The 288358-nt window shown below is 36.5% G+C and overlaps 2 protein-coding genes, 1 non-coding gene and 1 pseudogene across 4 annotated transcripts; 1 reads left to right on the plus strand and 3 right to left on the minus strand.

The window, feature by feature from the left end:
* Window positions 1-9665: 9665 nt before the first annotated feature.
* Window positions 9666-60660, minus strand: DHX36 (DEAH-box helicase 36). Of its 2 annotated transcripts, none has more exons than XM_054479942.2 (25): window positions 60341-60660; window positions 52205-52329; window positions 51216-51450; window positions 47839-47877; window positions 45891-46061; window positions 42456-42535; window positions 41331-41405; window positions 41043-41209; window positions 39563-39644; window positions 34758-34898; window positions 34362-34464; window positions 33602-33689; window positions 29021-29076; window positions 27478-27542; window positions 26303-26446; window positions 23774-23891; window positions 22927-23025; window positions 18830-19003; window positions 18599-18685; window positions 17205-17288; window positions 14801-14900; window positions 14617-14707; window positions 11622-11742; window positions 10770-10922; window positions 9666-10376 (listed from the first exon to the last, which is right to left on the minus strand). In XM_054479942.2, exons 1-25 carry the CDS (start codon window positions 60587-60589, stop codon window positions 10191-10193), a joined length of 3033 nt encoding a protein of 1010 aa, XP_054335917.1. In that variant the 5' UTR covers window positions 60590-60660; the 3' UTR covers window positions 9666-10190. The 2 variants fall into 2 exon arrangements, with proteins under 2 accessions (XP_054335917.1, XP_063518442.1); XM_063662372.1 differs by having other exon boundaries at window positions 51216-51453; window positions 60341-60646.
* A 5233-nt stretch (window positions 60661-65893) lies between these two features.
* On the plus strand, window positions 65894-65997 carry LOC129034444 (small nucleolar RNA U13). The gene has a single exon (XR_008501919.1). It is a non-coding gene; the product is annotated as a small nucleolar RNA U13 (small nucleolar RNA).
* A 5111-nt stretch (window positions 65998-71108) lies between these two features.
* On the minus strand, window positions 71109-175482 carry GPR149 (G protein-coupled receptor 149). Its single transcript, XM_054479943.1, has 4 exons — window positions 173946-175482; window positions 172829-173021; window positions 166378-166826; window positions 71109-74427 (listed from the first exon to the last, which is right to left on the minus strand). Exons 1-4 carry the CDS (start codon window positions 174924-174926, stop codon window positions 73855-73857), a joined length of 2196 nt encoding a protein of 731 aa, XP_054335918.1. The 5' UTR covers window positions 174927-175482; the 3' UTR covers window positions 71109-73854.
* LOC129034200 (ATP-dependent RNA helicase DDX50-like) lies at window positions 92519-108755 on the minus strand (annotated as a pseudogene).
* Window positions 175483-288358: the final 112876 nt, after the last annotated feature.

Raw genomic sequence — 288358 nt, forward strand, 5'->3', positions numbered from 1 at the left:
CAGCTACCTCTATCTTAGAATACACCAATCAAAGCCTTTCCTGGATTTTCACTCAAGCTAGTGATGGAAGAGGAAAGAGAAGGAATACCATCCCTGGAAGTAGCAGGATGCATCCTCCTATTTGCTCCATCCCCTATCCAAAATCGCTGCTGCATTTTTCCTAGGCTTTGGCAAGTACCAGAGAAGCAGAGCTACTTGGTGGACTTGCAGTGCTAAAAAATAATCCAGGTCAGTGTTTAGTACCATTAATAACACTTCTCATGGATTTGGTCCCTAAAGGGCTTATTCTCCTGTGGGAGTATGAATCTGAAAGATCTTAAGCTTTGCTTTCTGGGTTTTTAGTATATTAAAGTCCTGGAAGAAGAAAACACATCCTGTCTCTGAAAGAAACCAGCATCATCAGAACTAAGACTTCTGTTACTTCTAAAAGCAAATTGTCAAAGTTTCAGTAAACACTAAGACATGGTATTGTAATCCAGAAAAAAACAAACACAGGGACTCTATATACTAGAATCATCAGATATAGACATTAAAGTACTTATCATTGCTGTTGACGGAGATAAAGCCAGAACGGAACTACACAAAGTTGTGTAACAGAAGAAAAAAACCTAGAAATTATGGAACTGGGTTTAATGCCAGATTAGATAAGAGTTAAAAGAGATATTGGGGAACGGAAAGAGAGGCTAGAAGATTCTACCCATAAGGAAGCATGGAGAGAGGGGACCTGGAGAATGTAGGGATTTAACTGGAATCCCAGAGGAGAGTGGAGAGAGAAAGCAGCATTGGCAAGGGGCTGGACCTTTATAACCCTGCTCTGACCAGATATGAGAGGCAGGCTGTCCCCAGGAAAAGAGAGTGATCTTGGGTAAGGTGGCTCCCTTCAGCTGAGGACAATTCCCATAGAGGGTTGATGGGTGAAGGCTGTCATCCAGTTGCATTCCCAGCACCGAAAGCAAAAAGTCCTTCAGTCCTGATGGGGGGTCAGGGCAGAACATCACAACGTTCACTACGTGGAGCTGTATTAATGTTACACAAAGTGGTCTTTAGGGTAAAAGGTATCACTAGGGATAAAGTGGGTGCCTACATAGTGATGAATGTTTCATCTAATCAGGAAGATGGAGTAACTTAAATATATATTCTAGCAATAACCTAGCATATTTAACTATATGGCCTCAACTAAATAAAGTTGGCAGAAATATAAGAAAAAAATAATTAAAATCATAGCATGAGACTTCAACACATCTCTCAGTATTTGATAGGAAGAATAGATACAATCAGGAAAAGAATAGAAAATTTTAATGAAATAGTTTAACATAATGGGAATATATAGGACACTCTGCAAACAATTTCAGCATATACATACTTTTCAAGCACATAAAATATTTACAACATTTGGCTATTCCCTGGGCCATAAGGCAAATTCCAACAAATTTTAAAGAACTGAAGTTATGCAGTGAGTTCTTTGATGGTGACATAAGTAGGTTAGAGAACAAAAATTATCAATTTATTTGGAAAGTTAGGCCTTTCCAAATGCAAAATTATAAAATTCCTTTAAGATGACATAGGAGACAATCTAGGTGACCTTGGGTTTGGTAATGACTTTTTATCTACAACATGAAAAGTACGGTCCATGAAGAAAAAAAAATTGGTAAGTTGAACTTTTATAGTAAAAACCTCAGTTCTGTGAAAGACACTGTTGGAATAAAAAGCCACAGACAGGAAATATTTGCAAAACATAAAGGATTGGCAATCAAAAACATACAGAAAACTTAAAACTCAACAGAAAACAACCCAGTGTTCAAATTCAGGGGTGGCGGGGGGGAACTAGGCAACTCACCAAACATAACACAATTAGTAAATAAACATATGAAAAGATATCTAAGATCATTAGGGAAGAATTTAAAGGAGATGCCACTATATTCATTAGAATAGCTGAAGTCTAAGACCCTGAAAATACCAAATACTGATGAGGATGTGGAGCAGCAGGAACTCTTACTCACTGCTGATGGAAATGCAAAAACAACTTGGGAAGACAGTTGGGCAGTTTCTTACAGAAATACATACCTACCATATGATCCAACAATTACACTCCTTGGTATTTATCCAAATGAATTGAAAATATGCCCACAGGAAAACCTGCACATAAATGTTTATAGCAGCTTTACTCATAATTATCAAAACTTGAAAGCAACTAAGATGTCCTTCAATAGATGAATGGATAAACTGTTACATCTATACAATGGGATATTAATGAGCAATAAAAAAAAAGTTATCAAGCCATAAAAAGACATGAAGTAACCTTAAATGCACATTGCCAGGTGAAAGAAGCCAATCTGAAAAGCCTACACACTTTATGACTCCAAATATATGACATTCTGGAAAGGCAAACCACGTAGAGTGGTTGCCTGGGACTCAGGGGTAGGGAGGGAAAAATAGGTAGAGCACAGAGGATTTTTTAGGGCAGTGAAAGTGTTCTCTGATACGGTGATAGTGGATACATATTATATATGTGTCAAAATGTACAACACAAAGAGTGAACCCTATGTAAACTATGGACTTTAATAATGAAGTATCAAAATTGGCTCATTAATTATAAATATAATCCATAATACAAGATGTTAACTTAAAAAACTGGTGGGAGGGGTAAAGGGGATTATGGGACCTCTGTACCTTTTGCTCAATTTTTCTGTAAAGCTAAAACTGCTCTAAGAATTGAAGTATTAATTTTTAAAAAAGAATTGCTGAAGAAAGTTTTTCAAAGTAAGGAAATAACAGAATGAAACAACTGGTAGCAGCCACTGCAAAAACACGCCAAATTGTAAAGACCACTGATGCTAGGAAGAAACTGCATCAACTAACGAGCAAAATAACCAGTTAACATCATAATGACAGGATCAAATTCACACAACAATATTAACCTTAAATGTAAATGGGCTAAATGCCCCAATTAAAAAATCTCCAAACACTAGGAACTTAAAACAGCACACTCCCAACTAATCTATTTATTAAAGAGAAAAATATATAAAGAGGGAAATAAAAAATACATTGGCTAAATGACATGAAAATACAAAATATCAACATACATAAGATGCAGCTAAAGCACTGCTTAGAGAATTTATAGCACAAAAAACTTGTATTAGAAAAGAAATCTTTCACCTCAAGAAATAATGAGAGAAAATAAACTCAAAAAAGCAGTAAGAAGGAAATAAGGTTAAGTATAGAAATTAATAAAATTGAAAACAGAATACAAGAGAAAAATCAATGAAAAATGAATATATCATTAAAGATCCCACATTACAGACATAAAAAAAATAATAAAGGGGCATTACAAAAAACTCAAAAATTTTTTACTGCTTCCCAGGCTTCTGATCAATACAAAAAATCTTTATATACATAAATTCAACATCTTAGAGAAAATGAACCAATAAAAACCACAAACTACCAAGACATTGAATAATCTCATAATTACTAAATAAACTCACAATTTAAAATCATTACTGAAAACAAATCTCCAAGTGCAAATGGTTTCACTGGAAAATTCTACAACCATTTAAAGAATTAATGGCAATTATGCATAATGTCTTCCAGAAAACATAAGAGGAAGACAACAGTTCCCAACATATTTTATGAGGCCAGCATTACACTATTAAAACAAAAGCTACTATAGATTGGTATCTTTCCTGAATAGAGACAAAAATCTTCAGCAAGACACTGCCAAATCCTATCCAGCAATATATTTAAAAAATTACACACTGAGACCAAGCGGGGTTTATTACAGAAATGCAAGGATTGCTTAATATTTAAAAATCAATTGATGTGATTGCTATGGTTTGAATGTGTCCCATAAATTTCATGCATTGGAAACTTAATTCCCAAATTCATATGTTGATTGGAGGTGGGCCCTCTGTGAGTTAATTTTAAGCTTAGCTAAGTTAATCAGGATGAAGCCTCCATGATGGGACTGGTGGCTTTATAAGAGACTTGAGATGACACACACACTCTTGCCCTCTAGCCATGTGATGTCCCCATTTGTGACACAGCAAGAAGGCCTTCACCAGATGCTGACACCTTGGTCTTGGACTTAAGAACTGTAAGAAAAAAATGTGTTTTCTTTATAAATTACCCAGTCTTTGATATTCTGTTGCAGCAACAGAAAATGACTAAGACAGCAATCTACAATATTAACAAGCTAAAGAAAAAAACATATGGTTACTGTGCCAATTGATGCAAAAAAGAATATTTGGAAAAAATAAGAAACTATGGCTAAAAGTCATCTTCAATATTGTTTTATGCCATTTTTTATTTTGTCATTATTAATGTGTATCTGTCAAAAGGAGTTTTTTGAGACAGGGTCTTGCTCTGCTGCCCAGACTGGAGTGCAGTGGCTCACTGCAGCCCTGACCTCCCAGGCTCAAGCAATCCTTCCATCTCAGCCTCCTGAGTAGCTGCGGACTACAGGCACATGCCACCATGCCTGGCTCATTTTTGTAATTTTTGTAAAGACAGGGTTTCACCATGTTGCCCAGGCTGGTCTTGAATTCATGGGCTCAAATGATCCACCCACCTTGGCCTTCCAAACGGCTGGGATTACAGGAATGAGCCACCACACCTGGCTAAAAGGACATTTTATTTAAGTTTGTTAAACTAATTTAAAATTTTAAAATATTTAGAGATCTAGTATGTTGGCTTCCATTTATATTCTTACTTCAGACACCACAAAAACGTTAGAGATAGGTCTGTTTTGCCTTTGCTTGAATAAACAAGAAAAAAAATTGGCTTCCAGAACAAGTAAAAATAATCAAACTCTCTCATTTAACAGGAGAAACAGCTATTAAGAGAAAGTGAGGTGGATGGAAGCTATGGGAAAGATTAAGTACTGAAATATTTAAAAGGGCCTAAAAGATAAAAGTCACCAAGGAATCACTTTTTCATTAAATTAAAGCTTTGCTAAAGTTAATTTTATTCCCAACCATGATGTTCACTGTGTAAAGGTAACATAATATACTATATAAGGACTCAGAAATAGGAAAATACAACTCGAAAATTTATACCAGACCATTAAGATATGAATCAAATTTAAGAACCAGAAAAAAAAAAAAGGTAGTCACAATTTAAAAGTTCTCTATCATCCACAGCAGATTGCCTCTACAGTGCTTCCATATCAGCTGTTTTCCTTATCTCCAATGACTTTCCCAATACTAATAAATATTTTTTCTTATGTCCCATTCTTCACCTCATGATGAATACACCTCTTGCCTTCATAACTGTGTAAAACTGGTGCTAGTCTCTCCTGGCACTTACTAACACTGGCTTAACTCTTTACACTTTACCAACCAAGTCAAGAGTAACACATCTGGCCATTATAAATGCCAAGGAATGTAAATAACAACTTTTTGTATCTCTAAATTAATTAGTAATCTTCCTTCTCCCTAGTCAGATATATCCTTAAAACTCCAATCATTTGACATGAGATGAGAAATCAAAACCCAAACAGAAATACATAAGATAACTAAGGAAAAAAGCAAACAACACATGAAAAGATGCTCATCATTAATCATTTTAGAAACAAAAATTAAACCCACAATGAGACAGGACTCCTCATCCACTAAAGGCTAAAATTAAAACAACAGCTAAAAATACCAAGTACTGGCAAGGATGTGGAATACTCTGACTCCCCAACACACATTGCTGTTGGGAATGTAAAATTTCAGCAAATTCTGAAAACAGTTTAGCAGTTTCTTATACAAACACACTTACTACAATACAACAACCTTAATCTTAGGTATTTACCCAAAAGAAATGAAAACATATAACCACACAAAGACTTACATACATATGTTCATAGCAGCTTTATTCGTAACAGCAAAAAAACTGAAAATAACTCAAATGTCCATCAACTGGTAAATGAATTAACAAACTGTGGTATGACTATACAATGCAAATACTACTGAATAGAAGATAAAACAGGAACTACTAATACATGTAACAATATCAGTATCTCAAAAGTATTACATTAAGTGAAAGAAGCTGGACACAAAAGACTAGTTATTTGAAATTCTAGAAAAGGCAAAATGAAAGTGACAAAAAGTAGATCAATAGGTTGCCAGGGGTAGAAGTGGGGGCAAGGGATTGACTACAAAGGGGTAAAAGGGAAATTTTTAGGTGATAGAAATGTTCTATATCAGCTGGGTGCGCTGGTTGACGCCTGTAATCCCAGCACTTTGGGAGGCCGAGGCAGGTGGATCATGAGGTCAGGAGTTCGAGACCAGCCTGGCCAACATGGTGAAACCCCGTCTCTACTAAAAATACAAAAGTTAGCTAGGTGTGGCGGAGCGTGCCTGTAATTCCAGCTACTCAGGAGGCTGAGGCCGGAGAACTGCTTGAACCCGGGCAGACGAAGGTTGCAGTGGGCCGAGATCGCGCCATTGCATTCCAGCCTGGGTGACAGTGTGAAACTCCGTCTCAGGGGGAAAAAAAGTTCTGTAACAAGATTGTGGTGGTGGTAATTACACTACTATATGTTTGACAAAATTCACTGAATCATATACTTAAATTGGTTAATTTTAGTATACATAATACCTTAAAATTTATTATATATAAAATAATACCTAAAGTTCATATATATCAAAATGGAACAATGGTAACATGATTTACTTTGCTACATTTCCAAATATTGTCCAAGGAGGATGTATTATTTTAAAATCAGAACAAAAATCCCATTTAAAAGCAATTAGCATATTAAAAATATATAAGTATACATGATCACAATGACTTATAAATAAATACAAACTCAGAGCTAAGAACAGAAGAAAATTTCCCACTATTTATTTTGGGTAAAGGAGTACTAAAATTCCTCCTAAAGCTTTTGTATAATTCATAACTTTTAGGGGAGGACTCTTTTAAAAATGCAGTAATAGAGAATGCCTTGCAATAATTGGTGTAAGTTTATCTAGAGCTTTTGCCCAAATTAATTAATTGGGAAGGCATCACATGTGCTCACTTTTCAACAATGCTTTTGAAAGATTATTCAGTAGTTTAATTTCTTTTGTTTCTTTCCTGTAAGTTTCTGTTTCAGGTTTTTTTTTTAAGAGTTATTCTCTGCATTACTCAAAATGATGAATCAAACAGATTTTCCTTCTTAATTTAATGTCTTATTCTTTAAAATCCACTAAAGAACAAACAGTTCTTAGACCTGGAATGTATTTTCTACTCAGTAATGCCCTATTTTGTAAACAAAAGAAACAGAACATAAGTAGCACCTTGGATTAAAATGTCCATCCTAATCAGCTGTACAGAAGACATAAATTGGAGGTAACAATAACTGCTTTAATCTCTGTGAACATCTCATCAATTAAATAATTCCTCAGGAACATTTTCCCCATTTATATGGGAATTACATATTGGTTTGCAAACACAGAACCAACTAATCATCTTTTTTACAGAATCTGTAAATCCTTTCTTCCAAGACCATTTTGGCCAACTGACTGGATTTAAACTGGATAATAAAAGTAAGGGAAAAAAAAGCACAAACATAAACACTTACAGAGCAAGAAAGACCAGATGGTCACCTCGACTTTAGAGGCAAAACCAGTATGCTCTAATATTGTGACATGACTCTAATGCCAGCATTCAATGACAGACAGATCACTTTTAGAAGAACAGCCAAGATAAAGGACTTGAGACATAACAGGTAACACACATTCCCAGGATTGGGAGCAGTACCTGAACAAGTGCTGTTAATGGATCACTGTAGCATTATCAATACATCCCAGTCATTGTATGATACTCTTAACTCTTTCGGTTTCCTTGCATTTATTGGAAGGCACATTAAAATTTGCATTCTTTAGTGTGCAGCAAGATGCTTTTCCTGTTTCTTTCTGCAGCATGTCCAGCACTTTTACACCTTCTGTCAGACAAATAGGTTAAAACTCTTATATTGCAAAATCAATAGTATAATACTCAGTGATGGATAGTGTATGTTTCTGATTAATATCCTTTTTGCCAAGTTAAAAATACCCTACTAGGGACCGGGTGCAGTGGCTCATACCTGTAATGCCAGCACTTTGGGAAGCCAAGGCGGGCAGACCACTTGAGCACAGGAGTTTGAGACCAGCCTGGGCAACATGGTGAAACGGTGTCTCTACAAAAAATACAGAAATTAGCTGGGTGTGGTGGTGCATGCCTGTAGTCCCAGCTATTTGGGAGGCTGAGGCAGGAGGATCACTTGAACCCAGGAAGTCGAGGCTGCAGTGAACCAAGATCACACCACTGCACTCCAGCCTGGGTGACAGGGCAAGACACTGTCTCCAAAAAACGAAAAACAAAACAAAACAAAAAACCAACAAAAAACTAACAATATCCTATTAAAAGTGGCTTAAACAATTGAAGGGTTTTTATTATATCAAAATAAGTCCACATGTAGAGCAGTTCTAGAATGGGTTAATTCTGAAGCTTACCAGCATTATCCAAGGCTCTGGTGAGTTCTATCTTTCCACTGAGCTAACCTCAGTCTATGAGTCCGTGTCCCCTTGTGATCATGAGTTGGCTGCAGCAGTTCCAACTATCAGAGTCAGAAAAGACAATGTCCAGAGAGCAGGATTTCCTCCTCTAAGTCTATTAGTGAGTAAAACATTTTTCAGACACCCCCTTGAAGATCACTTCTCAGTTGCCATTCACTAGGACATGTTTATGTACTCATGCCTTATCAATTACTTATAAGGGGGATAAGACCACATGTGATTCATTTAGAACAGCAAGATTCACTCTTAGGGAAAGGGTCCAACATACCTGGGCACAAAGCTGCACAGAGGGGAACACCTGAATAAGCAAGCAAGAAGGGAGGGACAAAATAGTTGCTGGCCGGCAACCAACAGTATTTATCACAATCTGATAGGGCTGAAAATGTACAGCATGTGTTGTTACACTATTCCTTGGCTAAGAAGATAAGTAGCAATAAAATAAAAAGTGTAGTATAATAGATTGTTAGACATTTACGAAAATATTTCAGGGACAAATAACAACCAAGATTCAGAGAGTACAGGCACTAGCCTATGTGCTTTACATGTATTAATGGACTTCATCCTCACAACTGTTATGTGTACAGTTGTCCCTCAGTATCTGTGGGAGACTGGTTTCCAACCCCAACCCCTCAAATACCAAAATCCATGGATGCTCAAGTCTTTTATATAAAATGGCATAGTATTTGCATGTTACCTAGGCACAACCTCCCATATACTTTAAGTCATCTCTAGATTATTTATAATAACCTAATACAATGTAAAAACTACATAAATAGCTGTTAAACTGTATTGTTTAGGGAATGACAAGGAAAAAAGTCTGCACATGTTCAGTATAGACACAACCATCCTTTTTTTCCCCAAGTATCTTCTATCCACAGTTGTTTGAATCCACAGATGTGGAATGCATGGATATGAAGGGCCAACTGTATCTTACAAGATAAGGAAAAAGAGAGAGAAGCCAAGACACTGACTAAGTGACAGAGCTGAGACTGGAACTGAGATAATCAGGCTCCAGACCATGCTCTCAATTGCTGTATTATGAGGCACAGGGTGATATAAAAAGGACATATGTGTTTTAAAAATAGTAAAAATATCAGATGAACCAAGCCATAGGTGAAAATGTAGAAACCAATCCAAGAAGTTGGCTGAGATTTAACAATGTACATTTTATTAAATACTGGACTTTATTACAACAAATTAATTTACTTCCGATAGAAGTTTCATTTTAAAAAATGTGGTTGTGTTCAAATTCTTAATTGACACTTTTTTTGGGGTAAACATCCTATTTTTACTGGTGGTATCATCAATCATTATGAGCAGAAAGATTAATTTTGTATAACAGAACAAAGGAATTTCTCAAGTGGTACAATACTCAATATATATAAAGGGAATATACTCCCAAAGAGTGGGCATGACCACAGCAGAGTATATGATCAGAGAACATATTGTTTTTATGGTATATCTATATGTGTGTGTGTATATATATATATATGTATGTATATAGCTACATATAACACCAAGTCATGCACATTAAGTCTTTACTACCCACTGAAGGTTTCTACCTTACACATGAAAATTGGTCATGTCCCAGGGTTTGGCATCCAGCCAAAATTTAAACACTGATGAAGAATGGCTGTCAAACTGGCTTTTCAGACCACCCCTGAAAAGCTGTCAGCTGTAATATCCATCCTGGAATCGTGGCGGAAAGTTCCTGGGAGTTGCCTTTTCCTGTGTTTTGATCAAGTCTATAATAGCTGACAGTACTGCACAGTCTCTGGATTTAGTGTCATTCCAGTCTACAGGATGAGGACTTTCAATCTTCTCTTGCAGAAGAATATCTAGTTCTTTTCTTAATTCCTAAGGTTGGAAAAATTATACATGTTCAACAAAGGCAGATATATTACCAAATAACATAATAAATGAAACTAATTTACCTGATACAAGGAGTTTCACAAGCGATGACTCAAAAGCTAAAACATTTAGTGAGCAATCAACTAAAGTGTGGTTATGAGTGAATAACTAAAGTGCAGTTAAAATTCACACCGCAATCACACTAATGAGCCATTTAGAATGGCTGGTCTGTTACCATCTCAAAACACAATTCAGAAAAACCAGGAATCATTTTTTCAAAATTATTTGCTCTGCTGAAATAGAGCAAGAAATGTTAATCTATTTAACAGTTAGAACAAAACCACATGACCACATGCTGACTTACATGTAGATTAAAGATAATCACATAAAGTCAGTCACCTTAACAAGATGGGCAATTCTTGCTGGAGATTGAAATACAATCCACTCATCTACAGCAATAGTTTCCTGATCGTTATCCTTCTGGATGGAAATGTCACCTCCAAAAAACAAGAGACAGTATGGGGAAACCTCTGTGCAGTCATACAAGTATATCTGTAATGAAAATTAAAGTGAATTAATACATTCAGGAGTCTGAAAAGATTACTACATAAATTCAACAATATTACGTATTAATTAATGAGTATCTTCCTTCTAAAATATTAAACTTCTATTGTAATTACAGAGATTAACTTGTAAGTAATACCATTTTAAATGAGCCATCTTCATTATTCAGAAAACATAAGTATTTTAATATTTTTTAGTTTAAACCAAGCACTACTCTGAACAAAATATTTTGAGTGACAAAACCAAAACACTAATGTTGCTGAAGTTATTTTTATCCAGTTTTTTTATAAATCATCTCAAATTACTGTTCTAAAGACAAAAATATAAATAAACAGAATCTCAATATGCTGAACAATACTCATAAGGTATACTGACATGCTAACAAAACTCTCTATACAATGTAAACTCCTGTACACCATAAAATATGCCAATATTTCTTGAAAGCAAGTTCTGAAAGAAAATTATGCATCAAATAACTGTCCTAACTAATTAAAATACAAAGATCCATCATTACAGATCTGAAAATGAAAAGAATAGGTTATTTGTTTGAGGGAAAAAGTTACTCATGTCACAGGAATAAGATACAACAAAAAAGAAAATTTTGTATATAATTGTTAAAACTACACAATCATAAAAATACAGTGAGACTGATAATCAGATCCTTAATTATTTTAAATGTTCACTTACACTGCTTGTCCTCATCTTTAGGTGATAGATAAGCCAGTTGTAGTGAAAGTCTGTTTGCTCCACATTAACAGATTTAGGATGAACAGCAACCAGGCCATCAGTTTTTGTGTAAACTTTTACCCTTTAAAAAAGTTAAAATGCAGTTTGTTAAAAAGAAGTCTTCTAGAGGATTTTTTTTTTTTTTACACTACTTGAAAAACTGATAGAAGAGCTTGGTAAAAACCAAACAAATCCTGGAATCTAAAAAAACTCCAGAGAATAATTCAGTTTATTTTTGCAAAAAATATATTTATATTTGAGAACAGAGCATAATTTCCTTAAAAATATATGAAAAAATGCTATCAGTATGAATAATTTAAATCATGTAACTAATCTTCTTCTTGCAGGTATAATTACTCAACATTTTAGAAAAATGGCAGAATATTCTTTTCCTTAATGTTAATGCACACTATACCACTGAAGAATAAAGAACAAAAAATTACCTAAAATAATTAAGTGATTCATACCAAGAGAAGAGTTTATACATTTTACTATGACAATCATAATACTGATAAACAGCCCTTGATACACAAAATAACTGTAAAATTACCAACTTAAAAATTTTACAGAGTATGACCCAGATGAATAAAAAATGAAAAGTTAAGAATTCTGTTTAAATTCATGTTGACAGTTCTAATTCAATCTCTCAATTCCTAGGTCATTTTTTTTTTATAGTCATATACATTTTATCTCAATTTGTAAAAGTCTTTAGTACTATTCAACAGGGAGATGTTTAATAATTTATTTTTAAATAGTTAATGTTAATTACCTGTATTAACTAACAGCATAAAAGCTAATAATCCACTAATCTTTCCTATTTGTTTTTACGAGTGTCTCTTTTGAAGTTTTCTGTTTTTTTTTTTGAGACGGAGTCTTGCTCCGTCACCCAGACTGGAGTGCAGTGGCCCAATCTCAGCTCACTGCAGCCTCCACCTCCCGGGTTCCGGCGATTCTCCTGCCTCAGCCTCGTGGGTAGTTGGGATTACAGGCATGTGCCACCACCACGCCCAGTTAGTTTTTGTATTCTTAGTAGAGATGGGGTTTCACCACATTGGCCAGGCTGGTCTCAAACTTCTGACCTCAGGTGGTCCGCCTACCTTGGCCTCCCAAAGTGCCAGGATTACAAGTGTGAACCACCGCACCTGGCCACTTCTGAAGTTCTAAGAATTCATAAGACTTGTAATCAAAATCATGAATCACAGTTACGAATTTATAGTTTTAAATACTTAGAATAAAACCAGAAATTATTTTTTCTCACTTCAAGTCAATTTACCAATGCCATCCTGCCACCCTGCATAACTAGAGCAGAAGTTGGCAAATTTCTTTTTTTTTTTTTTTTTGAGACAGGGTCTCGTTCTGTCACCCAGGCTGGACTGCAATAGCATGATCTCTCAATGTGCAGTGGTGTGATCTTGACTCACTGCAACCTCCACCTCCTGGGCTCAAGTAATCTAACAGCCTCAGCCAACCAAAGTGCTAGGATTACAGGTGTGAGCCACTGTGCCTGGCCCAGAAAATTTCTATACAGGACCAGAGAGTAAATATTTTAGGGTCTATATTTGGGGCTCTATAATTTCTGTCCAACTCTGCTAATGTAGAAGGAAAGCAGAATAGACAACATGAAAACAACATGTTTGTGTTCCAACAAAAAAAGGACAAAAACAAGTTTTTGGCCTATAGGTCAAAATTTGCTGACCCCTAGTCTGGACCAAAACAATGCACCAGTCCAAAGAAAACTACATTTTTTCAGAAAGCCCTCCCAGGATGGCAGATAGGAAAATAAAATGAATTTCAAAGTGACTCACTGTTAAGCTACCTGTAAAGTTAGGTACACACACACACAAAAATTTCTGGCTAAGTATTATTTTGAAAAAGTACTTAGGTCACTTAAAATGTGAATAATCCAACCACAATGATTAAAATTCATCAGCTACCCATTACCTTATACCTTGGAATAGGGTTTCTTGACTTTAGTACTACTGACACACTGTTACGACAACCACAAGTATCTCCAGACACTTTCCAATGTCCCCTTTGGGGGCAAAATCATGCCAGTTGAGAACCACTGCCCAAGAACAATGTCTGCACTTTGGCCTATCTTTAAAGTCTTTATTTTTTCATGTTTATAATTCTAGAATATCCAACTTTCATTTAACATCAGTTTAAATATTTTACATGTTACTACACGATGACTGTTTTAATGCCCACCTATGGAGACGCATTATAGTATTATAAAACCACAATTTTCCCATGGCTACTAGAAATCTATATTATTTACAATATAGCTGTTAGAAAACATTTGAAATTACTTCCTTAAGACACAGCTATCAAATTAAAAACTCACTCATCATGCACTGGGTCAGTGACTATTTTAATGACTCAATACATAATTCTAATACAGAGTGTCTTCCAAAATAGTAGCAACCACACTACTACTGGCCATTTGTGACTCTTAGTTTCTCTGTATCCTTTAGCTAGAATGAGCTCATTCTAGCTCATACTTCACTGTTGTCTCCAATTACTACTGAGGCTACCTGTACATATATTATTATACTTTATTTCTCAAAATAGTGAAATTACAATTTTATTCAAAGAGCTAAGTTATCCATTTATAAGGCAAGAGGAAAAAAGTTTCTGAAATAAAATCTACTCTAAGCAATTTTTATCCAGCCACTGGTATTTACTAGCAGGCTGGCTTTTCTAATATTTACACTGGTATCATGTGGTAGCATTCTTTGTGAATAATGGGTTATCAGAGAAGTGATTCCAGGATGTGTTGTGAGGGAAAGTGATATCAATGCTAAACAGTTCACCTTCTCTGAAATGATTAAAAGAACAAGAATATAACCCACATATGAATAAGAACAAATTTACAATATAAGCCTTGTTACATGAGCAGATTTCAAAAGTTTAAGAAGAGAATTACTAGTAATTAATAATAATCTTCAATGCTTACATTTTTCTTTTTTTACCCAAATTTAGTCGAATTTTAGCAACTTTGGGATATAAACCAGCACAGATGACAGCTTTAATTATCTTCTCATTATCTATGAGGGGTGAGAAGGTAGAGGGGAAAAGAAAAGTAAAATACTGATACAACAGACAAAAGATACTTATTTACACTGTGTTTCCTGCTGTACCTGAATTTATATTAGATTCTGGATCTTTAGGATTTCTACTGCTTACAAATCCAGCTCCAAGAAGATGCTCAGCAAACTGTCCTTTCATGTTATGCAGCATCTAGGGAGCAATGGTAACAAATAGAACTAGAATACCTTTCACACATTGAGGCTATAAAACATACACTAATAGATAAACTGAGTTGTAAGCTATCCCCGCTTTACACTTTTGCAAACATGTTTTAAAGCAAGGGTTGGCAAACTACAAAAGCTGTTTTTGTCAGTAACATTTTATTGGAACACAGCCACACCCATTCATCTACATTTGGTTGCTTTTGCACTACAATGGCAGAGGTCAATGCTTGTAACTGAGATCTTATGGCCTGTAAGCCTAAAATATTACCCGACTTTTCATAGAAAAAGTTTGCATGTTGTAAGGAATAGCCACTGATGTTTAAGGATTACTCTATTTTGTGAAAAACTAATAGAATTTTTAAAATTACTTTCCACCCCCATTTTTAAAAAAATATAGAAAAGCATAAAGAAAATAATCCACATCCACATTTCTATTACTGAGAATTAAATATGGTTAACAATGGCAGGTAAGCTTAAGGTTTTTTTTTTTTTAAATAATGATACATGGCTTATTATAAAGCATTCAAGTAACATAGAAAAGTACTTCCCTTGCCTCAATACTCAGTCTTCTAAATAAACAAGATGGCAGACACCCATTAAGTATATATACTGATAGAAGAAATGCATCCTAATAACAGAATCATAGTATAGAAATTCTTTATAAAACAATTAACTTTAGTACAATTTAAAGAAAAGTTAAATAGAAATGAAAGGGAATGACCAGATTAATCTTACATTTTCATAACAGAAATATTTCCTAAGGAATTCCTTTTAGAGATTATGAAACATAAAGTTGGTTGTATTTAAGTATATATCCCTTTTATGAAAGGTGTGACTTTCCCCACCTAATTTTTCTTACACCTGACTTTCTTAGACACTTCCTGGTTTTTACTGCCATTATTTTATACTGTTCAGGATAATAATCTTTACATTATATTTTGCATGTGTAATTCCTAACACCATTTTGTTATTAGCTCTATATTTAAATACTTCTAATGTATACTACACCAGTTGATTAAGCATGCACTCTCCATTCCTGAAATCTCCATTGTGATTCCCCTTTTAACTAACAGCATTTCACCGTCAATGGGCTTTTCAAGAAAAGCTCAGGGGTATAGTATTTCTTGAATGCCTGTTGTTTTTCTTTACACCTGAATTCATATCCTGACTGGACATGACATTCTCAAACACTTGGATTCAGTTATGTTTTCATGTTTCTGTTCATTTCATTATTTCCATTTCAAAAAGTGTTCTTATATACATCTCAAAATAAACATTCAATTACACAGGATTTGTATGCAGACACTAATATGTACTGTTCTCATAATGGATCAGTCCTGTCTTCCTGTCTTTAAGATTTTACTTATTGCTTTAATTTTTCTCTTTTTCAGGTACCTCCATAAACTGTGATTACTTCAAGCTTTTTTCCTATGGCAATAACTTGTTTTTAAGGGGTGTCCATTCTGTTCCTTGTGATTTCTTTTGATCTTCAATTTGTTTTCTTAGCTCAGGTGTCTTTTCATTCACTCTACTGTTTATTTTCTAACCTATGTTTTGCTGAATTCATATTCTTATTAGCTATTCCATATTATGAAACGGTTTAAAGGTGTTTTCTATTGAAACATGGCATTCCACTTTTTTTTTCTTTTCCTTTCCTTCCGAATTGCGGTGATCCTTTTTTTCCATTTTGCTAATGACTGGGCACTTCTGATTTGGTATGTTAGATTTTTTTTGTTTAATACTTTGTAGATCTGTTAAATGTCCAGTATCAGGCCTCATGTCACATAGCTGGAGTGTATGTGTACTGGGAGAAGATGAGGATATTTCTATTCCCACTGGCTTCGAATACCCAGTTCAGTGTAGTCTGAAATGTGATGGCATATGCCCTCTTTACTGTTTTCTTCTGTTTTACAAATGCTTGCCTGCGGTGTTTCACTATACTAAACCAGAAAACTTACAGATATCTATCCTATTTGATACTTTTCAACAGATTTTAGGAGTGTTAGCAAAAATTCTCAGTTTGAATCATCAAAATAGCAACTAGAATGTGGGGACAGGAACAGAAATCGAACCTTACTGTGCCTTGCTCTTATCCTCTGGAACCGTGTTTATTTTCCTTGTTTTGTTGCAGTTGATTTAAGAAAGATCCCCCATTACTTTGTATATATATACAAATAAACTCAATTTCCATATATTTGACTTTTTTGCTATAGATCTAATTGTACAAAATGGATATATATATTCTCTAATCTAGCACATATGATAATTACTGCAAAACATTCACCATTACCTGCAGTGTGTTTGAAGACAGAAAATATTCCCAGCAATAGTCCTTTTCGTATCTGAAACCACGTCGCCTAGCCTCTTCCCAGCCCTACGGGGCAAAGAAATGAAGAAATCGATATTCCTCCCGCAAACAAAGATTACTATTGGTTTCCCTCTTTACTTTAGTAAAAGCTTAATATTCTACTAATATTTAATTTTCTTTGTAAAAAATTCAAAGAATTTTATAACTGATAAAACTAAAAACACATACACTCCCCATGATCCTAGTCCTTAAGAGATAACCACCACTGAAGTTCCAGACCTTTATACAATTAAGTATACAGTAATATATTAATTATGTATTTTACACAAAATGGCATCCAAACTGTACATAATACACTAATCAAAAAGAGCACACTATTAAACTGACTTAAATGCTATGATATATTTTCAAATTCACAAATTTTCTTTATAGTTTGCTTTTTTTTTTCAGAGGAGGGAAATGGGGAAAAAGGAAAGACAAGCTAATAAGCTCAAAGACAAAAAAACATGAACTTTCCCATATGTCACATGAAACAGAATGTAGAGCTACAGAAAAAAGATACTGCCTCTAAAAACCAAATTACATTTAAATTTTACCAAGATAGGTGATAAATGTTTACTCTCAGATACACCTGGCTTTTGGGAGCAGAAAATGTCTCTTTAATCTGAACTATGTACATGATTATGATCCTCTATTACATGTTAAATCTGAATACAGGGTAGTTTATTAATGAATAGAAAGAGACTGTCATTAGCGTTAATAAGCCAAAGATACAAAGAAATTATTAAATACAAAAATTTTAAAATAAACTATTCACTTGTTCATTCTTACCAAAAACTATTATTTCCCCAAAAGGGTAAATGTAATGATATTACAAAATTGAAAATGAATTATAACTTTTTTCAAATGTTCAGCTAAATTTCAACATTCTCAGCAATTTACTCCTGATACTTATGATAATATAGATTTTGGTTTTTTGGTTTTTTTGAGATTGAGTCTCACTCCATCGCCCAGGCTGAAGTGCAGTGGCATGATTTCAGCTCACTGCAACCTCCGCACCCCAGGGTTCAAGCAATTCTCCTGCCTCAGCCTCCTGAGTAGCTGAGATTACAGATGCCCACCACCACGCCCAGCTAACTTTTGTTATTTGTAGTAGAGACAGGGTTTCGCCATGTCGGCCAGCCTGGTCTCGAACTCCTGACTTCAAGTGATACACCTGCCTCAGCCTCCCAAAGTGCTATAATTACAGGCATGAGCCACCACGCCCGGCCTTATATCACAGATTTCAAAAGGTTAAATATGATCCTTATTCTATTATTAGCATTTCATTTGAATAAACTATCATAATCCAGGACAAGATTTTTTTTTTTTTTTACCTCAAACGCATTCACAACTGTTAAGTGATCACTTCTAGTATCCTTTGCCAATTCCTTTCTTCTTGCATCTGCAATCTTTTCTTTTCCCTTAAAAATAGCAGACATAGGCAATTTAAATTGCTCTGATGCTATAACAGAGAACAACATTCTAATAAAACGCTAATGAAAAATGTATCTAAGCAACTTCTGTTCACATCTAAAATGACTTGGTTTTATTTCCATTTTTCTTACCAGTGGAATGACAAATGGATCTTTGAAACTGAGACTAGCAGCAATAGTGAGTACTGGGTCTAAGCAGCAGAACAGTGCTCCAAAAAGAATCATTTTTCCAATATGTGGCTCAACGGGTAATCGTGCCAAGTGGACTCCAAGAGGTGTCAATTCTTCTTGTTTATCCAAAGCGTTCTGTAAAGGAAGAGTGTGTGTTTAAAATAGATTCTGTAAAGCATTAGATTTAAAACGATTTTAGCTTGCTTTAAAAACAGTAACAAGCCACTACTCTCTCTTCTAAGTCCAAATGCCTGAATATTGTTCAGCTTTAGTTTTCCCTACCAAAACATAAGTTGTGAGGTCAGCAAAGGTTACAAACTTATTTAAACAAAACCAAAATTAACACACAACTTGGCTTTTCTGTGTTAAGAGAGAAATACCAGAAATGACAAACTTTCTGTTAAATAAAATCACCTAATAAATTATAAAAGTTGTAGAAACAAACAACAAAAACAAAAGATACACTATTATACATTTGGAATGCATAATGCACACTCTCTAGATTGTAGTAGTTTAGGTGACATGAGACAGAAAAGGAAAAGAAAAAGGAACTATCTAAAACCGTAGAAAATGGGAGTGACTTCTGCTCTGATTCCCTAGGTCATCTGGTCCAACCACCCCACGGCGGACAGCTAGAAAAGTAGCCTGAAGATACAAGGAGTTAACAAAGAATTACAAGTCAAGAGGCTAGGGAATGACAGACATCTAGGGGAGGTGACTGCTGAGGTTGGGGCCTCTCTTCCTGGCAGAAAGGAACATAAATCCTTGCTGAAAAAAAGCTACCCTCATCCCAAGCTTCAAATTTTTATCTATAAAGAATTTTGTACACAGAATTTCCAGTGCACAATTAAAATAACTAGGCATATAGATGCAAACAAGAAATAATAATAAAAGAACCCATAAGCATCCCATCAGACACAGATTTTTACTAAACAGTTTTGGAGAAAATGCCCTTAATTTTTTTTTTTTTTAAAAAAAAAACCTCTTTCAAATGAAAGAAAAAGAAAAAAAAATGGAAAACCCTCAACTTGTTTTCTGAACCTAGAATGGCCTGATATCTAAATCTTACAAGGACATCTGACGAAAACTAAATAAACTTACATATGAAAATCACAAAACAAAATAATGGCAAATTGAATGCTGGCAAGTTAGGTTTACTCTAAAAATAAAAATTTGTTTAATATTTGAAACATCAGTATAACTGAATACATGAACCAACTAAAGAAGTCATACCATAATCTCATCAGAAGCAGAAGATATTTGATAAAACTGATTATCCATACAAGATAAAAATGTCCTAGTAAACTTAACATAATAAGAGCTTCCACACACCAAAAAAAAAAAAAAAAAGGTCCACAAACATTTTACTCTCAATGACTTGCTGATGGCTTTTCCTTTGAGAAGAAGAATAAGACAAGACGGCACACTATCATATCACTTCTGCTCAACACTGTATTAAGGGTCCCAGAAACTTGAAAAAGAATAAATAAAACTCTAATTATTTAAAGATGTGATTATACATACAGAAAATCTACATAAAGTTATCCGAATAAGGAGACTTTACAGCATTAATGAATACAAAGTCAATCATTCAAAAGGCAACTTTATTTCTGTATTATCAGACTCGAAAGATGATGAAATATTTAAAAGCAGAATCCAAGAATACCACTAACCTAGAAGATTAGTGGTATTCTTGGATTCTGCTTTTAAATATTTGAAATTTGAATTTTAAAAAATCTAAATAAAGACATATGAAACCCCAAAGAAAACTCTAAAATACTGAGACTGAATACCCAAATAGAGGACTAGATGATTATCTTTTTGCTAAGACTCAATACTGTAAAGATGTCAGTTCTCCCCAAACTGATTTATAGAAAGAATTCAATCAAAATCAAACTCCAAAGATTCTCAAATGTATTTGGAAAAACAAAGCAACAAGAAGGGCCAAGACACTCTGTTTTAAAAAAATTTACTATTATTATTATTTTTTTTAGAGATAGGGTCTTGTTCTGTCATCTGGGTTGGAGTGCAGTGGTGCAAGCACAGCTCACTGCGTCCCTCAAACTCCTGGGCTCAAGCAGTCCTCTCACCTCAGTCTCTAGAGTCAAGATGTTCTTGAGGAAGAATGAAAGGGAGTGATTTGTTCCACTAGAAAACAAGATTTATCATAAAGGTAGAGTAATTAAGGCAATGTGATACCAGCTCAGGAGAGAAATACAGGCCAACAGATGAGAAATAAGCCTAGAAACAGACACACAAATCCACAGACATTGACCTATCAAAGACTGCAGAACAAGGACAAAAAGAGATGAACTTTTCTATAAATGGTGCTCAGTCAATGCTCTACATTTATTTATAAAAACTTACATTTCTACCTCAATCCCAACACATATTAACTGCAGATGCATTATAAACAAAAACAATAAAATTTTTTAAAATGTATCTTCATGACCTCAGGAAAAGACTTATTAAAGGGTAAAAAGCAACAACCTTTGAGAATGATACATCTGACTGCATTAAAATTAGGAATTTAGACTGGGAGTGGTGGCTCATGCCTATAATCCCAGCACTTTGGGAGCCTGAGGTGTGCGTATCACTTGAGGTCAGGAGTTCCAGACCAGCCTGGTCAACATGGTGAAACCCCATCTCTACTAAAAATACAAAAACTAGCCAGGCATGGTGGCAGGTGTCTGTAATCCCAGCAGGAGGCTGAGGCAAGAGAATCGCTTGAATCTGGGAGGTGGAGGTTGCAGGCTGCAGTGAGCCGAGATCATGTCACTGCACTCCAACCTGCGTGACAGAGTGAGACTCTCTCCAAAAAAAATAAATAAAATTAAAAAAGGAATTTATCAAGGTATTAAAAAAAGGAAAGTTGAAAACAGATATGCAATATACAACCAATAAAAGGCGCAGATCAAGAGTACAAAAGGACTGTATGATCTGCAACCTAACAGAAAAACAGACACTAGCAATTTATAAGAGACTACACAAATGGACAACAAACATAAAAGCTGCTGAAAACTTCAATGACAGTCATAGAAATGCAAATTGAAACCACTACATACCTACCAGCATGGTTAGAATAAAAGGCCGATTAATAAGAAGGGTTGGTGAAGCTACAAAGCAATGGGAACTCTCATCCACCACTGGTAGGAGTTTAAGTGGTTTGCAACTATGGAAAACTGTTGGGCGTTATCTACCCAACTTGATCATACATGTACCTTATAACCCAGGATGTGGAGGTTGCAGTGATCTGAGATCATGCCAGTGTACTCCAGCCTGGGTGACAAAGTGAGACTCTGTCTCAAAAAAAAAAAAAAAAAAGAGGAAAAAGAAAAAAAACCATAGCTAAAGCAACAATACATTTGAATCTCATAATATTAAGTGAAATAATCCAGAGCTCTGCTCCCTCAAAGAACAAAAAAAACATACACATTCTGTATGGGTTCATGTAAAGTTCACGAAATAGGCAAAACTGAACTCTTTATGAAGATGCATACTTGTATGGTAAAACCATCAAAAAAAAAAAAGCACGTCATAGTTAAAGTCATGATAGAGGTTATCTATCATGATTGGGATTAAGGGACAGTGGAGTGTTTATGAGCGGGTAGGAAGGGGGGACAGTGGAGTGTTTATGAGAGGGTAGGAAGGGGGCTTTTAGCATACTGGGAATGTTCTTCTTGATGTAAGTAATTACTACATAGTCCTTCCTTTGTGATAAATCATTTAGCTGCACATTTGTTTTACTCGCCAGTAATTAAAGACCAGTAACTTAAAAATTTCAAATTTATGTAATCTTAAATCAGGCCTACAATGAAAAAAAAAATGTGCAGAAAGATCCTAGTCTTTTAAGAATTATTACGAAGATATCACTTTATAACTTTGTAATGCCTATCTCATCACCTGATAGTTCTAAATTGATAGTCAAATAGCAAATCAAATTTGGCATTGGACATTATTGGTCTACTTTGCAGCAATGAGAGTAAACATTATAATTAACTGGCTTACATGCTCTAGTATTCTAAGTTAGAAATAAAAAAACAAGAAAACAAATTTACCAGCTCCATCAGGTGTCTTATGGAGAGTAACACTGCCTCATTTGATGGTGGGTCCATTAATCTACTCAGAAAATAAGCAATTCCACCTAGCCTTAAAATCTAGGGGGGGGGAGACAAATATAATTAAACACATGTAATATTAATATATTAGCATCACAACTTAGTCCTACCTGGGCTGATGACTCAAAGCATCAAATTTATACATGACTTTCAAGTTATTTTACCAAAATGAATTAAAATTATATTTGTATTTCTATAAAAACATGTTTAAAGTCCTATATATATTACTACTTTCTACCATCAACTCTATTAATAGGAAAAGTAGCTGGCTAAAATCTCAATGAACAAGTTGATTACCTACTATCTTCAAAAGTAGCTGGCTAAAATCTCAATGAACAAGTTGATAACTCACTATCTTCAAAATAAGGCTAACTATATCAAAAGACACAAGATACTGAAAAACTAAGTAGTTTATAATGAAGGATAACATGTTAACATGTAATAACAGTAGCTAATGTTTACTGAGCACTTACTACGTGCCAGGTACTGTTCTAAGATTTTTAGGAGGTTAATTTAAACAACCTGCCCAATATAACAGAACTAGCTTTTCCGGCGTGGAAGCAGGATTCAAACACAGGCAGCCTGCCTCCTCTAGAGCAGTATATAATTTAAAAGTGTTTAATATACATTTGAAGGAAGTTTAAATACACAATTTACTAATGCACACACGAAATAAATTGTGAGTTAATAATTGTTTCTTGGAGACTAATACAGTACTTTGTTCTATAAAAGATGTTGAAAATGAGATCACTTCCATTTAGTTTCTTCATTCTCCCACCTAATTTACCTTTATTTGTAAACAAAGTTCTTCCAAAGGAGTTCTCAAAATTTCTGGCAGTTGATAGTCATCTAGAAGACTTGCTCTAAGACCATTATACAGATGATAGCAATGACCAGGTTGAACTCTTAAAAAAAAACAACAACAACAACAAAACAAAACAAAGAGGGACAGTCATCAATGACTTTTTAGAACTGCAGAGAAAATAGTAGGCAGGGAAGTAGCCAGTATCTATTTCTTACACACCACATAATAGCTAATGTACATAATTATTTTTTCCTTTTTATGAATCATGTATTTCTTCTGTTTAGAAAAACCCTACACCCTCTACCCTCGTCACAGTTTTAAGATACACAATAATTCCTCCCCATGCCAATAATTTGCTTCCTTATTTCTGACAGATTCCAAATTACTGTGCTCAGTAACAGCAGTCTACCTAGGTTAAGGCTAAGAATAGTAACCTCAAGTATGCCTTGTGATCAATCATATTATGTAACGAATCCTGGCATTAGGCTAACCTGTCTATATTACTGAAAAACATTGTAAGTACTGTATATTCTATTTAGTGAGTTCTCAGAGGGATATTAAAAGTTTCTGTTTTATGTATGTAACTAGAGCCTTGAATGATATCATTTTTTGACAATGATAAGACTAGATGTAGGCCGGGCACGATGGCTCACACCTGTAATCCCAGCACTCTGGGATGCCAAGGCGGGTCTATCACTTAAGGTCAGGAGTTTGAGACCAGCCTGGCCAACATGGTGAAACCCCATCTGTACTAAAAAAACATACAAAAAATTAGCTAGGTGTGGTGGTGTGCTCCTGTAGTCCCAGCTACTTGGGAGGCTGAGACAGGAGGATCACTTGAACCTGGGAGGCAGAGGTTGCAGTGAGCCAAGATCATGCCATGTACTCCAACCTGGCGACAGAGTGAGACTTCATCTCAAAACAAACAAACAAACAAACAAAAAAACTAGATGTGAAGAGGTGACCATATTCATGTATTCTCAAGTAGAATAGATATTTCTTTAGGCTCTTGCTGCTATAGGAACAAAAATGAATTCTAAAAATCTTAGCTATTTTTTCCATGAGTCGACATAGACCCATTGTCTATTATATAATATATCTGAATATCTCTCCAGTAGAAACTAAAATAAGAGTACCTCCATTGAGAGTCACATAGTATAGCTTTTCCTGATCTCCAAAATAATAAGGCTTTGCTAAAGGAATTTTTATCCAAGGAGCCTACAAAAGACTATTTTCCTTTTAAATTAAAACAGCAATTCCACAGTTAACCTACTGCACAGGAGTGAGGACAAAGGATTAGCATTTAGCTCTATTATTGTTTCATGGAACAAATCTAAGGCTTAGTATGTTTATTATTCATATATAAAGGTGTGCCAAAACCTGTTCACTATGGTGAATACTTTTTGAATCAATATTTAGAGGTCTACATGGGAAAACCTCAGTCTTTCTGGGTCCCTTATCAAGCTATTCCCTGATAACTGATTATTAGGAGGGTATACTTCTTCGACTAAACCATGATTTCGGTTCAATAGCATCAACTATCTAATAAACTGTCTTGAAATCAAATTATACTGGGATAATGTGCAAAGATTACAGCCAGTCAGTCAGAGCTTTATAGATATTGTACAAACTTAAAACGAGGGGTTGATAAATGGTCTGTAAAGTTTTCTATCAACTCTCCTTTTCTTAAGTCTGTATTGAAAGATTAATGGAAATCTCTTATTCTATCTGTAAGAGGCAAAAGAAAAACCCTTTTCTGAAAGTCCATATATGGCTCTTATCACTCATATGAGTAAGTACAGAAATACTGTGAAATATGCATTAAAGTCCGATTCTTTGTAAAAGTTCGACAAATCATTTTTCCTACCATTAAGACAGAGATAGTTTTACTTCTTAAGTTATTGTGACATTATGAGGAAAAGTACTTTCCTTGTGCTTTCATTGAAAACTACTGGTGAAAAATCAGTACTGCTATAAAATTCAGTGATTAGGAGCCTAGACTGTGTAGTCAGAATGCCTGGATTCAGATCCTGGCTCTGTAATTTAGAAAGCTATGGGACTTTGGACAAGTCATTTAATTTCCTTGTACCTTAATTTCCTTATCCGTAAAATGGATGTAATAACCTACCTCATAGTACTGTAGTGAGGATTAAGAAAGTTAATGTGAATCAAGTGTTCAGGAGATGATCTGACACTCAAAAAGTATTAGTTGTTATTATTATTACACAATATGTGCTTTAAAAAAATGAAAACCAACTATTATAAGTAACATAACTTATTAATCAAACTTAGAAATTGAAGGCAAAAGATTCATAAAATAGAAAACTTGGCAGATACTTTTCCAAACAAACTACGATTAAAACAACTTTCCTATTTAAAAATGTTTTGCAGTAAGCTCAAAATAATAAGAAAGGTAACTCTTTTAATAAATATCTTTAAATGCCAGCATCACATTTTGTTACACAAAATTTTTGTGTGTTCTAAAAGCTTTGGACAGAGTTCCCACCTTACCTTCCAGCTCGACCTTTTCTCTGTTTGGCATTAGCTTTACTAACCCACTCAGCGGACATTGTACTGATATTGTTCTGAGTATCAAAATGTGTCTCTTTTATTTTTCCTCCATCTATCACATAAACGACATCATCTATGGTAATGCTGTTTGGAAAACAGATATATAAAATGTTAAAAAAAATACACACACATCAAAAGCACTATTCTATAGAAGACCTATAAATAGGGATTTCGGGCATTTTTTTTTTTTTTATTGCATCAAATGATTTTAGCCATTCAGGATTTTCACTACTCTTCACACCCACATTTACCAATATTATAGGGATCGAGTACCTAACAATAGGCAGTGTCAGGCACTGTAAGTGACAGCACAATATTAGTTCTTCAGATCATATACTAAATTCTTACTTGCCTACAGTCAAATATCACAGGTTGCCTCATGCCTAGCACTATGGGAGCCCCAACAGCATGGTTTAATATCAGCTTCCATAAAAGAATCTGTTTCAGTGACTAAACTACGTCTTAGTACCTCCAAGAGAATACAAGAACATTTAAAGGCTGGATATAACTAATTACCAAATACTACCCCCAACCAGAAACAGGCGAAAGGACAAAATTTACCTCAGCTCCCATGCTTCTTTAGGAAAACAAAACAAACAAAATCCAACACCTAAAACGCTATTTCTGAGCTAAAGCATTACTATAGGTAAAAAAACCCCACAAAACTGGCCATGCATGGTGGCTTAGGCCTGTCATCCCAGCACTTTGGGAGGTTGAGGCAATAGGATCATTTTGAGCCCAGGAGTTAGAGATCAGCCTGGGCAACACAGTGAGACTCCATCTCTACAAGAAATTTAAAAAATCAGACAGGTGTGGTGGCACAAGCCTGTAGTACAAGTTACTTGGGAGGCTGAGGTGGAAGGATCACTTGAGCTGAGGAGATCAAGGCTGCAGTGAGCCATGATTGTGCCACTGCACTCCAGCATGGGTGACAGAATGAGACCTTGTCTCAAAAAAGCCCACAAAAAATAAAACTATGCTCACTGCCATAAGAAAAGTTTTTTTTAATAAATTACAAGGTATGTGGTAGAGAAAAAAGATTAAGGTATATAAATACTTTATGGTGTTTAAAACTTATATAATCATCAGTATTTGATATTTAAAACTATTTTTACCTAGTCTCCGCAATGTTGGTAGCAATGACTATTTTCCGAACACCAGGAGGGGTTCTTTTAAACACCTGTAGAAACAAATACATCAGAATCACAAAAGTACACTAACTTCTAATACATTATATTTGTAATTAGAGGAATTACCTCAGATACTGTTCATTTTTAGCATTCTATGTTCATTCACTGATACATATATCTAATATTTATTGATGTATTTATGAAGTATACATCATTTTCAATATTACAAAATTATCTTTTGGTAAACCACACTAAATCTCCCACAGATGTCACAATCTTATCACAAACAAGATTTCCAATGAGGTATCATTATTTAAATTTACAGCAGTTTTTTAACAAAAGCTGGAGGTTATAAAGTAGAGGGAGGGATATTTATGTTAAGGACAAGAATAATGAAGTCAAATCTCCATGGGTAAGAACACTGAACAATCAGGCAGATGCCCAACCCAGCAGAATAAATGTCAACTGTGCAGCTGTACCAACCACTGTCTACTAGCTTGAGGTCAGACTGGAGTGAAAAAAAAAAAAATCCTCTTTAAATGGGGAATTCTACAAATACTGCCCCACAACCCGACAATGTCACTAAAGTAGAAAGAAGATAGGTAATCAAGTACCACTGGCGATAATGCAAACAAACAAACAAAAAGCATGAACTTATCCCTTCATTTACAAAACTGGTAATCAATACAGAAAATGTTTCCCAGGCTATTCACATACTCTCCAGCAAAGGAATACATAATTTACTAGGTTATGGTGTCGAAGATGAATACTTCCACGCTGGATACTCTTTCAGTCTTTGGAATCAAGAGTTTTCTCTTTCTTGCCCCCTCTCTTCTCTCAGGTATGTACTCTGTATCCAATTCATGACTAAGGTACCAGCAACAAAAATATTAAGAGTCTCAAAGAAAAATATCTTGATATTTTCTTATAAAAAGAGAAAAGGATAAACTAGAAACAGGGAGAGGAGCAGGTTTTCTAATCAATTTCATTTTGCAAGAGCCTGCAAATACTATAGATCATAACATTATCTTGCCTCTGAGAATGTAGTGTTCACTCTAATTAGGAAAGCGCCGGTATCTGATGGAGCCAAACATTCATAATACCTTATTAAAACAAGAAATTTTATACCTGTGAATATACTAAGTTTGTGAAATTAAATCTCAAATCATCATCAAACTGTAGTATGTCACAGATCATTAATTTCTAGGTTTGGTTACTTTTAGTAGTACTCACATACCTTTTTCTCTTACTCAGGAAACCCAACGAAGTTACTGGTGAAACCAATTCTTTAAACTTATCCCTAATGTAGACAAAACTAATCAGATTTGTGGGTTATCCACTGATATTCAAGTTTTTGAGCAATCATCCCCTGAAGACTCATTTGCAAAGGTTCTCAAAGAAGTATTTTTTACATGAACTACTATTTGAAAATGCTCCTTAAAAAAAATGAAGGAAAACACATAACAAGCAGTCCTTAAAGCTTGCCTCAGTTTGAAATACATTTAACAAATGTATCCATTTAACATACCTGTGTCTGGTTAACCGTAGGCATCAGTGAATGTAAAGGTATAATTAAAAATTTATCTGAAAATTAAAGAGAATTAAATTTTAAGATAAAGAGTTGCAGAAAAGCTCCATCAAACACATATGAGACAATGAATTCAGAAGGTGAAACAATTCTTTTTTTGACAAGACATTGAACATTATTTAATGAAAACAGCTAAACCATCTGAGTTATTGACAAATTGCCCATGTGTTTAAGTGAACCAAACAATTCTTTATTTATATCTCTACATACAAATAGACCAACTTAATTTCTTTAAAGTCTTGTTTTCTGAGCACTCCAAGTTCAAGCTAATATTTTGTTCTGTTAGTTTATTTCATATTGGTAAGTATTTTCCCCAAATTCTTAAAGAATGCTCAAAAGCTGGGAGTAATCTTTTCAAAAATTGAATGAATAGCCAAAAATTCTGTTTAACATGAACATGTTTGTACACTTTGGGTGACCCTATTTTTTTGTTGTTGAGACAGGGTCTCACTCTGTTGCCCGGGCGAGTGCAGTGGTGTGATCTCTGCTCACTGCAACCTCTGCCCCCTGGGCTCAAGTGATCCTCCCACCTCAGCCTCCCGAGTAGCTGAGCCCACAGGCATGCACAACCATGTCTGGCTAATTTTTGTATTTTTTGTAGAGATGGGGATTTGCCATGTTGCCCAGGCTGGTCTTGAACTCCTGAGCTCAAGCAATCCACCCACCTCAGCCTTCCGAAGTACTGGGATTACAGATTATAGGCATGAGCCCTGCACCTGGCAATCCTCACTATTTTAATCAAACCGATAATATCTAAATTTGTAGAGCAAATTACTTATTAAATACCCATGTCCTAGTTAAAAATAATGAAATAGTCCTTGTTAAAAATAATACATTCCAGGTCAGGCACGGTGGCTCATGCCTGTAATCCCAGCACTTTGGGAGGCCGAGGCGGGCAGATCACGAGGTCAGGAGATCAAAACCATCCTGGCTAACACGGTGAAACCCCGTCTATACTAAAAACACAAAAAATTAGCCAGACGTGGTGGCGGGCACCTGTAGTCCCAGCTACTTGGGAGGCTGAGGCAGAAGAATGGCGTGAACCCGGGAGGCGGAGCTTGCAGTGAGCCGAGATCGCACCACTGCACTCCAGCCTGGGTGACAGAGCGAGACTCCATCTCAAAAAAAAAAAAATAATAATAATACATTCCAAAAGTGACCCACATTTTAAACATATTTTGTTAAAAATATAAGAAATTCCTACTTTTTAAGTTTCCAAATGAAATAGCTCAAGCCCATTCATGATTATTAGCCAACACAGAAAGTCTGATGTAATACAGTGATGGGTGAAAGAGTATTAAGAAAGCAAGGGTTAATTTCACATTTAACTATGCTTACAAAAATACAATCTGACTTAAATGCCCAAATGATTCAAGTCAGCTATATTTCCCCAGAAAAGAACTGTTGTTATCTAAAGGATATGATGATCCCCATGGACTCATGACTGACTGTGAACAGATTTTACAAATCTTAAAAATAAAAAGTAGTAAACAGCTGCCAAGCAACTGATGTTGCTAAAAAAGAATGCTCTGAATTACTTGTCTCTGTGACAGTATGAAATATTACAACTGTAATACTCAAGCCAAAAATACTTAACTTGAATTGAATCAAGCTTCCAGATATAACTTCCAAGTTACAGGAAATAAAAGTAAGAGAGAATCAAATGAAATGATAGCATAAAGAGTCAGACAAATTCAGAAAGTTGGACTTACTAGAGAACAACTGGCCTGGTCTTTTCCATGACTTTATTACCATGAGGAAAAGCAGGGAGTGGAGGGGAGCAATGTTCTAGAGCTAGATCAAAAGATGTTGACATTTTCTGTACTTTGAGCAGGCTAGTTGTGAAAGACACTTTTCAGAAAAATGGGAAAATCTGATTACAGACTGGATTATTAGATGGTATTAAGGATTAGGTATGATAAAGACATGATGGTTATACAGAAAATTGCCTTTAGAGATTCTTGCTTATACATTTAGAAATGAAATGTGACAGCTGCAATTGACTTTAAGAAAAAACTAGGACTGAAAAAATAATTGTTGGCACTGAAGTCGTGGACATATATATGGTATTCATTAAGATTCTCTAGTTTTGGCCGGGTGCAGTGGCTCACGCATGTAATCCCAGCACTTTGAGAGGCCAAGGCAGGTGGATTACAAGGTCAGGAGTTCAAGACCAACCTGGCTAAGATGGTGAAACCCTGTCTCTACTAAAAATACAAAAATTACCCAGGCGTGATGGTGGGTGCCTATAATCCCAGCTACTAGGGAGGCTGAGGCAGGGAACTGCTTGAATCTGTGAGGCAGAGGTTGCAGTGAGCCGAGATTGCGCCACTGCACTCCAGCCTGGGAAACAAAGCGAGACTCCACCTCAAAGAAAAAAAAAAAAAAGTTTTTCTAGTTTTTTTGTATGTTTAAAATGTTTCATTACAAAAAGTTTAAAAAGTTAGCCAGGGATAATAAAAGTAAAAACAATTCTGTTGAAGACTATATAATTGGGAAAAAAAATTTATATTGCTGACACCATACAACTAAGGGAGTTAATGAGAACAAAATCTATATTCTTATGAAAAGAAAAAAAACAAGAAATTGATAAGCATTTAATAAACTGAGTTTCAAAACTCAACTTCTCAGCACAGAGTTAGGCCAATTTTCTCCCCATGATAGTGGTTAACTATACAACTGATTATCAAGGCTAAATTTTTTTCAACATAATTTGAGAAAAAACACTCAAGTTCTCGAAAGATTTCCTTTAAAAGGAATTGAGCTGGTAGTGGAAGTGTATACATTAGCAACTCTTTCCTTGAAAATAATCCATTCAAACTAGAAAGTTAACGAAGTCAATTATAATAACCTATAATATCACACCCTTTTCCCACTCTCCATCACATACACTAAATGATAATGTTATATTTTGGTATATATCTTATCTTTATTGGTAAATACATGCACACACATTTTTTAAAATTATAAGTACACTATACAATAGTGTTTATAATAATGGGGGAAGGAAAGGTCAGAGTCAGAAGATTTAGCCAATAAAAAAATTCTAGTTGTTTGAAAAATTCAGCTGTCTAATCATGACAAATTTTTCCATAAAGTTATCACACAAAAAAAACACAGAAAGCAGTATTTCTTTATAGAGAAGTCAATTAGATCAAAATACTTTGCAAGCTAGATAGTAAATAATTTTAATTACAGAGAATGCTTTCAGAGCATAACAGGATTTAACAAATAATACATATACACGTATGATTTTAGTCAATACAATTAGATCAAAATATTTTCTAGTGCCTATAAATTTTGTCTGGCTGGGCGTGGTGGCTCATGCCTGTAATCCCAGCACTTCGGGAGGCCGAAGCGGCTGGATCACGAGGTCAGGAGATCAAGACCATCCTGGCTTACACAGTAAAACCCTGTCTCTACTAAAAATACAAAACATTAGGCGGGCGTGGGGGCGGGTGCCTGTAGTCCCAGCTACTGAGGAGGCAGGGCAGAAGAATCTCATGAACCTGGAAGGTGGACGTAGGGGTTTTCCCTGCAGTGAGCCAAGATCACACCACTGTACTCCAGCCTGGGCAACAGAGTAAGACTCTGTCTCAAAAATAAATAAATAAATAAATAATTAATTCTGTCAAAAGCACTTCAACAGAGTGAGGTTAGAAATTATATTCAGAGGCCACGCATGGGCTCAAGCCTGTAATCCCAGCACTTTGGAAGGCTGAGATGGGAGGATCACTTCAGGTCTGGAGTTCGAGACCAACCTGGTCAACATAGTGAAACCCCATCTCTACTGAAAATGCAAAAAGTCGGCCGGGCATGGTGGCACATGCCTGTAATCCCAGCTACTCTGGGGACTGAGGCAGGAGAACTGCTTGAACAAAGGAGGCAGAGGTTGCAGTGAGCCAAGATGGCATCACTGCACTACAACCTGGCAACAGAGTGAGACTCCATCTCAAAATAAAAAAATCATATTCAGAACTGTAAAAATTAAACAGAATTTTCTTTGTAGTTTTTATATCTGAAGTTAATGATTGCTGAAAATACTCTAAATTTTATAGAAAAAAATGTTCTCATTCATTTCTCTAGAGTTTATATGTTTCAAAATATGCTGTTCATACAGGATCAAAATCACTTGAGGAATTTTAAAAACTTCAGATGTTCAGGTCACATTCTTAGATTTGGGCTGATGATGGGGTCTAGGTATCTGAATCTTAAAGAAGCTCCACAGGTGACTCTGTCGTATATTCAGAATTCAGAAACACTGGGCTAAGGGATTTCTTTTTTGCAGCAGTAAGTGAAAAAATGAAAAACCTCACATACCTATGCTTTAAGAGCCAATTTTATTAGGCAAATTGTGAAAAAGAAAGAAAATATTCTCTTCATAATACTAAATAAAAAGCTTCACCTTCATCTGTGACCTAGTAGAAGCAACACGTCTTCGAATAAAATAAAAAAATACACATGCCATATATAATTCAAATACCACTCTTTGAATTACAGTAAAATACATTTACATAGTACCTGATTTAAACATTACTTGTGACATCAAGAGATCATGTAAAGTGCTGATATTGTCCCAGCCTGGTAGAAAGACCAGTATCGCACCATCCTATATGAAGGGGAAATAACCATTACATAGGATCACATCAACAAAATGCAGTAAACAGTAAAATTGTGTGCACACTGAAGTCTTCATTAAAATTATACTAGCTCAGGATAATTTTCGTTAATAATTAAAAGTATATAAGCTTTTTTTTTTTTTTTAAATTATTGTTTTTGAGACAGAGTCTTGCTCTGTCACCCAGGCTGGAGTACAATGGCATGATCTTGGATCACTGCAGCATCTGCCTCCTGGGTTCAAGTGATTCTCATGCTCAGCCTCCCAAGTAGCTGGGATTACAGGCCTGTGTCACCACGCCCAGCTAATCTTTGTAGTTTTAGTAGAGATACGGTTTTGCCATGTTGGCCAGGCTGGTCTCGAACTGGCCTCAAGTGATCCACCTGCCTCGGCCTCCCAGAGTGCTGGATTACAGGCATGAGCCACCGCATCCAGCTAAGCTCACTTTTAAAAAATGAGATTTATAATCCATATATTTGTTTAGTCTTCTCTTCAAACAGGTCAAATGCCTAAATCTTTTGCTACTATGAGATGATTTGTAGTATCAAAAGTAATTTCTTCCAGTCTATTTCATAAGCATTTAAGAAAATTGTATTTTTCATGGCCTTGATACATTAATAAAATTAAAATTATGTTAACTGAAGAAAGAAAAATAAAACTAACCTCTTCTTCCAAAACAATGTATCGGATAAGGGCAACAATCAAATTCAGATCAACTTTATCATCATCCATCATTTCTATAACATCTACAGTACTTGCTGAATACCTATCAAAGTTAAACACAAAGTCACGAAATACTTAATCAAGTTTTCTGTTAACTTGCTATAAAAGCTTAAAATTAACTCAATCTGCAAATGGAGGAACATAATCTACAGATCGGAGAGAATTACTGGGGTAATAGTGCTTAAAAGTCAAATCAGCACAATATTTAGCTCAAATAAGAGACTCACAATGCTCTCCTTTAAGTATGTACAGATTCAAGAAGATGCCCCCAGCCCCTGGCTTTTTGTTTTAGTTATTTAGCCACTGATTTCTCACCTTCAGACAAAATAAACTTACCTTCTTCGCAGTTCCCTTACATAATCTGGCCAACGTTCTTTATATATTGCTTCTTTTTCTTCTTTTTCTTGTCTATTTACATGCCCTTGCATGAAACCCCTCTTAAACTGGGATCTGTGTTCTTTTTGTTCTGGAACATACCTAAAATAAAAACATTCTTGAATATCTTCACCTTTTTGAAACTCTAGTTTTAGCTAAAATCTGTGATATTTTATATTTAGGATTTTCAAAAAGGATTCTAAAGAACATTTTCATTATGCTTTCAAGTGAATGCTAGCTAAAATATCAGTTTGTGTTCATTAACTTATAAAACCTGATATTTTAGATAAAAATCATTCTTCTCTATTGAAGTATATAAACCTATAGACCATTTTTAGTAGTCAAAATTTCAAAAAAAGACCAAAGTACGTAACTTTTACCTTCAATTTTAAGTTTGCTTTAGAACAAAAGTTAACATTAATGTAAGTCCAAACCTGACTACACATAAGAATCCAATCCCTCAGACAGCTTGTAAAATACAGACTCCTAAATCCCATCCCTGATGATTTGGATTTGGTAGGTATGCCTTGGGTCTGTTAATCTAAGAATTTTAATTAGGGCCCGCAGGAGATTCAGATAGTATATCCAGATCTACAGACCTATGCTAGAGAACTATTTAATTCTGCTCAGTCACACAGTTGTAGCTAATGGCAGATCCAGAATCAGTATTCAAGTCTCTTATATGCCAATCGAGTGCTGTACTATGTTCTACTACCACGCTGTAGTAACTGCTAAAACCACCGAGGGCACGTCTGGACAATAATTCTACCTATCATTGTCAGTTCTGCGAGGCACGAGGTGGGAAAAGACAAAAATGAACCTACACTTTAACCCCAAGGCGTCTCTGAGCTCAACTAGAGGACAGCATCTATATGGAATGGGGGAGGGGTTGGAGCATGGACTCCCAAGTCAGAATTAATATCTTTGCTCTGCTACTGACTAGCTGTGTGACCTTAGAAAAGGCATTAAACATCTGGCCTTTAGTTAACTTATTTGAGAGATTAATGTTTGTAACAGTACTGGTATGAGATTTTTAAAGATGTGATAAAGTAAAAAAAAAAAGTGATAAAGCCTCATGTATAGCAGACACCCAGAAAGTGTTAATCCCCTCCCCTATTCAGTACCTGTGACCCAGAATTCCCCTAAGTCTTCGATACATACAGAGGCACCTACTTGAGGTACGGCAACCTGAGACACAGATTGGTCCTAGTCAGCAGGATGGACCCACAGTTGGCTCCCTTCCCAGAAATTGCAAAACAGAGGTAACCTTCAATCCTCCCACCTCCAATCACAACCCTCCATATCACCTTGCCCTGCTCTTGTTCTGGTCATTGTATTTTCTTTGCTACCTCCTTGCTGTGCAGCTCTTCTTCTGGGAAGGGGACAGCCGGGAGCTTCTGATGAAAATCTCTAACCAAGGACTACCCTCATTCAACTCTCCTCTTAGAGCTGATGAGCAAATGCACAGATACCATCTTTTTGCTTCAAGAGACTGCTTGGCTACAATTCCATATGCATTCCCTGACATCCAGGGAGCTTAAGAAAGCAAGTTTCCATCAGGTGCCTTCAGATTATTGATCCTCAAAACTTTGTTTTCACTGTTGCCAAGCAGTTGCCTATTACTTTCCTGGCAAGCAACTGCTAAATGTGCCATGATAGGATGTGGGACACATGGCAAAAAGTGGAAATGAAGAGGGAGTGTACAGAAAATTTATGGCCACTGATGATAAAATCAGGACATGTAAGACCATTACATGCTGTCTCTCTGAGGCTTTTAGTATGTTCTACCTTCTCTGATATATACATTTCCCTCTTTCCTACTTTGACTTCCACTGCTTTCCTAACTTGCCCAGTCTCTACCTAATATATATAATCTAATTTCCAATATACTCTTCACTTCCCTTAGACTTTATATATAATAGCTCATGTGTCTCCCTGTCCACAAATAAATTCTGAGAGCATATACCAAGTCTCTCCTTGCTTAATGCTCAGACCCTAGCACAGTGCAAGGCATACAGTAAAGCTTAATAAATACTTGTGAAATAAATGTCTGGTCAAAACTCAGCAGATTTTTCTTCATGTAAAAATGGTTTGCTCTCACCTTCCACTCTCACTTCCTGGTTTTCTTAAGAGAACTTTAGAGTTTTGAAAAATCTCATCCCAAGTGTTTCTACATCTATCACCCAATCCCCTTTTTTTTGAAACACGGTCTCCCTTTGTCACCTAGGCTGGAGTGCAGTGGTGTGATCTCCACTCACTGCAATCTCCGCCTTCCAGGCTCAAGAAATCCTCCCACCTCAGCTTCCTGAGTAGCTGGGACTATAAGCGCATGGCACCACACCCAGCTGATTTTTGTATTTTTTGTAGAGACGGGGTTTCACCACATTGCCCAGACTGGTCTTGAACTGCTGGGCTCAAGCGATTGCCCCGCCTCTGCCTGCCAAAGCACTGGGATTACAGACATGAGCCACCATGCCTGGCTACCCTTTTTCTCATTCAGATTTACCGTAGGTCAAGCACTGTGCTATGTACTAGTTACTAAAATAAGACAAAATCCTGGACCCCAAAAAGTTTGAAATCTAGTGCAAGAGGCAAATATAGAGATACACTATACAACAAATAACATAAGGGTTATAAGAGATACGATACAAGTGGTATAGGAATACAGATGAGAAAGAACTAAAGGTCGGGCGTGGTGGCTCACACCTGCAATCCCAGCACTTTGGGAGGCCGAGGTGGGCGGATCATGAGGTCAAGAGATCGAGACCATCCTGGCCAACATGGTGAAACCCCATCTCTACTAAAATGCAAAAATTAGCTAGGCATGGTGGCGTGCGCCCGTAGTCACAGCTACTCGTGAGGCTGAGGCAGAAGAATTGCTTGAACCTGGGAGGCGGAGGTTGCAGTGAGCAGAGATCACGCCACTGCACTCCAGCGTGGCGACAGAGAGAGACTGTCTCAAAAAAAAAAGAAAGAATTCAAGTCTGTGAGAGGTATTAGGGAAGGCTTAACGAGCAATGAAGCTGGGATTTTTCTTATATAATCAATAGTTTACACATGAAAGGATGGAGAAGATGGCATATAAAGGTCTAAGAGGAAGAAAAACGTGACAGTGCAAATTCATGAATGAGAGGGCATGGCATGCTAAATACACCATTATGGAATGGTATACTTAGCACAAGCAGGCCACAGGACACATGACTGGGAAATGAGGCTAGAAAAGAAGATGAGGACACACTGTAAAGGGCCTTGGAATGACCAGCTAAGGAATTTGAACCTGATCCTATGGGGCTGTGCTTCTCAGCCTTTTTCCCATCAAAGAATACAAATACGATTCTATACAAGCTCCTGGAGAAGTCTGCTAGCAGCAAAAGGCCAGTGGTCAGAATGCTGAGGGAATCAGTAACTTGGGCATACCAGTTGAGGTGCTCTGTTATAGCCATGGCAAACCAAAAAAGGTTCTTAACAGTTTGTTAAAGAGATATCACATATGCAAGGAGCTTGCCCAGGAGAAGAAAGCTCACATGAACAAATTGTTTTTAGGAAAATATATGGCAGCAATGCTAAGAGTGAAGAACATAGTACCAAAAGAGTAACTATTGCATTAGCACAGGGGAGATAATAAGGACCTTAGCAAAGAAATAAAAATGAGAAGGCATGTTCAAGAAGAAAGTTTCCAGAGTTTGTGTGTGTTTGAAGGCAGTACAAAATGACTTGGATTAACTTGGTTACTCAGTGTGTAAAACAGTTGCCATACCCTGGTACATAACTGCCTGATACACACTAACTTTTGATTTATAGGTCAGAAAACTAAGTGGAGGATAATCATTAACCATTATAAAGTATGCTGGGCAAGACACCTTGTTTTATTTTTTTGGCGGGAGAATATAAGATAATGATTTAGGCTTGAGAAATGTTAGGTTCAAGGCATCTGTGGTACTAGAATACTACTGAGTAGAAAGCCAGTTCAAAGATCAGGAGAAGCTTCAGTTCTGAAGCTATACTACTGAAAGCTTTGAAAATATAGAACTACAGTCAGGGATATAAACAGGTTTGCACAGTGAAAACATAAATGATTGAGAAGACTGGGATAAATTATATTTAAAGGTTGGGCAACGGAAGCCAACAAGGGAAAGTGAAAATCAGGCAGGAGAGCCAGCAAAAGGGCTCAAACACTAAAGACAAAGGTTCCCAAACTTTGCTGCCCAGGGATCTTCAAAAAACACTGACGCCAGCCAGGCGTGGTGGCTCACACCTGTAATCCCAGGACTTTGGGATGCTGAGGCAGGCAGATCACTTGAGGTCAGGAGTTTGAGACCAGCCTGGCCAACATGGTGAATCCAGTTTCTACTAAAAATGCAAAACTTAGCTGGGCATGGTGGCACACGCCTGTAATCCCAGTTACTTGGGAGGCTGAGGTGGGAGAATCACTTCAACCTGGAAGGCGGAGGTTGCCGTGAGCAGAGATCGCTCCACTGCACTCTAGGCTGGGCGACAGAGAGAGACTCTGTCTCAATTAAAAAAAACCACTGATGCCTGGCTACTACCTCAGACATTGTAATGTAATTTAGGTAGGGAGTATAAATCAGGCATCTGGATTTTACAAAGCCCCAGGTAATTTTAGTGTGCAGCCAAGTGTGGCTAATTCCCAGAAAAATGTTTTACAAGGAAGTAATCAATGGTGGGTTTCTGAGACTAAAGTTTGACATGAGAAAAGTGATATGTTAGTACTTTTTAATATTTTTTATTTCCTAATGTTTACTTACCTTATTTTTTCAATTACATCTTCCAAAAGATATTCCATAACCGGAAAGGTAAAACCAGGTATATGTATCATTGGACAGTTACCTATTACGGCAGACAAAATATAAGCATAAATTTGTACTCAAATGTTAAAAACATTAATATACCGTAAATAGGACAATGACTCTATTACTTACTATTAATTCCAGAAAATGGTCCTGTAGCTTTTACAGTTCTACCCTATTTTTCCACATCTACTTTAATAAAAAACAGCAGTCTAGTCTTCACTCAATACCATTTTACTGCTACCAAACTGTACACACATCTCACAGTTCTACAAAATAACACAGAATATCAAAGAATAGAGTTTTAAGTTGAACTCAAAATCCATTAGTTAGAAGTCTATTTTCTCTTCATCACTAACCCAGATGGTACCATAATAGAATATCCAGAATATCAAAGTTTTACTGAATTCTAGATAAGCATTACTACTTGTAGCACCCGGAATTAGCAAACAAAGGTAATCAAAACAAAACCTAAACAAATAGATTGTTACTATTTCAAAATTACTAATAAAAAAATCACTTCAGAAGTGTTATTTAAATGCTCTTTACATTTCATAACAAGCGAAACAAGCAGTACACACTACAAAAAGCAAACATCACATCAGAGGTCAAAATACCTGAGCAGGTATCACTGCTCTACCCATGATGTGCATACATTTGAGCAAGGTACTCAATGTTAGTTCTAGAAGTCTCATTTAAAAATAACAATAATAACACCTACCCCAACTAATCTTACATGGTTTTCAGTATTAACTGGGATGTATTTTAAAGGACTTTTAAAAAGCTGATGACAAGAACATTTATTAAACATAAATATATTGCATTGTAATTCCCTCCCTTTCCCCCTCCTTCCTTCACAAGTATAAGCAGGAAAGACAGTGGGGATTAATTTTAAAAGAATGTGCTTTGCAGCTGGTCCAACCTAGGTTCAGCTTGGGAAAGCTACTTAACTGCTCTGAGGCTGCTTTCTCATCTGTAAAAATGTGAATGATAATAGTACCTACCTCATAAAGTATTATAAAGACTAAGGAAGACAAAGTGGCAAATATACTACCTGGAACATTGAAGGTGTTCCATAAGTGGTCACTAGCAGTATTAGCAGCAAACTGCCACCCTAACCTGTGATAAAAGCCACAGAAAAATGACAGAAAGAAGTTTATAAAATTATGCAAATCTGTGGTTTGACTTCAATGATGCCATCTTAATTGTGTGGTGGTAGCAACAAGAAGCTACCTGTCCTCACTATGAGAGATGATGCCACCATTTAAAAATACACCCAATTGTCTAATCCATGAAACTGCAGGGTAGAATAATATTAAAATAAAATTAATAGCTAAACATTCATTTTGACTACTCTTTACCTAGTACCATATTAATTTTTTTAATTAAGTGGTTTTCTAGTACATTTTCTAATGTAATAACTATACATTTTACTCACCAAAATATTCTGAAAACTTTTCCGCATTCAATGTTGCACTCATCAATATTACTTTCAAGTCAGATCGAAAATTGAGAAGATCTTTAACAACAGTCATTAAAACATCTGACTGCAGATTTCTTTCATGGATTTCATCAAGTACGATATGACTAACACTGGACAAATACCTAAGGCAGAAGTGTGAAGTACAAAATTTTAAAACCATTTTTCTTTAACAACTAGTAAAATCCAATTTAATAATTACATCTTTTGATAATACTTATATTTCCTTAACTGAAACATACTCACGGGTCTGACTGGAGCCACTGAAGGATGATTCCTGTTGTACAGTATAAGATAGAACCCTGTTTCCTTGGCAACCGACTGTGAATGAAAGACATGAATTAATAAGTCTTGGTTTTCTCTTCTAATAATTAACTACCACAAAGGTTTATATCTTCAATTTTAGAAATGCTTTCAGTTTTAATGAAAATCTTCATACTTAATTTTTTAGTTATAAGAACACCTACCACAATGGGGTAATATGAAATACTTCAAGTTCATTATACGTTATCTTTGTTGTCATTGATACAATGTTAATCTCTTTTAAAAGATATGACCATTGACATTCAGACAACAACTGAATTACTCATGAGGACTAAATATTTGGTTCGTAATTGGAAAGCTCATTTGAAAAGGCAAATGTGTCAGGCATGGTGGCTCAGACCTGTAATCCCAACACTTTGAAGCCGAGATGGGAGGGTTGCTTGAGCCCAGGAGCTCAAGACCAGCCTGGGCAACACAGTGAGATCCAGGCTCAAAAAGTAAAAAAATTAGCCAGTCGTGGTGGTGTGCGCCGGTAGTCCCAGCTACTTGAGAGGCTGAGGTGGGAGGACTGCTTCAGCACAGGAGTCTTAGGCTGCAGTGAGTTGACTGCACCACTGCACTTCAGCCAGAGCAACAGAGTGAGAACCTATCTCTAAAAAACATTAAGTAAATTAAAACATAAAAAGGCAAATGCAGTCCTAAGCTCCAGAAAAGGACCAAGTATGTACCGCACAGTGGAGTTGGATAGGGGGTTAAGATACCAAAATCAATAAAAAGTCAGTCAGAAGTGTGTGGATGTGGTACTGAAAGGTATAGAACACAATCTTTTCAGAGACAGTAATGGTCTACTAATCTATGTCCAGGAAAAATGATTATTTTTCTAATCATTCCAAATATAAAAGTACCATTTAAAAAAGGCAATCCAAGTCTGATGTGGGGTTAAAAGATAAATTTGTGGCAGCAAGCCATCTATGCTGCAGTTACTTTAAATGGTAATTGTAATAGTAATAACCATCATAAAAATGGGGAAAATATCCTTTCTTTTGAATCTCCAGCTTCAAAGTTTCACTAAAATCTGCCTGTATATAAGAAGTGAACATTTCTTACCTCTGGAGACGAATTTGATATCCAGTACTATTACCATTGCCACAAGATTCTGCCCTTTCTGCAGCTACTCTTTCGGCAACCTTTAATTCAAATAAAATATAAAGAGAATATAATTTCCTTTAGAACAAACATCCTGAATGTCCATGAAAATCTAGGACTGTTGAAAAATTGTTCTTCAGATTTCTAAATGAGTTAAAAAAATAGATATTAAAATCTGAGGTATCTAAAACAGTGTGTGCCTCTCTTAAGAGCTGTTTATGTTTATTTTTCATTTCTTCTTATAAAGTCTTTTAAGGCCAAGTTCTCTCATCACTAGTTTCAAAGTGCTTTTCTATAGCATCCTCTCATTAATTTATACTTTTTTGGTCTTTTCTAAGAGTTGTAAATCAAGATCTAAACTTGTAGAAGTTATGTGTAATTTGAAAGTAATTACATATTGATACTCTTCCCTTGTGTTTTTGTTTGTGATAGGGACTGGTGCTGAATTTCTAGTTCTTGGTCATGTTTTGAAAGTTATGATTGCCAAAAATAAGATTTGGAAAGACGAAATGTTATAATCTAATACTGATTTGTATAACTAAAAGTAACCAACAGTTATTCTGTGACAGAACAGTAATAAGGGATTAGAAATAGAAAATGGCATAATTTCTAAGAAATAATACTTCAGAAGTAAAACTTTCCAATAAGTATATCTAGTATACACTGACAGACCACATTAACCTGTCTACTCAAATTCCAACAGATGGTGGAAAAAAGAAGAGAAAAATTACCTACTTAGCATTTCTTCCTACTATCAGCATATACAGTAACTGCTATATATTAGTGAAAATATTTAAGTCTAGCTACAAAACTGTGTTACGACAAAAGTGGTTTATTTTTCACCATTCTGTAATTTTATGCAATTTCCTGGAATATAGTCCCCATAAAAGGGTGAAGACTACCTGAAACTGAAACTACTAGAAGATAAAACCTAGGGAAAAACTCTTTTGGACATTGGTCTAGGCAAAGAATTTATGACGAAGACTTCAAAAGCACAGGCAACAAAAATAAAAATAGACAAATGGGAATTAACTAAGAAGTTTCTACACAACAATAATCAACAGAGTAAACAGATAATTTCCAGAACGGAAGAAAATATGTGCAAACTATTCATCCAGCAGTGGACAAATACCCAGTATATACAAGAAACTCAAATAACAACAATGAAAGACAAATCATCCCCTTAAAAGGAGGGCAAAAGACAAGAACAGACATTTTTCAAAAGAAGATATACAAATGGCTAACAGGTATATGAAAAATGCACATCATCACTAATCATCAGAGAAATGCAAATTAAAACCACAATGAGATATCATTTTACCCCAGTCAAAATGGCTACTATTAAAGAGTCAAAAAATAATAGATCTTGGCCAGGACATGGATAAAAGAGAACTCTTACATACTGTTGGTAGGAATGTAAATTAGTACAGCCTCTATAGAAAACAGTATGGAGACATCTCAAAGAACTAAAAATAGAGCTATCATTTGATCCAGCAATCCCACTACTGGGTTTCTACCCAAAGGAAAAGAAATCAATGTATCAAAAAAAAAAAAAAACCTGCCTTCCATGTTTATCACAGTACTATTCATAACAGTAAAGATACGGAATCAATCTAAGTGCTCATCAGTGGATGACTGGATAAGGAAAATGTGGTGTATATATACACCACAATGGAATACTATTTAGCTGTAAGAGTGAAATCATGTCAAAATAGACACAGAAAGACAAAAATATCATATTTCACATAAGTGGGTGCTAAAAACCAGGTATATGTGGACACAGTGTGGAATGACAAATGATGGAGACTCAGAAGAGAAGACAGGAGGGGGAGAGATGATGAGAAATTACTTAATGGGTACAATGTATAGGATGTGGGTGATGGACACCCTAGAAGCTCTCACTTAACCACTACACAACCTATGCATGTAACAAAATTGCACTTGTATCTCATAAATTTACACACTTCTTTTTAAAAAGGGGTGAAGTCTACTGCTCTTTATAGTACGTCTTAGAAACCAAAGCTTAAAACATATACTGTATTTACTGCCAAATGCTGTCGTAATTGGTAATGTTTTTAACCACAGATTCTATATTAAATGACTTAGACATGTGATAAACAGCACTGTCATAAAACCAAAGACAAACACAAATCTTTATAATTTATACACAGAACTATATAGCATAAATAAATTCACTATGCACACTGAAATATGACAAGAAACCCCAGACACCTTTAAAAAATATATAACTCACATATTTAACTAGGTCATCTAACTAAAAACGATGATGACAACAAAATCAATGTACAGGCTGAGTATTCCTTAGCCAAAATGATCAGGACCAGAAGTGTTTCTGGTTTCTATTTTGGAATATTTGCATTATACTTGCCCTTGTTAAACATCCCAAATCTGAAAATCCAAAATGTGAAATGCTCTAGTGAGCATTTCCATGTTGGTACTCAAATAGTTATGGATTTGGGAGCATTCTGGATTTCGTATAGTCAACCTGAACTAACGGTTACTTATAAACTGTTACTTAAGTATGCCTTCCCAAAATTTTGGACTTGACAAACCAGAAACAATACCTTATTTTTCCTCATAAATTTCCTCTTACTGAGTAGCTGCATTCAAAAATGACTGACTATGGCCGGACACAGAGGCTTATGCCTGTAATCCCAGCACTCTGGGAAGCTGAAGTGGGCAGATCGCTTGAGCCCAGTAGTTCGAGACCAGCATGGGCAACATGGCAAAACCCCATCTCTACAAAAAATACAAATATTATCCAGGTATGGTAGCACATGCCTATAGTACCACCTACTTGGGGGGCTGAGGCAGGAGGATCACTTGAACCCTAGAGGTTGAGGCTGCACTGAGCCGTGTTATCACCACTGCACTCCAGCTTAAGTGACAAAGTAAGACCCTGTCTCAAAAAATAAATAAATAAAATAAATCACTGACTACAGAAATGCAGCTTAAAAAAAAAAACAACAAGGTTTCCCACTTTCATCACCATTCAGTGTATTTACATACTCAAAAAATGACAGAAGTAAAAAAAATATTAAATAAACCAAGTAGTAAAATTTAAAGAATCAAATGATGGAGATTATTTGAAGCTTGTAATCAATTCTATAAATATTTTATCTATTTCATTCTTGTGAATACGTACTGAAATTTGCCTAGATATAAAGTTTATCTTGAATTCATAAATATCTATTATCTGTTGAGAGAGGTTACTCAATTTTTTGGGCTTTATTATTAAACATGTTAAGCAAATATTTGCTTTCATAGTCACCAATCCTAAGCCTAATTAAGAATCACTCCACACCTTCAGAATCAGTAGGTTCTAGCAAGATTACTTTTAAAAAGACATTTTTAATAAGTTAAGAGATTACTTACTGAAATGGCACTAATTCTTCTTGGCTGAGTACAAACTATCCTGCAAGCAGATCCTTTTCCTCTTTCAATGTAGTTATCCAAAATGAACTGAGTAACTTGAGTGGTTTTGCCACAACCAGTTTCACCACTTACTACTGTTACCTGATGGTTATCAATTAAATTTACCAATTCCTATTTCAAAAGGGAAAATAAAGAATATCACATGTTGACTAAGTCTGAAAAAAGATATTAATCAAAATTCGACCAAACTGAAGATAGTTATATTTAACAATAACTTAACTTTAACAATAACTTAACAATAACAATAACAATGCTTTCTAAATTTTGCCATATCCAATACTGGCAGTTTGGATACCTGGATCTACCAACCACAAGAGATAAGTGCACCAAATTATAAAGAACAAAGCCAAAGCACTGTTAAAGAAAAACATATTGACATAAACAAGAGAGACAGCTTATAACTTCCATGGAGAAGAATTAAAATAATGTTGATATGTGGGGCTACTGAGTATAGAAGCAAACTCCTGGCCTAAACAACTATTGAGGACATTACAAATTTATATCATAATTCATAAATATGGTTTTGTCTGCAGAACAAGTTTGTATGCCATTTTAGGAGCAAGGAAAAGAATACTGTATTTTAAAATTACTTCCTTTCAAATAATTAAAATAAAGTCATTAAATATCTAAACCAAAGCTATCTAGAAAACCTCATATTTTGGGAAGACATTCTTCTTCAAAATTGTATATATTAATATTTTTAATAATAATATTCACTGTATAAACAAAGTCATCTTACTACCTCAAAGGGATGTTAGGGGTTATTTTCATGTATAAAACAATTTAACCTGAAAACCTACCTTTTAAAAATTCCCCACTTAGGCCGGGCATGGTGGCTCACGCCTATAATCCCAGCACTTTGGGAGGCTGAAGTAGGCGGATCATGAGGTCAGGAGATCGAGACCATCCTGGCCAACATGGTGAAACCCCATCTCTACTAAAAACACAAAAATTAGCTGGGCGTGGTGGCGGGTGCCTGTAACCCCTGCTACCCGGGAAGCTGAGGCAGGAGGATCGCTTGAACCCAGGAGTTGGAGGTTGCAGCAAGCCGAGATTGCGCCACTGCACTCCAGCCTGGTGACAGAGCAAGACTCCCTCTCAAAAAAAAAAAATATATATATATATATATATTCCCCACTTATTCTAACACATTATACATACATAGATGTGTATATATCAGAAAAAGTTTTAAGTTTGAACACTGAAATTATAGCTGCTAAATACTGAGAAGTGAAATGTGATTCATCCAATCAGAAATTTATTTACTGGAAGTCTTTAGAATGTCAGGTACTGTTCTGAGTCAAGAGTCACAGAGTGAAGAAAACAAATCCTATCCTCAAGAACTTACACTGGCCTGGGAAGGGAAGACAAACAGATGTCAGGTGGTAACAAGTGCTATGAAAAATAAAAAATAAAGTAAAATAAAATAAAATAAGGTTGGGAAAACAGAGAAGGATGAGAGATCCTATTATTCTACATAGGGTAATCATATTTTAAGATACAGTGTAATAAGTAACTGTATTTTTAGTAGTACTTTTTTTGTACATTGATTTTAATTAATACATTAATTTGTACATTATTTTTAACTGAAGTGTTTGGTCTTGACTTAACTGCAAGGTATTTATCCAAAGTAACTTATAGGAGGAAATTTTACTTTTTAAATTTCAAAGATTTCAATTATGAACAAAAACAGGAGAAAACATCAGGAAAATTGTTTATGAACCTTTTTTTCCTTTTTGTCCTTAATTCAAAAGAATAAAATTAACTTCCAGTACTATCCTGTAAAAGAAAGTTCATTAATTTACATTTTTTCTTGATACAGAGCTTTAAAAAAAAATTGTGTATTTAATTTGCAAATCAAATTAAATAGTGGAAAAAAGCACTTTACCTTTTGCATTCCATACGAAGGCAGCTTTTCTCTGAAATGCTGAAATTTAAAAAAAGTTTTAAATTTTCACAGAAGATATGTAATCAAATTATAATCATGGTGTTTAGGACACGTCACAGAGTAAATTCGCTAGAATCCGAAAGTATTTTTATTATCTTATGGCTTGTGTAAAAACATTATAAAGAATAATTTACCGATTCCTTATATGTCTGAAACATTCAAAACCAGAACTCCATTACATCCAGCAAAATAGAGACAATGTTTTAAAGTCAGTGGCAGTAAAATGAAATCGGATCTGTCCTCTAACAGCATTCTAATGATTGCTAAATTACTTTCACTATTTTTCAATATGTTTTATATATTCATCTTAGATTTGATTTCTATATTATGTTTTTCCCACCCAACAGTGCACTATTTATTAATACATTAGGTACTGGAGCAGATTCAAAAATTTCAGGATATACTTGCCTTTGAGTGTAAGAGAAAACTTAAAACAAGTAATATCTGCAGTCAGAAAATCTGGTACTGCCATTTTAGAGCTGTGATCTCAGTCAAGTCAAACTTAAAGTATGATTGCCTCAAAGATTTTATCTCATAGGGTTGCCACAAGATCTAAATGAAAAACCTTTATATAAAAAGCAAATACTAGTTTCTGACACATATAAGCTACTCAATGAATTTCAAATGTGTTAAATTACAATTAGAATACTACAAAAGGAATGACTATTTTTCCGATATTTATGTGACAATTTCTTTCTAATTCTGAAAACTTTTATTGAACTCTATATCCATATTACATAAAAACATTTAAGAAGCAGTACTGTAGTTTACATTCAACTGGGTACATATAATGTAAAAAAAAAACTTCAGTGGCATAAAAATAAAGTCAGCTTTAACAAACACCCTTTATTAAAATGGAAAAAACTGGCCGGGTGTGGTGGCTCACACCTGTAATCCCAGCACTTTGGGAAGCCGAGGCAGGCAGATCATGAGGTCAGGAGTTTGAGACCAGCCTGGCCAGCATGGTGAAATCCCGTCTCTACTAAAAATACAAAAAGTTAGCTGGGCATAGTTGTGCACGCCTGTAGTCCCAGCTACTTGGGAGGTTAAGGCAGGAGAATTGGTGGAGGTTGCGATGAGCCAACATCATGCCACTGCACTCCAGCCTGGGTGACAGAGCAAGACTCCATCTCAAAAAAAAAAAGGAAATAATTAAAATATATATGTATATATATAATGAAATAAAGAACTGTTTTTGGTAATCTAGTATTATATTATTGCCATGTTTGTTATGGTCAGGTAATTCTTACCAATACCATAAAAATAACAGTCAATGTGAAGACTGAAATGAATTCTAGTGATTTAAAATAACAAAAGCTACTGCACTCATCTTACCTTGTAATAACTTACTTATCTTGTAATAATTTTTAATTATCTAAAAACTATTTTTTAATGACATAAGTATTAACACCCCGGGTAGTCAAATGTTACCATCTTAACACATAATTATACACAAGCTATCCCACTGCATTTCAAACTGGCATTAATCATATTTGCTTTATACATGTAAATGCCACTGGAAAGAGAGGTATAGTCCAATATTCTTTCCCAAGGCAGCCAAAGTCTCTATTTTGTTAACTTTTGACCATAACCAAGATGTGAGATAATTCAACTATAAGCTCTCTGAGGACAGGAAATATCTTATTACTCTTCAAAAACAGTAATAAGCATAACTGGCTGGTGTGGTTCACTCCCATAATTACAGAATTTGGGGGGGTAGAGGTAGGAGGATTGCTTGAGCCCAGGAGTTCAAGACCAGCCTGGGCAACAAAGCAAAACCCTGTCTCTACAAAAAATACAAAAATTAACCAGGCATACTGGCACATGCCTGTAGTCCCAGCTAGTCAGCAGGCTAAGGTGGGAGGATCACTTGAGCCCAGGAGGTCGAGGCTGCAGTGAGCCATGATGGCACCACTGTACTCTAGCCTGGGTGACAGAGTGAGACCCTGTCTTAAATCTATATACACATACATGCACACATATATAGCACAGTAACTGGCATCCAGTAAGTAGAAAATTAATGTTTATTAAAGAACATAAAGAAAAAATATTGCACATGCTAAAAATGATTAAAAAGCTGAGTTCTTAAACACAGCTGAATTTTAGATCTGATTCTATTATGAGCTATGCAACCTTAGGTAGGTCACTTAAATCTTTTTTCTCATCTACAACCGACATGTAGTCTCTTATTCAAGGTTGTTGAGAAGCTTAAATAATGTAGTACACATGAAGCATTTATGACAACATATGGGAAATAGGAAGACCACCAACTTTTTAAACGTTTTACACATTTCTTTCTTTCTCTGAACTAGATCAATCACCCATCTTTAGTATATGAGTTCTGTCCACCATATACAGCAAAGAGAAAGACACTAATTCCCCTTGTTAAGGCTGTTAAAGCAGCTCTTCTCAACCAGAAGATTCTGAATTAATTCATCCTGAAATTTCCTCCATTTTCAAATCACATTTTTACCCAACAGGCATCAAAGAGCTACACAATTTGGCCCTGGACAACCTCAGCTTATCTATTCTAATACAGAAATCCAACTTTCATCAGTAATAGTCAATGGATCCTTTCTTTCCTATTAAGGAAATTCAGCTTTCATCAGTGAGCCAAGGGATCCTTTCTTTCCTATAGGAGGTGCTATATCCTTCCTTTATCAAAGACAGCAGTACGTATTTACATATTAAAGACACGGCCCTCAGAGTTTCCTCAGTAATTTCTCTTAAAAATATACATACATACATGCGACCACTTTATTACATCTCTAGAACACCCACAAATCACACGATTTTATGTTTTAACTGAAAGGGACCTTAAAATATCTTGCCTAGCATAGAAAGAAAATATCAGAATTCAGGAGATCTCAGGTGTTGTGACAGTCCTGTATTTAAAATGTTAGTGAACACATCACGTCACATAATTTTTGAAATATTTAATTTTATCATCTATAAAAAGAAGGAGATGTATAAGTAATCTGGAACAAGCTTTACAATTTTAACTGCCTTTACTGCACATGGCACCTCACTAAACTGGCCTAGAAAAGCTGAAGAGTAAGTTTTTTTTCCATTGGCACTAGCATTTCTCAAACATTTCTTCTCACCACATACGCTTCTGTGGATAAGATACTGTAGGTTATGTGTAACTTCCATTCCCACTGCTTTTCTCTACCATTCGAAAAGAAAGTAATTCCCACAGAGGATGTCTTGTTGAGGATCTCACTGATCTATGCCATGCAGCTACCTCTAACCATACATACATTTTTATCAAGTGTAAGAAAAAAATGACAAAATATTTTTTGACATCTTTCTACTACCTGCATTTCAATATACCGAAGGTCATTTTTTTTCTTTTGTAAATCTTCCAATAATTTTTGGTCTAAAGTTCCATCTGGTTCATTTTCTTGCAAGAGATACTCAGAATCTCGGTCAATATATGATCTGTTCCTGATTCTAAACTTTTTTTTTTCTTGGTTTATCAACTTCTTTTCCTGGATGTCAAGTTTCTTCTCTGAGCGTGGTGTGTTCTTAGTAGAAACTTCAGTACCGTATCTGCTTTGACAAAATAAGAAAGGAAGAAAGGTCAGATGAAGAGCCACTCAAACCCTGGAACAAAACAAAACAAAACAAAACAATACGCTGTTGAAATATTTCAAAGTCATTCAAATCCAAAGCTTTTCTTAGTACAGTAATTATGAAAATATACTTAGATTCTTATAATAAATTCAAATTTTTCTTCCCTTTAAACAGATATTGCCAGATTAAGTTATTCCTTGTGGTAGTTAAAAATAAAAATCCACACAATAGTCATTTCTTCACTGCGGTTACTTACAGTGTTTCTCTTTTTCTGGTTTTCTCGAACTTGTTTTATGTCACAACATCTTTTTTTCTTGCCACCCTTTCTGAGCTACAAATAGGATGCTACAATACACAGTCCTTGAAATACTTGTACTAATTTTTCCTCTAAATGATACAGTTCTTGTAATCTTTCTAAAACAGTAGCAATTTCACTTCTTGCAGATCTCCCAGACAGAATAATTTCATAAACACAAAGAGGACAGGTAGAGAGAAAAATAACAACTTAATACAGCTTATATCCAGATACACTATTATTCATACCATTTAGCTCTCCTATGGAAACATGCCATCTAAATTTTTAAGAGTCATTTTCTAAATCTGTTTAATCTACATAAGAAAAAAAGTATGTCAAGGTTAAAATTCACTTATCGAAGAAAATAAAGATGTTATTTTTATTATTAAAATGTTACTCTTTGCCTATTCTTTAAAAAAATATTTCTTGTCGTACCCATGATCCTCAGGAGCAAACCAGGATATTTGTGCTTCCGACTCTTTATCATTCTTCCCTTGAACAGAATTCAGTAACTGTACAATTTGTTCTTCTCGTCGTTCATCCATGTGTACTACAGCTCTCTAGTTTGTGCAAAGAAAAAAGCATCTTTGTCAACATAAGAAAGCATATGCAAAAATTATTTGATACTAAAGAAAATAAAGGCTATGTAATATATGTTCAACAAATACATATAAAAGAAAGTTATCCACGCGTGTCCTCTAGCCCAATCCCCCCCTTCCTAGACCTAATTAATTAATGTTAAAATTTTGGTACATATCCTTCTAGACCTTTTCCAACAAGCATTTATAAAATTAGCCCTAATATGATTGGCAAAGAAAGCTCATTTATGTCTCTTCCTACAACTCTAGTTCTCTTACCCCCAACCCTCACATACTAATTATTATGAATTTCTCCTTATCTTAAAATTTCAAAGTTATTAAAACTCAAATGGTTTACGAAAAAAGTTGAAAACTGGAAATAGTTTGGTTGTAATGAACATTTGAAAGTTCTTACACTAAACAGAAGAATACATTGGTACGTAAGGCTGAGCTCAGAAGGAGTAAATAAAATTCATCAGTACTCATAAGGTGATCCAATGTGGCAAATGACACAGTTGCTTCAAAGAATGAGAATAAAACACAACAGACTGGACAAAGATAAAGGTCCTTGGTGAACTATGAAACTGCAGAAACTTTACGCATCTAAGAAATGTCCAAGGTGAAAAAAAAAAAAGACAATGAATGCCAAAACCCAATTCTTTGGAGACTTTTATATTTAGATATAGTAAGTTGAAAAGTTGAAAAACAGATTCTTCAAAATTTATGGGACTACAAACCTTAGGTTCTAACATGCATATAAATCCGCAGGCAAAAGGAAACACGCGGAGTGGTGAAAATTAATGTGTTAGGTTAAACAACCAAAGGAGGAGGAAGGTAAAAGTATAAATGAAAACAGTCAAAAATCGAAAGAAAGAAACCACAGGACTTAATGACTATTTGGTGGAAGTTGGGGAGAGACAAAAAGGAAGAAAGAATCAAAGACAACTGTTTTCAAATTCAAGGGTGGATCCTGAGAGCAGCAGTAAGATGAATCATTAGGAGGAGGCTGCTCTGTGTTACTGTACATTTTTGTGTACATGTGGTGGTGATGGAGGTCAAAATAGGATGCTAAGTTTGTATTTTAGGCAATTAAGAACAATGATGAAATTTCCCGACTTGTAATAATGATTAGGTAGATGAATATATGGAAATTGATCTCTGAGAGGTTTTGTTTTCAGAGTTACGATAGAAATTTTGGAGTGTTCTGAAAAGTTAAAATCACAGAGACACAGGAATTCTTTTAATTTACAAATAATACCACCTCCAAAGATGAGGACAGATGGTTGACGAAGTCTGGCATTTACGGGGCCAAGGCAAGAAAATAAGTCAGAGGAATAATCAAGAGAACAAACAAAAGACTAGGAGCACACAGTGACAAACCACTCCTATGAAGTGAAGACAGGTGTTAAAAAAGGACTCACAAGTATAAAATGGACGTAACTAAGGCAGAGAACTGAAAAAATTACTATTGTATCCAACAACTAGGCAGTTGGGAATGATCTTCAAGGTATTTCGGTTTTTGAGGTTTGGTTTTGATTTTTGGGGAGAAAAAAGGGAAGCAGGAGCTAGGGTAAGGAGACTGATGAAAGCAGACAGCAATGTGTAAAATACTGTAAAATCTAGAGCAATAGATTTCAATTGTTTTTTTTTCATAGCAATCCACAGTAAAACTAATGACCCAGTACACACATATACAAGTAAGTAATCTCACAAAATACTTTCCTTACTCTGTACAGTGCAACTCTTATCTTCTCTTCACTGTATTCTATCCCAATTAAACAAACACCAAAATAGCTGGTCATAACAAAGTTTAACATAAAGTTTGAAAACCCAGGGTGGGTGGAGGAGTACGTGTCCCAGGAGAACAAGACATATGCATGTTTAAGACAAGAGACAGGGTTTTATAAGACATTCTAATTCTAATCAGTATTACATGCTTTGTGAAAGCTCAAATAAGTTTACATGGGTAGGAGGATAACCTAATGTAATAAAAATAAGAAATCAGTGATAAAACAACAAACCTGAAGAAGCAAAGTAAATGAACTATATGTTACCTCCTTTTTTGAAGTGAAAATGAGTGGCTAATTTCAGTTGTCAGGATATAAAATGTCTCTACTAAAAGTCCTCTTAAGCTTTCTTGATGTATCTGTTTAGTTAGAATATAACCTATATCTGCTATTCCTACAGTTCTCACTTTTCCATGTTAACTCATTACTCTGTATTTTGTTTAGTAAACAATTTCCTAGATTGACATTTCACAATACATTGCCCACCTCCTGCCCATAACAGCACAAAAGATTATTCTAATTTTATGAGATTTCACACCCCCAGGAAAGGTGAATTACTGGATAACAGCCTACAGAAAATAAACAGATCTACACAATCTTTCAGTCCAAACTATCACAACAAAATTCGTTTTCATTAAAAAGTCAACATCCGTTGGGGGACTTTAAGACACCTTACACAATGCATATGTACCAAGTAAGCATCTACTAATCAACAAGGAATTCGCTGAATTGTAGTACACCCAGTGGTTAACAATGGGTAGATCTTTCTGCAAGTATACAAACAGGAAAGATGACCAAAGTATTAAATAAGTCAGTTGTGTAGTAGGATCTTGTTTTCATTACTATTAATTTGAAAAGAGGTTATTCACTCTCCATATCCTATACTTTTTGCAGTGTCTCTACCAGATATAATTCTAGCACATGGTATATGCCCCAGAGAAGTCTGTCAATGGAAGGAATGAACGGCTGAATCTTTAACAATGAACATGCATGATTAGCCCTTGAAAATATAATTTACACTGTAAATAAAAACATTTGTATTTTTAATGATGTTCTCCCTACAATGAGTTTCTGGATGCTGCAGGTAGCAGAGAACGTACCTTAATTCCAAACTTAGATCTTGCCTTTTTGTAGGCTGCCTCTCTCCCCCTCAACAACCTTCTTCTAGTTCTACCATGCTTCACTTTATTTCACTCCTTGTCTGGAGAATCTCAAACCTCATTTTTTTCATGCCTATTTTCTTTTATCATAGAATTTTGATTATTTCCCACTTTCTTGGACATTCTCAAATACCCTGCTTCTAGTTTTCAGTTCCTGGCAAGAAACCCTAACTGATGCCCATCAAATTTATCTTATCAGCTTTCTAATTATCTGCAACTACTTCAAACTGTCTCCCCATTCTCTGTAACAGGCCAATATCACCTTTCTGTTTGCCCTCAGCATTCACACGCAGTTTTTCACAAAACAAAAGCCCTAAGAAGAAAAGGTCCTCAGTTGGTTATCACCAAACCTAAACCCACCTGTATCAGAATTTATCCTTTTCTCTTTTCTTTCTTGTTATAAAACAAGTGCATTTTAAAGGCTAACCCCTCAACCTGAGCTCTGCAGTCCAATTCCTTTCATGTCCTCAGGGCCACCTCCTTCACTGAAATTTACCTTGCTTTCCTAAATTTCTAACCTCTCCAGTAGACATTAGGCAGTCAACCGATATTCTGGTTTGCTTCTTTTAGTAATGTGGTAGAAAATCAAACCTTGCTTGTTATAAACCATTAAGATTTGGGGGTTGGTTATTACTGCAGCATAATTTGGCCCACTTTGATTTCCTCTTCACTGGGTGCCTCCCTCAGGGCATGAACATGGTCAAATCTCTTCACCTTAGAAACAACAAAAACAAAAAACCCTCTCGAGAATTCCCCTACCCCTATCAGCTACGGCACTATTTTTCTTCCTCATCTTCACAGCAAAACTGCTGGAAAATGTTCCACTTCTTAATCTCTGTTTCACTTGCCACCCTACTGCAATCTGGCTTTTACTTCCACAATGCCACAGAAAGGATTCCCACTAAGATCATCAACAACCTTGTTGATACATCCAATAGACATTCTCTGTTCTTACATCATTTGTGCATGCTTGCCAGTATCAATTACTTCTTCTTGTTGATACGCTCGTCTCTCCTTTAAACACTACTCTTAGATTTCAAAACAACACGCACCTTATTTTTCTCTTCTCTGGCTGATCCTTCCTAGATTCTTTTGTAACCTTCTTTTCCTCAGCCTGTCCCTTAAATTTTCATTTTCCGTATTTGACAGCCTGAGTGATCTACAGACTGGCAACACTGGCATCACCTGGGAGCCTGTAACGAAAGTCGAATCTCTGATCCCACCAGTGTCTTACATTTTAACAAGATGTCAGGTGATTCCTATACACATTCAAGTCTGAGAAGCAATGGTCTATAGAATTCAGGCCGGCCCCACTATGTTTCTGACTGTTCACTCCCACACTCCAACTACTACCCATGAGCCCATTAACTGTCAAATACTTATCTCCAGTCTAGATTTTTCTAGGCATCAGATCTACACCGCCCTCTCCCTCCTGCAAATCCTCATTTGTATGCCCTACAACAATATCAAACTCATAGTGTCCATAGCTGAGCCTATCACCTTCTTCCAACAAGCCTGATCCTTACAGATAGGCATAAAAGAGTCATCATTAACACTGCACTCGTCCCTTCAGATAAAATACATCACAAAATCATTTTGAGTCTACCTCCTAAATCACTTTAATCTGTCCACTTCCCTCCATCTCCACTGCCAACGTGCTAATTCAAGCTGTCATTTCTCACCTTAGTTACTGCAAGGGCTACTTAACTGGTCCCCCTGAACCAGGACTGCCTCTCTTCAATCCATTCCTTATACTGCTACCAGAGTGAATTTAAACATTTAAAATCCAGTCATTTCATTCTTTGTTTAAAATGTTTTAATGACTTGCTACAGTCCATAGAAAGACTCAATGTATCTCAAGGCCCCGCGTATTTTTCTAGCCCAGAGATTTTCAAATTGCTGTTTCTGAAATTATATTAAAGGATCATGACCAGCATTAATAAAAAGAGAATAGAGAAGTTCAAAAACAAAAAAACCTCAAAGCAATGTGCAGATAATTAAATACTATTTTACAAAACTTTTCATCTAGTTATACATATGTGTGTACTGGCTTGTAAATTCAAATATATTCCTTTTTGGGCAAAGTGGCCAACAAGTTTGAAATTGACTGCCCTAACCTCATCTCAATACACTCCACATCCATGTTCTTATCTTTTCCAGTTTCTCGAACTGAACATGTGCTTCCTTGATCTCTATGTTATGGCACATGCTACTGCCTTTGCCTGGAATCGTTTCCAAACCCCAAACTTCAAACACACACACGTACATTCACTTTGCTATCTTTCAAGTTTCAGCTTAAGGGTTACTGTCCCTGAAAAATCTTCTAAAATACCTTGTTCTGAGTTAGGTGATAGCCCATATTCTCTAATACCTTAATATTGTATTCTATTTATCGCTCCAAACACACCACAATCTCTGTAGAGTCTCTATCTATTTTATTAATTAATACAGTGCTTAAGATACTGTCACAAAAATAATGTCCTCAATAAACATTTGTTGAAAGAACATTTGTTCAAGAATGTATCATTAGAATGCATTCATTTTCAGCCAGGCGCCATGGCTCACGCCTGTAATCCCAGCACTTTGGGAGGCCGGGGCTGGTGGATCACCTGAGGTCAGCAGCTCAAGACCAGCCTGGCCAACATGGCAAAACGCTGTCTCTTCTAAAAATACAAAAATTAGCCAAGTGTGGTGGTGCACACCTGTAATCTCAGCTACTCAGGAGGCACAGGGTGCAGTGAGCCGAGATCACACCACTGCACTCCAAGCTGGGCGACACAGTGACACTCCAACTCAAAAAAAAAAAAAAAGAGTCTTCATTTTGAAAACACATGACATGACTTTAAAAGTAAAAGCTACCAAAATTCTGACTGGGAAACAATGATATCAAGCTAAAGGTGGTCAAAGAAGAGCTGGGACAAGCCCATTGAAAAATACTCCTATTTAAACGAGAAAGAAAGGTACATTTTGGACAGGAGAACAGAATGACACTGTAATAAAAAGTAAAAATAAAGTATGCTTTAAAAAACTATAATTATATCAGACTGGAGACATGGACTCAGAGAAATGTGCACAGTGGTAAACCTGTTACGTTGAAGCCATATTACCAAGATTTCCAGAAAACATGTCAAGATGCAACTGAAATATATCAGACTGAGACAGAAGTGACATGACTTCCAATCTCAAGTTGTGAAGTAGGGAATAAAATGATCTAATTTTTCCTTTTAAAAGATCACCATAGGCGGCTCTGTAAAGCACACACAATGCAGAGAAGGAATGGAAGCTAGATGACTAGTTAGAAGGCAAGAACAGAAACAAACAGTGGCTTGATCTATTATGGTAATTACTCTGGAGATAAGTGGTTAGATTGGGATATACTAACAAGGCAGACATTTGCTGAAATGAAGGGAAAGAAGCAAAGATAAATCTCATTTGGCCTTGGCAAGTGAATAAATGGTCGTGTCACCACTAAAAGGAGGATGGGAACGCAAGTAGAAATCAAAAGTTCCATTCACAACATCCACTGCACAACTGGCTATACCCTTCATGTGGAAACAATAATGAACATTTTTTCCTGACTTATTTAACTTTTCATCTGTTTAGGTATTATTTTCTCAGCTAGACTGTAAGCTCTTTGAATACATTTCTTCAAGTCCCTGGAGCAATATGCACAAAACCTTGTTTGAAACAGAGCCTTAATAAATAAAAGTTGTAAAGTTACTTAGACGTCCGTATCCTGATTTTCAAGCCAGTATGCCCAACGAAAAACTTAATTTAGGGCTGTAAAAGAAGTGGATTTGTTTTTTAAAGAAAAGTTTAAATTATGAAGATAAATGGATAAGGCCCCCAAAACACCTGAATGAACATGACATGGTTGAAAGAAATAAAAAAAATGTAATGGTTTAAAAATAGTAGTCTAGGCCGGGGGTGGTGGCTCACGCCTGTAATCCCAGCACTTTGGGAGGCCGAGGCGGGTGGATCACCTGAGGTCAGGAGTTCGAGACCAACCTGGCCAACATGGTGAAACCCCGTCTCTACTATAAATACAAAAATTAGCCGGAGGTGGTGGCGGACGCCTGTAATCCCAGCTACTCGTGAGGCTGAGGCAGGAGAATCGCTTGAACTTGGGAGGCGGAGGATGCAGTGAGCTGAGATCGCGCCACTGCACTCCAGCCTGGGCGACAGAGTGAGAGCCTGTCTTTAAAAAAAAAAGTTGCCTAAATGATGATCTAATTACACTCTATAATACATGTTATAAGGTGCTTTTAAAAAGTCACCAAAGGCCTATACTAAGAAAGTTCCCGCTTAATGATAAAAATTATTTTTTATTAGAGTTTTATTTATTAGTCACTCAGAGAACTTCGTTTCCTTTACTACAGACCTTTAAGATACAAATCAACCTGACAATCACCTGAAGAGAGGAGAGTAAGCCAAATCATCTCTGGAGATTCCTTTCATTTTCCTTTTCAAAGAGAATCTGCTAATCAATAGAAATTTCTCCACCCCAACATAAAAAACAAAAAAACAAAAACCTAGGTTTGCGGATAATTTTAACACTAATAATAAAAGATGGACTATTTTTCTGAACGATCCACATCCAAAACAGTGTCTGCCTGCTTTTGTTCCGCGCAAATCTATCTCAAATGTAGAAAGGTCGCTATGTGCTTCTTCACCAGGCAAAGACCTTAAAGTGACAATTATTATTCTAAGGGAAAGGACGGCTAGAGATACGACAACGACACTCCTAATAAAGTTAATTTCGGTTGGAACGTGAACATAACATTTGCTTTGTCACAGTTCTCAAGTCCTTTAAGCAAAGTACATATTCAGCCTGCATAAATCCTGCCTGTTTTTGGTCAGATGCGCATGGCTAATGTTACGCAGTACACCCACTACGGGGAGCGCCAGCATAATATATTTGCGCCTCATTTACATTTCACAAAGCACGTGCATCACTTAAGAAACAAAACCAGGAAAAAGGGGGCAGCGGGAGAGAGAAGAAAACCTGTGCTGCCTCATCCCCTCCACTATCGAATCCGAGATTACCTCTTGCCTCTCCGCTTCCTTGTTCTTCTGCCCCTGTTTCTTCGCGTACCACATGCCGATTTCGCGGCCTTTCAGGTGCCCAGGATGCCGGCCCCTGCCGCCTCGACCACCCCCTCCGCCGCCGCCGCCGCCGCCTCCTCCGGAGCCTCGGTTCCCTCCATGACCCCCTGCTGGCCCCCCTCCATAGCCCCCACCGGAGCTGCGGGGACCCCCATCACGGCCCCAGTTCTGATGGTAGTCATAGCTCATTGTCCTGGCGGACTACAACCCGTCAGAACCAGCAACTGCTGGAAATGGCGTCCGGGCCCGGAAGCCACTGTGCGCCCACTTCCGTTTTGCTTCCGTAGCGCCGCGCAAGGGGGCGGGCCATTTAGCGTCACAAGCAATGGTTTCTGGTGACGTCACGGGGGGACGACCCCGGTGGTCTGGAGGGTGGCGGGGATCAGGTTCAGTCTGAGCACCGGGGTTGTTTATCTTTGTACCTCTGGAGCAACAGTCAGCCAAATGCTCCTAGATTTTCTTCCCTGGGCCCAGCAAGTGAGCCAATAGCTTTTGGGTTTTACTTTCTTATTCCTGGTAAAATGCGCAGTTTTCTTGCACTTAGGTCCTAGGGTAGTAAACGTTGATTGAAACAAAAGAACCCGTGGATCAATTCGCCATCTTCTGAAGAAAAGTCTCTAAAAAATGAGTTCTTCTAGTCTTAAAAACAGCCTGACAACTTTTCTAATATGTAATTTAAAATACCCTTACCTCCTTGAAAGTATTGTCACTATTTACTTAACACTATTTACTTAACACTATTTATCCAGTAGTGTTAAGATGAGCGTGTCTACCCAAATTCAGTGCAGAGCTCTTAGGCAATGTAAATATACTACTTTGAAGATTCATATGTTCATATGAAGCCACATACTGTTTATTAACCAGCACATTGAATGTTTTGTACAAGCTGTTCTTGAATAATCAAGTAATTGGGCCACACAGGCTTGGATGTTCACCAGGAGATATCCAGCTCATGTAAAGGTGCTGGGAATACTCACTGAACAAAGCAAGTATGGCATGAGCTTTTATTTGCCTACAGTCTTAAGGGAAAGACAAAGGCTATCTTTCTGCAGTGAATTAAGAAAGGGAAATGCTGTATGCCAGGAAGGGGTCTACAATGCACCACTGTGGCCTAAAAATTATTTTGAGCAAAGACATTTGAGTTTCTGAAATCTACCTGTCTAAATGCAGAACCACACGGAAGAATTCAAATCAAGCTCCTCCCTGGGAGGGAAACCCAGGAAGACTGACTCTTATCACTGGAGGTTAGAAGCTGGCAACACACTTGAATAGACATTGTCACAAAGCTATCATATCTGGCATCTGTTTTAAGGTGTCATTTATTTTTACTAAAAGTCATTTGTTTTTTCCATAAGTGCTGTTTTCCCCTTCCCTTCCCGTTTTAAGATGGTAGATAAGTCAGAACTCTGCCTCCCTGAATCACCTTTTTCTGTGAACTCTATTATGTATGTGGTTAAGTCTGTCTTCTCTCTTGCTAATCTGTTTTGTCACTTTAAGTCTGGGGCCTGCAAACACTGAATCTAAGAAAGTAGACAAAAAGTATTTCCTCCCTAAGAGCCATGAGATACTACAGCAAAAGAATTTAATTTTGGAGTTAGGTGAGTCATGCAACAGCTTTTGAGGTAAGTAGACTTTTGCCAGACTAATGGGCAGAAGAAAAGTATGACAGGTGAAAGGAACAATGTGTAAAGACAGATAATGATGTGAGACATTGGAGAACTCAAACAACTACGCTGAATCTTAAAGGCTGATGGGGAAGGCCAAAGAGGTAGATAGGGGTCTGATTATGGACAACCTTATGTGCCACTTAAAGAACAGTGATATGTTTTAAGCAGAGCAGTGATTATTTTGACTGCTTCAATTAGAAATAAATAGCAGAGACAAGAGTGGATACAGGGAAACTAGTTAATGTGATGTAGGGGAGGCAAAATGGGATGACAGGGCATTACATGTGGAAAGAATTGGAATCAGGAGACATTAGAAGGTAAAATTACTTAAATTTGATGATTCATTGAATGTGGAGAATTGGAAGGGTTAAATGACTCCAAGTTTAAGATTTGAATCATTAACCCATGGGGAAGCACATTATATCCTGAGATGAGAAACACAGGACAAGAAACATTTTGGGGTTGAGGGGCAGGGCAAGTTAATGTGTTTTATTTGTACATGTAGACTTTGAGGAACTTATGAAACATACAAATGGAGTATCTGGAAAGCAGGCTGTAAGAATTAAAAGCACAGAGGCCAGGTGTGGTGGCTCACACCTGTTATCCCAGTACTTTGGGAGGCCAAGGTGGGCAGATCACTTGAGGCCAGGAGTTTGAGACCAGCCTGGCCAACATGGCGAAACCCTGTCTCTACTAAAAATATAAAAATTAGCCGTGCATGGTGGTGCATGCCTGTAATCCCAGCTACTTGGGAGGCTGAGGCAGGAGAATCACTTGAACCCAGGAGATGGAGGTTGCGGTGAGCCGAGATTGTCCCATTGCCCACCAGCCTGGGCAACAGAGCTAGACTCTGTCAAAAAAAAAAAACAAAGAAAAGAAAAGTTGAAAAGTTAAAAGCACAGAGAGTAGACTGAAATTGCATGTTTTGGGAGTCCTTGGCTCATGTGATTAAGGCCATAGGAATGAATAGTTTCTATAAAAGCATCCCAATTGGGCACTCCTGATATGAAAACTATGTCAATTGTCTAAGAGATGAGATTGAGTAGGCATATTGAAGATGATAGGGGCAAAGTGGGAAGAAAATGGTGAGAGTGTTATGGGCTAAATATCTTTGTGTTCATGCAAAATTCGTGATGAAGCCCTAACTCCCAATGTGGCTGTAGAAGAGGCCTCTAAAAAATGTAATTAAAGCAAAATGAGGTCATAAAGGCGAGATCCTGATAATAGGTTTAGTGCCCTTTAAAAAGAGACATCAGAGAGCTTGTTCCTCCCTCTCAGAGGAAAGGCCATGTGAGGACAAAACAGCCATCTATGCTCCAGGAATAGCTCTGTAAACCAAAAATAATTTTTTTTTTTTTGAGATGGAGTCTCTGTTGCCTAGGATGGAGTGCAGTGGCATGATCATGGCTCACTGCAGCCCCAACATCCCTGGTTCAAGCGATCCTCCAACCTTAGCCCCCTAAGGTAGCTGGGACCATAGACATGTACTGCCACACCCAGCTAATTAAAAAAAAAATTGGTAGAGATGGGGTCTTCCTATTTTGGCTGGTCTGGCCTTGAACTCCTGGGCTTAAGCAATCCTCCTGTCTTGGCCTCCCAAAGTGCTGGGATTACATGTGTGAGCCACCACACCTTGCCCCAAAATAAAATTGGAAGCCCTCCCAACCAACTGAATGGACCCATCCTCTAAGCCAAGAGCATCTTAAAGTGAACCTGACTTGGTCAGGCCATGACGGGAATGGGAGGTTGGACATGCCTCATTATACCTTCCTTCCTTTGGACTCAGGTACAGCTGACCAGTATTAACATTGAAGCAGAGACCTTAAGACTGACAGAACAGACTCTTTGTAGCAATATGATATCAACATAGTAGTAGGCCCTGAAAGAAAGCATTTTACCCCAAAATATATTTTTTTGACATATTTTGAAATGGCCCTTCAAAGCTGTCTCTCGTGGGGAAAATCTACATTCTGTAGAGAATCTCCTTCCCTTTCCATTTCTTCTCCGGGATCCAGGAGAGGATTAACTAAGAGTCTGGGACCTTTTTAAGTTGAATAAGAAATATTTACAATCTATTCTTTCTGAAGCCTGCTACCTTGGAGATTTTATCAGTATAATAAGAACATTGGTCTCCACAAGTCCTTATCTTAACCCAGACGGTCCCTTCTGTTGTTTCTAGGTCTTTAGATAAACTCTTTCAATCAATCAGAAAATCTTTGAATTCACCTATGACCTGGAAAACTCCCTCCTCCTTTGAGTTGCCCCACCTTTCCAGATGGAATCAATGTACATCTTACATGTATTGATTGATGTTTTATGTCTCCTTAAAATATATAGAACAAAGCTGTACCCTGACTACCTTGGACACATGTTCTCAGTATCTCCTGGGACTGTGTCACAGGCCATGGACATTAGCATCTGGCACAGAATAAATCTCTTCAAATGTTTTAGAGTTTGGCTCTTCACTGACAGCTCTCATTAGGAACTGGATTAGCTGGCACCTTGATCTTGGACTTCCTAGTTTCCAGACTTTAAGAAACACATTTCTGTTGTTTTGGCTGCCCAGGCTGTGGCGTTTTGTTATAACAACACAAACAGACTAATACGGAGAGTCAGAGGGGAAGAGAATTAGTGTTTATTTCTCACTTAGCATTTGCTAGGTATTAGACTAGGTGACAGGCATTTGTGGCAGAATAATGGCCCCAAAGATGTCGTTGTCTTTTTTTTCTTTTTCTTTTTTTTTTTTTGAGGTGGGCTCTCACTCTGTTGCCCAGGATGGAGTACAGTTGCATAACCATGGCTCATTACAGCCTTGACCTCCCAGACTCAAGCAATCCTCTCACCTCAGCCTTCCAAGTAGCTAGGACCGCAGGTGTACACCACCATGCCTGGCTATTTTTTTTTTTATTATTATCTGTAGAGATGAGGTATTGCTATGTTGCCCAGGCTGGTCTTGAACTTCTGGGATCAAGTGATCCTCACACCTCAACCTCCCAAAGTGCTGAGATTACAGGTGTGAGCCACTGTGCCTGGCTGAGATGTTCATGGAAACTCCCTGGAAACTGTGAATATATTACATGGCCAGGGCAAAGTAAGGTTGCTAATCAGCTGATGTGGTAAGTAATTTTATGTGTCAACTTAATTGGGCTAAGGGATGCTCAGAGAGCCGGTAAAACATTATTTCTAGGTAGGTCTGTGAGGGTGTTTCTGGAAGGGATTAGCATTTGAATTCATAGACTGAGTAAAGAAGATCACCTTCATCAATATAAGTGTGCTTCATCCAATCCATTAAGGGCCCAAGTAGAATGAAAAGGTGGAAGGCTAATTTACTCTCTCCTCTTGAGCTATGACATCCATCTCCTGTTCTTGGACATCAGCACTCTTGGTTCTCAAGCCTTTAGGCTTGGATTAGAACTATACCACCAGCTTTCCTAGGTCTCCAGCTTATAGAAAGTATATTGTGGAACTTCTCAGTCTCCATAATCATGTGATCGAATCTCTCATGATATAGCTCAGTTTCTGTGTATCTATATTTATCCTATTAGTTTTGTTTCTCTGGGAAACCTGATGAGTGCAGCTGACTTTAAAATAGGAAGATATCCTGAATTATCTGGGTGAGCCCTGTGTAATCATAAGGGTCCTTAAAAGTGAAAGACGGTGGCAGAATAGAAGGTCACAGTGATGTGACATAAGGATTTGACTAGTTGTTGCTGGCCTTGAAGATGGAGAAAGGGGTCACAAGCAAAAGAATTCGGGCAGCCTCTAGAAACTGGAAAAGAAAATAGATTCTCCCCCAGGGCTTCCGGAAAGAAATACAACAATACTGATCCCTTTGAAGTTCATGAGCATGATGATTGGGTATTCGTGCGCATGTGTGAGATGTGCCAACCTTGAACCATGTTATGACATCGGCACATTGCTCATCTAACATGAAGAAAAATAAATAAATAAAAAGAAATACAACCATATTGACCCCTTGATTTTAGCCCAATGAAGACTCTTGTCAAAACATTATGCTACAGAACTGTAAGATGGTAAATTTGTGTTAGTTAAGACTCCGCAGTAATTTCTTAGGGCTACACTAGAAAAGTAATACAATTCCTTATCTCATTTCACAGAATCCTCATGACAGCCCCAGAGAAAGTTAGTGTTATCTCTATTTTCTGATGAATTGTTTTACTGCCCTTCGCCTCATGTTTGCTGATCCTAAGTAGATTCTTAGTTATAAATGTAAAATTACTATGTTTTCCATACTTCTTCAGCATGAAGTAGTATTTAAGGTATTGCTTGAGCCTATTCCTTTAGGCAAACACTTTAGTACAAATGTCACTGTAGTAAAAATCTGCACAAAAGGAAGATTTTCAATGAAAGACCCGAGAGACATTGATGGGAAGGAAAATATCAGTTGTTACCTGCTTTTTCTTTTTTCCCTGCCTTGATCGGAACCGTGAAAATTTTTACATTGCCTAATGCCAGAAAACAAACAGAATGGTTCATTATAATTGCCATTGTTTCTCTTACTGGTCCTCTGTTGTGTGCTGTTCTTTGGGCAGGCAACAAAGATGTCTCTCTCAAATGTCCTCTTCATTAATGATGGCCTGGGCCACAGAATGCATAGCCATTGCTTTCAAACCCACAGCATTTGGTGTCCAGCTTCTGCTGTCCCCATCACACCTGCCATCACATCTGGAATGCAGCAAAGGTGAGCCACACGGAGCCACACCACCACTGGAAACTGTCACAATTTTCTCAGTATCAGGGAATCTTTTCTTCTTCATCTTTTTTTTTTTTTTAATCTGTACCCTGGGAAGGAACTCTTATATAACTTATTCATAGGTGTAATATTCACAAAGGCATGGGGGTGAAGGAGATTTTCTTCATGTTCTTGGAAAATGAAACCTTTAACTTCTACTTCCACTTGGAGGTAGGGATAGGGACATGAAGATAAAAGTGACCCTACCCTTCTATAGAATGTAAAGTCTGGCTATGGGCTGGAACACCTACACATAGCCTCTCCATTTGGTTTCTCTATGTGGCCTCGTTTGAGCCTCCTCACAGCATTGCAGCTGGATTCAAGAGCAAGTGTCACCAAGCAAGGTGGAAGTACATGACATTTGACATCTTTAGGAACTAGTCTCAAATGTCACATAGCATCACTTCCACTGTGTTTTACTAGTTGAGACAGTTACAGATGTCCCCTTAGGTTTAAGGGTGGCTAGGGCCTTAGCACACCGTGGGAGTAGAGCCAAAGTCACATTAGAAGAGCAGGATGCAGCAATTAGAGACCAGCCTGGGCAACATAGGGACACCCTGCTCTACAAAAAATAAAAAATTAGCCAGGCGTCGTGGTGCAAAGCTTGTGGTCCCAGCTACTTGGGAGGCTGAGGTGGGGGAGTAGCTTGAGCCCAGGAGATCGAGGCTGCAGTGAGGGCATTCATGTCACTGCACTCCAGCCTGGAGAACAGAGCAAGACTCTTGTCTCCGGAAAAAAAAAAAAAAAAAAAAAAGGAAGAAGAGGAAGGGCATGTGGGATGGAAGGAAAACAATTCTAAAATAGCACTATCCTAGGTGAATCAGATATTTGTATGAACAAATGCCATGTCTGCCTACTAATTCCATCTGTTTCCCACAAAAAGGAAAACAAAAACTGTGACTTTGTGAGGTCATAGGATTTCAAGATCCACATTAAAGACCTTCTTGAGAGATTTTCATAACATTTTCCTTTTAAAACTACACAATCTCATTAAATTGGTGGATTTTCCTCACCCAATTTAAGCATGCAATCTTAGATCTTAGGAAAAAATATTGTGAAAGAGTGCTAAGAAATTTTATTTAATGAATAAAACTTTTTTAACTTAAAAAGGATAATGAAAATATAAGGCCTAAAGTTTTCAGTTAGCAAGTAGATAATGTAACTTTGCCACTCTAACTAGGTAACCATGGCTTTGTCTAAAGTCTAATATTTTTTGACCCTGACATTAGAAAGTTTTTGGGGCTGGGCACAGTGGCTCACGCCTGTAATACCAGCACTTTGGGAGCCTGAGACAGGTGGATCACTTGAGGTAAGGAGTTCAAGATCAGCCTGGACAGCGTAGTAAAACCCCGTCTCTACCAAAAATTAGCTGGGTGTGGTGGCAGGCGCCTGTAATCCCAGCTACTCGGGAGGCCGAGGCAGGAGAATTGCTTGAACCTGTGAGGCAGAGGTTGTGGTGAGCCGAGATCGCACCACTGCGACATAAGGAGACTCCGTCTCAAAAAAAAAAAAAAAGAAATAAGAAAGTTTTTGGAAGTTGTATTTCTACCACATGGTAGAGAATACAATTTACCTCTGAGGCATATTTTTTCCCTTATTCTTGAAAAATTACCCAGTGAGACTATGCATAGGTGAAGGTAGAGCAAAGATCCTCCTCTGTAACAAAGTGTTTCAAAAACAACATGCCTCCGGATATCTAAACTGCTCTATATGACATTGCAAAATATTGTGTTCAAAGTTTTTTTGTATTTGGATCTTTGACTGCTCAATTCCGGAAAGTGACTGTGTATTCTTGAGAGGAATGTATGTTTCTATGCGTGTGTATGAATGTTTGTGTATGTGTATTCTCTATGTATTTGAAATTAAGACTTCAAGACTGTAGGAAAGACCAGTAGCTATGATCTTCTTTGTATATTAAACTATAAAAGAGATTGTATAAACTAACATACATTTGGAGCAGTATAGTCTGAACTAGAGTGTTGACGTCACAGATTCAGGGTTAAGAGCATACAATTCAAAGTTGGGAAAATGTATCATTGTTCAATTACTGTGTGCAGTGCCTCTGCCTGTGCAGCTTATAAAAATGGGCAGGGAGCGCTATTTACATTCTATTATGGTATAGTATGTGATTGTCTAGTTGGTTATAGGGCATGTAACAGAGGCAGGCTAGCTAGCTCTTCACCATATTTTGGGTTCTTCTTCCTGTACACAGCTAGATATATTTCCTAGTCTTCTTTGGAATCAGCTGTGGTTCTGTATTGAGTTCTATCCAATAGCAGAAGCTGCAATGACTGAGGTGCAGTTCTTCCAAGCCAGTCTCACGAAGCACTCCAGTGCAGAATCCTTCATGTCCTTTTCCCATCTGTCAGCTGATGCAGATGAGCATAATGATCATAAGAACCATACATTAAAAATGTGAAACTACATGAACCTAGGCCCCTAAACCATATCTTAAAGAAGAAAGGCCCTACGGATAAGGGACATTCATTTAACTGCTGCTGCTCTCTGCTTTCCAAATCTTGTACAAATGCCTCTCATTGTTAGATGCTAAACCCGAACTTTGCGGAAAAGAGGGTCTTGGAAATAAAGTTTTCTATCTTCTAGCCTCTGTGATACATAGAGGAGTTGAGAAACATTGAGATATTGCAGAGTATTGACAGCAAATAAATGTGATAATTGTTTTTCCCTCTAGCTACAGACTTCATAGATAGGCTTTTAAGAAATGTGTAATTTATTTCATGTTACCAAGGAAATCCTCTCCACTTATTGAATCAGAATACAATTCTGGTGCCATCCCTACTACTAGCACCCTAAACCTAATCAACATCATCTCTAGCCCAGACTATTAAAATAGCCTAACTGTTCTTTCTGTGGTGGTCTTTGTGTCTGTACAGTCTTTGACCCTTGCAATAGACAATCATTTTTGAAATCAGATCATGTCACTTTTTTGCTCAGAACCCTCCAATGGCTTTTCACTTTATTTAGAACAAGACTAGATGTTCATACCTGGTCTGCAAGGCCAGTTTCCTCCCGTCATTATCTGTTTGCCTTTATCTCTAACCACTTTCTCCCTTTCTCACTCAGCTGCATTCACATTGACCTACTTAATGGTTTCACAGATTACAAAAGGCACACTCCTACTTCTGGATACTTGCTGTTCCTTTTGCTGGGACTATGATTTCCCTAGATAATCACATAGCATGTTTCCTCACTTTATTTGAGACTCTGATGAAATGTTACTTTATCAGTGAAGGCTTTTTTGACTAAATTATTGAAAAAAGCACTCTTCCCATCTTTGTCCCTTTATTCTAATTTTACTCTTTGGCCATTGTCACCTCTGGTCCCTATTTTCTGTCAGTACACTTAACACCAGCATACATATATATATACCACACACTTATCACTACTATATGTATATATGTAAATATATAATAAAGAACTTAACCTATCCAAAGAGAGGTTTGGCCTTTGTCCTTGGCTTCGGGGGAGGTAATTTCTAAGCCCTTGGAATGTCATGGCTGAAAAAAGTATCTTTGTTTGTCTGGGGGCCTTGGACCAGCAGATAGTAACAATGTGTTTTTGAGAGGGGACTTTTGGGCATTCTGTATCAACTTGGCCTCCTGGAGAGCCAGAAAGAGAGGTCAGTCATGTGAGTAGTCAACCATGCTTACCCTTGCTCCTACCGTGGTGCAGCCCCAGGAAGGACTCTGGACACCAAGGTTCAGTTGAGATTTTCTGCTTGGCAGTGGTCTGTGCAAGTTGTCACACATCGACACCAAAGAAAGTAATGCCATCCATGACTCCATGGCGAGAGTATTATAGAAGTTCCACATTTACAACTTTTCCTGGACTTGGCTCTATGAACTCTTCTCTAGGCTGATTTTATTCTGTATCCTTTTGCTGTAATAAACCATAACCATGAGTACACAGTTTTCTATGAATTCTGTGAGTCCTTCTAGTGAATTGTTGAAACTAGCAGTGGTTTTGGGAATTCCTTGAATTTGCGATTTGTGTCAGGAGTGAGAGCAATCTTTTGTGGACTGTGTTCTCTGACTTTGTGGTTGTCTCAAACTCACGGTAAAGATAAATACATATATTTGTTTTGTTTGAGTTTTGTTCAAAAGTTATAAAACCAAGTATCCAGAACAGTTTTTAGTATGTAGTAGTCATTTATTAAATATTAGAATGAAGAAATGAATGAAGGTAGCTGAAAAGTGTAAGAAATTAAGAGAAAATCGATTTATAAAATCCAATATTACAGAACCACGTCAAGTAAAGCTTCCAAAAAATGCATAACTAAGACTCTTTTATTATATTTTAAGTAATATTGTGGCATTTGCTATCTTCAAAGAGTTGCCTCTGTCAGTCACAACTCTCAGAAGTGTTAGGGATTATATATTAGGTGTTTATACTATTTGGGAGTCTTGGGGATTACGTGTTTGCAGTTTATAGGAGTCACCACCAGATGGTGATATTTTTATTAGGTAATAAGTTTTTGCCTTCAGATACATCAATTTATAGAGAAAAGAAAACTATACAAAATATAGTATTTATTAATAAGAAGAACAATATAACTATACAAGGGTAAGGTATTTGGCTATATCACAAGATATCTAGAAAGGTATTTCCTCTACTAGAAACACACTTTTATAATCAATCACTCTAAAGAGTAAGTAGACTTAGTAAACTTAGGTAGTTTAACCTTCTCCTCCCTTAACAAGGGTTTGGAGCATCATTCATGCTTAGGCACAGCTCTAGTAGATTTTTCTTGTATATTCAGCTATTGTTGGCTTGGAGTTTGAAGTGTTACAGGTTAGTAATATGATGCTGATTAGCCTTTCAAACTAAGACTTTGGGCTAAATAATACTGGTGTTGTTTCAATTCAGCAGAATTTTCATGTGCATCCATTATACAGTTAATTCAACAACCAAGGGCAATTAAATGGGAATATCCTAATTATTTTTCCAATTCCCCCAGTTTAAGCCCTTGTCCAGTTAAAATAAAATGAGAGGGAAAATGGGTATTATTGTCTTCTATTTCTTAATGCTCTTTAAACCTTGATTTCTGTTATAATCTCCATCCCATTCAAATTGCTGTACACTTATAATTTGTTTCCCTTCAAATCTTTGCTATTTTCTTCAGTTTTATTATGATCCTGTGTCTAATTTCCTTTTTGCCTGAAATTGCATTTTAAAGCAGCAATATCACCTTTCTCTTTCAGAAAATTATACATCTAAGTTTAAGATATCAAAGCCTATCTTTTACAAAGCATTATTAGAATATTCAATTCAATTTTTCTTTTATAAAGACATTTAATGCTACTGATTTATAATATCTGATTGATCTGTCCATTTGTCACTGTGTTAAAATAGCTGTTAATATTGGTGATACAGTCTTTTAAAATAAAATATATTTGTAATGAGAACACATTTGACTTTGAATTTATATGTTACACATTATTTGAGGCTTGCTTTACAAACATTATTAATGGTAATACATATGTTTCCCAAATTTAGATAACTAGATATTGAGAAGCTAAAGATTGAGAAAGTCCATTGAGATAATTATTTTGAAAATGACTCGTCCTAGTGGCAACAAAAGATGAAACATTCTGAAAGCCCATGTCAAGTAATTTTGAATTCTAATTCAACCTAATAAAACAGAAACCAAAATAAATCATTCTAAAACACAATTCATTCAATCTGTAAATAAATAAATAAAGTATGTGAGTGAGGTGAGGGGCACAAAGTCTAAGACTATGTAAAGTGTCAACTCAGTAACTTTGGAAAACAAACTTTTAGGTAATACATTTCATATATGTTTACAGGAAGGTTAGAATAAAGCAATCTGAAGAAAAATCACTTTATAATTTTTGAAATACACATTACTATTATTCTGCCAAGGTGATTCCTGCATTTTTGCAATGTAATGCATTCTAGAATTATCTTGAAATGTATACCTTACAATCACTTAGTAAAATAGGTTCAATTGTTTCTTTGAGACAACACGTCTTTAGAGAAGAAACAAAAAAGCACCTAAACTTGATATAATATTTGAAGTAAACTTTTCTATTTCAAGAATGACTAAGAAAGTTTGCCCAATCCTCATCTTTATAAACAGATACTTTTATTTTGGACTTAGAGGATTTCGGTCTGCTGTATCCAGAAGCCTACCATGTTTGGATGCACCTCTCAGAACTGAATCTGCCAGTATTTTTCCGCAATTTCCACTCAAGTTAAAAAAAAACAGTTTTAGGATAAAGTATACAATTACACAATTACAACTTTTTTCCAATAATGTTTGAGTTAAAGATACTTCTAACTCCACCTCTAACACACAGCATATTTGTTTTATGGGACAGTCCTGACATACTGAAAAGATGAAAGGAAAACTGTTACAGGTAAGAAAAAAAGAAAAAAGAGTAAACAATTTATATTTGGTAGAAATGAAGGAAACAACTATTTATAGACTAGGAACATGCGTGTTTCCCAGTTGGAAGCTAATTTTTCATTTTACAGAAGAATGTAAAGCTAAAGCAGTAAGTGTAATAAGCTTGTTTTGCTAGCCACATTTAGGCAAGTTCCTTCAAATACAATTTGGGGTTTTGTTACATTTCTTCCATTCCCAAAATTCCTCTTTTTTCCCCTTTGCAGTAAAGGCCAACATTATATATAGAAACATATGCATGGAACAGTATATTCACTGAGTTTATACAATTTTCTGTTTACTAGGAAATTGACAAACAAGCAAAAACATTAATAAACTAAGCCAAGATTTGATTTAGAAAATATTTTTTTAGAAATCAGATAAGAAGTAAAATCTTTTCATTACCACAGTGTGTGATCTTTAGGTAACACATCAAATGCACTTAAGTGTTTACACTAGTTCCAGTTGTTCCCACAAAAAAATTAACTATTAAATCAGTAAAACTTATGTAAACCAACAAATAAAAGGAAATCAGTCTCATAACAAGGTGTTAGTTTCACGGTTGACGTTGCAGATCCATTCTTGCTCCTGTTAGACCAAATACCCACTAACTACCCTTGCTTTCTTCCTCTCTTTTTCTGTAAGCTTTATTTAACAACTGGATTTCCTCCTGGTAGCCATCCCTCTCTTGATGCTGCCTTTTACTGTTCTGCCTGTGTGCTTCTACAGTGTCTGGAATGGAGATATTGATATCACCATCAGGATTACTGGTGGGCAAAAAGAGGGAGTATGAGGCTGTTTCCCCTAGCTCACATGAAACAAATCTGTTTTCTTTCCTGGAGTAACGTAGGGATGGAGATCTGACTTGTGTGGAGGACTGGCTGATGTTACTAATGATTGACACAGTGTCCAAGGCCTCTTCATTATCGCAAATTTCAAGAACCTCCAAGTGTATTTTCACACTGGTGTCCACAAACGTGGATGAAGAATCTTCTGAGTTTGGCTCATGGCCAACACTTTTGGACCGATAGACTTCTATTTTCTTAGAGGCTGGAGTTATTTTTTGCCCTTCTGCGCTTACCTCATAGGTAGAAAGAGACAGGGTTTTCCCTGTAGGTGCATGGAGAGACACAGTCCCCTGGAATGCACACAAGGGAATGGCAAGGGCACCACCGGAACGCTGGGGACAAAAACAAAATTGTTATTATTGAAAGCTAGTTTCTGAGGTTGAGACATTTAGAAATTCATTTTTTTCATCAGAATGATAAAGGTTTTCTATTTCAGATCCATTTCCCTAGAAACATTTTACAGATATGGGATTTAAATACTGCCACCGAAGCACGATACCTCAGTTTCTCCTAGGTCAAATCAGAGATTTAATAAGGGTAGTTAGGAACCTTTATTTGAAGATGAGGGGCATATTTCCCCAGTTAAAGGCAAAGGTGTGTACTGATGGGAAGCAATAGATGTTTTCAAAGGCAGAATTTGAACGTAAAATTGAATGCATATTTATAATCTGAAATTACTTTTATATTTTTGTTACATACTCAGTTACATTAAAACATTTGCAAAAGTTGGAAGAAATGTAGACTATGTTATCAACATGAACTCTTTTTTTTCTGTTTATTATGCCAAAGTAAATGATAATTGTGAAACAGTGACTTAAGGACAAAAGATATTTCAACTGTTAGGGTTGAGCATACATAACAGGAACGAAATGTCACCAGAACTACACTACAAAGAGCGTACTTTTCCACAGAGAAATCAGTCATTAAAATAAATCTAATAATAAAAAATACTATTCCACCTCTTTCAAAAACTTGCCTAAAAGTATAAACCTTTTCTATTATGCTTTGTGTATTAAGATTTTTTTAAAACTGTACTTACCACTGACAGGTGCTTCAGAAATGAAGAAAATAAGATTGATTCTTAAAATAGTCTGTACTTTTTATTGCTGATTCATGTCTTCATACTTTCAACTGACATGTTTAGATTTTTGATTATGTGTTAGTCCCAGAAGATGATAATGTACCAAACTTCTAGAGCAGTAATTCTCAAAACTGAGTCTCCAGCCCAGCATCGTCAGCAGCTTCTGGTAACTTGTCAGAAATACAGGTTTTTAGCATTATCCCAGACCTACTCAATTAGGTCTCAACCCAGGTACAGGGTCAAGCATCCTGTATTTTAACAAGTCCTTCAGGTGATTCTGTTGCATAGTAAAGTTTGGGATCGATTGCTCTAACTAAAGAAATGTTGTAGTCCAGAAAAAAGGGGGTGGTGGTGGAGGTAAACAGACACTTTTTATGTAAGTGCTTACCACCTGTAAAGCCTACAGTTACTGATTGGATTGGCCTAAATGTGTCTGTCCACCTGGGGAATTGGCATGGGAGATAATGGTATTTTTCCAATTTAGGATGACCAGCTTTCTCAGTTTTCCTGGGACTGTGCCATATTTAGCACTGAAATTTCTGCATCCCAGGAAATCCCTCCGTCTTAGACAGTTGGGCAGGAGTCACGGCAGTGGGAGATTGATCACCCTACTTGCTATGGGCATTTTCAATCTGGACCCAACAGTGGCTAGAGGAAGACAGGTTCTCACTATTGGAGAACAGTTTAGATTATTTTCTATTTAAAGAAGTTTGAAAAAGAATGAGTTTCATTGGGGGTGCCTTCATGCTCTACTTTTTTTTTTTTTTTTTTTTGAGACGAAGTCTTGCTCTGTCGCCCAGGCTGGAGTGCAGTGGCGCAATCTCGGCTCACTGCAAGCTCTGCCTCCCTGGTTCATGCCATTCTCCTGCCTCAGCCTCCAGAGTAGCTGGGACTATAGGCGCCCACCACCACGCCTGGCTAATTTTTTTGTATTTTTTTAGTAGAGACAGGGTTTCACTACGTTAGCCAGGATGGTCTCAATCTCCTGACCTCGTGATTCTCCCGCCTCTGCCTCCCAAAGTGCTGGGATTACAGGCGTGAACCACCGCGCCCGGCCCATGCTCTACTTCTTGAATTGAGAGACTAGAAAAAAGTACAGTCTGGGCTGTGTGAGACATATGATCATTCTTTCCTGGTTATTCTCTGTGGAGCGGTCTTGAATTCTCTTTACTCATAAGAAGACCTAGGAACCTAACTGTAGAGCCTTGCACAATAAAGTTTTGGAAATTTTGAAAATTTACACTATAATGTTCAGTCCAGCCATCTGCCAAGGCAAAGAACTTTGTTGACTCTACATGTGTAACGCTGGCTGAAGTACGTGAGACAGAGGGACCACACAGGTTCATCACAGCATCAGACTACCATTAATATTTGAGTGGTGGCAACTTTTGGCAAAAGAGAAGTAGGTTTCATTCCTATTATTATACATCCACTTATTAAACATTTGCTAAGTACAGTTGTACATGATTCTGAGCTTGCATTGGATGTATGGAGATGCTATCTCTTAAGACCCCACAGATGATTGGATGAGAAAGTCATATAAAGAAACAAAATAAAAATTTTAGTTCGAAATGTAGTAATTGAGAGATAGGTACCAAGTTCTGTAAGGTCCAAGTAATGACTATCTCGGGTAGGGAGATTTCATATTGTGGAGGCGGGACTTGTGAAATTGATCTTAAAAATCAAGAAAAGATTTACAGTTTTGTTTGTTTGTTTTTGAGACAGAGTCTTGCTGTTACCCACGCTGCAGCGCAATGGCACCGTCTCGGCTCACCGCAACCTCCGCCTCCTGGGTTCAAGTGATTCTCCTGCCTCAGCCTCCTGAGTAGCTGAGACTACAGGTGTGTGCCACCACACCCGGCTAGTTTCTGTATTTTTAGTAGAGACAGGGTTTCACTATGTTGGCCAGGCTTGTCTCGAACTTCTGACCTCATGATCTGCCTGCCTCGGCCTCCGAAAGTGCTGGGATTACAGCCGTGAGCCATCGTGCCCGGCCAAGATTTACAATTTTAAAACCTTGCTTTCTGAGTGATAAATCACAAGTTAAAGGGTTATATTGAAAACTTTCCATCCTGAGAAAACATTTTTGTTATCAAAGACTGAAACTTCTGTTTTTTTCTAAATCAAAAATGACTGAAACATTATTCAATCAGAAAATTTGACTGTCATTTAATAATATCATTCAATAATGTGAATTACAAATTTAAGAATAATATTATTATTTAATAATGTGAATTATAAATACAGCCTAAGAGATATAGTTAATTTGAAAGCTGAACTTTCTGATATTTTACTTTATTACAGAATTAAAAAAAAACCCCAAACTTGGTGCTTAAAAAATGTTTCTAAAACTTAATAATGTGATGATAAAACTGAGTTATTAGACAGTATCCAGCAGTATAGGCACGGCTATCTTAAAGAAACTTTTGCTAGAGTTCTAACAGCTTAATTATGTCATTATATGTGCCAACATGCATCACTGATAAGTAGTTGATATAAAAGCAAAAGTAATGAAGAATTTTCCTGCACCTGATTTTATGCATCCACACAATGCAGATTTCAATAACTTCCCCATGCTAACCTTACCTTAAAATGAACAAACAAGCTTTACTGAGTTATCAAATGACAGCTCATTAAAATTCGCATTTGAGAATTGCATAGTGCCACAGTCTGGCTAAATATGAAGTCTGATTTTTCTGAAAGAGCACACAAATGCACTATTCACAATAGCAAAGACTTGGAAACAACCGAAATGTCCAACAATGATAGACTGGATTAAGAAAATGTGACACATATACACCATGGAATACTGTGCAGCCATAAAAAAGGATGAGTTCATGTCCTTTGTAGGGACATGGATGAAATTGGAAATCATCATTCTCAGTAAATTATCGCAAGGACAAAAAACCAAACACCGCATGTTCTCACTCATAGATGGGAATTGAACAATGAGAACACATGGACACAGGAAGGGGAACATCACACTCTGGGGACTGTTGTGGGGTGGGGGGAGGGGGGAGGGATAGCATTAGGAGATATACCTAATGCTAAATGGCAAGTTAATGGGTTCAGCACACCAGCGTGGCACATGTATACGTATGTAACTAACCTGCACATTGTGCACATGTACCCTAAAACTTAAAGTATAATAATAATAAAAAAAAGAAAAAAAAAAGAGCACACAAAGTCTCGAGTTATTAAAATCATTTCATGAAACATTCTTATTCAAACAAGTAGTGTTTATATGAGAGTTATAGAGGTAAAACCATAGACAACAACAACAAAAAATAAACAACATAATTAAAAAATGGCCAAGAAACTTGAATAGACATTTCTCAAAAGAAAATACGCAAATAGCCGAGAAGCACATAAAAAGATGCTCAGCATCACTGATCATTAGACAAATGCAAGTCAAAACTATAATGAGATACCACCTCACACCCATTAGGATGGGTACTATCAAAATAGAAAGTAACAAATGTTGTTAAAGATGTAGAGAAATTGGAACATGTGAGCACTTTTGGTGGGAGTGTGAAATGATACAGTTGATATGGAAAATAATATGGCATTTTCTCAAAAAATTAGAAAATAAAATTACCAAGTGATCCAGGAATTCCAGTTCTCGGCAGATACTCAAAAGAACTGAAAATAGGGTCTCAAAGAGATATTTGTTCATAGCAGCATTATTTATAATAGGTAAAATATGAAAGCAACCCATATCCATTGATGAATAAATGGATAGCAAAATGTGGTGTATATATATAGCATATATAATATATTATTATATATTATATAATATTAATAATCATTAATATTAATATATTAATCATTAATAGTATTTAAATTATATATTATATATCATATATAATATATTATATACGACATATTATTATATATCATATATAATATTAATATATTATATATGACATAATATTATTATATATCATATATAATATTAATATATATCATATATAATATATTAATATTATATATGATATGTAATATTAATATTATATATGATATATAATATTAATATTACATATCATATATAATATTAATATATAAAAAATGGAACATTATTCAGCCTTAAAAAGAAAGAAAATTTGGGCATATGTTACAACGTAGAAACTTGAAGGTATTATGCTAAGTGAAATAAGCTAGTCACCAAAAGACAAATACTGTATGATTCCAGTTACGTGAGGTACTTAGAGTAGTCAAAATATAAAGACAGAAAGTAGAATGATGGTTTCCAGGGGCTGGAGGGAAGAAGGAATGGAGAGTGATTGTTTAATGGGTAGAGTTTCTGTTTTGCAAGAGGAAAAGAGTTCTGGAGATGAATGGTGGTGATAGTTGCACAGCAATATAAATGTACTTAATACCACTGAACTGTACCCTTAAAAATAGTTAAGATAACGGCCGGGCATGGTGGCTCATGCCTGTAATCCCAGCACTTTGGAGGGCTGAGGTGGGTGGATCACAAGGTTGGGAGTTTGAGACCAGCCTGACCAACATAGTGAATCCCCGTCTCTACTAAAAATACAAAAATTAGCTGGGTGTGATGGCACGCGCCTTTAATCCCAGCCACTTGGGAGGCTGAGGCAGAAGAATCACTTGAACTTGGGAGGCAGAGGTTGCAGTGAGCCGAGATCACGCCATTGCCCTCCACCCTGGGTGACAGAGCGAGACTCTGTCTCAAAAAAAAAAAATAGTTAAGAGAGTAAATTTCATTTTCAAATTTTACCACTACTAAAAAACGAGGGAAAAACACAGAGACAGATTATATAGAAACAGATCTAAGTGTACATCTTTATATTATTAATTCAACATTGATAGGTTAGTTTTGGCAAAACAGTACTGTCACTTTAATTTGGTCATTTTAATTATGCTGGTTTTGAAAGCAGTAAATGTAAAAATTTGGTTTGGGTTTAGATTTGTATAAGAACTATAAGTGTAAGAAGTTTACACCAATTTTATTTGTATATCTTTAAGCAAAATCACAAAAATTTGATTTGACAGCAAGATTCATAAAGTTTTTTCCTTTACAAGGGACTAGTATATTATTTAAGTTAGAGAAACATTTCTCTAGGTAAGAGAAAATAGGAGCTTGAACTGAAAGAGAAGTAATAGGGATACAGATACAAGGAGGAAGCTGACAGAGTCTTCCACCTCTCTTAGGAATATGGAGTGAAGACTAATATAGAGTTAAAAGCTAAGAGATTGGGAGGCCAAGGTGGGCGGATCACCTGAGGTCAGGAGTTTGAGACCAGCCTGGCTAACATGGTGAAACCCCATCTCTACTAAAAATGCAAAAATTAGCCGGGTGTGGTGGCGGGTGCCTGTAGTCCCAGCTACTTGGGAGGGTGAGGCAGGAGAATGGCGTAAACCTGGGCGGCGGAGCTTGCAGTGATCCGAGATAGCACCATTGCACTCCAGCTTGGGCGACAGAGCAAGACTCCGTCTCAAAAAAAAAAAAAAAACAGGTAAAGAACAAACTAATTGAACCACTATTATGTACTAAGAACTGGATTAGCCGGTAGGTCCACAGCAATGCAACGATGAGACTTTCATACCTTAAGAGCCCATAGAATACAGAAATGCTCATAAACAATTGCATGTCCATGTGTTTGATGCTACAATAGACCCAGGCTGGGGTATTATGAGACTATGGAATGGGGTGCCTAACGTAGGTGGGGTGAGAAAAAAGAAGACTTGAGAATCCTTCCCAGAGCAGGGCTCAATTTTTATAGATAATATCCATATTATTGTCTAACATTGTTCTAGAGGTCCTAGCTGTGCAAAAAATCAAGAAAAAAAATCAGACTATATATATAATGAATAGGAAGAGACAACATTATTGTAATTTACCGATGAAAATATTATCTTCCTAGAAAATTCTAAAGAAGTAATCTAAAAAAATTAGAGAGTTTAGTAAGGTGGCTGAATTTTAGGTAAAAATATTAAGAAATCAATAGCTATTGCCAATCAAAAAATAATTTTTAAAAGGTACCATCCAAAATAGCAACAATACTATAGAAGTATGTGAGACTTTATGAAGAAAACACAGCAATAATAAAAGAAGTGTTGAATAAGTAAGAGAGAAAGAATAACTATCTCACGACTCTGGCAGTTTTCTTTTAATTTATTGATTTAATACAATATTAATAAAAGTTCCACTGAAATTTTATTTTGGAAGTTTCTCTTAAGATATAGTTGCAGGGGTAAATGCTTGCAGATAACCAAGAAAACTTGGAAACAAACAATAAGGTGGATTCCCAAGTATAATGTGTAGCTACAGCAATTAATACAGGGTGTTCATCACAAGATTTAGTAAATCCATGAAGGAAAACAGACAGCCAAGAAAGTAGGTATAGTATATTCTGAAGATGGCATTTCAAAATAAGCAGGGTAATTATACTTTAAAAACAAACAAACAAAAAACAGAATAAGTTATTCAAATAAACTTTTTACATATTTTTCATTATCCATTACAAAATTAAGTTAGATAGCTTTCTCATGTTACATGCAAAAAATTTTAAAAAATTCTTAATAATTCTTTTAAAGTGCTCAGTGAGTAAGAGCTTTCCAAATCTGAAATGAAAACTGGAAACCACAAAGTAAAGGATGGACAGATTTGATTGCAAAAAACTTTAAAATGTCTGTATAGAAATATATACTATAAACAAAAGTGAAAGACTTAAGGCAGCTTAGAAGAATATATATGTAGTCTATATAGAACAAAGTTTAATAGTGATGCTATGGAGAATTCTTCTAAATCGGTAAGGTAAACAATCTAGCAGAAAAATGGAAAAGGGAAGTGGGCAAAACAATTAAAGAAACATGGAGAGTAAACACATAAAAATATGTGCAATTTTACCAATTATTTTATTTTATTTTTATTTTTTATTGAGACAGAGTCTTGCTCTGTTACCCAGGCTGGAGTGTAGTAGTACATGCGATCTCAGATCACCGAAACCTCCACCTCCCAAGTTCAAGTGATTCTTGTGCCTTAGCCTCTCAAGTAGCTGGGATTAAAGGTGTGCTCCACCAGGACTGGCTAATTTTTGTATTTTTAGTAAAGACAGGGTTTTGCCATGTTGGCCAGGCTGGTCTTGAACTCCTAACCTCAGGTGATTCACCCTCCTCAGCCTCCCAAAGTGCTAGGATTACAGCCATGGCCACCATGCTCGGCCTTACAAATAATTTTAAAAGTAAGTAAAAACAGTCATCATTTTAGCTTTTCAGAATGCCCTCCATAAAAGATAAACAGAAAAAAAAAACCCAGCAGGAATAAAAATATTGCTGCCATCTTTAGAGCATATTTTGACTGTGTATCTGACTATAAAATAAAAACTACATATACTTACCATTGATCCTATGTCTGTGAGTCGGTTCCTCCAAATACCAGAACATCATAATGTTTGTTTATTTCAGCACTTTTGTAAGCCCCAAATTAGAAACAATCTAAAGATCTACATTTAGAAAATAGTTTAATAAATTGTGATACAGTTATGTCCTGAAAAGCTATCTTGAACAGATGAGGTAAGGCTGTAAGTTCTGCCTGGGTAAAATAATTTCCATAAATTTTAAGATATAAAAGTAAGCAAATTGCAAAACAATGTGTACAGTATGATCTAGTTTTCTTGTTAAAAATAATCATGGGAAATCAGCCCAGAAAATTAAGCATGTATAGGAATGAAAATAGATTCACAGACATAGAAGCATAGCTATATATGACAGGCATAGAAAAAAGTTTGAGAGGCTATACACCAAGAATTGTTTCCTCTGGGAGTGAATAGTGGCTTGGCATTTCACTTTCAGTATTTCTATATTTCTCAATTATTTTCTTATTATCATGATTACTCTTTGGATCAAGGAAGTTTATTAGATATCGAGGGAGGCAGAGATTACAAAATATTACTAGAAAGGCATCCAGGAGGTAGGGGTAGAGTACTGAGTGTGTGTTCCAGATGCTGGATGCTGGTAGTTACCGCAGAGTTAATCATCTGGAGTATGTGTTGGAGTTTGTTCTATTTTAGGTTAAGAGAAAGGAGACAAGTTGGGTAGAGGGCACTATTTCAAAAATTTGCCCTAATGGTTTGGTTGACTAGAATGAGAGTCTCAACTGGGGTATAGCTAATTTCCCATTCACATTTGAAAAGGGTAGAGAGGCTGGGTGCGGTTGTTCATCCCTGTAATCCCTTTGTCAGTCAGCACTTTGGGAGACTGAAGAAGTAGAATCACATGAGCCCAGAAATTTGAGACAAGCCTGGGCAACATAGTGGGACCCTGTCTCTAAAAAAATTCTTTAAAAATTAGATGGGCATGGTAGTGTGTGTTTCTGTAGTGCCAGCTACTGCGGAGGCTGATGTGGGAGCATCACTTGAGCCCGGGAGATTGAGGCTGCAGTGAGCCATGATCGCGCCACTGCATTCCAACCTGGGTAACAGTGAGACCTTGTCCCTGCACCCCCCCCCACCCAAAAAAAAAAAGAAAGAAAGAAAAAGAAAAAATGTAGAGAATGGCACTTATGACCAGAAAGAAATATTTTTAAATTATCTGAAAGGAAAAGTGATTAAATAATCCTATGGTTCTAGTAAGACAAATATTTATAGCACTCTCAAAGTGTCCAGTGTCTGTAATAAGTCAGATTATCCTCACTAATTTTACTAGAAAACTGTTATAAACATTTGAGTCCAACAAGTTGTCAATGTAAAGTTCAAATGAAGAGTCTCATCTCAGGAAACAATAACAACAAACAAGGAAATACTATACAACTTGAGTCACAAACCACAATGTAGCCAACAGATTTGAAAATCATTCAAAAAGTTTAAGGACAACTTCAAAAAGAGACTTCAAAAGTAAAAGGCAATAGTATCTTAACAGAAAATGAACATTAATTGAAAGAAGTAGAATATGATACAAAAACTGTTAATATTGGTTTAATTTATGTTCATGTTTGTAATGAGTTGAATAGCATCCCCCTCCAAATTCATGTCCCGCTGTAAACTGTGAATATGAACTTATTTGGAAATACGTTTCTGCAGGTGTAAGCAAATTGCATGAGGTCATACTGAATGAGGATGGGCCTCATCCAGTGACTCTTATCCTTTCAAGAAGAGGGAAATTTGGACGCAGATGTACCTGGGGTAAGACAGTCATGTGAAGATGCAGATAACAATTGGAGTTATGCTGTCACCAGCCAAGGAACACCAAAGATTGCTGGGAGCCACCAGAAGGTAGGGAGAGGCAAGAAAGGATCCTCCCCAAGAGCTTATAGAGGGAGCATGGTCTTCCCAACACCCTATTTCAGACTTCTGGTTTCTAGAAATGTGAGACAACGAATTTTTGTTGTTTTCAACCATCTTAATTTGTGATAATTTGTTACGGCAGCCCTAGGAAACTAATTCAATTTTGTATGCAAACAATACAAAAATATATTTGGAAAAAAACTTATTTTTAAAAGTCCTAAAACAGACCATCTTTTTCTGGACACTGGAGTTATGTGGCCCTTTCTGTCAAATCCACATGTGATATAATCTCTTCAAAAGAAGCGAACATTCTCTTGTTGATCTTTGTCTTCTCTGCTACCTATAACAGCATCTGGCATATGACAGGCCGTCAAAAATATTTGTTGAATGGATAAACAAAAGTGTGCATAAATTGGCAACACTGACATTATGTCCTTTTCAGATTCCATATTTTAACTTTTCGCACAAAAAATAGGATCATCTTTTAAAACATTGCTGTTTAAAATTTATACTTAAACAGCCTTATATAACAAATGATGATAGTTACAAGTACATCAGAAGGTCATATTAGAATAGATTGTTTTTATAAAAATAAAATATTGTGGCACTGAATTGTATGTGAAAGTTATTGCATGACAAAGAAAGATACATTCAGAGAGCATAAAACGATTCCTTTTGTAGTCTCTGCTTTCTTTTCATTTAAAAGTCTATGAATTAGCATTTGCTGTCAGGAATAATGATAATCTATTATTGCTATATTCTTGAGTGTAGGTGGCAAGGAGCTTTTTTATTTGGTAATAAAGAGCAGTCTTTAAGCCACACAAATGCTCCAGGAGAAGACAGCATGCCATGTAAACACACTAGCACACATAATCTCCTGTGATAATTGATTCAGAGTTACTGACCTTCGGCACATTGAATGTTTTGATTTCTTCACTATGAGCCTCCAGGTGAATCCAGGGTGAAATTATAATACAAAAAGCATTGCAGCAAATTTTTCTCCTAAGAAGGTGAAGTAGTCTGTTGACAATCTGAATCATTCAATTTTAGAAAGACATTATATAGCACCTAGGATCATGGCACTTACCAGAAACCATGGCATTTTAATTTCTTATTTTATGAAACAAGAACTCATAGCCAGAGAGGTCAAACACTTGCCCAGGGTCACACAGGTAGTATCAGGACTGGCATCAGGACTCAGGTTTCTTAACTCTCAGTTAAATACTCTTTCTATTATTTGTATCATGTTGTTATTTTAAAAGAAATCTGCTCTAGCTAAGAGTCAGTTGTTGGTTTTCTGCCCTAGAAGGTAGGATTCTGTCACTAACTCATGAGTAACCCAAATGACTGACAATTTTAATCCCAATTAAACTCATATAGATGATCGTTAGGTAATTTAGGTGACTTTAGGCCTCTTAAAGTACAGACATTGAGGAATTTAAGTGGCACACGACCATTTAAGATGGTTAGTAGAGATAAGGACATTGAGAGGGAAAAAAATAGCACTAAGAACAAGAACCTGGTGAGAAAAACAAAAGTAGATTTTTAATAATTTACTTTTTGGAATTTATTTTTTATTCAATATGCAAAACTATGTAATTACTGTTTTCACATATTCAACTAGCAGAATATACCTTGTGTCATTCTGTCATTTTCATTTAAATGTTTAATGAACACAAATTAGATAAAACACATGAATTCCTCAAGGAAAGAGAGAACAAGGGCAAGAAAATGAGGGCCTTCATCAAGGGTCTATAAGAGGCATGAAAAGTGCTAAGAATTTTAACACATTTCACATTTAATCCTCAAAGGCCTTCAAGCTACAAATTAAGGTTTTTCTTTTCTTTTCTTTTTCTTTTTCTTTTTTTTTTTTTTTTTGAGATGGAGTGTCACTCTGTCACCCAGGCTGGAGTGAGTGGCACAATCTTGGCTCACTGCAATCTCTGCCTCCTTCAAGTGAATCTCATGCCTCAGCTTCCCGAGTAGCTGGTATTACAGGTGTGCCCCACCATGCCTGGCTAAATTTTTGTATTTTTAGTGGATAAAGGGTTTTGTCATGTTGGCCAGGCTGGTCTTAAGCTCCTGACCTCAGGTAATCTGCTCGCCTTGGCCTCCCAAGCTCCCTAGCTCATGCTAGGATTACAGGCATGAGCCACAGCGTCTGGCCAGCTTATTGTTTTTAATGATGAAAACTCTAACAACTGAGTAACAGATTTTTAGGATTGATATCCATCCCCCAAAATATTTACTGATCCTGCTGAATAAGAGCCTTGTATCAACCTTCTTCCTAAGCACTGTCTATGCACTTTCTTATTTAATATTCACAATAACCTTATAAAATAGAGATAGCAATTATCCTGAACTCATAGATGATATAATTGAGTCATAGGGAGGTAATAAGGGAAGGTAATGAATATATATGAAGTGTCTACTATATGCTGGCACTGCACTTGGCATTTTACCTGTTGTATTAGCTGGTTCTCATGCTGCTAATAAAGACACACACAAGGCTAGGTAATTTAAAAAGGAAAGAGATTTAATTGACTCACAGTTCAGCATGGCTGGGGAGGCCTCAGGAAACTTAGAATCATGGTGGAAGAGGACGCAAGCACACCCCTCTTCACATGGTGGCAGCAAGAAGTGCTGAGCAAAAGGGGGAAAAGCCCCTTATAAAACCATCAGACCTCATGAGAATCCACTCACTATCATGAGAACAGCAGCATGGGAGTAACTGCCCCCATGATTCAATTACCTCCTACTGGGTTCCTCCCATGATGTGTGGGGATTATGGGAACTACAATTCAAGATGAGATTTAGGTGGGGACACCACCAAACCATATTACATGTGAAATCTACTACATGCGAAATACATAATACAATCATGTGGGTGGTAAAATTATTTACATTTTGCAGACAAATAAACTTAAATGTGAAGAGATTAACTAACTTGCCCAGGTAATATAGGAAGTTAAAGTTTTAACTGTGATCTAAATTCAGCTCACATTCCAAATCCTTTCCATGATGCCACTGAGGATCTAAGATGAATTGGAAAGGAGAGTGTGGTAGAAGGGAGCACCAACAGAAGGTTTTTAAAATCATACGTGGAAAGAAAAAACAAGATCTGAACTTCAGTAGGAAGTGTCAGGCCTCTGAGCCCAAGCCAAGCCATTGTATCCCCTGTGACTTGCACATATATGCCCAGATGGCCTGAAGTAACTGAAGAATCACAAAAGAAGTGAATATGCCCTGCCCCACCTTAACTGATGACATTCCACCACAAAAAAAGTATAAATGGCTGGTCCTTGCCTTAATTGATGACATTACCCTGTGAAAGTCCTTTTCCTGGCTCATCCTGGCTCAAAAAGCTCCCCCACTGAGTACCTTGTGACCCCCATTCTGCCCGCCAGAGAACAACTCCCTTTGTCTGTAATTTTCCTTTACCTACTCAAATCCTATAAAACGGCCCCACCCTTATCTCCCTTCACTGACTCTCTTTTCGGACTCAGCCCACCTGCACCCAGGTGAAATAAACAGCTTTATTGCTCACACAAAGCCTGTTTGGTGGTCTCTTCACACAGACACGCATGAAAGGTAGCAAAAATGGCAAACGTGGGATGGACTACAGAAGTATCGCAAAGGCAAAACTATTGAGGCTATGGAGGCTAGTGGTGAAGTACTGCTGTGGAGTCGCATACACCTGAGTCACTATCTCTATAATCCTTACTTCTCTAAGCCTGAGTTGTCTCACTTGCACAATGTAAAGATTAAATGAGTTAATGCATGTGAAATGATTAGGGGAGTGCCTCATACATAGTAAGTGCTCCATAAATGTTAGTTATTATTGGAAGGTGAGTAAGAGAGAGGAATCCAAGATGTTTTTAAGCTTTCTAATCCTAGTGTCTAGTGCCAGTAGTTGAGACTAGGAAGAGGTAGATAATAAAACATGATTTCTACAATCTTTGTTTCTGAATTAGACAGCAGATTCCTCTGCAGTAGTTTATTCTTGTAGTCTAAATAAACCAATTGAAAGCCAGACATTGGCAGAATGGATTAAAAACACAACTCAATTATATATTGTCTATAAGAAACTCATTTCAAATATAATAATATAAGCAGATTGAAAGTAAAAAAAGAAGATATATCATGCAAACATCAATCAAAGGGAAAACAAGAGTGGCTATAGTAATATCACATAAAATAGACTTCAGACCAAAGAAAGTTATCAGAGACAGAGAAAATTACTATACAATAATAAAGTGATCAATCCACTTACAAGACATAGCAATCCTAAATATGTACAGAGCAAGCAACAGAACTGTTAAATATATAAAGCCAAACTGATAGAAATGAAAGGAGAAATAGTCAAATTTACAAATACAGTTGGAGACTTCAACCCCTCTCTCGCAACAATTCATAGGTAACTAGAAAGAAAATCAGCAAGAGTGTAGAAGAGCACCACTAATCAATAAGATCTAATCAACATTTGTAGAAAATGTTATAGATAGAAAATTTTTATTTATAGGACACTCCATCCAACAACAACAGAATACACATTATTTTCAAGTGCCCATGAACCATATACTGAGATAGACCCTATCTAGGCCATAAGACAAACCCTAGGGAATTTAAAAGAAACACAATTAAACAGTATGTTCTCTGACCACAACAGAAATAAGGTAGAAATAAATAGCAGAAAGATAGCAAGACAATCTCCGAGCTCTTGGAAACTAAACACTTCTAAATCATCTAAGAGTTAAAAAGGGAGTCTTGAGGGAAATAAAAAAAAAGTGAATGAAAATGAAAATACAACATATTGAAATTTGTGCTAGGGAAGATCTGAGAGAGAAATTTAAAGCACTAAATGCATACATTGGAAAATAGTAATAGTCTTAAACCAATAGTCTAGCTTCCCACCTTGATAATCTAGAAAAAGAAGAGCAAAGTAAACTGAAAGCAAATATAAAGGAAGAAAATAGATAAAAGCTGAAATCAATGACGTTGAAAACAGAAAAACAAAGAGGAAATTAATGAAACAAAAAGTTATTTTTTTAACAGATCAATAAAATTGAAAAGCCTCTAGCAGCAGTGACAAAGAGGAGACACAGATTACCAGTATTAGGAATGAAACAGGATATCACTGCAGGGTCTGCAGCCATCGAAAGTATCATAAGGGAGTACTATAAACATGTTTACACATTCAAATTTGACAACTTACATGAAATAGACTGATTCCTTGAAAAACAAACTACTGCAATGCGCCAAATGCGAAATAGGTAATTTGAATAGCCCTGTAACTATTAAGATAATTAAACTCGTAGTTTAAAAACCTTCAAAAAGAAATCTCTTCAGCCTTATGTGTTTTCTCTGGAGAAATCTAGCAAATATTTAAGTAAGGATTAATATAAATTCTGCACAATCTCTTACAGAAAATATAAGACAAAGGAATACTTCTTGATTCGTTTTATAAACCTAGTTTTACCCTAATAATAAAACTCTACAGACAGTACAAAAAATAAAACTACAGATTAGTATCACTCATGAATATAGATGCAAGCACCCTTAACAAATATTAGCAAATAGAATTCAGCAATCTATAAAAAGAATTATGTACAATGATCAAGCAGGGTTTCTTTCAGAAATTCAAGGCTGCATCAATATTTATTTCTTTACTTATTTGAGATAGGGTTTTGCACTGTCACCCAGGCTGAGTGCAGTGCTATGCTCACAGCTCACTGTAGCCTCCACCTCTATCTGTACAAAAAATTAAAAAATTTAGCTAGGCATGGTGGTGCGTGCCTGTAATCCCAGCTACTGAGGAGGCTGAGGTGAGAGGATCACTTGAGCCTGGGTGTTTGAGGCTGCAGTGAGCCATAATCATGTCACTGCACTCAGCCTCAGTGACACAGTGAAACCCTGTCTCAAAAATAAAAAAGAAAAGAAAAGGAAACAAAAATTGTACAGACCAGAAAGGAAGAAATGAAACTGTTGCAACTTGCGGATAATGTGATTGATTTATGTAGAAAATCCCAAGGAATCAACAAAAAATCCTCAAACTAATGATTGAGCTAAGCAAGGTCACAGGATATAAGATACATGTACAAAATCATTTGTACTTCTATGACTAGCAATGAACACATGGGCATCAAAATAGAAAATGCAGTACCATTTACAATTGCTAAAAAGGTCAAAGATTTAGGTGCAAATCTTATGAAACAAGTATTAGGACTAATATACTGGAAACTACATGACACTTTAAAAAGTTGACAATCTGAATAAATGAAGAGACATATTGTGTTCATGGACTGGAAGACTTGGCAGTAAAGATATCAATTCTGTAGAAACTGATCTATACATTTAATACAATTCCTACCAAAATCCCAGCAAGATATTTTCGCAGTTATAGACAAGATCATTCTAAAATTAAAATGAAAAGGTACATAAACCAGAATAGCTAAAATTAGTTTGAAAAATAAATACAGTTGATCTTTGGTATCTGTGGGGGATTGGTTCCAGGACCTCCTGTGGATAGCAAAATCTTCAGATGCTTAAGTCCCTTATATAAAATGGCATAGTATGTGTATATAATCTGTGCACCTCCTCCCATATACTTTAAAATCATCTCTAGATCACTTATAATACCTAATATCATGTAAATGCTACATCAATAGCTGTTTACTATGTTGTTTAGGGAATACTGACAAGAAAAATGTCTGTATGTGTTTAGTACAGGCACAATTTTGTATCTGAATATTTTTGATCCAAAGTTGGCTGAATTCACATATAGGAACATATAGGAACCCACAGATACAGAGAGTTGACTGTATAATGGGAGGAATCAGGATATCTAATTTCAATATAGCTATAATAATCAAAATTGAGTTGTTGCTAGAGGGATAGAGACACAGAAAAATGAAACAGAATAGAAAATCCAAATGTAGACTCACTCAAATATACCCAACTGACTTTTTACAAAAGTACAAAAACAATTCAATGGAAGAAAGTTAGCCTTTTCAATTAACAGTGCCAGGGCAATTAGACATCCACATGCAAAACAAACAAACAAATGAACAAACAAAAAAAACCAGCTACAACTGTTTCATAGTTTATTCAAAAATTAAAATGAATCATAAACTTAAATGTAAAATGTAAAACTAAAAATTTTATTTGAAAAATATAGGAGAAAATCTTTGAGATCTAAGGCTAGGAAGGAGTTATTAGAGTTGACACAAAAGCATGACCCATAAAAGGATATTTGATAAACTGGACTTCATTAAATTAAAAACTTGTTTTGTGCGAATGCAAATTTTGATTCAGGGGGTCTATGGTTGAACCCGAGATTCTGCACTTACTAAAAGTTTTCAGATGATGCTGAAGCTGCTGGTGTAGGAACCATACTTTGAATAGCAAGAGACAGACAATCTGTTTGGCTCCTTACAGTCCTAAAATTACAGGGATAAATAATTTAATGGACAAATAAATTTTGTTATTTTATAGGGTTCACAATTTAGAGAAGTAGAGGAGATAATTTCAGTTGAAGGAAAAATAGAAACCCCTCAAAATCCAATTTTATACCTGCATAAAATGAAAAACAAAATCTTATCTTTTCAAATGTCTTTAATTATCTAATATTCTCATTTTTTTTCTAAAAAGAGATAATAAAAGGAGGTTTTTTAATTCAAAGGTATAACTGAATAGGTAGATTTGTTTACAACTATTCTTGTGAAATACTTTTTTAAAAAAATACGACCAACTTCTTTGCAAATAGCAGACACATACCTCAACTATCATGAGCTAATTTTTGGTAGATAATGTATATAATTAGGCAGAAATAGGCAAGCTCACACTACTAGTAGATTAACTATCAAATATTCAGTCAAAACTCCATTTGTGGCCCCCACTTCTTGATCGAGTTCTATTCCCACTTCATCTTCTACCATCTTGTCGACTTCCTGAGTGACTCCCTTGTCAACTCTGTCTACCTGATAGGCCACCAGATGGACCACCTGACCGGCCTGACCCGCGCGACCAGCCACTCCTCTGTCGGGGATCAGAAGATTTGTTTCCATTATAATATTCTTCAATTTCAGGTAATTTGGCTGGCACTGAGAGTATCAGTTGGAATCATGCCACTCTGCCTGTAACCTTTCTGATTCAGTTGTAGGAACATCAAAGCAAACACCCATATTTCCTTTCAGGAGGCACATACTGGTAATCTGAGACACTGCCTTACTACTTAGCTTTCTGTTACGTTCTTTCCAGGCACAGGTGACATCCTGTATTTCCTCTAGGCTTTCCAGAGTCATGGTCATCAGAGGCGATCAAAGATCGTGGTTCAAAAGTTGATGCACCAGAAATGTGGGCTAAAGTTGCAGCCAATGCATCCACTGCCCCTTTCTCTTCCATCAGTCTCTGAGCTGATGGTCAGAAAAAATCAACAGCAGCATAAGAAACGGAAGTCAGAAACCTGATGGTATCCATGCTTTTAGATTTAACTAAATCCATTGTAGAAGGAACACCTACACATTTAAAAGTAATTCCTGCTTTTTGTTCCACATATCTTAGTTGACCTCTTTCTCTTGGTTGATAAAAACATATACAAATCCCTGTCCAGCTCTACCTGTGCATCCAGAGCGATGGATACAGGCCTCAACATCTGAGGAGGAGAACGTTGAATCACCAGGTCTACTTCAGGTATGTGCAAACTATGGGCAGCCACATTGGTTGCCATCAAAACTTTAAAACTATCTTCTCTGAAGCCTTTTAGTGTAATTTCTCTTTCTGACTGTGCAATGTCCCCATGTAAACACTGGGCATTCTGTTTTATGTGTGGATTCATGACCATTTCAGTTACATTCTTCTTGGTCTCACAGAAAATAATAGCCCTCCCTTCAGACCCACTGTAGACTTGAAGGACATCTCCAATAACTGCTGGCCTCTGAGACCAATGACACTGAATGACCAAGTGTTCCACAGTAGTTGCAGCCTTTTGAGTCATTTTTCCAACAAGGTCAACCTGTTCATATCTGGGTTTCATGTATTTTTTGGCAACTTTGTATACCCACTGTGGGCAAGTTGCAGAAAAAAGTAAAGTCTGAGGATTGTCTTCAGAATCAGTTTTGTAAGATTTGTAAATCATATCTTCAACTTGTTCATCAAAATCTAAATCTAACATTTGATCCACTTCATCAAGCACAACAAGGCGCAGTTTAGAAAGATCCAATCAGCCACTCTGCAGACGATCTTTGATATGACCAGGAGTTCCATCCAAGATGTCAATACCATTTCGCATATGATTAATTTGGCTTTGATATGGTGTTCCACCATAAAAACATGCCATGCTGAGTTTCCTAGTTTTATCTTTGAAGTCTTTGGCTACTTGGTTTGCCAGTTCCCTTGTTGGAGACAAAACAAGTACCTTTGGTGAGCAGCTTTTTAAAAAATTGTTTCTTGATGTCTTTGGAGTCTTTCAGTCAAGGGGATGGCAAAAAATAATGACTTTCCTGTTCCTGTCCATGCTCGAGGTATTAAATCTTTTCCTTCATAAACAGGACAAGGTCTTAACTTGAATAGGAAAGAGATATGTTACCCTTTGACCTTTCAGAAGCTTTATAGTCTCTTCAGAAATGTGGAAATAGGAGAAGGCTCCTTCTTTCTGTTCACATGTTAAGGTCTCCTCTAGTTTATTATCACTTGATTTATGAGTAGAACTATCTAAGGATGATACTTGCTTTGAATTTTTTTATATTCATCAATATTTCCATTTGGTAGATCTTTTCTTCCTATGAGATTTAGAGAATTCATCTGAAAGTCTATTAAATCCTTCTTCAGTGTCTCCATTTAGCTTCTCTTTCATTTTAGTTTTTTTTTTGGCCTTGGGAGCATCCAGGTCATCTATAACAACACTTTCTCTTGTTTTTGATTTCTCATCAGGGTCAGAATGGTGCCTTGACTTCCTTCTGTCACTCCAGCACTGTGCAATGTGTTTTCAGCTTATCTTGTTTAAATCTTCATAACAACCCTATAAGGGAAGTACAGGTCTATAATCCCTTATCCAAAATTGTGATATCCATAGAGCTCTTAGTGATAAGGTCAGGGGGTAGATTCTGCTTTCTAAGGCTGTACAAAATAAGTCTCATTCTTTTGTTGAATGTCAGTCTTCGAATACTGCCACCTTAGCCTCTTCAGCTGATTTCTTTTTTGCAGGTCAAATGTCTCCAGTAAAAATTTTACCTGTGCATTTTCCAGCACCTTGTGATCCTCTGAGTGTTTCAGGACTTTTTTTTTTTTTTTTTACAGAGGGCAGGGGGGTGGGAGGAGGAAAGACACTACAACTCCTCTACAGGCTCCTTGAGAGCAGGGACCATTTCTTACTTAGTTTAAGCCCCTTGGTGCTCAGCAAAGAGTATGGTACAAATTAGGGTCAATAAATACCTTTTGCCTCTCCTTCTTCTGGCTCTCGGACTCCTCCAAGGGTGTTTCTAGCTCCATAATGTCCCCCCAAGGAGTTTCCCAGGCACTACTGGCCACCACCACCTCCCTCCACGCACAGTGGCCACAACTACCTATCAGCAGTGACAGCGTGGAAGGAAGCTGAGCCTAAAGCTTTATTCAAATGACACTGATACTGAAAATGATGAAAAACTCTGATGACAAATGATCAAGTTTCTGCATGAAACCTCATTTTACATTGATTTTATGGCTAAAACATAAGCTTCTGAAATGAATATATCATGATACTTAAGTTACTTTATTTATTTATTTAGAGTTGGAGTCTTACTCTGTCGCCCAGGCTGGAGTGCAGTGGCGCAATCTTGGCTCACTGCAACCTCCGCCTCCTGGGTTCAAGCGGTTCTCCTGCCTCAGCCTCCTGTGTAGCTGGGATTACAGGTGTGTGCCACCAGGCCCAGCTAATTTTGGTATTTTTAATAGAGATGGGGTTTCACCATGCTGGTCAGGATGTTCTCAAACTCCCGACCTTGTGATCCACCCGCCTTGGCCTCCCAAAGTGCTGGGATTACAGGTGTGAACCACTGCGCCCGGCCACTTCATTTCTTATTATGGAAATTTGTATTCTCATATTTTCAATTCATACTTTTTAGCCAAGTGTGAATCCGTGTGTACAATCATCACAGCCTGCAAGAAATCCTTAGGGAATTTTGGATTTAAGTGTGTTGTTGCTCTCGGGATTATTAGACAGGGTTTTCCATTGTCTGTTCTAATAGAATGAAACCTCTAGTTTTATCTCTTAAAATGGCATTTCAAATCAGATATGATATGTATCCAAATTTATTTCCATATTTTATCCATTTATTTCTGTTTTTCTAACAAAATAAAAGAGGATAAACTAGCTTGAAAGAAAGCATACACTGATTCTAATTTACAAGAAAATAAAATTTCATCAGGAATAAATGAATCCTAAGAAATTAAATAATTTTTTATATCCTAATGATAAACACTCATTCAATTGGATGTTAGGAATATCCTACAAAAAATATTTGCAAGAAAAAAATTTCTCATACCTAATTAACCAGAATTAGGTCAGAAATGATATATTTTCATTTGTAAGACAGTTTCAAAGGATAAATACAATGTTTTTGTAAGGTTGCTATACTCCAGAAAAGGTGTTAAAGTTTACATTGATGATATTCATGTAAGTATGGAGACAAGAATACTTTTGTCAAACATCATATTGGGATACAAAGAGCATCAAACTAAAAAGCAAATTTAAAGAGGCAAATAGAGTAGGCAGTGTCCTAGAGTAGAGGAGGCTAGTGACAGAGAATAAGAGTAAATGAGCACTTGGGACCTTACTGGTGTGATGAAATGTTCTAAAACTGATTTATGGTGATGTTTGTACAAGTTGGTAAACTTACTAGAAATCATTGACTTGTTCACTTGAAGTGGATGACTTACGGGCTATGTTAGTCCGTTTTCATGCTGCTATGAAGACATAACTGAGACTGGATAATTTATAAAGAAAAGAGGTTTAATTGACTCAGTTCTGCATGGAAAGGGAGGCCTCAGGAAACTTATGGCAGAAGGTGAAACAGGCACGTCTTACATGGCAGCAGGAAAGAGAAATGAGTGAGAGCAAGGGAAATGCCAGATGCTTATAAAATCATCAGATCTTGTGAGAACTCACTCATGATCATGAGAACAGTATGGGGGAAACCACCCACATGATTCAATTACCTCCACCTGGTCCCTCCCTTGACACATGGGTATTATGGGGATTATAATTCAAGGTGAGATTTGGGTGGGGGCACATAACCAAATTATATCACAGGCTATGTAAAATATTCCTCAATGAAGTATTCTTAAGAAAAGAGCATTTTGGCCAGGAATGGTGCCTCATGTCTCCAACCCCAGCACTTTGGGAGGTTGAGGCAGGCAGATCACTTAAGGCCAGGAGTTTGAGACCAGCCTGGCCAATATGGAGAAACGTCAATCTACAAAAATTACAAAAAAATTAGCCAGGTATGGTGGCATATGCCTCTAATCCTAGCAATTTGGGAGGCTGAGGCATGAGAATAGTTTGAACCCTGGAGGCTGAGGTTGCAGTGAGCACCACTGCACTGCAGCCTGGGTGACAGAGCAAGACTCTGTCTCAAAAAAAAAGAGCATTTTACTGACATTCAGGAGACCATGAAACACAGCACTTGTTCTGCCACTAAATAGTTGTATGACCCTGAACAAGTAGTGTATTCATTAAAGATCTTTGTTTCATTATCTATAAAGAAGTTGGGAGGGTGGAGCCAAGATGGCTGAATAGGAACAGCTCCAGTCTAGAGCTCCCAGCATGAGCGATGCAGAAGACGGGTGATTTCTGCACTTCCAACTGAGGTACCGGGTTCATCTCACGGGGGAGTGTCAGAAAGTGGGTGCAGGACAGTGGGTGCAGCGCACTGAGTGTGAGCCGAAGCAGGGTGAGGCATCGCCTCACCTGGGAAGCACAATGGGTCAGGGAATTCCCTTTCCTAGTCAAAGAAAGGGGTGACAGACAGCACCTGGAAAATCGGGTCACTCCCACCCTAATACTGTGCTTTTCCAACGGTCTTAGCAAACAGCACACCAAGAGATTATATCCCACGCCTGGCTCGGAGGGTCCTATGCCCACGGAGCCTCACTCATTGCTAGCACAGCAGTCTGAGATCAAACTGCAAGGAGGCAGCGAGGCTGAGGGAGGGGCGCCCAACACTGCCAAGGCTTGAGTAGCTAAGCAAAGTGGCCTGGAAGCTCGAACTGGGTGGAGCCCACCTCCACTCAAGGAGGCCTGCCTGCCTCTGTAGAATCCACCTCTGGGGGAAGGGAATAGCCAAACAAAATGCAGCAGAATCCTCTGCAGACTTAAATGTCCCTGTCTGACAGTTTTGAAGAGAGTAGTGGTTCTCCCAGCACATAGCTGGAGATCTGAGAATGGACAGACTGTCTCCTCAAGTGGGTCCCTGACCCCCGAGTAGCCTAACTGGGAGGCACACCCCAGGAGGGGCAGACTGACACCTCAAATGGCCAGGTACGCCTCTGAGACAAAACTTCCAGAGGAACGATCACACAGCAACCTTTGCTGCTCACCAATATCTGCTGTTCTGCAGCCTCTGCTGCTGATACCCAGGCAAACAGGGTCTGGAGTGGACCTCCAGCAAACTCCAACAGACCTGCAGCTGAGGGTCCTGACTGTTAGAAGGAAAACTAACAAACAGAAAGGACATTCACACCAAAACCCCATCTGTACGTCACCATCATCAAAGACCAAAGGTAGATAAAACCACAAAGATGGGGAAAAAAAAGAGCAAAAACACTGGAAACTCTAAAAATCAGAGTGCCTCTCCTCCTCCAAAGGAACACAGCTCCTCACCAGCAACAGAACAAAGCTGGACAGAGAATGACTTTGGCGAGTTGAGAGAAGAAGGCTTCAGATGATCAAACTACTCCGAGCTAAAGGAGGAAGTTTGAACCCGTGGCAAAGAAGTTAAAAACCTTGAAAAAAAATTAGATGAATGGCTAACTAGAATAACCAATACAGAGAAGTCCTTAAAGGACCTGATGGAGCTGAAAACCAAGGCACAAGAACTACATGACGAATGCACAAGCCTCAGTAGCTGATTCAATCAACTGGAAGAAAGGGTATCAGTGATGGAAGATCAAATGAATGAAATGAAGCAAGAAGAGAAGTTTAGAGGAAAAAAGAATAAAAAGAAATGAACAAAGCCTCCAAGAAATATGGGACTATGTGAAAAGACCAAATCTACATCTGATTGGTGTTCCTGAAAGTGACGGGGAGAATGGAACCAAGTTGGAAAACACTCTGCAGGATATTATCCAGGAGAACTTCCCCAATCTAGCAAGGCAGCCAACATTCAAATTCAGGAAATACAGAGAACACCACAAAGATAATCCTCAAGAAGAGCAACTCCAAGACACATAATTGTCAGATTCACCAAAGTCGAAATCAAGGAAAAAATGTTAAGGGCAGCCAGAGAGAAAGGTCAGGTTACCCACAAATGGAAGCCCATCAGACTAACAGCGGATCTCTTGGCAGAAACTCTACAAGCCAGAAGAGAGTGGGGGCAATATTCAACATTCTTAAAGAAAAGAATTTTCAACCCAGAATTTCATATCCAGCCAAACTAAGCTTCATAGGTGAAGGAGAAATAAAATCCTTTACAGACAAGCAAATGTTCAGAGATTTTGTCACCACCAGGCGTGCCTTACAAGAGCTCCTGAAGGAAGCACTAGGCATAGAAAGTAACAACTGGTAGCAGCCACTGCAAAAACATGCCAAATTGTAAAGACCATTGAGGCTAGGAAGAAACTGCATCAACTAACGAGCAAAATAACCAGCTAACATCATAATGACAGGATCAAATTCACACATAACAATGTTAACCTTAAATGTAAATGGGATAAATGCTCCAATTAAAAGACACAGACTGGCAAATTGGATAAAGAGTCAAGACCCATCAGTGTGCTGTATTCAGGAAACCCATCTCACATGCAGAGACACACATAGGCTCAAAATAAAAGGATGGAGGAAGATCTACCAAGCAAATGGAAAACAAAAAAAGGCAGGGGTTGCAATCCTAGTCTCTGATAAAACAGACTTTAAGCCAACAAAGATCAAAAGAGACAAAGAAGGCCATTACATAATGGTAAAGGGATCAATTCAATAAGAATAGCTAACTATTCTAAATATATATGCACCCAATACAGGAGCACCCAGATTCATAAAGCAAGTCCTCAGAGACCTAAAAAGAGACTTAGACTCCCACACAACAATAATGGGAGACTTTAACACCCCACTGTCAACATTAGACAGATCAACAAGACAGAAAGTTTAAAAGGATATTCAGGAATTGAACTCAGCTCTGCACCAAGCAGACCTAATAGACATCTACAGAACTCTCCACCCCAAATCACAGAATATGCATTCTTCTCAGCACCACACCACACCTATTCCAAAACTGATCACATAGTTGGAAGTAAAGCACTCCTCAGCAAATGTAAAAGAACAGAAATTATAACAAACTGTCTCTCAGACCACAGTGCAATCAAACTAGAACTCAGGATTAAGAAACTCACTCAAAACTGCTCAAGTACATGGAAACTGAACAACCTGCTCCTGAATGACTACTGGGTACATAACGAAATGAAGGCAGAAATAAAGATGTTCTTTGAAACCAACGAGAACAAAGACACAACATACCAGAATCTCTGGGACACATTCAAAGCAGTGTGTAGAGGGACATTTATAGCACTAAATGCCCACAAGAGAAAGCAGGAAAGGTCTAAAATGGACACCCTAACATCACAATTAAAAGAACTAGAGATGCAAGAGCAAACACATTCAAAAGCTAGCAGAAGGCAAGAAATAACTAAGATCAGAGCAGAACTGAAGGAAATAGAGACACAAAAAACCCTTCAAAAAATCAATGAATCCAGGAGCTGGTTTTTTGAAAAGATTAACAAAATTGATAGACCGCTAGCAAGACTAATAAAGAAGAAAAGAGAGAAGAATCAAATAGACGCAATAAAAAATGATAAAAGGGATATCACCACCGATCCCACAGAAATACAAACTACTGTCAGAGAATAGTATAAACACCTCTATGCAAATAAACTAGAAAATCTAGAAGAAATGGATAAATTCCTTGACACATACACCCCCCCAAGACTAAACCAGGAAGAAGTTGAATCTCTGAATAGACCAATAACAGGCTCTGAAATTGAGGCAATGGTTAATAGCTTACCACCCAAAAAAAAGTCCAGGACCAGATGGATTCACAGCCGAATTCTACCAGAGGTACAAGGAGGAGCTGGTACCATTCCTTCTGAAACTATTCCAATCAATAGAAAAAGAGGGAATCCTCCCTACCTCATTTTATGAGGCCAACATCATCCTGATACCAAAGCCTGGCAGAGACACAACAAAAAAAGAGAATTTTAGACCAATATCCCTGATGAACATCGATGCAAAAGTCCTCAATAAAATACTGGCAAACCGAATCCAGCAGCACATCAAAAAGCTTATCCACCATGATCAAGTGGGCTTCATCCCTGGGATGCAAGGCTGGTTCAACATATGCAAATCAATAAACATAATCCAGCATATAAACAGAACCAAAGACAAAAACCATATGATTATCTCAATAGATGCAGAAAAGGCCTTTGACAAAATTCAACAACACTTCATGCTAAAAATTCTCAATAAATTAGGTATTCATGGGACGTATCTCAAAATAATAAGAGCTATCTATGACAAACCCACAGCCAATATCATACTGAATGGAAAAAAACTGGAAGCATTCCCTTTGAAAACTGGCACAAGACAGGGATGCCCTCTCTCGCCACTCCTGTTCAACATAGTGTTGGAAGTTCTGGCCATGGCAATCAGGCAGGAGAAAGAAATAAAGGGTATTCAATTAGGAAGAGAGGATGTCAAATTGTCCCTGTTTGCAGATGACATGATTGCATATCTAGAAAACCCCATCGTCTCAGCCCAAAATCTCGTTAAGCTGATAAGCAACTTCAGCAAAGTCTCAGGATACAAAATCAATGTGCAAAAATCACAAGCATTCTTATACACCAATAACAGACAAACAGAGAGCCAAATCATGAGTAAACTACCATTCACAATTGCTTCAAAGAGAATAAAATACCTAGGAATCCAACTTACAAGGGACGTGAAGGACCTCTTCAAGGAGAACTACAAACCACTGCTCAATGAAATAAAAGAGGATCCAAACAAATGGAAGAACATTCCATGCTCATGGGTAGGAAGAATCAATATTGTGAAAATGGCCATACTGTCCAAGGTAATTTATAGATTCAATGCCATCCCCATCAAGCTACCAATGACTTTCTTCACAGAATTGGAAATAACTACTTTAAAGTTCATGTGGAACCAAAAAAGAGCCTGCATCGCCAAGTCAATCCTAAGCCAAAAGAACAAAGGTGGAGGCATCACGCTACCTGACTTCAAAGTATACTACAAGGTTTCAGTAACCAAAACAGCAGGTTACTGTTACCAAAACACAGATATAGACCAATGGAACAGAACACAGCCCTCAGAAATAATGCCACATATCTACAACCATCTGATCTTTGACAAACCTGAGAAAAACAAGAAATGGAGAAAGGATTGCCTATTTAATAAATGGTGCTGGGAAAACTGGCTAGCCATATGTACAAAGCTGAAACTGGATCCCTTCCTTACACCTTATACAAAAATTAATTCAAGATGGATTAAAGACTTAAATGTTAGACCTAAAACCATAAAAACCCTAGAAGAAAACCTAGGCAATACCATTCAGGACACAGGCACGGGCAAGGACTTCATGTCTAAAACACCAAAAGCCATGGCAAAAAAAGCCAAAATTGACAAATGGGATCTAACTAAACTAAAGAGCTTCTGCACAGCAAAAGAAACTACCATCGGAGTGAAGAGGCAACCTACAGAATGGGAGAAAATTTTTGCAATCTACTCATCTGAGAAAGGGCTAATATCCAGAATCTACAATGAACTCAAACAAATTTACAAGAAAAAAACAAACAGCCCCATCAAAAAGAAACAGCCAAAAGACACATGAAAAAATGCTCATCATCACTGGCTATCAGAGAAATGCAAATCAAAACCACAATGAGATACCATCTTACACCAGTTAGAATGGCGATCATTAAAAAGTCAGGAAACAACTGGTGCTGGAGAGGATGTGGAGAAATAGGAACACTTTTACACTGTTGGTGGGACTGTAAACTAGTTCAACCATTGTGGAAGTCAGCGTGGCGATGGCTCAGGGATCTAGAACTGGAAATACCATTTGACCCAGCCATCCCATTACTGGGTATATACCCAAAGGATTATAAATCTTGCTGCTATAAAGACACATGCACACGTATGCTTATTGCGGCACTATTCACAATAGCAAAGTCTTGGTACCAACCCAAATGTCCATCAATGATAGACTGGATTAAGAAAATGTGGCACATATACACCATGGAATACTATGCAGCCATAAAAAAGGATGAGTTCATGTCCTTTGTAGGGACATGGATGAAGTTGGAAACCATCATTCTCAGCAAACTATTTCAAGGACAAAAAACCAAATACTGCATGTTCTCACTCATAGATGAGAATTCAACAATGAGAACCCATCGACATAGGAAGGGGAACATCACACACCAGGGCCTGTTGTGGGGTCGGGGGAGCGGGGAGGGATAGCATTAGGAGATATACCTAATGTTAAATGACGAGTTAATGGGTGCAGCACACCAACATGGTACATGTATACATATGTAGCTAACTTGCACGTTGTGCACATGTACCCTAAAACTTAAAGTATAATAAAAAAAATTAATAAAATTAAAAAAAAAAAGAAGTTGGGCTAAAGAAACCCGAAAGTATCTCTTATCTCTTCCTATTCCAACATTCTATGGCTATTTTGGCAAAGTAGCCTCAATGAATGCACTTTTTTTCCTTGAAAAATATCTAAGTATAAAAGCTCTTCTAAAAAAATTAAAATCACAAAACCGTCTTTAAAAACTTCCCCAAAGAAATTATGGATCCAAGATACCTCAAAGGAAACTTTATTTATCAATAAAGCATTGTTGTGGAAGGAAGTTTTTATCCTTCCAAAATATATGAAATGAAAGCCACTATGCAGCCTACAATGAAAATGTCTGAGGTGGGAAGATATAACAAGAAAGAAAAGAAAGCAGATTATAAACCAATGTTTATGAGTTTCATAGACCTTTATGAACTAGAAAGAAACCTGTAAGGATGATTTAATGATGCTCATACACTTCTAATTTATACCCCTCTTTCAATAGGAAACACTTATTAAGCTCAAATACAGGTAAGAGACCATGTAAAATCCTGTAGATATGGGCACATACAGATATGTGCATGTCTTATATATTTGTGTGTGCATGTTTGTATATATAATGTATAGTTAACTCCTTTCTGGTGATAGAAATAATACATTACTGCTTCATTTTGCTATTGAAATATATCTAAAGAACATGCACCAAGAAGTGTCTTAGGTTATAGAAAATTAAGGATGACTTCTACATGACTATAATGTTAATAATTTTAACCCTTGTGAAAAAAATCATTTAACTCCATAGAGCCTATATGGGTTGTATGCATTATTTAAATCAATGGAATCTTCTTCTCAGTTTTTTTTTGTGTGTGTGCAAAATAAGGGACATTCTTTAGAAAATTCTGTGATACTTCTTATCTGGAAAATAATTTGATAAGTTTAATATTTATGCCTTAAAAACATAACATATGGCATTATACTCTGGTAGTTTGTATTCTTGTCAGTGAAGCTAAGCTGGGAATTAATTACATTTTCCATATGTCTCTTACTTGTATCCCTCCAGATTGAAGTTGGCCAAGAAAGGAAGTTACATGCTATTTGGAAGGTGGAAAAGGCAATGGCCATAACCATTTGAAAATCTTCTCATAGGCAGAATCAGAGACAGACAGAAGAAAGGGTACCAGACAGGGGCCAGCTTGTCATCACTCCCTTCTGATCCACACCTAGCTTTTCTTGACTGCTGGTATTGTTGACCAACAGAGCCTCCAATCCACCCCAGATGCTTGGCTATGGGCCCACAGAGGCCGTGGTTATTCGGAGGCAACAGCTTTTCATAGACTGCTCCACAAATTTCCCCTTTGTGGTCCTACTTTTTTGGCTAGACATACTTGGTTTCTCAAGTTGACTGAGTGGTAACTCTGTCTCTGATCCTCAAACTTCTCTTGAAGTCCTCTTCTTCTCCAGCTTTCTCCACAATTCTAAATGAAGTATCTTATCCCATAATACCCATAGTGTTTTTGCTCCTTGGGCTAAACCTTAATAGATACAAATTCCTAATCAATGGAAGAGAAAACCTAACTGAAATAATGAAGAAAAATATGATGATTTTAATTAATTCAAAAACCCAAAAACATTTATGGATGAAGGTGGTGGAAGGTAGTCCAATCACAGAATCTCTCTCATCCAGTAAAATGAAGAAAGACAACAGTTATAGATTCACTAGGAGCAACCAAACAAGGAAAGGGTCCAATCTCATGCAAAAGCTTCTAAGAGTGGTGGCCACCAAAGAGAAACAAAAGATTCATCCACTTCTGTAAGCAGCTGCCCAGAAAGAAGATGATTTGAAAAAATCTGAGAATTCTGGCTATGAATGAATTCCATTTTGGTAAGAGATGGTGTAAAGTAATGATTCTCAAAACGAGGGCTGCAAGCCGTTTCAGGGGGTCTGTGGTCAAAACCGATCTTACAAACAGTTTCAGGGGGTCTGTGTGGCCAAAGCTATTTTAATGACTATACTAAGGTTTTATTTATCATTTTCACCATGTTAACATTTTTACTGAAGGTACTAAAGCAATGGTGGGTAAAACTGCTGGCAGTTTAACAAGAATCAAGGCTGTGGCACCACATTTTCTTGGTAGCCACTGTATATCTAATCACCGCACATACAGAGTAAAAAATAAACCAACAATTTCACTTAAGAATGTCCTTGATGAAGGTGTGTATTAAGGTTATCCCCATTTTACAGATGAGAAAATTGAGATGCACTGATGTTAAGTATCTTTTTCAAGGTCAAACAGCCAATAAGTGGTAGAACTGGAATTCCAATCTGGGCAGTATGGCACTAGAAAAAATAGATAGTACGATTCGATTTATTCATTCGCTATATTTTTATTGAGTACTTAATATGAGGCAGATACTACTCCAGGGACTGGAGGTACAAAATGATTATCCATCTGTCCATCCAAACATCCATTCATTATTCTGTCTGCATATGTGCATAGAGATCTATGGTAATTTCTGGGTAGTATAATTTTAGGTTAGATGCCTCTCTCTTCTTGGTAGTTTTCTGTACTGCTTGAATTTTACAAATAATGAGCATATGCTATTTTTATTAAAAACAATAAGGTAATTATTCTTAAGACAAAACTGAACACAACTAATTTCTCTTTTGAAGAAAATACAAAGTAAAATTTGAAGTCTTAAAGGAGTATGAAAAGACTGCTCTGTTCTTTCTGCCACTTTTAAGTATTCTTCCTTCCCACTACTTACATAGCAACAGAATATAGTATATGGGAAATTCTTTTCTAAAACTGATTTAGAAGACAAAAGTCTCCAAAATCTTCCCATCCCACACAGCAGATACTAAAGCAATTCTTTTTAAAATACATTATTACAAAGATTCTTCAGAAAAAATTAACTGAAAATTCTAGTGGTATTATTGAGTCTCAAATAAAAATAATGCTAATGATGAAGTTATACATAGAACATCACTCATATGCACACTTTTCAGAAATTAGACACTTGCCTTCAGAGGAAATGAGTTCTGTGAAAGTGAAATGGCATATTCAACTAGTCTTCTTATTCCTGGGGAGAGAATAGCATACACATTTTAACAACATCAGGAATACATAAAAGTACGTGCCTAATAAAATCTAGATGTTTCTTTGTAACCTGATTGATAGTGCTTCTTCAATTGATGGAATTACTAAGATATTTGCATTTAAATTTTTTCTCAGTTTTGGTTTTAATTCACATTCATTATTTATATAGTGGATAGGACAATCATATGCACTAATGTATATTTTAATTTTACAGGGTGAAAACTTGTGATGCTCCAAAGCTTTTGTTTTCAAAAAATTTGGACCAGTACGGGGTGCTTTTTTTCTTTTCTCTACCAAAACTTGTTAGGGTTTCAGAATAAATTGGCCATCCTAATGTGGAAGTCTAGGAATCTGGGTATCCAGCTTCTTAGAACCAATAATTCCCTTTATTATAAAAGTATTCGAGGAACATTAAATGCACTGATTGAGCCTATTTGTTCTTCCAGGGTCCAGACCTCTAATCTTTATTCTTTAGACATGTTTACAAATGCCAGTCTTAGATTGGTGCTGAACTGACCACATAAAAATACAAGCAGAACTTATTAAAAAGATAAATTTATAGTCTCTACTTTGAGATATTTTAATTTAGTAGTTTAGAATTGGAAGCCAAAATTTATATTTGTGAAGAGTTCTCCAGATGATTTTCATATATAGCCAGATCTGAGAACTACTGACTTAGAATATCCTAAAAAAAGCGGGTGGATCATGAGGTCAGGAGATCGAGACCGTCCTGGCTAACACAGTGAAACCCCGTCTCTACTAAAAATACAAAAAATTAGCCAGGCATGGTGGTGGGCGCCTGTAGTCCCAGCTACTTGGGAGGCTGAGGCAGGATAATGGCGTGAACCTGGGAGGTGGGGCTTGCAGTGAGCCGAGATCGTGCCACTGCACTCCAGCCTGGGCAACAGAGCAAGACTCCGTCTCAAAAAAAAAAAAAAAAAATGATGACAGAGCTGTGATGTCACATGGAGCAAACACTTTCTTGGTTAATTTACTGTCACCCCAAAAAAGGACATGGAAAAATATCTTGCTAGATTTCCATATTCTCCTGTTTCCCAAGTTTTAGTCAGAATTACAACTAAAGAAGCCAATAAGCATTTTTGTTAGCTGAAATACTTAAAAACTATTAAAAATATCAAAACTTCAAGGGGAAGAAACATTTATCATGAAGCTAATGAAGCTTAAGTTGTGCAACAAATCACATGCATGGGCCACTCTGAATGCTGATTATTGTTGAAAGTGGCAGTGCCCTGAGTGAAGAGTGGAAGCCAGGTTGCAATCAGAATGCATTCTTGTAAGTGTATCTGGGAAATGGCCTAAAGAGATCTCAGACAAAGTGTGTCTGAATCTCCAAGGCACCAATACACTTATTATTATTTTTTTAATTATAAATATTCGTTTTTGTATCTAATTTTGTATTCATGATTTGCATACTTTTTCTTACAGCTGTCTTTCCCAAACAAGCATTATTCAAGTCCTATATAACCCGGATCCATCCATGTATCAATGGTCAATATTAAGGATTCAGTGCAGAAATATCAGGGCTATTTAGAGATATTCCATTGGAAAATGATTACACGTGAGATCACTTGAAAATACACATTAGCAGATAATCTTTGAAGACTCCTCTAAGGATTTGGGTAGAGGGTGCAAAGGTCTTGTAGAAAGAAAGAGCATGGCATATTCAAAGAAATAAAATTAATAGGTTAGAAACTGAAGCAGATAGTTCAAGGGGAGGTTGAGGAGAGATGAAACCACAGGAACCAATCACTTAAGCCACATTAAGGAGTTTTAACCTTGTCCTTAAGGCAAAAGGAACTACCAAAGTGTTCTAAGCATAAAATTGACAGGAGAAAAATTGTAGTTTTGCAAATTTATTCTGGGCTGTGATGTGTAGATCAGAGGGTTATCTTAGTCCACTTTTGCTGCTATAACAAAATACTACAAACTGAATAATTGACAAATTATTCAGTCTTGAATAATTGGCCTCTTGGTTCTGGAGGCTAGGAAGTTCAAGATCAAGGTTCCAGCATTAGTGTTTGGTGAGGGGTGCTCTCTGCTTCCAAGATGCTGTCCCATTGCTGCAGCCTCCAGAGGGACAAACACTGTGTCCTCTCATAGCAAAAATGACAGGGAAGAGCCCATTTATAAGGATGCTAATCCTGATAGTGACAGGAAACAGACAATTTCCTTAGGCAGACAGGGACAAGTCCCCAGTGAAATCCAACCTTCAAGCCAAGGACAGTCTAAAACCTGAAAACCAAGCTGCCAGTTCTGGATAGAGTCCATGACAGGAGTAAGAACTTCCATCCCTGTCTTGCCCAGTCTCTCTTGGTTGGTTCCTTCTGAATGATGCCTTTTCAATCTAAAAGTGCTTTTTCCAAGACCACCCATGGACAAATCAGCATGCATTCCCCTATTTTAAGCCCATAAAAACCCCAGACTCAGCCTCACAGATGACAACCCACTTTTGGGTCCCCCTCCCACTGACAACTTTCTTTCTGTGGCTCAATAAAATTCTACTCTGCCTTACTCACTCTCCAGTGTTCATGTACCTTATTCCTCTTGGTTGTGGGACAAGAACCTGGAACTCACTGAAATGCAGGAGTGGAAGCCGTGCTGAGCTGTGGGCAGCAGGAATAAAAGAGCTGTAACTCTCTCTCTCTCATGGAACAATGGGAGAGAAGAAGCGAAGCTGCTGGGCACCACTCCCTCCTACTCACCAAGGTATGGGAGTGAAGAAGCGAAGCCACTGGGTGCCACTCCCTCCTGCTTGCTGAACTATGGGAGTAAAAAAGCTGCAACAATCCCATTCATGAGGGCAGAACCCACAGGTCTAATCACCTTTCAAAAGTCATACTTCTTAGTACTACTGCATTGGGCATTAAGTTACAACATGAGTTTTGGAGAAGACATCATGATTTAAACCGTAGCATTCTACTCTTGGATCCTCAAAATTCATGTTTTTCTCACATACAAAATACATCATTCCATCCCAATAGCCCCCAGAAGTCTTAACTTGTTTCAGAATCAACTTTAAAGTCTAAGTCCAAAGTCTTATCTAAATATCATCTAAATCAGATATGAGTGAGACTCAAGGTATAAATCATCTCAGGCAAATTACTCTCTAGCGATGAGCCTGTGAAATCAAACAAATTATCTACTTTCAAAATACAATGGTGAGATAGGCGTGACAGAGACATTTTCATCTCAAAAGGGAGAAATAGGCAAGAAGAAGTAATATGTTTCAAGCAAGTCCAAAACCTAAAAGGGAAAACAACGTTGAATATCAAGTCTTGATAATCTTCTTCAGCTCTATCTCCTGTCTTATAGACTTACTGAGACTGAAGTTGGGCTCCAAAGGCCCTGGGGGATCCCACCCCCATGGCTTTGCTGGGTGCTACTCACGCAGCAGTTCTCATGAGTTGGAGTCAGGTGCCTGCAAGCTGAGATTGCACTCCGGCAGTTCTAGAGTTCTGGAGTTTCAGGGCAGCCTTACTCCCACAGCTTCATGAGACATTGACTAAGCAGAGACTCTGTGGTGGCCCCACCTTCACAGATCTTCTAGGCATTGCCCTGGTGGGGACTTTTTGCAGTGGCCCCACCCCATGACTCTGCTAGGCATTGCTCTACTGGAGACTCTCTGCAGCCAGCTCCTGTGGTATTTCTTTGCCTGGCCCCCTGAAACTCTCTGAGTCATCCTTTGAAATCTAGGTGGAGGTAGCAATGCCTCCACAGCTTGTGTACTTTGCATGCTTGCAATCTTAGCACCACTTCAATGATGAATGTTGATACCTTTTAACCCCACAGCTGGGAGAAGTTCACCAGAGTATGGGGGAGGAGAGACTTGAGGTGACCCTGGGCAGCAAGCCTCAAGGTTCCCCAGGTGCCCTGGGCCGCTCCTTTGAAACTTCTGCCTTCAAGTCTCTGGCATTCTTGGCCTGTGATGGGAGTGGCAGTCTCAAAGATCTCCAAAATGCCTTCAGAGTTATTCTTCCATTGTTTTGATCAATAGCATCTGGCTTCCCTCTAGACATACTAATTTCCTTATCAATGAGTAGCTTGGCCACATCCTCCGTTTTCTCTCCTTAACCATACTTTTATTCTTTATATAACCAAGCTGAAATTTTTCCAAATCTTTACCTTCTGCTCTACTTTTGATTGTAAATTCAATCTTGAGCAATTTTTTTCTCTTCTCACACTTCACTATAAGCGGTTAAGAAAAGCCATGCGCCACCCTGAACACTTTGCCTAGAGATTTCTTCCACCAAATATCTTAGTTCATGGCCCTTAAATTTTGCCTTCCACAAAGGATTAGGACATGAACATAATTCAGCCAGTTCTTTGCCACTTTGTAACAAAGATGACCTTTCCTTCAGTTTCCAATAAGATATGCCTTATTTCCATCTAAGAGTCTTCAAAATGCTCTTTTCTATCCATATTTCTACCCACAGTCTGTTCATGACCACTTAGATAATATCTAACACTGAAGCTTTTATACCGCTTTTCTCTTCTGAGCCCTCACCAGAATTGCCCTTAATGCTCCATTCACAGCAATCTAGGCTTTTTCTAGCATGCACTTTAAAACTGGTCAAGCCTCTACCCATTATCTATTTCCAAAGCTGTTTCCATATTTTCACGTATTTGTTATAACAATACCTTACTTATGGTACCAATCTGTAAGCCAAAAATAAAATCCTAGGCCCTCAACCAAATGACTGGACCCTCTTTGGGCCAAACAGACCCCCAGAGAAATCTGAAAAACTAAATTCTCAGCCATGACAAAAAGGGAGGTCAGACACTCCTTGTTATACTCTCTTCCTATTGGAGTTTAGGCACAACTGACCAGCATTGACATTAAAATAGAGATCATAAGACTGATCTCCTTGAGGCAATAAGATATCAAATTAGAATCTACTCTGGTACAGCATTACATGACAGATAGCAGACCCTGAAGGAAATCAAAATACTTTACTCCAAAATACATTTCTGTGACATAATTTAAAATGGCCCTGCAAAGCTATCTTTGGTGGGGGAAATTTGCATCTGTAGACAATCTCCATTAATGCAGCCAGGCCTTTCCCTGATTTTGGAAAGATTAACTGAGTCTGACACCTTTTAAGGTCCAAAAAGAGACATTTACATCTATTCTCTCTGATGGCTGTTACCTATAAAGCTTCATCTGTATAACAAGAACTTTGGTCTCCACAACTCACCTTATGTTAACTCAAGAATGTCTTTCTACAGACTTCAAGTCTTTAGGCAAAGCTTAACTCCTTTCAACCAATTGCCAGTCAGAAAATCTTTGAAGCTACCTATGACCTATAAGCCCTGGCATTGAGATGTCCTGCCTTTCTGGGCCAAACCAACGTATACCTTACATGTATTGATTTATATCTTTGTCTGTGACTTCTGTCTCTCTAAAATCTGTAAAACCAAATGGTAACTTCACCACCTTGGGCACACTTTCTCAGGATTTCTTGAAACTGTTCCCCGGGACATGGTCACTCATATTGGCTCAGAATAAACCTCTTTAAATATTTTACAGAGTTCGGTTTTATTGTCAACAAATTTCCATCTTAGTTCATTTGTGCTGCTTTAATAAAATACCAGAGACTGGATAAAGAACAGAAATGTATTGCTCACTGTTCTGGAGGCTGGAAAGTTCAAGATCAAGGCTCTGGCAGGATTGGTGTCTGGTGGAGGCTACACTCTGCTTCTGAGAGGAGGTTCCAGCTGAGCTTCCTGGGTCAAGTAGGGGCTCAGAAAGCTGTGAAACTCACTCCTTTCCTGCATCAGGACTTACTTTGGTCTTGGATGAATAATATTGAAGATATATGCTTAAAATATTCCTAACATCAGAATTTGTGCCTCTGTTTTCTTCCCCAAGAAAGCTATAAACAGCAAAAATTTTGTTGTAAGCTTCCCTGTGTCCTCTCTCCCTCTCTCCCTTCCCCCTCCCCTGAAACTAAAAGGAATGTTAAAAGCCAGTTTTTCTGTGATCAGCAGACCTTATCAATGCTTTCAATTCCAATTCCTTGTAAACACAGTTTGTAAAGTCCTGTGAGATCCTGTCTCCTTTGCCATGCTGCTGCAAGGTCATAAAGTAGATAAAACTTAAGTTACAATTCTGGTTCTCCTCAAGATCTGAGACATGTTAATTGTCTTTGTTTCTTGCTCTGGTAACATCTTCCCACTGCACGTATTTCCCTCCTTAAAGAGTTTAAAATGTAATTGAAAAATCTAACACTGGCTACCAACTTGGGACCCCTTCCACGCTGTGGAAGCTTTGTACTCTCACTCTGCTCAATAAAGCTTACAGCTTTTTTTCTCTTGGTCTGATCCATGTCTGTCTGTCACCATGAGCTGCCACCCCACCAAATCTTTGGCATGGCTAAGGCGAGAACCTTTGGTGCTACATTTTGGTGAGCCAGACAGGAGGATCTCCAGGAAAGGCATCTAGATCCTCATGTGGTGAGTATGATTAGATCTCTTTCACTTGCTATTCTGTCCTGTCTTTCCTTAGAATTCAGAGGGTAAACTGGGCACCTGTCAGCCACTTAAAGGCGATTAGCGCGGCCACTGGACTAAAGACACAGGTGTCAGGCTGTCTGGAAAAGGGCTCTCTAACAACCCCCGACCCTCCGGGGCTGGGAACGTTGGTTAGTCTGGACCCAGTTCCTACTCTTTCACTTTCTGTGGCGGTCCTGAAGTACACCCGGGAGTTATCAGCGGACATTCTAGTCTTCCAGATTTCCTGGTTGAGACCATGGCCCCGCCAGAGGCTCCTCCTGCAAGGTTTACTGAGCGTGAGATCGCCACATCTTCTGACCCCTGCCTCCTGGGTCCTAATGTCCACTGGCTAGACTTCTTTCCTCATCTTGGAAGCAAGGTTATTCCCACTAGGCAGGATCAAGATTCCCTATTTAAAAGTCTTAAATTTTTGGGGTGGTGCCCAGAGGATCCCTGTTCATGGTGCCTTCCAGGGTTTAGGCAGGTGTCATCGTTTGATGGCTATTTTAAAGGGCCAGTTCCCCACCACAGGGTATGGTCCCCTACATCAGGACAATTTAAAGACAGGCCTGTAATTTTCATGTGAATAGTAAAAACATTAAGGCATTTCCTCCATTGCTCCCCACATAGGCTTTCCCCTTCCTTAGGGCCTCTCAAGTACAATCTGTGGTGCATGGGTATAGCTCTTAGAGCTGTTGAATTGCTATTTGAACCATTCAATAGTTGGTATTGGAAGGAAGAAAATATCGTCAGTTGGGACACAGGATACTGGTACTGCCTTAAGAGAGGGGCTTACTCCTTTGATGGCAAGTGGGGACAGAAGGCTAGAGTACAGCAGCTGTTCTCTCAGCCCTGGCCTAGAAGACATCTACTACCCCCTTATGCTTACTAAGCCTTCTGTCGCTAATTCAGAGATTCCTCCTTGAAGGACAGTTTTATGGCCAGGCCCATGTAAATTGGGCCTTAGCATGCAAGCATCGGTGGTGCCCCAGACCCAGGCCTTGCCACCCTGGAACAGGTAGAACGCATTGGTAGAAGGACCACAATAAATCCAACAGTCCTTGTGCCCCATTTAGTGGTCAATGGGCACACAGCAGGGGCAAGGGAAGTTTCCATCCCGCTGGTAAGCATGGTTAAATCTGGTACATGGAGGGCTCAGGAAAAGTGGCCATGAGCCTTGAGCACAACTGGACCTGACCCTCGGGGGATACCATAGGGAAGACAAGTCCCAAGACTAACCAGGTGTGTGGGAATCCCTGTGTTTAAAATTCCAAATGGGCACCACGCCTTCAAAACTGGATACTCCCTTAAGATGGGACAAATTCAACCCTGAAACCTTAAAAAAGAAGGAGCTGATTTTCTTCTGTACCACTGCCTTGCCACAGTATTCCTTACAAAATGGAGAAACTTGACCCTCTGAGGAAAGTATTAATTATAACACCCTTCTACAACGACATCTTTTCTGTAAACAGAAAGGTAAATTTAGTAAAGTCCCTTATGTACAGGTTTTCTTTGCCCTTCATGACAATACTGCCCTGTGCCAAGCCTGCAAGCTTTGCCCAAATGACAGAGGCCCACATTTGCCTCCATACTCAGGGCCTCTTCCCTCAGCCCCACTCTTCTCCCCAACTGACTCTCCTCCATCCGGCCCCACCTAAGTGTCAAAGGCACACCGGAAAGAGAATGTAAACTCCGTGAGCCAGGCACCCAAACTATGTCCCTTAGAAGCAGCAGGAGGAGAATTTGGGCCCATTCACGTGCATGCTCCCTTCTCACTCTCAGATTTAAAACAAATAAAGGCAGATTTAGGGAAATTCTCAAATGATCCTTATAACTATATAGATGTCCCGCAAGGATTGAGGCAGTCCTTTGATCTAACATGGAGAGATATCATGTTGCTTCTTGATCAGACCTTAAGTCCTACTGAAAAAGAAGCAGCTTTAGCTGTAGCCCGGCAATTTGGGCATCTGTGGTACCTCAGCCAGGTAAACAATCGCATGACCCCAGAGGAGAGGGAAAAATTCCCCACAGGGCAACAGGCAGCCCCCACTGTAGACCCTCATTGGGATACTGACTCAGATCATGGAGACTGGAGCCACAGGCATTTGCTAACTTGCATTTTGGAAGGGTTGAGGAAGACTAGGAAAAAGCCTATGAACTATTCAATGCTATCCACAATTACACAGGAAAAAGAGGAAAACCCCTGTGCTTTTCTAGAAAGGCTAAGGGAGGCCCTAAGAAAGCACACCTCCCTAACTCCAGATTCTGTAGAAGGTCAACTTATTTTAAAGGATAAATTTATTACCCAATCAGTGTCTGACATTAGGAGAAAACTCCAAAAGTCTGCTTTAGGCCCAGAACAAAATTTGGAGACATTATTAAACCTGGCAACCTTGGTATTCTATAACAGGGACCAAGAGGAACAGGCCGAAAGGAACAAGCAAGATAAGATAAAGGCTGCTGCCTTAGACATGGCCCTCAGTCAGGCAGACCTTGGTGGCTCAGAGGGAACCAAGAGAGGAGCAGGCCAATCACTTAGTAGGGCTTGTTATCAGTGCGGTTTGCAAGGACACTTTAAGAAAAATTGTCCAACGAAAATCAAATCACCCCCTCGCCCATGTCCAATATGCCAAGGCAATCACTGGAAGGTGCACTGCTCCAGAGGACGAAGGCCCTCTGGACCAGAAGCACCCAACCAGATGATTCAGCAACAGGACTGAAGGTGTCTGGGGCAAGTGCCAGCTCATGCCATCACCCACACAGAGCCCCGGGTAAGGTTGACTGTTGAGGGCCAGGAAGTGGACTTCTTCCTGGACACTGCGCGGACTTCTCAGTTTTAATCTCCTGCCCTGAACGACTGTCCTCAAAGTCCGTTACTATCTGAGGATCTTAAGACAGCCTGTAACCAGGTATTTCTCTTGCCTCCTCAGCTGCAATTAGGAGACTTTGCTCTTTTCACATGCCTTTCTTGTTATGCCCCAAAGTCCCACACCCTTATTAGGGAGGGATGTATTAGCCAAAGCTGGGGCCATTATCTACAGGAATACGGGGAACAAATTACCTATTTGTTGTCCCCTAGTTAAAGAAGGAATCAACTTTTTTTTTTTTTTTTAATTATACTTTAAGTTTTATGGTACATGTGCACAATGTGCAGGTTAGTTACATACGTATACATGTGCCATGCTGGTGTGCTGCAGCCGTATATCTCCTAATGCTATCCCTCCCCCCTCCCCCCACCCCACAACAGTCCCCAGAGTATGATGTTCCCCTTCCCTGTCCATGTGTTCTCGTTGTTCAATTCCCATCTATGAGTGAGAACATGCGGTGTTTGGTTTTTTATCCTTGCGATAGTTTACTGAGAATGATGATTTCCAATTTCATCCATGTCCCTACAAAGGACATGAACTCATCCTTTTTTATGGCTGCATAGTATTCCATGGTGTATATGTGCCACATTTTCTTAATCCAGTCTATCATTGTTGGACATCTGGGTTGGTTCCAAGTCTTTGCTATTGTGAATAGTGCCGCAATAAACATACGTGTGCATGTGTCTTTATAACAGCATGATTTATAGTCCTTTGGGTATATACCCAGTAATGGGATGGCTGGGTCAAATGGTATTTCTAGTTCTAGATCCCTGAGGAATTACCACACTGACTTCCACAATGGTTGAACTAGTTTACAGTCCCACCAACAGTGTAAAAGTGTTCCTATTTCTCCATATCCTCTCCAGCACCTGTTGTTTCCTGACTTTTTAATGATTGCCATTCTAACTGGTGTGAGATGGTATCTCATTGTGGTTTTGATTTGCATTTCTCTGATGGCCAGTGATGGTGAGCATTTTTTCATGTGTCTTTTGGCTGCATAAATGTCTTCTTTTGAGAAGTGTCTATTCATATTCTTTGCCCACTTTTTGATGGGGTTGTTTGTTTTTTCTTGTAAATTTGTTTGAGTTCATTGTAGATTCTGGATATTAGCCCTTTGTCAGATGACTTCAAACTATACTACAAGGCTGCAGTAACCAAAACAGCATGGTACTGGTACCAAAACAGAGATATAGATCGATGGAACAGAACAGAGCCCTCAGAAATAACGCCTCATATCTACAACTATCTGATCTTTGAAAAACCTGAGAAAAACAAGCAATGGGGAAAGGATTCCCTATTTAATATATGGTGCTGGGAAAACTGGCTAGCCATATGTAGAAAGCTGAAACTGGATCCCTTCCTTACACCTTATACAAAAATTAATTCAAGATGGATTAAAGACTTAAACATTAGACAGGAGGAATCAACTTTGAGGTCTGGGCCAAAAAGGACAATTTGGAAGGGCAAAGAATGCCCATCCCATCAAAATCAAGCTAAAAGACCCCACCACTTTTCCTTATTAAAGGTAATATACCTTAAGGCCTAAAGCTCTCAAAGGATTACAGGATATTGTTAGACATTTAAAAGCTCAAGTGTTAGTAAGAGAATGTAACAGTCCTTGCAATACCCGAATCCTAGGAATATAAATAACAAATGGTCAGCAGAGACTAGTGCAAGACCTCAGGTTTCACTTGTTTAACTTCAGGCATTTTTTTCATCTATAAAAACACAGCCTATCAATGCCTAAATGGCACTCTGAAAGAACTATGCTTTCTCTCCTTTCTAGCACCTCCCATGTCCATATATACTGAACAGGAGTTACAAAGTCTCCTTATACCCCAATCTCGCCACACTCGAGCCCTTATTGTCCCTTTTATTGTAGGAGCCGGAATACTGGGCAGGCTTGGGACTGGAATTGGAGGCATAACCTCCACCACCCAATTTATTATAAATTATCACTAAAATTAAATGATGACATGGAACGAATTGCCAACTCCCTAGTGACCCTACAAAGCCAGCTTAATTCTCTAGCTGCGGTAGTCCTTCAAAACCGGAGAGCCCTAGACTTATTAACAGCTAAAAGAGGAGGAACTTGCCTCTTCTTAGGAAAAGAATGTTGCTATTTTGTTAACCAGTCAGGAATCATTACTGAAAAGGTCAAAGAAATAAGAGAACAAATAGAAAGTAGAAAAAAGGAGCTTGAACACTCAGGGTCCTTGAATATGTTTAACCAATGGATACCTCAGTTCTTCCCCTTTCCAGCCCCCGTGACAGCCATCCTATTATTACGCGCTTTTGGGCCTTGCATTTTTAACCTCCTTGTCAAATTTGTTTCCTCGGGATCGAGGCCATCAAGCTACAAATGGTCTTACAAATGGAACCTCAAATGAGCTCAACTCATGGCATCTACCGAGGACTCCTGGATCGACACACTGGTCTCTGACTAGCCTAAAAATTTCACCTCTGGAGGACACCACAACTGCAGGGCCCTTTCTTCGCTCCTAATCAGCAGAAAGTAGCCAGAACGACCGCCGCCCTGTTCCCAACAGCAGTTGGGGTGTCCTGTCTAGAGAGGAGACTGAGAGGAGGTTCCAGCTGGGCTTCCTGGGTCAAGTAGGGGCTCAGAAAGCTGTGAAACTCACTCCTTTCCTGCATCAGGACTTACTTTGGTCCTGGATGAATAATATTGAAGATATATGCTTAAAATATTCCTAACATCAGAATTTGTGTGTGTGTTTTCTTCCCAAGAAAGCTATGAACAGTGAAAATTTGTTGTAAACTTCCCTGTGTCCTCGCTCCCTCTCTCCCTTCCCCCTCCCCCCAAACTAAAAGGAATGTTAAAAGCCAGTTTTTCTGTGATCAGCAGACCTTATCTATGCTCCCAATTCCAATTCCTTGTAAACACAATTTGTAAAATCCTGTAAGATCCTGTCTCCCTTGCCATGCTGCTGCAAGGTCATAAAGTAGGTAAAACTTAAGTTACAATTCCGGTTTTGTCAAGATCTGAGACATGTTAATTGTCTTTGTTTCTTGCTCTGGTAACATCTTCCTGCTGCACATATTTCTCGCCTTAAAGAGTTTAAAAGGTAATTGAAAAATCTAACACTGGCTATCCACTCGGGACCCCTTCCACGCTGTGGAAGCTTTGTACTGCCACTTTGCTCAATAAAGCTTACAGCTTTTTTTCTCTTGGTCCGATCCATGTCTTTTTTTTATTGCGGGCTGCCGCTAAGGCAAGAACCTTTGGCGTTACACTTCCAAGAAGGCACCTTGTTGCTACATCCTCCAGAGGGGTGAATAATATGTTCTCACATGGCTGAAGGGAGGGAATGGCAAGAAGACACTCCTTTCAACTCCGAGTTCTTTTATAAAGTTGCATAAAGGCAGAGCCTTCATGACTTATTCACCTTCCAAAGGTTATTGCTATTGTTGTATTGGGGATTAAGTTTCAACATGAATTTTGAAGGGGACACCATTATTTTCAAACCAGAGCAAGGGGTTCAAACCTAGAGGCCAGAGGACCAGTATGGAGGTCATGGAGAGAGAATGGTGATGAGGATAGATGAGAAATAGTGACTATAGTGAGATATTGGTATATCAAGACATATTTAGGTTGTAGGATTTGGTCACTGCTTTGACGTGAGTTGTGGCAGAGAAAGAGGAGTTAAGAATGTAGACCAAGTACCTGGCTTGGGCAACTGAATGATGATGGTATTATTTTCAGAGACAGGAAACACAGAAGAGAAGCAAGTTTGGGAGGATAGGATAGTGGGTTCAGGAGAAGATAATAAATTCAGTGTTGTAAAGCTAAAATTGAGGTGAAATTGGATGTCCAATTTTAGAAATTCAGTAGCAGGAGATTGGGTCTAGGGCATGGTGCTCAGGAGATATTTTTTCTGGAATATATGTTTCAGTAAATATTTGGGTATATATTTGAAATAAAATTGAATCAGGAGTTTGTGTGAAATGAGAAGAGGGTATTAAGGAACATGGACATTTAAAGAATGGGCAGAGATAAAGGAGACAATAAAGGAGGCTGAGAAAAAGTGGGCCCAAGAGGTAGGAGGATTGTCAGGAATGTGTCATGTCATGGAAGTCAAGGACGGAGTAGAACAGTGTCAAATGCTGCTTAGAAATCAGGTAGGATAAGAACTGAAAAGCTCATTGATCCCTGGAAGAGCAGGGAACACAAGATAAGCAATCAGGCTACTAAAATGGAATCAATGCAAAGATGAACATACACATTCTTTACTACCAGGGGCCCATACTGGGACAGTGGCTGATGAAATTTACATTGAAAAGCACTTGGAAGATTTTAAAAGGAACCCAGGAGCTTTCATCACTGATTGCCAAGTACTTTAATTAAATAGCCTGTGTTTTTTCTGACAGTTTCAATTTTATAAAATCCTCTCTTGTTATATTTGTTTGTATTTGTCAGAACTAGTCATCAGATGTTTTTGTTCAAGGAAATATGGTGCTTGTATATTTTAGGAATAGACATGATTGGAACAAAAGATACAACTCATCCTGTTTTCTACCTTCTTGTACTTAAATGGCTTAGACAAGAACATACATGGGTTGCGTCTAGAATTCTCTGTCTTCTGCTTCTCTCAGGACTCCTTTATTCAGGCATCTATACCTCAAGTCTTCTGCACCAGTATGATGTGTGAGATTTTAGGTAAAGCTAACATACCATGAACAGAGTAAATGATTGTTCATTGCTGTATTCACGGTGCCTGATACAGGTCTGACATATAGTAGGCACTTAACAAATGTTTGTTCAATTAATGGATGAAAGAAAAATGGGAAAATCAATTTTAATTTTTGTGTCTAACAAAAAAGGGCAAAAATAAACAAACAAACAAAACAACAAAAACAGCCACAGAAAATATCTTTTGGGTGCTTAGAGTTTGTTTTCCTGACCAGTTTAAAAAATTTATGAGCTGTTTGTGAGCTCAGTCATATATCTGAAGTGACCAACAAAAGTCTTTCTTTCCTTCTATTTTCTTTCTTTCTTTCTTTCTTTTTTTTTTTTTTTTTGAGACAGAGTCTCTTTCTGTTGCCCAGGCTGGAGTGCAGTGGCACAATCTTGGCTCGCTGCAACTTCTGCCTCCTGGGTTCAAGCGATTCTTGTGCCCGAGCCTCCTGAGTAGCTGAGATTACAGGTGTGCTCCACGACACCCAGATAATTTTTGTATTTTTGTAAAGATGGGGTTTGCCATGTTGGCCAGGTTGGTGTTGAATTCCTGGACACAAGTGATCCGCCCACCTTGGCCTCCTAAAGTGCTGCAATTACAGGCATGAGTGACCACACCCAGCCCAAAAGTCTTAATATTCCCCAAGGGTCCCCAAATGGTAGGTAGTTGGAGGTGAGAGCTCTCTAGTCCCTCACAACATCCAGAAATAGAAGGATGTTTTAGACTCAAATCAGGGTTAGTCAAAATGCATAAAAATTAATATCCTGATTTTCAAAAAGCAAAGAAGAGGAACATTGGCATGCCAAATTTATTTGGGTTATAATATGGGTCCAAAGGGCATATATATATATTAGAAGAAATCATGGCAAATCTTATGAACCAAGGGAAAATTGAAAAGCAGTTGACTGCTGGCTTGCCTTGTGCTTTTCTGATACCATCATTAGTGAGGCAGCCTTTGGTCCTCAGAGAAACACTTGAAATGGGCTAAGCAAACCTACTGGCATTTCCAATAACACACCCAACCTTTCTAACAGACTGCTATTACAGTTACTTAGCCTTGTTTCCTCTGACTAGCCTTCCAAGCTATATAATGTGGTACAGTTTGAGCAAAGATAAATATTTAGAATTAGTTATATGGCAGCTTTTGGCAAAGGTTTGTTCCTGAAAATTCACATTTCATATGCTCCTTAAGAAATATTCAATATGAAATTCTAATTAAAGTGTTTACCCAAGAGCCACTTTTTAATATCACTTGCTTCCCTTTCTTTCATTTTCTTTTACTGTACTCTCCTTTTCCTACTAGAGGCACACTGTGTCAATATTCAATTTTATTTGGGTTAAATAGGAAACATTACCTTCAAAAATTTAACAAATGATTTGAGGACACTTTGTCTTCAACAGTTCCATGCCAAAACATTACATTTTGTACATGTTGTATTAATTCAAATGACTGTGATCTTTTTAAGAGAGTTTTTTTCCTCTATTTCCTCTATTGAATTCTATTCAGTACCATCATCATAGCCTATCACAGGGCATTTTTGTTGGTATTAACTCCCTATAAATTCCTGTCCAAAGTACCTGTAGGCTATTTTGTCAAATTGAAGCTAAAACATTATTTTTACCAGAGGACTATATGTTCCAGAATGTAAACTTTTAACATGCTGAATGAATCCTAATATTGAAATTTATCATGAATAAAATTATGTTTTCTCATAACTCATATTCCCTAGTTGCAGTCAGTCTTATCAAACATTTTAACAGATGAATTATGTTGAAAATAGACAGATGTTCATGTCCCTGATTATGGAAAGTATATCATTTTATATGTCAACTTGACTGGACTAAGGGATCCTCAGACAACTGGTAACACATTATTTTTTGGGGGGTGTGGGTGGTCTGTGAGGGTGTTTCTAGAAGAGATGAGCATTTCAATCAGCAGACCCAGCAAACAATATTGCTCTCACCAATGCTGGAGGGCATCCAATCCACTGAAGGCCTAAATAGAACAAAAAAGCCATAGAAAACACAAATTTGCTCCCTGTTTTAGCTGGAACATCCATCTTTCCCTGCTCTCTAACATCCATGCTCCTGCTTTCAGGGCCTTTGGTCTTGGACTGGAACTCACACCATCAGCTCCCCTGGTTCTCAGGCCTTCTGACTTGAACTGAATTATACCACTGGCTTTCCAGCTTCTTCATCTTCTAAATAGAAATTTGTGGGACTTCTCAGCCTCCATAATCATGTGAGCCAAATTCTATAATGAATCTGTTAATCAGTCTATCTATCTAGCTATCTAGCTAGCTAGCTATCATTTATCTATTGTTTCTCTAGGAAACCCTAGTTAATACAAAATGTATACAATGTATTCCTGTTTTTATCATGTATTTGTTAATTATTTAATTCAATCTTTAGTTGCTGGAAGCAGCATCTCTCAGGGTACTCATCTCATTGTTTGTAAAGAAGTCATATGGTCAGGACTTCAAGTTAGTTAAAGAGATTTTAAGTTTCTCTGCTGTATATCAATAATCAGTTTCTAAAAAGACATCTACAGTAGCTATGTGCTTATATAAGTCAATTTTCCCTGTTCAGGTTGATGTCAGGATGAAACAATATGTATAAAGAGATTAGTTATTGGGATTAATGTCAAAGTTCTACAGTGAAGTCAAATAAATGTGTAAGTTTGTACATGTATATGTATTCATATAGTATGTGAATTTATAATTTTTTCCAGTTACCAACACCAAACAAATATTTTGGAGGAATGGAAAACAAATTCATATAATGTGTTCACATATTTCATATTTTGTCTTACAGAAATGGGAGGAAAGGAGCAGTATATTAATACATTTCACAGGGCATTCCTGTTTCGGAGAGCTTTATCTAAAAATATACATGTCTATTATAATATGGAAGATAAAATGCAAAAACACTCCCTCTCTTGCACTGCTCCTGAGAGGCAGTGCAACTCAGTGGTTAAGAGGTTGGGTAGAGGAGTCATATCTTGGCCTTACCACTTTACAGATGGATGCCCTTGAGCAACTTCTCTGTGCCTCAGTTGCCTTTACATAATAAAAAGATAACAATAATGACCTCTTCATAGAATTATTTTGAGAATTAAATAAAATAAAGTGAAATAATGAAATAAAACAAATGTGTAAACTATTTAGAAGAAATATTTTTAGAAGAAAAAAAGAGGATAACAAAAAAGAGAAATACTTTTAGAAGAAAAAAAAAGAGGACAACAAGCAATAAAATACATGGGGGTAGAGGGTAGTAGAAAATCATAGCAGGTATTTATAAAGTAAAAAGACATGAATTGGCAGTGGAACATAATTTTAAAGTAAATGGAATAGAAATGTGTTATGACTTAGTGAATATTTGATAGTGTGGCCTTTCAACAAGAATATTAAATACAAGGGATTTTAGGCAAAGGATGTTTTGTCCTTAAATTTATAAAGCATGTCTTTGTAAGCTAATATTGAACAGTAAACTTTGGGCTAGAAGATCTTGATCTGCTCTGTAATTATTATTATTATTATTATCATTATTATTATTATTATCATTATTGAGTCTCATTCTGTCACCAAGGCTGGAGTGCAGTGGTTTGATCTTGGCTCACTGCAACCTCCACCTCGTGGGTTCAAACGATTCTCCTGCCTCAGCCTCCCGAGTAGCTGGGACTACAGGCATGCACCACCATGCCTAGCTAATTTTTGTATTTTTAGTAGAGACGGTGTTTCACCATCTGGCCAGGCTGGTCTTAAACTCCTGATCTCACGTGATTCCTTCATCTCTGCCTCCCAAAGTACTGGGATTACAGGTGTAAACCACTGTGCCCGGCCCACTCTGCAATTATTTTTGCAAACAACTTCTTTGTAATATAATTTGCATTCCACTAAACTAACTCATTGTAAAGAGTGCAATTCAATGATATTTAGTAAATTTATAGAGTTGTGAAACCATCACCACAATCCAGTTTTAGAACAGTTCCATTATATCCCACAGAAATTGCTTCATGCCCATTTTTAGTTAATTCCTAGCTCCAGCTTCCCGGCCCTGATAATCACTGACATGCTTTTGGTTATATAGATTTAAATTTTATGGACATTTATATAAAAGAAATCACACAATATGTAGTTTTTTGGATATGGCTTCTCTTACTTTGCATACTGTTTTTGAAGTTTTTCATGTGGTAGGATGTATCAGGAGTTCATTTCTTTATATTGCTGAACAGGATCTCATTATATTGATAGACCACTTTTTTTTTTTTTTTTTTTTTTTGAGATAGAGTCCCCTCTGCCACCCACACTGGAGTGCAGTGGCATGATTTTGTCTCACTGCAACCTCTGCTTCCCGGGTTCCAGTGATCCTTGTGCCTCAGCCACTGGAGTATCTATCTGGGATTACATGTGTGCACCACCACACCTGGCTTATTATTATTATTTTTTTGCATTTTTAGTAGAGACAGGGTTTCACCATGTTGGCCAGGCTGGTATTGAACTCCTGGCCTCAAGTGATCTGCCCACCTTGGGCTCCCAAAATGCTGGGATTACAGGTGTGAGCCACCACACCGGAACTATATACCACATTTTTAATCCATTGTCTACTTGAGGAATATTTGGATTACTTACAATCTTTGGCTGTTATGAACAATGCTGCTGTAACCATTCATGTAGCTGCCTTTGTAGGGACACATGCTTTTAATTTTTTTTGGTAGAATGCTAGGAGTGGAATTGCTGGCTTGTGTTATAAGTTTATGTTTAATTTTTAAGGAAACAGCTCAACTATTTTCCAATTAGTTTGTACAACTTTGTTTTCCAAACAGGTTGTGCAATAGTCTGTACAGAAATTTAGAATTTTACATTCCCACCAGCAATGCATGTTTCATTTTTTAACCTCACCAACACTTATTGCTGTACCTTTTTGATTGTAGCCATTTTTGTGGGTGTGTAGTGATATCTTATTGTGGTTTTAATTTCTGTTTGTCTAATGATTTTAAGGATCTTTTTATGTGATTATTAGCCACTTATATCTTTGATCAAATATCTGTTCAAATCTTTTCTCCATTTTAAAAACTGGCTAAATTAGGTTGTCTGGTTTGTAAGAGTTCTTTATATATTCTGGATATAAAAGTCCTTTATCAGATATATCACTTGCAAAGGCTTTTTTTTTTTTTCCAGTTTATGGCTTATCTATTCACTTTCTTAATGATGTCTTTTGGAGCACAAAGTTATTTGTTTACTTTCTTTTATAAATTAAATGTATTTATTTATTCATTTTGATGTTAAACTTTACCAATTTATTATTTTATGGATTGTACTTTTGGTGTCATATCTAAGAACTCTTTTCCTAATGCAGGGTCACAGTAATTTTTTCCTAAATTTTCTTCTATAAGTTTTGTTAGTTCTTGCAGTTAAATCTTTGACCCATTTTGAGTTAATTTTTGTGTATGGTATGAGGAAAGGGCCTAAGTTTTTGTTTTCGTTTTTTGCATATTAATATCCAAGTGTCCCAGCACCATTTGTTGAAAAGTCTGACCTTTGCCTATTCAGTTGTTTGGCATCTTTGTGAAAAACCAATTGCCCATAAATGTAAGAACTCTAATTCTGTTTCATTTATAATATCTATATGTCTATCTTTATGCCAGTCATGAACTGTCATAATTACTGCATCTTTATAGCGAGTTTTGAAGTCAGATAGTGTAAGTCCTATGTATTTTTTCTTAAAATATAAGATTTAAACACAGGATAAATTTGGGGATATATATGTGTATGTGTGTTTTCTGTTCATCTTTTGGTAGAAACAAGCAAGCAAATAAACAAAATTAAACAACTCCCCCAACAAAACCCAAAATAATCTTCTATTGTCTAGAGAATCAAATAATTAGGCTCATATGATAAGTGAATATATATATATTTTGTTTTGGTACACAGTTTACACTTGCTAGCTCTTATTCATTAACACCTCTGACAAAATTTGTGTGTGTGTGTGTGTGTGTATGTGTGAGAGAGAGAGAGAGAGAGAATTTTCCATTGGCTAAACTTGCAAGTATCAATAGTGTGCAGTGGACTGGAACTAGCTTTTATGCTTTCACTGTGCTTCCAGGAAGTTAGCTGCATGCATTGTATCGCACAGCAGAAACCCTCAAAATCAAAAAATTATTGTTTGGTGTAAAGGTTTCTCTACTATTTGAATTGATGTCCATCCCTCCTAATCCCCACTGTTGCCCCAGTCATTTAACAGAAATAAGGAAGATAACAAAATAAAGTTAACAAGAAAGGCACAAACCGTATTTTGCAACAGAACTGCCTCTACACTATTCCTACATTTATATGATTGCACTAAATTATTTATGTAGATCTTTCTGCCTCAGCCTCCCAAATTGTTGGGATTAGAGGCAAGAGTCACTGTACTCAGCCCTATAAATTATTTCAAGGTCAAATTTTTGTCCCTAAATCAATTAAATTCAAACTGCCAATATCCAACTCTATAAAAGCATTTAAGGATTAAATTATTCATATAGAGTTTTTTAAAAATGAAAACCTACTAGCTTAACCACTTGCTATTAGACCAGGTGTCCAAATAAATCCCAAGCAAATTCAAGCTCAGTATCTTCTGAGCTAAGCCAATGTCAGATATGGGGTTTTAAAAGGAGGAACATTAAAGCCAATGACCAGGCTCCATTAGCAGAAAGAGCTGAAAGAAAAGTCCTATAGCTATTTTACTTTTTGAATCCAGCAGATATTATGCTCAAAACCAGTGTTTTACAACTCTAGGTTCTCATCAGAATCTCTTGGAGAAAACTTTAAAAATACAAAGATCAGGTCTCCACACTCAGAATTTTTTAACTTAATTAGTCTATATGAAACTGGACATCATTAGATAATTCTAACATGTAGTCAGTTTTAGAAAACCATTATTATAAATAAAGCCTTCAAAAGGCAGTTAAGCATGCCATCATGATGGATGCAATTGAAATATTTTTTTCCAGGTTAAAATACTTATACTGAATAAAACATGGTACCCTTGGAGAAGGTCACTGTAGACCATCATGGTGTATTATTCACTGGACCCCAACACCTGTTGCTATTCACATGATCTCATCGGTTCCGTTCACATTGGCACAATCTAACAGAAAATAACCCAAAGAACTGATGTGTTCTCGTTGCTCCTCATATACTTGCTTTTCTGATAACTATACCTTATACATGTGGCAGTTTAACAATTGCTACAATATTTTTATCAGAGAAATCAAGCTTTTTAAACTAGCATTTTTCTTGAGTGCCAAGAAAAATAAGGTTTTACTATTTTAATGGCTGTATTTACAAATTAATACAGCTCTGTTAGTCTTCAAGTCTTTAGGGTTTAGTTTTTCTTATAACTGATAATTATTTTGAAATGTTTCATACCATACCAGAAATCTCTAATTGGTTTAAGATATTTAATATAAAGTCATTATATCTGTGGTAAGGATGAGGATCTACAAGGTAAAAAAGACTTTAGGATGTTTGGTGGAACTACTCTAACAACTTATGTAGGTCTATTTGAAGAAACAAAGGTAATTATTTGAAGTCTCTTTATGAAAGACCAGGAAAGCCTTGTTGATAAGTCATAATATCCAAAATTGAATTTGGTGATGTGCACTATTAAAAAAAATGTGATTACTTCCTAGTATAAATTGTTTAGGAATACATATTTGTCTTTACAAGGAAGTAAGGGAAAATATTATTCTTAACCCAGATGCATAAAATAGATGCTAAAAATGATCCACTTTCTTGCCCAACTACTTCTATCATACCCTAAATGATAAGGCTTTTTCTAATAGAGATAGTCTGCTAAAAGCCAGAGATCTCTTTCAACATAGTGAGTCAATCTTAATACATATCTCAGAGTTTTCAAGTTTTCTTATCCCCTTTGCATGATTATAAGAGACTAGAAGACATTTAAAAATCTGGGTTTTGAAAGTAGAAGAGCACAGGCTGTTGGTTCTGTCATAGCTTGAGATTCACCAGTGATGCTGAGCAGGAGATTGGAAAAGGAGTTGGGTCTTAGAGCTATGTGGCACCATTTGGGTAGGGCAAGGTATCTAGCAATGGTGTTTCAGTCACATAAGTAAGACCCAGCTACTTCAGGGAATGGCATTCTCCAGTCAACACCAGGGGCCAGATGTAGCAGAGCTCAACCAAGATGGATGGTGTGGGAAACACTCAGAAATCCAGGAAGGCTGCTGTTAAGAATAGAAGTATGAACACCGCACCCAGATGGCTTGAGATCCCATTGACAAGTCAATTTGCAGAAAGCGAATTCACTAAAGGGTCAAATGTCAAATGACCACTTGATTAAATTTTTCAATTATCAAAATATCATACTGAAAAATAATCCTTTTGAATATCTTCAATTAATATATTTTACTCAGCTGTATTTTGAATAATGTTCAAATTTATTAAATGCTGAAAATCACGAGTCATTTAGTTTTCTTATGAGTATGTTCCTAAAGAATATGTTCATGAGAATATTCATATTTCATATACTCAAGAAGAATACATTCTTAATCATATCTAAACAAAGTGTGTCTTCAATATTGTCTCAACAAGAATATATCCAAATTAATTTAATATACTCAAAATAAATGTTTCAACAAAATTGTTGGCACATTAGAAAATTTATTACATTCAGTGAATTAGTCATTCAAAAAATTGCTCCTTCAGGGAACTGATTTTTGATGACTTGGTCTGTTTTCAATGTGGACTGAAATTAGTGGGGTAGGATTAGGGCTGGGATGAGGTTGGTGAGATCTGGAAACAATACAGAATGGCTCTCGTTGAGAATGAAGCGAGGGCAGCCTAGGACATAGTGCCTGTGCCCATCGCTGGGGCCAGCCTGCAGGGAAAGGGGTGCTATAATAAGCCTAGATAAATGGAGGCATTGGGCTTGAGGCTACTTATTTATATCCTGCTAAAACTCAAATTGCTCTGAAAATAAATAGTGAGGCTGGATCTGTAGAAGATTAAATGAGTTGACCCAGCTGTGGGAGAACTGGGGCAGGGAGAAGCTGGGGAAACAGGAATGGGGGCGAGACATTCCACCGAGCAAGCCAAATTTATGCCATCTCAGACTTAACATATAATCTCTGCTTCTTTGAAATCATGGGCAGTTCCATTATAGGAAATGATTCAAGTTAGGTTTGGCTGAGATTGGGGGCACCTGATTCTATAGATTTCTTTCCTAGGAAGGAAGCAGTATTTCTATTTCTTACTTTGTGTGAGTCCTTCACAGTGAATATGGGGCACACTGCTTGCCATATCGAAATAGTTAAAAAAAAAAATGCCTGTTGACTTGATACAGTCATATGTGGATACTTGCAGACTCTTTTCAAGTCATTTATGGACACATCCATGACAAAGTTCTGATTTTTACTTTGTGTGGCAAATTTTCCAGTGTTTAGAGTTCACGGGGATATGCTTGGAAAACAGAGGTACTATAGTCATTCCTTGATATTTGAGGAGATGTTATGGTCTGGATGTTTGTGTCCCCCCAAAATTTGTATGTTGATCTTTAATCCCCCAAATTATGGTATTGGGGGACATTTTAAGAGATGATTAGGTCATGAGGGTAGAGCCCCCATGAGTGGGATTAGTGCCCTTGTAAACCAGCCCAAGGGAGCTTGTTTGCCCTTTCTCCACCATGTGAAGACACAGTGAGAAGATGGCTGTCTCTGAACTAAAAAGCAGACCTTTACCAGACACGGACTTTGCCAGTGTCTTGATCTTGGACTTTCCAGCCTCCAGAACTGTGAGAAATAAATTTTTGTTGTTTATAAGCTATTCAGAGGAAATAAGCTATTATAAGCTTATTTATGGTATTTTGTTATAACAGCCTGAGCCAACTAAGACAAGATGAGAGAAATTTACATACAAGATACTGCATTGAGACAATGTACTTTGCACTCAGAGTGCTGAAAGTTAAAGGAGATTTAGAAAACTGTGAAGATTAAAAAGCCCCAGGCGTTTACATAAAGCCTCAGGTGAGATCTTATTTTCTGTAAACTAAACTCACTTTCTCATAGCTTCTATATGTTCAGGCTCTTTAATTACATATAGCAATTAGGAACACCTCAAACATAAAAAGAATTATTCAAGACCAAGGTTATCTGCCTCATCAATAACTGCACCAATAATCAAGGTATATACCTCTATAGCTGTTCTAAACAACATCAGTGAGAAATACCAACTGAGACAATTATATAGTAACCATGGAAGCCTAAAAGTTGTGTTGATGTGACTGGGATGTGGAAAACCCTAATACTCTGGAGACAGAAGCTTTTCAAAGTGGAACTTGGGGACTGTGCAACGTATGAAAGAATTACAAACTATAGCGTTTTTAGGGCTGAAAAAGACCTGAGGCTATTTAGTTCCAATCTTCCTGTTTTTCTCAAATGCCTCATTTTTCAGATGAGAAAACACAGGCAAAGAGCCTGCTCACTGTTACACAATTAATCAGTCCCAGAGCCAGAGCTAGAGTCCAAAATCTACCCAGCAACAAGAAAGCCATCCAAAGTTCTGGGGTTTTTGTGCCCTTTTGTAGAATTACTCTGTGCCAGGTTAGAGCTAATTTAGGGCTTGTCATTGGAATTCTATCATCAGGATGACCACTGTTTTTGGCTATGGCACAACTATAGAATAGTTATCAATATTTCTCTTGGGCAGAAGAGGGCAAAATATGGATTATTGCTGCCTCCTCTTCATCTTCATTCCTGGCAAATTCTCCTATGGACTTTCTCCAAATGGGTATATGAATAAACTAAAGCCTTTGATGAATATCTTTTGCGTGTGGTAGTATGCATGCCTGTGCTTCAGAAATACTATTTCTCAAAGGATATGAGTGCGTTTCCTAAAGGATACAAGTGTGAGTGCATAGCTGAGCTTATGTGTTGAACTTGGATCTGTTTGTGCCTGGGGACTTGGTGTTTAGATATTTTTAGCTAGAGATGATTAGATTTTCAGCTAATTTGCTGAAAAGAAATTTACGCTATGTCTGCTGTAGGGCAGGATGATGGAATTGGAGATTATTTCACCTGGCTTTCATCCCCAGTCCCAGAGAATTCTTTGGAGATGGAAAATTCAGAGCGGGCTTTCATATTTTTTGTACTGATTGTGAACAATAAGAAGCTTAAAAATCAGAAAAGGCACTCTTACTACAGGAACAATACACTTGGGTACAAATGCTTTCTAAAATTCCAATAAACCAATCATTGTTCTCTTTGTGAATTACTGCCTTGTCTTCTGGGGAGTGAGTAGGGCAAAAACAGAGTTGAAAGTGAATACTGGAATCTGACACTCTGGGTAAAACGTTGATTAGGCTTTTTACCAGCTGCGTGATTTTAAGGAAACCCTTTTTGGTTTGTTTGTTTTTATTATGCAATCACATCTACACATGAACTTCACTCTTAGGAGCTGTATAAGGGACAGTCACACATCCAAAGATCTCCAATGAAATAACTTTCACAAATTTTTTTCTTTCTTTTTTTTTTTTTTTTTTTTATAAGGAGTCTTGCTCTGTCGCCCAGGCTGGAGTGCAGTGGCGCCATCTTGGCTCACTGCAAGCTCCACCTTCTGGGTTCATGCCATTCTCCTGCCTCAGCCTCCCAAGTAGCTGGGACTACAGGCGCCCGGCTATTTTCTGTATTTTTAGTAGAGACGGGGGTTTCACCGTGTTAGCCAGGATGGTCTCAATCTTCTGACCTCGTGATCCGCCTGCCTTGGCCTCCCAAAGTGCTGGGATTACAGGCATGACACAAATTTCTATAACTCTCTGACTCTTCAGGTACAGGTAAGGGGAATGACTAATGGCTTGTGACAAATATTAGTTGAATGAATACATTATTAAATACATATTTAATGAATAAAAATACCTAATATTTGAAGGATATTTCATACTTTTATCTTGTTTTACCTTAATATCTGGTGAAGTGAGTGTTTTCATCCTCCTTTTTAGTCAAGGGAATTGAGAGTCAAAAAGAAGTCTAACAATAGTTGTGAATCAGGACTAGACAATACCAGTTTTGAAGTACCTGGGTCTGACCCCAAAGACCTGCAATTATAACTTACACAATTGCAAAGAGCTACACATCATTTCTAAAGACCCAAGAATGTCTGTCTACCTTTGTTTGCAACAGTACAGGCTCAGCCTGACGAATTCCCACTAGAGATTCATACCTGATGTCAAGGGCATACTCTGTTGAGAAACGTGGGTGGCACTGTCTCATATTGTGACTCTGTTGTCATAAGAAAAGGCTGTTTGTAGAGACATTTAAAAAGAGAAGATCAGTTCCAAGGTTGAGCTTGTATTCATCTCCTTACTGCACAGGAAGCCCTTTGTAGTGCAAACCAATTCCTTCAAGCAACATGTGTTATCCCCTCAGGAGATACCGCCTTCCACTCTTTGATTTCACCTAGAACCTGCCTTAGGGAGACTGTGTGTTCTATGGACAAGCTATTCCTGTAAAAGACATTGCTGAACAAAACAAAAGATTAAGGACAAAAAAGAAGCAAAACCACTGCGATTGAATTCTCATAAAGCTGATGTTAAGATTTGGATAGCTAAAAAATAATGTTATAATTTTTTCTTACAAAGCCATTCCCAATAATAAGGTTAAATATATCTGAATAGAAGAGCTAATATTTTAAAAATTTTATAATAATGTACGTATTTCTCTCCTATTCAACTGGGATAAATTCAGCTTTTCTTTTTTGGAAGAAGGAGCTAAAGTATATTTTTCTCCTTTTTTTTTCCCTATTAAGGGAAATAGCTGAGAGAATCTCAGGATTATGCTACAACATATGTTAACATTTAAAACCGTTAACTGAATATATATAAAACAATACCTATCATGACAATTTTTGAATATACATTTTATACTGAAAAGAAATGCGAAAAGTTCCTGGACATTTCAAGCTTTTGGGTGTTGAACACACTATCTTCCTCCCACCTTTTCTGCAGGGTGAACTATTATTCCTTTCAAGGCTCACAGTGAAAGCTGTAATGACTTCACTTCTCTTTTTGGCAAAATTACCTGTGCCTGTAACACTTTTGCACAAACTGTAGAAACTCAATTTTCTTGAGGTACTGTCATTATCTGTGCCCTCCTGTTCCTTCTGATCTCTGAGTTACTTGAGAACAAGGGCTTGGTCTTATTTGGCTCTGAATGTTTCAGACCCAGCCTTGGGCTCAATGAATGTTTGTTGAGTGAATAATATAGGCCATGTCAGAAGCATACTCATATTCTTCTCACGGTGTCTGAGGTTGAAATGCAGTGACCTGACATAAGCTCAAACCTGTCTGGAGCCAAGTATAGGTCAGATCCCATGTCTCCTTCAATTCTGGTAGAGTATGAGTCAGTGAACCTAAATTATTTCCCCAGTTCAATCATCTACTATCTCTGGGTGTCTTATTAAGCTTCAAAAATCTGTGCCTTCTTCCATCTCATGGGAATGGCGAAAAATAAATGAGATCACATCTAAAGAACCGGGGTTTCTTATTAGAGAGTACATTATTATCATTATATCAAGCAAGCTCCGGGCACTCTCCAGAGTGCTAAAAAATCTACCCTCAGGAAAAACAAAACAAATCAAAACTGGAAACATTTTTACTCTACCTATGCTGTTTCTATTATTAAACAGTACACGTCTTGTGAATCTCTATGGCATGACCTTAAAAAAACTGAAAAAATAATAAGACAAACAGCAAGAAAAACAAGTCTAAGCATAGCTTATTTTTTTTTTATGTGTGGGGACATTGATTTTTATAACTTGCCTCAATGTACAGAGATATTTAAAATAAAGAAATAATCATTTTTGCCTATTTTGAATTGCAGGAAAGCATATTGATATGTGAACTATATAGTTTCTAATAAAATACTTTTAAAAACACTTGTTTTTCAGGTTATTTTGGAAAAGTATGCTTTAGTTAATGAGTTATTTAGAAAAATCCACTGATCTATGTTACCTTACATTTATAGTGCTTTTACATTTACTGTTTTTTCATCTATAAATTAGTTGTGAAAAATACACTGTAAATTGATGAGTAAACAGCAGTATTCATATATATATACACACACATATATACACACACCCCCTTATGGACTGTAGTTTGTGGGAAAAGTGCCAATTTGGAATCCAGTTTTCCTTTTGCTTTTCCTAAGTGCGTTAGGAGAATTCAAACAATTTCTCTACATCTTTTTTCCTCTGTCTCTGTCTCTCTTTCTCCTCTGTCTGTCTCTCTTTCTCCCCAGCTTTCCACTGTTCTCTTAGCTACTATTTCTGTATTTTTCTTAGTTTCTATATACTTGGGCCTCCAATTGTGCTTTTACCTGAGGGCTAATTTAGGAGTAATTTTCTGGTACCTTAGAAACAGCATTCAGAAAGCATAGTCCTTGCCTCCTTCCCAGCAATGCCTGTGGAGCTGACAGGCAGGAACAGAGGCAGGCAGGCTATAATCCATTACTCACCATTCCCTAACTCTATTCCACCTGACTCTATTGCCCTTAACTTGATCCCAGTCTATCTGTATGTGCTGGAGGTTGACCATCCTAACACTGAACTTTATCATTCATACCACAGACACTGGAAAGGAGAATTCTTTCTGATAAATTGACTACTGTCAGAAGAACCAGGGTTATGGTAAACATTTCACACATATAAAAAACACACACACACACACAAAAAGAACCACTTCATCTTGCATAAAAGCACTTCCTCAGGAATGGGAGAGGGAGTTAATCCAGGTGAGGAGGAAGAACAAATGGATTTCCTCAAAGCTCCATAGAAAGGTAAATCACTTGTAGGAAAATATGGGAGAAAGTGGTTGAACCCCAGAGCATTCATTCATTCATTCATTCATTCATTCTTATGGAGTACTAATTTCACACTAGGCACTATACTAGGCTCTTGGAGATACAAAGATTTGAAAATTCAATCAGTAATGTCAGCAAAGTAGAATAGAAGCCTTGGATCCATCTTTCCTCAATGGAAACAATGATTCTATAATAAAATACAAACTAATTTACTTTGTGAGAAATCCAGAAACTAGTCACAAGTCTCCTGCATCCTGGAGCAAGTGTAAAACCAACTATATGAAAACCAGCAAGAGAGACAAGGACACTCTCTTGCTAAGGGCCCTACCCCTGGCATGGTCATAGTGCCATACAACTGGGGGAGATCCTAGCTCCCAGCTTCTCTCTGAGGAGGGAAGAAAGGACAAGACCATATATTCAGCATTTGAATTTTTTTTGGAGGCCACCTGAGATACCAGCTTCTGTCTCACTTGCCTTGGAGAGCTGATGGAACCAGGAACACTACGGCCACCTGGGGCTACTGAGAATAATGACTGTGGTTTGAAATGGCAAGCTAACACATGAAGCAGCCCAGCTCAGCACAAGGGAAACAAGCAGAAACAAACAAAAGAGCTCCCAGTGTCTCTATGGGAAGGGTAAGAAAGAATAGGACAATGAATCCAATCCTCTAATATTTTTGGAGGGTTCCCAAAGCACTGAATCCTGTCTTGCCTGCCTTAGAGGATTCATGAAATCTGGCATATTCTAGCTACCTGGAAGCTAATGAGACCAGAAACTGTGGTTTGAAATAGTAAGTTAACACATGCCACAGCCCCACTTCCTTGCTCAATGCAAAGTGATTGGGTAGGAAAAAACCTTAGCTCCAGATTTTCTCTTGTGAGGGAAGAAAAGAATTGCACCATACTTCCAAAACTCTGATTGTGCTGAGGGCTGCCAGAGGCATTGACATCTGTCTTATCTGTCTCAGAACTCTGATAAGACCTAGCATATTCTAGATGCCTGATGATCAGTGAGAACAAAGATCGCAGTTTTATCTAGCATGAGGATTTGAGAGGCCCCTGGAATCTCTGGCTGGTCTGACTGGTGAGGATCCTCTCCTGTACAAGGTCAATCCATGAAGACTGGGAGTGCGGACATAAACACAAAGAGTCGAGAATAAAGAAACAGGAAAATATGTTCCAAACAAAGCAACACGATAATCTTCCAGAAACCAACTCTAATGAAACAGAGATATGATTTACCTGATAGAAAATTCAAATAGATGCTTGTAAAGGTGCTCAGTGAGTTCAGGAGAACAATGCATATAAACAAAAGGAGAATTTCAACAAAGAGATAGAAAATACAAGAAAATGTGAAACAGATCATAGAGATGAAGAGTAAATAACTGAAATGAAAAATTAACTACAGAAGTTCAACAGCAGACTAGATCAAACAGAAGACAGGATTAGTGAAATTCAAGACAGGTCACTGGAAATTATCCAGTTAGAAAAGCAAAGAGAAAAAAGAATGAAGAAATCTTAAGGGACTTATAGGATGCCATTGAGTGGACTAATATACACATTATGGGAGTGTAAGAAGAAGGAGAAATAGAGTTAAAGAGACAGAAAGCTTAGTCAAAGAAATAATGAATGAAAACTTCCCAAATCTAGGGAAGGAAATGAACACCCAGATCAAGGATGTTCCACAAATTCAAATACAGTAAACCCAAAGAAATTCACAGTGAGACACATAATTAAACTGACAAAATTTGAAGACAAAGAGAGAATTTGAAAACAGCAAGAGAAAAGTGACTCATTCCATACAAGGAAATCTCCGTGGGGTTATCAAGAGATTTATCAGCAGAAACATTACATGCCAGAGAAGGTAGATGAGAATAAATTCAAAGTGCTGAAAGAAAAGACCCCTGCTAAGAATACTATACCTGATAAAAATGATCCTTCAAAAATAAAGGAGAGATAAAGACTTTCCTTCACAAATAAAATCTGAGGGAGTTTATCATTACCAGACCTGCCTAACAAGAAATGCTAAAGGAAGTTCTTCAAGTTGAAGCAAAAGGAAGCTAAACAGCAATAATAAAACATATGAAAGTATAAAACTTGCTGGTAAGGGTAAATATAAACACAAATACTATAATACTGTAATGGTAGTGGGTAAACTTTTAATCATAATATAAAAAAGTCAAAAGTACTGAAATAATTATAACCATAAAATGTGTTAATTGATACACAATATAAAAAGATGTAAATCATGACATCAAGAACACAACGTGTGTGGGGGGTTTGTGGGGGGAGAAGTAAAAGTGTAGCTTTTGTATGCAACTGAAGTTAAGTTGTTAAAAGCTTAGAATAAACTGTTATGACTATGAGTTGTTTTATACAAGCTTCTTGGTAACCACAAAGAAAGTACATACAGAAGAGCCATAAAAAAAGAGAAGGAAATCGAAGTATAGCAATAAATACAAAACAAAATACAAAAGAATACAGCAAGGAGAAAAAGATGAACAAAACAACTACAAGGTAGTAAAAAAACATGGCTATAGTAAGTACTCGCCCATCAAAAGGAAGTACATTAATTACTCTAAATATAAAGGGATTAAACTCCTCAATCAAAAGACATAATATAGCTGAATGGATGAAAAAAACAAGATCCAACTTATGTTGGATCAATTTACGTAAACTTCTTAAGTTTGACAACTTATTAAGTTTACATAACTTATTATTATTAATAAACTTAATAAACTTATTAAGTTTAGATTTAAGGAGACATATAGGCCAAAAGTGTAGGGATGGAAAAAATCATGCTGCAAATTTTAACCAAAAGAAAGAATGGCTATACTTATATTGGACAAAATAGACTTTAAGTCAAAAACTGTCATGAGACAAAGAAGGATATTATACAAAGATAAAATGGTCAACTCACCAAAAAGATATAACAACTTATGAATGTATACACATCCAACATCAGAGCACTTAAATATACAATGCAAAATGTAACATAACTGATAAAAGAAATAAATAATATAATTGTGAGAGACTTCTATATCTCACTTTTAATAATATAACATTTGAAAAAAATCAATAAGGAAACAGGATCTGAACAACACTATAGACCAAATTAATCTAACAGATCTATACAAAACATTTCACCAAAGAGCAGCAGAATATACATTCTCCTCTTTTCCAATCACAATAGAATAAAACTAGAAATCAGTAGCTGAAGAAAAACTGGAAAATTTGCAAAATGTGACAATTAAACACACTCTTGAACAACTAATGGGTCAAGGAAGAAATCAAAAGGAAAATTAGAAAGTCTCTTAAGACAAATGAAAACAAACAAACAAACAAAAAAACCCAAACCAAAAAACCCCAACATACCTGAAGTTAGGGGATGCAGCAAAAGAGGTACTAAGAGAGAAGTTTATAGCAGTCAATGCCTATATTTAAAAGGCAGGAAACTCTCAAATAATCAACCTAACTTTACGTCTCAAGAAACTGAAAAAGAAGAACAAACTAAGGCCAAAGTTAGCAGAAAGAAGGAAATAATAAAGATTAGAACAAAACTAAATGAAATAGAGAATAAAAATGTGACAGAAAAATGGACAAAAGTAAGAGTTTATTTTTTGAAAGTATAACAAAATAGACAAACCACTAGTAGATTAAAAAAAAAGAGGGAAGGCCCAAATAAATAAAATTAGAAATAAAACAGGAGACATTACAACTGATGGAACCAAACTATTAATAAAAAGATTGTAAAAAACTACTATGAGCAACTATACACCAATAAATTGGATTACCTGGAAAAGATAGATAAATTCTCAGAAACATACAACCTACCAAGATTGAGTCATGAAGAAACAGAAAATCTGAACAGACCTATACCCAGTGGAGGGATTGAAATAGTAATCAAAAACTTCCTACCAAAGAAAAGCCTAGAACCAAATGGCTTCAATAGTGAATTTGAACAAACATCCAAAAAAGAATTAAATGCCAATTCTTCTCAATCTCCTCTAAAGAATTGAGGAAGATGGAACACTTTCAATCTGATTTTATGAGGCCAGTGTTGCCTGGTACCAAAGCCAGACAAAAATATCAGAAGAAAAGAAAACTACAGGCCAATATCCTTGATGACCACAGATGCAAAAATCCTCAAGAAAATACTGACAAATCAAATTCAACAACTTACTAAGAGGATCAGACACCCATGACCAGCTGCAATTTATCCCTGGAAGGCAAGTATGGTTCAACATATAAAAATCAATTAAGGTAATACACCACATTGACAGAATAAAAGATAAGAACCACATGATCTTAATAGATGCAAAAAAGCATTTGTTAAAATTCAACATCCTTTCATGTTAAAAACTCTCAACAGACTAGAAATAGAGGGAAATTACCTTAACATGAAAAGACCATACATGAGATTATCATCGCTAACATTACACTCAATAGTGAAGAGCTTTTAAAAGTGTTTTCTTTAAGACCAGGAACAAGGCAAGGATGCCCACTATCGCTACTTTTATTCAGCATAGTAGAGAAATCCTGGCCTGAGTAATTAGGCAGGAAAAAAAGGCATGTAGGTGAGAAAGAAAAAGTTAAAGTTATCCATGCTTGCAGATGGCATGATCTTATATATAGAAAACCCTAAAGATTCTGCCAAAGAACTATTATAATTAATAAATGACTCAGTAATACAGCAGGATACAAAATCAACATACAAAAATTAGCTGTGTTTCTATATACTAACAATGAGCTATTTGAAAGGAAATTAGGCAAACAATCCTGTTTACAATAGCATCAAAAATAATAAAATACTTAGGAATAGACTTAACTAAGGAGATGAAAGACTAATATACTGAACCCTATAAACCACTGACAAAAAAATTAAAGAATATAAACGAATGAGAAGATATTCCATGTTTATGTGTTGGAACTTAATATTGTTAAAATGTCTATATTACTCAAAGCAATGTAGAGATTCAATGCAATCCCTACCAAAAAACCCAATCACATCTTTTACAGAAAGAGAAGAAATAGTTCTAAGATTCATATGGAATCACAAAAAACACCAAATAGCCAAAACGATTTTAAGAAGGAAGAGCAAAACTGGAGGTATCACATTTCCTGATTTTCAAAATATATTACAAGGCTATAGTCATTTAAACGGTATAGTACTGACATAAAGACAGACATATAGACCAATGGAACAGAATAGAGAGCCTAGAAGTAAACCCACATTTATATAATCAACTAATCTTTAAGAAGGGCACCAAGAATAAACAATGGGAAAAGTATCATTTTCTCAATAATTGGTGCTGGGAAAATTGCACATCCACATGCAAAAGAATGAAAGTGGACCGTTGCTCAAAATGGTTTAAGTGCTTAAACATAAGTCCTGAAACTGTAAAACTATTAGAAGAAAATATAGGGAAAAAACTTTATGATGTTAGTATTGGCAATGATTTCATGGATGTAATGCCAAAAGCATGGGCAACAAAACGAAAAACAGCCAAGTGGAAATACATGAAACTAAAAAGCTTTTGTCCAGCAAAGGAAACAATCAATAGCATGAAAAGGCAACCTACAGAATAGAAGAAAATATTTGTAAACCATGTATCAGATAAGAGATTAATATCAGATAAGAGGTTAATTTTCAGAGTATATAAGGAACTCATACAACTCAATGCATAGAAAAAGCAACAATTAATAACCAACTTTTAAAAATATGCTCTGGGGTTGAATAGATATTAGTCCAAAGAAGACATACAAATGGCCAACAGATATGTGATGAGATGCTCAACATCACTTGTCATCAGAAAAATGCACATCAAAATCACAGTGAGATATCACTTCACATGTGTTAGGATGGCTATTGTAATGATCTTCTAATAGCATTCCAACTCTTAGTAGCTTCCATCTACTACTTATCATTCTAGTTAACTCCTCCCTTCTTTATTTATAAAACAAATAATTGCCTTCTTACAGATTACAAGGCAGAAATATATTGTCTTAAATCAGCAAGTCTATAGTTCATGTAGGGAAAAAACTATAATGAGGAAGGATTTTTAAATATCAGAATATTTTAGAAAGAATGGGGAGCGCTGGGATACTAACTTGCTAAAAAACCAGAACAGATATGAAGATTGAGATACTGACCAAAAAAAGCAATAAATAATACTTATAAGAAGAACTGACTTATTCTTAGAATGTGAGCAGCAAGTGAAGAAGGCAGATTTTGGGAAATATCTTTAAAATCAAGTTTTATCGTAATTTCTAGAGCAAGACTAAAACCATGAATACCTCAAAGAACACATACACTCTACCAGTTAAAGGTAATGTTTTCTAAACCTTGATATATATATATCTAAATGTAAACAAAATATGATTCTAAAAACAGAATATATGTAAAATTACATATATAATTATATATATACATATATATATAAAATTTTAAAAATAGTAGGAAAGCAGGAAATCATTTATAAGTTACTTTTTGGGCTTTAGCCCATGCCTGTAACCCTAGCACTTTGGGAGGCCAGGGCAGGAGGATTACTTGAGCCTAGGAATTGGAGCCCAGCTTGGGCAACATAGTAAGACCCTGTTTCTACAAAAATAAAATAAAATAAACTTTAGCCAGGCATGGTGGTGTGTGCCTGTAGTCCCAGCTGCTCAGGAGGCTGAGGTAGGAGGATCCTCGAGCCCAAAAGTTGGAGGCTTCAGTGAGCTATGACTGTGCCACTGTACTCCTGTACTCCAGCCTGGGTGACAGAGGGAGACCCTGTCACAAACAAACAAACAAACAAACAAACAAACCAAATGTGATTTCTTTATAGAAAAACACAGCCAAGGGATTCAAAATATTTAATATTTGAAAGTGTATAATTTCTTGACTATTCGATATTTTTCCTGATTCCTTAGGCTCAGATAGAGGAACCTGCAATCAAGAATTATAAATACGCTAATATGTGTCTAGTTTTGAACCTGAGTCTAAAAAGCACTGAGGTGGTCTGAATTCTGAGATTCTCATTGGAACATTTTGTTCCAAACAGATTTTTTTTTAACGTTGCCTAGCTGAATTTTAACTTATAAATCATATAAAATTATGTAAATTTTTCATTCGGATCAACTCCCATTTTTAAATTAGGAAATGTTTGTTTAGTGTGGGATCAACATAACTATTCTCATTTTACAAGACAGGTAACAGACAATTAAGAAACAAATTCAAGCAGCTAATTAATTGTTGAGGAATAGTAGAGTTCACATGTTTTTTATTTCCATTATTAAGAAATTTTCATTTTTGTTTAAGACATTACTAAAGCAACAATATTCTTGATTATAAATATATCTGCTTAAAATACATTTTCTTTTGATTTATGACTTTTAACTTGTAGCAATGGGAGGCTTAAAATGTTTCTGTCTGTAGTTAGATGACTTTGTTACTCTTCTTTTGCTTCAAAGTCTCCACAAATCTAAATTTGTTTTGAGTTAGTATGAGGGCATTGGTAGGGTGTCATTTTTAGACAGTTTAAATTAATCATTATATAATTTGGTAGGGTATCATTTTTAGGGAGTTTAAATCTAAATTATAATTATCTAAATGTAAACAAAATATGATTCTAAAAAACACAATTACAAATAAAGCTTGATATCAACAAAATATTTTTAGGAATATAAATATCAAGATCAGACTTTATTATGTATGTAAGAACTTTGTAGGTGCGAGTTTCTATTGCTCTTCCCTTTGTCTTTTTAACACTAGCTCTTCATGAATCATTTCTGTCAGACTGTCAGACTGGAGTAGTGAGGGAGATAGAGGTTAAAAAAAAAGTAGATGGTCTTTTCTGTTATCTCCTTATTTTAAAGAAAGGGTTTTTATTTTTATTATTTTTTTATTTTTTGTCGTTGTTGTCGTTTTTTTTTTAAGAGCACTAAACATTGAGTCAGAAGGTATGACCTTGAGTTTAAAACGTATAATAATGCCAGCCTTGTAACTTGGGTGTTTGAGTCTTTCCCACTAATTATTGCGTCTTTTGGATATGGTGAGAGGAAGGAGAGAAGTAAGTGTTGCTGAATTAGAGCTTGAATTTGAAATAGAAGCAAATCCAACCCCTATTAATTGGGGAAAGTTGAGAGTCAAACTGGGAAGACCAGACACTTAAACCAACTCTCAGGTGAGGTGTCTGGTAAAGGACAGGCTCATAAATGAAAAAACAGAGCAAGAATCAAATTTTAAGAAGGGTCAGAAAAGATCAGTCTAAGAGAGGGCAGAGAGGGAAAGAGCAGTTCAGGACAGCCAGCTTGGAGGGACTATGGCTTATACGATCAGACTTTGGCTGTTTTTGAATGCATTTTATGCTGTATTTTCTTAAAGAATGGATTATGTCAGGAGTGTGCTAGAGGTGGCTCAAACTGGCTCATGCAATTTTTAGAAATTTTGCAAGCTGATTATTAAAAATAAATTATATAAACTTAAACTGAATTATATGAAAAACAAAGGCAATAAATACTCAAAACTCATCACTCCCAATTATTCTAATATATTTTGTTATTACTCATGTTCTTGAGATTATTTCCATCTATTGTATCTGTATGTTGAAAATACTATATGATATTGCGTTGCTGCACATCACAAGTCCCAATTTGCCGCATTTTCTGACTTGCATGCTATAAATCCTCCCATTATGGCTGATTTAAAGCTCGCACTGTGACATCATTGAATGCAGACTTGGGAAGAGATGCGCAGGAAATTGTATATTTGAAAACTATTGTGTAATTCAATAAAGAATTATTCATTGACAAGTGAGTTTAGCATATACCTTAGTTATTTAATTTTTATCTTACTCATTAGTATTTATAAATGTTAACCAACATTTATATTGTCAGTTGTAACTACAGGTTGGCAATGGTTATAAGATTTTTGTAAAAATCAACAAAAGCACTCTGTGAGAATCAGGTAGCTGTATGGAAATTACAACACAAAGTAATATCTATGTTAATATCTATGTTAATATTATTTGTAAATTATATGCTACACATTCTTTATGTCAGTAAAGGTCATATAAGCTTATATATATACACACTTATATACATACACATTTTCCCCACAATGCCAGTTGCAGTTGTTAAACATTTATCAACACACCATTGGGATATTAATCTCAGTTCAACTGTCTGTCAAAGAGGAAGAAAACATCTTCCCTGACTATCTAGAAAGAGGGTGAAATTAGGCAATGCATGTGAAATTTTGTTACACACTGCTAAGTACTACACAAATAACAATTATGGTAATGATTAGGGAAACCGCCTTTCCTCTTCTGGTCCAGGCTTTCTTCAAGGTTTTAAAATGACAATATCTTGACTTTCTGAAACAAAAAAAGTTTCACTGGAGAAGAAAGTTGCTTTTAGTAAATTGTGTCAATTTTCTCTATCTCTGATATTTTTCTTTCTTATTTTAATGGTCTTTTATCCTAAACTATAAAATAGATCATTCAGAATGGTTATTTGTATTTGCATCTGAATTGAAACCATTGTGGTTTTTCAATTTACACAGCTGAGAACAGGAAGCTTTGAGTACAATTTAAAAAGAAAGAAAGAAACAGCAACAACCCTATAATATCATGGGGACATGAGGTAAGCAGAATAATTACTAAAATTGAAATTTGGCTGAAATGACAAGTTCAAAATCCCAACTATTTCCATATGTGCTCTTGGATCTTAAATAATTAAAAATGGCTATGACTCATTTCATCAACGTAGGAACTGACTCAGAGAAACCAATGCCATTTGTTCATGGACACTCATGATTGTTACCACTTGATGACTTGGCAAACAGCAGGAAGATTGGATCAAGTCAACTCTGCTTAATTTTCACCATTTGCTCAAATTGACGTACAAAATGATGTCTTATCCTATTCATAGAGCTGAATGTAACTCCAATAAACATAAGAGAAGGACTCTAATTAAAATTGGAACACTTTTTCCCTCATTATGTAATAACTTTGATTTATAAAATGCAAACTAGTGTTATTCAATCTAAGATGTTCATTGGAATCATTAATTTAAGAAACACTAAATGCTAGTCCCAACCTGCTTGGATCCTCATTTGGTTATTCGGAAGTTGGGCTTTGGTATTAGTATTTTTTTAAGTTTTAACGTCTGGAGGAGGTTGAGAACCACTGGCTGCATTTATGATATTTTCCTATAGTAAGTACTTCTCCAGAGGTCAGGCTCGTTAAAGACAAGTCAGAGCTTACACCTGTAATGTGAATATCTTGTCAAAGATTCATGTTACAATAATTTTTTCTTCATACTTTTGTAAAAAATACTGCAACTCTCATATGAAAGTTAAACTTTATGTAATATTAGAAAACGAATAAATGCTATTATAAATTAATATTTTTCACATAAAGATGTCCAGTTATAACCTTTCTTTCCCCAAAAATGTTCAAAAATTGTCAGTCATCACTTAGTGTACTAAATATCACCTTTATCCTTAGTCTAAGCTTGTAATCCTTCTTTCTAATCACTCTGTATCCTACTTTGAACCTAGAGTTCCAGATAGAACTTTAAGTTCAATGTGGAACTTAAGTCTTCACATTGGAATCAAAATTCCCTCAGTGTTTTCAGGGCTGTTAGCAACTTTCCTCTGCTCTAGAGACTGATGGTCCATTTAGTCATTTAAAACTGTTAGAAGTATTTGAAGGCACGGCCTGAGGTATCTTTAGTGCACTATTATTAGGAAGTCTTTGATATCCTTTGAGTTTCTTTACGAAAGAGCAAGGAAACAACTCTATTACAAACACCTAAATCACCTCCACACTCCAGCTTGAAAAACACAGTTGCTTTCACTGAAATTTATTCATTCAGTTCACAGCATATTATAGAGCCCCTACTCTATGAAATACTTGCATATCTGGAGATTCTCTCAATAGTACTTCTGTACTATTAACATACACGTGTGTCAATAATTGTATTTGAAATTATTATTATTATTATTATTATTATTTTGAGATGGAGTCTCGCTCGGTTGCCCAGGCTGGAGTGCGGTGGCGCGATCTCGGCTCACTGCAAGCTCCGCCTCCCGGGTTCACGCCATTCTCCTGCCTCAGCCTCCCGAGTAGCTGGGACTATAGGCGCCCGCCACTGCGCCCAGCTAATTTTCTGTATTTTTAGTAGAGACGGGGTTTCACCGTGTTAGCCAGGATGGTCTCAATCTCCTGACCTCGTGATCCACCCGCCTCGGCCTCCCAAAGTGCTGGGATTACAGGGGTGAGCCACCGCGCCCGGCCCTTATTTGAAATTATTTACAAATTATCATAATATTGAATCCTCATAGTAGTTTTATAAGCTTACTAAGGATCAGAGATTATATTATTTGCTTTAAGTAATATTTCATATAATATGTAGTGGTTGTGTCAATGGATAACCTCGAAGAGGGTCTTAGTATCCTTTTCAATATTCTTCACTGTGTTCTCAAAGCCACTTCAATAAACATGCTCTCTAATGAAAACCAAGGAGCTTTATATGCAAAGCACTTTAAGATAATTTCTCTAGACACTCCTTCCACAAGATTGTCATTCTGATGCTCTCTCTATGTAGAAATCCCGGAACCTCCCCTGATACCACTGTACTATGTTCTATTGAATTACATGATATCATCTCTGAGTAATTTCTGCTTCATTTTTATTGCAATGAATCAAAAGTTGTAAAGCCACCCTCCTAAGGTTACAGAATTAAGTTATACGTGGTTGATAAGAGTCATAGATAATCTTGAAATATTTGAAGGAGATTTAAAGCTCAAGCCTGCCTACTAAAGTGTTTTCACTTTAGCCACTACTGAAGTGAAAACACATGATAATTAGTGATTAAAACAAAGGATATTAAATATCATTTTATCTAGAGGAATATTTGTTCCAAAATGAATGGACACACCCTAGACTTTTACACTAGAATATTATAGAATTTTTTGTTGTATCACAGGATGACGAATGTGTTTGAGTCCTGGTTTTACCTCTTAGCATTGTATGATTCATGAGAGAAGAAAGTTGTTTCAAATTTTATCCTTATCTTAAAGGATGAAATGCAAAAAACTATGAACTATTTTCTGAAAATTTTCTCTTTTAATTCCTATAACTGTTTAAAATTGGTGACTCTTATATATTGCTAATAATTGCTAGTAAGTGGTATTGATTTGCTTTTTGTGTTGACACTTTTCTGGCCTTGCAGATAGTGCCACTGAACTAAATAAAGATTTCTAAATCACAGCTTAAGGTATAGAAAAGGTAGCTCTTGAATAGAGATTATTTTTGAAGGTGGAGAGAATCTGTGTTTGCCCAGTAGCAAGGCAATGTTTTCAAATGATTCTGCTGGGGTCTATTAAACTATAAAGCAAATCAGATGGCATATTTTTGCCTTGCCTTGCTGACAGTTTCATCTCACAGAGAGTACAGGAAGCAAGAACAACAGTTTCTTAGAATATAATTCTTATCAATAAGAGAGAAATAATTAGTGAAAGTAGAAGAGTTGGATACCTAAGGAGAAAAACAACTATTAATTCCTAGAGTATGTGATATCCAGAAGAAAAATGCTGAACTTAGTAGGCTAGATACATTTCAACTTTCAGAAGGCAAATTGGGGGGGGGAAACAGGAAAAAAAAACCTACATATGAGTGTCAAGACTGCAATTTTGGCTGTATAATCATAAGTGATGCAGTTAAGGGATAAAGGAAAATTTCATCTTTAAAATTAGTGCAGATCAGGTCCGGCCTGAGGGAGAACTATACAACAAATTACTCATTGCAAAAGATGGGAAGTTTGATGTTAGGAAGTCTAAATAAATATAATAATCTGTGGCTTGCAAAAATACTAAAGCAACAAAGTAGGTCTTTGGAAACCTATGTTTAAATCAAAAGGTCAATAAAAGGAATAGGCCCACTTCTTGCAGCTAATGCCATCAAGCCAAGGGATGGCAAAGAAGAAGCTGATATCCTCAGCTCCAAATTTGTTTCTGTATCCTTTGTAAATGAATCTTAAAGCACTAAGAAAGTATTTGTGAATATTAAGAAAGACAAATTTAAAATAAAAATAATGAGAGATCCTTGCTACTGCAGAAGTGCAAATTTCTCTCTGAAAATAATTATACTCAAAGTTAACTGTGAAAAGTTGCTGTATGAACATGGTTGTTGCTGATGTCCTTAAAGCAAATGGGAACATTAAAACTGTGCAAATATTTTCAGTTTTTAAAATGGGAAACAGGCCAGGCACCATGGCTCACACCTGTAATCTCAATACTTACGAGGCTAAGGCAGGGGATCTTTTGAGTCCAGGAGTTGGAGGCTATGGTGAGCTATGATCATACCACTGCACTCCAGCCTAGATGGCAGAGTGAGACTCTGTCTCAAATAAATAAATAAATAAATAATAAATAAATAAAAATAAAATAGAAAGCAGTGAATTCAACAAAGTAGACAAGTGATATTTACATCAATTCCTAGAAAGTTTCAAAGATCCTTGAAAGTTTCAAAGATCCATGAAAGTTTCTAAGATCCATCTTTCTAAGATGAAAGGACAGAGTTTGAAAGCCAAGAAAAAAAAAGCTGTAAGACCCAAAACACGGTATGAGTTCTCCACAACTAAGTCTTTGTGGATCAATTCCTTTCTTCCTCAATGTTGCTGGACTTACCACTCCACCTTCTGTGGTCTGTAAGTGCGTTGTCTATATCCTGTACAATTTTTTTCTCACTGAAGTACAGCTAATTGTTTGAAAATCTTCTTCACATACATGCCTGTGTGGAACTTGAAAGCAGGAGGCTTACATCTTTATATCCACAGTGCTTCTATGAAAAATATTTACTGAGTAAACTAATGGCAGATGAAAGAAATGCATTTGAAAATTTTATGTTAGTATTCCATTAAAGCATTTTGTAATTTCCTAATGGTATCTTTGTGAACAAGAGGGAGGAAAAACATATTGATTGCAAGGGCAACTAAGTAAATTAATAACTATTGGAACCCAAAATATTAACAGTGTTTTTAAATAAATCAAAATGAATGAGAGGACTTGTTTCTAGTAGTGTATAGCAGGGCTTCTGTCTTTGGCCCTGTCTTGATCCACAATCAACGGTTTGGATAGAAACATGAAAGATAACTTATTAAGTTCATAGGTGACACAAATTTTGGAATCATAGTATAGAAGCCAGATCTCAGGAGCAGCATCTGAAAGCATTTTTTACAGCATTAGAAAAGGCTATTGAAATTAAGGAAGAGTCAACTAAAGGAAGCAGGATGAAATTTAACAGAGATAAGACATAATTGGGTCCAAACAACAGATGACAAATGTACAATATGGGATGCTTTATGCTAGGCAGTAGCATGGGCAAAAAGGGCTTGAGGGTGTCAGCTCTTTTTATGCTACATTTCTGTCATGTTTGCAAAACTCATTCATGTTTTGTTAGCTTAGTTTTGTTCTGTTCTTTTTCAGTTAGAGGTAGAACCAGATTTCAAGGGGCTTGAAAGCATATATAGCTTTGTTCTTTAAAAAAGTATAGAAATCTTCTTTTTGTTAACTTTATGAAAACATATTTTCCCATGAACACATTGATAGGGATCCTCCCAGCCTTGGAAGAGATCAGCACAAGCGAGTTGCCCAAAGTTTCAGCTTCACTGGCTTCATGAAAAATACAATTCTGCATGTGGAATTCTATTGTAAAAATAATTCAACAATATATTCTAATGTTGATGGACTTTTGGTCCATTCCTAAATGCTAACTCTATGAAAAAAAAAAAAGAGCTGCCAGCATGTAAATATGATTTAGGTGGCACTATCCAATAGAACTGCAAGATGGTCCTGTTCCATATGGGTGCTGCTCAGTACAGTAGTCACCAGCCACATCTGGTTACTGAGTACTTGAGCTGTGGTTAGTGCACCTGAGGAACTAAGTTTTGAATTTAAAAAACGTTTAATTTATTTAGATGTAAACAACCACATGTGACTAGTGGTTAATGTATTGGACAGTGCAATTCTAGGATGTGTAACCAAGAGTGTCATTGCTGAAACATAAGGCATGGATATATTTAACTTTTGGAAATATTTCTAACCTGTTTTACAAAGTGTTTTTAACAATTTATCCTACCAACAGTTTATATACATTTAAGTTTTTCCATATTCTCATTAACTCTTGAAATTTTCAGACTATTTAATTGGAGCTATTTGTGTGGGTGTGCAGTGGTCACTCACTGTTATTTTAATTGAGATATACCTTTACACATGGCCATGATTATTTGGATTTTCTTTTACGTGAAGTATCAGTTTAAATCTTTTGCTCACATACCATTGGGTTGTCTATTGTTTTCTTGTTGTACTATTGGTGTTCTTTATAAGTTACATACTCTAAATATAAGTTCTCTGTTATATATTTTTCAAATATCCACACACACAGTTTTAGAGACTAATACCCAAATCTCACTCCAGACCAATTAAATCGTAACTTCTATGGGTGATATTGTGACATAATTAAAGATCCCCTAGGTGATACTAATCTGCCTCTGTGAGGGGAATAGATTTAAACTCAGTGTAGGAAAGGATTGCTAACTATCAAAATTATCTCTTTGAAGCAGTATATGGTAGTGAACATATGGACTGTCTCTGGAATCAGATAACCTAAGTTTATTCACAGGCTCTGATAGACCTTAGGCTTAACTTCTCTGTGCTTCATTTTTTTGGTCTGTAAAATTGAGTAACAGTACCAACCACATAGAGTTTTTGTGAATACTAAGTGAGCAATTTTATGTAAAGTACTTAGAACCTCATGTGAAACATAGCAAGTATTCAATAAATACTAGCTATCATCATCATCATCAGCAGCAGCAGCAGAAATTTAAATTATCTGCCTCACAAAGTAGTGAGAGCTGTCATCTTTCTTAATAGGAAAACATCAGAAACCTTTCCACTAAGATCAGGAAGAAGGCAAGAATGCTTACCACCTCCTCCACTATTCAACGATATTTTAGGAGTGTTAGCCAATATAATCAGACAAGAGAAATTAAACAGAGGCATAAGAATTAATAAAGAAGTAGTAAAGCAATTTCTATTTGTAGATGATATGATATTATACTTAGAAATTTTTGATAATGATAAAATAAATTTAAACAAAAGAATTCAGTAATGTGGCAGATATAAAATTTATGGGCATAAATCAATAGCTTTAATACACACAAACAATAGCCAGTGAGAGGGTATAATGATAGAGAAAACCTCATTTATACTGAAGACAAAAAAGATTGAATATGGCCAGGTGCGGTGGCTCACGCAGGTAATCCCAGCACTTTGGGAGGCCAAGGTGGGTGGATCATGAGGTCAGGAGAGCGAGACCATCCTGGCTAACACGGTGTAACCCCGTCTCTACTAAAAATACAAAAAATTAGCTGGGCATGGTGGCTTGCACCTGTAGTCCCAGCTACTCAGGAGGCTGAAGCAGGAAAATCACTTGAACCGGGGAAGCAGAGGCTGCAGTGAGCTGAGACTGCACCATTGCACTCCAGCTTGGGTGACAGAGCAAGACTCCATCAAAAAAAAAAAAAAAAAAGTAGAAAGCCTAGAAATAGATCCAAGTAGATATGGAAATGTATAAGATAAAGATGATAACTCACTGTGGGTAATGATTGACCTTTAAATAAATAATACTTTTTAATAATAATAAGCAACCATTTGGAAAAAATATACAATTATACCCATATCTTACATCTACCACAAAAATAAAATCCAAATGGACCTGGGATCAAAATAGAAATAATGAAGCCATACAAGTACTTAGAAAAAACCATGGGTGAATTCCATTTTAAACTGGATTTCTAACTATTATTAAAAAAATTCAAATGCAATTAATAAAAAGATTGATAATTTTTATTATAAACAAAAAATTGTGCATGGTAAAAAAATACTATAAACAAAAGTCGAAACGTATCTGATAAATGATAAAAAATATTTGTAACATAGTATATAATGGAAGAAGAACTAATATTTCTAATATGTAAAGAACTCTTAAAAATTAGAAGATGAAGAAAAAGAAGTCTCTATAAAAATTGGAAAAAATAATAACAATTTATAATAGAGAAAAAGATAGAAGTTCCTTAAATATATAAAAACTATTCAAGCTTACTTACAATTAGATAAGTATAATTTAAAACAACCCTGAGATATCATTTCTCTCCTATCACACTGGAAAAAGTTTAAAAGTGTGATAATATACACTGTTACTGAAGTGGTGGGAAAGAAGATCCTCTTTCATACATTGCTGGTGGGAGTAGAAACTGGTATAATCCTTCTAGAGGGGTATTTGGTAATTCCTAGCAAAACTACATTTATTATTTGACCAAGAAACTCTAATTCTAAGAATTTATCCTGAAGCTACACCTCCAACAATGTGCAAATACATACATACAAGGTTAGTTACTCATTGCAGTACTGATTTTAGCAAAATATTGGAAACAAGCTACAGAGTAGTTAAATTGACTATGGTATATTTACACTGGGTTATTACACAGCCATGAAGAAGATGTCTGTGAACTAATATGTAGAGATGTCCAGTATTTATTGTTAAGGAAAAAGTAAAGCATGAAGCATATCTACGTGTAAGAAAAGAGGGGATATAAGAAGACAAACATGTATCTACCCAATTGTGCAAAAAGAAATACAGGAACGTTAAACCATAAACTATATGATTGGTTACTTACAGAGGGTATGTAGGAACAAGGTGGAAAGAATGAGAAAAATAAAATCAGAGAAGAAAAATGAATGAAGCGCATATGCCTTTTGTATTAGCCCGTTCTCACGTTGCTGATAAAGACATACCTGAGACTGGGTAATTTATAAAGAAAGAAAAGTTTTATGGATTCACAGTTCCACATGGCTGGGAAGGCCTCACAATCATGACAGACAGGAAAAGGGATGTGTTAGATGGTGTCAGGCAAGAGAGAATGAAAACCAAGTGAAAGGAGTTTCCCCTTATAAAACCATCAGATATTGTGAGACTTATTCTCTGCCACAAGAAGAGTATGGGGGAAACCACCCCCCATGATTCAATGATCTCCCACTGGGTCGCTCCCGTAACGCATGGGAATTATGGGAGCTACAATTCAAAATGAGATTTGGGTGGAGACACAGCCAAACCACATCATGTTTTATATAGTTCTGATGCTTGAAAACCTGATCATGCTTTACATAGTCAAATATAAATAATGAAAAATGTAATATAAAATGAAGGGAATGGAAAAATGGAAAAGCAAAGAACTGACCTAAGTAACTTTGGAAGATAATGTTTTGACTGTAACCTGTAAGCTAAAGGTAATAACCATTTGCAATTATTATACTCTTAATATTTTTTTCCTACAGGAATGTGGGTTAGCAATTCTAAAATTTCTTTATGTGTATGTCAGAACTGGGCAAAAAAGTAAACGTATTTGTGGATAAAAGCCTGTTTTTTCACTGTCAGGAAAGGAAGTAAATAAGAAACGAGAAAGGCTTGAATGAACTCTGTAGTAGTTGATTGGAATTGGAGGTATCAGTATAAACTTGTTTTAAAATTATTAATATGGGGTGATTAATATAGAAATATAGATAAACACATAAGCATATGTGTATATATATGTTCATGTGTGTATATGTCATGTGTATACACACAGACACACACACATATATATATTTCCTATATATATATATATATTTCCTAGCTCTGTAGGTTAGGGCCTAGAAGCAAGACACCTCAGTAGCAATGAGTGTATCTAGCACCCAGATTTTGGCTTCTAAATACTTCAGAGTTCCTTGGAAAAACTCTTGATTCTGGGGCCAGGTTAAGGAAAATACACAATGATGCTGGGATATCTCGTGCTGTCAGAAAGTCAGAAAATGCTAAAAAATGATTATGGCATGTTGGATAGATAGAGATACCAACATGAAAGAGCTCCTGACGGCCAAATATAGAATAGTTGGGGTAACAAAATAAATGATAGTATAGTTTATGATCTGTAAGTTAAAATAAATATCTATGAATCCATACTGATATAAATAAATAAATAGGTAAATGAAGGAGAAGAGATAGCTTTTCCTTACAGTAGAATTCCTATACTAAATATAGAAAGAATGGTAGAAATAAGACCTTGTGAAGATGGCAGATAGGAGGCAGGACTAGCTTGCAGCTCCCACTCAGATGGACAGAGCAGCATGTGGAGACTCACATCATGAACTTTTGCTCCAAGAACTACTGCAGGAACATACCAAGAAAGCCAAAAGAATCCACAGACCCTTTGAAGGAATTGGATCACTGCTGCAGACTCCCTGAGACCCCAAAAACCTGTGAGTCAGCTTGCATTCTCAGCAGGGAGGCCTGTGGTCTGAGGCAAGTTCTCAGCCTGGTCACTGGCTGCCTGGAAATAGATGCGAGGCTGTTAGTGGGGCACGGCGGGAGTGAGACGGGCCTCTAGGACTGTGGGCTGCATTTGGGAGAGGGGTGAGGCCTGTGACTGTTGACTTTCCCCCGCTTTCCTGGTGACCTGTGTGACTCAGCATAGGTAGCCATAATCCTCTCCTTGGGAATATAACTCCATTGCATAGGGAACCACACCCCCATCCCCCACAGCAGCTACAGCAAGCCCTGCCCAAGGAGAGGCTGAGCTCAGACATACCTATCCCTGCTACCACCTGGTGGTCTTTCTCTATCTGCCTTGGTAGTCGAAGGCAAAAGCAATAATCTCTTGGGAGCTCTATGGCCCTGCTCACCAACTGAGAAACCTGAATACTTAACCAGGTGTCCCTAGGGCAAGTTTACATCCTCCCTATAGGGCTGCAGCTGATGCACTTTTGAAAGTGTCACTTCCTGGCTGAAGGCCAATCAACACAAAACCAGCACACTAAACAAAAACACAACCAAAGGCCCTCACAGAGTTCACTTCACGCCCCTGCTACTTCCACCAGAGCAGTTGCTGGTATCCGTGTCTGCCAGATCTGAAGATGATCACATCACAGGACTCTTTGCAGACACTCACCAGTACCAGACTGGAGTTCAGTAGCTCTACTGGGTGGCTAGACCCAGAAGAGCAAAAACAATCACTACAGTTTGGCTCTCTGGAAGCCCTATTCCTAGGGGAATAAGGAGAACACCACATCAAGGGATCACCCCATGGGACAAAAGAACCTGAACAGCAGCCCTTGAATTCCAGATCTTCCCTCTGACATAGTCTGCCCAAATGAGAAGGAATCAGAAAAACAATTCTAGTGATATGACAGAACAAGTTTCTTTAACACCCTGAAAAGATCATACCAGCTCACCAGCAGTAGATCCAAACCAAGACAAAATTTCAGAATTTCCAGAAAAACAATTGAGAAAGTCAATTATTAAGCTAATCAAGGAGGCACCAAAGAAAGGTGAAGTACAACTTCAAGAAATTAAAAACATGATACAGGATATGAAAGGTAAATTCTTCAGTAAATAGAAAGCATAAATAAAAAACAATCACAACTTCTGGAAATCAAGGACACACTCAGAAATGAAAAATGCACTGGAAGGTCTCAGCAATAGAATTGAACAAGCAGAAGAAAATACTTCAGAGCTCAAAGACAGGCTTTTGAATTAACCAAATCCATCAAAGATAAAGAAAAAAGAATTTTAAAAAATGTACAAAGCCTACAAGAAGTTTGGGACTATGTTAAACATCCAAACCTAAGAACAAATTGTGTTCCTGAGGAAAAAGAAATCTGAAAGTTTGAAAAACATATTTGAGGGAATAATCCAGGAAAACCTCCCTGGTCTTGCTAGACATCTAGACATCCAAATATAAGAAAGTCAAAGAGTACCCGGGAAATTCACTGCAAAAAGATCATCTCCTAGGAACATAGTCATCAGGTTGCCCTAAGTCAAGACAAAGGAAATAATCTTAAGAGATGTGAGGCAAAAGCATCAGGTAACATATAAAGGAAAACCTGTCAGATTAACAGCAGATTTCTCAGCAGAAATCCTACAACCTAGAAGGGATTGGGGTCCTACTCTTAGCCTCCTTAAACAAAACAATCATCATCCAATAATTTTGTATCCAGTGAAATTAAGCCTCATAAATGAAGGAAAGACACAGTTTTTTTCAGAGAAACAAATGCTGAGAGAATTTGCCACTACCAAGCCAGCACTACAAGAACTGCTAAAAGGAGCTCTAACTATTGAAACCAATCCTCAAAATATACCAAAACAGAACCCCCTAAAAGCATATATCTCATAGGACCTATATAAAAATAACAATGAAAAATACCAAGGTATTCAGGCAACAAATAGCATGATTAATAGAATAGTACCTCATATCTCAATACTAACATTGAATGTAAATGGTCTAAGTGCTCCACTTAAAAGATACAGAATGGCAGAGTGGATGAGAGTTCACTGACCAAGTTTCTGCCATCTTCAGGAGACTGGCCTAACACGTAAGGATTCACATGGACACCAAAAGTGAGCAAGAGTAGCTATTCTTACATCAGACAAAGCAAACTGTAAAGTAACAGCAGTTTAAAAAGACAAAGAGGGACATTATACAATGATAAAAGAACTAGTCCAACAGGAAAATATCTCAGTTCTAAATATACACGCACCTAACACTGGAGCTCCCAAATTTATAAAACTATTACTACTAGACCTAAGAAATGAGATAGATGGCAGCACAATAATAGTGGGGGACTTTAATACTCCACGAACAGCACTAGACAGGTCATCAAGACAGGAAGTCAAAAAAGAAACAATGAACTTAAACTATATCCTAGAACAAATGGACTTAACAGATATTTACAAAACATTCTACCCAATAACTGCAGAATATACGTTCTATTCATCAGTACATGGAACGTTCTCCAAGATAGACCATATGATAGGCCACGAAACAAGTCTCAGTAAATTTAAGAAAATTAACATTATATTAAGTACTCTCTCAGACCACAGTGGAATAAAATTGGAAATCAACTCCAAAAGGAAGCCTAAAAACCATGCAAATACATGGAAATTAAATAACCTGCTCCTGAATGACTATTGGGTCAAAAATGAAATCAAGACGGAAATTTAAAAATTCTTTGAACTGAATGATAATAGTGACAAAACCTATCAAAACCTCTGGGATACAGCAAAAGTGGTGCTGAGAGAAAAGTTCATAGTATTAAATACCTACATCTAAAATTCTGAAAGAACACAAATAGACAATATGAGGTCACACCTCATGGAACTGGTGAAACAAGAACAATTCAAACCCAACCCCAGCAGAAGGAAAGAAATAACAAATATCAGAGCAGAACTAAATGAAATTGAAACAAACAAACAAAATTAATACAAAAGATAAATTAAACAAATAGGTGGTTCTTTGAAAAGATAAAGGAAATCTGTAGACCATTAGCGAGATTTATCAAGAAAAGAAGAGAGAAGATCCAAATAAGCTCAATTACGAATGAAATGGGAAATATTACAGCTGATACCACAGAAATACAGAAGATTATTCAAGGCTACTATGAATGCCTTTATGCACATAAACTAGATAACCTAGAGGAGATGAATAAATTCCCTGAATTATACAACCCTTCTAGATTAAACCAGGAAGATATAGAATCTTTAAACAGACCAATAACAAGCAGCAAGATTAAAATAGTAATTAAAAATTTGCCAACCAAAAAAAGTCCAGGACCAGACGAATTCACACATGAATTCTATCAGATATCCAAAGAAAAATTGGTACCAGTCCTATTGACACTATTCCAAAAGATAGAGAAAGAGAGAGTTCTTCCTAAATCATTCTAGGAAGCCAGTATCATTCAATACCAATACCAGGGAAGGACATAACAAATAAAGAAAACTATGGACTCTAGTATCCCTGGTGAACATAGATGCAAAAATCCTCAACAAAATACTAGCTAACTGAATACAACAGCATATCAAAAAGAGAATCCACCATGATCAAGTGGGTTTCATACCAGGAATGCAGGAATGGTTTAACATATGTAAGTCCATAAATGTAATACACCACATAAACAGAATTAAAAACAAAAATCACATAATCATCTCAATAGATGAAGAAAAAGCATTTGACAAAGTCCAGCATCTCTTTATGATTAAAACCCTCAGCAAAATTAGCACAGAAGGGACATATCCTAAGGTAATAAAAGCCATCTATGACAAATCCACAGCCAACATTATACTGAACAGGGAAAAGTAAAAAGCATATCCCTGAGACATGGAACAAGACAAGGATGCCCACTTTCATCACTTCTATTCAACATAGAAGTCCTAGGCAAGCAATCAGACAAGAGAAAGGAAAAAAGGGCAAATTGGCACAGAGGAAGTCAAACTGTTGCTGTTTGCGATGATCCTTGAAAACCCTAACGACTCATCTAAAAAGCTCCTAGAACTGGTAAATAAATTCTGCAAAGTTTCAGGATACAAATTAGTGTACACAAATCAGTAGCTCTACTATACACCAACAGCAACCAAGCTGAGAATCAAACCTAGAACTCAACCCCTTTCACAACAGCTGCAAAAACAATAAAATACTGAGAGGTGAAAGACAAGAAAAGCTACCAAACACTGCTGAAAGAGATCATAGATGACACAAGCAAATGGAAACACATCCCATGCTCATGTATGGGTAGAATCAATTTTGTGAAAATGACCATACTGCCAAAGGAAATCTACAAATTCAATGCAATTCCCATCAAAACACCACCATCATTCCTTCACAGAACTAGAAAAACAATCCTAAAATTCTCATGTAACCAAAAAAGAGCCCACATAGACAAAGCAAGACTAAGCAAAGAGAACAAATCTGGAGGCATTACATTTCCAAAATTCAAACTATATTACAAGGCCATAGTCACCAAAATAGCATGGTACTGGTATAAAAATAGGCACATAGACCAATGGAACAGAATAGGGAACCCAGAAATAAAACCAAATACTTATAGTCAACTCATCTTTGACAAAGAAAACAAAAACATAACATAAGGTGGGGAAAAGATACCCTATTCAACAAATGGTGCTGGGATAATTGGCAAGCCACATGTAGAAGAAAGAAACTGGATCCTCATCTTTCACTTTATACAAAAATCAACTCAAGATGGATCAAGACTTAAATCTAAGACCTGAAGCCATAAATATTCTATAGGATAAACTTGGCAAAACCCTTCTAGACATTGGGTTAGGCAAAGTCTTAATGACCAAGAACCCAAAAGCAAATGCAACAAAAATAAAGATAAATAGATGGGACTTAAGTAAGCTAAAAAGCTTCTGCACAGTGAAGGAAATAATCAGCAGAGTTAACAGACAAGCCACAGCATGGGAAAAAATCTTCACAATCTATACATCAGACAAAAGCGTGATATCTAGAATCTACAAAGAACTCAAATAGGTCATCAAGGAAAAAACAAACAATCCCACCAAAAAGTGGGCTAAGGATATGAATAGACAATTCTCAAAAGAGGATATACAAATGGCCAGAAGCACATAGAAAAATGCTCAACATCACTAATGATCAGGGAAATGCAAATCAAAATCACAATGCAATACCACCTCACATTTGCAAGAATGGCCTTAATTATAAAATAAAAAAATAATAGATATTGACAGGGATGTGGTAAAAAGGGAACACTTTTACACTGTTGGTGGTAAACTGGTACAACTACTATAGAAAACAGTGTGGAGATTCCTTGAAGAACTAAAAGTGATATACCATTTGATCCAGCAATCTCACTAGAAGGTATCTACCCAGAGGAAAAGAAGTCATTATACAAAAAAGATACTTGCACATGCATGTTTATCACAGCAGAATTTGTAATCTCAAAAATATGGAACCAGCCCAAAAGCCCAACAATCAACAAGTTGATAAAGAAATTGTAGTATATATATATATATATGGAATACTACTCAGCCATAAAAAGGAACAAAATAATGGCATTCACAGCAACCTGCCTGGAATTAGAGACTATTCTAAGTGAAGCAACTCAGGAATGAAAAATCAAACATCATGTGTTCTCATTCATGTGTGTGAGTTAAGCCATGAGGATGCAAAGGTGTAAGAATGATACATTGGACTTTGGACACTCAGGGGAAAGGGTCGGGGCTAGCTAGGGATAAAAGACTACACATTGGGTAGTGTACACTACTCGGGTGATGGGTGCACCAAAATCTCAGAAATCACCACTAAAGGACTTATTCATGTAACCAAATACCACCTGTTCCCTAAAAACCTATTGAAATAAAAAAAAATAAATAAATCAAATGTGTTTATGTGCATCAGGAATCATGTATAAAAATGTTTATCACTGCATTATCATAATATACAAAGAATCAAACAAAAAGAAGAATGGTAGAAATAGAAAATTACCATCACATAACAATTGTTGCAGGTAAGATTCATCAGTGCATGCTAAAATTAGTGGATAGGTTGTGATATGAAGCATATCTTCATAACCTGAAAATGTCTCTCCACAAGACACTTAAAAATTACAAGGGGGAAAAATAGAAACCTTACATAGAGAAATCTGGCAGACACCAATTTTATGAAGGGATCAAAGTTCACATCACCATCATAAGATGTATCAACACCATGTACCTTTTGATACCATCATAAGATGTATCAGCATCATGTACCTTTTGATATGATGCACTAGAAAAGACAAACATCACTTTTGTGATATTCTTGTCTTTAATTCTATCAATTGAAAAATAAGACAATTACTAATTGAGGGGTATTCCAAAAATAAAAAAACAAAATTGGCCAGTAGTCTTCAAAAGAGTAAACGTCATGCGAAACAAAGAAAGACTGAGAAGCTGTTACAAATTGGAGGTAAGGAGACATAAAAACAAGTACGATTTATCATCAGGGATTAGATCCAGAACCAGAAAGAGGACAATTGGTAAAACTGAAATAAAATTTATAGATTAGTTATTAATTTCTTGATAATTGCATTGTACAGTGTAACTTTACATTAGTGGAAACTGAATTAAGATATATTGAAACTCTGTACTATGTTTTTGCAACTGTTTTGTAGGTCATGTATTAGTTCACAATAAAAAGTTTAAAAAATGTAGTGAGTTCCTAGTCACTTGAGTTCAAGTAGAGAATAACCAAGAAGAGATTTAAGCCACAGCTGGGTCATTTCAGTACACAATCTTTTAGGTTTCTTAAGCCAGGAGACTTTTATGAGAACGTTAACAGAATTCTTAGCTAACAGATAAATTATATGATTCCACACAAGCTTTGATCCAATGCTAATTCCCTTGAATTTGTAGAACGTGAGCAGTTAAAGCTATTTTACTCATTGCAGCAAATGATGCATGCTGTGAAGATCACAAAATGTACTATGAAATATCTGAAGTAGTTTAGAATAAAATTCCCTTAGGTTCAACTTCCAAGGTTTTATATACCTGAGAGCAAATTTATATTCATGGATAAATTTTCAGCCACACTTCAAATAGCCACTCTAAACTATACCAGATAATGACACAAAGGGCTGAAACAATTAAATTGAGGTTAAAGTTATGCTGTTAAGTGGAGAAAAGCAGAGCGCATGCAGTACATGCAGCAAGACTTTTTTTGGTTTGTTTGTTTTTGTCAAAAGTAAAAATATATGCATAGAAAACAGCCAGATATTTTATACAACAAAATGTAAACAGTGGTTAACTCTGGGTAGGTGGAAGTGAGTTTTTTGTTTGCTTATCAGCAATTTCTAGATTTTCTACAATGATTATATGTTAGTTTAATAATTATAAAAACAATAAAGTTTATACTTTTAAAAAACTAGGCAGTGTAGCAAATTTTCAATTTTCTGAACAGCGAGTAATAAACTAAGCACTTCAAACAAATGGATGTGGTCAAAAATAAAGTATATTCCAGATGATTATTTTTGTTAAGATGACCGGGTGGAGGCTATAAATAGGTTTTAAGTGGATTTTTTTCTAGTATGGTCATTTCAGTTAAAATGTCAGAAATTACTCAGAGACAAGTTTAGGCATCTTCATTTTAAGCTAGTAATATCACAGAAAACAGCAAAACACTGTTCTCGTTTTTAAAATAGTTTATTTTTTAAAGTGAAAAGAAAAGATGCACAGTTTTTAGGAAGAGGAAAAAAATATGCGTATTGAGTATTTTCTTCCAGCCTTATACTTTATGGGTCATATATTAAATAGAAAGAATTAATTTTGCCCTGCACTTCAAACTCATGCACATTCTCTAGCCATTAGAATCTAAAGCAGCACTTTAAAATTTTTAATGTGCATATTAGTCCACTGGGGGATTTTGATTATAGGTCTGAGGTGGGACCTTGGTTTGTACAGAAATCATCTGGAAGCTTATTAGCAATGGAGAATCTTGGATCCCATCTCATACCTAATCAATCAAAATCTGCATTTTAATAAGATACCCATTTGACTCATATGTATATTAAAACTTGAGAAGCTCCGATCTAAAGAGCTCAAAATAGTCCAGCTGGCTTTTGGATTCTGTAGTTTCCTATGAAAATTACTTAAATAAATAATAATATTTTAAAAATACTATAGAAACCAATGCTGCTACTAAACTCTGTTAACAACTGACACAACATAACTTTAGAAAACTCTTTTTAGACAGCTAAAACATTTTCCTTAAAATGAAAATAAAATTTCCTTGATTCTCAGGTGACTTTAAAATTAGTTCTTGTTGGCTTTATTTATCCCTTAAGCTAAGTGGTTATGTAGTAAATTTAAACACAATTACCTCCCCCTGCTTTGTCTCTCATTTGAGAGGGAATATTTCAGAATCTGTTTTTAAAACACCCTACTGGCAAAATGGAGGACCTTGCACCTTACAGATCCTATAATGATAGGATTGTAAATAGATTAAAAGTTTCAGGATATCTATGTTTTTGATTCACAAAAATAAATGAGTGAGTTTCTGGAACTCTAAAACAAAACATTAAAAGGAAAGAAAATGGAATCCAGGATAATTTTATGAACTTGGTATTAAAAGAGAAAATAGAGTGATCACCCACAAGCCAGTCAATTATTTTATAAGTCCAATTTTCTTTATTCGTAGATGACAAAATGTGGGGTTCTAGAAAATTATCACTTCATTTCAGAAAGAGTCATACCGATGGCTATCACATTAAGACTTTCTAACTAAAAAACTCTGACATTTCTGACTATTTTTTCTGAACTTTCAAAATGGTAAACTGCTTAGATTTCTACTTATTAGGGGTTCAAAAAGAAGTGATTGTGTGGCCAGGTTTAAATTGAATTTCAGTCTTATGAATACCTTCAATTCTTGTAAATTTTATGGGATCACATTTAAATCTACTGAAGCCATTCTATTGCCATAATTTCTACGCCTTAACCTTGGTTTGATGATATTCTCACTCCTACCAGGACTTCCAAGAAAATATTCTGGGAATTGTTAACATAAACTTTAATTAAAAACAGCATATTGTAGAAATAAAGGAGAGCTCACTAAATATGTTTAAAATCAAATCTGCTTTTTAAAAAATCCTGAGAACACATACTATTAAATGTAGTACCATTAGATACAAACTGATAAATTGAGCCTAATGTTTGAAAGTACAACCATAAAACAATCAAAAGAAGTAGTGTTTTTATAGAGTAACTGCAGTGTCTACCACACAGTTTAATGCATCACTATATAAGATACATATGTTAACATTGCTTTGAGAGCAAAGAACGGCACTGGGAAGAAAAAGATAAAAATGAAAGTCCTTTCTAAGTCATCATTCACTTCCATGTAATATTTGCTGCTGAAGAAAAGGGTAAGAATTAAAAGTTGTTTTAGTCTTAGGAAAAGTCCTCATAAGGTTTTCAGTCCTAACTGTGTTTTTGCTAACATTTTAAATTACAATGTGAACATTTTAAACTTTGTGATTTAAAATGTTTTGTAGAATTTTGTAGAACTTTTTTAATTTAAAATTTTGTATTTGTATTTAAGGCTAACCTTAAAGACCACAGGTACTTTTACTAAGGGAAGGTTATACAAAAAATGTCAGTCTGTGGTTTAGGATTTCTTTCTGTTGTTTTAAAATTTATGATAGTATTTTATTTAATTTTAATTAGTCCCTGGAAATAAAAAGTTTTACCTTTCCAGAATATTGTATTATCCATCTTTTACCACTAATCATTATTTTTCATAGCGACCATTTCAGAGAAGTTTCCTGAAAGACTTGATCATCACAGTTGTTTAAATATCTATATTTAACAAGTCAATATTTATAGCTGAAAGATACCTGGATTGATCAAAGTTTTATACTTTACATAAATCATTTTAATTTTTGATTTAAAGAAGATTGTGGGTAAGTTGTTCTTCATCATTCTCCCAGGACAGTGTACTTATGTGCAAGCAGTGTCTGATTCTTTCACATTTCTAGTTATAGTTATTTGACCCTACTTTCCAAACTATAACCAAGGCTTTTAAATGAGGGTGTTAAGTTCTGGTATTTTAGATAATAATTCCCACGATTTTGATGAAATAAATAAGAAAATTGAACTTAGTAATGTTAAATGAACAAAAGCAGGTCCCAGAAGACTATATATAGCATGATACCATCTTTAGAAGGCTCAAAATTAGCAAAGCTAAACAATATAGTATGTTAGAAGTACATACATTTGTGATAGAAGAATACAACAAAAAATATGAGTAAGATTCAAGATAGCTGTAATCTGTAAGGAGTAATCACGAGGATGATATAGGTGACTAGCACAGAAGGTAGTTACAAGTTATTGGGATGGACACACACACACACACACACATGTGCTTCCTTATGAATATAACTTAACAATTTCTAAGTGCAAGACTAAGAGGTTTAGATTATTCAGGAGCAAATTGGCGATGAAAGTGTCGGAATTCCCCTCTTAGCTAGGGAAACAGATTTTTCCTAAACGTATGGAGCATTGTGTTCTTTGGCCTCCACCTTTTACTGTACTATTTAATTTATGACAAATATTTAGTGATATTTTCCTTTGACTTCTAAAGTCTAAACATATGCACAGTTGTCTTTTTGTATAATATATTTTATACACCTTATTTTACTATTCAATTCACTTTTAAAACAATGGTATCAGGAGACTAGTAGTTTTATTTAATCAATGAGAATAAAGAAAATCTCAAATTATTCTGCTCATATTTATAGTTGGTGTTATATGATCATACTTTTGATCAATGAATACATTACTCCTAGCAGTGTATTTCTAAAATAATGCTTTTGATTCCAGAGATTAGGTGCATGTAGATTCTGATTTCCATTAACTCATGTAGAAAAAAGGCTCTTTTTTTCTAGGAAATCAATAGTGTGGAAAGCAAGGGCAACTTAATTATCACATATGAGAACTTGGGGAAAGAAAAAATCTCATATCAATATCATACTGCCATTTCAATGAATAAGAAGGATCCCTCACCATTTTAGGAAGGCTGAAATCTAGGAAAGGATGAGAAATTCATGTGCAAATTCCTTTAGTTTTATAAAATATTATAAAATGATTCTTCCATATTTAAGGAGATGGAACATTCATAAGGGCTTGCAAATGCTCACGAGAATGTATTCTGGAATATTTTTTTTCTGCTGGGTACTGGAGGGATTAATTCTAGTAAGACTGAAAGGCAAGCTGCCTAATATACTTTCAACAGAACAACACTTCTCACTGCTAGTTGTATAAATATTTGCCTTTACATGAAAAAATAAAACTTCCCTTGGAGACTTAAGGTATACCTTTGGAATGGAGGAGGGAAAAATAAAATCTACAAATTAAATTAATTTGAACCATGAGTTCTGAGAATCTAATCTGAATTTATGCAGGTTACTTGAGGTTAAAAAAGAATGCTCTACCCTTCTTAAAGAGCCTGTTTAACTCTTCCTATTATAAAATGTATAGATTTTAAACTGATTAAAAGAATTAAAAGTCCTTCAAAAGAAATCTTGAAATAAAATTAAATATCGTGGAAATTAATTGAGGCAAGTGAAGTTAATGTTGGGCTTGATTGAATAAAACAAACAACTGATAATGTTTTTCATGACTATCATATTTAGTATTACTTTCAATTTAACAGCAAGAACAACTTTTACTGTACCTGACGAGGAGTTCTTTCTGATTTACTCCTACACCACTCCCAGTCTGAAAGATCTGGTTTCTGACTCTCTTCATGAGACAGTCTTCTTTCTGGCCCTTCAAAAACGGTAGTTTCTTCATAGTTAATATCACCTCCCGTTTTGTCAGAAAACGCACGCTTTTTGTCGTTGGAATCCTGTTTAGCTTCTGTAATATCAGTATTTGTGCATTTGTTGATGCCTCTTTGTGTGGAGCTGTCCAGAGAGGGCGTGGTGCTGATTTCTACTTTTATAGCATTGAAGATGTTACGGTTGTCTCTCTGAGGGTCTTTTGTAGTTTCACACTCAGAGTTCATCAGGTTGTGATAGAATATGGAATTTTCATCATCATCATAGTAATCTTCATGTGCTATTTTATAAATCCCATAACTTTTTTGGAATGATAGATTGAATTCAAAGCCTTTTCTCTTGACTGAGTAAAAATAAAAACAACAGTTTATGGCTAGTAAGGTAGATAAAGACAACATTGGATATATATAGCAAATAAAAATAGAAAGCATTCAACTTGATTATTATACATTTTAAAGCTATCTTCATTTACTTTTTGTCAGTTATGCAAAGAAATTATGCCTCACAAAATTATCTTATCACCCTGTGTCTAATTTTTCTCATTTACACAATGAGGGTCTTGAAATACATACAATCTTAAAAACTCTTTCAGTCTCTAAAGAAGCCTTACATAACAAAAACTTAGCCATACATTAGGAAATTCTCAAATACATTGTTTTAGCTTTTCTTAGTCTACCAATTATTTTGCACATTTCCTTATATTTTGGGATAAGAGATATTATTTATACATTTTATTTTGCTAGAAATTAATTATCAAGTAGCCTTAATATTATGTGAGTTATTCAGCTAAGAATACCACCAATAAATATAACGTCTTTAAATATTTTGGTATATAATTTTTTGTCATCTATATGTCTATAAATGCATACATTAAAAATTAGACTATGCTGCAAAACAGCTTTTAAATTTTAAAAAATAACATGTACATTTCTGATACAAATAAATGTGAAATGAACTGGTAAAAAATTAGATGGATTAATATTTTTTGTAAATTGAAGCACTTTACAATGTCTATAAAGCTGATTATTACAAGAAGAGTTTAGCAGGAATGCATAAAACTTTTTATGATTTAAATCAGGTGAAATATGATGAAATCATAATTATAGTACTATTAGTTGGTGGAGTGATGCAAAGTCTTAGAATAAAAAGCAAGAAAGTGACAGAAAGTGATACAATTTTTATGTTGAATGTCATTAAATGCTAGATAAGTTTTATATATTAAGAATGAAGTTATATCAAGGTGGTAGACAAGATATAATTTAATGTTTGTGCTTTCATCTGTCAAAACATGGTTTGTTTAAACATATTTTCTACTTTGATAGCTCTGTGTTTTATACTGAGACATTTAGCTATCTTTGATAGAAAAAATGTATGAAAAGCTATCATCTTTCTATGGAAAAGATAAGTAAAATTTGATCCATTTTGCAATATACCCAAGTGTCATTCATATGCTGATTCTATTACTGAAATGTTTCTCAGAATCTAAGATTTATAAACCAATTCTGTTGACTGAAAAATAGAATTTATTAGTATCATTCATTGTTGTTTGAGCCAGAACACAAACAAGAACAAGTTTGATTCAAAGAAAAACTAAAAGTAGAAACAGATGTTCATATTTTATATACTGTCTCATTTAGATTTTTACTGACCTTTTCTAGTAACATAGTCAAGTAAAATTAAGTTATACTGTTTAACTTGCTTTAAGAATGTGAAAGGTGAAGGAACTAAAAGGATGTTTAAATTATTGATGGGTTTCTCTTTTTCTCCAAAAAAGATAGAAAGTGACAAATTGTCATTTCAAGGCCATTAAGAAAACAAATGCTGTCAAAAAATCCCAATTTTGTGATATAACATGATAAAATTGATGTCTATGACTATAATTTTATTAGTTGCACATTGTAATCTCAAATATATAAAGCAAAAATGAGTAATGTTTTTGAAGGAGTGTGCAGAATGTGTCAAAGGAGACTTCACCTCCATGTCACAAGGGACAAGGGGCAGTGTGAGGTAGGCTATGAAAAGAAAGGAGGATTATCAAGAGACCATGATGTGATAGAACATTCTGAGGCCATTTTGCACATCGATTATCTCATTTAACACACCAACAACCCTACATAGTAAAAAACGTATTGATTCTATTTTACACTGGAGAAAACAGGGGGTGACAGACGAAAGCTACTGAAGATTGCTTACAGGTAAAATGATATGAATTTAAAGCTAGCTGTTTTCAGAATTGGAGTTATTTGTCTTTATTTGAAATTGCTTTCTTGCTAATCAGACCCATGAAAGAATTATGTTAATGGAAGCAGAATTACACAATGTGCTGTTTTTAAGTCAGAGGAAATACAGTAATTACAAAGTATAATCAATGAAAACATTTCTTGTTAGTGACTTATCACTTCAATGGCAAATTCTGCCTGAAATAACTAATGTACCTGAACTTGAGATAATAGGTTATAATATCATAAAGTTGACAATGTAAGATGAGAGGCTGGTTTTAAGGGGGCAAATCCCTATAAAAACAAATTAAAACAATATAGTTAATAATCAAAATTATGTTGAAGAAAATATGAGAATCAGAGTCAAAACTAATCATTTTTAAGTTCTTTGAGGGTAAAGACTAGGTCTTTTTTTAAATGAACCAAAAATATAAAATAAAAAGTGTCTATGGGGCCATTTAGGTAACATTATTATTATTATTTTTTATTATTATTATACTTTAAGCTCTAGGGTACATGTGCACAACGTGCAGGTTTGTTACGTATGTATACATGTGCCATGTTGGTGTGCTGCACCCATTAACTTGTCATTTACATTAGGTATATCTCCTATGCTTTAATTATTAACAAAGGCAAATGGGAAAGTTCTTCCTCCATCTAAGGAGGATTCTCAGCTCCAGCCAGTTGTGGGGAGATTAGGGGTTGTGTTGTCAATAATTCTAATTTTTCAGACAAACCAGGTTCATAGACTTGATGTAAAATATCCTGATCTTAAAATTTTGGTCCATAATTAAAATTAGTTTTAAGTAACAATAAAAATTGGTTAAAAACCAGATCTTTGAACCAAATTCAGCTCATGGGTCATGGGTTGGGAATTTCTGTTCCTTATTGAACATGCAGCACAGTGCTAGACACATAGTGACTTTTTCCCTAATGAATATTTATTTATTGAGTGAGTGAATTAATGAATGAGTGAAGCAACCTGTAGGAATCATGCTTGTTGTGACAGGAATGGTTTGTTAGGTTAGCCTTGACTCAATGATGCTAGCTGAATAACATATGATTTCAAAAAAATGGTATCTTTATAATATTGATTTATTTATAGGAGGAAGGCCTTGACAGTGCTACAGTTCCTGACTCCTACTTTTATATCACTAAAAAAAATACATAGTTGAGATTTTTTAAAAACTTTTTTTTGTATTTCGTGTGTGTGTCTGTGAAAGTCAGAGATCTTTCATTGATTAATAATTTGCAAGAAACTTAAAAGCCATCAGAATATTGTCCAGAATCTTTTGAAATTTATACTAAACATCTTAAAAATAAATATAATTTTTTGTTCTTAAAAGCAAAATCTTTATTCTTCCAAAATCCTTGATAAAATATGAATTAGCTCTAGTCTTCTGCTTTTAATCACATCTTGCCAATTACAATTTTAGATGTGAGTAATTACATCAACTTATAAAAACAAATCATTCTTCAGAGTAATGTCACTTACCAGATACTATCATTTTGTCAAAAAAATAAAGAACAAAAATCTGTTTTTTATACAATGTGTTTGACATTTAGCTGTTTAATTTAAAAAATGTCATGTCAGGCAAACAAAATGAGTCTGAAAGCCATATCCAAACAGTATGTCTACTGCCTGAGATCTCTATGTTAAAATCATTTGAGAAACAAAACAAAACAACAACAACAACAACAAAACACTTTTGAGACACTAGTAATACAGATTGTTGGAAACAGGAGAGGATTATTATTTCTGCAAATTATTTTCCACTGCTCACATTCATTTTCTGGTTGCACTTCTGTCAGTTCCCATTTAGTGAAGTTGAGATGTATAATTATATTTACATCTTCAACATTAACCTATGATAAATATGTTAGAAAAAAATATTTTCTCTCTCTTTCTTCTGAAGTTCACTGACTGATAAAGGATGTAAAGAGAGGGAATCTTAGTTTGTTATGGACAAAAAGTTTAAACATAAAACTCGAACCATCGAAGAATTAAGATACTCTAGCTGATCAACCACCTGGTCCACCTAAGCATGTGCTACCTTTGGGGTTTTAAAATTTTGTTGTGTTACACTATCAATAGGAAAATTGATGGTGGCTTCTCAGACAGTAGAAACACATCATTGTTATTGTCAGAATTTTCTGATATCACAGCCTGGATCATAAGTGGGAATGGAGCCATTTGAACTATAAGCATCTTAAACTAAAGTTTCTCACAATGTTTTATTTGTGAAGCCATGCTTCTTTTTCATAAGCCTTCATATTTCAAGTCCTTCTTTGGAATTTTAAAATAAACACAAATAAAAGCAATGGTAATTTTAGAAAAAAATATTATTTTGATCTCAAAAGACATATTTTTAATTTCAAACCTGTGATATGAGTGTGACTGTTGATTCTGCTAGCCTGCCGTAAGACTCTTTTGTCTGTGCAGTACAGAAAGTAGAATATTTCATAGGTCATTTACAAGAATAAGTCTGTCGTTTGCTTTGTTTTCAGCTCTGAGATGGCTGGTCCCCACTTCTTAAAAATGACTGCCTTCAACCAATTCATTATGACTTTTCATTTTCACTGGCACTAGACTCATCCCTCTCACAATTTTAGATGTTGTAAGACCGGGCTGGTTCACTAGTTTAGTGGCAAAATGCTAAGATTTATTAGAATGTTAGAGTTTTGAGGTTTGTGAATTGTTTCCTTTATGTTATATGTTTTTATAAGTGGCCCATAAGGGTTTATTATTAATTTTCTCTGTCACTGTTGCTCTGGATATTAATCTTTAGAGACACATCATTATTATAAGTTCTAAGGTTATTTTAAAGACAAATGCATCTGCCATCTACTACTAATAAAACTTAATGGCATTCTTAACAAAAAAAATTTTCTGGTCATTTGAAAAATATCTAGACATTCTAAATTTTAAATGCCATCACTATGACATGGAAAAAATGGCCAATTCATGGCTAATTATATAAAATAACTTTGTCGTTGAATTGATTGCAGAGTACACTTTGATATCCTCTGGATTTTGCAACCCTAAAATAGCCTGAGATGGACTGTTTTTATTTAACCTTCATCTCTGTTAAAGAATAATATACTTACATACTCTGAGCAAAGGACAATTAATAGGACAGTTAATGCAGCATACACTAATGCATTCTCAGATTTATTAAGTGATAGACCATCCTATATTTTGTCTGGAATAATACAATAATCTCCTTTTTCTTCCTGGCAGAGTCAAAATATACAACTCATTCGTCAACACTTTTCCTGTCTTAGCATATGGGAACAATTACACTGTAGGGAGTTCTGGAAGGGACCCTGCTTTCCACTCTCATTCTAGGTGTACTCTTCAGAACACAGAATCTTCTTTAAGTAAATAACTTGGCTAGATTCATACATGAACACACAGTAACAAACTGTCACTTGTGGCTTTTTTTTGAAACTGAGGGTTTTGCTTGTTTTTATGTTTGGACCAGGGTGTGTGTGTGTGTGTGTGTGTGTGTGTGACAGAGAGAGAGAGAGAGAGAGGCCTACACTTACAATTTGTTTTGGAACTGTTTTCAAGCACTCTGATTCCTTACTCTGAAAACTTTCCAAAACCCTGGAAGAATACTAGCAGTAAAACAACAAAAATGCCTTTCTTTACTGTTCCATTGCATAATAATGTTATAATATAATGAGTTTTCAACTTCTTTCGGAGGGTTAATAATCCTTTTTCAAATGCAAGCTTCTTATAGCAATGCTGCGTCTCATTCTAGACTTGGGAGGGGAATATATTTTCTTTTCTGGACTAAGAACTATGGTGAATGTATCATCTAAGTGCCTTTGTTGACATGGTGTGCTGAATGAATTCTAGTCTTTCCTTTTTTTTTTCTACCTAAAATAGTTATTCAGTGCCACAAGCACTTCATGGGGTTTTTCAAAACCAGCTGCATTTAAAATCTACCCCCAAACTGTTGCAGTGATTGTTTCATGTTATAATTTCTTCTCACTATTTACCACTTACATTTATCCTTGGACTGTCCATCCCCTACTGAGGCAACTTAGTTAATAGACCACTTTTCTTAAAGTCACTGAATGCATATTGCTGCCAATCACTGCAGTGTTGAGGACTTACTTTTTTTCCCATCGGACGCCACTGCATATGCGTTCTGCCTGCAGTTGATGATGCAGCCACAGGGCAAGTGGGTCCAGCGTTTGGACAAGACAAACACTGGGGTTACAGTGGTGGCCAGCAGGGTAAGTAGAAAGCTGAATGTCTCCAAGGGAAGGCTCTGAAACCCCACGACGTTCTGGATCACCATGTGCATCTGCAAGGGCAAGAGAACTTCAGACCTAACCTAAAATTATACTTTGTACTTCTCAAGCCTTTTCTCCACGCACGCTGCCTCAGTTCCCTTTCCAGTTCCTTCTCCTGATGGACAGCGGGGACCTCTGCTACGGAGCTGGCTCCCTGTCCTTGGTGATGGGCTCCTGGGAACGGCGGGGCACACCCCCAGGGTTGGGAGGGGTTTCAGCTTTTGAGCGCCGGATCTGCGCCCGCTGCCTATTCAAGACTCCACCAGAAAGGCACAGTCTACAACGTGGAGGACGCTAGCTGAGAAACAGCCGTCCGTGAAACCCGCATCTGATTCTCCGAATGGCCTTTGTCGCCTCCCTGGACCCTCATCTCCGCCCATGCGCGCTCGTCACAGCGGGGCGCCACTCTGCCACCTCCTAATCGGCTTCCTCCTGGAAGGAGGAACAAAAGCCTGTTTTGTCCCCTGTCTTCTCCCTCCACAACTGATCTCTCTTCCCCTCTATCCCGCCCTGCTGGAGATGGGCGTCGTCCTCTCCAGGCGGGAATGGAACGGCGAGAAAGGGATGACAGAAGGTTGAGGAGAAAAAAACCTTTTAATTCCCTCTCTCCTTTTCTGAATACTCTCAGATTTTGCTGTGTGAGACAATATCCTTGGCCACCACCGATAGGGAAAACTAAGTCGCTCGCGACGGAAAGCGATCCACACGCCCCTGACTTTTGAAAGGAGAAACATTTCAAATGCATTTGAAAGGTTTCGAAGCCAACTAGCCCTATCCCGAACTGCCTTCTTCTAAGTGCATGTCTAAAACCCAGCGAGATACACTTGGAAGCGGACTTCACTGTGTGTCTCTTGGTGACTCCCCAAGCCGGTCCCAACACTCATTTACACTGTCTGGCACACACACTCGCGCTTTGTGAGAAACTGCACTTTTACCATCATGGGCAGCCAAAGGACGACTTTTGTAAGCGCTAGGATCAAAGCGAAGCGCTTCTGCGCTACGCTCATGGTGAAGCTCCTGGTGCCATAGAGAGTCCCCCGGTTCTCACGCCTGCAGGCTTCAGCCCCAGCGGCAGCGGGCGCACCCGGTCCGAACACGGTGTCCGAGCTCGGAGAGCATCCCCCAGAGCGCCGCAGACTCGGGCCCGGAGCATCCTCTGGGGACAGGGAAACCACTCTCCCCGCAGTAGGAGGGGTCCCAGGAATTGAAGCTCCACGGCAAATTTCCTGGTAGTTGGAGTGGAGTCTCGGCGGCTCCTCCGAACACAGCAATCGGTGAGTGAGTGGGACTGAGAGGCCCACGAGGAGTCCGAAGGCCAAAGCGTACACGGTAGAGAGGAGCAGCACGTAGGAGCTGGAGCAGTCCACCAGGCAGCCCCAGGGCGTGCGCACGAAGGCGCCCCAGCCGCACAGCGGGAGCGCCGAGAGCAGCAGACTGGCTGTCCACACGGTTACCGCCACGCCGAGCACCTGGCCCGATCTTCTGGAGACTGTCTGGTTCCCCACACCTCTGTGCATCGTATAAAAGTTGTAAGAGACTAGGAGAGTCGCCTTCAAGTTGCTAGAGAGGCCCTGGCATAAATACAATAAGGCAGAGGTGGTGCACAGAAATTGGAAGTAACCGGGGACCTCGTTTGGCCACTGCAAAAACATAAAGATCGTCACCGACAGGACGCTCATGAGATCATCCACAGACCAGGAAGCCACAAGCATGGACACAACAGTTCTGTTCTGCATTTTCAGCAGGGAAACTAGTGAATAAATGCTGCCCACCAAGGCTGCAAAAGTCATGAGACATGTCAAGCAAAAAAGATAGATATTCAGGGTTCCTGGCGGATTTAAAAGGTCCGTAGAATTATGATTCTCTTTCCACAGGCTAGAGTCATTTGTTGATAAGTTACTGAGAAATAAAGGCATTGTCCTTGGTCAATATTTAATTTCCCTTATCAATGAGTCTGATAATTTTCTCAAAAGAAAGACCGGCTGCTGCAAATCAGATTTCATTCCTCCTACCAAGTTCCCCTCTAGATGTTCTTCTGGTCAGTCCTGCAGGAAATGGTTAGGCATGTCTCCTTTAGTTCTGACTCAAGCTATATTTAAAAATTATGTTCCATTTCAAGCATAAAAAAAAAAAAACCCCGAACAACTTTTCAACATTCCAATTAAAAACAAAGCAAAAACTCCTTCCCACCATCAAGTTTCAGGGAAGAAAGCCAAAAAAAAAAATAAAAAGAAAAACTCTTCAGGTACATTAAAAACCAATGATGTCTGGATCCTTTGGGGTCCTTCTTATGGAGCAAAGCAGCTTGTAGCTTGAGATAATCAAACTCTGTTCACTTTTAAGAGCAGTAAAATGATGCATTTGGTTCCAGAGCTGGATTCAAAGGCAGGAGATTGTCAGGTAGGTTTCAGCTTTGAAGGTAGAGAGAGAGAGAGAGAGGGCGAGCGCGAGCCAGTCAGAGGGAGCTGGTGCACAGAATCCCATCTGAACCGCTGTGTTCTTCAATCAGCCTGTGATCCTCGGAGCTGCAGGAAGGAGGAGTCAGCTCCAAGCAGGAGAGAAGCAGGAAAAAAAGGGAGGGGAGTTCAGTGTGTGAACAAAATGATATACGTATATCTTAGACTGACTCTTTCAAAGCAAGAAACGGTGTACTTGCTAAGCTTCCCCTTTGGTTTCAACATGTAAAACTAGCCCAAATACTTGCTCAGGCTTGATGTGAACTACAAATATCACCTGTGAGAGGTCTAAGCTACTCCAGTAACTAAGGGACTGCTTTTATTCTTACCTAGACTTCCTGGTTCATAATCCGTTGGAGGAAGAATATCATCAATCCCATGTATAAGAGTAAGATGTATCAGATTTCTTTAAAAAAAAAATAGTGTACTTAAGATTGTCATTACAGTCCTCATCACTCTAAACGGGATTATACAGAATCTTTGGATAGAGCCACACTAGCTTTAGACATTTATTTATAACTATTTTCTGTCAATGGCATCAAGTAAGCAGGCTGTCATTGGAATAAATGATATGTCTAAGTATCCATAAAGTCGGAAGATATTACATAGGGCCTAAAAGGAAGATCACCCCACATTTTTAACCAGAGTATTTGGGACATACAATAGTTGTATCTCTTAATGGTCAATTTTGCAAGATGCATGATTTAGCAAAGAAGTAACTAACAGAAGTACTTCTGGTCCAGCATTTCCCAGGATGCTTTAGGGCAGCATTCTTCTCAGCTTAACCTCATGACCAGATGGCTGCATTCCCATATAGTGCTGGAGGTCTAAATGGAAACAGGGGAAGGGAAAGGAAACAGTTGATATGATAATGATTTAATAACTGGAAGTGGTAATAGACCTGCGATCATTCTTTTCATTTTAGAAATAACCGAAGTATCATTTTGAACCTGAATCTGTTCAAGTAGAAAATGGTTGCATTAGTCATTACCAGCCACACCCTTCAATAAACACAGCAGGTATTTCACTTATCTTGATATGTTGATTGTTTGATTTTCCCCCTCACTCAGCAAATGGAAACAAAAAACACATGTAACAGCTAGCTCAGCACTCTAGCTCTCCCTACTGATAGTATAGACTGTGTAGGGCTGTGTGAGTAGGAAAGGTTGGGAGTACATTCATTTTAAAATAATGTTGATTCAGAAAGTATGATGAAAAACAAATCTTATTTCTGAAGACTTCAAAGTTCCATGACATGCCATTCTGCCTCTTCTCACAAACATTATTCTTCCTTGCCATAGCAAAAATATTATTCTTCAATATGGTATTGAATCCTGCATTTTCAGTTAGGTTGGACAATAAGTCTCAGATTGTTAATATACAATGAATAGAAATTAATAATAGCTACTGTAGTACCATTTCAGGTCTGAGAACATTTCCCCTATTATTATTATCATTTCTGGGTTTTCCATTAAATATAAATTTGGAAAAGTGATACTTAATCACCATGTTGTACTGTTCTTTGGGCTATTACAGAAGAAACAAGAATGCTTTAGCACATTTCCAAAGGTTGGTAGTAGAACTGCAGCCAGGAGAGAGCTAGTAGAGATATCTGAATTTAACTTTAGACTCTGCTATTGCAGGATAGGTAACCTAGGACAAGAATTCTTGTACTTTCTCTGGGTGTCTGTTTCTGCATCTGTAAAATAAAGAGGTGTCTTAGTCCATTTTGTGTTGCCAAAACAGAATACCACAGACTGTGAAATTTATAAAGAAAAAAATATTTCTCATAGTTCTGGAGGCTGGGAAATCCAATATCAAGTTTCCAGCATCTTGCAAGGACCTTCTTGCTGCATCATCCCATGGTAGAAGGTAGAAGGGCAAGAGAGCATGAGAGAAAGAAAGAGAGAGAGAAAGAGGGGGCTGAACTCACTTTTTTTTTTTTTTTAAAGAGCCAGGGTCTTGCTCTGTCACCCAGGTTGGAGTGGCAGTGGCACCATCATAGCTCACCAAAGCCTCCAACTCCTGGGCTCAAGTGAGTCTCCTGCCTTAGCCTTCCAAGTAGTTGGAAATACAGGTTTGAGCAACCATGCCCAGTTATGTTTTTTTTTGTATTTTTTAGAGGCAAGGTCTCACTATGTTGCCCAGGCTGGTCTCAAACTCCTGGCCTCAAGTGATCCACCTACCTCGGCCTCCTAAGGTGTTGGGATTATAGGTGTGAGCCTCTGCACATAGTCTCACTTTTATAACAAGCCCACCTTCTGTAACTAACCCACTTCTGAGGTAATGGCCTTAATTCACTCATAAGAGCAGAACCCTCGTGATCGAATCATCTTTTTTTAGGCCCCACTTTCCAAGACTCTTGCACCTGTATTAAGTTTTCAACACATGAGCTTTGGGGGACACATTCAAAGCATAGTGAGGGATTTGACTGGATTATTTTTAGAGACCTTTCCAGTTCTAAAATTAAATGATACAATTTTTAAAAGTTCAGGTTAACCTTATCTCTGTTTTATTTCCTGCCTACATTACAATAATCAACATTGTCATCTAATAAGAGGTGGAAGCCAGCAAGAACTAATGCTTGGGTCTGCATGATTTCTCCTTCTCTGTGATAGCATGGAGGCTCCTGTTTATATGAAGGTAGTATAAGATTCAAGCAGCCTGAAATATTGAGCCAACTGAGAGATTAAGGCTTGCTCTGGAGATCTGTATGAACCAAAAGCAAATTTTGTATGAATGAGAGGTAAAATTTGTTGTGTAAATCACTGAATTTGTGGAGTTGACTGATAATGGATAATATCCCAGCTCATCCCAATATTGTTAGATATATTATTGCTTCTCTTTCATATGTGAGCAAACAGAGGCATGAGAGATTAATTGATTTGCCCAAAGTCACACAATTATTAAGTTAGATTTTAGAATTGTAGTTTAGTTTTGCATTCTTTTTTTTTAATTTTATTATTATTATACTTTAAGTTTTAGGGTACATGTGCACAATGTGCAGGTTTGTTACATATGTATACATGTGCCACGTTGGTGGGCTGGGTTCGAGCTTCCGGGCCACTTTATTTACCTAATCAAACAACTAACTTGGCAATGGCGGGCACCCCTCCCCCAGCCTCGCTGCCACCTTGTAGTTTGATCTCAGACTGCTGTGCTAGCAATGAGCGAGACTCTGTGGGCATAGGACCCTCCAAGCCAGGTGCGGGATATAATCTCCTGGTGTGCCGTTTTTTAAGCCTGTTGGAAAAGCGCAGTATTAGTGTGGGAGTTACCCGATTTTCCAGGTGCCATCTGTCACTGCTTTCTTTGACTAGGAAAGGGAATTCCCTGACTCCTTGCACTTCCCGGGTGAGGCGTTGCATTGCCCTGCTTTGGCTCGCACACGGTGTGCTGCACCCACTGTCCTACACCTACTGTCTGGCACTCCCCAGTGAGATGAACCTGGTACGTCAGTTGGAAATGCAGAAATCACCCGTCTTCTGCGTCGCTTACGCTGGGAGCTGTAGACCGGAGATGTTTCTATTTGGCCATCTTGGCTCCTCCCTCCAGTTCTGCATTCTTAATCACAACAGATACATATTTGCTAGTAACTCCTTTTTAGTTCTCCATCCTTGGGAACACTTTCAATGGATACTGATAATCATAAAGTTTTATTTCTGCGTTTCTTTCTTTCAAAGAATATTTGAAATGTCTCATTTTATAAAATTTTAATTTGCAATATTTTACCAGCCTTTATGTGTTATAATGTATTATATATGTATGTACAACATACATAAATATGTTTTAGAATGCATTACATGTATTATAAATGTATATATGTATTTATAATGCATTATATGTATTATAAAACATAAAGGTTGGTAAAAGGTTGTAAATTGAGTTCATGAACATTATTATATATGAGTGATGAGTTTTTTGAAAATTGTAAACTCTCTCCTTAGCCATAATTTCATTTTCTTTAAAATATCCTCCTGAGGGAAAAAAATCATTCTCAATGCATTTTCTTTTTTTTTAAATTATACTTTAAGTTTTAGGGTACATGTGCACAATATGCAGGTTTGTTACATATGTATACATGTGCCATGTTGGTGTGCTGCACCCATTAACTCGTCATTTAACATTAGGTATACCTCCTAATGCTATCCCTCCCCCCTCCCCCCACCTCACAATAGGCCCCAGTGTGTGATGTTCCTCTTCCTGTGTCCAAGTGTTCTCATTGTTCCATTCCCACCTATGAGTGAGAACATGTGGTGTTTGGTTTTGTTGTCCTTGCGATAGTTTGCTGAGAATGATGGTTTCCAGCTTCATCCATGTCCCTACAAATGACATGAACTCATCATTTTTTATGGCTGCATAGTATTCCATGGTGTATATGTGCCACATTTTCTTAATCCAGTCTATCATTGATGGACATTTAGGTTGGTTCCAAGTCTTTGCTATTGTGAATAGTGCTGCTATAAACATACATGTGCATGTGTCTTTATAGCAGCATGATTTATAATCCTTTGGGTATATACCTAGTAATGGGATGGCTGGGTCAAATGGTATTTCTAGTTCTAGATCCCTGAGGAATCGCCACACTGACTTCCACAATGGTTGAACTAGTTTACAGTCCCACCAACAGTGTAAAAGTGTTCCTATTTCTCCACATCCTCTCCAGCACCTATTGTTTCCTGACTTTGTAATGTTCGCCATTCTAACTGGTGTGAGATGGTACCTCATTGTGGTTTTGATTTGCATTTCTCTGATGGCCAGTGATGATGAGTGTTTTTTTATGTGTCTTTTGGCTGCATAAATGTCTTCTTTTGAGAAGTGTCTGTTCATATCCTTCGCCCACTTGCTGATGGGATTGTTTGTTTTTTTCTTGTAAATTTGTTTGAGTTCATTGTAGATTCTGGATATTAGCCCTTTGTCAGATGAGTAGATTGCAAAAATTTTCTCCCATTCTGTAGGTTGCCTCTTCACTCTGATGGTAGTTTTATTAGCTACGCAGAAGCTCTTGAGTTTAATTAGATCCCATTTGTCAATTTTGGCTTTTGTTGCCATTACTTTTGGTGTTTTAGACATGAAGTCCTTGCCGATGCCTATGTCCTGAATGGTATTGCCTAGGTTTTCTTCTAGGGTTTTTATGGTTTTAGGTCTAACATTTAAGTCTTTAATCCATCTTGAATTAATTTTTGTATAAGGTGTAAGGAAGGGATCCAGTTTCAGCTTTGTACATATGGCTAGCCAGTTTTCCCAGCACCATTTATTAAATAGGCAATCCTTTCCCCATTGCTTGGTTTTGTCAGGTTTGTCAAAGATCAGATAGTTGTAGATATGTGGCATTATTTCTGAGGGCTCTGTTCTGTTCCATTGGTTTATATCTCTGTTTTGGTAATAGTACCATGCTGTTTTGGTTACTGTAGTCTTGTAGTATTGTTTGAAGTCAGGTAGCGTGATGCCTCCAGCTTTGTTCTTTTGGCTTGGGATTGACTTGGCAATGCGGGCTCTTTTTTGGTTCCATATGAACTTTAAAGTAGTTTTTTCCCCTTCTGTGAAGGAAGTCATTGGTAACTTGATGGGGATGGTATTGAATCTGTAAATTACCTTGGGCAGTATGGCCATTTTCATGATATTGATTCTTCCTGCCCATGAGCATGGAATGTTCTTCCATTTGTTTGTATCTTCTTTTATTTCCTTGAGCAGTGGTTTGTAGTTCTCCTTGAAGAGGTCCTTCACATCCCTTGTAAGTTGGATTCCTAGGTATTTTATTCTCTTTGAAGCAATTGTGAATGGGAGTTCACTCATGATTTGGCTCTCTGTCTGTTATTGGTGTATAAGAATGCTTGTGATTTTTGCACATTGATTTTGTATCCTGAGACTTTGCTGAAGTTGCTTATCAGCTTAAGGAGATTTTGGGATGAGAAGATGGGGTTTTCTAGATATGTAATCATGTCATCTGCAAACAGGGACAATTTGACTTCCTCTTTTCCTAATTGAATACCCTTTATTTCGTTCTCCAGCCTGATTGCCCTGGCCAGAACTTCCAACACTATGTTGAATAGGAGTGGTGAGAGAGGTCATCCCTGTCTTGTGCCAGTTTTCAAAGGGAATGCTTCCAGTTTTTGCCCATTCAGTATGATATTGGCTATGGGTTTGTCATAGATAGCTCTTATTATTTTGAGATTCTTCCCATCAATACCTAATTTATTGAGAGTTTTTAGCATGAAGCATTGTTGAATTTTGTCAAAGGCCTTTTCTGCTTCTATTGAGATAATCATGTGGTTTTTGTCTTTGGTTCTGTTTAAATGCTGGATTGTTTATTGATTTGCATATGTTGAACTAGCCTTGCATCCCAGGGATGAAGCCCACTTGATCATGGTGGATAAGCTTTTTGATGTGTTGCTGGATTCGGTTTGCCAGTATTTTATTGAGAATTTTTGCATTGGTGTTCATCAGGGATATTGGTCTAAAATTCTCTTTTTTTGTTTTGTCTCTGCCAGGTTTTGGTATCAGGATGATGCTGGCCTCATAAAATGAGTTCGGGAGGATTCCCTCTTTTTCTATTGATTGGAATAGTTTCAGAAGGAATGGTACTAGCTCCTCCTTGTACACCTGGTAGAATTCGGCTGTGAATTCATCTGGTCCTGGACATTTTTTGGTTGGTAATCTGTTAATGATTGCCTCAATTTCAGAGCCTGTTATTGGTCTATTCAGAGATTCAACTTCTTCCTTGTTTAGTCTTGGGAGGGTGTATGTGTTGAGGAATTTATCCATTTCTTCTAGATGTTCTAGTTTATTTGCGTAGAGGTGTTTATAGTATTCTCTGATGGTAGGTTTTATTTCTGTGGGATCAGTGGTAAAATCCCTTTATCATTTTTTATTGGGTCTATTTGATTCTTCTCTCTTTTCTTCTTTATTAGTCTTGCTAGCGGTCTATCAATTTTGTTGATCTTTTCAAAAAACCAGCTCCTGGATTCGTTAATTTTTTGAAGGGTTTTTTGTGTCTCTATCTCCTTCAGTTCTGCTCTGATCTTAGTTATTTCTGGCCTTCTGCTAGCTTTTGAATGTGTTTGCTCTTGCTTCTTCAGTTCTTTTAATTGTGATGTTAGGGTGTCAATTTTAGATCTTTCCTGCTTTCTCTTGTGGGCATTTAGTGCTATAAATTTCCCCCTACACACTGCTTTGAATGTGTCCCAGAGATTCTGGTATGTTGTGTCTTTGTTCTCGTTTTTTTCAAAGAACATCTTTATTTCTGCCTTCATTTCGTTATGTACCCAGTAGTCATTCAGGAGCAGGTTGTTCAGTTTCCATGTCGTTGAGTGGTTTTGAGTGAGTTTCTTAATCCTGAGTTCTAGTTTGATTGCACTGTGGTCTGAGAGACAGTTTGTTATAATATCTGTTCTTTTACATCTGCTGAGGAGTGCCTTACTTCCAACTATGTGGTCAGTTTTGGAATAGGTGTGGTGTGGTGCTGAGAAGAATGCATATTCTGTTGATTTGGGGTGGAGAGTTCTGTAGATGTCTATTAGGTCCACTTGGTGCAGAGCTGAGTTCAATTCCTAGATATCTTTTTTTAAGTTTCTGTCTCGTTGATCTGTCTAATGCTGACAGTGGGGTGTTAAAGTCTCCCATTATTATTGTGTGGGAGCCTAAGTCTCTTTGTAGGTGTCTAAGGACTTGCTTTATGAATCTGAGTGCTCCTGTTTTGGGTGCATATATATTTAGGATAGTTAGCTCTTCTTGTTGAATTGATCCCTTTACCATTATGTAATGGCCTTCTTTGTCTCTTTTGATCTTTGTTGGTTTAAAGTCTGTTTTATCAGAGACTAGGATTGCAACCCCTACCTTTTTTTGTTTTCCATTTGCTTGGTAGATCTTCCTCCATCCCTTTATTTTGGGCCTATGTGTGTCTCTGAATGTGAGATGAGTTTCCTGAGTAAAGCACACTGATGGGTCTTGGGTCTTTATCCAATTTGCCAGTCTGTGTCTTTTAATTGGAGCATTTAGCCCATTTACATTTAAAGTTAATATTGTTATGTGTGAATTTGATCCTGTCATTATGATGTTAGCTGGTTATTTTGCTCATTAGTTGATGCAGTTTTTTCCTAGCCTTGATGGTCTTTACAATTTGGCATGTTTTTGCAGTGGCTGGTACTGTTTGTTCTTTTCCATGTTTAGTGCTTCCTTCAGGAGCTTTTTTAAGGCAGGCCTGGTGGTAACCAAATCTCTGAACATTTGCTTGTCTGTAAAGGATTTTATTTCTCCGTCACTTATGAAGCTTAGTTTGGCTGGATATCAAATTCTGGGTCAAAAATTCTTTTTTTTAAGAATGTTGAATATTGGCCCCCAATGTCTTCTGGCTTGTAGAGTTTCTGGCGAGAGATTGGCTGTTATTCTCATGCACTTCCCTTTGTGGGTAACTCGACCTTTCACTTTGGCTGCCCTTAACATTTTTTCCCTCATTTCAACTTTGGTGAATCTGACAATTACGTGTCTTGGAGTTGCTCTTCTTGAGGAGTATCTCTGTGGCGTTCTCTATTTCCTGAATCTGAATGTTGGCCTGCCTTGCTAGATTGGGGAAGTTCTCCTGGATGATATCCTGCAGAGTGTTTTCCAACTTGGTTCCATTCTCCCTGTCACTTTCAGGTACACCAATCAGACGTAGATTTGGTCTTTTTACATAGTCCCACATTTCTTGGAGGCTTTGTTCGTTTCTTTTTATTCTTTTCTCTCTAAACTTCTCTTCTCACTTCATTGCATTCATTTGATCTTCCATCACTGATATCCTTTCTTCCAGTTGATTGAATTGGCTACTAAGGCTTGTGCATTCGTCACGTAGTTCTCTTGCCATGGTTTTCAGCTCCATCGGGTCCTTTAAGGACTTCTCTGCATTGGTTATTCTAGTTAGCCATTCATCTAATCTTTTTTCAAGTTTTTTAACTTCTTTGCCATGGGTTCGAACTTCCTCCTTTAGTTTGTAGTAGTTTGGTCGTCTGAAGCCTTCTTCTCTTAACTCGTCAAAGTCATTCTCCATCCAGCTTTGTTCCATTGCTGGTGAGGAGCTGCGTTCCTTTGGAGGAGGAGAGGCGCTCTGATTTTTGGAATTTTCAGTTTTTCTGCTCTGTTTTTTCCCCATCTTTGTGGTTTTATCTACCTTTGGTCTTTGATGATGGTGACGTACAGATGGGTTTTTGGTGGGATGTCTTTTCTATTTGTTAGTTTTCCTTCTAACAGTCAGGACACTCAGCTGCAGGTCTGTTGGAGTTTGCTGGAGGTCCACTCCAGACCCTGTTTGCCTGGGTATCAGCAGTGGAGGCTGCAGAACAGCGGATATTGGTGAACCGCAGATCCTGCTGCCTGATCGTTCCTCTGGAAGTTTTGTCTTAGAGGAGTACCCAGCCGTGTGAGGTGTCAGTCTGCCCCTACTGGGGGGTGCCTCCCAGTTAGGCTATTTGGGGGTCAGGGACCCACTTGAGGAGGCGGTCTGTCTGTTCTCAGATCTCAAGCTGCGTGATGGGAGAAGCACTACTCTCTTCAAAGCTGTCAGACAGGGACATTTAAGTCTGCAAGGGTTTCTGCTGCCTTTTGTTTGGCTATGCTCTGCCCCCAGAGGTGGAGTCTACAGAGGTAGGCAGGCCTCCTTGAGCTGTGGTGTGCTCCACCCAGTTCAAGCTTCCAGGCTGCTTTGTTTACCTACTCAAGCCTCAGAAATGGTGGGTGCCCCTCTCCTAGCCTCACTGCTGCCTTGCAGTTTGATCTCAGACTGCTGTGCTAGCAATGAGCAAGGCTCCGTTGGCATAGGACCCTCTGAGCCAGGTGCAGGATACGATCTCCTGGTTTGCTGTTTGCTAAGACCATTGGAAAAGCACAGTATTAGGGTGGGAGTGACACGATTTTCCAGGTGCCGTCTGTCACCCCTTTTTTTGGCTAGGTAAGGGAATTCCCTGACCCCTTTCACTTCCTGGGAGAGGCGATGCCTCGCCCTGCTTTGGATCATGCTTGGTGTGCTTCACCCACTGTTCTGCACCCACTGTCCAACAATCCCCAGTGAGATGAACCCGGTACCTCAGTTGGAAATGCGGAAATCATTCGTCTTCTGCGTCGCTCACCCTGGGAGCTGTAGACTGGAGCTGTTCCTATTCGGCCATCTTGGCTCCACCCCAGTGCATTTTCTATAATCAGAATAACTTTTAGGAGACCATGAAGAAAGATTTCTAAGAAGCTTCTTTGTGCCTTAAAAAATTTTACTCAGTTCCTGTGAGTGAGCTTTGTTCATCTGTCTCACCTATAATGGAACTTTATATCTTCAATGATTGTGAATTCTGTCTTTAAATTTGTTAATGCAAATTTACATTAATTTAAATAAAAGTTATGGTTCTGCCAGAATAGCTTAGGTGAAGACACTTATTTTTATCTCACTGCTTCTTTGGCTAATTTAAAACATGTACTATATGTAATATAGTATTATAAACTGTTAAACAACCTACAGAGTGCTAAATTACAGAAATTTTACAGGAATAAATTGCAGACAATTTAAACAACCTACAGAAAATTACATGGCAATAATTCCATTAGGCTTGTAGTTTATGAAGCCCTGATGTAATTATATCTTTGCAAAGCACTACAGGCAATTTATTTCTCTAAAAGTCCACACTATATCTAAAAATTCTCAGAGCATGATATCTGAAAATCCTCAAAGACTACGAAATAGTGTAAAAAGTTATAGTTGAATATTATAAAATAACATTCTTAGCAATGTGGGGCTTTGACAATAAAAAAGTTACCACAGGACCAAATGAAATAATTTAGTTTTATAAAAATAAATAAAGCATCATAGATAAAGTTAATCATGAAGGTATTTTTTTTGTTTTGTTTTTAGAAATAGAGTGCTATGCACCCAAAACATTTTAGAGTACTGGCTTAGCATAAGACGCTTACAAACTTATCAACAAATCTCAAGTGAAAGGTCCATAAATTATTCAATTTCATGCATAAAACATATAAATAAAATTCATATTTTATAAATACAAATAGATATGAGTATATAAATTTATAATTTATATAATTGTATATATATCTACATTATATAAAATACATGCATACTCTGTTCAGCTGATAGCTTTCCAAGAAAGTGACTAGTAATTTGGCATCATAGGAGAACACAAATGCTCTGATTTATTTTCTTCTTTTTCAATGTATCATTAAAAACCTACAACATCTTAGTACTATCTAATAACTATGAGTTAAGGACACAATTTCACATGGCTCAAAGTCAGAGAGACTTTTTTGTGAATATAGTCTTTAGAAACCTGATTAATATGCTATCAGCTCAAAGACAGTACTTGACATTTGTGGGGATTGTTTTAAAGGTCTCTCAAATGGGAAATTACTTTTTTTTTTAACTGATTCCGTGGATAAGACACAAAAATGTTAAAGATATGTGTGTTTATGTGTAAAAGTAGAACAGCTAGAGAGAAAAAGCTTTCTCATTAGGGGGTGTTATTTATTCAGTTTTAATAATACCTATTCTGGACATGGATCTTAACCATAGTAGTTATGTAACATCTACTTAGCTGTATAATAAACATATCTGGAAGAGAGCTTTCATATAGAGCTGTGTGAAGCTGTTAAATGGATTGGGAATGACTCAACCTATCCCGTAGAATAAAAATATAAATAATATACTGCCATCCTAAACATAATAATATACTATAAACATTCATTCATTCATTTATTCAACAACTATTTGAGTGTCTAGCAATCAGACAATGTACATTAGTGGTAAACAGAACATTGTAGTTACTGTTCTTGTGAATCTTACAGTCTAATCATTTTTCATATTATCACCTTCCTTAAATTCCTCTTTTTGAAAATAACCTCTCATCCCAAGGGACTCAATATAATAAATAATGCTTGGGATGAGAATGTTCTGATGCAAAAAAATAAAGTTGACTAAGCCTTAAGTTAGTGATGAGGTAATGCAGGGGGAACCCTTGTGCCTTATTATGAGGTCCACTTGAGTTACAAGATTTCACAGAAATTCTTTCAAACAGCTCAGTATTTCAAGAATAGAATATTACCCTGAGCTAATTATCATCACTGTAAATGATATGCAAGGGAGTTCTGCTATTAATTTTTAGTTTCTTTTTTATTTGAGAGCTGGTGAAAACTGTTATGTAGTTATGACAATGGTTTTTGTTTCTGATAGAGTCCCTTTCTCTTCATCTTGTATGGTTTATGTTATGCTAATCCTTGATGATGATGTACCATCCCCTACACCCTCATTATTTCTGTCCCATACCAGGATGTATTGGGATATTGCTCCTTTTAAAATAATGCCTTTCTTAGCATTTTCAGAAATACCTCACTTTCTACACCTACAATTGCTCAAAGTTTACTTTAAGTACCAAAAGTTAATCAACCATGTTCTCAAAGATGGTTGCTCTTTCCAATCCTTTGCAAAATGAATGACATACATTGCCCTGGAAGTAATTTCTCTCTTTGCCAAGTGCTACAGCTTTGCTTTTTAACCTGAGCACTCTGTGCACTCTTTAAGCATAATTATCTTGTCTTGAGGTGATATCTGGAGCATGTAATGGAAAATATGTTTTATCTTATGTCTTTCATCAGAAAAGTAACTGTGTTATTGAGGTCTAAGGTTTCCTCACTAGGTTAAAACAAGGATTTTGAAACATTTCTTGGTTTATTTTAGGGGTTGGCAAACTATGACCTGTTTTTGTGCATAAAGTTTTATCAGAACACAGTCACACCCGTTCATTTACTTTTTCTTAAATGGCTGCATTCAAGCTGCAACAACAGAGTTTAACTCTGAGTAGCTCTGAAAGGAGCTATGTGAACAAGAAAGACAAAAATATTTACTATCTGGCCCTTTTCAAAAAACATTTTGTTGATTCTTAGTTTATATGAAGGAGGAATATTTCAATGTAAAATTATCTCTGATTGGTAGAATGTTTGGGTCATTTGTGAGATTTAGACATATCCATACACCCTGTCTATTCTAAAATACATAATAATATGCTATATTATGTAATAAAATATATTTATACATAAATTATGTATAATTATTAATAATATTAACGGCAACAATATCAGTGGCTAATATTTTAATTCTTATAATGTGCTAGGCATTCTTCTAAGTTATTTACATGTATTAACTAATTTAATTTCACAGTCTTATGGTATGGGTATTAGGTTTAGCCCCATTTTCCAGACAGAGGAACTGAAGCAGAGGTTAAATAACCAACCTATAGCCACACTGCTGGTAATCGAAGAGGTTAGGATTGAACCTGATTATTCAGAGACAGAACCCTGGCTTATTGGGACAGGATGGTAGGTGCTTTATTTTTCTGCCCTATTCTCTAGATTTCTTGCCTTTCCAAACATACTGTGAGCCTCAATAAATCAGAGTGATTGCTAGGGAAGAGAACTTCTTGAGGCAATACACATTTTACAGTTCCTAAATCAGCAGATGGCCTCCTGTTCTTTCTTTCCATTTAGTATCATTGAGCTCCAAATTCTTACAAAAATTACCTCAGTAGCTTTTAGTTTCCTAAGAAAAAGTTAGGTTTTGTCCAAGCTCTACACTTGAGATGTTAAAGCATGCAAACAAAATCATTTGTTCACTGCAGTTCAGTGACAATTAGAAATTAAATTGATCTCCCTCATTTTCCTCATGCTTTGTCTACTCACAAAGGTGGAAGTTCTTTAAGATATGTAGTGAGAAATACCCCTAGTTTGGGTGTATTCAGGAGTGCAGTGGTGCAATCATGGTTCATTGTAGCGTCGACCTCCCAAACTCAAACCATCCTCCCACCTCGTTTTTTGATTTTTGTGTAGAGACGAGGTCTCACTCTGTTGCCCAGGCTGGTCTTGAACTCCTGGGCTCAAGTGATCTGTCTGCCTTGGCCTCCAAAGTTCTGAGATTACAGGCATGAGCCACCATGCCCAAACTTTAGGTGCATTTGAAGTGAAGCATTTATGAAGGATTTTTTAAAATTTTGAATGAAAGAAAAACATAGTGCGGGCTTGAAAATAAGAGCCCTGCAAAAGTGAAAAGTGATATCAATTCTCTAGTTACTGTGGTGGAGAAGTTGGAATCTGATAACCTAAATGTCTCATTGTGGATTTCTTTGACTCCTTCATCAAGTCACTTAATCTATTGCTGAATTCCACTATCTTCATAAACATAATAATATCTATTTTGAAGAACTTTTAAAGCTCAGATGAAAAGCAGATCAGAATAACAAGGGTCACTGTATATACAATTAAATTCTCCATTTGATGCTCAGATTAATATGCTTTGCAATGAAAAGAGAGGAGAGAAAGGGAAGAGGAAAGTGACAGAGAGAGAGGGAGAGGGGAGAAGAGAGAAAAGGGATGGAAGAAAGAGAATACATAGGGGACTTGGATTTGAGGTGTCCAAGCAGATGTATTCTGGTGCTTGTGTCAAGGCACTGGAATTTAAAGAAATATGGTCAGCCCAGAAAGGTTAGGGATATAGACAAGTTAATAGACAAAGATTACATATTTTAAAGTTTATTTGTTTCAAAAAGGATTTGAGATGAATGCCATTAAGTCAGATTTGAAAATAGGCTAAATATAACTAAAGATATGGCAAACAACAACAGTCACAAAAGTACAAAAGAAAACTATCTTCTCCTTTTGCAGAAGTTATGACTATCAGCAGTTTCACGTGTACATACAAATGAAATCTACACTTACATATGTTTCAATATCTTGTTCTTTCATGAATCAAATTTCATTGGAGATTGCATCATATCATCACTTATTTTTATATTACTATTTTGTATTTTATTTTATGGATAAACTATAAGTTATTTAATTATTTTCTAACTGAAGTATGTATTAGTTTTTTTCCTATTATTTTGCTTTACAAAACAAACCCAAATGCTGTCTACAAAAGACTCACTTTAGAACCAAAGACATAGTAGGTAAAAGTGAAAGGATAGAAAAAGATATTTCACGCAAATAGCAAGAAAAAAGAGAGCAGATTATTGTACCAGACAATAGAGACTAAACAAAAAAAATGCTTACAACAGACAAAAAAGGACATTGTATGTTAATAAAAGTGTCAATACAACAAGAATACATAACAATAAAAAACATTTATGCATCTAATATCAGACCATGAAAATATACAAAACTGGACCAGGTACGGTGGCTCACGTCTGTAACCCCAGCACTTTGGGAGGCCGAGGCGGGTGGATCACCTTAGGTCAGGAGTTCAGGACCAGCCTGGGCAACATGGCGAAACCCCATCTCTACTGAAAATACAAAAAGTAGCCGGGCATGATGGTGCGTGACTGTAATCCCAGCTACTTAGGAGGCTGAGGCAGGAGAATTGCTTGAACCTGGGAGGCTGAGGTTGCAGTGAGCTGAGATTGCACCACTGCACTCCAGCCTGGCGACAGAGCGAGAGTCAGCCTCACCAAAATAAAAAAAAGAAAAAATACAAGGCTGAATAATGTTCCATCATATGTGTGCATCACATTTTGTTTATCAGTTTATCTGTTGATGGACATTTGGGTTGCTTCCACCTCTTGGTCATTGGAAATAGTGATGTTATAAAAATTCATGTGCAATATCTCTTTGAGATTCTGCTTTAAATTCTTTGGATATATAGCCAGAAGTGAAATTATTGGGTCATGTAGTAGTTCTATTTTTAATTTTTAAAGGAATCATCATATTGTTGTTCATAGTGTTTGCACCATTTTATAGTCCTACTAACAATACATAAGGGTTTCAATTTCTCTGCATCCTTGCCAACACTTGCTATTGTCTTTTTTTGGTAGTAGTCTTTGTTATCACTTTTTCATTTAAGTTTTTACCTGCTGAATTTATTCTGGCATAAGAGCTTAGAAAATAACATTATTTTTATTTCCCAAGAAGCTATTCAGTTGTACCAACATAATTTTACGTATTCTATCTTTTCCCAATTGATTTGATATGACAACTTTAATATACAGGTATAATAATTTCCCATATGAATTAGGTCTATTTGAGACTTTCTTTTCTGTTCTACAGATTCTTTTCTGTTGATTCATCCAAAGAAATAATATTTTTCAATGAATTCAATTGAAGTATAGCATGAATACAGAAAAGTGTGCAAATGATAAGTGTGCAGATCAATAAGTTTTCAGAGTGAACTAACCTTGAAGAAAAACACATTAGCAGAGTGTAAGAAGCCACGTTGTTCTCCTTCCAGTTACTACCTTTCCTCCCACAACCACTATGCTGATTTTTAATCTGTAATTATTGATTAGGTTTCCTTGGAATGATAACGTACTTTTGTATGTCTGGCTTCATTTGTTCAACATAATGTTTGTAAAATTTATTCATGTTTTGGAATACAGTGGTTTGTTCTTTCTCTGTGAGGTATAGCATTTAAGTTTATGAATCTTCCACAATATATTTATTAATTCATCACAGATGAACATCTATGTTGTTGCCAGTTGGGGGATATTGCAAAGAAATGCTGGTACATTTTACCTTTGCAAGCTAACTTGCAAAGCTAATAAATGAACTTGCTACAATTTCTTGGCAAAAGACATAGAATTCCTGGTTCAGAAATAAAAGACCGCAACACCAGTAGTCAAAATATTATCATTTTCTTTTGCCAGTTTCCCAACCCCAAATTCCTAAAGAAATAGGTGGAGAGGGTCAGGTAACATCCATACATACAGTAAGGGTTATGTTAGAGAAGAGGAACCCTGAGTTTAGAGAATGCAAACACAGTCATGCGCCACATAATGACATTTTGGTCATAATGAAGTTTCAGTCAACGACAGACTGTATATAGAAAGGTGGCCCCATATGAGCCGAACAATTCCTGTTGCCTAGTGACACTGTAGCTGTTATAACATCATAGCACAATGCATTACTCACATGTTTGTGGTGATGCTAGAGTTTTCATCTCTATTTTTAATTCTATTTTTGGAAGGAAGGATGGCTGATTTTGTAGAGAAGAGTATAGTAATTAATATAATTATTAGAGAAGAGTTGGGTAAAATTATGTTTTCACCATCTTTGACTGGAACTCCCTTTAATAAATAGCTAGTGTAAACAAACCTGTTGTGCTTCCAGTCCAATGCAAGTCTAGTGCATACAATTAGGTGCAGGACATAATACTTGATAATAATGATAAATGACTATGTTACTAGTTTACACATATACTGTACTATGCTTTTAATTGTTATTTTAGATTTTGCGTCTTGTACTTACAAAACGAAGTTAACTGTAAAATAGCCTCAGGCAAGTCCTTCAGGAGGTAATCCAGAAGAAGACGTTGTCATCACAAGAGATCACAATTCCATGCATGTTATTGCCCCTGAAGAGCTTCCAGTGGGTCAAGATGTGGACATGGAAGGCTGTGATGTTGATGATCCTGATCCTGCATAGGCCTAGGCTAATGTGTAGGGTCTTAGTTTAAAAAAAAATTTAAGAAGTAAAAAAAATTAAAAATTAAAAATATAAAAAGTTTATAGTATAACTATATAAACAGTGAAAATATTTTTGTTTAACTGCACAATGTGTTTACATTTTAAGCTAAGTATTATTACAAAGAGTCAAAAAGTGAAAAACATTTTAAGTTTATAAACTCAGAGTAAGCTAAGATTAATTTATTATTAAATAAATAATTTTTAAAAATAAATCTAGGACAGACTAAGTGTACAGCGTACATAAAGTCTACAATGGTGTACTGTAAAGTTCTAGGCTTTCACATTCACTCATTATTCATTCACTAAATCGTCCAGAGCAACTTTTAGTCCTGCAAGCTTCATTCATGGTAAATGCCCTGTAGAAGTATACCATTTTATCTTTTATATCACCTTTTTACTGTATCTTTTTAATGTTTAGATATGTTTAGATACACAAATATTTAGGCAAATATTGTGTCAACAATTGCCTACAGTATTCAGTACAGTAACATGTACAGTCACATGCTGTACAGGTTGGCAGCCTAGGAGCAATAGGCTGGACCATCTAGCCTAGGTGTGCAGTAAGCTATACTATCTAGGTTTGTGTAAACACACGCTATGATATTAGTGTAATCTAGTGACAAAATTACCTGAGGACTCATTTCTTAGAACATATCCCTATTGTTAAGTGACATCTGATGGCAGTTTATAATGAGAATACCTGCCCCTTACACTATCCCTGTCTTCCAAGGCTGTAAGCAAATTTGCCCTTTACTTTGGAAGGAGACAGTTTCTTTTTCTTCCCAGGCTGTTTGGTATACAAACTGCACTGAAAAGAGAATCCAGAAAAAAGGCAGTCGGTGTCTTTTCTTGCAAAACATGCAGAAACATGAGAGACCCATGGAGAATTGTCTCCCCACAGGAATAGGACAAGGTTGTCCACTATTGGCATTACTGTTTAATATATCATTAATAATATTACCCAGTGCTATGAGGAAAAATACAAACAGAGTTTGAAAAGGATAGATGTAAATAAAAAAATTATCATAATGTGCAGATGAAATTATCATAAACATAAAAGTACCCAAAGAATTTATAGATAAATTATAACAGCTACAAAGAGAATTCAATTGTTGGGTATAAGATCAATTTTCAAAAATCAGCAGCAGGAACAAACAACTTTAAAAATCTAATGAAATACTTATTTTCATAATTTAATTCCTTGAAGCACTAAAAGTTATGAAGTATTTGAGGAACTAATTTAACCAGTAACACTCAAGCTCTACTTAGAGAAAATTTGAAAGCTTTAATAAAAAAGGTATAGAAGATGATCTAAATAGATAGAGAGATTCTATGATTCTGGATAAAGTGACTTAGTATTAAAATGATACAAATTATTTCTAAAAATATCTATATACTAAATATAATCCACATAAAAATTCGAGTTGAATTTCTTGAGAAGTTCAATGAACTTAAATTACTTGGAAAAAATAGAGGTCCATGAAAAGCTAAGTCAGTATTATAAAAAAGCAACAATACATGCAATAAAGCTATTGTTGTAAAGGTAGTATGGTATTAGTACAAGAACATATGAACTACCAATACAACAGAAGACAGTTCAGAGACAGGACTGAATGTATATGATGACTTAACTTACTGTATTTCAAACATGGTCCCATGAAGTACAGGCTGTAGGGTAGATGATAATGGGAAAATTGACTTACTTTATGGAGAAAAATAAAAATGGCTCCTGATGTTGTAACACAAGTAAGTGTAATTTTAGATGGATTAAAGACCTAAATATAAAAAGCAAAACTAAAACAAGTTCTTTGTAATTTGGTACAGTGAAGATCTCATTGATTAAAACTTAAAACATAAACTACAAAGCAATAATATTGATGAAACTTTTTTCATCAAAATTCAGAATTTTTGCTAAAAAGCAAATGCCATGCTCAAGGTTTATGGAGAGATGACAAAAGGAAAGAATATTTTTGCAGTTGCTAGAACTGAAGAAAAACAAATGATTAGTGTCTATTGAAAGGAATAGCTCCAAATCAATAATAGGAGGACAACTGTCCTGATGGAAAAATAAGAAAAGAGTATGAACAGGCAATTTATGAAAGAAGATATACTGAAAGCCAAGAAGTATGTGAGAGTATAAGTTTTTCAGTAAATATTTCAGTAAATATTTGTTTTTTGAGTTAACCTGCCTTTGTAAAAAAAAAAAAAAAGGCAAAAAAATAAAGATGAAAACATAGCATCTTGTCAGCTCAGGTCAGGTTCTCAAACTCTCTGTGAATAATTTGAGTGTCCTGAACATGGTGTCAGGTTGAGGTAGAGAGAGAGAGGTCTTTAAGACAGTCTAAATAAGGGGATTTTGAATAAAGTCATTATAGAGGTCAGAGAAATAAAAAAAATCGGGGTTTCGTGATAAAAATAATAATAGCTTGCATTTATTGAGCGGTTACTTCATACTAGAGTCTCTTCCAAGGATTCTACTTGTGATAGTTATCTCTGAACATTTATGGAGTTTTTATTAGAGAAATGATATTAGATTTATTTCTTTTTTATTTAGTTAATTAATTTTATTTTTTAAAAGTTTCAGGCAGGATGTGTATCTTTGTTACATAGGTAAATGTGTGCCACGGTGGTTTGCTGCACCTAACAAGTCATCACCTAGGTATTGAGCCCAGCATGCATTAGTTCTTTTCCCAAATGTTCTGCCCCACTGCCCTCCCCCTACAGGCCCCAGTGAGTGTTGTTCCCCTCCCTATGTCCATGTGTTCTCATTGCTCAGCTCCCACTTATAAGTGAGAACATGCAGTGTTTGGTTTTCTGTTCTTGCATTAGTTTGCTGAGGATAATGGCTTATGGAACAGAATAGAGAACTTAGATTTATTCTTTGATTCTCCAAATGGGAAAATTAGAACTAAGGGAAATTAGAAAGGGATAGATTTAAAGTGAATACATGAATGAAAAAAAGACCAGAACTCACTGAAATTCAAATGAAGATATCCTGAAGTAGTGAGATTTCCTATTATTGGAAGTGTCCAAAGAGCACCTGGATTCTTATTGGCTTGAGAAGTTTTAGAAATGATTCATGATTTCAGTTGAAGGTCTGAAACTCTGTGATTCTAGAATCCATTTCTTGGATCTCATTAAAGAAGGTAATGCATCTTTAGGAATAAAAATATAGGCTTTTAATAATGAGATATTGCAGTTATTACTAGATTTAAATTATTCTACAAGACTTTGAGACACATATTAAAGTAATAAAATTGTAGGCTAGTTAATATTTGATTAATAAAACCAACAAAAGACACTTGTCTCTTAAACATATCTCCAGAAGAGTTTACTCTACTGTTGACATAGCCAATACCCAATGTACAACTCTCACCAGTTTATTTAAAAGACAAGAATGACACAAGACTACAAAATATTCTTTTTGTAGTTCCACTTATCCACAATTAAACACATGCAATACACAAATCTTCTAGTTCTCTAGTTTAGATTGATTGCACTCTCTCTCTCTCTCTCTCTTTCTCCATCTCCCCCAAAGCTTCTAATTTTGTTTCTCATTTAGTTCTTCCAAACAGAATTCTCTTTTAGAAACCCGTGGAATTATAAATGCCTAGAGGCAAAATGTACCCAGAACTTTTTGTTTTCTCTGGACTACAGAAGTGGTCTCTGTCTTTTGTTATATTCTAGCATTTTAAAATCATGATGCATCTTACTATTTTTATCTATATAGCTCCTGCCATTTTTTAAGATCTGTAACATGATACAGTTTACTATGTAATTTCACCTTGTGATCTTGTTTATTCTTACTACAGTGTAGTTGATTTAACAAATACTTAGGATTCTTTATTATTTGTTTTTTTTATATGACAACAGACCTTTAACATTTGCAATAGCTATATTCCAAAATTTTTGGAACGTACAATACAATGACTTCCTATGGTATATAATTTCCCCCATAGAATTTTTTCCAGTCAAGAACTATCTGTTTTGGGGCAGCTTACGACTCTTCTGCATTTTAATCACCATCATGAGCATTTGACTCTCTTTTAGAGGCCATTTTTATAAAAAAAATTTTCTTAGGGTTTCATGAGAATTGCAAGTAGATTAAAAAAACATTTTTTAAGATGCTGCATGTTCACACGCACGTTTATAGCAGCACAATTTGCAATTGCAAAAATATGGAACCAGTCCAAATGAGTGGATAAAGAAATTGTGGTATATATATATATGATGGAATACTACTCAGCAATAAAAAGGAACAAAATAATGGCATTTGCAGCAACCTGTCTGGAATTGGCGACTTCACTTATTCTAAGTGAAGTAACTCAGGAATGGAAAACCAAACATTGTATGTTCTCACTTATATGTGGAGCTAAGCTATGAGACACAAAGGCATAAGAATGATATATTGAACTTTGGAGACTCGGGGGAAAGGGTGGGGGCTGGCGAAGGGTAAAAGACTACACATTGGGTACAGGGTACACTGCTCGGGTGATTGGTGTGCCAAAATCTCACAAACCACCACTAAAGAAATTATTTACGTAACTAAACACCACCTCTTCCCCAAAAATCTATTGAAATTAGAAAATTAAAAATAAAAAAACAGTATTATGTGCTTGAAGTTTGCTAAGAAAGTAGATCTTAAATGTTCTAATGACAGAAACAAATGGAAACCATGTACATTGATGAATATGTTATTAGCTTGACTGTGTCTATGTAGTATATCAAAACATCACATTGTATACTATTCATCTATACAAATTTTATTTGTTAGTTATACCTCAATAGAACTAAAAAAATGTTAATAAAAGAAGACTGAGATTAGGAAGGCAAAAAAAAAAAAAAAAAGACGATGTGTGTTCAGCTAGATTCACTTAATAGTTAAATTTCTCACTTTTGTGCAAAAGACTTGGCATGTACAAATTAGGCAAAAATATTGATAGATTAATGGATAGCATGAACCTTCTACATTGGTTAGAAATATTCAATGTGAAGAACGTTTCATTGGGAATGGTAAGCCCTACTTATATGTCAAATAAAGAACGGACTTTAAGTTGCTGGGAACTAATTTCACGTTGAGAATGTTTATCTAAAGTCAATATTGACAGGAACATGATATTCTACAGTGCTTTAGAGATCTTAATAACATGAAAAAGATTCCTTTTGAAGGTAGCAGAATAAATAACTAATTTCTGTCTTAATTATGTGGTTCTGAGGCTATGTCTTTTTTTTTTTTTTTTTTTTTGAGATGGAGTCTCGCTCTGTCTCCCAGGCTGGAGTGCAGTGGCGCGATCTCGGCTCACTGCAAGCTCCGCCTCCTGGGTTCACGCCATTCTCCTGCCTCAGCCTCCCGAGTAGCTGGGACTATAGGCGCCAGCCACCGCGCCAAGCTATTTTTTGTATTTTTAGAAGAGACGTGGTTTCACTGTGGTGTCGATCTCCTGACCTCGTGATCTGCCCGCCTCGGCCTCCCAAAGTGCTGGGATTACAGGCGTGAGCCACTGCGCCCGGCCTGAGGTTGTCTTTTATGGCCCCAGTAGCGGCTGGCCTATGAGTAATTTATGGAGACTCTGTAGGTTAGCCTGTTCTTTGGAGGTATGACTTGAGTGCTTTAGAATCTAATAAAGTGTTTCTCTGAAGCCATCAAGAGTCCTGCTGTGATGAACTTTTATGCCAACTAAGATTTCATTTAAGAAGATAGCATATCTGAGGCATAGTAGATTTTGTAGTAAAAATCTCAAATAACTTGATGTCTTTTTGCAAAGAGATTGATTTTTGAGGGGCTCTGACATTTTGTGAATCAATTCAAAATAGAGAAATAAGTTGTCACCATTTAAACACAAGTTTGACACAAATCCCTAAATGTGATATATGCAATTGCATCTAAACATAAAAATCATAGACTTGTGGCTCACTATTCTTATCTACCCACCTCAGAGTTAGTAGTTGAGTTTTTTTGTGGGCTTAGAGAATAATCATAACTCAGATAGTGGGTGCAACCTTTAAAATTTTACTAATAAATTGTTCAAGAACTAAATAGGCATTATAATATTTTCAGGCTAGTTTTTACAATGACCCTTTAGAGACCGTTAGGATTTTCATAGTATTTTGCTATTATAAAATTGAGTTGGGTGGCTCAAGGTTAAAAATAAATTGATCTAGTGCATTAGCTGTATTTGTTAGTAATTACCCTAAACTTGGTATCAGTCTGTATTATTATAAATAAAAGTATAAAACACATAGTGAATTTTAAGAGTAGACGTATTATTACACACAAATGAGATATAGAGTCCCTGCAATAGCTCAATGAATTAAAAAGAAAGTATTTGATTTGTCCTTGAAAGAGCTTAAAATTTCAATCTGCTGTTAGAATCAAAGAACTGCAAAGAACCTTTCAGATTATTAGTCAGTGCTTTATTTTGGAGAGGAGGAAACTGAGGCTCAGAGAGGCTAAGTGACTCAAACAATCTCAGGAGCTAGCTAATGGCAGAGCTGGCCTTGATTCCAAGTCCACCAAGCCTCAGATAATGCTTTAGTTTTCTGGCAGCATTTTTGAGATGAAGTTTCCTTACTCTTCTGCTGGGCAATCAAAGTGTTTCAGTAATGATTTTCTGATATTTTAGGTCTCCCACACCCCAGCCCCTTTCTGCCCAATTAGAGAGTCTGCCCAATTAAATCAGAATCTCTAGGATGAGGATACTCTTTTTCTAAGCTTCCCAGGTTATTCCAAGGTGCGTATGTATTTGAAAACCAGTAGTTTGTGATTCAGACAGTCTAGGGTGGGGCCTGGGAAGTTTATATTTCAAACATGTTCCCAGGTGATACTGATGCTGCTGTCCCAGGTACCATTTAAGAACCACTGGTCTAACCTTTCTTACTCCATTCCTCTGCTTTCTAATCACTCACAAAATGTCCTGAATCCTACCTTCTAAATATCCTCATATACAAGTCTCCTCTTCAGTTACTTGCCTCTGTCCTAATTCTCCCCTCTTGAAATTTCTTCCTCCCTGTGTTCTTGTTTCCAGTCTTACCCCCACACTAATCCATTTCTACATTGCTGCCAGAGTGATCTTTCTAAAAATATGTATATTATATAACTGTGACTCTACAGGTTTGAATTATTAATTTTAAGTGTGAAATTCCATGAATTTTATAGTCAAACTGCATTTCTACTACTTATTCCATATTGTCCCCAACTCCAGCTCATTCTTTCTTGGTCCCCAGGAGAATCTTAGCACTCTTCCATCTTGCACAGAATTGAGCATAGACTTCTGACGTAGCATTTATTACAGTGGTTATTTAGACAGGAGTCCTCCTTTCTGCACTGTGGAAGGAGGTACGGTAATGTATCTTGCTTATCATTATATACCACAGATTCATTGTGGTACTTGGAAAAAGGAAGAGTCCAATAAATATCTGCCGAGTGAGTGGGTTGCATTTTTAAAGTCATTTACTCCAAGTTCCTCCAACATTTTTTTTTTTTTTTTTTCAGACAGGGTCTTTCTTGCTTCTGTCACCCAGGCTAAAGTACAGTGGCACTGTAGTGATATTTTTTCACTCAGACTGCATTTTTTTTTTTTTTGAGACGGAGTCTTGCTCAGCCACCCAGGCTGGTGTGCAGTGGCATGATGTCGACTCCCTACAACCACCGTCTCCCGGGTTCAAGCGATTCTTCCGTCTCAGCCTCCTGAGTAGCTGGGATTACAGGTACCCGCCATCATGCCCGGCTAATTTTTGTATTTTAGTAGAGATGGGTTTTTACGATGTTGGCCAGGCTGGTCTTGAACTCCTGACCTCAGGTGATCTGCCCACCTCGGCCTCTCAAAGTGCTGGGATTACAGGTGTGAGCCACTGCGCCCGGTCCCAGACTGCTTTTTGAAAGAAATTAAGAGCTTTGAAATCTTAACTATCTAAAAATTTCAATATTTCTTCCGGACAAAATATTGTAAGCTATTACACAAACATAATTTAAAATGTTTAGGGTTTGATTTTCATCATAGTCAGGTACTTTTTGTAATTGTATAGCAGAGTACATTGTGATCCTACATTAATGAGATGTATTTATGACAGTAATAGGCATATCATTCAAAACATTATTCTATAACTTTGATGGTGACATTTTACTCCATTTACATAAATTGTGGGGAGTAGACATATTCTCAAATTGAAATTGAAAAGAAGATAATAATGTATTTTTAAAAGAACTCAATTTGAAACCCTAAATAAATTTTAAGGTCTGATTGTAATGTTAATCACCATTATGTATTATCTAAATATTTGCATATAAATTTAGTTTGGATTTAGGATGAACTGAAATTTATTAAAGGCCAACGTTACTGTATAAATACTGAATCTTTATATAAAAATCACATACTGGGCTAAAAGCAGAAGCTTCCTATTTTCTCCATAGGATAAAATCAGCTCTCCTACCTGTGGTAAAGCACACTAGCATTGTGATGATAATATCATTCAAGGTGTTCCATTCTCCATCACCTAAGGGGTGGGCATGTGGCCCAAGCTAAGCCCATTGGCTGCTTCCTCCTGTAATTTTGAAACCTGAGAAAATGAGGAAGAAAATTGTTGAAGCCAAGTTATCTAAATGGCAGTACCAAGCGTTGGTTAATCAGCGGTGCAACATGCCTTCAAAGAACTAGGGTTTACCTTGTTTTATTGGACATCTAGTTTCTGCAGTGTGTAGACTTCTCTAACAGCCAGGTTTACCTCATGGTCTCAAGATGGCTGCCATGCATCCAGGTATCACAAGACAATGTCTAAATGTAGAAAAGTTAATTTTCCTTTGTAATATCAAAGAACACTATTTACAAAATCTTACCACTAGGTTTTCTGTCATGTATTATTGGCCAAAATTGCCTTGTAGGTCCATTCCTAAACCAATCATGACAAGGCAAGTGGGATTACTATGATTGACTCTGTCTGACATCACATGATTCTAAGGTAGCCTCAATACTTTTTGTTGTTGTTGGGAAAATATCCAAATTCAGCATAATGTGAAATAATTTCTTACTTTCATTTAGCTATATTCTAGTTTCTTCAGTTATGTTCATATAGGAGAGACAATCTAACCCAAGGTTAGGAACACAAGCTCTTTCTTCATATTTCTGCTCTGTATTTGTTAGCAGTACCTCAGTTTTTCTAACTCTGTAGTAACTCCGTAGGGCTATTATGAGGACTAAGTGAGTTAATGTATGCAAAGTATTAGAACAGCACCTGGTAGGTAGTAAGCTCTCAATACATGTCAACAAATTTTATGAGCTAAGGTAGAGGCAAGGGGTGGAGAAAGAAGCTTCTGGCATAACTTCAATTTACCATATTTCTAGGAAGATTCCAATTTGTATTTTCAGATATACTCATTTTGGACTACATTAGTCAAATAGATGATAATAATAACCACTATTTATTGGACATCTTTGATGTGTAAGGAAATGGCTAGGAATTTTTTGTGTTTATTGTTTATAACCTCATGTCTATTCTGTGAGGCAATGGTCATAGAAATATTCTTTCCTTGTAATAACTTCTAACATGTTTTGAATTGTGATTCCAACCATAAAAAATCAATCCAAATAAATGGCAACAAGGTCAAGGTCAAGGATTTTTAATAAAACAGTTTTTATTATGAAAAATTACATACTTTTAAAAGTAGAAAGAAGAGGATAAAGAATCCCCATTACCCAACTTCAACAGTGCTTAACTCGTGGTCAGACTTGTTTCATCTGTGCTCCACTACTTCTTTCTAGATTATTTTAAAGCAAATTCCAGATACCATGTCTTTTCATCTGGAAATATTTTAGAATGTACTGTATTTTTCAAAGATAAACATTGCTTTTTAAAATCATACCATGACACATAAAAATACTAACAAGTTCTTATAAAAACAATTATCTAGACTGGATTTGTATTTCTTTAATTGCCTCCTCTCTCTTTGGTGTGATAAGAAGTAATATTGTAGGCCCATTTTACATGTTTGCTACACCCAAACTGGCAGTGAATTATTTTTTAGTCAAGGTAAGTTTCAAGGTCAGCTTAATGTGACTGATAAAGTCACATAATAGATAATCCTGCAACACAAATGGCCAAAGAATATTTGGGGAAGAAATATATTACTGGTGACTCTATTTTAAACCATCATTTGGGAAGTGAGCTATTGAGTGTTGATGACCTCTACTGATTGTAGTCTTTGGACTGAATTACATTGAGTGGCTCCATTCATCTCCGTACATAATGTCACAGGTGGTCCCTGGCTCTGCTTACTGGAGGCTTTTCAGACTCATCTGTCCTCCTAACATGTTTAGTTCTATGTATAGACATAGTGCCTTGGAACAACTTCTCATCTTTCCTCCTGACCCCTTTGAGCTTGATTCTGTGAGTAGTTTATTTGGCATTGAGCTGCCCTCCTCCATGAATGTTATCATTTCCCTCTGCCTAGGCTTCTTGCTGCACAGGGTGGGCTGACCCCACCTCACTCCTTGCCCAGAAGAGTCTCCCAGGACCTCAGCCAAGGCAGTACTTTGTCCTTTCTTATTCTTAAAGAGGAGCTTGAAATTTTCTCAATAGTGTAATTCACAATCAGTAATACGTCTGAAAAGATGATATCACGATAATTTCTTCTAGGTTTTTGTGAAAGGAGAAAGATACCACCTTTGGACTAATAACATATGATTGGATTTTTTTTTTTTTGAGACAGAGTGACACTCTGTCACCCAGGCTAGAGTGTAGTGGCATGATCACAGCTCATTGCAGCCTCCATCTCCTGGGCTCAGGTGATCCTTCCACCTCAGCCTCCCAAGTTAGTTGAGACTACAGGTGCATGCCACCATACCTGGTTACATTTCTTGAAGTTTTGTAGAGACAAGGTCTGACTATGTTGCCTAGGCTGGTCTTGAACTCCTGGGATCAAGTGATCCTCCTGCCTCAGCCTCCCAGACTGTTGGGAATATGGGTGTGAGCCACTGTGCCTGGCCCCAGATATTTCTGAAGAATAACTCTTAACACATAAAAAGGAAATCTTTTAAATTAAAATCTTTCAACTTAGTTACCAGTTTTAAAGGAGAGATGCTCCATCTGTGTAATTCTGCTGTGGCTTTTATCGTACTCCAGTGTTTTGTTACATTCCTGTCTATATCCAAGGGGGGCCAGAAAATTTTATCATTCTCTTATATCAGGTAAAAGTAAAACATGGGTCAAATATTTTCCTAAGTATATATCTCTTCATTCATCATGGACAGCATATCTCTGAAGTGAGCTTGAGCTTAGTTGCCTAGAAAAATATTATGAAGTCACATAATAATGAGTCAAGTAAGACAGGTTTAAAAATCATGATTTATTTCCCATAAAAGAATCTTTGACAAGGCAAATTCCTCAAGAAATGGTAGCAGAGTCTGAGAAGAGTGGCTGAGAAAAGAAGTGATTTCATGTCTAAGAAGACTCTCAAATCATGCAAATGTCCTTTTAAAACTTGACATCCTAGAATGTCGATCGTGGAAAGATCATTTACTATCTGTCAGTTGCTATTAGATGTCTTTCTCACTTACTGGATTTAATCTTCACAATGGTCCAGAGGTAGTAGATATTCTTCTGTTATGCAGATCAGAGTAACATCTCAGAGAGTAATTACTACATGCTTTATCACTCAGTCTGTTAGTGGTGGAACAGAAACTGAAAATCATGTTTGCTTGAGTACAAAGTTCATAATATTTCCATAACACAATATTATCTCAAAATTGCCTTAAGAGCCTAAAAATGTACTTATTTCTTATGCCTTAACCTCATTTCCTATTCTTATTTACTGTACTTTGCATTAAAATAAAATCTCATTTCTGGTATTTATCTTAGTTGTTTTATACTAGTATAACATGACTAAACTTCAAAGTAAGTAATTACTTTTATATTTGCCATAATGTGTGTGTCACTAGCAGTCAAAGAAAACATCAATTTTAATACTATCTGCACTTTGCATGAACCATTGTTAACTAAATTAATACATTCACATTTGTTCCATCAGATCACAATACTTAATGTACTTTTCAAACACAATGTAGCAAGCTATAAAATAGAGCACAATTATATTGAATGAGTTATAGTATCTAAAAGCAGGATCTGTCAAAGTGTCAAATAAGAAAAGGAAATGAAGCCACATATACAAGGCAAAATTCATTTATCCTTTATTAATCTGAGAAACGAGTACTGTGAAGTCCATAAAATACCTTTGGAGAAAAATTTGCATTATCTTTGGTGACTCATTGATAAAATCGTAAATATTGATGTTTAAAAATTAAAAATGAAATTTCTTTCCTTTATAGGCTAAAAATCTTGAATTTGACTCACTGGGAAAATACTAGTTGAGGATTACCACATAATACTTCTTAATTTGGATCATCAACATATTTTCCAGTAGTCAAACTAAAGTTAGTTTTACCTGATGCTAGAATATCTCAATGTTGTTGAACACAATGATTTTTTTTTTTCTGGAAAAGTCTTGATTAGATCTGCTAAAAAAAGACACAGTCGATTACTTTTGTAAGGTACTGAAATATTAGAAGAAAACATTCTGCTTTTTCAAAAGCATTTGTTATAAGTTGTAATCAAAAAGTTTTAATTGAAAGCCATGTTTTGATGGTTTATTATGAGATTTTGCTACATCAGTGATAGACATTAAATTCAAATGAAACAAGTGCCTTTGATTCTCTAAAATATATGCATAGTAATAGTCCTTTAGCGATAATCAAGAAGTTTTTATTTAACAGTTTTTTATCTGATTAATCTAATTCCTTTTTCTTAGAATTGTTTCTTTATCTAAGATATGAGTGCCGGTTGTTGATCAGAGGGAGCTTTATCCTCCGTATTCATTTCCTAGGGCCACCATAACAAATTACCACAAACTTGGTGGTTTAAAATAACAGAAATGTATTCTCACAGTTCTGGATGCTTGAAGTATGAAAGAAGGTGTAGTACTGGCTGTATTCTTTCCGAAGTCTCCAGGGGAGAATTCTTCCTCGCCTCTTATAGCTTCTGATGGTTCCAAAGAATGACTTGTGGCTGTACCACTCCAATCTCTACCTCTCCCTTCATACGACCTTCTCCCTTTCTCCCTGTGTCTATCACCTGTGTGTTGCCTATAAGGACAGTGGCCACTGGATTTAAGGCTCACCTGAATAATCCAGCACAATCTCATCTTGAGTTTCTTTGTTCTCCCAAAGTGCTCGGATTACAGGCGTGAGCCACTGTGCCTGGCACACTTTATCCTTAAATGACCATTTGTTCTTTGCTTTATATCCCTATTGAATCTCATACCTGTTTCCATTACACCAAAAGGCATTTTCGAGGGCTTTTCTTCCCCATTCAACTATGAACTCCATGAAAGGTAGGTATCCATGCTCCATTTATCTTTGTAACCTTCCTTTTCAGAATAGCATCTGACACATTGCCCTCAATAAACGTTTATTAAAATGATTCCTTACGCCCACTAAAAGGACATCTTGCTATTATTATTATTTGTGGTTAGCTTATTCTTGAAGACATTTAATGATAGTAATAATGGTTAACATTTATTGTTAACATACTTATCATCAAAATTCTGAAGTTGTCTATGCTTCTCTTGCATTTAGAGTTTATGGAAACAGCAAAACAGGCTGTAAAAGACGGATTATAAAATTAAACGGAGTTTGATTTGAAAGGAATTAGACAATGAGCAATTTTAAAGTATTTTTTTGAAAAAATTCTGGCAACTAGATGTGTAAATAAAACTATATATAAATAAATAAATATAAATAAAAATAGAGAATTTTGTAGCTCCCACATTTCTGGAGGACAAATTAAATAAATATTAAAGACACATATGCTCTTAAAAATGGTCATGACTCATTTATTTTAGTGAACTGTTTTTTCTGTAGATTTCTTAAAGCAGGCATAAAAGTTTTCATTCTGAAGAGGTTCTTTAGTTATCATTTGCCATGTTTAAGTCAATTAATTGCTATATTTCAGAACATTCATCTTTATTTTTCATGAAGGTTTTGTCATACTCCAGTCTGAAACAGTCACATGGAAACTGCGTGGACTAAAATGCTGAAATGTGTGTAAATCATTGTATGCTAATTAAATTCAGTATTATTGGAATCTTTTAGTTTCCTTTTTACATGAAGCTATCTAAAGATAATTGATGGACAAGTTACATTTGGGGACACACTTAGGGCTATGTGCACTATAAAAATAGAAAAACTTGGGAGTCCTAAGGCTGAATTTGTAAGAAAAAATGCTGTCATTGATATTTGAAAAGTTTGTACATTTAAAGTATTTTGTCTTAGTAAAATTATACATAAAATGAGAGTGTCTCAAACATTTTTGTACTGATAACGATGGTCTTTTATGTTAGGCAAGTGATCACTTCCGAAGATAGGAGTCTATAGCCTGCTGAGCACGCAGCATGGTGCAGTGCCATCTTGTGTGGTGGTTAAAAACAGAGGGTCAGATTGGCACCTCAGTTTTCTCATCTATAAAATGGGGAATGCATTGACACTTAAAAGGGTTTTGTAAGGAAACAATGAAATAATCTGTATGGAGTCCCCAGGCCCTGTTACAAGCGCTCAAGGTTAATTTCATTCCATTACTATAACTCATGGTATCATTTTCATAGGCAATTCCTGGAATGCTAACCCATTGCTTTTTTAATGCCTCCTTAATGGCATTTCTTTCAAGAAAACCTGATAATATTTAGGCATTAAATTGAACTATGGCTGCCAGGCCTCAATTATAATGGGATTTCACTATGTTTTAGTGCCAATCCTCGTTCTAGATGAGGTTGGGGAAGGGCTTAGATGGCCAAGGAAGGGAATATTCAAGCTGTTTCCTTTTCAAAGGTAATAAATCTAAACCTTCCCAAAACAATTCATGCAGACATTTTAAAACAGTATTGTGATGTCCATTGTATAAAAGAAGCTATCTAGTAAATAGACTGTCATTCTTTCAATTTTCTGTATTGTAAAACTTCCTTTTGTGTATGTGTGTTTTTTTAAATTTTGTTTTGTTTTGTTTAAAGATGGGGTCTCACTATGTTGCCCAGGCAGGTTTCAAACTCCTGGGCTCAAGTGATCCTCCTACCTCCTACCTCAGCCTCTTGAGTAGCTGGGATTACAGGAATGTGTCACTGCGCTTGGCTCTGTCCTAAGTTGAAAAATATATGAAACTTAGAACAGACTTCTATTCTGCTTTTTAATTTGTGGGTTATTTGTAAGAACAAGGTCTTTGGCACAGCCTGAAGAGCTGCCGTCACATTCCCACACCTCTGTGAATCACTCCTGGGTGTGCCTTCCACTTTCCCGTCGTAAGTGCTTGCTCTTCTTTGACGGTTCTGGTTTCTCTCTTCTGTAACTATTCAGATCATTTGTAACAGACAGTCTTTCAGCTTAATTCTGGTTTCACCCTTAGACAATCTGTCTTTCAGTTTTTCCTTTTTTGGCTTTATGTTCCTCCAGACAGGGACCTTGGGATGTTCTACCCCACCCTAAGGTCCCTGTCTGGAGACGGAGTCAGTAAGTACCCTGAATCTTGGGTATTCCCAGACTAGAGATTGTCCTGGAGAACTAAAAGCTCAAGTTCATTTTTCTGCAGAGTGACCCAAGGTTATGTAAATAAGGCGTCCAGAGATCATTTAGGCTCTGAACCAGGAGTAAAGTAGAGCTGACCCTGGGAGGCTGGATACCTTTCCTGGTTGAGGTTACAAGAGTGTTACAAATACCACAGATGTTGCAGGTTGACCCAGCTTGAGTCTACTCTTTTGAGCCTTGGTTTGGAACTGTACAAGCCTCTTCATATGGTGAAACAAAGTTTTGATGGATATTTCTGAAGATCAAACTTGCAAGAGTTGAGGACATATTTAAAGATGATGTTCTTACTGAATGTTTATTTTTTCCTCCAAACTTTAGACCAATTTGTCCTGAGCCATTCAATTTTTCTGACCTAGTCCTCTAGCAGCCAAAAGAACCTCATGGCTTAGAAGTATACTTTTTAGAGAATTACCCAGCCCAACTGTACCTGGCTTTAAAAAAAAGTGCAGGGATCTCACTATGTTGCTGCTCTGAACTCTTAGGCTTAAGCAATTGTCCTGCCTCAGCCTCCTGAGCAGCTGGGACTACAGGCACTTTTCACCACATCCATCTTGTAATTGGCTTATATGGGATATGAAGCTATGCTCTCCTAAGGCAATACCAATGCCACAGTGAACAACTCTGTAGCCCCAGTCTAAATTACAATGGTCAATTACTTAACTGGCAGATCCTTTTGGAATACATTATTTACTCCAAATATTGCATTGGTAGGTTTTAAGGGAAATACAGAAAAATGTATGGATAATTCTTATTCTTGAACAGATTATTACCTATGAGAAGTCAGAGAAACAATGAAACAATTACATGATAAAACATGTATTTGTGTTCCAAGTAGTCAGATAAGGAAGTAATTATTTCAGGTTGGTGGCAAATGGTTTCGTGGGTGAGTTAGATTCAAGCTGAGGCTTGAATACTTTAGACAGCTTGCAGATATGGAAAACATTGGATGGGGAATATTCAGAAAAATTCACACTGCATATGGAACAAAGCTGTCTATGTTATTCCCATGCTTAAAACCCTTTCATGTTTTTTAGTTGTGCTTCTCAGACTTGAATGTATGCCTACAATTAAACTGATGACCTTGTTAATTGCAGATTCAGATTCAGTGGGTCTGCAGTGGAGTCTGATATTCCAAATTTCTAAGTTTGCTGCTGCTGGACCTCAGATCAAACTTTGAAAGACAAAGATCTGTACTAGGGCTGAGGAGTGGGGCAAACTACAGTCTATGAGCCAAATCTAGCCTGCCAAATGTTTTTGAAATTTTATTGGAACACGGGCACATCTCTTTGTTTACCTATCGTCTATAACTACTTTTGCACTCTGATGGCAGCATTACGTATTGTCACAGAGACCATATGGCCCACAAAACCTAACATATTTACTATCTTATTCTTTACAAAAAAGATTTGCCTACCTCTGTTATATACTATAGGATAAAATCCAAATACTTTAGGATTGTATATGAGGACCAGCAAAATTTGTTTTCAGCCTATCTGCCCAATCTCTCTGCTCTGCCTCCTTAGATACTTGAGTGCCATATAATCAGCTTGCCGTTATGCAAATCCTACTGGTCTTTCTCATTTCTTTGCAAGAGTGTATCACCTGAAAATATGCTGAGCACATGATTTGACAATTAAACTAAAATTACTTAACAATAAGCTTGCCCCATTTTTCCCAATTTTGCAGACACCCTCTAGAATATTACACATTCACATGCATGCTGATGAGTGAGAAGTGGGTGACATAGGAACAATAGCTGTGGGTAAAAGACAGTCGAAAATTTTCTGAAGCTTTTTTTTAAATGGCAAGCTTTAAATTACACTCACATAGATTTGAATTCTTATCCTGAATGAATATATCTGAATATTATTAAAAAATACTTGGTGCTGTATTTTCTCCAATTATGTTTCCCACAGGATTTCATGAAGTATTACATTGCACACATACACACACATACCCCTTGGAAAATGCTGGTTAAATATATTTCTTTACTGTAGATATTCTCTGAGCCTTTATATAATAATATGCATTATGAATCTGTAAGAAAGGGATTTAATATGCTGGCCTTCTTAAGATTATTCAGTTATGAAATCTTTTTGATGTGGGATATTATTTATCCTACAGTAGTATTTTATGGGATACCAACTGAACAATGTTTTACTAGTATAAATGTGCCATATATATATATATCACAGAATTATTATAAGATTACCATAGAAGATAGCTTTATATTCACAGTTCTCTGAATGGTAGCCTGGCTCTACTGCTCAATAAACATGTGATCTTGGGTAAACCTAATCTTTTGCAAATCAGTATTTCATATATAAAATAGATACAATAATTCTGGTAGTCACTATATTAAAAGTTGTAAACTTAATCTTTTGCAAATCAGTATTTCATATATAAAATAGATACAATAATTCTGGTAGTCACTATATTAAAAGTTGTTAGACTTAAATAAGATAGTGTAAGTAAGGTGCTTAGCCTGGCACCTAGCACATTATAACCAGTAGCAAATACTGTCTTTTATTATACTACAATTATAAGCACAATTTGCATCTACTGTTCAATTTTATCACCACCGATGTTTGCCATTACCCTTCTGCTTTCCTGCCTTGAGCTGTGACCCAAAGTCATTGCCTAGGATTTACTCTCAAAAAGCCTAGAAATTACATACTGGCTTATTATATACTGATATAGATTGGTATGATAAAATCAGCTTTAATGTTAAACTGGAAACATTTTATCTAATACTTTCAAAATACTATGTTTCAGTACATTTTAGCAATATTTTTCACGTAATTGTGGTGTATAGTAGCTAAACATATTATTGTAGTCTTCTGAGATCCATGAGGCAAAAAAGGATTTCTCATTTCATGAAAAGATGACAGGAATATTTCTTAACCTGTTCCCTGAAATTTATCATTGTAAAATGACACAGAGAACCACACATTTCCAGAAAAGCTAGAAAAAACTTCTTGTTATTTATATAGTTGATATTGTCAGAATGCTAGGGAGTAAAGAAATCCTAGGAAAAATACAGATAGTCTTTCCTGTGGTATAGGCCTCTGGGAATTGAAGAAAAACTTATATTTATGTAGTTCTTAATACCAATATCAATAATAGAGCATAATAGTTTGTATTATATCTTTCAAAACTCTTGTACTAATCTCATTGGATCATCAACTATCTCTCCGTCCTAGGTAACCCTAGATTTTGAAAATTGTACATAGATTTATTCTGAAAATTCCTAGATATGGGGAATATATATGCTCAAAAAATTTTTAAAGTAAGTTCTACTCTTTTGGCTTTCACAAAATGATATTTATCTATTGTTGTTCAAATTTAGAGAGAAATGCAAGTCAATAATTAGCATAAGAGAGTACTATAAACCCTCAAATCTAGATGACCCAAACCAAAACCCTTAAATGAAAAATAGAGAGCAGTTAAAATCTATAGTTAAATAATTACAAATAAATTATTTACATCTTTTATAAATAACTGAAACCTAAATATAATTTTTTTTCTTGTTTTCTGTCCTGTGTATGATATCGATGTTTCCAGACTTGAGGATACTCATTTTCTTTGGAATCACAGTAACAACAAAGTGGGTCAAGAAGGAATGGCTGCCAAGGAGCCATCTGCAAATCCTGTCTTTGGCAACCCTTTGACCTCTCTGAAGCCTAGTTTCTCTAATATCAACTGTATGTTTTCCACAATATTATTATGAGGATTAAAAAATTAATGTATGTGAAACAGAAATGAAAACCATAGAACACAACATAAATCTTAAGGACTGTTGTGGATCATAAACCATCTGAATTGTTTTTGATCCCAAATTTTTGCAAGCCTGGCTGCTTCTCATCATTTAGGTTTTAATTTAAATGTCATCTCCTCAGAGAGGGCTTCCCTGAAGAATTAATCGAAAGTAGAAATCAGAGCCTCTGCCAGTTACTCCCTGCCTGCTACCTTTTTGATACCATTCATAACAATATAAAATTAATCCAAAATTAACCTACTTTTCATTTATGAGGTTTTTTGTTTTTTTTTTTTTTTCCCAGTCCCCCGATACTGTAATGTGAGCTCCACGTGGCAGAGACTGTTGTTTAGTGTATTCATTGCTGACTCCCAGTGTCTGGGACATTGCAATGAAGACATGTGCTCTCCACAATCACTCTTGTTTTCACACGTGCCTATTCATATGAATTTAGGTCTTGCAGCTATGTCAAGCTGAACATTTTCATATAACTTTCTATGTGTTCAGTAACAAAAGGTCTTCAGAAAGCAACTCATTCCTGATGGCAAATCTTATCCAAAAGAGAATGGTTCTCTCTGTGGAGTCATTTTCATGTCAGATAAAGTCTCTATACTCAAAATGCTGCACAGAATTCATCTATCTCCAGAGAAGCAGAAGACAGATTTATTTTTTGATTCTCCCTGTTAAAGTGGTTAAGATAATTTAGAACGCTGTTTTGACATTTCTCTCTCCAGAGTCAGCCTGGAGTTACGATCGTAAAGCTAGAAGGTCAGTCTGGCGCTCCCAAATGGCATGACTGTACTTCGTAGGTTAAAAGACTGGGTAGTTTATTCCTATTAAGTGAAGAATCCCAATGTTTATGTGATTAGAGAGCTAAAATATCCATGCCTTATAAAACGAATGAATCAAAACCCGTGGTTATAGCCACTTGTGAAGTCTCACACATCTAGCCTCCCACTGGCCTCTCTGGTTTTATGGCTAGTGCTCTTCCCATCATTCCTTCATCCCAGCCACATTGGCCTCCTTGCTGTTCCTATAATCCTCCAAGAGGCCCTAACCCCAGGAAAACACAAGGCTTGCTCCCATTTATCTTCAGGTTTTAGCTCAAATGTTGCCTTAGCGGAGACATCTTCCTGACCACCCTGTTTAAAATCACAAAACCTTGCTCTGCACTCTCTACCTCCTTTGTTTCTTTATTGTTTTTCCCATAGCATTTATGACCATCTGACATACTTCATAATTTACTTATTAATTTTTTCATTTTGGACAAGTATTTTTGTATGTTCACTGCTAGGTACTGTTGGCACATGGTAGGTAAGTACGTAATAAATATTTATTAAATTAATTAATGAATGAAAGAAGAAATTAATATGCAAAAGCGTAGCATAATTTGAATAATTGAACTTCAAACAATTCATTAAAATTGATTATTTATAATTCTCCAGAACTTGAAGCTGGTTGTTAATTAGATTACTGCAAGGAACAAAAACTGTTGGGTTACTCCAGGAATTATTTTAACAGACTGAGGGGGAAGTAAGGAAGAAGAAAAGCAATCTGTGCGGGCATCCAGGAGTTGCTCATGGGAAGGGGATGTCATAGAGACTACTGTCACTGACCTAGTACAGTAGGTCAGTAGGATGCTGTCACTGACCTAGTACAGTAGTTCTCAAACTGTAATGATGTATCAGAATCACCCAGGTGCTTATTAAAAACACAGTTTGCCTAGCCTCCTCCTGTCTTAAAGTCAGTAACTCTCAATGGGCTCTGAAAATGTGCATTTCTAATTGGTTCCTAGGTGATTCTCATGTTGCTAGATCAACCAGGGTCCACACTTTGAGCACCCTGGCCTCATAGTATAAAAGCCACTTCATTGACCTTGGGCCACTCTAGGCCTATTGACTTAGTTTTTTCAGCTTGCCTCCATATTCCTGTTGGATCCTCCAACACCAGTTCTCATTTTTAATTTCAAGTCTTTGGCTCCTTATGAAATGTAGTGCCTTGTGACTTCTGCTTTTTACTTTTGCTCTCTGTGACTCCTGCCGTTGTGCCACTTTGTGCCTGCTGACTATGTCTGTGTCTCTTATTTGCATTCCCCTGGGGAGTTTAAGGGTTGGATTAGATATTCTAATCACTCTTCAGTAGACAGTATCTCTGTAAGGTACAGCTCTCATAACAGATATCTCACAGAGGTCCTCTTGGTCATGGAAAAATGCTGCACTAGCAAGGCCACACAGAATAAAACATAATTACCTATGTGTAAGGCACCTCATGTATCTTTATTCAGATGGGGTCTGTGAGAATGAAGGCACTTGTGGGTGTTCAGAAAGGACCACTCTATATGACGTACAACTGGCATGGAGTATCTGCTTCAAGGTGATTAAAGATATTTTGAAATGGCATAGAAAAGAATGCCTGTATTTTACTGCCAAATTCACAATAAATTAGACTAGTGATATGGGACAAATTTTTGTTTTTCTCTGGGCCTGCATTTCCTCAGTGACAATGTGAGAGAATTTGGCATGATGAGCTTTAAGTTCCTTTCCATATGCAGTGTGCCATGACTTGATGAATCTAATTCATTAGCATACATACAAAGGTACATGACTAGGTCAGCCTCTATTTCCAGCTTGCTATGATCTAATTTTTTACAGTTGAACATTATATTCTGTTTTCTTTAAGTGCATGGATATAGAACCAACTTGCCTGGGTTTGAATTCTGGTTTTGCCACTTACTAGCCATATGACCTTGGGCAAATTGTTTTGTCTGAGTGTCAATTTTCTCATCCATAAAATGAGGATTATAGTAATTTTCTTATAGTTTTGTTGGATTGAATGAGTTATTACATGTGAAACTATAATAGAAATGAAATTCTAAAGTGTTTAAAAGGCTATCTGGCACATAGGAAAGACTATATAAGTGTCTTAAATTATTTTAACACATTTTTATCAGGGCTATGTTTTGTCTAATTGAATAAACATGACTATAATATGCATGGGAATTTTACTTAGAATTGTGCTTAGAATATGAAGCCATTAGAAATTCTTTCATTAAAATGATGCTGTAATGAACCCTCTTTGAAGTATTTTAGAAATACCTACACTCTTTTGAAATATATTTCTGGAAGCAAAGAGGCACATGACATTTTGTGAAAGACTAAACTATAAGAACACAAAACATATCAATCTTTGCCAAAGGCTAGGAGTTTGTGGGGAGTGGGAGAATTTTCTACAAATAAGCATAGTGAAGCTTTTGCGAGTGATAGCAAGATGCTATATCTTGTGGTGATGGCTACGTGATTGAATGTGTTTGTAAAACTCATATACAAAAGAAGAGTAAATTGTATTGTATCTATATTATAGCTAAGTACACCCCACTTTTACAAAGTGCTTCTCAGTGCAATATTTTGATATATGAGATTTTGTGAACCACACAGCTGTGTATAATTCTGTCCTTGCACATTGCTTTCATAAACTTGCATTTATTCTTATTTCAAGTGTCTGAAATATAACCCAAAATGTCAGTGGAAACCCTGCCACAGCTGCCTCCATCTTTGCAGGACCTCATATTTGCATTTTTAGTATGTGACCCTTTCTCATTAATACTTGCAACCTCCCTCTCGCCTCTGTAACTCACATGCCTTTCTCTACTCCACCTTTATTGCTGCCTACTCATTTCTCCTGGGGCTCCTTAGGCTTTCACTCACACAGAAAATGGAAGCAAAGAGGCCTATGTGACATTTGTTGATGCTATTGTGAGTGGTACTGTTTTATAAATTGTTGCTACTGCTTTTCTGAAAAAAAAAAAAAAAAGTTTTTGGAAGGTGGATCTCATACTCATTAACCTAACCAAACTTATTTAATATTTTGCAGATTATTTTTGATATGTAAAAAATCTTATTCAAGAAACTTCTAGCTTGCTGAGTACTTTTCAATGATTATAAATGGATATCAAATTCTACAAAACTGTTTTTCTGTATTTGCTGAGATCACATGACTTTATTTTGTTTATGTGTGATGAATTATACAAATTGATATTCAAGTGTTAAAACAACTTTGCTTTCTTAGTATAAATCTATTTATTCATTATGTTTTATTAATTTTCTGTTTGTTGAATTCGATTTGTTAACATCTTGGTTAGAATTTTTGTGTCTATGTTCATGGATGAGGTTGGACTTGATTTTCTTACCTTGTGGTTTTCTTGTTAGGTTGTAGTATCAAGATTATAATTACTTTATAAAACAAACGGAATGGTGCTTACCCTTTTTCCATGTTCTAAGAGTTTTTGTAAGATTAGAGATAACTATTACTATTTCTTATAGGTTTAGAAAAATTCACCAGGGAAGCTATCTTGGCCTAGAGTTTTACTTAAGACAGGTTTTAAATTATAGATTTAATTTCTTTAATAATCACAGGACTATTTATATTTTAAAATTCTACTTTATTCATATTGCTAGATATTGTTTATTATAATTTTTTCATATTACTTAAATTTTCAATATTTTATCAGCATAAAGTCATTCATAACATGCTCATACATTTTCAGTGTCTAAAGAATCTGTAGTAATATTTCCTTGGTTTTATGTGTTGTCTCTTTTGGATATTTTTGATTATTTTATTCAACAGTTTTACCAACTTATTAGTCTTTTTAAGTAATCAAGCTGTGACTTTGTCAATTCCCTCTAATATGTTTTTAAAATTTTTAAATTTTTACTCTTATCTTTCTTCTTTTTTCCTTGAGTTTACTTTTGCTTTTCTTCTCTTAATCTTGAGATAGATGCTTAGTTCATTAATTTTCAACCCTTCTTTTCTAATATATGCAATTAAGGCTATAAACTTTCTTTAACACTTCTTTATCTGCATCACATAAATATTAATATTTAGTTCATTATGTAATTCTGTTATAATTCAGATAAAAGTGTTTTCTAATTTTTATTGTAATTCATTAGTTGATGCATGGGTAATTTAGTATTTTTTAATTTCCAAATATGTAGGTCTTTTCTAGTAATCTTTTTGTTATTGATTTCTAGCTTAACTCCACTGAAGCCAGATTTTAATTTTTTGAAATTTGCCTTATGATTCAGCATAAGTTCAATGTTAATAAGCAATATGCCTGAAAATAATGTTTTCTGCAGTTGTTAGTTTTTGTGTCCTATATATATTTGTTTGTCCATATTTGTTATTCATGTTTTTCAAATCTTTCATATCTTTTCTGATCCTGTCTCTTCTTGTATCATCACATATTGAGGCAGATGGGTTAAATTTTTATGTTAATTGTGGATTTTTAAATGTATTTGCAGTTCTGCCAGTAGTCCTGGAAATTTTAAAATGTTACTTCTTGATGAATTGAACATTTTATTATAAACTATCTTCATCTATAGTAATTTTTTTTGCCTTAAAGTATGCATGGTCTAATACTTAAATACACTTGCTTTTTCTTGATTAGTGTTTGCTGGCATATAATTTTTCATTTTGTTAATTTTAATTGTTACATATCTTTATATTTTACATGTCTGTCTTATAAACAACCTTCAGCTGTGTGTGTGCATGTGTATGTATGTATGTGTTATCCAGTATGAAAATCTTTTCAGAAGTTTTAAAAAGTTTTTAATGAAAAATTTCATCACACAGAATGTTAGCGTTTTCACATACGTATGCACCCATATTTGTGGTTTAATATATATTATTAATATTTTATTTCAACCCATTTCAAAATAATGATTGTCAACATCATGCTACTTCATCCTTAAATATTTTATTCACATCCCAAGAATAAGGACATTTTCTTACTTAAGCATAATACTATTATCACATCTAAAAAAGTGACTCATTTTTCTGATATTATCTATATCTAGTCCATATTCAAATTTCTGCCAGTGTCCCCAAAACTCTTTAATAGCTTTCTTTTCAAATCAGAATTCAATCCATATCCATACTTTATTTGGCTATTATGTCTTTTTATTCTTTTGTCTTTAAAATCTAGAAGAACCTCTCCCAACCTAGCTTTTCTATTATAATGTTGAGTTTTTTTAAGAGATAAGGTTACTTATAGATTTGTCTGTGTTATTATTTGACTTGTTTCTCTAACTCCTATATTTTGTGTTAACCTGGAAGTTAAAGGGTTGGTTAGGTTCCTGTTAAGTATTCCGCTGTCACCCAGATTTTATTGTTTTTGTTGAAAAGTCAGTTGTCAGTTAGAATATTGTGTTTCAACCAGGTGTGATATTTTCCCCCCAATGAATATTTGATTGTCTGGAGACATTTTCAGTTGCTTCAAGTTGGTGGGTGGGTATGTTACTGACATTGGGTGCACAAAAGACAGGAATTCTGCTAAACATCTTGCAATCCCTCTACAATAAGGAATTATCCAGTCTCAAATGTCAATCATGTTGAGGTTGAGAAACTCTGGCTTTAGAGTAACATGTCCTTTCTCTTTAGATTCTCTTAAGGTATCTTTTTTCACTTTTTAAAAAAATAGTTTCACTGCAATATAGCTATGTGTTTTGTTTTGTCTTTGTTTTTAATACTTCTCAGGGTTTGCTGGCCTTTTTGAATGTGTGTATTGATGTCCAACATTAGTTTTGAAATATTCTCAGCCATTACCTCTTTAAATATTGCTTTTGCTTAGGTATGGATCTGGGTTTTTTGGGACCTAAAACTTTTTACAATTTCATAATAACACTTAAGAATACAAAGTTGATATGGTTTAGCTGTGTTCCCACCCAAATCTCATCTTGAATTGTAGCTCCCATAATTCCCACTTGTGGGAGGGACCTGGTGGGAGGTAACTGAATCATGCGGACAGGTTTTTACTGGGCTGTTCTCATGCTAGTGTATAAGTCTCATGAGATCTGATGGCTTTATAAAGGGCAGTTTCCCTGAACATGCTTCTCTTGCCTGCTGCCATGATCATGGGGCCTTCACAGCCATATGGAACTGTGAGTCCATTAAACCTCTTTTCCTTTATAGATTACCCAGTGTTGGGTATTTCTTCACAGCAGTATGAAAATGGACTAACACAAAAGTTGGGTACAAATCGTATTACTCATTTAGTATAATACAATAAATCTCAACAAATTCCAAAAAAATTCAAAATACAACAAAGACCTTTTAAAACTTCAAAATATACTAATTAATTAACTGCCTGACTTTGGTATAATATTTTTCCTCTGTCCATTTTGGATTTTCTTAGTTACCAATTTGGTAAGCCACTTTCTGTTTATGTAACAACAATTTGGTAATAGCATTTCTGATTGAGAGAGTAAAAAATAAATGTAGTCTTTCCTTCTGCATGATTAATCAAAGTTTTTTAATGTATTATTTATATTTTAGAAAAGTTTATTTTAGCTTCAATAAGAGAAATAGAGATGAGAAAGTGGAGCAAGAACCAATGATTCTAACAAGCTCCTTTGAGTAGTTTTACCATAAATGGAAACAAAGAAGTGAGGGGCACAAGATAACAGAATTATTTTTGTTTTTTGTTTGTTTGTTTGCTTTGAGATGGAAGATATTAGAAAACAGTTGTATGCCAATGGTAATAATTAGGTAGACAGGTAAGGAGCTCAGAATTATTTCAAGAATGTAACCCTTACACAGTTGTCTACGAATACTTTACAGAAATGGTATTTAATGCACAAATAGAGGGGTTGGCCTTATCTGGCATGTTAAACTTGAGATCCACTGACTTCCTGGAAACCCATAAACAGGATACATAAAGTTTGTGAACTTGAATGAGCAAAATATGACATTTTTATTTTTACTAATCTCTAACTGAAATTTAACATTTCCTTCAATATTAAATGTTGTCAACAAATCAGAATTAGGTACTAATACAAATATTTTCAAATCACATAACAACTGTTGGAAATATCTTAAAATATCATTTACTATGCTCACTACATTAAAACAGATAGCTATTAGGCTGCCTGCTAAGTCAGTTTATATTATACATTAATAAAGAAGTATATATATTACTAAATCACAGCTCAAAAATATTTAGATAACTGAATTTAAATAAAATCACTCTCCTTTGTATCCATAGGCATTTCATTTTATGCATTGAGAACATTATTCTGAAAAGAGTCCACAGGCTTCACCAGGTTGCTAAAGGGTATCGAGGCACACAGAAAGGTTAAGAACACACATTGTAACAGAAAAGAAGGCGCAGAGTATGGGCACAGAGGCAGGGACTTTAGCAGATTTGGTGCTGGAAATTGGAGATTTTTTTCCCTAATTGCTTCTAGTTTTCTGAGAGAAATAGAAGGCAAGGTCATCAGGAGGAAGTGAGAACGGGGAGGGGGTAAGGGGTGGCGGTGGCAAGAGAGATAATGAAAATTTGAGTATAAGAAAGAAGGTGTGAATTAGTTTTCTAAGAGAAGAAGAAAGCTAATTTATTAGGAGAATGAAGCAAGATTGCAGGGCAGTACTGAGTAGCCACTTGTATTTTCGAAGTTGAATAGAGACCACAGTTGTGAGTCTTCCTTCCGCTCTGTTCAGCTGCTTGTATACAGGTGCAGAGTAAGTAAAGAGTTGAGCTAACCAGAGTTAGGCCTTTACTAAAGAGGAAGGTGGGCAGAGCACGGTGGCTCACCGCTATAATCCCAGCACTTTGGGATGCCGAGGTAGGTGGATCACTTGAGCTCAGGAGTTCAAGACCAGCCTAGGCAACATGGTGAAACCCCTTCTCTACAAAAATACAAAAATTAGCCAGGCATGATGGCTCATACCTGTAGTCCCAGCTACTTGGGAGGCTAAGGTGGGAAGATTGCTTGAGCCCAGGAGGTCAAGGCTGCAGTAAGCTGAGATAGTGCCACTGCACTCCAGCCTGGGTGACAAAGTGAGACCCTGTCTCAAAAGAAAAAAAAAAGGAAGGTGAAGGAAGAGAGGAGAGAGGGGAGAGAGGAGTAAGGGAATTCATGGTTTAAGTATGAGACTGATACTAAAGATAAACTTTCAATATTCGCTGGAGAAAGAGAAAAAAAAGAACATGAAGGGTGTTATGGTCAGTGGTGGAGTCAAAGGATATTGTTTTCATAAAGTACATGAGATGTGTAAAATTAGGGATACTACAGGAAATAAAATGGAGGAGGTTAAGTAGAGAGAGTGAATGAAAAAAATTCTAATAAAAAAATTCTAAATTGACACAAATTATGATTTAAGGGAGTGAGACACAAGTGAATATTCTAAGGAGGTTTATAAGATTAAACTCTAAAATTTTGACATTGTAATCAGCCCCACTTTTCTCGACTCTCTCCTTTCTGTTTCCACACCTAACACTCCACATGGGCTCTTCTCATTTCTCTGCCTCTGAGTCCTCCTGAAGTGTGTAGTTGGCTTCCTTTTATATTTGAAAGACCCATGCCCCCTTAGTGTTATAAAATAGTAATAATGCCAATTAGTAAAACAGTGGCTAAGAATTAACATGTACTTTGTGTTGCTCTATGCTCTGAAATATCTGGCACTTTTTGTCTCTTTTACACACAATTGTGTGAAATATAGATGAATAGGCTTATTTTGAAGAGGGAAATGAACAAGATTAGGGAAGTATAGGCGGTACCTGATGGCGCTGGAAATTTTTAAAAGTTCTGAGTATAAACACTTGATTTTCTCATGCTGTCACCTAGGCCAAGAGTCGTATTTATACCATTTGTAGGATATATTTATATGCAAGCCTAAGTCTTGCTATTCATGGCTCCGTGGGGAAATCCACTCATGCTATTAGATAACATGAAACATAAACCTTATTTAATTTTGTTGTAGTTTATTAAATCAGCTGGCAATTTTTCTTTCTTTTTTTCCTTCTGTATCCATCTTCCCTGAACCAGCAATTTCAATTTTAAGCAAATTTGAGACTATCCAAATAAAGTGTTCCCCAAATCCTCCTGACCTGAATATCTGAAAGTTATTTTTGTCATTTTCTCTCTGTTATTCTTCTCAGTGTTATAATTTCTATAAGTTGTAGTTTGTTTCCATATAGTGCCAAAATGACCAGTTTATTATGAAATCCATGGAGGGAAAATAAAATTAACTGTTTAATCATATGTATACCTAGCATGAGGTAGAGCAATGAGATTTTTAAAAGATCATTGGGTTGATTTTGCACTTCCTGCATTCGACCTATTTATTATGAGGTTAAAGCAGTTAATAGAAAACATTTGGTTTGGCAGAAAATATTTATTCATTCATCCATGCATCAAACTACCCATTTATCCATTCATACATATACTCATTCAGAAATGTCTAATGAATCCACACCAGGGACTATGCTAGACACTGCGGATACAATGCAGGACAGACTCAATTTTGTCTTCACAAAATATATTACATATTTCACGAGAGACAAAGAGAACAAAGACAACTAAAGTGGGAGGGGCTTTACAGAGTGCTTCCAGACAACATTCAGCTTGGAAGGACTCGTGCCTTCTCACAGCCTAAACTCTGATTCATATGTATGGAAAGAATGCTGTACAAGAAAGAGCCCTGTTTCTAAAACCGCCCTAAGCTATGGAGCATCATTAGAGATCACTAGAGGACCTGGGAAAATGACTGGGACCACTCCTGCGTATTTTCATTCAGTGGCTCTAAGGTGGATGTGAGGTAGGCCCAACACTGGTCTAAGCAGGACCTTGTCAGTGTTAAGGACTAGCATCCCTCTGATGAGTGTGACTACTTGGACAGTATGACTTGGCCATCAGATGACATGCTGAGATAGGCAGTCCCATGCCAGGGTGCGAGCTTGGCGAATGGAGCGCAGGATGGATTTTGGCCCTCTTTCCTCCTTTGCTCAGACACATTTATGCAAGGCCCAACAGCAGAGCTGGGTCTGGACATCTGAAAACTGCTCTCCATTTGTCATTGTTAGTTGTGTCATTGTTCTAAGTGTTCTTCTTAAGTGAATGTTGCCTATAGGCCTCTTCCTCTCTGATCATTGTATACATATGTGTCAGAGAACCTGAACTTCTGAGTAATTTTTTCCATTGAATATGTTCCATTGTTGTACAGAATTGAGCCCTCCCTGTCGCCTTCTATCTATATGATGCCAAGTAATGACATAAAATAAATGGTACCTACATGTACACCATTTGTGTATTTCTAAGCTCCAGATTTTCTTAAAGTTTTCATGGTTGGATAAAATTAATAGCTTTAATTTAATGATACTAATTAAAAAGTTAGTAAATTTGTTGCCTGTTCTGACTGATCACTGTTTACTGAGTTCTGCATGGGATGATTTGATAGTTGGTGATGACAAACACAAGGGTATGAAAAAAATGACTTTGTCGGCAAAATTAAGGACTAGCAAAGTTTTGATTACAAATTTAATAATATCTTTATGTTTTTGGAATTTTCCAGGCTATTTCTAGGTGGAGTGGTATAAATTTGCCAAATGTTAGTAACAAACAATGCCAGAAAGAGCAACATAGAACTGATCAGGGAAATATTACATAGGTCCAACTAGGGCATCAGATAAAAATGGCTTTGAATTCTCAGGGAAAAAAAAAATCAAGGATAATTACTTTTTAGACATTTGGCCTATTCTGGAGTTCTCTGTCCAAGACAAAGGTAATGATTTTGGAAAGTAAATGTAACAGCTCAAAATGGCTCTCTTTTTAAAGATCTAAACGTAATAGTCATATTTAGAAAGGAGAGAGAGATTTTGCACTTTAGAAAATGAAACCAGAATTCTAAAGAGGAAGAACAAAGGAGAGGAAAAAATGTGCAGAAGGCAGTTAAATAACCCTGATTAAAGTTACTGGAAGAATCTCAGGTCATAATTAAAAATAAATTTATACCTGAAATAGATCCTACATTTTGAGCATCAAATAGCTATAAGCTCACATTCTTTTTCCTAAACTTTTGATATTGGTTTTTATTTTTTCACTTTACAAAATATTGATGTACATTTTCTGGGGATAAATGAAATATTACTTTCATTTTACTCCCTATTCTCCAACTAGAATTTAATTTTTTAAATGCTAGTGTCAAGGACTTGATATTTATGAAAAAGTACAAAGCCACCTATAATTTCTTTACTTTTTAATTTATATTTTTAAAGAGATTAAAGTATTAAAGTAGATAAATGTTATTTCTCTAGAAAAATTTTTATACAAAAAAGACTAATATTTATTATTCAAGTGATTAGAATTTCTGTTTTAAAAAATAGAATTATCCCCAGATTAATGATGAGGTTACTAAGAATGGGCTGGCTTCCCTATACCATAGTAGTTTTATAAAGGCTGGCAAATGAAGGAGTGTCTATTTAAAGATGACAATTTAAAATTCAAGACCAAATATGCCATCTGAAAAGCAGCCATTGTTCTTTCAATGGATATTATTGACAATTTACTGCATGCCAGGCTCTGCGAATATCAACATGAAGCGGGGAAACACCAGTGATTGCTCGTTACAGTAGTTTTCAACTGTCAGATAATTGATTAACTCAAAACTAGAGTGACAGAGGTCTCTGTGGATCATATGAAACATAGTTTCATTATGAAAATGTTTTAACAACCCCATTAAAAAGTGGGCAAAGGACATGAATAAACACTTCTCAAAAGAAGACATACATGCGGCCAATAAGCATATGAAAAAAAGCTCAATATCACTGATCATTAGAGAAATGTAAATCAAAACCACAATGAAATACCATCTCACACCAGTCAGAATGGTTATTATTAAAAAGTCAAAAAATAACAGATGCTGGCGAGGTTGTGGAGAAAAAGGAACACTTACATGCTGTTGATGGGAGTGCAAATTTGTTCAATCATTGTGGAAGACAGTGTGGTGATTCCTCAAAGACAAAAAGGCAGAAATACCATTTGACCCAGCAATTCCATCACTGGGTATATACCCAAAGGAATATAAATCGTTCTATTCTAAAGACACATGCAGGCATATGTTCACTGTGACTATTTACAATAGCAAAGACATGAAATCAATCTAAATGCCCATCTATAATAGACTGGATTAAGAAAATGTGGTACATATATACCATGGAATACTATGCAGCCATAGAAAGAATGAGATGATGTCCTTTGCAGGGACATGGATGGAGCTGGAGGGCATTATCTTAGCAAACTAAATGTAGAAACACAGAGCCAGATGCTGCATGTTCTCACTAAGTGGGAGCTAAGTGATGAGAATACATGGACACAGAAAGGGGAACAACACACACTGGACCTACCAGGGGATGGAGGGTAGGAGGAGGGAAAGGGTCAGGAAAAACAACTAATGGGTACTAGGCTCAATACCTGGGTGATGAAATAATCTGCACAATAACCCCCCATGACACACGTTTACCTATGTAACATACCTGTACATATACCCTTGAACTTAAAAAAATCTTAAAAAAGAGTTTTAAATATTTACAATAATAAAATATATGTATTATTTCTCTTGGATCAATTACATATTATATTGAATTTAAAAACATGTTATTTTAAAATAAAATACAGATATAGAAAAACTTCACAAACAAAGATAACTTTTTGAGATATTGAAGTAAACATCCATACAATCATCAGCAAGTTAAGAAACTTTGCCAGTGTCCCCAGATGTCCCTTCATGTGTGTGGCCCCCACAAAGGCTACTACTATCTCAACTTCTAAAGTAATAACTTTGCCTTATTTACAGTGTTATCACTGAGGTGTGAATCTCTAGTTTAAAATACAGTTTAGTCTTGTCATTAAAAAATTTTATTTGAAATGCTTTTTAAGTCTCTTTTAATTCACAGTTTCCCCTTTCACCCCTCTACCCCTCTAACATTACATCTGCTAAAAGACCCAGGATATTTGACCTGCAGAGTTTCCCACTGTCTAGATTTGGCTGACTGCATTTTCATGGCAAACTTCATCATGTACCTTTGTCCTTTGCGAATTGGTACCTCGAACCAGAGGCTCAATTAAATTCAGATTGGATCCTTTTGGCAAGACTCTAGGTGGTGGTATGTTCCTTCAGATGGCATGCGGTGTCTGCTCATCTCTCATGTTAGAGGTGGTAATGGCAGTGATCTTCAAGTGGTCTCTTGAGTCCTTTCAACATGATCTTAGACATTCGTGAGAACTTGCTCACTATACGGTTTGACAAGATTTCCTAGTTCATCACATGCCTTTCCTGTCCCAAGCCTGGAATCAACCAATTCTTCAAGAAGCTCTGGTTTCTTTTATCAGGAAATGACAATTGAAGACTACAATCTGGGTGCAAGTAATGTTAATTGCTACTGAGTAGGTCACTACTTCTTGGCGTCTTAGTGGGCAGAATACATATATAATTTTAAAGAGAGAATTCCTCATGACTTCATCCAGATATTTGCAATTCAAATTCAAGACTACAGGATTTCTACATAGCTTCATTTAAATTATACAAATAATCAGTCTCAAATGCACAGGAGATAGTAAAATTTGAAGAGCCTATTTATTTTATCTTACATCATACACACATCTGTCTTAAAATAACACTACTATACTATCATCCTCAACATAATTAACAAGAACAATTAAAGTATTGTTTGCATATGCTCTTCCCATGCTCCACCATTTTTTAGAGTTATACTATATCTACATTGCCTGAACTTAATACCATTGCATACTGCAGTCTTTCTTTTTTTAACCCTCATTTAGTCTTAGTTCTAAAAGTAACTATATATTCTACATGTTTAATTCTCTTCAGTCATTTGGTTGTTTGATGTTCATTCTCTACTACATTCCTTAGTAAGGACTTATGGAAACAATATTTACTGCAGTCTTTCATGTTGATAACTGTTTGTATCTAAAATCATTGGTTCACATTTTCTTTCCTAGAATATCCTCCATTTTGTTGTGAAAGAAAGTGTGACTCTTGAAAAGTCTGCTAACAATGTAATATCTATAAGTCATTTGCTATTTTTGTTTCTTTTGCCTAGATAGCCAAATTTTTTTTGTTTTCATTAAAATCCAGTAGTTTTATTCAAATATGATTTGGTATTGGTTTTTCTAAGTTGTATACAGATTCAAGTATATGGACTTCTCTCTCAATATACAGATTCAAATTTATTTTATTTAAGGAAAGTTTTTTTGAATTATAGTTTTTGTATTGGTTCTGTTCTCTTTGGTTTTTCTCTTCAGAGACTCCTTTTATTTGTATATATTTTAAAAACCTATCTTAAATATTTATCACTTTCTCTCAAATTTTTAAATATCTTCATCACGTTTATTTGTTTAAATTTTTTTCTCCTTTTTTCACCATGTATTTCTCATAAGTGATTTTCTCATCATCTGTTTACTGACTTCTTTTATTCCCTCTGGTTTAATCTTCATTTTATATGTGTTTTTTTTCTTTTTGAGCACTGTCATTTTATCTCTGAGGTTTTCTGATACTGATTTATATTATTCTTTCACTGTTCTTTTATAGTTTTATTAATATCTTTTAGCTCTGTGTAAAATAGGATACTGTTTTGAACACTTTTTTCAATTTGTTTTCTTATAATAGCTTCATATGAGATTTAACCTCAATACTTAATCTTTGCTCATTTTTAAGATAAATTAGTTTTCCTGCCATTTTGGAAGGAGGTTTTGCTCAGATAGGTTTTCTACCTTCACAGTGCTCATTCATTTCCTGTTTTTGCATAGTGTTCAAAAATATGACGACTTGCTTTCTGAGATTTCTTGACTCTCTTCCCCTTCCCCACTTTTATCTGGAGCTTCTATTTTTTTCATCTCTGTTTCACATACTCTACTTGATTTTTATTCTGCTCCCAGGAGTTGCTACTGAATGTGAGCAGTATCTGAAGAGGAAGCCATGGCAAGTCAATTGCAAGAGTACACATGGTTTAGTGGCCAGACTTTTAACTAATCCTTTAGCTCCCCTCATGGACTCCTTGTGTTCATTCAACTTTGAGTTAAGCAAAACCTCTCCAAATTTTAAGTTATTTCCAAATCAGCCCATTGTGCTTTCCAGTGATTAGTTTTTGGCTCTTTTGTAATTTTCTTATTATCAGGTCCATCAGATGCTCTGTTTCTCTCCTGTGTGTTTCCTGCTCAAATGCTCATATCATCAAGTCTTGTGGCTGTATAGTCTGTCTTCACCTGCTTGTGTTTTTGACATTCCTGAGGATAGTCTGTTCCCTAATGTTGCCATGGTTGATTCTATGTAGTTTTTCTATCTATTTTTATGTAGGAATTCAAAGCTTGTTGCTGCTACCATCCTCCCAGAATCCCTTTTACTAGATTTTGATATAGATAACTTGTAGCCGATACCAAGTTTAATAAAAATGTGTGAAAGAAAAAGATGACTGAAAACATTGTATCCGTTACTTATTACTATCTTACAAATGTGGAAAAATTAGATTTTACTTGATTTATATGAGCAAAGCCCCTTTAGATATTGATCTCAGAAAGCCTCTGTGGTGCTGAGACAGTAATATGGGGAAAATTGCTGCAGAAAAGGGAATATATTAAAACTGCCCATGGTAAATGATTTATCTATAGTCAGAGAAATAGACTTCTTGGTATTTTTGTCATGCAATGATCACAAAAATAAGATAATTTAATTATCTGAAGAGAACCTATTTCTGATTTTTTTTTTTTCAAACTGCATTTCCAACTTGTTGTGGAATACTTTGAAGGGAAAAGTAGAAAAGCTATTTCAAGGTAGTTATTTTAAAAATAAAGATGCCAGTGAAGATAGTATACTCTGGGGGGTTGAAATTGCCTTGCTGAATGAGTAAATTGAATAGCTTGGAAGGTAACATCATCCCTTTCAGGTCATGAGAACATCATTCCGGAAGTCAGTGATATTAGTACTAAAGATATTATCCCTCTTACGATTTAATGCAGTTTCTAGGGGAGGCAGGCAGAGTGCAATAAGCAAAAGTGCTCAACATATAATATCTGGTCCCAGTTCAGGTGTTATCTTTTATGATCTGTGTAATCTTAGGCAAGATATTTAATGTTTTTAAGCCTTGAATTCATTACCTGTAAATATATATTATATGAGACAATTTAAAAAATGATAAATATTATTATGTAAATACTAATTTCATTTACAGGGAATGGCTTAACACACCAAAACTGCACCTCTTCCTCAATTTCCAATCAGTAGTAAGTGGCATAGTATCTGTCCAATTGCCCAGACCAGAAGTATTGAATATTTCTCTCCTCCTTACTGGCAGCCAACCAATCACTAGGGCCTACAAAATCTACTTTGTCAATATCTCAACTACATTTATTTCTCACCACACCCACCATCACTACTCTAGTTCAGGTCGCCATTCTTTTTCATCTGAATTATTGCTAGAACACCCTTCAGAATTTCCCTGCCTGCAAGTCTAACATTTTCCAAGAACAGTATCCATGGCATAGCCAGAGTGATCATTCAAATGTGCACAAGATTATGAAATTTTCTCCCTTAAGCTCCCTTAAATAATTATTATTATATTCAGACAAATTTCCAACTTTTTAATATGACTTGTCAGGTCCCCACCTACCTGGCCCATTTGTTACCATGTATAGTCCTTACTCACTTCTCTGCAGCCCAGCAAACTAGTTTTGGTTTCCCGAAGGTGCTGTGCATTCCTTTGCCTCAGTGCCCTTGTCTGGAATATATTTATAGCTCTTCCATGTCTCCCTCATGGCCAACTGCCAGTCTTCCCTGAATCCCAAAATCTGGGTTCGTTGTCCCTCTTATGTATTCCCACTACTTATTTTGCATTATACTCATACTTATTTTGCATTATACTTGTCTGTTTAGTTTAGTGCTTTCCTCATTTGAGTTCAATCTCCAAGAAGTCAAATACCGTAAAATATTCACCGTTGTATCTTTTGTTTCTCATAATAATATTTGCTGGATTAACGATTTACCACATTGTTCCCAGAAAACTCACACTTTGTAGATGTAATTGTGAGCTGCCTTTCAGATTTGATTAGGAGGTTATTCTGAACTAAACCACAAAAAACAGCTCACATTCTGTCCCACTCTTATATAGATGTTCAAATTATGTTCTAATAGTGTAAAAAAATCTCTAATGGACATAATGATAATCTTCTCAATAATTCTTTTATTTCCTTTCTAGATATTAAGAAGAATCTGTACACATTAATATGTGTGCCTCAAGGAGGAGGGGCCAAGATGGCTGAAAGGAACAGCTCTGGTCTGCAGGTCCGTGCGAGACCAATGCAGAAGGCGGGTGATTTCTGCATTTCCAACTGGGGTACCCAGTTCATCTCACTGGGACTGGTTAGGCAGTGTGTACAAACCATGGAGGGTCCAGAAGCAGAGTAGGGAGTTGCTTCACCCAGAAAGTGCAAGGAGCTGGGGGATCTCCCTCCCCTAGCCAAGGGAAGCCATTGAGGGACTGTGGTACCTGGCCTGGATACTACACTTTTCCCATGGTTTTCGCAATTTGCAGATCAGGAGATTCCTTCATGTTCCTAAACCACCAGGCCCATGGGTTTCAAGCACAAAACTAGGCAGCTGTTTGGGCAGATACCAAGCTAGCTGCAGGAATTTTTTTGTACCCCAGTGGCACCTGAAATCCCAGTGAGGCAGAACCATTCACTCCCCTGGAAAGGGGGCTGAAGCCAGGGAGCCAAGTGGTCTTGCTCAGCAGGTGCCGCTCCCGCGGAGCCCAGCAAATTAAGAACCACTGGCTTGAAATTCTCACTGTCAGCACAGCAGTCTGAAGGCGACCCGGGACCATTGAGCTTGGTGGGGAAAGGGGCATCTGCCATTACTGAGGCTTGAGTAGGCAGTTTTCTCCTGACAGTGCTAAGGAAGCCTGGGAGGTTTGGACTGGGCAGAATTCACCACAGCGTGGCAAAGCGGCTGTGGCCAGACTGCTTCTCTAGATTCCTCCTTACTGGGCAGTGTATCTCTGAAGGAAAGGCAGCTGCCTCAGTCAGGGCCTTACAGATAAAGCTCTCATTTCCCTGGGATAGAGCACCTGGGGGAAGGGGCAGCTGTGGGTACAGCTTAAGTGGATTTAATTTTTCCTGCCTGCTGGCTCTGAAGAGGGCAGCTGATCCTCACAAGGGTGAATCTCCCAGCATAGCGCTCAAGGTCTTCTAAGGGACAGACTGCCTCTTTAAGTGGGTCCCCAACCGCCGTGACTCCTGACTGGGAGAGACCTCCCAACAAGGGTGGACAGATCCTTCACACAGGAGAGCTCTGGCTGGCATCAGGCCAGTACCCCTCTGGGATGAAGCTTCCAGAGAAGGAGCAGGCAGCAATCTTTGCTGTTCTGCAGCCTCCACTGGTGATACCCAGGTGAACAGGATCTGGAGTGGACCCTCCAGCAAACTGTAGCAGACCTGCAGAAGAGGGGCCCAACTGTTAGAAGATAAACTAACAAACAGAAAGCAACAACAACATTATCAACAAAAAGGATCATCACACAAAAACCCCATCCAAAGACCATCAGCCTCAAAGATCAAAGGTAGGTAAATCCACTAAGATGAGGAAAAAATAGCAAAAACGCTGAGAATTCCAAAAACCAGAATGCCTCTTCTTCTCCAAATGATTGCAACTCCTCTCCAGCAAGGGCACAAAACTGAACAGAGAATGAGACTGTTGAATTCACAGGAGTAGGCTTCAGAAGGTGCATAATAACAAACTCCTCTGAGCTAAAGGAGCATGTTCTAACCCAATGGAAGGAAGCTAAGAACCCAGATAAAAAAGTTACAGGAACTGCTAACTAGAATAACCAGTTTAGAGAGGAACATAAATGACCTGATGGAGCTGAAAGACACAGCACAAGAACTTTGTGAAGCACATGCAAGTATCAATAGCCGAATTGATCAAGTAGAAGAAAGGATATCTGAGATTGAAGATCAACTTACTGAAATAAGGCATGAAGACAAGATTAGAGAAAAAGAATGAAAAGGAACAAACAAAGCCTCCAAGAAATATGGGACCATGTGAAAAGACTGAACCTATATTTGATTGGTGTACCTGAAAGTGATGTGGAGAAGGGAGCCAAGTTGAAAAACACACTTCAGGATATTATCCAGAACTTCCCCAACCTACGAAGACAGGCCAACATTCAAATTCAGGAAATACAGAGAACACCACTAAGATACTCCTCGAGAAGAGCAACCCCAAGACACATAGCATCAGATTCTGCAAGGTTGAAATGAAGGAAAAAATGTTAAAGGCAGCCAGAGAGAAAGGTCAGGTTACCTACAAAGGGAAGCCCACTAGACTAACAGCGGATCTCTCTGCAGAAACCCTAGAAGCCAGAAGAGAGTGGGGGCCAATATTCAACAGTCTTACAGAAAAGAATTTTCAACCCCAAATTTCATATCAAGCTGAACTAAGTTTCGTAACCAAAGGAGAAATAAAACCTTTTCCAGATGAGCAAATGCTGAGTGATTTTGTCACCACCAGACCTGCCTTACAAGAGCTCCTGGAGGAAGCACTAAATATGGAAAGGAAAAACCAATACCAGTCGCTGCAGAAACACATCAAAATATAAAGACCAATGACACTTTGAAGAAACTGCATCAACTAATGTGCAAAATAACCAGCTAGCATCATGATGACAGGATCAAATTCACATATAACAATATTAACCTTAAATGTAAATGGGCTAAATGCCCCAATTAAAGACACAGCTTGGCAAATGGATAAAGAGTCAATACCCATCAGTGTGCTGTATTCAGGAGACCCATCTCATGTGCAAAGACACACATAAACTCAAAATAAAGGGACGGAGGAATAGCAAATGGAAAGAAAAAAAAAGCAGAGGTTGCAATCCTGTTCTCTGAACCAATAAAAATCAAAAAAGACAAAGGGCATTACATAATGGTAAAGGGATGAATGCAACAAGAAGAGCTAACTATCCTAAATATATATTCACCCAATACAGGAGCACCCAGATTCATAAAACAAGTTCTTAGAGGCCTACAAAGAGACTTAGACTCCCACACAATAATACTGGGAGACTTCAAAACTCCACTGTCAATATTAGACACATCAACAGGACAGAAAATAAACAAGGATATTCAGGACTTGAACTCAACTCTGGATGAAGCCTAATAGACATCTACAGAACTCTCCACCCCAAATCAACAGAATATACATTCTTCTCAGCACCATATAGCACTTATTCTAAAATCAACCACATAATTTGAAGTAAAACACTCCTCAACAAATGCAAAAGAACAGAAATCATAACAGTATCTCAGACCACAGTGCAATCAAATTAGAACTCAGATGAAGAAATTCACTCAAAACTGCACAACTACATGGAAATTGATCAACCTGCTCCTGAATGACTACTGGGTAAATAATGAAATTAAGGCAGAAAAAAATAAGTTCTTTGAAACCAATGAGAACAAAGAGACAATGTACCAGAATCTCTGGGACACAGGTAAAGCAGTGTTGAGGGAAATTTATAGCACTAAATGACCATATCAGAAACCTGGAAAGATCTGAAATCAACACCCTAATATCACAATTAAAAGAACTAGAGAAGCAAGAGCAAACAAATTCAAAAGCTAGCAGAAGACAAGAATAACTAAGATCAGAGAGAACTGAAGGAGATAGAGACAAGAAAAATCCTTCAAAAAATCAGAATCCAGGAGCTGGTTTTCTGAAAAGATTAACAAAGTAGACAGACTGCTAGCTAGACTAATAAAGAAGAAAAGAAAGAAGCATCAAATAGAAACAATAAAAAATGACAAAGGGGATATCACTATTATTCCCACAGAAATACAAACTACCATCAAAGAATACTGTAAACACCTCTACTCAAATAACTAGAAAATCTAGAAAAAATGGATAAATTCCTGGACACATACACTCTTCCAATATTAAACCAGGAAGAAGTTGAATCCCTGAATAGACCAATAACAAGTTCTGAAATTGAGGCAGTAATTGATAGATTACCAACCAAAAAAAAAAAAAAATGCCTAGAACCAGATGGATTCACAGCCAAATTCTACCAGAGGTACAAAGAAGAGCTGGTACCATTCCTTCTGAAACTATTCCAAACAATAGAAAAAGAGAGACTCTTCCCTAACTCATTTTATGAGGCCAGCATCATCCTAATAACAAAACCTGGCAGAGACACAACAAAAAAGAAAATTTTAGGCCAATATTCCTGGTAAACATCAATGCAAAAATCCTCAATATAATACTGGCAAAGTGAATCCAGCAGCACATCAAAAAGCTTATCCACCACAATCAAGCTGACTTCATCCCTGGCATGCAAGGGTGGTTCCATGTACAAAAATCAATAAACATAATTCATCCTATAAACAGAACCAGTGACAAAACCACATGATTATCTTAATAGATGCAGAAAAGGCCTTCTATAAAATTCAACATCCTTTATGCTAAAAAGTATCAATAAACTAGGTATTAATGGAACATATTTCAAAATAATAAGAGCTATTTATGACAAACCCATAGCCAATATAATACTGAATGGGCAAAAGCTGGAAACATTCCCTTTGAAAACCAGCACAAGACAAGGATGTCCACTCTCACCACTCCTATTCAACATAGTATTGAAAGTTCTGGCCAGGGCAATCAGGCAAGAGAAAGAAATAAAGAGTATTCAAATAGGAAAAGAGGAAGTCAAATTGTCTCTGTTTGCAGATGACATGATTGTATATTTAGAAAACCCCATCGTCTCAGCCCAAAAACTCCTTAAGCTGATAAACAACTTCAGCAAAGTTTCAGGATACAAAATCAATGTGCAAAAATCAAAAGCATTCCTATACAACAATAATTAACAAGCAGAGAGCCAAACCATGAATGAACTCCCATTCACATTTTCTACAAAGAGAACAAAATACCTAGGAATAAAACTTACAAGGGACGTGAAGGACCTCTTCAAGGAGAACTACAAACCACTGCTCAAGGAAATAAGAGAGAAAACAAACAAATTGAAAAAAATTCCATGCTCATGGATAGGAAGAATCAATATCGTGAAAATGGCCATACTGCCCAAAGTAATTTATAGATTCAATGCTATTCCCATCAAGCTACCATTGACTTTCTTTGCAGAATTAGAAAAAAGTACTTTAAATTTCATATGGAACCCAAAAAAGAGCCCGTATAGCCAAGACAATCCTGAGCAAAAAGAACAAACTAGAGGCATTATGCTACCTGACTTCAAACTATACTATAAGACTACAGTAACCGAAACAGCACAATACTGGTACCAAAACAAATATAAGAACCAATGGAACAGAACAGAGGCCTCAGAAATAACACCACACATCTACAACCATCTGATCTTCAAAAAACCTGACAAAAACAAGCAATGGGGAAAGGATTCCCTATTTAATAAATGGTGCTGGGAAAACTGGCTAGCCATATGCAGAAAACAAAAAATGGACCCTTTCCTTACATCTCATACAAAAATTAACTCAAGATAGATTAAAGACTTAAATATAAAACCTAAAATCATAAAATCCTAGAAGAAAACCTGAGCAATACCATTCAGGATATAGAAATGGGCTAAGACTTCATGACTAAAATACCAAAAGCAATTGAAATAAAAGCCAAAACTGACAAATGGGATCTAATTAAACTAAAGAGCTTATGTCAGCAAAAGAAACTATTATCAGAGTGAACAGGCAACCTACAGAATTGGAGAAAATTTTTGCAATCTATCCATCTGACAAAGGGCTAATATGCAGAATCTACAAGGAACAAGAAACAAACAACCCCATCAAAAAGTGGGTGAAGGGTAAGAACAGACACTTCTCAAAAGAAGACATTGATGAAGTCAACAAACTTGAAAAAAAGCTCATCATCACTGGTCATTAGAAAAATGCAAATCAAACCACAATGAGATACCATCTCACTCCAGTTAGAATGGTGATCATTAGAATGTCAGGAAACAACAGATGCTGGTGAGGCTGTGAAGAAATAGGAACATTTTTACATGGTTGGTAGGAGTGTAAATTAGTTTAACCATTGTGGAAGACAGTGTGGGTATTCCTCAAGGATCTGGAACTGGAAATACCATTTGACCCAGCAATCCCATTACTGGGTATATACCCAAAGGATTAAAAGTCATTCTACTGTAAAGACACATGCACATGTATGTTTATTGCAGCACTACTTACAATAGCAAAGACTTGGAGCCAACCCAAATGCCCATAAATGATAGACTGGATAAAGAAAATGTGTCACATATACACCATTGAATACTATGCAGCCATAAAAAAGAATGAATTCATGTCTTTTTCAGGGACATGGATGAAGCTGGAAACCATCATTCTCAGCAAACTAACACAGGAACAGGAAACCAAACATTGTACATTCTCACTCATAAGCGGCAGTTGGACAATGAGAACATATGAACATAGGGAGGGGAACATCACACACCAGGGCGTGTGGGAGGGTGGGGGGCAAGAGGAGGGAGAGCGTTAGGACAAATACATAATACATGTGGGGCTTAAAACCTAGATGACCAGTTGATAGGTGCAGCAAACCACCATGGCACATGTATACCTATGTAACAAATCTACATGTTCTGCACATGTATCCCAGAACTTAAAGTAAAATAAAATCTAAAATATGTGTGTGTGTGTGTTTGTTTGTGCCTCATAACTCTCTATGGTGCTTGTTGTTGTTCTTTCAGATGTGTAATACCTGAAATTCTTGAAAATACATAACCATCCAGGAATCACTCTTTTGAGTCCTAGTCTTACTGTTATGAATTGAATGTGTGTGTGTGTCATATGTTGAAGCCCCAAATTCATATGTTGAAGCTCTAATCCCTAGTATAATGGTATTTGAGAATGGAGCCTCTGGGAGGTAATTAGGTTTAGATAAGTTCATAAAGATGGTGATATGGTTTGGCTGTGTCCCCACCCAGATCTCATCTCGAATTGTAGTTCCCATAATCACTATGTGTTATGGGAGAGACCTGGTGGAAGGTAATTGAATCATGGGGGTGGTTCCCCCTATGCTGCTATTCTTATGATAGTAAGTTCTCATGAGATCTGATGGTTTTATAAGAGGCTTTTCCCCGCTTCACTCCACACTTCTCCTTGCTGCTGCCATGTGAAGAAAGACGTGTTTGCTTCCCCTTTCGCCATGATTGTAAGTTTCCTGTGGTCTCCCCAGCCATGCTGAACTGTGAGTCAATTAAACCCCTTTCCTTTATAAATTACCCAATCTTGGGTATGTCTTTTTTAGCAGCATGCAAACGGGCTAATACAGGTCAGATCTTCATGATGGGATTAGTGTATTTATAAGGAAAATGAGAGAACAGAGTTCTCAATCTCTCTCTCTCTCTGTCTCTCTCTGCTATGTGAGGACACAGTGAGAAGGCACCCAACTGGGAACTAGGAAGAGAAAGCCTTCACTGGGGAACTGAATCAGTCAGTACCTTGATATTGAATTTGTCAGCCTTCAGAAGTGTGTGAAATAAATTTCTGTTGTTTAAGCCGCCTAATTTATGGTATTCTGTTATGCAGCTCCAGTTGACTAATACATTTACTAAACAACCATTAATCATCATTGTATTCATCTAAATGGAGGGCTAAATGAAATATATGTTTATAAACAGAAAACCAATGTGAACTTTTGGTACTTCTAAGGTGAGAAACTCCAAAATGTCAAAAATCAATTAAACTAACCATTCATTCAAAATATTTGTGTCAGTTCCCTACAAAAAGGGAAAAAGAATACCCCTTCTCATAGGGAAAACTTTTATTGACTGTATTGTGCTCTGGGCCTTTTTCTCCATTTCTCATATCCCCAAATTCCCCTTTTCAGGAATATAGCAATATATTTGATTAGATGAAAGCCTACCTAATGTCATCATTCTTGTTGCATGCCTCTCAGTACAGACAGTATTTTTCCACTTGTTTCATAACAACATGTTTTTCCCATTATTGGGATATCTGAGAGCACAGAAAATAAAAAGAAATTATTACCTTGTATACTACCAGAGAAAACTCTAAAGCCTACTCTAAAAATGTAATGGATCTTTTTGGTACTGAATTTTTTGAAGAAACTTAGAAGATGATGCACATATGAATATAGATCCTCCACTTTATCTTAATGTGTCAGACATTGTATGTGTGTATTGTTTCTGTAGAGATATCATCAAATGAACATCAGTTTGACAAGAAAATAAACATTATCTTTAAAGCAATAGCCATATATTGGTGTTAGTGTTGTACTGATATCCATGGGCTCTGGATAATTTTAAGAACTGAAAGTCAAGGAAGAACTCAGGAGGTTCACAAATGGAAAAGAAAACTGAATTGAGAGGCGTCTTGAATGTTAGGTTAAACTGTCACTAGCTGTGAATCTGAAAAATTCACGAATATATGATTCAGTTTCCTCTCTCATTGAAATGTCATTCCATATCAGAGAGGAAGTCAAATAAAATAAGTCAATGGATATTGAGAGTTAAAAGTTTTAAATTGGTACAGTTTAAGCACTGCTAGAATACAGAAAAATTGAACTCCTGCTCAGTTACCGGATAACACCCTTAATGGGACTCCAGTCAACCAGGCACCCTACATGCTTCACACCGTGTAGTCTCTCTCTTGAAAATATCTGGTGAGGCAATTTAAAAAATTAATAACATGTACTTAATAACATGTACATTGTAACTGAGACCAAAAGGGATTATCCAGAATCACACTGGGTTTATATGTATTAACCTTGTACTTAAACTGATGTTCTATATGCAGTAGATAATATGCAATATAAAGTGTGATGTACAGTTACCATTTACTGGCAAAATGATAATAAACATAGCAAATGCTTTTAGTGCTTTATCTATATCCTTGTCCTTGCCACCTTAGTGCATCCAAGCCTATCTTCTAACTTTCAGCATCTGTATGTCTTTGTCTAAGAGCCTTCTCTCTTGCTAACAGAGTCCAGTTTCTTATCCACGTGTTACCTGAAGTAGTCTTAGAGTGCTGGCCTACTAACACCACCACCCTCGTGTGTAGGCAGTCTTCAACATATTAGTCACTGGAGTTGATGTATAAATGCCCCAGCTCCCTGGCATATTAAAGAACACTCTCAGACATGTGGTTTACACTGACTCTGAATTTCCCCAGACAGATTAACCTCCAGTTGCCCACCCTCCCCTTTCTCATTTCTCCTCTCCCTTACTAATACTTCCTGTATCTCTCAAATAAATTAATTTTGCATTTGAGCTCTTGCTCAGGTGTTTTTTCTAGAAGAGCCTAAATTAGGAAAATAAAATTGTTCTCTCTCTCTCTATATATATACATATATACACAAATACATATATATACACATATATATACATAACATATATACATATATACAAACATATATACATATATACATACATATATATGTATATACATGCATATATACACATATATACATACATATATACATATACATATACATACACACACATATATATACACACACACATATATATACACACACACACACATGTGTATATATATATATATACACACACACATTTTTTTTTTGAGATGGAGTCTTGCTTTGTTTCCCAGACTGGAGTGCAGTGGCATGATCTTGGCTTATTGCAACCTCTGCCTCCCAGGTTCAAGCGATTCTCTTGCCTCAGCCTACTGAGCAGCTGGGATTACAGGCGTGCTCCACCATGCCCGGCTAATTTTTGTATTTTTAGTAGACATGGGGTTTCGCCATGTTGGCCAGGCTGGTCTCGAACTCCTGACCTCATGTGATCTGCCAGCCTCGGCCTCCAAAAGTGTTGGGATTACAGCCATGACCCACTGCTCCCAGCCAAAATTGTATTTTACGTTATATTAGTATTGATTCTCCTGGAGTCCTCCTCCTTTGCTTTGGGAAGGGGAAGAAGCCCCTCTTCATTCCTACCACTGTGGGGAGGGTAGCTGTGTGGTGATGGGAATAGTCTCTTTAAAAACCCTGAAGCACTCAAAAGGGTAGCCTTCTTTCTCTTAGTCCTCCCCTTAAAATATCTTGGGATGTGGGTGGAGTCTAGGTTGTTAGGATAGTCTTTGAACTGACATTTCTAAGTGGTTGTTGAAAGGAGATGGATGGCATAGCCTTTGGTGGTTCTGAGCTCAGAATGTAGGACCTTTACCTAGGCTGCAGGAAAATCCCACTCAGCCTCCCAGAACAGGTCTCTGGGTTAGGCCCTCTCCAGCACCAGGGTAAGAGGTTCTCAGAGAAATTCACAGGGATGTGGGAAAAACTTGTGGGGACAGGGACAATGGTCTTGGGACAAGGGTGAGCTAGGACAGCTGGGGAATAGAAACACAGGCAAGAGGTAAGGCAGCATCCTCATTGTGTGCCTTAGGGAGGGGTAGAACAGCTTCTTCGTACAGAATTAGGTCCTAGTAAAGCTGTGGGGGAGGAGATTGTTGAATCCTGTGTCTTGAATGGTAAGTATTCCCCTGGCTAAGGAGATTGGAGGCTTGGAGAGGAGCAGGGAGGACTCTCGTAGACAGAATGGCATATGCAAAGGCATTGAGACTTAAAATACCTTATGGGTGCACTCTGGGAAAGCATTTCCACAGTCCTTGTTGAGAGACACTGCTGTTATCATTTATGGCATTGTGTATTTTAATTTTTAGTTAGCAAATTGAAAAATAGTTCTAGATACCAACAATGACAAGAATTATGACGACTTCTTTAAAACTTGAGTAGTAAAAGATCCTTCTCACAAGAAAAGAAAAAGTTTAAAAATGACTGATCCTGACAGCTGCCATGTGATGGCTATTTAAGCCATAGCTTCTCTTCTGGCTTTTCTGAGCTTTCCCCAAGACTCATGGTGATGCCAGTGCTTGTCATCTTCATCATCACTCATCTGTTCTCCCTGTAGGACATCCATGTCCAGATGTCAAGGCAGGGCAGCTGACTGGCAGTGTTAAGATGACTTTTATCCTGTTCTAAATGATGAAGAATTGCTTTAGACAAAATGACTCATCACCTTCTACAGCCTTCCTGCTGACATAGAAAACCTTACATTTCATAAGCCTTTTGATTGGTATCATACAAAAAGGATTGTTCAGCAGTAGGCCATCTTTTTAGTTATTTTTGCTTTTGTTTTCCAGCAAGACACCAGGGATTTCATTTCCCAGCTAGCTGGCACACTGAGTGTTAGTTCTTAGGAATGCATTGTTAGGTTTTACAACTCCATGGAACCCTGTTCTTCAGGTAGGTGCTCATCTGTCAAGAATCCAAAAGGAATTGTCACACTGGGGATAACCATCATTCTGTGAGAATGTTAATGTCATCTTGCCACCTGGATTTCTAAACCGGAGTGTGTTTTAATTTTTACTTTACATGGCCATCTCTCCTCTATGTTGGAAATAAATATCCAACAGAAGAGAAAATGATTAAATTATAATGTCATTCTATTGTGTAATAAAAATGATTCAAAAATTTCTCATAGAAAACTTATTATTCTAATTACAATGTTAGTTGAAATCCTTATTCAAAATTGTACAATTATTGATTATTTAGAAATCAATAGAAAAATGGATAAAACTGAAAAGCAAAGATATTTTTGCTATTTAGAGTTAAAAATTATGAAAGAGTTGAAAATAGTTGCTTAAGTAGGGCAAGAAATAGGATAGTAAAGGGACAATATTTTTCTCCCACAAGCCTTGTAAAACTGTTTGGCTCTAAATTACTTTATGAAAATTTTAAAGGGACTATAAAGAGATTCGAAAGTTAAGAAGAAAATATTTTAAAAGTATACATTTGGTTTTTAATTAAAATTATATAAAAATTTAGATTTGTTTAATTTGAGGAGAATTACTTGAGACATGCTAACCTGGGAAGAAGGCAGAAACAACTTTTACCATCAATAGTATTTAAAACCTGTGAGCAAAAACTAGGTCATAATTGAATGACTGCAGAGGATCCAGCCAGGGAGTGTGTCTGAAATGCATGCTTAGTGAAGCTCTTCTAAGGTGACCATTGGAGCCAAAGTCAGAATTCAGAAAAGACCAGAGAGTTAGGGAATACAAGAGAAAAAGTGAGTCTGGCCAAATACTGGAAACAATACATCTATCAAGTTTATCCAAGCCACCTTATTTTGTTGTTGTTTTGTTTTACTTTAGGCTTTTAGCAGCCTGAAACCATGGTTTTTAATTTCTGTCTCTAATGATAAGCAGAAAAGAGGGATGAGAAAGGGGATTTACTGGCCCAACCAGAAACAGAAACTAAGAACCCATGACTATATTCTGTCTCTTGGATACCCCTGATCCTAGATTTTTATATGTTGTTGTTGTCATATTTTTGGGTGAGCTTGTCCTATTTAAGGACTCCAGAAAGAAGGGGCTCCTATTTTCCTCCAAACTTCCATTTCGAGTTTACTGTTAGAAAATTTAATGAGTGAGGAGCCAAGATGTCCAAATAGGAACAGCTCTGGTCTACAGCTCCCAGCATGACAGACGCAGAAGACGGGTGATTTCTGCATTTCCGTCTGAGGTACTGGGTTCATCTCACTAGGGAATGCCAGACAGTGGGCGCAGGACAGTGGGTGCAGCGCACCATGCGCGAGCCGAAGCAGGGCGAGGCATTGCCTCCCTTGGGAAGTGCAAGGGGTCAGGGAGTTCCCTTTCCTAGTCAAAGAAAGGGGTAACAGACGGCACCTGGAAAATCGGGTCACTCCCACCCCAATACTGTGCTTTTCCGACGGGCTTAAAAAATGGTGCACCAGGAGATTATATCCCTCACATGGCTTGGAGGGTCCTATGCCCATGGAGTCTCGCTGATTGCTAGCACAGCAGTCTGAGATCAAACTGCAAGGCCTCAGCGAGGCTGGGGAAGGGGCGCCCGCCATTGCCCAGGCTTGCTTAGGTAAACAAAGCAGCCGGGAATCTCGAGCCCACCACAGCTCAAGGAGGCCTGCCTGCCTCTGTAGGCTCCACCTCTGGGAGCAGGGCACAGACAAACAAAAAGACAGCAGTAACCTCTGCAGACTTAAATGTCCCTGTCTGACAGCTTTGAAGAGAGCAGTGGTTCTCCCAGCACGCAGCTGGAGATCTGAGAACGGGCAGACTGCCTCCTCAAGTGGGTCCCTGACCCCTGACCCCCGAGCAGCCTAACTGGGAGGCACCCCCCAGTAGGGGCAGACTGACACCTCACATGGCCAGGTACTCCAGCAGCATTCACGGTTCACGAAAATCCGCTCTTCTGCAGCAACTGCTGCTGGTACCAGGCAAACAGGGTCTGGAGTGGACCTCTAGCAAACTCCAACAGACCTGCAGCTGAGGGTCCTGACTGTTAGAAGGAAAACTAACAAACAGAAAGGACATCCACACCAAAAACCCATCTGTACATCACGATCATCAAAGACAAAAGTAGATAAAACCACAAAGATGGGGAAAAAACAGAGCAGAAAAACTGGAAACTCTAAAAAGCACAGCACCTCTCCTCCTCCAAAGGAACACAGCTCCTCACCAGCAACGGAACAAAGCTGGACAGAGAACGACTTTGACGAGTTGAGAGAAGAAGGCGTCAGATGATCAAACTACTCCGAGCTACAGGAGGAAATTCAAACCAAAGGCAAAGAAGTTGAAAACTTTGAAAAAAATTTAGACGAATGTATAACTAGAACAACCAATACAGAGAAGTGCTTAAAGGAGCTGATGGAGCTGAAAGCCAAGGCTCGAGAACTACATGAAGAATGCAGAAGCCTCAGGAGCCGATGCGATCAACTGGACGAAAGGGTATCAGTGATGGAAGATAAAATGAATGAAATGAAGTGAGAAGGGAAGTTTAGAGAAAAAAGAATAAAAAGAAACGAACAAAGCCTCCAAGAAATATGGGACTATGTGAAAAGACCAAATCTACGTCTGATTGGTGTACCTGAAAGTGATGGGGAGAATGGAACCAAGTTGGAAAACACTCTGCAGGATATTATCCAGGAGAACTTCCCCAATCTAGCAAGGCAGGCCAACATTCAGATTCAGGAAATACAGAGAACGCCACAAAGATACTCCTCGAGAAGAGCAACTCCAAGACACATAATTGTCAGATTTACCAAAGATGAAATGAAGGAAAAACTGTTAAGGGCAGCTGGAGAGAAAGGTCGGGTTACCCACAAAGGGAAGGCCATCAGACTAACAGCAGATCTCTCGGCAGAAACTCTACAAGCCAGAAGACATTGGGGGCCAATATTCAACATTCGTAAAGAAAAGAATTTTCAACCCAGAATTTCATATCCAGCCAAACTAAGCTTCATAAGCAAAGGAGAAATAAAATACTTTACAGACAAGCAAATGCTCAGAGATTTGGTCACCACCAGGCCTGCCCTAAAAGAGCTCCTGAAGGAATCACTCAACATGGAAAGGAACAACCAGTACCAGCCACTGCAAAATCATGCCAAATTGTAAAGACCATCGAGGCTAGGAAGAAACTGCATCAACTAATGAGCAAAATAACCAGCTAACATCATAATGACAGGATCAAATTCACACATAACAATATTAACTTTAAATGTAAATGGACTAAATGCTACAATTAAAAGACACAGACTGGCAAATTGGATATAGACTCAAGACCCATCAGTGTGCTGTATTCAGGAGACCCATCTCACGTGCAGAGACACACATGGGCTCAAAATAAAAGGATGGAGGAAGATCTACCAAGGAAATGGAAAACAAAAAAAGTCAGTGGTTGCAATCCTAGTCTCTGATAAAACAGACTTTAAACCAACAAAGATCAAAAGAGACAAAGAAGGCCATTACATAATAGTAAAGGGATCAATTCAACAAGAAGAGCTAACTATCCTAAATATATATGCACCCAATACAGGAGCACCCAGATTCATAAAGCAAGTCCTGAGTGACCTACAAAGAGACTTAGACTCCCACACAATAATAATGGGACACTTTAACACCCCATGGTCAACATTAGACAGATCAATGAGACAGAAAGTTAACAAGGATACCCAGGAATTGAACTCAGCTCTGCACCAAGCGGACCTAATAGACATCTACAGAACTCTCCACCCCAGATCAACAGAATATACATTTTTTTCAGCACCACACCACACCTATTCCAAAACTGACCACATAGTTGGAAGTAAAGCTCTCCTCAGCAAATGTAAAAGAACAGAAATTATAACAAACTGTCTCTCAGACCACAGTGCAATCAAACTAGAACTCAGGATGAAGAAACTCACTCAAAATCGTTCAACTACATGGAAACTGAACAACCTGCTCCTGAATGACTACTGGGTACATAACGAAATGAAGGCAGAAATAAAGATGTTCTTTGAAACCAACGAGAACAAAGACACAACCTACCAGAATCTCTGGGACACGTTCAAAGCAGTGTGTAGAGGGAAATTTATAGAACTAAATGCCCACAAGAGAAAGCAGGAAAGATCCAAAATTGACACCCTAACATCACAATGAAATGAACTAGAAAAGCAAGAGCAAACACATTCAAAAGCTAGCAGAAGGCAAGAAATAACTAAGACCAGAGCACAACTGAAAGAAATAGAGACACAAAAAACCCTTCAAAAAATTAATGAATCCAGGAGCTGCTTTTTGAAAGGATCAACAAAATTGATAGACTGCTAGCAAGACTAATAAAGAAGAAAAGAGAGAAGAATCAAATAGATGCAATAAAAAACGATAAAGGGGATATCACCACCGATCCCACAGAAATACAAACTACCATCAGAGAATACTACAAACACCACTATGCAAATAAACTAGAAAATCTAGAAGAAATGGATAAATTCCTCAACACATACACCCTCCCAAGACTAAACCAGGAAGAAGTGCAATCTGAATAGACCAATAACACGCTCTGAAATTGTGGCAATAATCAATAGCTTACCAACCAAAAAGAGTCCAGGACCAGATGGATTCACAGCTGAATTCTACCAGAGGTACAAGGAGTAACTGGTACCATTCCTTCTGAAACTATTCCAATCAATAGAAAAAGAGGGAATCCTCCCGAACTCATTTTATGAGGCCAGCATCATCCTGATACCAAAGCCGGGCAGAGACACAACCAAAAAAGAGAATTTTAGACCAATATCCTTGATGAACATTGATGCAAAAATCCTCAATAAAATACTGGCAAACCCAATCCAGCAGCACAGCAAAAAGCTTATCCACCATGATCAAGTGGGCTTCATCCCTGGGATGCAAGGCTGGTTCAATATATGCAAATCAATAAATGTAATCCAGCATATAAACAGAACCAAAGACAAAAACCACATGATTATCTCAATAGATGCAGAAAAGGCCTTTGACAAAATTCAACAACGCTTCATGCTAAAAACTCTCAATAAATTAGGTATTGATGGGACGAATCTCAAAATAATAAGAGCTATCTATGACAAACCCACAGCCAATATCATACTGAATGGGCAAAAACTGGAAGCATTCCCTTTGAAATCTGGCACAAGACAGGGATGCCCTCTCTCACCACTCCTATTCAACATAGTGTTGGAAGTTCTGGCCAGGGCAATCAGGAAGGAGAAGGAAATAAAGGGTACTCAATTAGGAAAAGAGGAAGTCAAATTGTCCCTGTTTGCAGACGACATGATTGTATATCTAGAAAACCCCATTGTCTCAGCCCAAAATCTCCTTAAGCTGATAAGCAACTTCAGCAAAGTCTCAGGATAGAAAATCAATGTACAAAAATCACAAGCATTCTTATTCACCAATAACAGACAAAGAGCCAAATCATGAGTGAACTCCCATTCACAATTGCTTCAAAGAGAATAAAATACCTAGGAATCCAACTTACAAGGGATGTGAAGGACCTCTTCAAGGAGAACTACAAACCACTGCTCAATGAAATAAAAGAGGATCCAAACAAATGGAAGAGCATTCCATGCTCATGGGTAGGAAGAATCAATATCGTGAAAATGGCCATACTGCCCAAGGTACTTTATAGATTCAATGCCATCCCCATCAAGCTACCAAAGACTTTCTTCACAGAATTGGAAAAAACTACTTTCAAGTTCGTATGGAACCAAAAAAGAGCCCACATTGCCAAGTCAATCCTAAGCCAAAAGAACAAAGCTGGAGGCATCACGCTACCGACTTCAAACTACCCTACAAGGCTACAGTAATGAAAACAGCATGGTACTGGTACCAAAACAGATATAGATCAATGGAACAGAACAGAGCCCTCAGAAATAATGCTGAATATCTACAAGTATCTGATCTTTGACAAACCTGAGAAAAACAAGCAATGGGGAAAGGATTCCCTATTTAATAAATGGTGCTGGGAAAACTGGCTAGCCATATGTACAAAGCTGAAACTGGATCCCTTCCTTACACCTTGTACAAAAATTAATTCAAGATGGATTAAAGAATTAAATGTTAGACCTAAAACCATAAAACCCCTAAAAGAAAACCTAGGCATTACCATTCAGGACATAGGCATGGGCAAGGACTTCATGTCCAAAACACCAAAAGCAATGGCCACAAAAGCCAAAATTGACAAATGGGATCTAATTAAACTCAAGAGCTTCTGCACAGCAAAAGAAACTACCATCAGAGTGAACAGGCAACCTACAAAATGGGAGAAAATTTTCACAACATATTCATCTGACAAAGGGCTAATATCCAGAATCTACAATGAACTCAAACAAATTTACAAGAAAAAAAGAAACAAACCCATCAATAAGTGGGCAAAGGACATGAACAGACACTTCTCAAAAGAAGACATTTATGCAGCCAAAAAACACATGAAAAATGCTCACCATCACTGGCCATCAGAGAAATGCAAATCGAAACCACAATGAGGTACCATCTCACAACAGTTAGAATGGCAATCATTAAAAAGTCAGGAAAGAACAGGTGCTGGAGAGGATGTGGAGAAATAGGAACACTTTTACACTGTTGGTGGGACTGTAAACTAGTTCAACCATTGTGGAAGTCAGTGTGGCGATTCCTCAGGGATCTAGAACTAGAAATACCATTTGACCCAGCCATCCCATTACTGAGTATATATCTAAAGGATTATAAATCATGCTGCTATAAAGACACATGCACACGTATGTTTATTGCAGCACTATTCACAATAGCCAAGACTTGGAACCAACCCACATGTCCAACAATGATAGACTGGATTAAGAAAATGTGGCACATATACACCATGGAATACTATGCAGCCATAAAAAAGGATGAGTTCATGTCCTTCGTAGGGACATGGATGAAACTGGAAATCATCATTCTCAGTAAACTATCACAAGAACAAGAAACCAAACACCGCATATTCTCACTCATAGGTGGGAATTGATCAGTGAGAACACATGGACACAGGAAGGGGAACATCACACTCTGGGGACTGTTGTGGGGTGGGGGGAGGGTGGGAGGGATAGCATTAGGAGATATACCTAATGCTAAATGATGAGTTAATGGGTGCAGCACACCAGCATGGCACATGTATACATATGTAACTAACTTGCACATTGTGCCCATGTACCCTAAAACTTAAAGTATAACAATAATAACAAAAAATAAATTAATTAAAAAAAAAAGAAAATTTGATGAGTTATAGTACTTGCTGAGGCAGGCAGTGAGTTCTGAGGAATTGCTATCCCATGTCATTCCCAATGAGCTGAGTCCTAGAAAATCTTTGGTATTACCAAAGGTCAGGTGCCTCTTCAATGATGGTTTCTTCTCATGTTCTTCTTTTTGGAATATCATCTGTTGTGGAGTGGGATCCATATGCGTGATTGTCATGAAGAGAGCTAGTTGGAGTTCACACATCGTCTTCACTGGCCTGTGGTGTTGGGTCTCCTATTTCTGTCTTGGATAGGGAGTATAAGCATAGTAGGAGGAGAGGCAGATATCATTCCCTCTTGGGTTGTCTCCTTAGTGCTTGGCACTGGCTGTGCTGGAGTATCTTCTGAAGGTTCTTTTAACAGAGGGAAATACTTTATAATTCTGTTAGACATTGACCTGGTGTCCATGTTGTAGGGAAAAAATGGCAAAGAAGCAAGGATGGAAATGGCTGTGCTAAAGAAATATTCAGTATAAAATTCGCATCCCAAAGTGACTTGGGAGTTAGATCAATTGCATTGTGTGCAAAATAAGTATAAGAGAAGAAATATTTGCTGTCCTGATGACATATATCAGGCATTCATCTTTGAATGACGTGTAGCATACAGGTGATTGCAAATGTAGAGGACTTACTATAGTGCCAAAAAATGCAAATTGTGGGTAATCATATAACTCATTGAGCAAAGATCTTAATAAGCAAGCAGGCAGTGACTGGTGTGGATAGGACTAAATGATGATTTTGCAAATGGTTCTGATGAGTTTACATTGTAGATAAAAATTTTATCCTTGGCTGTGGCTCACCCCTGTAATCCTGCCACTTTGGGATGCTGAGGCGGGTGGATCACCTGAGGTCAGGAGTTCAAGACCAGCCTGGTCAGCATGGTGAAACCCCGTCTCTACTAAAAATACAAAAATTAGCTGGGAGTGGTGGCACACACCTGTAGTCCCAGCTGCTTGGGAGGCTGAGGCAGGAGAATCGCTTGAACCTGGGAGGCAGAGGTTGTGGTGAGCCAAGAGTATGCCACTGCACTCCAGCCTGGGTGACAGAGCAAGACTCCATCTCAAAAAAACCAAAACATTTTATCCTTAATTGGAAAAAATCTTCTGAGAGAACTGGCTATTGGCACTGGAATTTGATGTCAAAGAAATTTATCAAATCTCTCCCCATAGGTATTCAATATTAACAATAATGAGAGTCAGTAGCTATTGATTCTATGTGCTAAACTCTGTGATAAAAGTCTTAGACGCATTATCTCATTATATACAAGCTAAATATTAGTATCATCCTGTGGCACAGATATGTTGTTACATGGTTACTCAGTAAGTAATGAAGTTGCATATAAAAAGTTCTGTTGGCTAGGTGCGGTGGCTCACACCTGTAATCCCAGCACTTTGTGAGGCCGAAGCGGGCAGATCATGAGTTTAGGAGTTCAAGACCAGCCTGACCAACACAGTGAAACCCTGTGTTTATTAAAAATACAAAAATTAGCCGGGTATGGTGGCACGTGCTTGTAATTCCAGCTACTCGGGAGGCTGAGACAGGAGAATGGCTTGAACCCAGGAGGCAGAGGTTGCAGTGAGCTGAGATTGCACCACTGCACTCCAGCCTGGGTGACAAGAGGAAGACTCTGACTAAAAAAAAAAAAGTTCTGTTAACGAAAGGTCACAGTGGAAATGGCATGGTGGAGGTCTATCTGACTAGAAATGGGCTATGGAAATTTTAACTCTGGCATTTCTATTTCTACACTTAGTAACAAATAATAAATCAATATTAATTTTCTCTTCCATTGGTACAAATAGAAAAACTGTTATATACTCTGTTCATGTATATTTCTGTTAGCTTTTCTGCCATGTCACGTTTTAAAATATTAAACAGATGAATAAAAGTCGTGTTTCATTTAAAAATAGCTCTTTCTTCCTTCCAGCTGTTTGTGTCAATGCTAGCTCTCATTAATAAAGAGAGATGGACTAGTTAAAATGTTAATGTTAAATGGTAAGTATTAGGGAGTGTTCTCTTTTGGAGATACTGAAGTATAAGGTCTGTAACAGTAGCAATGATTGATGATGTTCTCTAAGGAAACCAGACCTCTATAAAATTGTGGGAATAACTAATGGTTACTAATTATTCCTCTGTTTACATGGCAGAATTTGCCCTCTATTATTCATGGATTTTTCAGTATATGCTATAACTAACCAGACACTTTCAATTTTTAAAATGATGCTATTCTAGTATTTGCATTTATTTCTCTCTCGCTCTCCACTTTATATATATATATATGGCCTACTATGTGCTAGATGCTGTGCTAAGTTATAGACATAAAGATTGAATAAGATGACACAATCTTCATTTTCACAGGTGATTCTTACTTTCATGTGATTCTTCTGGAGCAAATATAAAACAGATAATTTTACAAATAAACAGTTGTTTAATTACAATGCTAACAGACTGTCAAGGGAAAGCACAAGGTTTATGAAATGTCAGGGAGACTAATTCTAATACTAACATTACAGAAGAAAGTGGGAGCCAGATCATGCAAAGGATTGTAAGCCTTTAGTGGACTTTATTTTGAAATCAATAATTAGTTATCAGGTAAAGATACTGAAGAGATAAGCATTTCCAGCAAGAGACTACCGAAATAGTGAAGTTGTCAGATGGTAGGGTCTTGCCTTAGTGTGGTGGTCTCTGAAAAAAAAAAATGAAGGGACATGTTAGAAAGTTGAGTATGCAGGGCCTGGTTATGAGATCTTGGGATCTGAAATAACAGGAAATTTGGGTGTGAAAAACTAACTTTGATTTTTGACATGTCGAATTCCACATGACCTTGGAGTATTCACAGGAACTCTTTATAATAAATAAGGCATGGTGTCCTGGCTAAAAAATTGGAAACAATTCCCAGGATTTCTGTGAATAGTTTTCACACTTGGGTAAGCCCAAGGAAGGGGAAGATCGTTTAAATTTGCACCAAGGTGGAAAGAGTCTGTGCACCTATAGTGTTTCATCTGGTGCCCAGAAGTTTTGTCATTTTTGCATTCACACATGTGCTGTATGACCTAAGAGTAATTTAAATGTGGGAACTGGCTGAACTCTTGAGGAATAAGTGCAAAGGGAGAGATTTAGAAGGCCATTATAAGTGAGAGGGAAGAAGGTGATGAACAAGGCAATCTGATGGAAATGTAATAATGTGAAAAGAAGGGAGACATTAAAGCAAGTACAGGAGAAGACATTGAGGAGGGAGAAGTCAACAGTGTCAAATGCAGCAAAATTTTTAAAAAGAGGTTAGGATGAGAAACAGTTACTGAATTTGGTTATTGGGATTTTAATTAGAGAATTTAGAGAAAGTTGTGAGAGTAGAAGCTAGATTTATTTCATTTATACATTCATTCATTTGGTTTAAGCAGATTAAAAAGGTGGGATCTAGAGGAAGCCACCTTTATGAAGATTCATTCAAGGAAAGCAAAATCTAATTATCTTTAAACTAAAAGCAAAAAAAAAATTGGTGCATGAGGAGAGGATAAACTAAAAGTGAAAAAAAGAATCAGTGCATGAGGAGTGATATTATAAAAGAAAAGGAAAACATATGGAAGTAGAACTTCAGAGATTTGAAAAGAGAAGGAAGAGCAGATAATTACAGGATTAGCTAGCATAATTTTAAACATGGATTCATTAGTAGGACACAGTTTGGTTGTTAGGCTTAGCGTAGAGAGCCTAGAAATGGAAAGAAAAGACTAAATTTGGTTAAATTATTTAAGAGTTTTTGTTTCTAGTGTTATCTATTACAGTCCCCTAAATAGCTTTATTATAAATGAAGAGCCAATCAATTTATGAAGACATTAGTGGAAAATAAGTTCTGAAAAATCAATTTTATGTGTATGTAAACTGTATTTTGGTTTGTAGTTTACAGAGTTAAACTTATTTGTTTTTTATCTTTTAAAATCATCTTATTCATATGGTAAATCTGAAAAAAATATTTTAATCAGATGAACAATGGAGATATTAGTGTTTCTGTATACTAGCAACAGATATTTGAAAAACAAAACAAAAATAACATGCTTTATAACAGCATCAAAATATTATATACTTATGAATAACCTTACTAAAAGTATATATGACTTTATACAGCTAACTAAAAAATATTTCTAAGAGAAATTTCAGGAAATCTAAATAAATGGAAGTTCAGCCCATTTTTATGAATGAGACCATTCAATACTTTTAAGATGTAAATTCTACCAAATTGATATTTAAACTCAACGCAACCCCTTTTAAAATAGCAATAGGCTTTTATTCTTTTTTTGGGTAAACATTGTCAATGTGATTTTAAACTTTCTTTTGAAAAAAAAAACCTAGAATAAACAAAATAATCTTGCAAAAGAAAAATATTGGAGGACTTACACTACTTGACTTCAAGACATAGTATAAAGCAATAATAACTAAGAGAGTATAATATTAGTATAAGAATAGAAAAATAGGTCAATAGAACAGAATAGAGTTCAGAAATAAACCCATCATATATGGTCAATAAAGTTTTCAACAAAAGTACTAAGAAATGTCAATGAGGAAAGGAAAGTTTTTTCAGGAAATTGTGCTGGATAAATATATGAAAAATAATTGATCTTAATTACCTCACACCATTTACAGACATTATTTTTATATCGATCACATACTTAAACATAAAAGGTGAAAGTATAACTATTCTAGAAGAAAACGAATAAAATGGACTTAATATAAAATTTAAAACCTCTGCTTTTTAAAAGACACCATTTGACCCAGCAATCCCGTTACTGGATATATACTCAAAGAATTATAAATCATTCTTCCATAAAGACACATGCACACATTGTTTATTGCGGCACTGTTCACAATAGCAAAGACTTGGAACCAACCCAAATGCCCATCAATGATAGACTGGATAAAGAAAATGCAGCACATATACACCATGGAATACTATGCAGCCAAAAAAGGGATGAGTTCATGTCCTTTGCAGGGACATGGATGATGGTGGAAACCATCATTCTCTGCAAACTAACACAAGAACAGAAAACCAAACACTGCATGTTCTTACTTATAAGTGGAGCTGATCAATGAAAATGCATGGACACAGGGAGGGGAACATCACACACCAGGGCCTGTCAGGGGGTGGGGGGCTATGGGAGGGATAGCATTAGGAGAAATACCTAATGTAGATGAAAGGTTGATGGGTACAGCAAACCACCATGGCATGTGTATACCTATGTAACAAACCTGCATGTTCTGCACATGTACCCCAGAACTTAGTATAATACAAAATAAATAAATAAAAAGAAAATTAAAGGTAAGCTATAGAGTAGTTGATACTTGCAACACATATATCAGGCACAGGACTTGTATTCAGTATATATAAATAACTACAGTTCAATGTTAAGAAGACAATCACCCAATTATAATGGGCAAGAGATCTTAACAGAAACTTCACAAAAGAAGATATGAAATAGCCATTAAGCATACATAAAAAAACTGCTTAGCATCATTAGTCATAGGAAGATGCAAATTAAAGCCATAATAAAGTGTCATCTTGCCCCCGCTAAAGTAGTTGCTGAAGATGAAAAGCAATAGAAACAATGAGGGTAGGAATGTAAAGTAGTAACATCTCTCTGGAAAACTCTTGGCAATTCTTTATCAAGTTAAATATGTAACTACCCTAGCACCCAGCAATTTTACTTCCAGGTATTTGTCCCAAAGAGATGAAAATATGTGTCCAGAAAATGACACATAAAAGAATGTTTATGTGTCATTATATACGAAAAAAGGTGTCATATAGCACCTTTATTCAGGTGCTATAAACATTATTCATAATAGCTTAGAACTGGAGATAACCTAAATGTCTATCAACAACAACAAAAAAATGAATCAACAAATTGTGGTATTCATACCATAAAGTAATACTCAAAAAGAACAAACTTAATACGTGCTATGACATGGATGAACATTGAAAACATTATGTTGAGTGAAAGAAGCCAGACACAAAAGACCATAAATTGTATTATTTCATTCATGTAAAGTTCACGAATAGGCAAAACTAATCTATGGTGAGGGAAATCAAAACAGGGGCTACCCATGGGAAGGTGTTATGAAACTCATAGAAAGATCTGTGAAATGCAGTATACATAATGTTTACATAAACAAATAAATAAATTGCCTCTGTGAAAAACAGCAGCTAATCTAATTGTTAGACTTTCTATAGACTAGGTAATTTTTTCACTGGGGAGGCTGTACGCCATAGAGGTAGAAAGCATATAGGCTCAGCAATCAGACTGTCGGGGTTGGAATCTTGACTTCACTACTTAGGCACTTTAAGCAAGATATGCAACATCTCTGCTAATTAATTTGTTCATCTGTAAAATGGTGTTTTTGTTCGCATTTTGCATTCATCCTTTTCTCTTGCAGTTTGTTTGCTTGTTTGCCTCCATCTGAATTTCTGGTTGAGAAACTGGTGGTTTGCTATTTTTGTTAAGCCTCTCATCCTGTGATGATACCAGGGATGGTTCAGATTTAGTCTGACATTGACGTAGCCCAGTTGTCTGCTAGTAGCTGTCTCTGCTCCCACCACAGCCCTTGACAATGGCTACAAGCTTCTTTGAAGCTGAATTTTTGGCCAGAGAAGTCCTTTTTATTCCTGGTTTCACAGACGGCCAGTATGTAGCACTCTCAGAACTTAACTACTCAAGAAAACTCTGAGTATCCTTGCCCCTTAACAATCCGGAGCTCAGTAGTTTCCAGGGCCAGTTCTACCTTCTACTGTCTACTTCTGTTCTGTTCCTGGCCCACGTACTTTAGAGACTTGGTTTTTGTTGTTGTTTGTTTGTTTTGAGATGGAATCTCACTGTGTCACCTAGGTTGGGGTGCGGTGGCATGATCTTGGCTCACTGCAACCTCTGCCTCCCGGGTTCAAGCGATTCTCCTGCCTCAACCTCCTGAGTAGCTGGGACTACAGGTGCACGCCACCACACTAGGCTAATTTTTGTATTTTTAGTAGAGATGCGGTTATTGGCCAGGCTGGTTCCGAACACCCGACCTCAGGTGATCCACCCGCCTCAGCTTCCAAAGTGCTGGAATTACAGGTGTGAGACACTGCGCCCAGCCTATAGACGAGATTTGTATTTTTTAATTAAAATATTTGTTAATCTCTTGTTGATTTTGTTAGAGGGTGTTGTGTGGGGAGATATTCTGCATTTTACTGATGGGAAGCAAGGCATGCTTCTTAAGATTTTAATGTAAAATGTTACCAATATTACTACTACACGAATGATAATGAATGATAATCTCTCTTAGAGCTAGCATTTGAGGGCTACTGCCCGTAAAGTTTATATAAGAAAGTAAATTGGAGGTTTGGTGGTTTAAGCACTTAGCCTGGTTTTGTCAACACTACTTGTGCCATCACGGTCAAATCATTTACTTTTTTTGAGTGTAAATGTTCTAATTTATAAAGCTACCGGCCTGAGCCAGATAAATTCAAATATCCCTTTCATTAAAAAAAAAAAAAAAAATGCCAGGCTGGGCGTGGTGGCTCATGCCTGTAATCCCAGGACTTTGGGAGGGCGAGGCAGGCAGATCACCTGAGGTCAGGAGTGGAGACCAGACTGGCCAACATGGCAAAACCCCGCCTCTACTAAAATACAAAAGTTAGTCGGGTGTGGTGGCAGGTACCTATAATCCCAGCTACTTGGGAGGCTGAGACAGGGAGAATTGCTTAAACCCAGAAGGTGGAGGTTTCAGTGGGCCAAAATCGGACCACTGCACTCCAGCCTGGGCGACAGAGCAAGACTCTATCTCAAAACAAACAAACAAACAAAAAAGAGGTTGTTAACAGGCAAATCATAGGCCTCCTTTGATTTACCCATACATAGTCCTTTAATTTTTTTAAAAAATAAACTTGATTTTTTAGAGAAATTTTTGTTCACAGGAAAATTGAGTGAAAATTACAGAATTTCCATGTCCCATTTAACCCCTGTGTCCACACATACACAATCTCTCCTATTATCAACATCCTGCACCAGAGTAGTACATTATTTTTATTTTATTTTTTTTCAGACGGAGTCTCGCTTTGTCGCCCAGGCTGGAGCGCAGTGGAGCGATCTCGGCTCACTGCAAGCTCCGCCTCCCGGGTTCACGCCGTTCTCCTGCCTCAGCCTCCTGAGTACCTGGGACTACAGGCGCCCACCACCACGCCCAGCTAAGTTTTTGTATTTTTAGTTGAGACGGGGTTTTACTGTGTTAGCCAGGATGGTCTCGATCTCTTGACCTCGTGATCCGCTTGCCTCGGCCTCCCAAAGTGCTGGGATTACAGGCGTAAGCCACCGCACCTGGCCCAGTAGTACATGATTATTATTATTATTATAAGGCTTGTTTGTTTTTTGTTTTTGTTTTTTAGAGATGGAGGTCTCACTATATTGCCCAGGCTGGTCTCAAACTCCTGAGTTCAAGCAATCCTCCCACCTTCACCTCTCAAAGTGTTGGGATTACAGGCATGAGTCACCACACTCGGCCTCACAATGGTACATTTGTTACAACTGACAAACCTTTATTGACCCAACATCACCACAAGTCCACAGTTTACAGTGGGATTTGCTCTTGGTGTTGTACATTCTAAGGATTTTGTCAAATGTTTACTGATATATTCACCATTATAATTTCACACAGAACAGTATTACTGACCTAAAAGTCTGCTGTGTTCTATCTATTCATACCTCCCTCCCCACTGACCCCTAGCAATCACAGATATTTTTACTGTCTCCATAATTCTGCCTTTTCCAGAATGCCATATAGTTGGAATCATGCGGTATGTAGCCTTTTCAGAATGACATTTTTTGCTTTATAATATGCATTTAAATTTCCTCCATGTGTTTTTATGCTTGATAGTTCATTTCTTTGAGCACTAAATACTATTCCATGTACCAAAGTTTGCTTATCTATTCACTCACTGAAGTACATCTTGGTTGATTCCAAGTTTTGGCAATTGTGAATAAAACATCTATAAATATCTCTGTTCAGGTTTTTGTGTGTATATAAATTTTTAACTTTTTAAGGTAAATACTAAGGAGCACAGTTGCTGAACTGTATGGTAAAAGTATGTTCACTTTTGTAAGAAACTGCTGAACTGCCTTCCAAAGTGGCTGTACCACTTTTCATTCTCATCAGCAATGAATGAGCATTCCTGTTACTCTACATCCTCAATAGCAGTTGATGCTGTATTTTGTTTTTAGTCATTCCAAAGATGTGTAGTGCTATCTCATTGTTATATTTATTTCCAGTTCTCTAATGACATATGAAGTTGAACATCTTTTTATTTGCATACTTACCATCTGTGTATCTTATTTGGTAATATATCTTTTCATATCCTTGGCCTATTTTTAAATTGGGTTGTTTGTTTTCTTATTGTTATTTATTTATTTATTTATTTATTTTGAGACACAGTCTCACTCTGTCATCCAGGCTGGAGTGCAGTGGCATGATCTCAGCTCACTGCAACCTCCGCCTCCTGGGTTCAAGCGATTGTCCTGCCTCAGCCTCCCAAGTAACTGGGATTACAGGACCTGCCACTGCGCCCGGCTGATTTTTGTATTTTTAGTAGAGACAGGGTTTCACCATCTTGGCCAGGCTGGTCTCGAACTCTTGACCTCATGATCCACCTGCCTTGGCTTCCCAAAGTGCTGGAATTACAGGCATGAGCCACTGTGCCCAGCTTATTGTTGAGTTTTAAGAGCTCTTTGTATATTTTGGGTAACAGTTATTTATCAGATGTGCAATTTGCAAATATTTTCTCCCAGTCTGTTTCTTGGGTTCTCATTCTCTTGACATATGCATATATATGTATATACACGTACATATACATTTCTTTCCCAGAGCAGAAGTTTTTAATTTTAATGAAGTTCAGCTTATCCATTTTTTTCCTAGATAATGTCTTTGGTGTTGTATCTAAAACATCATTATTATACTCAAGGTCCATTAGGTTTTCTCCTATGTTATTTTGTAGAAGTTTTATAGTTTTGCATTTTACATTTAAGTCTATTATCTGCTTAGAGTAATTTTTGTTCAAGGTGTAAAGTCCATGTCTAGATTTATTGTTTTTCTACATGTGGATTTCCAGTTGCTCCAGCATCATTTATTGAAAAAAAACTTCTTTTAAATATTTTAATGCTGGTTCCTAGCATTTAAAAATCAGGAGATTTTACCTAAAAATCAGTTGTTCAACTTCCCTTGAAAAAAAATTTAAAGAACTGGAAACACACAGTCCACCTTGCCACATAGTGCCCATAGTAGGCACTAAGTATTGTTAGCCTCTATTAGCTGGGTCATATATTCCATGGGCTCCTCATTCCCTATTGTATTCTATATTCTCAATGTATTGATTCATTTGTGTTACTTCATGGCCGCCACAGGCATTTGAGTTTAGGCTGATAGTTCTCTAACTTTAGTTTGTACAAGAACCACCAATGGAGATGAAAAACCATGAGTGCCATCTCTAGAGATTCTAATTCATCAGGTCTCTGGTAGAATCAAATAATCTGTATGTTGCTGAAACAGCATCACAGATGATGTATCTGATAGAAACTGTGGACTTCAATAGTTGCTGCTTTAGGCTATTTTACACAGCAATTGTCTTACTACCTTGGATGTTAAAACATGAATTTCTAATAGATAGACCACAAACAGTTTTAATAAATAAAATATCACTTGTTGCCCTACATGTGCCTTGTCTTTAAATCAATGATTCTTAACTTGGAACCTTCCTAAAAGAGCTTCATGTTTTGTATATGAACATGTGGCAGGCACTGTTGGATTTTGTTTGAGGGAAGCAATGTACCCCACTAGAAATTCACATTTCTCAGCCTCCCTTGCAGCTAGGACTACACATGTGACACATTCTGGCCAGTAGAACATAGGCAGAAGTTACTGGATAAAAGGAATTTACTCAACTGAAGAAAGCTTTTGCCCTCTATCCTTTCCTTTTTCCCTGTCTGAAATACAGATTCATGTTGGAAGTGGAGCATATGTCTTGTTAAAGATTGCTGAGCAGAAAAGTGAAAGGCCACAGGTCTGCTTGTATTGTGGAACTGCTATAACCGGTCCTATATTGCTTAACTCTGGGGAAAAAAAATCTCCTACTTTGCTCAAGTGACTGGTCTGGTTTTCTTTTTTTCATTGTCAAATTCTATCTTAACTGGCAGAGTACATTTTCCCTCTGTGGAAAAGGTTCCCTTTTATATTTTCAAAGGGATTTATGATCCTTACAATAAAGAAAAACTTATTTTCTCACATGCACTGGTTAGGACATTATATTGGAATTCACAAAACAAATTAATCAGTGCACCAAAGCTTATATTTTCTAAAGAAAGTTGTATCAGTCAGAATTAATTTATTTGAGAGGAGATGGAATGAAACTTCAGCATACATTTATTCCAACATCTGAAATACCCAAGTAAAGCAGGGATAGTTCATAGAAAGTGACAAGAAATACTAATGATTTACTATATTTATATTATTGTTTGTATTTTTCAAGACACTTTCAAATGAAACGCGTGGACCTGTGCCTTGGTGACAATATCCAAAAGTGTATTGTGCTATCTAATAATATTTCTCATTTAAATTTTTTTCTTTAATTTGCTAGTCAATATGTTCTACTAGAAGAAAAATCAAACAATTTCATAGTGCCAAGGTTAGATGGAGCAGTACAAGTCATCTACTGTCTAGACTGCTGAGTTGCTGTAAAATTGGGCTATAACCAAACACTTTTTGTCAAAAGTATTAAATGTGAAGATTAGGATTCGTGAAAGGTGGAGTATTGCAGGGTGTCAGGGCAGGGGGAGGGGAGTGGAAGTAACTCATCTCAAGAGAACACAGCAATCCCAGAGTAGACGAATACAGAGAGGAAAGAGGAAGGACACGTTTTTCAGGTAGCAAAGCCCTGTCTCAGCAGGCTTGGGGAAGATGAAAGTGGAGGTACAGTATAGGAAGCTTTCAGTTTCAACTTGGAAATCTGTCTTGTCTTTTTTGTTGTTGTTTATTGCTGCTTAGTTTCTGAGGGTCTCTGCCTCACATTCTTAGAATAACCAGATGGCTTAAAGCTCTGGGTGGAGGCAGTTGTCATCTGAGAGGGCTCTTATAGCAAGAAAGCTCCAACTCTGGCCATGAAAGCACCGATTCTGGCCATGCTGTTGGGCTGATTCTCTCTCAGTTGTTTCCTCATTGATCACATAGGTGCTTAAGAGTTATAACATTTCATAACATCACAGCTAGAAGGGACCTTAGAAATCATTTAGCCCGGAGTTTCCTAAACTGTATTAGAACGTTAGAAGACATTTGTGAAGAAAAGTTTATGTCATCAAGTGAGTCAGCTACTATCAGAGCTAAGCAGGTTTCTTAGTGCCGGACTTCCAACAGTTTTCAATGTGTTTAATGTGCGTTATGAATTTCCAATAGGGGAATATAGTACGCAGGGCTTCTCAAAATGTTTTCATCATGGATCACAATTTTTTTGGTCTACAGATTTACTCACAGGATGGGGCACAGGATACACATTGGGAATGCTGATCTAGTGGAAGCCACTTAATATTTTGTGGTTAGTATTCAAGTCATTTTGACTTTGTACAAAATAATGTGAAAATTTTAGCTTTATAGCCCATGTGTGAATTTCTCTTAGGATGCATATAAACTCCTTGGGGGTGGAAGATAAGGCCCCTCAGAACACTGGTGTCAGCAGGAATGTAAGGAACAATGAAATAAAAATGGTCATTGTTCTGCATGACAAAATAAGGGGAATCCTTTTTTTTTCTTTTGAGAGATAAAGAGAGTCTAGGGAGAAAGGAAACAGTGAGATGATGTGAGGAAGGAAACCAGATGAGGTGAAGGGCCTCAGAAATGTCCCAGAATTAGGTTCTAAAGGACTGGAGGCTGCCTGCTATTTACTGTGAAGTTGCTCCTATTGTTATAATTTAAACCTCCTCTGTCATTCTCAAGTGTTTAGGAAAGTCATTTTTGGCCACAAATGCAGTGTTTTAAAAGAGTATTTTCAGTGGAAATCCATGAAAGATCTGGATTTCATATCTGTATCAAAGCAGTGACAAATAGAAAAAGCATGTGTAAAAGTAGGAGTTGGGCATGGAGAAGACCATGAAAACATAAGACCCTGGGAATTTGCATGATTTTTATGGTGCATTAAATGGGGGATTTGGGCAGATTTTATTAGAAACTCAATGGTTAGAAGGACCCTAGCTGACATTTGGGCCTACATTACCAGCATCATCAGATCTCAATGGACATCTAGGGATATTACACACATATATTATCATCACCCAGGCCACGGTTAGGATGCATTGCTGCCAGAATTAATACAACAATAAATTAGGAAAAATAACCTATAATAGAGACTAGCTAACTAGTCACAAACCATTCCTTCTTTCTCCTTGGAACCAGCTAGACTATATTTCTTAGCTTGTCTTACAGTTAGGTGTGACCATATGATTGATTTCTTGCCAATAGAATGTAAGCAGAAATGATAGGTGCCACCTCCAGACCTTGCCCATAGAAACTTTTCTCACAAAAATCTCTATATTCTTTCTTATTTGACCAATTTAATATAGCCAAGTGCTGTGACATTAAAAACACTGCATGCAAAAGATGGAAAAACCACAAAGAAGAAAAAGCCAGGGCCTCCAACTCACCAGTTAGAGGAACACTGCGCAAAAATCAGGATAGCCATGTGGACTAGATCTGAGTAAGTGGAATGTTATTAATTTAGTGCCTCTCAGCTTCAAGTTCAGTATTTCTTTATATTACTCAGTGAAAATGGGTTTGGGCTCTTTAAATATTTTTCCACTGCTTTTGTTGCAATTGCTTTTGACATCTTTGTCATGAAATCTTTGCCCGTGCCTATGTTTTGAATGGTATTTCCTAGATTTTCTTCTAGGGTTTTTATAGTTTCAGATTTTACATTAAGTCTTTAACCCATCTTGACTTGATTTTTGTATATGGTGTAAGGGAGAAGTCCAGTTTCAATTTTCTGCATATGGCTAGCCAGTTCTCCCAGCACCATTTATTAAATAGAGAATCCTTTACCCATTGCTTGTTTTTGTCAGGTTTGTCGAAGATCAGATGGTTGTAGGTGTGCAGTCTTATTTCTAAGTTCTTTATTCTGTTCCATTGGTCTATGTATCTGTTTTTGTACCAGTACCATGCTATTTTGGTTACTGCAGCCTTGTAGTATAATTTCAAGTTGGGTAGTGTGATGCCTCCAGCTTTGTTCTTTTTTGTTTAGGATTGCTTTGGTTATTTGGGCTCTTTTTTGGTTCCATATGAATTTTAAAATAGATTTTTCAAATTCTTTGAAGAATCTCTATGGTAGTTTAATGGGAATAGCATTGAATTTATAAATTGCTTTGGGCAGTATGACCATTTTCACAATATTGATTCTTCCTATCCATGAGCATGGAATGTTTTTCCATTTGTTTTCGTCATCTCTGATTTCTTTGAGAAGTGGTGTGTAGTTCTCCTTGATGAAGTCCTTCGCTCCCCTTGTTAGCTGTATTCCTAGGTATTTTATTATTTCTGTGGCAATTGTGAATGGGAGTTCATCCACGATTTGGCTCTTGGCTTGCCTGTTGTTGTACACCATGTTTTCTTTATCCATTTGTTCATTGATGGACACTTAGGTAAAATTCATATTGTGATTATTGTGCATAGTGCTGCATGTTTATGGGTGTGCACATATCTTTTCAACATACTGATTTTATTTCCTTTGGTTAAACAACCAGGAGAGGAATTGCTGGATCATATGGTATTTCTGTTTTTAATTTTTTGTGGAAACTCCACACTGTTTTCCATAATGGCTGTACCAATTTACATTTCTACCAACAGTTGTACAACAGTTTCCACTCCCATGCCAACATTTGTTATTTTTTCCCTTTTTGGTTAGCTGGGATGAGGCGATATCTCACTGCAGTTTTGATTTGTATTTCCTTGATGATTGTGATGTCAAGCATATTTTCATGTATCTATTGGCCATGTATATACCTTTTTTATGAATATCTGTTCAGGTCCTTTGGCCACTGAATAAATAAATAAATATATAAATATATATCCATATATCTTCTTTATAAATATCTATTCAAGTCCTTTGCTCCAGAAGCAAATAAATTGATTTACTTATTTACTTCTTTGAGTTCATTTATATTCTGGATATTAACTCCTTGCCAGATGCATAGTTTGAAAATATTTTCTCCCATTCTGTGGGTTGTCTCTTTACTCTATTGACTATCTCCTCTGTTGTGCAGAAGCTTTTTATTTAGATGTCATTCCTTTTGTCTATTTTTGCTTTTGTTGCCTGTGGTTTTGAACTCTTATCCAAAAATCTCCTTGCCTGGACCAGTGTAATGAAGGATTTTCCTTTGTTTTCTTCTAGTAGTTTCATAGAATTGGGTCTTACATTTATGCTTTTAATTCATTTTGAGTTGGTTTTTGCATACAGTAAGATATAGGGACCTAGTTTCATTTTTCTGCATATGAATATCCAGTTTTCCCAGCACCATTTATTAAAGACTGTCCTTTCCCCGATGTTTGGCACCTTTGTCAAAAAAAAAAAATGTGGTTGTGAAGTATGTGGATTTATTTCTGTGTTCTCTATTTTGTTCTATGTACCTATTTTTATGCCAACATTATGCTGTTTTGGTTACTATAGTTTTGTAGAGTATTTTGAAGTTTGGTAGTAAAATGCCTCAAGCTTTATTTTTTTGTTTGTTTTTTTGCTCAAGATTACTTTGGCTATTTGAGATCTTGTATGTTTCCGTATGAATTTTGGGATTTTTTTCCTATTTCTGTGAAGAATGTCACTGATATTTTGATAGAGATTACACTGAATATGTAAATCACTTTGGGAAGTATGAACATTTTAACAATATTAATTCTTCCAATTCATGAACATAAGATATCTTTCCATTTATTTGTGTGATCTTCAATTTCTGTCATCAATGTTTTACAGTTTTATTGTCTAGACCTTTTACCTCCTTGGTTCAATTTATTTCTTGTTATTTAATTTTTTGTAGCTATTGTAAATGGGATTGCTTTATTGATTTTTTTCAGATACTTTGCTATTGGCATATAGAAACACTACTTATTTTTGTATATTGATTTTGTATCCTGTAACTTTACTGAATTTATTTATTAGTTCTAATCAGTTTTTTTGTGAAGTCTTTAGGCTTTTCTGTATATCATATATGGACATGTCATCTACAAACAGGGACAATTTGACCTCCCTCTTTTCAATTTGGGTGGTCTTTATTTCTTTCTCTTGCTGAATTTCTCTGGAAACTGCCCAATCTTTAGTGTATTTAATTTGATTGGAACTTTGAAGAGGTGGGAAATATTGAAACAGCATTTTTTTCCATGAAAAGTTTTTAATTGTGATAAAATATTCATAGCATAAAATTAACCAAATTAATTATTTTTAAATGCATAATTTAGTGGCATAAGTATGTTTACATTGTTGTGCAACCATCGTCATCACCCATCTCCAGAACTCTTTTTATCTTGCAAAACTGTACCCATTAAAATATAGCTCCACATTTTTCTTTCCCCTCAGCCCCTGGAAATCAACAATTTATTTCCTCTCTATATAAATTCCCTGCTGACTCCAGGAAACATATGCATACAGTATATTCCTGGAGAAAGAACAGTCTTCAATGAATGGTGCTGGGAAAATGGGCTATTCATATGCAGAAAAATGAAACTAGGCCTCTATATCTCACCATTTTGAGTTGCAAAAACCAATTCAAAATGGATTAAAAACTTAAACGTAAGACCCAATCTACTCTGTCTATAAATTTGCCCACTCCAGGAAACTTATAAACATACAGTTGTAGATGACATGACCATACACAAACACACACACACCACACACAACTATTTGTCCTTTTGTGACTGGTTTATTTTATTTAGCATAATGTCCTCAACGTTCATTCAAGTTGTAGTGTGTGCTAAAATTTTCTCCTTTTTTAAGTCTGAATAATGTTCCATTGTCTGTGTTGCAAAAGCTGTCAGAATCAAAATGGAGTCACTTGTGTTAAAACCCTGACAAGCAGAGCGAGTGAAGGTCATGAAGAGTGGGTTCTCATGCATGCATACCTGATAACAAGAACTATCACAAGACTGCAAAAAACCACAACCTTGCACAAAGGCCAAACAACCTTACAAAAAATTACTTGGGTGACAACATCTGCCCAGGTACTGTCTGTCCAACCTTGGACTGATGCCATCTTTGTTATTGATCATTGTAATCAAGAATAATTATCTCAAAACAATTATGTAGTCTTTATTTTGCCTTTAAAAACTTCCCGTTAGCTCAACCTCTTTGAATATGCACGTAGATTACCATGGCACACATATTCTAATCACAATCCTACTTCCAATAAATACCATTTTCCTTTAGAGAGCCTAGTTCTCTGTTAGTTAGTTTGACAGTATATACTGCATTTTGTTTATCCATTTAACTGTTGATAAATGGAACAACTGTTGATAGACACTTGGGTTGCCTCGACCTTTTGGCTATTGTGAATAATGCTAGTGTGAACATGGGTGTGAAAATATCTCTTGAGTCCCAGTTTTCAATTCTTTTGTCTGTGTAGGCAGAAGTAAAATTGCTGGATAGTATGTTAATTTTATTTTTATTATTTTATTTAACAAACAGCATATTGTAACTCATCTAGTTAATGTAAGGATTATCTGAGTCAGTATATGATCACTAATACCTTCAGAAAAAATGGAAAATTTTGAAGTAAGCAGCTACTCAATTGTGAAACCGACAGAAGAAATGTATTTTTATGTACCTGCTCCAGAAGAGGTCATAATTAATTTCATACAATAACATGGCTTCTCTCAGGGCACCTGTCATTGAACTACAGTGTCAATTCACGAAGGCATAAATATGACAAGAATTAAAGTTTCCTACTGTTTTCTAATGTTAATTTGTCAACCCACTCTTGAAACCCTAAATCTGGGACACTTAAACCCTGTCCACTCATTTTAAAGCTAATCCTTACCCAATACCATGGAGCCTATGCTATTACTAGTTAGGAGTACTTCGAGGAACATCCGCTCAGTAGTTGGCTCAGCATCAATTCAGCCATTTTATTCACGACCATATTAATTGTCTGTAAGGACACCAGAGTGGGTTTTAGCTTTAGATTATTATTCAGCCTAATAAAGCTGTATAGGCTTACTCAGCAAAATGTCATTAGCTTTAAGAAAGAATAAAGTACACACTTATGCATAAAAACAGTGTCATGGAGGCCACAAGCTCCCAGATGCTTCTTCATGATCACTGTTACTACATGGGATATGCTTCCATCATGTGGGATAAGAACTGGCAGGCATTTGAGTCATATCAGCACAGGACAGCCCCAGGGGCTTGGATATTTTCAGTTTAAATACTTTGCTAGTCTTCTTGGATTTAGTTCTCATTCTTTAATTTAGCTGTGGTCCATAATTTACCAGATTATATATAATACCAGATTATATAACAATATAAACCTGACAACCAGATACCATATGCTCAGGGACACTTATTTCCAATCAGACACATTCTTTTAGTTGACGTTGCAAGAAATTTGTCCAATGGCCAAGTTTTACTGAAGTGTTCCTGTAACTAGAGGAGAGGATTGAGTGTCCAGGGGTTAACCCATTCCTTCCAGGGTATTGTCCAAAAGAGATGGGCTCACATAATTTTTCTGTGACACAATTTTACATACTGTAATTTCAGTCACATCACTTTTACTTGTGTTCATATATTTACAACCCAAAAGTCATCAACTTTTATTTTACAATCAGGGGGTACATGTGTAGGTTTGTTACAAAGGTATATTGTGTGATGCTGAAGTTTGGAGTATGAATGAATCCATCACCCAAGAATTGATCATAGTTCACAATAAGTAGATTTGCAACCCTTTCCCCACTTCCTCCCTCCCACCTCTTGTATTCCCCAGTGTTTATTGTTCCTGTCTTTATGTCCATATGTACTCAGTGTTTAGCTCCCACTTACAAGTGAGAACCTACAGTATTTGCTTTGCTGTTTGTGTTAATTCACTTAGGATAATGGCATCCATCCGCATCCATGTTGCTGCAAAAGAGATGACTTCATTCTTTTATTTTTTTTTATGGTTGCATAGTATTCCATCAGGTATATGTACCACATTTTTAAAAAAATCCAATTCATTGTTGATGAGCACCTAGGTTGATTCCAAGTCCTTGCTATTGTGAGTAGTGCTGTGATGAACATGTGTGTGTGTCTTTTTAGTAGCACAATTTATTTTCCTTTGGGTATATATTAAGTAATGAGATTGCTGGGTCCAATGGCAGTTCAACTCTTAGTTCTGTGAGAAATCTCCAAACTATTCTCCACAGCAGCTAAACTAATTTACATTCCCACTAACAGTATGTAAGTGTCACCTTTTCTCCACAGCCTTACCAACATCTGTTATTTTTTGACTTTAACAGAAGCCATTCTGACTGATGTGAGATAGTATCTCATTGTGGTGTTAATTTGTATTTCTCTGATGATTAGTGATAATGAGCATTTTATCATTTTTTTTTTTTACCACTTATATGTCTTCTTTTGAGAAGTGTCTGTTCATATTCTTTGCTCATTTTTTCATTGGGTTATTTGTTTTTGCTTGTTAGTTTCTTTAAGTTCTTCAAAGATTTTGGATATTAGACCTTTGTCAGATGCATAGGTCTAATATTTTCTCCCATTCTGTAGGTTGTTTGTTTACTCCCTTGATAGTTTCTTTTGCTGTGCAGAAGCCTGTTACTTTAATTAGATCCTATGTGTCAATTTTTGTTTTTGTTACAATTGCTTTTGAGGATTTAGCTAAAAATTCTTTGCCAAAGCCATTATTGAGGAGGATATTTCCTAAAATTTCTTCTAGGACTTTTATAGTTTGAGATTTTACATTTGAGTCTTTAATCCATCTAGAGTTAATTTTTTTATATGGTGATAGGTAGGTGTATCCTATCACCGGTACATGGTTTCATTCTTCTGTATATGGATAGCCAGTTATCCCAGCACCATTTATTGAATAGGGAGTCTTCTCTATTGTTTATTTTTATCAACTTTGTCAAAGATCAGATGGTTGCAAGTGTGGGGCTTTATTTCTGGGATTTTTATTCTGTTTCATTGGTCTATTTTTTCTACCAGTACCATGCTGTTTTGGTTACTGTAGACCTGTAGTATAGTCTGAAGTCAGATAATGTGATGCCTCTAGCATTGTTCTTTTTGCTTAGGATTGCTTTAGATTTTTTTGGGCTGTTCTTTGGTTCCAAATAAATTTTAGAATTTTTTTTGAATTATTTGAAAAATGATGTTGTTAGTTTAATAGGAATAGCATCTATAAATTACTTTAAAGCTATCTTAATTTCTAGAAGAGTGGAACCGTGTTTTCATCAATTCTCCCAAGCCTTGTATTCTGGTTACTGAATTTCAGACTTGCATTGAGGGCTCCATATCACCTGATTTTACAATTGTATCTACCTAACTACCTGCATACTTAAATAAATTCATGTTCTAGGAGATCCTTGGTCAGAGTATCCTTTCTAGATTTGGTTTCCCTAACCTTCACCATATGCCCTTCTGATGAAAGTGTCATCACTGCTCTGGCACACACAAATAGTAACATGCAATATCCATTCCTCTTTTCTGCCTTCCTGGTAAAGCGAGATTTATTTGTGTTTCTACCTTTCCTCCCATAGATCAAAGTTAAAACCTGAACAATCCTATTCCTCTTGATGGTGATTGCTTTAACTATGAGCAAATAAACCCTTTCTGGATAATGCTGGAAACATTTTTCTACTGAGGTCTGAAGTAAGGGTAAGCTGATATGTATAATTTCATTTAACGCTCCCCAAACCACCAATTATATACTAGCTGCTTCTTTCATAGGCTAGAAAACTGAGGTTGAAGATGTTAAATAATCATACCACTCAATAAATGCTGAAATGCATTGTGCAAATAATTTCCATAGAGGAAATAATATAGTAAAATTATATCAAATCTGATATTGTTACATGGAGAAGCTTAATGACTTTTGTGATTAGATTCTTTCTCAAGTTAAATGAAGCTATACATTAAAATGTATCAGATTCTGGAAATAATATCAGATGGTGTTTCTACCTTTGCAATTATTGAACTCCATACATACCAAGTTCTCTCTCAGGGCAGTATCCATGCTGTATTTCCAATTCTTAGCACATCATTTGAGTGCCTGCCCTCAATAAAGTTGGTTAACTGACTAAAAGAGTAAATTTTGAAAATTTTGTTTTGCATCTTCCTGAATGCATCAGGCTGTTGTGCAGTTGAGTTCTTGAACAAAATGAAAAAAGTGTAATGATACAAAACATGATTTAATCATTAAATAAAACTGGCCTGCATTAAGGAAATGACTGGTCTTGTCTAAATAGAACTATTTCAGTCTCCTAAGAGAAGCATCAGCTCAGCAAACAATAAGCTAATGATTAAACATTATGTAAATAATTTTTAAAGATAATGATTTTACGTAAAGATTACGATTTACATAAAGATTACGATTTTAACTGATATTACCAAAGGTTTTATTTCTATTATTTTTCCAACTGTCATCTTTTCTAACCAATTTTCCCAAGGCTAGGGGGAGGAAATATTAACATTTCTATATCAAATATTTTGTAAGTTTTAAAGTTAATTACATGAAGAACCCAAAAAGTTATGTTTTAGCTCTGATTTTAGAGTCTCAAACGTTGATAAACCAAGCATAAATGTGTTCAAAATGTTGTTTCTTTTGCTGTTGTTGTTTGAGAAGGAGTCTCACTCTGTCGCCCAGGCTGGAGTACAGTGGTACCATCTCGGCTCACTGCAACCTCTGCCTCCCGGGTTCAAACGATTCTCCTGCCTCAGCCTCCAGAGGAGCTGGGATTACAGGCACGCATGCCACCACACCCAGATACTTTTTGTATTTTTAGCAGAGACAGGGTTTCACCATGTTTGCCAGGCTGGTCTTGAACTCCTGGCCTCAAGTGATCTGCCCTCCCCAGAATCCCAAAGCGCTAGGATTACAGGCACAAGCCACCCGTGCCCAGCCCGTTGTTTCTTCTCACTATTCTGGCTACCTCATAACGTACAACACCAAATTGTAATTTTGTATTAAAATTTCTCATTATACTTGTAAAGACCCATCAAATTTGCTAATTGCCTGTGACATTTGTAAAGATCTTAGAATTGAGGATATGCTATACATCTTCCTTTTTAAAATTCTTTTTTCTAAGCTTGCAAAAATTTAATCTTAATACATATCTATAGTTATACCCAACCAATAATCTATACATATATTTCATTTCAAAAATCAACATAACAAATTGTCATTTACTGGCCTTTACTACTGTGTTAACATAGAACATTTTCCTTAATTTCTAATTCATTTTGTAATCAGCTTCTTCCTTATAGCTTTGGGAATGTTAACTGGTGAGCCTCAATCAAGTATATTTTGCTACATTTTAAGAATGACAGACATTGAATGTTCTGTTGTATTATTTGGGGTCATCATATCAAGTTTTCTTAAATTTTTTTTTCTATAGCCATATGGGCAGCGGGAAGACTCATGAAGCAGTTTCCAAAAGAAATTGCCTCTGGGACTGTTCCAGTGAATTTGCCAGTGGATAAACTGCTTATTATAATACAAAAATGTTGTTTATCTTCATTAGAAGAATCTTGAATTATAGGAAATGTTACTTAAAACAAACTGAGATAAAAATCTAAATCCACTGCAAATAAGGAAGTTATTGGGCTTTTTGTTCCAGCCAATGGCAGTTTGCCTGTATGCATAACAGCCAACAATTTAAATCCTGCTCAGTAGCTTGCACATCACACAGAGATAGCCTATATAGCCTCTGGACCACTCTCTAAGTAAAGCTAAGATTTTTCATGTGTTTGCTCACCCTATTCATCTGGGGAACTGAGACATGCATTCATGAAAGTCTGTATGATGCCATGAATACCAGCATCTCTTTATGCAAGCTTCTCGCATTAATACTAAAACAATACTCAAGCTAATTACATTCCATTGAGCTGGCCTTGAATTGCACACAGGCATAGAATATGTTGCTTAGCAGATGTGATTTCAGGAGCCTGGGGAAAAGCACTTTTTCAGAAAAACAACACTGCAATTAAAAAGATGCAACCACCTGTTCTTTGATATTTGTAATGTTTTAAAAGTACACATGGATATAGATTCAATGATTAGATAGCTCTGAAAGTAATAAAATGCTTTAATTTACACTAAATACCAATGGCAGATACTGGATTGCTTTTGGAAAGCAATGGTGAGAAAGGACACACCACTAGGCACCTCTGAGGAAAATGGAACCATACAAGAGAAACGGACTGTGGAAAAGAGCTTGGGGAGGCAATATAAATTACAACATTTGACACATAATTATACAAAATTTTGTATATTTCCACATTTTAAACTACGCTGACATTTTGTCATATTCGTTTCAGATCATTTTTATTTTTTAATGGTGAAAATTAAAGTTGAAGTCCCCTCCTTTGTTTTCCCAGTGTATGCTTCTTTGTCTGGAGCAACAATTGTGATGTTACTATAGAATTAGTTTGTATTTATTTTGCTTTTATTGCATACACATGTGTCCAAAACAAATGCGAAGTTGTTATCCTATTTTTTACAATTTACGTAGCTGGTTTCATATGCTGATGTATTTTTCTGCAACTTTCTTTTTTTCACTCAGCATATTTTAAAGCTGTATCCACTTTAATTGTGGCATTGTATTCACTTATTTTAATGCATCACAATGTACTATTCATCCCCCTCCCACGAACATTTAGATTATTTTCAAATTTTGACTATTTAGTAAATATTGGTGCAATAAACATTCATGTCTCCTTCTGCACTTGTGGGAAAACCTATCTAGGACTCCATATGCCCATTGACTACTTTGCTAAATACTGACAAATTTCCCTTTGTGACAGTTGTAATTGTTTTGTTGAATGAATAACAACTTGGACAGCTACAAACATATTTTTCTTTTTCAAATCAATGCTTGCAACTCTGTTCTTTTGAATCTTTTTTTCCACTGGGTGGTAGATTTCTTAATGGTATTGTGGGTAGATCTTATAACTTTTTGGTTAATTTCAATAATTAAAACTTATTTCATGCCAGTTAAAACTTCAGTATCACATCCTGTTCAGAATTATCCCACTCCCCCATTAAAGTGAAGAGATATGGCTCTAGGGACTTGTAGAGAAGAGGGCAGCATGATCTGCTATTTTACTCTTAACATCTTAGTGGCAAGATGGAAGTGGTCAGGGCGTGATCTACCTTTGTAAAACTTCCTCCGTATCTCTTGCTCTAGATCTCCATCTTTGAGGATAGGCCAAACAGGATGGGTGAAAGCAGAGATCTTCTCACATAACTGGTTTCCTCAGGTGGTTGAGGAGTTCTTTGTCTCACTGAGTTACTGTAATTCTGCCTGCTGCTTGTTGCCTTCACTTGTGTTAAGCACATAAAAAGTAACCATGTTTTTTTTTGGATTGGTGTGCAGCTTACGCAGCCCCACTGACATCCAGGACTGTTTCAGAGAGGTAGCCATGACTACTTTCAACCCAGCTAGTTGTCCATATTCCCAAATCCTTTTCAAAGAGAATATCTTGCTTAGTTGGCCCTACCTCCTTTCTCTAAGCTCTGTTCTCCAATGCACATTGCTATGGGAACCACTGAGTTGCTTGTACGCAATTTTAGAGGACCATAATATAGGTTCCTCCTGATCCTTTTATTTCCAGGTATACTACATCATGGTGCCTCCCTGCCCTTATATTGCAACTACCCTATCAAGCCTCCCTTCTTCAGAAATATTCAGGTGAGGAGCAGAGAATAGTCTCATTAATCATGTATGCCCTCAAACTCCAGGGGATATATATCAACATAGCCCAAGAACTCCTTCACCATGCTCCATCCCCTTGCAATCCCACAATGATCCTAAGACTGAAGGAGAATTCTGCAGCTCAGCAGGCCACCAGCTGGGGTGTGAGATACCATTTTCCCCTTCTTGCTAGCACCCTGATATTATTACATGATTTTTCTTGGAGTTTGCCTCCTTTATTTTGCCTTGGAGCAGGGAAGTAGCCTCTCTTGCTTTTATGACAAGAATGGGGAAAATCAAGAACATTACATTTCCTACAAGATGAAGGTTCGTAATGTTTCTTTCCTCACTCTACTCCCTTGTCTTCTTAACCAAAGGAGGAATGGAATAATTCCTGAAATAGAACCTTATTTATTAAATGTCAAAGAGGCTCTTCAGCTTCAACACAGGTAGCATTTCTTAGAATGTGGAACATGAGATCACATTCTGTATTCTGTTCAGTGATTGGTCTAATATATTCCTCTCCTATCTGTGAAAGTGTTCCTGTTTCCCCACTGCTACACAAACATCTGATTATCAGGGTCTAAAATTCTCATCAATCTGATGGGTATTTTGTTTTTCCTTTCTTGGTAGTTAAAACACCTTTTCATTCTTATTTTCTGTTCAGTGTTTTCTTTGTGAATAATCTTTTTATATCATCTTCCAACTTTTCTATTTCTCTACTGATTTGTGTAAGCCTTTTTTTGACTTAGTGTCTATAATCAAATGTGCAAGTTTTAAAAAGTATACTAATGCTTTATATGTTGCAAATATTTTCCCCCAGTTTGTGTCTTGCCTTCTCTATCCTGTTCTACAGTTTTATGTACATTTAAGTCTATGTTTAGGCTTCTTTTTCAGCTTTCTTGACCATTTTGCCTATTCTTGTGCTGTTATATACTCTTTAGTTTTTAATAAACTAAAGCAGTACTGACATCTGGCATCTTCCTGTTTCTCAAGTGTCTTATTATTTATTCAGGCATATACATGTCAGAATTAGTGTGTCAAGTTCCATAAAGGATACTGGTGAAATTTTTATTTAAATTACATTGATTTTCTAAATTACTTTATAGAAAATTTTCTTCCTTAGAGTTTTCCCATCCATGCTCATTTATCTTCATTTCATATGTCTTTTAACTAACCTTCAATAATATTTATATTTTCTTAGTAAAATTCCTACATATATGTTATTATATCTTTCCCTAGATACCATATAGCTTTTAAATCTTTATTTTATTACACTTTCTCTGGGCATACCTGAGAGATCCTTCAGGTTCAGTTCCAAATGACATTACAATAAAGCAAATATCTCAATAAAGTGAGGTACACAAATTTTTTGGTTTCCCAGTACATATAAAAGTTATATTTACACTATACTGTAGTATATTAAGTGTACCATAGCATTATATCTAAGCAAACAATGTAAACACCTTAATTAAAAGACAATTTATTGCTAAAAAATGCTAAGAATCATCTGAACCTTCTGCAAGTTGTAATGTTTTTTTGTTAGTAGAGAGTCTTACCTGGATGTTGATGGCTGCTGACTGATCAGGGTGGTGGTTGCTGAAAGTTTGGGGTGGCTGTGGAATTTCTTAAAATAAGACAACAATGAAATTTGCCTCATCTATTGACTCTTACTTTCATAAAAGATTTATCTGTAGTCTGCATTGCTGTTTGATAGCATTTTACCCACAGTACAACTTATTTCAAATTGGAGTCAATTTTATCCACAGTAGAACTTATTTCAAATTGGAGTCAATTTTACCCACAGTAGAACTTATTTCAAATTGGAATCAATCCTCTTAAGCCCTGCTGCTGCTTTATCAACTAAGTTTATGTAGCATTCTAAGTTCTTTGTTGTCATTTTAACAATGTTCACAGCATCTTCACCAGGAGTAGATTCTATCCCAAGAAAATACTTTCTTGGCTCATCCATAAAAAGCAACTCTTCATCTATTCAAATTTTATCAGGAGATTTCAGCAATTCAGTCACATCTTCAGACACCACTTGTAATCCTAGAACATTTGCAATAATTTCACCACATCTGCAGTTACTTTCTCCACGTAAGTCTTGAACCTCTCAAAGTCATCCATGAGGGTTGGAATCAACTTCTGCCAAACTCCTGTTAATGCTGATATTCTGACCTCCTCTCATGAATCACAAATGTCTTTAATGGCATCTAGAATGGTCAATCCTTTCCAGAAGGTTTTGAATTTACATTTCCCAGATCCAGTAGAGGAATCACTGCCTATGGCAGTTATAACCTTATGAAATGCATTTTTAAAATCGTATGAGTTGAAAGTCAAACTTACTTCTTGATTCATGGGCTGCAGAACTAATGTTGTGGTAGCAGGCATGAAAAAGTAATTAATCTTCTTATACATCTCCATCAGAGCTCTTGAATGGCTAGGTGCATTGTCGATGAACAGTCATATTTTGAAAGAAATCTTTTTCTGAGCAGTAGGTCTCGCATTAGGCTTAAAGTATTTAGTAAGCTATGCTGGAAATAGATGTGCTGTCATCCAGGCCTTGTTGTTCCACTTCTAGAGTGCAGGCACAGTAGATTCAGCATAGTTCTTAAGGGCCTTAGGATTTTTTGAATGGTAAATGAGTATTGGCTTCAACTTGAGGTTGCCAGCTGCATTAGCCCCTAACAACAGAATCAACCTGTCCTTTGGAGCTTTGAAGCCAAGCATTGACTTCCCCTTTCTAGCTATGAAAGTCCTAGATGGCATATTCTACCAATCTAAGGCTACTTCATGTAAACTGAAAGGCTACTTCATGTAAACTGAAAATTTATTATTCAGTGTAGCCACCTTCATCATTGATCTTAGTAGATCCTCTGGGTAACTTGCTCCAGTGTCTACATCAGCACTTGCTGCTTCACCTTGAACTTCTATGTTATGGAGACAGCTTCTTAAACCTCATGAATCAACCTCTGCTTGCTTTCAACTTTTCTTCTGCAGCTTTCTCACCTCTCTCAGTTTTCATAGAATTGAAGAGTGTTAGGGCCTTGCTCTGGATTAAGATTTGGCTTCAGGGTATGTTATGGCTGGTTTGATATCTTATTCAGAGCACTCAAACTTTCCCCATATCGGCAATAAGGCTGTTTTGCTTTCTTCTCATGCATGTGTTCCCTGGAGTAGCACTTTTAATTTCCTTCAAGAACTTTTTTTTGCATTTAAATCCTGGCTACTTGTTTGGCTCAAGAAGCCTAGCTTTTGGCCTGTCTCAGCTTTGGACATGCCTTTCTCACTAAACATAATCATTTCTAGCTTTTAATTTAAAGTGAAAGACATGCAACTCTTCTTTTCACTTGAACATTTAAGGCCATTAAGAGTTATTAATCAGTCTAATTTCAATACAGTGTTTCAACAAAAGGGAGGCTCCAGGAGAGGAAGACAAACAGGGGAATGGCTGGTTGGTGGAGCAATCAGAACACACGCAACATTCATCAATTAAGTTTATCATCTTATATGGATGCAACTTGTGGTGCCCCAAAACAATTGCAATAGTAACATCAAAGATCACTCATCTCTCAGGTACACCTCTAATTGTTACTGACAGTCTGAAGGATCTCTCAGGTACACCTCTAATTGTTATTAATAGTGTGCAAGGCTAATGATTTTGTACGTTGAGCTTATAGTTAATAACTCTGCTAAGCTCTCTTATTACTTACAATAATATGTCAATAAACTTTCTTAGATTTCCTACATAGATAGTAAGTTTGTCTTCAAATAATAGCAATATTCCTGTCTGGTTCCTGATTTGATAGGAACACAAGTTCACCATAAATATGAGATAGGAAAGTTTGTTTGGGTTTTGCTTGGAAGTACATCAAATCTATGGATTGATTTATTGGTAAGAATTGACTATTTTATAATTTTTTTATTTCTCAAAGAACAATATATCTGCCATATCCTTCTCTTTTTCTGCATTTATATTTATATTTAGGTCTTGTTTAAGTTATAGATTTATAGCTTCTTTATGTCTACTAGTAAAGTTTTAAATTGTCCCCCAAGTGTTATGCATATTTTATTATGTGGCCAGAGGGAGACCCTTCAACTTGGCTCTTAAGCCCTTTTGACATGGTCTTAGTAGTCTTTGTTAACTGGTATATCAAGATGATATATAATTATTTTGTACATTTCTGAGGTCAACTTGGCATCATCTTTTTCTCTAAGAAGCCCTAGTGGTTTTAGAATGAGAAGTTGTATTTCAAGGCCACTATCTGGATACTAATGGCATGCGTGCTTTTTTATTGTTTTTTGATTTTTCTGTTTCTGTTTGGCTTGTCTTTTCCCTTCCTCCTTTTCCTTTTTCTTTATAATGTGGGTCACGTAAAAAAGTGAGAATACACCCTTCTGCATTTTCCTCAATGCTTGTATATTTCTATATAAACACATTATATTTATATATATAAACATATGTAAGAATTTGCAAATATAACAGTGTGTTACCATTTCAAGAATGGCAGTTATTATAAACCACACTTCCACATTCTCAACATAGTATAGTGATTCAGAAAACAAACTTTGTAGTCAGCCACGTTGGGTTCAAATTCTAGCTTTACCATTCACCAAATCTGTGAGTGTGTGCTCCTTGGGTTTTAATTTTTTCATCTGTAATATGAGTATAAAAGTATTAACCCCACAGATATTGAGAAGTAAAATCAGTCAATATATATTCCTGGTACATGCAAAGTACTACATAATTGCCCATTTTCTTCTTAATTATTATTATAATCATCATTAAGTTGCTTCTCAGTCAATTATATCTCATAAAATTCCTTTTCCAATAATACAAGCGTTCTTTTTCCACCTTTCCAATTTCTTCACTGTAATAAGTCTATTCAGATTTTTAAATTTCTTCTTAAGGCCAAAGTGAATGGTGTTAGTTTTGTTAGGAATATCATCCTTTCCAGAAGTTCGTAAATTTAAAGTTATAGGGTTACACATAATGTTTTCTAATAATTATTTTCATTCTCCTTTTATATGGTTATATTTCTACTCTAGTTTCAGAGTTCAGAGTGCTCACCATTACACCATGGAACCTCTCACTTCGACTCTAGTTTCTAAACTCATAAGTATGTTTTCCTCTTTTGTTTTTCTTGATCAAATTAATCAATGATTTTCATATTTTCAGGGAACCAGCTTTTGGATATTTTTTCACTTTGAAAAAATAATTAATTTTAAGATTCCTCTTGTTAATTTCTTCTTTTACTTTTTTAAAAATTTATTATTCTTTTTCTAATTTCTGCTGGTGATTACTAAGTCCCTTTAGTTTTCACCTGAATGCTGTTCTCACTGTGGCCTGTTAGTTTTGATGTATATCCAGTGGATATTTATTGAGCACTTACTATGTTCACTGACTTAGGACCACATAAACACAAAATTGTTGTCACAGAGACGCCTATATTCTAATAAAGTTTGCACGCTATTTTATCTGCTGTGTTCTCTTTTCATTGCTGTCTATAAAGTTTGTCATCACCTTTATATTTTCTTTGATGTAAGCATTATCCAGGAGCATGTTTCCTAATAGCTAAGTACTTCAAGTTTTCTTTAAAAATTTGTTTTTCACTTAATTAACTTTTTTTCTGAGATTTTCTTATAGCAAGTCAAATCATCAATTCGGAAATATGCTATTTATTTTTTGACTAGCTCAACCTCATTTTGAAAGGAGCTTATTGTAGAGTTTTATTTTAACAGTCTACATATCAAATTCTTATTTCATTTGGAATGTTTTTGCTTTCTGTAATTAGCTGCTTTATTTTTTTGTGCATACTGACTGCTTCTTCAAACATTCTTGTTTCTATTCTGATTTGATATCTCTTTGTATCCTATGTATTGCTTTTAATTTTAAATTTCACTTTGTTGGTATTCTATTCCCTCTACTTTTTTTGTTTACCTTTGCCTGGTAAACATTTCTTTGCCTAATCCTTTATTTTATTTTAATTTTTAAAAAATTTAATTAAATTTAAGTTCCGGGATACACGTGCAGATGTGCAGGTTGGTTATATAGGGAAACGTGTGCCATGGTGGTTTGCTGCACCTATCAACCCATCACTTAGGTATTAAGCCCCACATGCATTAGCTATTGATCCTGATGCTTTCCCTTCCCCACCGCCTCGCCCCATGCAGGCCCCAGTGTGTATTGTTCCCCTCCCTGTGTCCGTCCATGTGTTCTCATTGTTCAGCTCCCACTTATAAGTGAGAACATGTTAAACATTTATTTTTAATCATTTTTGATAACTTTGTTTTATGTGTATTTCTTCGAAGCCACAAATAGCTTGTTTTTTTTCAATCCACTCTGATTAATGACAGCTTTAAGTTTGTTCACATTTAGTGTAATGACTAATTTACTTTGTTTATTCCTTCTATCTTTATGTTTGTGGTTAATTTTTTTCTAAAGTCCCATTTCTTTTTTGCTATTTTTGCTGGGCTGATCAAGTTGCAATTTATTCTATTTTCCCCTTGTTAATATGGAACTTCTACTTTATTTCTGCATTTTCACAATGATTAGTTTTCCTTTCCTGATCATAAACAGATAGCTAGCTATCATATAAAAATGAGATACAACTCTTTACCAAGTGATTATATATAGCTGTTCTAAGTGTTGCACAAACCCATTTGGATGAGACTTTTGCAATGCTTTTACTTCCCTCTCTTTCACCTCTTCCCCAGAGGAGATACTTAGAATATTTTAATGTATTCACTCTCCCAACTTTTTGCCTCTATCTTCTAGTTATTGTTGAGATAGCTTAGTATTTGTATTTCAAATATATTTTATTTTATACCTATATAAAATATTTCCAGCCTTTCATTATTCCTGTAAGGGTAACTATGTTTATATGTTTGAGTATTGTAAGATTCATTACTCAGTGTCTATGTCTTTCATCTTCCCCATTCTTGGATGATGTTTCGGCCCTGGTTTGCTTATTTTTACTTGCTTTAAAATTTTAAGTTGACATTTATTTTTTCTCATCACTTTGAAAATATCACTTCATTGATTTCTCGCCTCTTTGTTGTTAGTCTGAGTATTGTTTCTTAAAATATAATGTTTTTTATTCTTTGCTAATTTTGAAGACTTTCTTTTTTATTGTATAGTTTTCATTAGATATGTCTAGGTGTTGATTTAATTTTGCTTTATTTTGCTTGGAACTCTATAATTTTTCTACATGAAGATACATGACTTTATTCAATTTCAGAATTCTCACTGTTTATGGGTTTAATCTTTATTGCTCTCGTAATATATTTATTTTTCTTTTATCTTCCTCTTTTTATCTTGTTTTTTATCCTTAGTTTTATCTTCAGTTTTAGTAATTTTTTAGCTGTGTTTAATCTTTCATCTAACATTTGCATTTGTTTTTAATTTTAATGTCTACCTTTGTATTTGTAAAAGTTCTATTCAGTTCTTTTTTACATCTGTTTATTTATTTCATAAGCTTTGTACTGTTAACATTTTTGTTTCTTGTTTTAGGTATTTAATCGCTGAAAAAATACTCATATCTTTTCTAATTTTTAAAAAAACTTACATGAAGTTCATGTGTCTTCCACTATTTTTGCTGTATCTGCTCACTTTCACTCATGAATTGTTTTTCTACTGTGCTTTTAATTTTTGTGTGTGAACTTATTTTTAGTAGGGCTTGAGTTTTTTTTTTCTTGTGGAAACTCTTTGTAGCTTGAGTTGTAGGAATATTCTCTATGACTGGTTTTGCATTGTTTCTGTTATGTATTCCAAGGATATAACTGTTCTGGGATGATTTCTATGTTAATCTTTAGCTCAGTGCAAAACCAGGAGTTTGATGTTTAGCAGAAATGTTTGTTTTTTCCTACTCAGAGTCCCAGCAAAGGAAGAGGAGTTGTGCTGTATTTTCTCTTCTACAGTGAATGAATTTTTATATATCTATCCTTTTACTGAGTAGCCTAGACTTTATGTGGAATTCTCAGTTTTAATTTTTTACTTTGCAAGGGTCATAGCCCTTGCTGACTGCCTCAGGTGCACATTAAAACCCAGCCCCTAATTTATTGGACTGATATGAGTCTGTTAGCATGAGAGACAGAGCTGCGACAACAGCTCCTATCTTATGCTTCTGATTATCAGTTTGAACTTCATTTCTGTTATGTGCAGATTTTAATTTCCTAATTGTGAGCTCAACAATCCATTAAAAATCTTTTAAATCTTTAAAATTTTATCCATGATTCTGGATGTTTTTAGCAGGATACAGTTATCTTAGTTACCATTGTGTTCAAAACAGAGACAATTTTATTCGTCAACTTAAGAGTTTATTGTGTTTAAGAGATGATTTTAGTCTCTTTGCATTATGGTTCATTCTATATATTTTTCTTTTACATCAATATTTATTATAATAAACTTTTTCTTCCAGTAACAGCAGACTAGCTTGTTATAGATCAAATCTCTCACTGAAAGCAGCTAAAAAGAAAGACTTATATAGACAGCATGTATCTGATAGCATCAGGGAGCTACGAAGGGATTGAGGCTTGAGAGGCTAAGATTCTGAAGATTCTTGAGAGGCTAAGATTCTCAGAGAAGTGAGCATAATGTTAAATGTTACATTTTCTTTCCCAGTATTTTCAACTCTAAAGTGGCAGCAGAGAAGTTAAACTGATAAGAAATCAGTGGCCAAGAGGTTGAAAAGCAGGAGAGCTTGTGGCATTCCCACATAGCTGTGTAAAACAAATCAAAACAAAACTGGAGTTTAGGGTCCACAAAGAGATGAGGTGCTAATAACACACAAGGCTTTCCACTGTGACCCTAAAGAAATAAAGTGAACAAAAGAAGACCGAGCCTTGAAATGACTGAAGCCCAGCTTTGAAATAATGTAATATCTTAATGAATTAATATAATCCACTCCTACTCAAATGTCTGCCAGAGGGAAAAGTAACACTCTCTGGTGGAAGATGACATCACTCAGGACTTAAATTTGTCTTTCTTTGACTATAGGCAATTTCTGTCAGTCAATAAAAAAAAAAAAAACCAAGCATGCACAAAGTAATACATACATATACTATATTTTTGGTTTTGTTATACATATGTGAATTATCTTATATGATGTATATGAGATATGTGATATATACATTTAAATTTTTATCTTAAAACATAAGAGTAGATTCACAGGAGATGTGAATATTGGAATTAATAGACACTGACTTTAAAATAGCAATTGTTAATATATTCCAGAAAATGGCAAGGGGAAAACATTCAAGAAATAATTGAATACTATGAAAAATTAATTGAAAAATCTAGAGCCAGTTTAAAAATACAATAATTAAGAAATCAAGAGGTGGTCTTAACAGATTTAACTAACTTGAAGAGAGAATTAGTATACTAGAAAATGAGTAAGAGGAAATATCTAGGCTAGATTACAGAGATAGGAAGAATATACAGCAATGTATATCTGTAATGGTTATAACACAATTATGTAACATATGTAAATTAGGAATTCAAGAAAGTGAGTGGAGAAGGAATTTGACAAAAGAAGTATTTGGAAATTTAATATCCAGGAATTTTTCAAAATTGACTATAGAGATAATGTCATAGATTTTCTCAAGAATTTTTGTGAGTTTTCAGCAGAATAAATGCAGAAAACATCATACCACTATAGTAAAACTACTCAAAACCCCAAATAAAGGGAAACCTTAAAAGCATCCCAAGAAGATGAATGTATTACCTTTACAGGAGCAACACTAAGGCTGACAGCTGATTTCTCAATAGAAATAAATGAGAGTGGGTTGAAATCTTCCAAGTGCTGAGAAAAAATAACTGTCATCCTATAATTCTATAATAAGCAAAAATTTCCTTCAAAAATGAAGGTAATATAAAATATTTTTGGGAAAAAAGGCAGAGAATCCATTATCAGCAGACATACATTAAAGGAAATACTAAGGGATGTTCTTTAGGCGGAAGAAAAATTATCCCAGTACATGCAAGAAGATATGTGAGTAAATCTAAATCAATATTAACTATTTAAAACATTTAAAAATGAATCGTGACTATCTGAGAGACACACACACATACTTGCACACAGGTGGCATTGAAATACACAAGAATAGTACCAAAGCAGGTGAGGTGAATGTAAATGGAGTTAAAGTGTTCTATGGTCTTTTTATTGTCCAGCAAGTTAAACAACTACTAATTTTTATTAAAATTTAGTAAGGCAAGAAAGCATGTAATTTACATTTAGTGTAATTTTGATTCATTTGGGTTTTTATGTGTGATCTTTTTTACTTGTTTTCTAATTGACCCATTAGTTTTATTTTTTTTTTTTATACTTCAAGTTTTAAGGTACATGTGCACAACGTGCAGGTTTGTTACATATGTATACATGTGCCATGTTGGTGTGCTGCACCCATTAACTCGTCATTTAACATTAGGTATATCTCCTAATGCTATCCCTCCCCCCTCCCCCCACCCCACAACAGGCCCCAATGTGTGATGTTCCCCTTCCTGTGTCCATGTGTTCTCATTGTTCAATTCCCACCTATGAGTGAGAACATGTGGTGTTTCGTTTTTTGTTCTTGCGATAGTTTGCTGAGAATGATGGTTTCCAGCTTCATCCATGTCCCTACAAAGGACATGAACTCATCCTTTTTTATGGCTGCATAGTATTCCATAGTGTATATGTGCCACATTTTCTTAATCCAGTCTATCATTGTTGGACATTTTGCCTCCTTTCTTGAATTTTTTTAGATTAATCAAATATATTTTACTACTCCCTTATCCTCTCTGTTAACTTGTCAGTCATACAATCCTTGCCCTTTTCTTTAGTTGTTAGCTTAAACCTTACTTCATGTATTCATGTCTTATTTTTATCCTAATATAATTTGTTATTTCTATGATTTATTCACTCTTGTGTTCGTTCTAATTTGGTCTTTATTTCTGAAAGAACTTTTGGCTTTTCTCTTAATTCTTCCCATATTATTTTATCTTTCTTTTTATATCTTCCCTGTTTCTTACCATCTTGTTTCTCAGTTTTTAAAATTCTAACTTTTGTTGTTCTTTTATAATTTTGATACTTCTCTCAATTTTTAAATTCTCATTTGGAAACATTAGATTATAGTTTTACTTATACTTTTAATCTTTTTTTTTTGGTATGTATGTAAGAACATTATTTTGTGTAACAACTTCTTTTTACCTTGATTAAATAATTATACAGCCTGGGCAACATAGCGAGACTCTGTCTCTTTAAAATAATTTAAAAATTAGCTGGGTGCAGTGATGCACACTTATAGTTCCAGTGACTTGAGAGGCTAAGGAAAGAGGACCTCTTGAACCCAGGAATTCAAGGCTGCAGTGAGCTATGATCATGGCACTGCACTCCAACATGGGCAAAGAGTAATAACCTGTTTCAGAAAAAAATTATATTGCCTAGTTTTTTTTTAAAAAAGATATGAGTTTTGCCTACCTTTAGGAGTAAGAGATATCCAATATTGCATTTATGTCTCAATTTTATTAGAGTAGAGGCTGGCAAACTTTTAATGTAAAGGGCCAGATAGTAAATACTTTATGCTTTGTCGGCTATGTAAAGTTTCTGCCTCCTTCTCTCCTTTCCCCTGTTTTTCTCCCACCCCTCCCCATCTTTCCTTTCCTCTTTTTCCTCCACCTTCCCTTCCTCCCCCCTTCCTCCTTTATCTTCTTCCTCTTCCCCTCCTTTCCTTACTCCTTTCTTTTTCTCTTCTTTTTTCCTTCTCCTTCACTTCCTTTATCTTCATCATCTTCTTCATCTTCCTTTTTTCCTCCTCTCCTTTCTCCCTTTCTTCCTTCTCCCTTTTCTCCTCTTCCTCCTACTCCTTTTCCTTCCCCACTTCCCCCCCGCAACTTCTCCTTTTTTCTTTTTCTTCTTTCCAATCTTATCTTGTGGGGCCACAGAAAATGGGCCACAGGCCGCATTTGGCCATTGGGCTGTACTTTTTTGACCCCTAACAACATTAAATAAACAAGTCCAGATTGACATATAATACCAAGGGTATTAGAGCATTCCTTCCACCATTTTGCAAAGTGATTAAAATATGGTCTTATATTTTCAGATACTGGATTCTTCTGTTTTTCTCCTCCACTGTTATATGGATCGCCTCTGTCTTTATCTTTCCATATTTACCTGTGTTTCTTTTCATTAATATCCTACTACCAGCATTTTTTCTTCAGTGTAAAGCTTTGAAGTCAGATTTGTTAGTGTCAAGAGTTTATGAGACCCAGACTGCTCCAGCACAACTATAGCATAGTCCATTATAATCTCCACTCAGCATGAATTTAAAAAGCTTCCACTGTGGTTTTTAGACTTATCCACTACCCTTTCTGGAGGATACTTTTTTCTGATTTTAGAATTCTCCTATTCTCAGAGCAAACAGAAGACCACATGCCTTCTCTCCACTTCCTCCCACAGAAGTGCTGACACCATGCAGCATGGAGATTTCAGAGTTTTTACTACCTCCTTATATTTTGAGATCTGTGGGCGTATCTTGCCACCTAGTTTTGTTAGAGATGCTATTCATGGGTTTTTGTTTTGGCTTTTCTAGTTGCTCTCTCTGTTTCTATGAGGGTTTTTTGGAAGATTCATAAATGAAGCCTTGGATGTCAAAATAGTCCACACAACTTCCTCTCTGAATTGCTTTTCCGAAAAAAACAATCTGGCTTCTGTGTGGAGAAAAGACAACAGGAAGAGCAATAGGAGACAAGTGCAATAACACTGACAGGAGAGAATGGTGGCATGGAATATGGTAACTGTAGAAGTAGTGAGAAGTCATCAAATTTTGGAATCTCTTTTGATGATCTCATTTTCTTATGCAGGGTTGTATTCTCTAGTCCAGCAATTCTATTTTACTGTAAATTTGTTCTATGATTTTTGTTGGCTGATGGTCTCTCTTAAATGGGTTATGTTGTTTCTTTGTTGGCTCATTACAGCTCAGCTCTAGCTGTGGGGAGTCTTTCAAACTGTGGGAGTTCCAGAGGTGGTGGAACGTAGAGAGGTTTCTATCCCTGTAGCCCACAGTTTCAAAGGCAGGAATTCTGTCTGTTGTCAGCTGAGGTACCTGGCAAAGCCTCTAGTTATTGTGTTCTTGTGCCTTCCAAACTTCAGGTGCAGGAAAATTTATAGTAGTTCTCCCAATTACTCTTTCTAGGAACACCTGCCATATTCATAAGGAGCTGATGGCAAATTTACTTTTGGAACCCTCAAGTGGCAAGTTCTTCCCAGTTCCTGTTGCTTTTCATTCCTGACCTTGGCTTGACACTTGGATAAAGTTTCATAATAGTTTTTTATGCCAGGGTAAGCCCAAAGTCTCACTTCAATTGTAGATCCCAGGGGGCATTTGATCAGGAAAATAAAATAGCTTAAAGTTGAGAGTGGAGGGGAAACGTCACTATGCTACCATAATTTTCTCTTAACAATCTTCTTTCTAACCTGAATATCTTTAACATCATCAGAACCCGATTAATCTTGTCTTAACATGTTTGTGGATTCAGTAGATTTAGTTAGTGGATTGCCATTATGGTATGTTTTCAAATTATTGATAATAGTATGATGATTATAAAAGTAACTATAGAAAGTAGAACATTGTGTATGAATCTGGATTTATCTATTGAAATTTATGACTTGTTTGGAAATATATGAAAACATTTCAGGATTGTTGTTCTCTAGCTGTTTATTGCCTCATTAAATGGATAGGATGCATGTGATTTTGAAAGAAAATGAAGAGGAGAAAGAAAAAAAAACCTCCTATACAAGGCAGCACAAAGTTTCATATGTGTTTTTAGACAAGTTATATAGAAATTGAGAGGATGGGCATGCAGTAAAACTTTAACTCATTACTTGGGATATTCTTCATATTTTATATTGATATGGCTAGTCAATAGTTAAGTTTTATTCTAAAAATATGTATTTATTAAAACTATGTGCTAGACTCTGGCAATTCAATAATAAGGGTAACACCATCCCTCACTGCCAGGAGTTCATGATTGAGAAGACTGCAATCAGGATTTTATCCATTTTGAGTTAATTTTTTTTCAGGCTTTGTCTTAGTTTACTTTGTGACCAACAGTAGAATAGTATTGGTCATGTTTAAGGATGAGACTTGTGATGGGGGAACAGAGCAAACAAAAAGAACAAGGAAAGAAAAAGAAAGGAAAAGTTTTGGTGTTTAAACAGTGTTGCCCTTATTATTGAATTGCCAGTGTTGGTGTCTATTGAACAAAGTTTCAGTGTTCATAATGGCTGGTGCTACCAAGGAAATCAGCAAATGTAGAAGTCCAGATTTGATGGTGATTCTTTCAGTTGGATTTAGAAAGTTGCTATGAATGTGATGGTGTTGAAGTCTGTTTCCCAATGTGTGGCAGTACTAAGTATAGAGACAAAATTTCCACTCCATTCCTAGAGTTGACCTTGTTGTTAGAGTGTACGTGGGAAGTGGAAAACAATAAACTTGACTCAGAAGTTATGATTCATGATTCACCAGTATGTAGAGATTTTGTTTAGATGCAACTTCAATCATTTTTAAACTGAATCATTTTCTAAACTTATTTTAAGCAATTCCTTTTCCAGTAATAACACATTCATCTTTGTGATGTCAAAATCATTAATAATAAAATATTTCTACATAGTTCTCTGAGTAATATATAATTTCATTATGAGG

This window comes from Pongo pygmaeus, chromosome 2 (assembly GCF_028885625.2).
Source record: "Pongo pygmaeus isolate AG05252 chromosome 2, NHGRI_mPonPyg2-v2.0_pri, whole genome shotgun sequence".
NCBI classification, from domain to species: Eukaryota; Metazoa; Chordata; class Mammalia; order Primates; family Hominidae; genus Pongo; species Pongo pygmaeus.

Excerpts from the sequence above, each read along its gene's own strand:
- GPR149 (XM_054479943.1), bottom strand. The coding sequence starts at position 174,926 with ATGCCTTTATTTCTCAGTAACTTATCAACAAATGACTCTAGCCTGTGG. Across the intron at positions 173,022-173,945 it reads TCCTTTGGCTGCCCATGATG|ATGCACATGGTGATCCAGAA; the intron begins GTAAAAGTGCAG and ends TTGCCCTTGCAG. Across the intron at positions 166,827-172,828 it reads GGCGTCCGATGGGAAAAAAA|TCAAGAGAAAAGGCTTTGAA; the intron begins GTAAGTCCTCAA and ends ATTTTTACTCAG.
- DHX36 (XM_063662372.1), bottom strand. The coding sequence starts at position 60,589 with ATGAGCTATGACTACCATCAGAACTGGGGCCGTGATGGGGGTCCCCGC. Across the intron at positions 41,406-42,455 it reads TATCAAATTCGTCTCCAGAG|TCGGTTGCCAAGGAAACAGG; the intron begins GTAAGAAATGTT and ends TTTCATTCACAG. Across the intron at positions 19,004-22,926 it reads TAAGACACCTGATGGAGCTG|AACGCTTTGGATAAACAAGA; the intron begins GTAAATTTGTTT and ends CTTCCTTTACAG.